Below are 288,358 nucleotides of genomic sequence, written 5' to 3'. Positions count from 1 at the left end.
TTGGGATGTATTGAATTACATACGCATGGTTGTATCAGACGGAGCTCAACCACACTCAAGGATGATGCTGCTAAAATTGAATAATGCACCTACTGTATGAGACAAAGCCCATTGTCAGTTCTGACATGCCATAAGAGCTCTCACTAATTGCTTTAATATTGAAGGACTTCTATAGCTCCCCGTTTAACTATACAGTGTGAGACACACATATTACACACATATTCTGAAAACTTAACAGACAAAAGTTTTAATATCTATACTCCTTATCTTTGCTTTAAAATCCTTATTTTGAGCAAACATTTGTCATTTAATTTTGGAAAACAGTAACTATTATAAACAGTACAGCATTGCCAGCATTTTGCTTCAAGAAAGCACGTTAATTCATTTTTTTTATTTGTCGCACCCTATAGACTCTGTTACTCTTTTACCATAGGGTGGTTTTCCTCTTCCAACCCAAGACTCAGGACTAATTAAGTTAAAAATATTAATCAAGCAACATAATGCTTTTATTAACTAAAATCCGACTAGATGATTGCCCTTGCGAATTTGGACCAGGGCCAGCAATGCCAAAATAGCATTTTATGACATAGACACATTGTAAATAGTAACCACATTACTAGCAAACCAACACGTTTTTTTCTTTAACCAATCGCACATAAAAAAAAACACACACACTTCCCCAACATGACAATTTTCTCTGTTTTTGCGAACTAAACAGTTCTATACACATATAATACCGGTGTGGCTCTGTTACTGATTTTTTAAAATGTATTTTCATTTTGTTTTAAGTTGAAAAGGATACAAAGGCAGGCTCAAGTAAAAAGAAAGAGACAGAATTCCATAAACAGAACCTCTCCCCAACCATAATAATATGTCATATTATGTTGTCAGCCATATTGTCAGCAACTATACCACCCTGCAACTCACACCTGCAACCCATTGAAGCTAAGCAGGTATGAATCTGGCCAGTAAAGGTACTGTATGTTACATCACGCCTCCAGAGAACTCACCGCCCTTAATCAACTCCTTCACATTCCAGTGCAGTTTCCAATTAACTAATCAGACACACCTTTTTCCACCTGCCTACTTAAACCAACCTGACACACCACTTCTTGCTCAGTATTGCGTTTTACCCAGTTAGAGTTGTATTATTCCCTGTTTCACAAGATTTCTAGGTTGTTTTTTTTTTTGGCTCTGACCCCTGGCTTTGTCTTCTGGATCTCAACTTGGTTATTGTGGGTTTACTTGTTTTTGACCCTTGCTGGCCTCTTGACCCATGTTTTTGGATAAACTCCTGCTGGTACTTTTGACTTCAGAGGATTCTGCTTAGGGTCCTTCTTCTGCACTGTAACACTGGGTGGGAGACTTCCAGCAGCAACCTGAGCTTTCCCAGGAGGAGGTGTTAGTGGGGCCAGTAGGGGGAGTTCACTCTGTGGTCTGTGTGGGTTCTGCTCTTTACCACTGATGGCCTTCATATCTATGAATTGGCTTCATCACTCTGTTCTCTTCTCCACTGATAGCTGATGAGTGGTGAGCGTACTGGCGCACTTTGGTATAGGTGGATGCTACACATTGGTGGTGGAGGGGAGTCCCTATTGCCTACATGATGTTTTTGAGTGGGGTGTCTAGGAAAGTGCTACAGTATTATGGTGATGAAAGGGAGCTTCTAAATTTGTGTATGTAATGGAATTTCGTACCTTGATAAATCTAAACCTAGGCCTGCACTAGATTCAAATGAAGTAAGTAGTGTGTCCGTCCGTGTGTCCGTCCTAGTTTATTGACGGGATAAAGCCTCTTGAGATGCACCATCTCAATTTCATAAAAGTTGAGGGTGTCCAGCTATTTTTCAAAGGGGCTGCTTTCCTATAGCACATCTGTATCTCATCTAAATAAGATCTTTATGAACTAAGAAAGTGAAGGTGTACTGAATTAAATATTACACATACAGTAGTCAACGGGCAACCATTCCAATATGCCTTTATCATAAGGGTTTTCAACAGATGAACCTTGAAAATTGTTCAAAGATACTTGGTGTTTAATCTAATTGAAAAGACTTTGATACATCATGGTTGTAAGTATTAGCTAATGCTTTGGAAGGGAATGTTCAAAAGAAGGATAAGAATGGGCTTTTTTTTTCCATTCAGCTCTGTACCGTTCAGGTTTTACCCTTATTCAGCTATTAGGTTTCTTTTTGTACTCTCAGGTGTTAAACTTGTGCCATTGTTCTTTCCTTAATCACCATAGAAATGGAATGTGTTTTTACATATGTTTTTAAGGCACCAGTGTTATCAAATGGAAAACTACCAAAGATGGAAACAGACAGACAAGAAAAATGCCAAATGCCAAACTTGGTCATCAAATGTTTCTGTATTCAGCTGATACTCCAAGATACATTTTCTTTGTAGTTTAGATTTCATAAAAGATATAAAATCAGATGAATTTTGTTGCTTGAAGAAGATTTTTTTGATCAATAAAACTACATAAACTGCAACAAAATAGGCAGCTGCACAGTCCAAACAGTTTTAATAGCTCTGTTCTCTTAAAACATATTCTGTCCTCTAATACACCTGCATATCAAAATGTATTTTTTTTTAATATTATTTCAAACCTAGGGACAAAGGCAGTAATAGTCAAGCATTTATGTAGAAATCGCATGCAATTAATTACTGGTATTTAATTGGCACATTACCCTAATGGCCTGGGTTGAGAGGGTGAGTTGTATTAGTCATGACCCCAATCAGATGTTGCCAGAAGAAATCACTGAAGGCTGCAGAGGAAGAAATGAATTAAAGTGTGGAAACAACTGGGTGAATTAAAAAAAAATCCTTGTTATTCATTGAATTTTGTTCTTTACTAATTGCTTATCTTGTGGTAGTAAAGCAGGTGGAAGGTGACTGCTTCATGAATACAGCAAGTTTGCACATTCTGTTGTGTGTGATAGGTCTAAAGTGAGTTCCCTACAAGAAACATGATATTGCTTGATTTCCCGTACTTCATGGGTTTTGCCTTATTAATAACATTCAAGAAAGGCATAACAGCAATTCTATTCATTTGTGTTTTCATTTTTTGTAGAATTCGGTTTTCACAAACGTTATCTTCTGCAAAACATTCCAAAGGCAACCAAACCAAATGCTTTTAAGTATAACGTTCCTGCTGCTTCTTATTTGAAGCATTCCCCTATGTGTGACTGCTTGACCCTCAGTGGTGGCTCAGAGATCTAGTTTCAGTGTTCACCTTTAAGGACCAAAGTTCAGGTTTTACTCAAGTTACAAATCAACTGAGCTTGGTGGTCCTGGACAGAGGAGAGGTGCACTGAACAAACACTCCAAACATTTCTCAACAATGACCAGACCCTTGCCAATATAAAGATCTCATTTGCTCCAGAGTGTAAATGATTGGTTACTTTTGACAAGAATGAAGGCATAGTGATGGAGCAGTGTGGTTTGCTTCCAGAACTATGTTCATTGATGCTTGACTTTTGCATTAGCCCCCCACATTCCATTTTCTCCAAGATGGGAAAAAAAACCCTAGCAGACTCATTCATTCATGTAAGTATGTGCAGAAAAACTGGAATATTAGACTTCAGCTTAACTTGAAGTGGGTTATGTTTGGTCCGCCTGGGAGGTTCCATTCACACACTATGATATCTGTGAGAAAAAAGGCTACCTTTTACAAATTCTGAAGTGACCATTAGCGTTTAGCATGTTTCCATGATGCTCAAAGCAAGATGGGAATTTTAGCTTCAAAACACACTCGTATTCCGTTTCATTTTTTTTTGTGAATCATAAAATGGAAAAGTACATACAGTACAAAAGAACAGCTGAAAAAATAATGAAAGACATGGTAAACTGGTATCAGTCCTCAGTGGACAGAAGTCTTTTTCTGCTCCATATCTCAGGTGCACTGCAAGTAGTATAGTTACATAGATGTGAACAGAATAGAGTTAAAAAGACAGGTTTCCATGATCACCACTCTTTCTCAGCACCATTTACGCGTTCGCATTCTTATGGATGTTTGGTATTTCTCCATCAGGGTGCAATTTTCTCAATCCCAAATTTCCCAGTGATAATTTTCCCTTTGTCACAGTCTTCTATAACAGTCCTCAGGATATGCCAAGGATAAGGAAAGGATCAGACAGACTGGCAGTATCTTGTGATAAAAGAAGACTAGTAAATAAGTAATCTTGTTTGCGATCTAATAATGTAATAATGCAAAAAACAAAAGCCAGCTTATGCTCCATAAGAGAGTCTTAGTTAAACAAGTATACTGTACGTATTAAGGGGCAATAAAGGAAGCATTTGAATGAAATCATGGCTGAAATATGATATCGTGAAAATTGATGTGTAAATAATGCAATGTTCTTTATCTTGTTGGCTATTTAAAAAGTGAAATGGTATTAAGAATTGACTATTCACAATATGCTTATTAAAATTTCTATATATAACTTAGGGAAATCTCATTTAACACCAAGATCAGAACAAGCGGTCTAACAATAAAGTGTAGAATTCTGGAATAAGTAACCCTGACATATTATTTATTGAAGCCAATGTTCTGCTCTCATTGAAGGAATTACTGAAAGAAATCATAAGATCCTAAGAAACAGCCCATCTATAATTTGTGGCATTTTCATACGTTCCTATAAATTTGTGAGGTGCTTGTATAGTACTTACATAACTCATATAATTACCATTTCTGATTACTTAAAATTGCTGTACAATGTTGTTAACCTATTAGAATGCTTATGTGGGATAACTCAATTGTTATTGTACCAACATGCTTTCATTAACAATGGTGAATACATTAAGAAACAGACCATATTTCTTTGTTATGAAAACCGGCTCTTTTGAAATAGCCATTTTATGATGCTGAGTTACTAATTATGAGTTGTAAATGTGAAATTTACAGAGCTTCTAAATATGCAATGCCCTAATTAATTCACAGCTTATACAGCTGTTCCACCAATCACAGCTGAGAACTAATTACTTGATGGTGGCTTATTATTTGCAAGCTTTTTGCTCCCAGAAACTCACTGTCAGCTACTGAATTGGAAGTAAGGGATTGGTTGGCAGGTCAACTTTCTGACCTGTAAGAACATAAGAAAGATTATAAATGAAAGGAGGATAGTTAGCCCCTGAGTATTTGGTGGCAAACTAAACTAAGGGTCACATCCAGCTTAAAGGTTTCTTAAAAGAAGCCATCCTATCAGCAAAACAGCTAGGTAGGTTGTTTTCAGTCACTACAACCCTTTTTGTAAAAAGATTAACCGTTCTTTGTTTTAAATATAGTTTCTTCTTGCGGCTCCTGGTTCATGTTTCTCTGTTGTTTTTGAAGTCCATTGCGTTGACTTTGTCAATGCCTTTGAGGATGCTGAATCCTTTTATCACCTTTCCATGTAGATTTCTCTATTGAAGACCAAAAGCTTAGCTTTTCATTCCTGTAAGGAATATATTTGCTTTTTCAACGACAGATTCCAGAGCAGCAATATCGGGGTTTTTGTTTTGCAATACGGGGACCAAAACTGGACACAATATTCTTAATTCTTCAAAATAAAGTGTGAATTGTAAGTTGTTATTGTGAATTATTGTTATTTTATCTTAACCATCCTTGATTTCTGTTCTATGCTTTTAGCAATATATCCTTACATTCCATTAACCTTTTTTAATGATTCTCCACATTGTCTAGAAGAAAGAGTTACGGTATCAACACAAAAAATTGCCTTTTTCATACTCATTCCTCGAGCTCAGTGTTTTGTATTTATTGTTATATTTTTGCCACTTGCCTGCAATACTCTGCCCTGAATCGATATTTGACACTCATTATTTTTAGCATGATATCAAGAAGGATGGAAATGAAAGTAGTGAGTTAAGTGACACATACTTTTTTGCCTTTGCGTTGATTTAGTATTTAATATTATTCAAATCTCCATATTTGTTCTGCATGAGGTTGAATCCAGAACATCAACTCTTCTTTTATACGTATGTTGTAACAATATTTTGAAACTGGATTTTTAGTAGATATGTGTGCAATTAGAAATTATAATAGACCTTTTATTAATTCAGTATCAAACTGAAGTCTCTTCATTCCACAGATAATCTGCCCTTCCCCCTGTAGTTATATATTTCAAAGTTTTCAAAGTCAAGGTGTAATTGGAACTAATGCTGGAAAGAATCCTAGACCTGTAATTCTAAACAGATCATGTTTCTAAACAAAATGAGTAATTTAGAATCATTGCCTGTTTGTGACCATAAATCAAAAGCCTTAACAAGTTTCAAGATCAGGTTAAATTTGGTGTAACATGAGAAAAGGTCTGGAATGTGCATAATGAAATCAGTGTGTGTGTCAATAAAGTCATTTGCCGTCCACCAACTTAATCTTTTTGTTCCTTACAGCACAATTTAATTGGACTTGTGTAAATATTTTGAATAATATTACTGGAATTATTTGCCTATCCTGATGTTTTATAGTGGTTTTGTTTGAGGTAAATGCTAAGGTTTGCTGAAATGAAATTTTAGTTGAAGTCTGCATTATGTACAGTAGTTCAAGCAGGTAGCTGCAGGGCTAAGGATCTGCACCTGTTGCTGGAAAGTTGCCGTTTCAAATCCCGCAGTTGGCAGAGGAGTCCTACTCTGTTGGGCCCCTGAGCAAGGCCCTTAACCCTGACTGCTCCAGGGGTGCTGTACAATGGCTGACCCTGTGCTCTGACCCCAGGCTCTCTCCCTATCTGTGTGTCTCATGGAGGGCAAGCTGGGGTATGCGAAAAGAAATTGCAAGAAATTGTATAGGGTTAATCAAGTGATGTTATTGATGTTATATTATTATCAGCATGTATAGGCTGTAAAGGAATACTGTATGCTGTATCATGTACAGTAATAATATGTAAGAGGCATTCAAATGCAACAGAGAAATATTTGAACACATATGTTGTGTTACTCTCAGTCAGTCGAATATACAGTAGTCTAGATATTCAGTGACTGATCCAAAAAGATGTGTTGTGAAGGTATGGTTTGGAATATACTGTAGGTCTCTGTATGATGCTAGTGTAAGTATCCATTGACACCCATATTTGGTGAACAAACTTTATTTCATACTGTACATACAGTAAGAATAAGATGAAAGGTTTTTGCTCATTTTAAATAAAAAATAACATTTTTAACATGATTGCTTTGAATTGAAATGGATTGAAATTGGTCACATTTTCAACCATGAGAAGTTACACTTGTTGCTAGATGGATGTCTTAATTATATACAGTAGAAGGGATTCCAGCATTTTTGGATTGAAATCCCATTTATTAAGAAACTTCATGTTAAACATAAAATCCAGCTGAAATATTGTAATTATTAGAAATAATAAAACTGCTAATTGGTAACATAGTGGCTTGAAAGCTAGAATTGGTTCCACATACAGGTTTTCCCGACCTGCTTTGGTTTCTTCTGGGGATCTGCTGACTAGATTAACTGGATATTTAAAAATTGACTTTGTAAAATTTAAGCAATCTGGTTCAGTCTGTTAGACTTTTTGCTGTCATCTAAAATAATAATGTACAATTGAGACGACAGCCTAAGGAATCCAGATGTTCTATTTTTCCTTTCAGAAACTATATAATAAATGCATAGAAGCTGGTTTTACAAGATTTGACTCACAGAAATAGATGTCTTGTTTGCTTTTGACACAATGTCTTTAATATACTGCATATATACTGTACTGAGGTTGTTAAGCAATGATCATTATTTTGCAGTGGGATGTTGAATTCTTTGGATTGAAATAGCTAATTTATTCTGTTTGTTAGACAACAGAGGTGCCATGACATCAATTAAAATGGAAGTGTGTTGTGCATTTTATGCCCTTAAATCCAAACTTGATTTCAAGTGAGGACTGAGCTTCGCTTATCCGTAAGTAAAGTACATAAGAGCTCAAAGAGAAGCCTTTTCATAAGACGTAATCTGACAACATGATAGTGGGGCAGCAGCCTTAGGAATTTAGTAAGATTGGGTCTGTATATCCTGCAGTGATAGGGGATCAATTTGATTGATCTTCTAAACTCGTCACCCAAGGCTGATTATGCTGCTATGGTTTCGCTTGATAACAAGTACTCATTGTCTGGCCTTCAGATGAGCTGATGCACCTGAGCCAGCAGGATATGTAACATGGAGCTAGCTAAGAGGAAACTTGGCAGAGAGGTCCAAGAACCCAGAATAAGTAAGAATGCACCCTTTCTATATGTATTTTCCATTAACACAGTAGTTTCGATATGGACACTGCATTGTACAGGTCGCGTTAAATGCCTACTTCTCTGGAATCCAAAAGGCCATTTCCTCTACAGGATTTAGAGGCTGGATAGGGCCTTTGCACATGAGCATTTGTGAAACACATATCTGTGTTGCTATAGGTGATCTTCAGAAAATATATACCCCTTTAGACCTCTTTCAATCCACGAAAGGGTGAAGGTTGCAATACATGCTGTGGATGTTGTGGAAATGTTTTCCATTTCCTGGTTATCCATGATTTGACCCTCTAATTAAAAGTAAAAAAAAAGAAAAAAACAGATACTGCATGTTAACTTCAGCTTTGGTTGCCTACTAGAGACGACTGGAGGTTTTATCTGCAATTTAAACGTCTGCGGAGATGATCAATTTGAAGACATTCATTGTTCTTTAACCTCTAAAGTGGGAGAGTTAAGATTTTCAATTATAAGCCCCAAATAGCCTACTCTGTCAAACATTTTTGTCAAAGTAACATCCCAAAGGTGACCGTCAACAAATGCTCCTTTTCCTGTGCGACTTCCCTGTTTCTTAAATGTACAGCCTTGGAAGTCATAGTTGTTAATTCACAACTACAATTAAAATATTAGTGCTTTTCATTTAGACAAGGGAAACAGTCATATTAGAACAACATTCACAGCAGGATAATAAAGGATTAAAGAATACCTGAAATGACAACATTGGTTAGATGTGACCATTTATAGTTCAGTCATGTCAATGTACAGTACAGTAACCTCTTAGCATATGATAATGGTCTTTATTTAAAATGAGAGAATTGCTACTGTAAGTTGTCTTGCAAACTATTTTAATTTGGGAAAAAATACACTGCAGGATGCCTCATATTGGGTTCCAAAAAATTTGCTTCATCATCTTTGTATCAAGCTATTTTTAATATCAATTCTAAAAATGTCAAACTTTGAATTACTTGTTGTAGCTGTGATTGTAGAAGTCGTGGTATCTACAGATTAGTACCGGCAGCAATGCCCTTGTTTTAAAGTGTTTTATTTAGCTCTGAAGAGAGGCGGGGGGGGGGTTGTGTGTATTGTGTCAAACCGAGGTCCTGACTCTCAGTGGTCATTAAAGATCCCCGGTCATTTCTCGAAGAGTAGGGAGTTGTCCGGGCCAAATTTCCCTCCTCGGTCTTTACCATGGCCTCCAAATTGTCCCCATGTATGATTAGCTTGCACTTGCCCTGCAATGGACTGGCATCCCATCCAGGGTGTGCCCTGCCTTGCGCTCGTTGCTTGCTGGGTAGGCTCCAGCTTCCCGCAACACCATATTGTATAAAGCGGTTTGGTAAATGACATGAAATGACCAATAATGGATTTGGTGCATATGACTAAACCAAACTGGTACTAAACTAAAGATAGAAGTGGGCAGTTATACTGTGTTGTGTCAATATTCATGAGTTAATATGTGTACTATTTGTTCTGTTATTGACAGTTTATTCTATTACTTATTCTTAATTTTTTTAAAGTTTTAGCCTGTGTATTAGAACTGTTGCAAAAGGTATTGTAATTTCTGTTTATGGCTATTTTTGATTTTTTTTCCCTTCTGATTATATGTAATGTAGATAATCAGACCCAATTGACTACTACTTGGCTTTTAGCTGCCAAGAGATTGTGCCCATTTTAGTACCAGTCAATTTGGGTTTAATGTGAATTCCAGCAGTTTCTTGGATTGTGCACAAAGTATTTTTCATTCTACTACATTAACATACAAAGCAACAGATAAAAAGCCAATGAAAACCTAGTCTAGTAATTTTTTGGAAGCTTTAGTAGTAAGGTCGAAATCAGTAACTTGTCTCCCTCACACATACATGATCAATATACACTTTAATTTCCAGCAATTCACAAAAAAGATACAACAAGCATGACATTTCCACTCTGTTTTGTATTGAATTAACTTGTTCTTCATGAAATTGATTGTCTCCCCCCCTAAAAATACAACCTCATATTATTTTGCAGTGGAGCCCAGAACCCCCACTTTGTCGTGCAGATTATAACACACTACAGAATTCCATTAACTCCAATCCTTTATTGTGGTAATGTACAGTAAAAATGACAAGGTGACCAGTTATATTTAAAATTAAAGTGTTAGATAGTAATTCAGTCTTAGATTGAATAAGTCCTTTGTTTCTCTTTAAACTTCTTAACCCTAACCTAATCTTTTGTATTATCCAGTGTTTTGGTCACAGTTGAGGTGTCCCAGACATTGCTTAAAGAAAACCAAATAAGCATACAGGTATGTGTTTAAGATACTGCCTGTAGACTTTTCAGTGTTCAGTTCTTAAACACCCTGCCTCTGAATTAAAAACGGTAGATGAACAGGTGCTATCAAACATTGTCCTCATTTTAATAGTCCTTCATGTCTATCCACATCCACCACTCCTTAAAAATAATGGAACGTGAAAAGACTGCCGATGGAGAGATGTCATGGAGGGTTGAATTAAAAAAGGCAAATAAAGTGACATCTTAACCTTTGACATAAAATACGTCAATATCACAGTGGATTGCAGATTTAGCAGAGACACTGGGTAATATATAATTAACCCAGAAATGATAGTCTTACATTTCACAGGGCAACAATCGGGGCCTGTCTCCTTTAGAAGCAATTGCTTATGTTATGTGAGACGTTTATCCAAACTCATTAGTGGCTATTCATTAAACAATGAACAGTCTCCGTACACGACTATATTAATGTCTGCATAAAATGAGCATGTCATCAACAAATACTCATTAACCTGATCTAAATAGGAATGCCAGAGCTTTATTTGCTCAAGTGAATGGATTTGATGTGGTTTGGTACTGTCAAACTTAAAACTTATTTTACAGAATACACCTTAGACTGTATTATGTGCTGTTCTAAATGCCATAGAATATTAGGTTTGATTAATACTTTCATAATCATGACTCTTTCTAAAAAAGTTCTTATGTTTGAATAGAAACACAGTTGTACAATCAAATGGATTGTATTAATATTTTCAGTAATGTATTTAAAACTGTAAAGCTCAACTTTTGGACAGACATACACACAAGCATAACATTTAAAATACAGTATTACTGTGCATAATGGTTTCTCCAAGTTATTGTAGTTCCATTTTACCAAAGTTTAAGTCGAGCAATTTGAAATGCAACTGAAGAAGCTGCATAACAGACACTAAGAAAACATTAAATGTGCTTTCTGCAAAAAATATAGAAATGACTGAAGAAAATAAAAGCAATATTCAGAATCATACTTAAAGAACTGTCTGTTTCAGAAAATAACAAATGGCTTTAATGCACAAATCCACTTGCTGTTTGGATTCATTTCACTTGGTGCTATTTCACCTTGTCAACATCTTTAGGGGAAGCTGGATGAAGCTCAAAATCAGACTTGATTCTGGGAGTCTTAGCCTCCATTGTGTAAGACATGAGAGAGCCTCAATGGGGCGTGTTTCTAAGATGCTTTTTCCCTCTATTGCTAAAACATGGTCTTCTCATTTCACAAGAAGGATGGCTGTGCCCTCATCTGGCCGCTCAGCTAACATGTTTAACTCAAACCCTGGTCCGGACTTGCAATTAATAATACGTCTGCATCACATTCGTCTGGAGTGTGTCATAAACTCGGACAAGAAAAGACATGAAATGTGATTTGGAATCAAAGACACAAAAGCTTATAAAAATAAGAGCTGATGGAGCATCTTAAAATACATTTTCTTTCTTAAAATTTTCTTAGAAGTATATACAGTATGTAGTCAGTTATTCTAGCTCAATATAAAACACCTTCAAGTTCCCCCAGAACAGCCTTTTTGTTTTATTGTATTTTAATTAAAGTAAGCTGGAGGAGCCACTTTGGTCCTAGGGGCTGGGGTTATCACTCAAGCCCTGCCCCTTCTGGAGAAAGGGAGCTGAAAGGGTATAAAACATTTGGAGATACCCAGTCAGGCACAGGGAAGTCAAGTCAAAAGCTTGTGTGTTACCTGCCCTTTCTTTGTTCCTGTGATATCTGTCTTCACTGAAAAGATGTTGTGCCGGTAAGTGAACAAAGCAGAGTCGCTAAATAGTGTGTTATCTGTTACCAGATGAAAACGTATATGCCCTTTGGCTTTCCAAGCACACACAGTAAATTTAAGTGGAGAAAAGGGATTATATTTCTGTTTTATTCAGTCACATGTTGGTATAGGTGAGACTTTTTTATGCAAAATAACATTGCTGAGGGTGATTTAGGGGCGGTTGTACTGTAGGTGTTTTTCAAACGCTTTGAGCATCTTAAGATCATGTATTTCAAAATTTGTGATCCAACACTTCAAATCACAGGTCTTTATGTAGGAAATTGCTCTCATGTTCAGTACAAAGTTTAGATTTTTTCATAAGAGGGCAAATTGTTGTTGTTTAAATCTGCGTTTTCACTTTCTACATGTGTTTATATCAAAATATCACAAAAAACAATTTTAGTTGTTTTATGCTAGTTTCCAAATATATGTGACAAGAAATTCCTTTTTATGTTTTCATGCAGTTGGACACAGTAAATAGTTTGAATAATTTAAAAAAGGGGATTTACATACTAGAGGAAAAAGTGATCAATTTTTAATTTAAATTCATTTCTAAATTGCACGAATTATGCATATGCTGCATCTTTCCACATTGATGTCTATTTTGTATGAATAAATGAATAAAGCATTCTTTAAAATAAATAACTTAGCAGGAAACAATGTGTTGAATGTTTTGTAAACAGTGTATCCATTGTGCCAAGAGACATTTAAATCCACAATTAACTGCAGTAATTAAGAAGAGAAGCAGAATTAGAATAACATGTCTCACAATTTCATGTTAATGTAAAACACACATTAGAACACACAAGTTTGTGGTGTGGTTGTATAGCATGGATATCATCAATAGAAGATTTTCAAATGTCCCAAAATTATATATTGATTCTTACTTAGATTTGAATAATTCTTATTCTGATTTTGAAATTATTGTAACCTGTCCAAAACACCTTCCATTCATAAATTAAGTTGGAATATAATTAGATTCCTTTAACAGACTTTTACTGCTTTTTTAGTTTCTGTGAACCATAGTTTTAAAGCAAGGATGTTCCCTAGAATTATAATAATTTCTTAAATTTACTTTTCTATGGTTATTCTAAATTATTAACTAAATTATTGTGTTAACATCTGTTCTTTATTCCACTCTGCATTACATATTTTTGCAGTGTTATATAGTTATATAATATATGTTATATAATTATTTGAGCACTAGTTCCATTTGATCATCAAAAAAGCATCAGTGAAATATAAGAATAAACTTTTTCTCATAGAAGGGATATCTATGTATGCAAAAGTACTTTCCAAAACCATCAAACTTGACTTATTATTTTAATGATAATTTAGTTAGTTATTTTAATAATAACATAAATAATTGTATTGATCTAAATAACTAAGTATTTAAGATATTACCTTGTTATTAATGCCTGAATGTCCTACTGTGCTTTGGTTGAATTTTAATTCTATTTTGTGGTGATCTTTAATTCAGATCACTACAAAATAGATACTGGGACACAATAATGGCTTTTAAATGAGTAAAAGTGATAGAAGAATATTGGTTATAGTGGCATACATACTCCTTTTGCTCTACCTATTGCTACTACTAGTAAATTTATACTATGTGTTTGTTTGTGATTTAAATTATATTTCCTACTTCTGGGTAAGGCAAAATTTAATCCAGTTAAATATTAGGGACATGTGTAACACTTCACAATTTACAAACAGAAGGACTTTGGAGATGTCACTTAAAATTTTCCCTTGCAAAATGGATGTTTTATTTTTTTTTATTTCTGCACTGTTCTTTGTAGAAATCTTTTAATATGTTCTTCTCTGCTAATACTTGCGGCTGTGGTTGCAACTGCTCCTGTAGAAGGTAAGCCATTGTTCCAATGTTCCAAACCATTTATTTATCATAAAATACCAGTCAATGTCCTCTCTGCAGACCCTGCTGTTATACTTTGAGTGAGGTACTTTACCATAGTTACTTCAGTCCACAAAGCTGTATAGGAGTGAGCAGCATTCCTGGTGGGTTATACCTGCGATGGGCCAGTGTCCTTCTGGGGGGATGTCTTGTGCTCTGGATACTGATACTCTGAGCTCTGACCTCATGAAACACTGTGGCTCTAGTATGCACTCTTACCTTTTACTGAACAACTGTTAATCTCGCAAATCAATCTGTGGTATAAAGCAAAATGTAAATGAAATTTAACGTTAGTCACTGAATGCTTTTCTTTGTGCCTAAAGAGCAGCAACACAATTAAAATGAATCAGTCAATAGAGATCAGAGGTTCAGAGGATGTACTGCATAGAAATCATGTGTTGCTGCCTTGTGTCGAATCTTTTCTGAAGAACAGATATTAAGCACATGAAAAATCCAAATCAGACACTGGTGCTAAAATTAATATAAATGCCCTGTATTCTTAAAAATAATGCTAAGGAATAATTGCTCATCTTTTTGGCACCGATGCCTTGTTTGTAGAAAAAGAACCCGAAGAAGTTGAAATCGAAGAGGTAGAAGAAACTGAGGCACTTTCAGAGGAAGAGGAAGGTATGATATTCTGAAGAAAAACAAGGCATCATCCTTTAAACAAACTGTGCATTTCCCAAAGGGATCGATTTCAAGCACACTTTTGCAAGGCCTCTGAGTGGTAGTGTTATACCCACGTTAACAAATGTCTGGCATATTCTCAATCAGGGCTGTCCAGTCTTGGGCCTGGAGGGCCGGCTCTTTTGATATCAAAACCGGAAACCAACAGGGAAAATCTAACTATAAACAGGCTATAAACAAACACATCTACAGTACATATCCAAATGTCTTCCCAATTGACTTTAAAAATGGGAAATGAAAGCAAATGACTAAACTGAAATATAAAATAAGGATGTTTGAAATTTTACTTAAATTTGATCAATTTAATATTATATTCTCAGCCCTCCAGTTGTACAGACTGATAAGCAGGCCTCCAAACACCTGTAATAGTCATTTTTCAGAAAGAAGGAAAAAAGTGAACAGTTTTTATCAACTGTATCATTTTCCTTTTCTTTTCAGATGATGATGACACCAAAAGTCAGGATATGAATATGGGTGAGAAGTTAATAACTTACCACCACAATGAGTTAGGCAGAGAGCATTTTGTTATGTGAACGTTCAAACTAGTTGAACAGAATCCTTTTCAAATTGACACCGCCAACTAAAAAAATGTTCATTTACAGAAACAAAATATTTGAAGTCCATTTAAAAAAAAAATCATAGCTGAAGTACAAAAAGAATAACAAATAATTTGATTCCTGAACACTTCATGATTACTACACAATCACTTTCTAAACAACAATTGTCTCCCAATTTGCTGATTCATCTTTGCATCTTCAACCTCCCTTGGCATGGCCACCTCTTTAGGTCAATGAGCTGTCAAGATACCCCCTTCCATGGCCAAGTGCTTAACCCATCAGCTGAACACGTAAAATGCAAAGAAAACACAAAAGAGCTTAACTCATAAATGCTGGTTTGTTGCTGCCAAACTACTGAACAAGTTTCTTGAAAGTTTGTCTTTTTTTATAATTTGATGGCATCTGCTTTCATCATTTTTGATTTAGTCATACCAGACATATTTTTGATTCGAAGGTTTGTAACTGCAGAATATATGTGCTGTTTGCAGACATCGAACGGGGGTTTATAAGGACATATACCCTAGGTAACAGTATTGTGCAAAATAATACGGTCGTATCTCTAAAGGTCAATCGAAACAGTGTACTGGAAGAAGAGACAGGTTATCTCCTTGGTGTATGTGGCATTGTGAGGGTTTTAGGATATAATACATTGGGAATCATCCATCTGTTATCAGAAAGCTGCTTGTTCCTGATAAAGGTTGCAACAATTCAGAAAATATACCAGGAACATAAGGCACAATACAGAATATTGCAGGCCACATATTCAAATAGAGACACAAGATCCTAGCAAGCACGTCTTTGGGTGAGAACAGGTGTACCAGGAGAAAACCCAAATGCACACAGGAGAACATGAGAGTTCCACACAGACGGTGCTCCAGTCCAGTGTGGGATTGAATTCACAACCCAGGGGCTGTAAAGAAGCCACGCTAACTACCTCTCCCATCATGGTGAATTAGATTTAATTCAATTTAGTCTACAACTTCATTAAATGAGAACATATTTCTGCTAGCTGTGAAATCAGTGACGTCATTTTTGGAATCGCTAGTGCAAAGAGATCGACATCATAGGCATTATAGTGTTAGTTAAATTCAATACTCATGTTATCTCATATACGAAAAGCAAAGGAACATCTCTGTTGTTGCATTTCATCCATTGTGCATAAAATCCATTTTCAAGGCACAATATTCATGCATTGGTTCCAAACAACATGTACTGTACTGAAGAAATGGGTGTTTCAGTAGTGCCAGGTACTCACATGAGAACAACCTTAATGAAGAACATATCTAGTATATTTTACAACCTCTCCATAACAATAGCTGTCTTATTAGCAGGCTTCAGTTTTGATTTCTATAGTTTCTATCTATTAATACATTGAACAAATCTGTAGTGTTTAGAAACAGGTGAGACAAAGCCTAGTTAGTGCTTTTCTTGTGAACTTTGATACCTACTTCTTTTTTACCCAAATGCTTTGCCATTATTAGTTATTTATTATTGTATGTGAACCTTTTTGTTGTGGTTTTGTTTTTTAAGGAACTGGAACTCAGAAGACTACCCCTGAATCAAAAGATAAAGGTAAGAGAAAGCTATTCCTGCTCACTCGTATGAAATGAAGTACTGCTATGTATTCTTCTGAACAGGTGTTTAACTAAGATCACTTTATTAGTCATATACAATTTTTTACATTAGGAATTTTTCTTTTTGCTTGCTCACCATGAGACACACAGGTGGGGAGAGGGAAGCTTGGGGTCAGAGCACAAGGTCAACCATTTATACAGCACCTCTGGAGCAGCTGGGGTTAAGGGCTTTGCTCAGGGGCCTAATGGAGTAGGTTTCCTCTGCTTGCTGTGGGATTTGAACTGGCAACCTTCCACCCACAGGCGTAGATCCTTAGCCACAGTGCCACTGCTCCTAAGGTCATAGCTTGCTCAGTGCTGCACAGAGTACATGTGTCCAGAATTTAGGTTTTGCTCAATCTGGTCAACTGAAATTTCCCACTTAATGCCACTGTTGCTGGGGCCCTGGGTTCAATTCCTGGAGTGCTTTGTGCACAGAGTTTGTATGTTCTCTTTGTGTTTGCATAGGTTTCCTCCAGGTATGCAAAGACTTATGGTAGGTTAATTGGTTTCTGGGAAAATTAGCCCCAGTGTGAGTGGGTGTGTTTCTGTCTGTCTCTGCCCTGTGATGGACTAGAGTCCTGTACCGAGTGTATCCTGTGCTGCGCCCAAATAAAGTGGTTTGAAAATGGAGGAATAGAATTCTATTGTTCAAGTAATTTCACATTTCTCTTCTTCATCCCTTGGTATGGGGTACCAAATTCAAATAAAAAGATTTATAAGAAATCATTTGTCCCCTCTACAATAAAACTGCTCGATGAATGTATGTAAATGTAGTCCCCTCACTACATGTATCACATACTGTTGTGATTTCATGTACTTCATGTGATTTTATATTTTGCTTGTGTTTTGTACTTTTATGGGAGACGCCAAAGATACATTTTCACAGTAGTGGACAATATAGTATCTATCCTTCTCAGGTATTGGGGATATTCTGTTCTGCTATTATCTCAGTGTCATGCACAGGACGTTTTGAACAACATGTTTAGCGTTTGGTGTACTGTGGTTACATTTCTTTATTAACCACTAAAGAAAGACTTTTGTCTGTACATAGAACATAGAAATTTAAATAAAACATTGAGAATTCCATAAATGAGAAATAACACACTCGTTAGCTCTAACACAGGGCTGTGGGTTGCGCTGAGGGAGCAAACTGTTCAATGTTTTAATTAAGAGCATTGACAGTTTTGCAGCATTTTTCTTGAAACCTAATGGATAGGCAAACTCTGTACACTTGAAGTACATATCTACTAGACAATGAAACTTGAGAACCCTTCATAGCCATTTCATATTAAAGCTGTGTGCAAGTGAATTGTCAATTAATGGCCTCTGAATGAAACATTGGTCTTGTTCAAGGTACAGGAAGTCAACAGGACAGTTCTGAAACAGATCCTAATGGTAAGTTATACAATTCTCATTTGCCTCCAGATTTCCAATTGACCATTTCTATAGTACTGTATGTACAGTCCATCTTCGCTGCCTTGTCAACATGAATACATTTTAATTTAATTAAAAACTGTATAATCCATTCTGCAAAATTAGTTTTTACTTTTTCACCACATTGCATTGTTGTTTTGCCATCACCACAGGAAAGAAGCAGAGCAGTGGCAGCGCCACACAGACTGATCCCAACAGTAAGTGTAATTCTAATCATTTTAGCCAAACTACTAGTCTTATTTCAAGTAAACACCGTAATTAACTCAAAACAGTATAATCATTATTGTCGTACGATTATTTCATTTTATGTAGACATTAATTAAATCTTCACTTTTACGCAGCATCAAGCAGTACATCTGGAGAGGCAGGAACTAAGGGTGAGTGAAAGTTGACTTTTTCCATCAGTAATACTGAAGCATTGGTCTGGCATTCGTCAAAATGTCTCTCACAGAGTATCTTGTGTAGTATTTATGTTTTCTGCATACGTGAATACCAAAATAGTAGTAAACTCATTCTTTATGTTGTCAAATTCTTTCTAGTAAATTCTTTCAATAGTTTGGTCAACTTCTAATGACGAAACATGCCAACAAGCATAAAAGGATAACGTACTTAATACTTTAGGTTTATGTCGCCTGGCTGAGAAAATGACAGTGCTGGTCGGAGATCAGCGCTCTCACATCCTTTGCGAAAGTCTGGGAGGCATGAAGGCAGCCAAATTAATTAATTACACCTTGACAGCCTTTTTTCACCAAGCATGGAGGTCACAGCCTTTCCGTCCTACGGCCAGGCGGGTTAAGCCAAAGTCTCACAGTCTTCGGCTGCTGTCATTCTCTGAGAAGACAGTATGAGCCAGGGAGAAATCGCTGCAGCGATGAAGCTGGGGTGGAGGGAAAGGTGCTGTAAAGTCTGTGCCCTGCACCTCGTGTTCAGCCAGCGAGCTTTTATGAGTAGGGAAGCGGAAGTTCAAGGTTAGAATCTGACCTCTTTCTGAACTTTTATTTAACTAATAATAATTAATAATTCCTTACACTTACATAGCACTTTTTCTGGACGCTCCAATCAAAGCGCTTTACAGGTAATGGGGACTCCCCTCCACTGCCACCAGTGTGCAGCCCCACCTGGATGAAGTGATACCAGACAAAGTGTGCTACTTCACTCACTACTATTAGTGAGGAGGAGAACAGAGTAATGAAGCCAGTTCATAGATGGGGATTATTATGGAGGCCACGATTGGTAAAGGCCAGGGAGAAATTTGGCCAGGATGCCAGGGTAATACCCAGAGAAACACCCTGGGTATTTTAATAACCACAGAGAGTAAAGACCTTAGTTTTACATTATAGTTTTACAGTATAGTGTCCCCATCACTGTACTGGGGCATTAGGACCCACAGAGACCACAGGGTGTGGGCCTCCTACTGGCCCCACTAACGCATCTTCCACTAGCAACCTTACCTTTCCTAGCAGGCCTCCCAGCCAGGTTGTGACCAGGCTCACACCTTCTTAGCTTCAGGGTTGCTAGTTGTGAGTTGCAGGGTGATATAACTGCTGGCTAAACTAAACACCATTTCTCGTAAGTGTGGAACACCACTATTTATTCTCTCAGTTGGAGCCCAACTCCTGTAAAAAGCATGACAGAGACATGTTTGCAATGCAGGTAGCAGTGTTGGAGTCCAGACTGACAGGCCCTATGACTTCAGTTCTCACGGTGAGAGGCTTCTTTTCATTGTGTGATTTGTGTTGGCTTGATTCTGAATTGCCCCTTTTCCACTATTTTGTACAATCAGTGATATTTGTCTTTTTTTTATTTTAGATATTGGCATCCAGACAGGTTCGAGCACTGAAACAGCCGCAACAGGTGTTTACTCGCTGTTCATTTTAAACTGAAAATGAAAATGGCGAGAATGCAACATTTTAAACATTTGGCTTGAGATTCCTATAGATTTAAAACTAAAAATGGCAATAAATTCTGGATTCATCATGAATTTCAGCCAAACTTGAAATAATAAGTTATTTGTGCATTTTATTTCTCTATCAGAATTGATTAGGAATTTTGTTCCCATTATTAGAAAAGTGACTTTTCTGTTTTTATATTGAATGTTCATATTGAACTTATCTAATTTCTTTCAAAGTAATAATATTGGGTACATTAAAAGCCCCTTCAAAGCAATGCAGTTCAAGCTAATTACCTCTCAGACTGAAAGAGATAAGAAAATGTGTACAAGAGGTACATTTTAAAGGTTGTACTTGACAGATCCCTGTCTTCAAGACATTTAGCAAACACAACATGCAGGCATCACAATGGATCTAACAATGCAAGTAAATGATTGGAAAGTTCATAATATGTGCATGGTTCTAACATATCAGCTGACAAGGTGCAGTGGTTAGCATTGCTGCTTTGCAGCTCTGGGGCCCTGGGTTCAATTCCTGGGGTGCTATCTGTTAGGCGTTTGTATGTGCTCATTGCATTCATGTGGATTTTCACCTGGTTTCCTCCCCCAGTTTAAAAGCATACTGGGTAGGTTAATTGACTTCTGTGGAAACTGCCCCTGGTGTGATTGTGTGCATTCCTGAGTTTTCATCTGTCTGTCCTGCAATGGACTGGTGTCCTGTCCAGGGTGTACCCTGCCTTGGGCCCCTTGCTTGCTGGGACAGGCTCCAGCTCCACCCCGACACTGGGTTGGAAGAAGTGGAGGATGGATGGCCCTAACACATTGCTAGTGTAATGGTTCTTGGGGTTTCCGCCCTTGCCCCTCCTGCCCTGGCAGCTCGTCCCTCACTGCCTGGGTGTGAACCCGGGTCTCCGGCGTCACGCAAGAGGGAACTTGCCAGCTGAGCTAAAGGAGAACTCCCGCAGCCCGGGCGGCCGAGATCCCTGTTATATGCAGGGGCGTATTCATTACTCTAGGGAGGAAGTCAGGCAGGAGAAACTGTTCTATAGATCTTCAACATTGCAATGGAAGGCAATGGCAGGGCTGCAATGTGTTCTGGAACATTCTATGTACAAAAGGAAGGGATGTGATGAAAAGGGCTTAACATGTATCATGAGAGTAGAAGATATAACTGGGCTTAGTAGGATAAACAGAAAGACCAGCTTGGTCACATTATTATACAAAGCACCTTACCGGACAAAAGAGAAAACAGGTTCATGTGTGACACTGATTCAAGAGAAAAAGATTTTGAATGTCTGTGGCATTCAGGACTGAATTGTCTGGAGGGATGTAGTTTGCTTAAAAAACATCTATGCTGAATCCAAGTGTTTTATACATTTTACAGGTGAACAAGGAAGCTCAAGCTCACAAGTGCACTCCACAGGTAAAGCAACCCTTCCGTGTGAAACAGGGTTTGTTCAGTCCTTGAACCCATTAGATACGTCCTACAAAGTTCGTTTCAGTTCTCCCATGGTGAACGGCCACATTTTTGGTGCAGCAGAATTCACTGCTGCTTGCAAAAGGTGCTGTATGGCTCTGACCCTAAAATGCACTTTTTCAACAGACATTTAGTTTTATAGACATATTTAACATGCTAACATGCTCGCAGAATCAAGCTGAACATCCCCATCTTCATGTGGGATTACGTGGGAACCCAGTAATTTCAAAATGAATGTATTCTGTGCATTTTGTGCTGAGAAATCAGCTCCAGATACCATTGAAGCTTTGACATTATTTTTAATTAAACAAAGCCGCTAAACTCAAGAAGGGGCATCTGAAATATTCATTTCAAATATTTAGAAACATTCTGCAGGGCTTCAGAGTTTTGCGGTCAGTGTAAAGTGGCAAGATCGGAGTTCTGCTGGAAGTGTGTCCAAATAAATGTGAAAGGATATGTAGTATTTCGCAGGTCATTAACAATATCATTATTGTAGGTACTGGAGGTCAACAAGGGAACACTGCAGATACCATCATCGAAGGAGATCCCACAGGTACGGTAATAAGGAATTGAGCCTTACCACATTCTGTAAAACTGAGAAGGTCACTGTTTTCTCACTGTACTCTGACACACTCCAAGTTCTTACTTCAGTTGGCACTTAGTTTAACTACATTTTATGCCGTTCCTTTTGAGCTTACTTGAACACACAATAGTTTGATGAAAAATAATCTAGAATACAAAAGATGGGAAGCAGACAGAAGAAAATGAATCTTTCTAGAAAATAAACTACTTTATCCGCCACAAATCAATTATCTCACTAGAATCCTGTTGCTTAAAGCATAAAAATCTATTTCTAAACTTTTTTTTTTCAGTTACAGATCAGCAAAGCAGTTCTCAGGTAGATGCAAATGGTAAGTTATGAACAATGTTGTGCTTGACTTTGCATTTTGACTTGGCTTGACTTGGCAGGAAAGTGGCATTTTGGGCAGAAAAATGGCCTTAAAATTAGTAAAAAATAATAGCTTGTTTAAATGTAAATTTTCAACATTTTAATTATTTTTATGTCACTTTGCTGAAAAATGTCAAATTTCAGGAAATGTCACACATTTAGAAGCAGCACTCATTGATATTTCTGGGAATTAACACCTTAACCTGCATAAAATGAAAAGCTAATGTGAATTAAATAATCATTTTCTTTTTCTTTGTCACAGAGGTTAACATTTTCAATGCTTTAAATAGCTTTCTCTAGTAGCAATATACGAACAATAGCTAACAATTAACACTTATAAAGTGCTGTGTTGGGAATTTAAAGTGTTCATTTAAGACACATAAATAATGCAAAACATCTATTATCCATTTTCTAACCTCAACATCCAAGTTATGGTCTGGGAGGGAGCCAGAGCCTATCCCTGCAAGCAAAAGGCAAAAGGCAGGATACACCCTGGACAGGACACATCCATCACAGGAAAGAGGCACACTCACACCAGGGTCAATTTTCCCAGGAGCCAGTTAACCTGCCAGTATGTTTTTGGATTGTGGGAGGAAACCAGAGTACCTGGAGGAAACCCACGCAAACACGGAGAGGACATACAAACTCTACACAGATAGTTTCCCAGATGTGGAATTGAATCCTGGGACAGAGAACAACAAGGCAGTAATTAGAAAAGTAACAAGGCACTAACCACCGAGTAACCATGCTGCCCACAATGCAAAACAAATTCCTCTAAATATAAATTCATACTACTAAAATGAATCACTAGAATTGCAGGTAGGTTAACAGCATCCAAACAAAATTCCTCAGCAGCATTTTGACTGCATGTATCATTCTGATCATTTTCATGTTACCCAGGAATACAAGTTCTGAATTCCAATTTCGTTATGCTTGGATGATGCCTAAAAAAATTGGAGCCAGTTTTGAAGTTGTTTGGCTACACGGTGTTCAACGACAAACAGTTTGAATTCTCTGAATAAAATGGTACATGGCCAATTTGATTTATACAGAAACTTATTTCCATATTTTAATTGTACGATCACTAAAATGTATAATCTAACAAATTTAGAAATTGGCCAAACAATCTTTGAATGGTAGTAGATTTGTGGTTGGTTGAACAAGAGAGCAAAATTAAATGGTAGCTAAATAGCCTCTCAGAAACCCCACTTACTGCCATATATAAAATTAACGATACCTAACAGAAATGTAGATAATTGGCCAGCATACAGTGATTTATAAGAATACACTTGCGATGTATCAACCAGAATTTCATGACTCACTGTGACAATAAAAAAGATTTATTAACCTGTTAGAAGTAAATAAATCTGAAGCATTGTTAAAATCTTTTAATTAAATTAATACACCATCACCAATTGTCCACCATCTTGGTTGCCACTGGGCCTTACTTTCAGCAGATGCAATTACACAAATGTTGCAATTTTTTCACATTTCAAAATTTGTCAATATACCCACCAAGTTTGAACTTCATCAGTTACATGTTTGCCCGGGGCCAGTTAGACACTTGGGAAGAAAAAAATAATCTTTTTTGGGGTTCTGAGCTTTTCCATCTCGGACACCCAATAATGAAAGATTTGTTTTCTTTTACTGAAGGTGCTGGAAGTGTTTTTGACACAGGTTTACAGATAGAGCAACCAGGTAAATTTCCTTTTTCTGAAAAAAAAATATGACCAGGGCTTTGAAAATTATCATAATTTTATTTAATGCAATCTCTGAAATGTGATATCTGTATAATACCTGGTTGTCGAAAGGTAAGAAAAATTCAATTTTACTATGTTATAAAACAAAAAATAAATTAAATAATATTGTCAATGTTGTGTTTTAGAATGTAACTAGAAAATACTTTTTCTTCCATTAGGTTCGGAAGCAAATTCTGACTCTCAAACAGAGTTTAATGGTAAGTAATATCATTTGGATATTTGTCACATTAAATAGGAGTTATTTTTCTGAAGTTCAGGAGGGATAACAATGACAAGTCAATCTCACACATCTCTATCTAATCAACATCCTCACCAGCTACATACAGTAACTGAACCTGTTACTACTACCTCATGTTTCAATCCGTTTGAACGGCGTTCAAGTCTCCTTGTGCTGTGGCCAGGAGGCTATCCATTCAAACTTCGAGTCCAACTTCTCTCACCAAGTTTCTTCCAAACATTCACAAAGTATTCAAGTATCCCAAGCTGTTGTCCCTAGTGAAGTGCTGATGTATCAAACTCTGGATCCTACTTATTAAAATTAATCATTTTAAAATGATTTACCAGGTTTGTTTTATATAGCCTTAATAACCAAGATTTTTTTTTTATTAGCCCTTCCTCATAAAGAGTTATACATTTCTAGAGTTACTGAGTTATAAAAGATTTATAAATATATATTTATAAAGAGTTTGTTTCACTCTCAGGAAACGGGAATAAACTTCTGGCTGGATCTTACACTGGAACTACAGGTAAGTCAGGGGCCAGAGCAAACAACTCTTTGCAGAAATGTGTTTTCTAAAACCCCCAGCAATATTTGGGGTGCCAAAGTGTCATTTTTATTTTACACTTTTTCAAAGGGTCTGTCTTTGTTCTTCGGACTGCTTGTGGGGCCCTAAATCTTAACCACTCATCTCCTCTCAGAGTGAATTCTGCATTGTTCTCTTCCCTTTTGGCAACACAAAGCTGATGGTAGTACCTAGAACTCTTTGATAGTCACCAGATACTAGAGCATTCACTTCATTGCCCCCTGCTCCTCCCTCTTCCCTCCATTTTAATCAGCAGGCACTGGAGAATTCAACTCAATTAACTCTACTTCACTCATTTCTCAATCTTCACTTTACACAAGTTGACGCCACAGCACTGAAAGAAGCTTATCCTTTAACGCCCAGGTCTCAGTCTTCACAACAGCTTTTCTCTCTTACTGTTCCCCAAGCACCAGATCTTACATAACACAGCCACTGTATTTAACAGCTGATCCTGTATGGCCAGGGCCGCTGCCGCTCTATAGATAAAAGGTTGTATCCCTGACACAGCAGCAGTGGGTTTGTTGGTTTCTCATCTCACATTCTCTGAGATATTCAATCTGTCTGCTGATGTTAAGACACAGGACGTATTCTGGAGTCCACCTGTGTGCCAAGCTATGCCCAGTTCCTCAATATCCTCATGCTTAGAGTCAACCCTGGTTCAGCTGGCTCACCTTTTCCTCAGCAGCATACTTCTTCCTCATTGTGCCTGGCAAGCTACCTATGAAACAGCCTCCTTGTCCAACTCCTGCGACCCCTCACAATATAGCTTATGCTGTATTTAGTTAAGCATACCTAGCCCACTATCCCCCACAGCCCTAGCCATTTTAAATCAGCCCTCCACTTGGGAGCTCTCGCTCCTTCCAAACTAAAGTCTAAATAAAGCCTGAAGCCCTTTCCCTTCTATTTCTAGCCCAGTGTGCCAGCAGCCATATCACCCTCCAACTCACAACTGGCAACCCACTGAAGCTAAGCAGGTGTGAGCCTGATCAGTACCTGGATGGGAGACCTCCTGGGAAAACTAAGGTTGCTGCTGGAAGAGGTGTTAGTGGGGCCAGCAGGGGGCGTTCACCCTGCAGTCTGTGTTGGTCCTAATGCCCCAGTATAATGACGGGGCCACTATACTGTAAAACAAAAAAGGTGTCCTCCTTTGGATGAGGCGTAAAACCAAGGTCCCGACTCTCTGTGGTCGTTTCTCGAAAAGAGTAGGGGTGTAAACCTGGCGTCCTGGCCAAATTTTCCATTGGCTTTACCAATCTTGGCCTCCTAATAATCCCCATCTATGAACTGGCTTAATTACTCTATTCTCCTCCCCACTAATAGCTAATATAGTGATGAGCATTCTGGCGCACTATGGCTGGTCACATCATCCAGGTGGATGCTGCACATTGGTGATGGTGGAGGGGAGTTACCCATTACCTGTAAAGTGCTTTGAGTGGATTGTCCAGAAAAGCACTATATAAGTCTAAGAAATTATTAATTATTATTATTACATGAAGAGCCCACTAGCACCTTTCCCACACATGGAATTTCACTCCATCTGAGTATTAATGACTCATCCAGAGCAGCTGTGTCGCATTCAACAGGTTAATTACTAGATGGCCAAGCTGGTTCAAGGCCCCACTAATGACCTTGCATTTTGAGCCAAGATGGTGGCTTTTCACAAACCCACTTCACATGTTGATTATTATCACAGCACCGAGGAGAAGTATGTATTCATGGTATGTATTATGACTCATACCTTGTGTGTTCACAATAGGAGCAGACCATCAGCAAAACATTCCTTCTGAGATCCATTCTGCAGGTATGGTAATCTAACTTACTTTGGTAACATTCGTCCAAAACCAATCACCAACACAAAATATAAAAGTAGAATTCTTAATTAATTTTTTGACCTATGCAACAGTGCAAACACGGATGTAACTTTTTTTGTCAAAAAGCTGTAGACTATATTGAGCCGGTCTTGCACTTTTCTTTTTCAGACTATCCAGATCAAACTGCTGCAAGTGCCCAAGCAGATTTGACAGGTTAGTAAAACACAAAGATGGTGAAACTGTGGTGAGGATTGCTGCCTTACAGTACTGGGGACCTAGGCTCAATACCTGAGGGGCTATCTGTGTAGAGCTTTTATGTTCTCCCTGTGTTCATGTGGGACTCTCCCAGGTGCTCCCACAGTCCAAAGACATACCTGTAGGCTGATTGGCTTCTGGGAAAATTGGCCCTGGTTTGTCTGTGTCTGTGTGTGCCCTGCAATGGACTGGCGTCCTGTCCAGGGTGTATCTTCCCTTGTGCCTTTGCCGGAGGCTCAGGCTCCCCACCGACCCTGTATTGGGAAAATCGAATTGATATTGGATAGATGGAAAAAACACATTTATTTATATAATAAATAATGTATTAATCTACATAACGAACAATTGTTTTGTTCTTTATGATAATTTGTACAATACTTGCACTATTACAACCATTTGTTGAAAAACGTTAAAAATAAAAGACATATCGCCTTTGCATCTGTCATCATTTACAGGTGAAGCACAGGGAGGTCAAATGTGAAACGGCTCCAAGTCAGTCACACCTGATTGTATTCTGAAATGACATTTAATTAGAAGATGATTTCTACTGCAGGGAAGCAGATATGAACATTCAGTCCTAACAAATCTAGATTAATGAATCAATCTGCATTTCAAATGAGTAATCCTGTCTTTATGAGTCTCTGTTCCTATCTCTATTCCTGTCTTTATTTAAATCCAGCCAATATTAATATTATGACATTGCATCTCCCTGAAATACCGAAATATTTATTTTTAAACAGGAAACGCATCAAGTGCCGAGGTTCTTACAGAGTCAACAGCCAGTGGTAAGTAAAACTCAAAGCTTTGTTTCATCAAACTTTAATAACCTGTCTGAGAAACTGGGACTGCAGTTCCCCCTTTAAGCCACATAAATAAAAAACTACAGTATGATTTGCAAAAATAAATTAATCATGGTGAAGTACAGTATTTCATTATTGATTATGATAATTATCATTATTAATTAAGTAATTCTGATATTAGGAGCTATAGATCCTACCAACACCGGCTCCCAGACGGACATCACAGGTGTGTTCCTTTGCTTTGTTTTGATTAATTTTTTTCTTAAGACTAATATGCCCACGTTTGTACCTATGATTAACATGAAGTCTGAAGACATCAACAAAAAATAATTGTCTAAAACACTAGATCTAAAAAACATGTAAGAGGTTTGATTTGGGAGTTCATTCCTCTGGTTGAACCTGAGAGAACTATCTGTAATGTACCTGTGTTCTGGTGGTTGTATATTAAGGATTAACTTTCAGAACTATTTTATTTTTTATTTTAGTATATTTCAATTTAAGAATATCCAGCTTGCTCCAGCTTGTACAGATGTATCTTTTTTGAAGACAAATGATGAAATGCACACACTGCATGGTTAATTCCGAACTCCCCCAGTTCTTTCCAAAGATATAGCAGTAAATCATCAGCATAGGAATAGTGAGGTTTATTTAGTAAGAGTGAATGAGAAAAATAAGGTGCTGAGTGGTCGTCTACTTTACTTTACTTTCCTAGATTTTCCTAGATTTTCTCAAAGAGGTCTCACTGTTTCATTTTCCAGTTGTAGATTTAAAGGTATTGCAAATATATATTCAAGGTACTACTGTATATTGAGTATGTATATTTCTGTATTATATTTTTGCATGATTTGTTTTATTTCAGATACAGGTCATCAGCTCAGCACTAGTTCCAGCCCAGATTCTACAGGTCTGTGTGAATAATAATAAAACTTTAGATATTTCTATTTGAAAAATGTAAATATACAGTATAACAAATTAGAAGCTCTTTTTTCCCCTGTACATTCACCAGATTCAACTAGCTCACAGATGGATCAAAGAGGTGAGTACTTTTAATCAACGGAATTGAAACAATTTACCTCCTTTTTTTATTTTTGTTTATTTTAACATCAATTTTACTTGATGAGACATTCAGATGTTATTTCTTAAAGAAAACTTCTTCAGAAACAACCATATAGACGTATCTAGAGCTTCCAAAGTGAAACCGCCTTTGTGTTTGAAAAGGAAGAAGTGGAGGTTAATTTAATGCTGAAGAGTAAAAAGAAAGATTACTCTATTTGTTTCTTCGCTGCCTGTCCGCACTGACACAGTTCTCCACTCAACTTGTGCATTTCTAGTACAATGGAACAAGGTCCAAATTCAACAAAAGCAAAGACGCATTAGCTGAGTCTTAAAAATGCATAGTAAATGCTGCATTGGTGTTTAACAAATCCAAAAAAGTGAACTTTGTTCATTACAGTAAAAGTGATGTAAATTTGAAGAAAAGAAATACAATCATTAATTTTGCCTTGATCTCAGTAGAATATTTTAATAATATGGTAGTGCAATAAGACTGCTGTCAATGCCCTAACAGAGCACTGTAGGAATGATTAGTGTTAGTGTATTAATGATACAGTTACTGTAAGTTCGAGTTTAGCTTAGTTCTGAGAATAAGGTATAAAATCTTCTGGAGTATGCCTGCCTTTTTTCCAAAATCAATCAAATTTCCACTTTAAACCTTCTGTACTTTTCCCCGCATATAATCCTATTAATAAAAACAGGCATAGGATTGTGTTTCTCTATAATGTCTGTTTCTGTTTTGGCTCCAGGAGACCATCACAATAGCAGCTCTCAACAAGACAGAACAGGTACTGTCACACAAACCCACAATACAAGGTGCAGTGAGCGCCTATGGCTTTTCTGAAATGTCAAGCCTTAGGTCCCTTTCGTATATTATTAATGCTACCCCTCCATGAGACTGTTTTCAGACCTGTAACAAAAAAAATCTCTTCAGGATCACAGAAGATATTCACTCCAGTATATTTAATGAGACCCTCCTAAACGCTTCAGTGAAAGACAAGTAGCTTGTAGCAGAGTTCCCTAACCTGCAAATTAAATCAACGGTCATGAAGGCAGTCAGAAGGATATCATTTTAAACCAACTGGATAATCTTTTAGTTTTGCCACAAGAAATGGCAAAAAACAAAACTGTTGTGTGTTGGTCAAAATACATTTAACAAGAATAGTCGCAATTTGTAGCTTGTCACTTTCTTTCACAAGTCATCAAAAGTTGCAGAAACCATATCTGCATGTCTTGCTTTGTTATATATTTTTCAAGCCTAAAGAACATTGTGTTGTTTGCGACACCCTTACATTTATTAATTTTAGTTCAGTTCAGTTTATTGTTTGTCATATGCAGAAGTGCAATGAAATGGTTATTTTCACGTATTGTCCAATACAAACCCATTAAGGAAACACCAAATGTAAACACGGATCAGCAGAAGCAACAACAGCAAAGTTAAATAACACGCAGTACAACTTAAATAAAAGTCAGCACAAGCAAAAAAAAAAAACCCATCAGAATACAAATAGACTAAAAGCTTGCAGGGAGAAGCTAATTTCTTGTTTTTACAGGGGATCCTTCTTCAGGCAGTTCACCAACAGATCCCTTGGGTCAGTATTTCATTGCATAACGTTCCTCAATCAAATGTTAAGGGAACGTCACCAGTGACAGCTTTGTAAGACCTTGAAAGATTCTGAAGATAGTTCTTGTAGTTGTCAACATCCTATTGAAAGAATCAGCACAACCTGACGTTAGCCAATTTAATTTTGTTTTTAAACTGTGCATCCATTTTAGGGTTTCCATTTTAACCTAATTAAAAACTGAAATGAAAAACAGCTCCTCGTTACATTTTAGTTCTATGTAAGAAACCAGACATAGCTTAGAGATAAGCTCACCCACAGGCTGTGCCTTTTATTATTTCTAAATGTGCTCCATGTAATTTCTTTGAAGCCTGGAGACAGGCTTGAATTGATTGATTGTTCTTACTTAAAAATGTCAAAATACATCTAAAGCAGCAATCTTCTGCACGGTTTTGTTTATACTTGCAGGAGAGCAGGCAGGAAGCACCACACAACCAGAGACATCAGGTGGACCAAATGTTTTTTTTTTCTGTTGAAATAATATTCTCACAAAAATCCTTGAATATCAAGATTTAGATCATTTATATCATTGTACAGTAGCAGCAATAGCAATTCCTTGCATTTATATAGCAAATGTCACCCCAAAGGATCCTAAAGTATTTGACATATAGGAGAGGGCCCACTTTATCCACCAGTCAGGTGCAGCCCTGGGTGATGTCTGATTGCCTAGTGATGCCTCACTAGACAACAGATCAGGCAGAGGAGTGAAAACGTACTTCACCCACTGAATTAATAAGGACCATTGGGTAGCTAGGACTGCAAACCCAGTGTGAGAGCTAAGCTACTTCCCTAGTAGGGTACTATAGGGTGCTCTTACAAGGATCTTGGTTTAATGTCTCATCAGAGGGACAGTATGTCCTAGAGCACAATGTCTCTGGCCATCATTGGTTTGGGGCATACTGCTTCAGAGGGAAGAGTGCCTCGTACTGCGAGGCCAGCAGGGGGCACTCACCCTGCAGTCTGTGTGGGTCCTAATGCCCCAGTATAGTGACGGGGACTCTACTGTAAATGCCACCGTCCTTCGGATGAGACGTAAAACCAAGGTCCTGACTCTCTGTGGTCATTAGAAATCCCAGGGCGTTTCTCGAAAAGAGTAGGGGTGTAACCCTGGCGTCCTGGCCAAATTTCCCATTGGGCTTTACCAATCATGGCCTCCTAATAATCCCCATCTCAGAATTGGCTTCATCACTCTGTTCTCCTCCTCACTGATAGCTGGCGTGCAGTGAGTGTACTGGCGCACTTTGGCTACAGGCGCATCATCCAGGTGGGGCTGCACACTGGTGGTGGTGGAGGGGAGTCCCCATTACCTGTAAAGTGCTAAGGATTTTTTTACTGGTCTCCCAACACTACTAACAGCAGATATCTTGTTCTCTTTAGACGTTTCCCAACAAAGTAAGGCTCACTTAGCTTTTGAGATCTGTTGAGTTCAGGTTAAAAGGCCTTAAAGCAGCTGCTTATTTCCCATTTTATATAATGAGTACACAATGCAGATCATCTTTTTCCTATTTCTTTTTCTGTTCAAAAATGAAAATGTGTAATGTGAAATTTGCCACATGAATACATCAATCGGTAGCACAGTTTCATTTCCCCTTAAAAGCAGTGATATGATTAAGTGGTTTTCCCACAGTCCAAAGACATTCTGACAGGTTAATTGGCTTCTGGCAAAACTGGCCCCGGTGTGAGTGTGTGTGTTTGTGTCTGTGTGTGCCCTGTGATGGCCTGGAGTCCTGTCCAGGGTGTACCCTGCCTTGTGCTTGTTGCTTGCTGAGATAGACTCCAGCTCCCCCAAATTGTGATAAAAAAATGGATGGATGGATAAATATTTGCTGCAGATTTTTCAATGCAATAAAAAACATTTTTACAAGAATTACGTCAATCTGTGGGACTGATAAAAGTATCTAAAATGTAAGTCTAAAAAAAACAGATCTAAAACAAAACGCTATACAGTATATGTAATACATATTGTTATTAAATAATATGAAGTGAATGATATGATCGTGTGGGGCATGCTGGCCTTTTTAGACTTTTGAGCTATTTGGTATTCTATTAACTATTGAGTTGAAAATACCTTATGCAGTGTCTCTCATTGTTCCAAATTTCCCTGCACAGGATGTTCATTTCTAACAGATTGCATGGAAACCAGCTTCTTTACTTTTGTGCTGACAGTTCTTTTTTCTCTACTCCAGGGAATCAACAAGAAATCAGCTCACTGACACCAGACTCCACAGGTTTGCATGAGGAACCCATTGATGTAGTGACTCTCAGATTGACTCTGGGATTAAATCAGGAGCTAAACCAATAATAACTAATCTCATCAGATTATTTGGATCAACAGATCATGTGAATATCAGGTTTCAAAGAATAATTGAATTGGGAATTCTGGATTTCCTTAAAAAAGCAGTTATTTGTATTTTATGCAGCGTTTTCGTGGAATTTACAAATCCATTTGTATTCAAATATATTTTAGTTGTCAGTTTTGCTATAGTGTTAATTGGGTTTTTATCACAATTATGTGCTAGTTTAAAATATAGTAGCAACACAAAATTCCAGGATGAAGTAGAAAAATGGAAGAAAAAAAGGTGAAAAGTAAAAGATCTATGGCCTGTTATAAACCATAGCCTACAGTTCATACTGTACATGTGTTTCATAGACACTGAAAGTTTTGTTCCTAAATAGAAATTGTCCCTGATGTTTGACAATGAAAGGCTAACCCTTTGGTACAAATGTTTAAGGATAAATATATTGTTAAGAATAACTTCTTTCCCAGCATTCATTGTTTTGTCACAAATTGCCACACATCAGACACAGACAATTCAATAGTGGAGTTACACCCACAGAATAAACATTCTATCATCTTTTAACATCTCCAATGTCAAAGTACTTAAGGGGTGTGTCTATTTCAATGGTAAAAACTTGATTCCACTGTCCGTAATGTTTTTTTGTGGTCTCCAGGCACAACAGATCAGATAATATCTAGTAACCACACAGGCTCTACAGGTGAGTCACAGCACCTGGGTTCCTGCATGTACTGAGCCAGAAACTGAATCAGAATTAGCACTGTAACTTTTTAGATAGTCACTCAATGCCTTTATTTGCCTATTGCAGTTTTGGGTGCAGGAGAACATGCTGATACCAGTCTGCATACAGATACAACAGGTAATGATTGCAAATAACATTTTTAAAATGATCTCAGACCAGTGTAAGACAAGCCTCACTTATAGTTCCTTGCAAACGTATTCACCTCCTTCCAATAATGTCAAACACACATTTAGATAGCCAGCAGTTATATCAACCTGCAACTCACAACTGGCAACCCACTATAGCTAAGCAGGTGTGAGCCTGGTCAGTACCTAGATGGGAGACCTTCTGGGAAAGCTAAGGTTGCTGCTGGAAGAGGTCTTCATAGGACCAGTAGGGAGCGCTCATCCTGCAGTGTGGGCCCTGATGTCTCACTATAGTGATGGGGACACTATATTGTAAAAAATATGTCTCTTGGAAAGAGTTGGGGTCTTAACCCTGGTGTCCTGGCCAAATTCCCCCCTGGTCTTTATCTGTCACTGCTTCCTAATAATTCCTATCTATGAATTTGTCTTCATTGCTCAGCTCTCCTCCACACTGATAGCTGATGTATGGTGAGCTTACAGGCTGCTGACGCATCATCCAGGTGGGGGCTCCATATTGATGGGGATGGAGGGGAGTCTCCTTTACCTGTAAAGCGCTTTGTTCAGAAAAGCGTTGTAGAACAAAGATGATGATTTTATAAAGTGAATATTTTTAATCAAAAACTGAATATTCAATCTTAAGAGTTTCATGGGTGATAACCTTATTCAGCAGCTTAATGACCCAAAACACTAGGGTGTCTTAACAAGAAGAGAGAGAATGTCCTTCGGTAGCCTAGTCAAAGTCCTGACTTTAAGGGGGTAAAAAAATGTCTAGTGACTCTTGAAAATTGTATCCATCAGCAACCCCCAGCTGACTTCACACACGTTGAGCAAGTTTGCAAAGAAGAATAGGTGAGAGTTGCACCAACCCAGAGTTTTCCAAAACCATAAGCAACTGTATTTGCTCCCAGCAGGTTTTTACTTAGAGGGGTGAAAACTTGATGATAATATCTTGAACAAATATCTCAAGATGTATTTTAGTTTTTTGTTTTTCTTTGGAGGTTTCTCTTATATTTAACTTCTTTCAAAGATATGAGTAAAGGTTTATCCCATGCTGAAAAGAGAAGAAAAGAAACACAACATTTCAGTTGTGGAGCCTTCTTCTCTTTTCAGCATGGGATAAACCTTTAGGTGTTCCTTTGCAGCCTACGCATGCTGACGCAGCTACCTAAATTGAAATTCTTTCAAAGATATTCAAGTTTGAGTATTCAGGTTTTTAATACTGTACGTATATTCATTGTAAAAATGTGTATTCATAATTTGTAATTATAAAACTTTTCATTGGTACTTTTTAACACATTTGTAAGGCATGGTAATGAAAATAGTTACAACAGCAGCAATTTGTAATTTATAACAATTATAAATATTTTTAGTTTTTAAAAAAAAATGGCATTCTCTGAAACTCAAGAAAGTTAACGTTTTTAGAAACAACATAATTTCTAAAACAAGACAGAGATTTGCCATCTTCCTTTTTGTGCTACTTTTTAGGAGAAAATTAATCTCTACTTGTTTCTTAGCAGCTCACAAAGCGACACAGCTTTCCACTTAAAACCTTTAACAAGACACCCCATTAACCCAGTGAGAGCAATTACTTTGTGTAATTAATGGATTTTCTGTGGGAAATCCAAGGTTGATGACCATCAACAGATCCTTAGCATAACATTATTAGAGTAATCCACTCTTAATTAGAGATATGAAAATAAACAATTTGTGCCCATTACGTATTAGACCATATAATTATGAGAAAGCAGAAAAGCATTTAACTGGTAAGATCATTATCCGCTGTCAAAGAATATATTCATTTCTTTTCAGATAATGTGGGCGTTCAGTCAAGTACAAGCTCACAAACAGAATCTTCATCTATGGATTTTACAGGTATGTTAATGTTAATAAATCATCATTTCGAAATGTCCTTATTCTGACAAACATTTAATCAAAGAGACCCTCATTATTTTAATTATTTTTACAATAATTAAATTTAGCTCAGCCACAAATGACACTGATACCCTTCCTATGTACCACAGACTTAGTTCTGTTCTTAATAGGTACTCTGCAGAAGCGTCTGCTATACTTTATTACTGACTGACAGTAAAATGCTTTGCTTTGTAGAAGGTGGTACTGATCTGGCCAGTAATGACTCTTCAAATTCCAACGGTAAGAAAAAAAACGGAAAAATGCATATTTTCAGACCAACGAAAAAATCCTTTTTAATATAATACAGAGCTTAAACCCTTAAAATGAAATTAGTCCCTTACTATGTTCACAGCCTGATTTTTCTTGTTTTTGTACATAGTTCATATTTTCTCATTTCATATTTAATATGGAAAAACCACTAAAGATATTGTTTAATTTGAGTACTATGAAAAAATGACTGTTATTTTAATAAAGGACTTAGTACATTAATTACAAGAAAGTGTAATATGAGGAAGGTAAAGCTGTTTTATTTTATATCAGGTGGTTATATCTGATACTAAATCCTACGAATCTTGTTCTTTTACATTTTGTCTGGCGATTGACAACATTCTGTTATGTACGAGACCACTAATATACACTGTATTTATATGAACATACACTGAAATACTCATTTGTTGCAGTTTAATGCCTTTCAGTTTCTGAAACATTTGTGTTTCAGGCAACAGTAGCCGGCAAAGACCTGTATCACACACACATCTTCCAGGTGCGTCCAGTGATGATACCTTGATTAACTCTAGATAATGAATTCCAGAATGATTAATTAATGTTTCATTCTAGGCGGATTCTTATTGCCTGGGCTGCATCAATTACCAATTTGCATTAATTTCTTTGGTTGTTGTGCATACCGTACGTGGGATCAGCCCGGTACTAGTTCCTACACACACAGGAAAATGGATTGCAGTAGTAATATTCTAAACTCTGCAGTGATGTTGACTAGACAAAGTATGGAGCTGTTATTTTTTTCTAAACAAACAATAGATGTGTAATACTTCCACTTAGCATGGATTAAGTGTTATGTTTTCTTTAACACAGGAACAATGTATCACCATGGCACCTCCTCAGAAATACAGTCTGCAGGTATTTCTTTATGAACTTTCAGATATTCCCACATTATCTCATTAAGTAACCTGTTTTATGAAGGAAGCATAAATGTATCGGAGTTTTAGTAATAAATTGTGCAGATATTACTGAATGTTACTAATATATTTCCTTTTCTTGCAATACTTGATTTCCAATACATTTTCTTTAAATTATTAATTTCAAATTTAGCTGTTAAATATGAATTGCAGATTTTCTTTACTTTTGATGTGTAGAATTTAAATATAAATCAGCAACTCATTTTCTGGACAATGATTGATTTAATAAAACACCAAAACAAGAGTGTCAGCAGGGGAATACTTGTCTATTCATTAAAAAACATCATACATGTTCTTCCTTTTCCTCCCTTAAGATAACTTAATTCATAGACAGATTTACTAGATGAATTAAGAATAAATTATCCCACATCTTAATATAGGGGATTCTCTAGAACAAAACGTTTTTTTGAGCCTTTTACTGATGCACATTTTTGATTCATAATCCTCTTGTTACTACACTGCATCTCAAATTGTTACTCATTGAAATTCTAGCAATTAATCAGAGACAGAATATATCAAGCAATTAGTACATTGACACCATGCGTGAATTGTAGAATGCATTGAGGAATGCATTTCCACTAATAACTTTTCCTAAGGATTTGTCTTAAAGTTTACATGATGGAAATTATTAGGTGGAAGTATTCTGGAAAGCGCTCTGTAAGTGTAAAGAATTGTTATTATTATATCAAGAAATAAATCAACGAAAAGATATAGAGGGTGGGATATGCAGAAATTACGTACTGTATATGCATACAGTACCTCAACTAAGGTATACAAATAAAAAAATGAGGGAATTTAAGATGTTTACTTACTCCCTTTGTCCTCTAAATGTTATTGCTTCAGTTGATACAGGTACAGGAGATATTCAGAGCACTGGTTCACACGTAGGTGAGTTAACTGTATTACAAGATACTGTCCTTCTACATTTGTCTTAAAGGTTTGGGATAATATGAACTTTTTATTCCTAGTTTGCTTGCTGGCATGCAAAGTTTTGATTTACACTCCAACGAGGCCTGGTTTCACTTTCCTTAACATCTCATCAAACTTCTCACTTAAGCATTGCATTTGATTTGAGCTTGATTTGATTTGATTTGAAGTGAATGTACTGTATGATATTTTTAGAATCTTGGACCTTCAAGCAAGGTAATCTGTTTTTCTTCATTAAATTATTGTTCCTAAATTGTCATTTCTATCATTTTAGGAGCAGGCGCAATTCATCAGCCGGACTTCACAGGTAATGGATTTCCGCTGTGTCACCATACTTTGCAGTGAATTTTAAATATAATGAAAAACTATCATAACGTTTGGAAATTATCACACAAATCATTGCCAGCAGCCATATCACCCTGCAACTCACAACAGGCAGCCCACTGAAGCTCAGCAGATGTGAGCCTGGTCAGTACCTGGATGGGAGACCTCCTGGGAAAAACTAAGGTTGCTGCTGGAAGTGGTGTTAGTGGGGCTAGCAGGGGGTGCTCACCCTGCAGTCTGTGTGGGTCTTAATGAGCCAGTATAGTGACGGGGACACTACACTGTAAAAAAAAAAAAAAAGGTACCACCCTTCGGATGAGATGTAAAACCCAGGGTGTTTCTTGAAAAGAGTAGGGGTGTAAATTTCCCATCTGCCTTTACCAGTCATGGCCTTCCAATAATCCCCACCTTCAGTACTGTTCTCCTCCCCACTGTGTGATGATGTGTGGTGAGTGTTCTGGCGCACTATGGCTGCCGTCGCATCCTCCAGGTGGGGCTGCACATTGGTGGTGGTGAAGGGGAGTCCCCATTACCTGTAAAGTGCTACATGTAAGCTACTATTACTACTAAAGAGACAGTAAAGAAAATGGCTTGAAATAAAAGTAAATTATATGTGATACAATTAGAATGTCTTACAGTATGTCCATATCTGCATATTTGTGCATATAAATCTAGTTAGTACTGTATATATTAATCTAGTATATAATATAATTATATCATTATACGTATGTACAACCCATCTGAGAGATGTGAAGCATGCATTCTGTCCCAGCAGCCACACTAACAGGCCATAATCTAAAATTACTTCACCAATTGAATTAAGGGGAAAATTTAAGCAGGTAACAACGAGCGAACCTGAAGTGGAAACAAGTGAGGACACGGCGTTAACATCCCTAGTCTCACAAGAGTCTTTCATGTCCACAGTCCCATTACTTGTGCATCGGGTTGGAAATTCTGCTCCACAGGGACAATCGCCACCATCTGGCGCAGAAACAGCACTTATAACTGCAACCACGTTAATTCCATGTATCATTTAATCCGAGAGGTTCGATAGCTTTCAAGGTTGTTTTGATGGATTCTTTTATAGCGTTTTGACATGGGATATTTACTTACTTGGGGTGTTTAAACATGAGATATTGTATTTAAGGTCGAATATTTATGTTTTGTGATATTTAATTATGATTTCCATCACATGTATTTTTGTCACTTTTCTCTATGACAGAGCAATGTGTCCTTGTTATGTGTTTATATTAATGGAAGATTGCCTATAGAGCCATTGTTACTTATCCAAATTAAGCCTTCTATCTCTTTTCCGAGTTCTGTATTTGATATATTTATATATTATACTCATACATTAATGTAATTTATATTATACTTACTATATAGGATATAACTGGAATGTCAAATTGCATTAATATAGTTTTAATCTGTACTTCAGGTCCAGGAGAGCTACAGAGTTCAAGCTCACCAGATTCTATGGGTAAGTAGAGGCAAATCATAGCAATGGGATATTCCAAATATCACAATCCTCTTGTGAGGGGTTGAGAGCACTAACCATTACTCAATGGTGTAACGTTTTAGTTACACCATGGTGATAGGTGTTAGGTGATATTTGATTCAGCCTTGTCATTCGACCCACACGTGTAACATATTGTCAAAACATCACTTTTCGCCTCAGAAATATTGCCAGTAAGGAAATGCAAGGCATATTTGATGCTTTGGGAAGTTACTTAATTGGGTCACATTATCTCTCAAATAATTTCCTAAAGCTTTTTTAATTTGATAATTTAGCAACTTTTTTTTTCCTTTCACAGGGACTGCAGCTGTAACCAGGGCTCAGAGTGATATAACAGGTTAGTGACACTCAATCACAAATACACCTGACAACGTTATTTAGAATATTAAAAATGATTATTTAGGGATAAGCTCTCCCTAAAAAGACTTGTTGTGTAGTGTTTGTGCCGTTCCACTGTGGCAAAGTTATTGGGATAACTATTTATTTTGCACTGTTTAGGGAGAGGAGATAACTCTGGAGCCAGCGCAGGCATGACAGATTCCACAGGTAAAATCATTTTCACCTTCAGAAAACCATAACTGTGCAAAGTTGTTAAATCGTCATCAGACCTAGCTCTGTTACCTCACCATAATGCGCATTGTCAATAAATTGTTTTTTGTTTACCCCTGTTGTGTGTACCACAAAAATAAAATAGAATGAAGATGATTATTTATGACATTAGCACTTGTATCTCAAAAGTGAAGGTCTACACTGACATAGCAATATGATGTATTTGGTGCGTAGTTACTGAAATCCTGTTGAAGCAGGCAGTAGCATGTAGGCTATAGTGTTATGGGTGCAATTTCCTAGATGGGGTCTCTGCATTACCCTTGAAAAAGGAACTTTTGGAAACATACAAGGCTTTCTGCAGTCTTGACTAACTATTTCACGATTACAGGGGATACCCTCAGTGTCCTTGCTAAGTCAGATTCATCACGTAAATAGAACTCAGTGTAAGACCAGTTGGTCTGATGTGTAAAATTGGAAAAGAGCAGGGGTGAAGTAGGCTTTGTAGGTAGGAGCCATAATACAGAGTCACTGAACGAATTTCCCCAGGTTATTTTACATAAACCAAAGACATTCCTCCTTGCTTAGACTTCTCCATTACACCCTTCAAGGTTTAAGCCATAAAAGTAATTTCTCTTCTTAACTGGAAATACATTTGTTGCATCTCTTGACATTATATGTACAGTTGTTCTGTGTGTATTATTTTTAACTAATATGCTTTTGCTCTCATTTCTTTTTGCTGCTTTGTCTTAGGTTTGGTAGAACAGCAGGGTTCAATCATTCACACAGAATCACCCAGTAAGTTAAGATTACCATTACAATACAAAAAAAATAAATACATAATAAAAATGCAGTACAAATAAAAAAATGAAAGTGCCATTTTTTTATCCCTTATATCTTACCCTCCAAAAAATCTGACTCTTATGATCTATTTGATGATTTCCATACAGAAATACACCGAGCAGGAATTTGTTTCATTTTATGTATTGTTTTAATCTGATATTTTAGTTACAGGAGATCCACACGGCACCATTTCTCAAACGGATTCGACGGGTAGGTCTACTGACATTTTTTTAAAAGACAGCTTGAATTTCAATTTTGTGTTGTTTTTTTTCTTAAATGTTCATCATTCAAGTCTTTCTTTTTCGTAACACACATAACACACACACAGGGTTTGGAAAAGGCTTGGAATTCCAGAATATCTTTTTCCATTATGAATGTTGACAAGGATTGCTGAAGGAAGACAAGACACTCTGACAGCAGTGTGTGGTAGTGGTTAGAGGCTTTGAACTCATAATTAGAATTATCGTGGTTCAAAACCTGGGTAGAGTATTGCTGTTGTACTTTTGAGTTCAACATGTATTTTATTTTATTTGATCATTTTATTAAATGATATCAATGTAAGTCTCTCTGGAGAAGAGGATCTGGTAAACATCTTTTTATATAGGAATAAGTAGAGGTTTATTCCATGCTGAAAAGAGAAGAAAGGAAACACAACGTTTCAGCTGTGGAGCCTTCTTCAGGTGTGAGGTAGCCGAAACATTGTGTTTCCTTTCTTCTCTTTTCAGCATGGAATAAACCTATTACTTGTTCCTTTGCAGCCTACGCATGCTGACGCAGCTACCCACCTGAACTATCTTTTTATTTAACCTTATACTGCCTCCGCACCATATTTATATAGACTTGTCATGAGATGTTTACATTTTCTAAATTCTAGAACCATTTTGGAGTCTTATCTGTTTAAATCTCTTATGCCTTTTTTCCTCATCCACACACACAAAACAATAGACCCTAACGTTTTAACTAGACTTTTTAACCCTACAAAAAGATATCCCCCATAATAGTTTTTGAACATTTCCCAGACATTATAGGCATAGTGTGTGTTAGTAGTGATGTTCTCATTCAAGTGAGAAATTAGAAGTTCTTGGTCACAGACATGTCCATGACACCTGCCTATGCCATATTCTGTAACAAACCCATGCACTTCATTTCATGCATAGGTCCATTTAATGAAAGAATTAGGGCATACATTTGATGGTGAATTAAAATATTTTTATTTTAGCAGCTATAAAGACTCATATCAAGTGAACCCTCACAGGCTAGCAGATTGGGCTGTTGGCATGTTCTGAATAAGACTCTTTCTAATATTGCACACAAATTACAATAACCCAACAGCATCAGTCAGCATTTTGCTTCTCTGTTTTATTTTACTTGAAAGACCATTTAGTCAAACCCACACCTAGATGACAGATTGCCAGTTTCTAGAAAGGCCCCCCCACTCTCTTTAGTGTTAATGACCAGACCGCTGGAGACATTTTTCGACTGTCAACAAGATCTATGAACATTTCCCCATCCCAGTTCTCGTGTGTAAATTGTGTACAGTACTATAAAATAAACTTTCTTAGTCCGTGTCTGGTTACTGTCTCCCCTGTTCGAATACATTTATGAAAAAATAGTGGATGCCGACTGCCTCTTTATCGCTTGTTAGCAATTTATGGGGTTCAGAATATCCCACCGATTAATTAATAAACCTTGTTAATAAACAAACCTTGTGGTCTTGTAGGGTCTGAAATGCTGATAATGAGTTTCACACTAAAAGTTTCTTGTGCCATCGGTTTCAAAATGTTCTGAACTTAAAGCCAAGTTAGAGTTACTACTGTATGTGATACAGCAGCACAATTTAACCACTAAAATGACCTGAGGTCTCTCCTTAGAACCAAATTAAAATAATCATGTTTGTGATATTTTAACCCCATATTCATTTCTTTTTTAATACAGTTACAGCAGACCCACGTGTTATCCGTGATCGTTTAAGTAAGTTCCCGAGAAGACTTTTTAAAGACTTTTCGTCATTCTTCCAATCTGTCCTGACATGTTACATGGACACATACCTATGCCATTATAAATGTACGGATGTATATGATATGAATAGATAGAAAAAAGGTTATGTTAAGAAATGATACATTCTATAACAGTTGATTCTAGAATAGGTGAAATTTGTGGAATATGAATTCCAAAGAAAAGTATGACTTCAGAGTAATATGAATTGATATTAAACTGATTTTTGTAACAGGTTTTTTTTTTTTGCCTTGGTAGGTAATCCAGGCACCACTTCCCAGACAGAGCCAGCTGGTAAGTTTCATGGTAGTTAATTTGAGGGTTAAAATCTATGGTATTACTCCCTAAGAGCCTCAAGCGTGGTTGCTGGCACAGTTAGGATGCAGACATTTCAAAATAGTAACAGCAATATATACAGCGAGGACATATGACAGGTTACAATTGGATTTTCCAGAACTGGCATATTTTTCCTTAGTCATCATCACACCTAAATGGAGGTTCCCAGTGGGGCATACTGGCTAATGACCTCATTATTTGTTTTCTAAAAAGAAATTGTATCCATTTTTAAAAAAATTCTCAGCACCAATTTTAGGAAAAAACAGCAACATTTTTATGCAGAAAACCTTCTGAAAGATTGTATAAACCTTTTGCATCTCTCTGAAACCAACACAACTGATTAAGCATGAGGGGCGTACCTACTGAAAATGATAAAGTACGGTGTCGACATCTCCTACTTTTAACATCTACAATTCGGCCTGCCTAATGGGGTCTTATATGGATGAATAGCAGAACAGGATGAAACTGAGCAGAAGGTTGTTAAGAGCAACTTTCAAATTAGAATCATGAGATGAACCTAGCTTGTGAGACTCTCCCTGTCTCTCTGTTCATTGCCCAAAATACTCACTATACAGCATCCACATCTTCACGTGGCCCTGCTTTTATATTATAACAAACCCTCCCGATTCTGCGCCAGCCTGAGGGATTCCAGCTTATTTTAGATGATTACTAGAACTTTGATTTCTGTTGTTAGCTATAGTTGATCGATATTATTTTAATTAACGTAAATGCATTAGTACTTTAATTATCATATAAGGGTGGGTTACTTGCCACTTTCAAACCATAGACTGGTACTATACGGTATACTGTAGTATACTACTATTATTACTTAATTATAATTTAGTAATAATAACCATAATTTAGTGCTATATACTGTATTGTACTAGTATACAGTATAATACTATATAGTGTAATATATTATGCAACGGTATGGGATGGACTTATATGCGCAGTTGGCTATTTGCAATGGTTCTCTGCACCCAACTCTCCTGAATGTCAAGACCCTACGGTAGTAAACACCACTGCCAGTTGATTCTGACCATTGGATATTGCACAGCAGTCACACTTCAGGCAACTGTTTTCCATTTAAAACCATTTAGACTAAGTTATAATGTTTAATCCGGCAATTGTGTGCACATATGTCATGGTGTGTTGAAACCCGAGTAGTTGCTCAAGAGCTCTTTTCTTTTCTTGATTTTGCCTGCTTTTTCCAGTTTCCACTGGTGAACAGTACATCACCTCTGGTCAGGGTCCTGAAGGTGGGTTACTGGGAAATTCATCTCTTCCCTTTTCGTATTTAATGTTTCTGTTCTCATGGACTATGTGTAGACTTGTGTAAAACTGCACTTGTGTATTGCTTGAAAAGGATTAGATGGGACTAGACACGTCCTATAGTCAGTCTGTAGATTATTAGATGTCAAAAGAGCAGGTTGGATCATAAAATCATTAATTACTACATAGTTGTGAGCAGCAAAAACCTACATATCATATTCCACTGAGAAAAGATTTCCAATTCTTGTGCATATTGATTAAACAAAGTAGAAAGTAAGACAATTTAAGTAACTCCAGTAGATCTTGGCACAGATCTGAAACCTTTCCTTTGTTCAACACTTTTTTTTAACTTTTGGGGGGAAACGAGAGCTAAAGGTTAATATTAGATTGAGCAGATGAATACTGAATGAAACTGCCGAGCTCTCAACATCGGTAAGCCAGAACATACAGTAAATAAAAATACTGTTGTTGCAGGAATTAAGACCACTCTGTAATCGTAATTTGACATATTACCGGCCATTTAAATCTGCACCTCTGAGGCAAATTCTTAAACACTGCAAAGTCTCAACATCTTTATTCACTACAGAGGTGAAACGCTACTTATATTCTCAGAATATATACAGCTTTCTTGAAAATTGGCACAAGAAGTGAATCACACTGAATATGACTTGTTTTTTTTCTCCAACTGTTGAAGGTGCAGAAAATGTGGAATTGGAGGATACCTGCTGACTTCCATATTAAACCTCGTGTCAAGATCCTGCGCTACAGCCTTGAGTGTACAGAGCAAACCGACTGGAAGAAGGACAGTGGTGACCCAACTGTTAAATAATAAAAGTTTTTGAACCTATTTAAAAAAGAGCCAGGTTACAATGTTATCTTTTATATGCATTTTTTGTTTTATCTTGCATGAGGTCTAATAAAAAAAGACAACTGGATAATCAAATATTGGCAGTTTTAGGAAACAATTGTGGTTTTTAAAACATAAAAAGCCCCCATCCCTTGGAACCTAGCAAATGTTGTAAAAAAATGACAAACAATGTTAAACAAACTATTAAAGCTTTATTATTATTTTGTAATGTGTACAAGTGCAGTGTTAGTTTTGTTAGCAAATATCTGAAGGATCTGATTAACAATGTACTAAACTGTAAATTGACAGATATATGTCCTTTGAAAGCATTCTTTACATTAAAATAAACTATTTGGAACATCAACTTTAGTGATGCTTCTGATCACTAATTTTTGTAGTTAAAAAATGATGTATTCAGAATTTTGTGTGTGCAAAAATACTCTTTGTAATACGATCGACATCTTATGACCGAGTATTTTTCTATATTTTCCTTGTCATGCCATAAATTAGAAATTGTACCAACATTATTTTAAATGAAAAAGTAAAATCAATAAAGCTAGTTTATTATCTAATTTCATATGAACATTTCAACAGAATGCAAATTTCTCCATTTGCCTTACTTTATAAAAGTGGATTCAGTATTATTAAGCTGAATTTTTTTGTTTCAGATTGCAAAGGCAAAATATTTAATACTATATATTTTGATCTTCTGGCTAATAAATTGGTGCTAAAGATGAAAACTGACTAAAAAGTGATTATTTTAGAATTTGCTGAAATGAAATGGATCAGGGCAACCTGGTTCAGATTGGTTTAAAAAGCTATGTGAAACTGTCACCTTTGTAGTGTTACATCAAAAAATATGAGAAACAAGCTATCTAATCAAAAAACAGGCAATTAATAAAAAAACAGGGCAACCCAGTTACATATATAGCCATTTATTTATGAATAAATAGTAGCATACATAGTTTATTTGTTATTGTAGAACCCCTCTTTAACTTTTGCAGTAAAAGATACAACAACAAACCTTCTTTGTATACTTCTATCATAAATCTGGATCTGTGGAATACTTATAGCTGCCTTTGTTTATTGGAAAACCAAACAAGAACATGTTCATTGGAAAACCAAAGAGAAACAGACATTTTTACAAACTGTATTGCTAAACATGGAGCTGTGCTCTACTGCTTCAGGATGTTATTTAGTGAAAGCTGGACAGGGATGAAGGCCAGAAAGGAATGGGAACAGGGAGATGAAATAACCAGATAAAATTAGGGTCACATTTTAAAAGTAATTATTCAGGGTTTCCTTAACTCTTTTGTGTTTTCTTTAAACTAATAGTGTGGACCTAATACAGTCATTTTAAATAAAGTTGCCATCTTTTTGCTGAAGCTGTGAACAGTGTTTGTTAACTAACACATACCAGCTCAACCCCCCGTTAATGGAGTTTATAACAGAGGTTTGGGAAGAAGGTAAGATCCTAATCTTGCCCACTACTGCTCTCCTATGTATATACAGTATATATACTTCTCTACACACTTTCAGCAACTCCCTGTTGTAGATCACTCCCACAATAGAGGGAGTTTGGGCAGCCTTATCCTCATGGCTGGGCTGTCGTCTCTCTATTGCATTCATTTGGATCTAATCAAACAACTGAACAGTTTCTTAGATCCTCTGCTTCATCACAATGAAATGCGATAATTCAGTACAGCAAAAAAGGAACGGGGTAATAGTGGAGGTAGGCCATAATTTAGTTTTTTCCATGTGAGTGGAAAAAGCAAATGGAAAATGTGATTATTAGTTAAGTCGCTTTAGCCACAAGAAAGGAAAATTCCCCCCAAAAAGTGTTCTTGTACGTTAAACCTAAATTAAAAACAATGGCTATTATCACAGAACACCTATAAAGATCATTTTTAGATTTAAAAAATCTTCTAGGTCTAATGTATGTCCTAGGCAAGTAATATTCTTTTTAGTTGTCTTATTAAAATTACGTATGCATTTCGTTAATTGCAAAATATTGTATTACCAGCTTCGTTCTAATACCCAGATTTAGTTCTTGATTTTCTACTGCTTTATTTAATTTAAAACATCAAATTTCTCTGCTCATGTCCTTTAGTGGGTGGAAAATAATTAATTGACCATATTCCTTAAACATACTTGACTGTGAAAGAAAAAAAAAAGACTGAATGAAGATGACACTTCTGACACGGGTCTTTCTGTTTGCGAACAGAGAAAAAGGAATTTGCAGGAAACAATAAATTTTTGGTTCTCAGGCAGAACTGTTAGAACGGTCTCCGACGTATTTACAGCGGGGAGAAAAAAGGCCAACCTGACCATCAGAAATATTTGTGCAGCCAGTTACTAAAGCCTAGAGACTTTACTTTGGGAATGCCGAAAAAGAAGTTTAAATGAAGCTCATGTACTGTATATTTCAAATCCATATATATAGAAGTGCTAACAAACACCTCAGGGATTCAGTTGGTTTTCTAGGATCTGAATCTTGAACTGGCGATAGAAGAAGCAGACACCATTCAAATAGTTCCTCTCCAGTATTTGACCTGACCATGGAAGACAAATAATGACTAAGGATTGTAGCTGGGGCACCAGAGTGTTCGCAACTAAACACTGTTACTTCAGCATACTGAAAAATGGGTCTTGTGAACTTAATGGTCCAACCACAAATACTACTTTCTAAAATGCTGTGTATGCAGTCTGAGGACATGGGTTAATTCAGCAGTAACAGGCCACCAATATAACTAGACGTCACTGCTTTAAGCACAACATGAAAAACAGATCCATAAAACACAAATTTCCCCTTATTTCCTCGCATGAACCTGAGGAAAAAGCACATTTTTTACAGAAGGCAGCATGTATTAACATTAGGTTTTGAATAAAGAGCTTAGACAGTTCAAGGTGGTAAACTTTTCAGTAGAAACAAAACCATTCAAATGATCACCTCAGAGAGGACCTTGACTTATGAAACCCACCAAATGTATTTTCCACATCTAAGTATACAGAAAGGCCGGCTGTGATATAATAATGAAAAAAGATCTATCAAAAGAAACTATATCATACTCAGTTAATTAAAGGAAGAACAATCTTGGAAGTTTTCCTTAACAAAGAGTGTTACACTCAATTCAGATCTTGTGATTTATGCAGTTTTGTGCATGCTGGTTTAACTTGGTTAAAGTGCAAATTAATAGAGTAATAAATATGAACTAAGGACCACATCTGTAGTTTGTAAATTAATCCCGGCAAAGGGCTTACTAATTTGAATGTTACTGTGATTTGGTAATGTCTCATAATGTTGATTGGGAACCTTCTATGAATATACAGAAGAAACTGTTTCGTCAGTAGCCTAAGCAAAATAGTTCTACATAGTGTATCATTTTGTTTCAAAAATCTTAAGCACTTCCATTTAACTTCTACTGTCTGAAATCCTCTATCACAGAAATCATACCAAAAATCATCACAGAAAAAAAATCTTTTTAAATTTTAGAATGGACTTGAACCACAGTATCAACAATTAATTTAATCTGAAGTTCAAGTCAGTAACAAAGACGTGTCTCGTGTGTTTCTATCACAGCATGTCTTATCAGATGGAAAAAAACTTGTGAATATAAATAAATCTAAAAAATAACTCTTGTAAATATTAAGTGGTAAACAAAACTAACTTCTATTAAAAATTCAATGTAAATACATGTGTTTTCCTTAATCTTTTTAGGCATTTATTGCTCACTAACAGTTAAACAAAACTATTTTTAATATTCTGAATTACATATGGTTTAATACAAATTCTAATAAGTTTTTTTCACTTTCACTATATGAGCACACATAGATTTACAACTGCACCTAAAATGTTTAAATAGTCAGGCATGGGTTTTTAATTTCAGTGGTTTATGGTTAAGCTTAGCCTTTATTTATGTTATCAATTTGGAAATCTGCAGAATAAAGTTCAGAGTGTCATTTAATGTAAGACATATCTGGACAAAGTGATAGATCAATTAAACTAAAATGATTTAAAACACTGTGATGTTTTAAAGGAAACTGTCAACAGAATTTAAAAAAGTGAACAATTACTCAATGGAAAGTATTTGTTGTTAAATATGTTTTAATTTTGAGTTACCCACTGTCACAAACTGTGGGCAATAAATTTGTAGGAATCTTCTTAAATATGGTGCTTTATGATTTTAAAGTGAAATTGTATTTTAACCAGTTCTAATAACATAACCATAAGCTTAGGTCACAACAGAATCGTATTACAAAAATAAAACTCTGAACCACAAACATTTAAGTGTATGAAGTGGGTATTTTATGTAAAATTCAAAAATACAATTTCACTATTAAATTAAAGTGTAAATATACAAATAACAATGGAAAAGCATAAAGCACAAACAAATACAGTTTAGTTTCTTGTAACCAAAATTTAAAAGCTTAACCACTTTGTGCACACCTTTTTATTCTCGTTTTAAAATAAAACAAATGTAGCACAATCTCAGAGAGCAAAGTGCTACGCACATGCATTTACACGGTTGCACGCATACAACTCAACTTTTGTTAGGGATTAAAGACTTCCAACGAAGAGAATGTTCATAGACTGTCATTTCCCAACTGACTGGTTTTCTATACCATTTAATGATCATAAAGTCACAACGGAATCTCTAGTATTGGCAGAAAATGACATTTCTATTCCCTCAATTGAAATTGTGTAAAAAAATGTCATGAACATTAAAAACAAACTGGTGAGTTTGCTTATGCTCAGCGATATCCTAGCAACAGTTGGGTAGTATATAGGTGATTATATATATACTCTTTCAGCTTCAAGCACTGGTATATAGGTCACAGGTTAGCTGTTCTTCCCCATTAAGACATCTTCACTGTTTAATATTGAGACTGCCATTTCAGAACAGCAGTGTGAACTCAAACTACAATGACAAATGACTGGGGATAAAGTATTAATTGCCAGTAATCCTACTCAGCTCCCTTCTTTTCCAGATATGAATAAGAAAATATCTGTCTACTTTACACACTGATAGTAAGAAAAAAACCCAGCACAAATCAGAAAACATTTACAAGTCCCAAAACTTTTACCCACTTTGTAAATGTATGCATATATACTGTACATATATACATTCAAACGTTGCATGACCTTAGCAAACAACATATCTCTTTCTGCTATGTACAAAACCAGATTTTCTAGACCAATAAACTATTGCTAGAAAAGGCAATTTTTTAAAAGAAAAAAAGTTACGAACAGTTTGTCATAAATGTCATAAATTCCCATTCAATTGGTGTTCAGAGCCAAACGTATTGTTTTGTATTCTATGTAGTATTTCACATTTATATCATCTCAATTTAAACAAATGTTTCAAATAGGATTTTTAGGCAGGTCATGGAGCCATGTAACCAGGGTTTGAATTATTATTTGTTTAGCAGACACCGTTATCCAGGGCAACTCATGAAACATACAATAATACATAAAAGTAAATACAAAAAACCCAACTTATTCAAATACAGTAGAAAAAACAGAACTGATCCGCATGGCTATCCAGAAGGCCAGCAACACGATATTTCTGATTTACTCTCCAACAGGCACAGATTTTTACTGAAATTGTAAAGAACTATAGCGAGGTACGACAGATACGCGTTTACTTTTGATTTTCTCTTAGATGGATTTTTTCCCTCATCCATGTACTTAAAACAACAGAGATTAGAGGATCTATTTTTTTTTCCTTTGAATGGGATTCTCATAAATGTAAAGGTAGTGTTTCATTTGACCATCTAATTAGGAAGGGCCACTACAACAGAAATATTTTCTTAGATAGAAATTCTTCCATTTGATCAGATTTCCTAATTATAGTGCATTTAAGTCCTTTAAACGCACAAACACAACCTACTGCATTAAAAAAATAATAATACACCCTTCGTTTTTTCTATTAATGTTCTAGAGCTTAACATTCTTTAAAAAGACCATATTTTATGAACTACTAAATTACTATTAGAAGTGAGAAGCGCTCTTCTGTGCTGTAAGTAAAGCAAAAGTGCCCAACAGATTCTATTTGTAGCATTTTAAAAGTATAAAGCGAGCCTGTTGTGAGATCAAACTGCTGACGTTGCCAGCAGAGACGTGACCGGTTATAATACTCATGAGACAGTTGGCAGAAAAAAAAGAATGGCGATTTTCTCTCAAAGACATCTCAAAGTGGAAGCGCCGTCGCCAAAATCCGAAACAAGCCATCCACGCGGCCTTGGAGAAACGGGGGGGGGGGGGGGAAACAACCGCCGTGCGTTACGGCCCTTCGTAAAAACGACAAATCTTAAGAAGATGTGGGGTCCTCGGGCTTCTGTTGGTAGTCGTTTGAAAGGAGGGAAATGGTGGGGTCCTCCGCCTCTTCTCCAGTGCCAAAGTCGTTCTCCAGGGCAAAGAGGATAGGCAGCTCTCCACTTGTGATCTCGGCATTGCTGGGGTCAACCAGGAGCACGGGCTGGGCTGTGTACTGAACCAGCTGCTTCCCTGTAGAACACATTAAGACACGGGTTAAGACATAAATACAGTTTTTAGCTAGGTTCTGTGAAAAATACAGTGTCAGCCAAACGATACTGAAGGAGAACATTTCAGGTTTGGGGCTACAGCCACACAAGGGGCTTCAGCTTACTCACCAGCATCAGTGGAGGGTTCAGTCGTTTCCGTGGCCTTCTGGTCTTGAGTTAGCAAGTCCTGGATCTTTAAGAACAAGCGAGAAAATTGTTAAGTGCAAAAAAAAATACCAAATGAAAAGCAAAAGACATCCGACGCAAAGCTCGCCATTAAAAAGAAGGGCTGTACTGCAAACGTTTGGAAGAACAAACATTAAAACGACGCAGAATTTAAGACCACACTTACACTTGCAAGGCTGGTGTCCAAATCGGGCAGATTAAAATCAGGAGTTGACATTGAGGAGTTGAAGAACTGCGAATGGACATAAACAGTCATTTACTTGTAGATGTATTATGCAACACATTTCCAGAAGATTTCAGAAAATTTTCATTACAAAAATGATTTCATTAATCAATTTTGGTTATACTTACATGGAAAGCAAGTCAATTAGATAAACGGTCTATAAAAAGCTAACATTAATCTGCCGCATATAATTTAATTCAACACTAGTCTTTAAAGAAATAGCTTGTGATTTTTAAACTTACTACAATAAGCGTTTGGAAATTAAAGCAATTCCCAGAAATCCACCGCAACGGACCAAGAACGTATTAAACGCATGTGTTTACTGTGATACACAAAAGTGCAATGCAGTGTTTTTTGGGCACATTATGTGGTACACCTGTTTCTTTCAGTACAGTTAAGCTAAAGTTCCTTAAGAATGCGAACTAATTTTAAAAACCTAAAAAAATGCTTACATCGAAAAGTGGTGAAGAATCAAAATTGATGGATTGCCCATTTAAGATTGTCTGCAGGTTCTCCAAACTGGTGTCAATGTTATCAACGTGATCATTTAGTTCATTCCTAAAATGAAAAATACTAAGGTTAGCCATGAGCAGAAACATTTCTAAAACCTGGCTCAAATACTTACATTGTTTTGATTTTTGTTTGTTTCAAAGGTCTTACTAGATGGGCCGCTCAGACATCAACATCAAGTGTAATTTCATTGCATTTCTTGTTACTCAAGCACTACATTAGCCTGAAAACCCCAAAAAAGAAGTACCCAATTCTAAGAAAAACCTGAAAGCAAGACTAAAACACGCATTCCTATTTGAAATTTGGAACTTCTCCTCATTGACAACATTCTCTAATGTTATTATAGAAGCAAGATTCTTTATCACATAGCCAACCCAATTTACAATCTCCAATTGTTTGAAGAGCCGACTCTTTGTTAAGATCTCCTGTGCCCTGCTGAATGAGATGTGTGGACACGCTCCTCTGACATGCCCTCCTGCAGAAACATTCATCATTCAGTCTGCAAGCACCACAGCACCGATGACAACACCGATGGGAGAAGCCATCTCTCACCAGCATCACTGCAAGACTGCAGCTACTGAGAAACTCATGGGAGTCACAGTTTGATGGAAATCCAAGAGAGACTTCACACACAAATTCAAGCCCTACCTCAGCTGGGTTCTGCCAATCGTGCTTGGGAAACCCACTGTTGGCTAACATTTAATACAATTTCATGGAACTAGATTTGTAACAAATGAAAAATGAAAATCACAAAGACCAGTAACAAGCAATACCCACTAGTAACCAGTTAAATTATGGGGAATTTCATGTCAAAGTATAATCTATGGACATAGAACTTTTCACACAGTATTACTGTGCTCTTCCCAGCAAGGTGGTACTGATAAGTGAATTTGTTGGCCTAGCTCAAGAACTAAGTAAGCTTATTCTTTTAGCTACAAATACGACATAACAGTTTAACAGTTATCGTTTATGCAAGTTATATGTCTCGCTGTAAAACGTCAAAAAAACTCACATCTGAGTAATAAGAAATTCTTGAGCAGGCAACTCTTCACATTAAGTTAATCTTAAAGCACTAAATTAAGTTCTGGAGAACATCTGGAGAGCTATAATTTAAACTTGATTACTTTTTGTTTAACAGGAAGCACACAGTTCATACACTTTCACCTTCTCTAAATACAGTAGCTAACAACAAGATTAAAATAATGATTAACTGTAATTTTAAGTTTTAAAGGATTTACATGTCACTGGGGTGTTGCATACATTTAGGGTTTTAGATCTGTTACAATGCCTATTATACTACACAGAAGTCAGGTTAAAAACATAACCATATTGACTACCCAAAAGCAAACCCAGCAGATTAAATTCATGACCTCTTGAAAAACCTTAGTCTAAATTCATTCTGGCACAAATGTATTCCAAAGCTGAATTTCATCAGCATATATTTCTAACAGATGAAGAAAGGACAGCGAAAATAGAAAAGAAAATATTAAGCAGAGAATTTTCGCATTTACTTAACATACCTAAGCTGCCCTAAGTATACAGAAAAAACTGCCAAGTATGCAAGAAATTTATTTTGGAGACAGACTAGTTGCCCATCTACTCCAAATCCAACATCTTTATATTAGCAGTTCACACCAGAAGCAGCTTGACAGACAGCTATAATACACATTGGTCTGTCCCCAGATAATAAAAACTGTGACAGGAATGTACTACTTATGCCTCAATATGTCAAAAAAATCAGCAGCTACTAATTTTTCAAAGAATTTAGCGTCAAAGGTGACCAGAAATTTTGTTGTACAATGATATTTTTTTATGGTCTGACACCATAACACGTTTAAAGAGGCTCTTAGTCATCAAGCACAGTTTCTTAAGTGCTCTGGGGACAGCATTGGCCACAGAAATGCTAACCCTTGCTGTGTTCTGGGATGAAGAGAGGAAGGACTGGGGAAAACACATGAGACTTCTGACATCTGTGGAGAACTGAAAGATACAAGCACAACAACGTACTAGGAATAGACTAATACATCTGACAGTGTGTAAGAAGGTGATGTTCTAACATCACACTTTCAAGAATCATATTTCTTAGCTCACAAGGGACAAAATGCAGGTGTTGAGGACAGGGCTCTTGACATTTAGGCAATTATACAGTACCTTATTTTTAAAATATGCATTTATACATTAGGAAGGAGAAACACATCGTTTTTGCTGCTGTGCTGTTTTCTGGAATGGGGAAGCTTAACAGCTGAAATGTTGCATTTCTTCTTTCTGTTTTAACAGAATTAACCTTTACTTGTTCCTTCGCAGCCACCACACACTGACACAGCTACTCACTTGAACATCTTATACATTACTCCTATAACACTCCAGCTCATTACAACAACTGCTTTATAAGTCTGAAGCAAGAAGCTGTAAGTAGACTTGCACACAAAAGAAGTACAAAGTACATATACAGTACATACAGAAGGAAGTTATTTATCCAGGAGTTTAATGGGTCTAAACAAAGGGTACTCAGAATCTTGTGATATCTTTGATGTATATCTTCGATGAGTAAACTAATTATTTTATTTGCTTCTCAGCTGCTCTGGCACAAGTGTAATTGGGAGTTTTGAGAGCAGGATAAGATCACCGACGTGCTTACTCAACTCAGGGGACCATCTAATCAGATAAGCTATCCCCAGCTGAGTGGAGACAGATGTCTAATGAAGGTCTGAACATGGAACTGTCTAGAACAGATCAGCCAGCCCGCATGTTTGACACTAGTTATAAAGGTAGACAGAGATAGAGATAGCAAGAGAAAAGACTGAAATGATGGCAGATTGAAGTGATAGGGTTGTGCCACTCAAGGCCATCTCCTCTGCTTGAATTCCTCACTGGCAAACTGATGACTTTGGTTAAGAAATAAATGAGACAAGCACCAAACTTTAGTGTTATTTGCTCACACAGACTCCGTTTATATATCACTAAGACCACCCTGAATTTCAGAAAATCTGAAAGGGTGCAAACACTTTTTCACAGAACTGTACACTTGGCAATAATGTCTTACATAATGCCAGAAAAACAACCAGATCAACCCGGATACAGACAAATTACAATTTGTGGCAATTCACAGTACTTTGCTTTTCCATTGTGACCACAATCTGCAGATACAGAGGAATGATATAATAATGGAGGCATACAAGTGTTAATCATGGAGCATTTCAATGAGAGAAAGATCAATGAATGTATAACATAAGCAATCTCTAGATTCCAATTTCATGAACAGGAGTTAAGATCTTCAGTAGCTTCTTCTTGTAACATGCCATAGTAATTTGTGCTAATTTCAGTATTAATAATAACACCATTATTCATGTACAGTGGAAAGTCCTGTATTTGAGTATTTCTTTCTGTCAAAACATTTTTTTTGTTTAAAATATCATTGCCCTATGAGTGAGTATTTAAAATATTAGTTCATGAAAATGCATCAGGTAAAAGAAAAAGGATTCTGCTCACTTGTTTGAAAAAACTATTAAATTCATTAACCTAACCTAAATGTTGAAATGACACCGATTGCAGTTAAAAATATATCACTGTATTAGAGACAGTCAACACATCTATGTGGCTTGGAGAGACCACCTCATACATTGCTGTGTAACTTAAAAGTATAAGTAGGTGCCTCCTGAGTGGCTTTATTGATAAAGGCAATTGCCTGAGGACAGGTTGTGCTCTTAAATCACAGGTTCGAGCCTCAGGCAAGCCAATTCCTGACACTGACGAGGAGATCTACAACTGGCTGGGAAGTTGTCAGTCAATGATGTTTCCCCTCTTCTGCTCTCAATTACTCCAGTACAGAGCTGCGCCTCCTGTGGCATGTAACTAGATGAAGGGCTTGACAGTAGGAGTGGTGGAGGAGTCTGTGTGAAGGAGCGGTCTGGTTTCCTCCCACAGCCCCCAAAACATACTGGCAGATTAATTAGTGCATCTGGGAAAACTGGCCTTAGATGTGAGTGTGTGCGTGTCTGTGGGTCTGCCCTGCAATGGACTGGCGTCCTGTCCAGGGTGTAGCCTGCCTTGTGCCTGCTGCTTGGTGTAATAGGCTCCAAGATCCCTGCGACCCTGAATTAGAAGAAGCAGTTAGAAAGTGGATGCATGCCCCATGTTTCACTTTAAAATCCAACCTCTAATTTTTGGACAAATCAATTCACCAGAGCATCTACACCACTCTGACCTTCTGGATATTTGACTTTCTTCTGTATTTATACATACACACAATGTTTTAACAATGTCGTTCAAAGGGCAGACACATTCGCCTGAAAACTTACTTGTCTAGGCAAGCAACACTGAGACACTTCTCCTCAGATGGGGGCTGAGCTGTGCTGGCTTCACTGTCTCGCAGTATAGAGTCAATGAAGGTGCTGGGAGACAAAGGGGTATCTGTAGCCACAGTGGTTGGGCTGACCTCCTCAACTTGTGGACTGTGAACAGGGCTATCGGGCTCCTCCTTTATATGAACTAATGGGCTCGTCCTGTTGGCAGAAGCAGAACACCCCCATGGTAATTTAACACTTGGCTCACGGGAAAAAAAAACTGTCATAAACAAATAGTCAGTGTCCAACTAAAAAAAAAAAGTGAGCCTTTGTGCTTTTAAAATCACTTATCTGCAAAATCAAATCTCACTTATTAAAAATTGTAACTTATGCAACAAAACTAATAAAAGGGTATTTTAAGGGAAGAAATAGGAATCTCTACACTAACAAAAAGACAAAAAAAAAATGATGCATATGGATATCAATACATACCTTTCTTCTGACCATTCAGTTCCCGTATCAGAAGGACTAGACTGAGCCACATCAGTGACATCAGAGATTATGGGACCAGAATTCACAGGTGAGTCTGCAGAGTACAGATTTGCTCCTGTATATGGCTGCGCAGATGACTACAAAAAAAGACAAAAACGAGTTTTGAAGATAAACATGGATCAAATCTATTATTTGTAATGGAAGACTAAAATAAATCCATGGTTGACTTCGGAGAAGAGTCTTGATAGGAAATTACAGATGTGACAAAAGTGTACACTACATTTTACCTGCAAAGACTTTCCTACAATACTGAAGTTATTATCAAGCACATACACGTTTAAGACTGACAGCTGTATTTATTACTATAAAGTACCAGCAGAGGTGAGCATTTTAGACAGACTGACAGGTAACCATGACTTAATAAAGAAAACATAACAAACTCATATATATACACATTTCACCATCAGTGTTTCAACTGTACACTCACCGTGAATGTAGAAGACCCCTGTAAGTGCTCTAGAGGATACGGCCGACTGTACTTAGGCATGGAATGTGCTGAGCTGCTGTCATTGAGCATGAGAGGACTGCAAATAACAAAAGGTAACATTTATTTAATAATGATGGTGAAACATAGTAAGAAGTTTAAGAAATTCTGAACTTTTAGCATCGTGACTTCAGACATAAGGTATCACGATTGACTAATTATAAATAAAAGTGATTATTTAAATACTAAAAAATCCAGTACAAAACAAGAATGGCTGAAAAGTCTGACAGTGCTTTTAAAATCTGTACTATTATGAGCCAAGTATTCCTTTTACCAGAAAAGATTCTCAAGAAGATAAAGAGATCTGCTATTCAGATAAAAATAAACATTTTTTTTTACCAAAATAAAATCCAAAATACTTACATTTTCCTTTTCATTCCCAAAACTCTGTTAGACTGTACTAGTGAAATTAAGAACTGAATAAGCTGTGGAAATAAAAGAACATTTTCAGCTTAGCTGGGGAACAAGTGGAAACAAGTTGTTTCCAACCAATGTACAATAAAGGATTAGCTAGAAATTCCATTCCACGAATACAATGAACAAAAAGATATACAGTATATATAAATTCTTCATATTTAAATTGCAAAAGTCTTGAAGTGTACATTATACAAAGGGGTCGCCTGTAATTTCAACACAATGAAGAGGCACTGTAAAACCCATTTGCCAGACTCATTTCATGGAACTGTATTTATTTTCACATTAAAACGAATCCTTTAGCTAAAGATGTTAAGTGCTGTTTTACCTTGTTCACTACTTTTTGCTGCTGGACATGTTTCTGTCTCAGACTTGCCACTTCCCTCCATAAAGCTTCATTCTCACTGAAAAGCAACATTTCAGAAGTTATAGTATCATTTCCATCAGACCACTGAGGAAAATCTTGTTATGCTGATACTGACTTAAGTCTTCAAAAAGCAATCTATGAAAAAGACTTAGGTGTTTATGTGGAGAGATTACATTCATTTTCAATACAATGTGGAATAACAATAAAAAAGCCAACTTAATGTTAGATTACACCTTCAAAATATCCTTTAAAATCAGGTGGTGTCGTAGAACAATTATACAATGTAGTAGACCAAGACCTCATTCAGAATACAGTGTACAATTCTGGTCTCCATTTAACAAAAGAGATTTGCTTCTAGAGAATTATTTTGAAAAGAATGACCAGAAACATTCCTACATATTCAGGTTTAAGAGAATATTAATGCTGACAGACTAAAATAAGTGAATCTGTTTAGTCTTTATCAAAGAAGACAAAATGGGGACACAATTCAAATACTTAAAACAAACAAAACCAAGTCAACCAGCTGCACATTTTATTTAGAAATAACAGTGAAACAAGAACCAGAGGCCACGAGTGGAGACTATGGAGAAGTGTATTCAGACCTGAGACCTGAAGGCAATTTCCCACACAAATGGTTATGGGAGTCTGGAACAACAGGTGACACAACCTGGCTATTGAAGATGGCATTCAGGATTCTTTCAAGAAAGAGGATCATTTAGGTGCTCATAGCAACCAATGAGATAGATGGGCCTCAAATACAACCTTTCTTAAGTACTTCCTTGAGAGGAAGTGAAAAGAAAGGCTTTTTTTCCCTCAGAAACTAACTGCTGACCTACTGTATGTATTACATTTAAGCCAACATGAAACTGAAAAGAAAGACCAATACAGATCTTCATATTCAAAAACGTTTTGATTGAGTGTGGACAATTTTATGGAATTGCTGCGTTTTTTATTCCAAGACTTATTAACCTCTGCAGAACTGGACACCGTTTGCAATTAAAAAGTGGGACAGTTGAATTGTGATTCTGTATATTAAAATAAAGGTTTTCACATTTTAGGACGCAACACCCACAAAAAACTCTTACAAACTCTATTTTAAGCTACGGGATTATAAATACTTGTGAGCACATGTGAGCAGCAAACTCCTGTTGGTGTACTGATGAGAAAAAAAGGCCTCCTAAAGACAAAATAAAAAAGCAACTAACTTTACACTGACCTGGGCTTTGGAATTCTAACAAGGATAAAAAGACAAGTTGGTTTTGATATACGGTATAGTAAAACAGTCAAAAAGAGATTTGAAAGATACTTCAGAACGTTTACTTTTAAAGTTAATGATTATTGAAAGATCTTAGCAGCTTTTATTTATTTTAGTTTTTAATACAGTCTATAAACCCTTTCCTTTCACCTGACCCTCTTAAAACTAAACTCTCCAGGCTCTCTTAAAACTGCTTTCTGCGTGTGCTCATGCTACAGCCCACATAAAAGAAAAGAACAAAAAAAACAATACTACTACTATGCAGATAAGCAGAATATGAAAAGACAGGTCATTTTTGCATATTTCACCTTACTTTAGTATTATCTAAGAACATAAAGTGCTCAGCATGCAACATTTTAGAGCTAACATGCAAATCACACAAAATTACGTTATTGCATATTTCACCTTACTTTAGTATTATCTAAGAACATAATGTGCTCAGGATACAACATGTCTGCTGAATGAACAGTTCTTTAGGCATTCACAAATGTTAAGTGAAAATATAATCAAGAATGAAAAAAACTGAGTGACAGAGCGAGGAATACGACTGGCTTTAAGGTCACTTTCATTGTTAAACTGAATTACAAAAAAAGCAAATGTAGCATAATACCTCAGACTTCCACTTTAAATGAATCAAAGAAATCTATTCAATATTGTTTAAATCTGAAATCACTTTGTTTTGCGCTTTTCTTACATAGCCTAATACCATAAAATATTATATTATTGTGTAATAAGCAAGTATTTTTATTTTACAGCATTCATTGCAGGATGGTCAAGTTAATATGTAAAACACATGAAACCTCTGCCTACAAAAGAACATGCTGTGGTAAGTCATGTTGATCAACTGTCAATTATTTCAGCAGATTTCAGGGGTGCTGCCTAAATAATTTTTGTTTAGTTAAAGCTGCGCACTCCAGTCCAAAAGTCTAATCTTTTCTTTTCCTCTAAAGGACATACTGATTGTCAAAGCATGGATGACTTTGTTAGCTGTGGTTGCTTTCATACAGCGTATTAACATGACAGTTGGGTCACAAACACATGCACAACATGACAAGCATTTAATAAAGCAAGAACATTATGCTTTCCATTGCTTTAACGGTGAAACTTCACTGCTCTCCATCTTTAGTGTTACCAACTATAGTGATCGTGGTGGATGAAATTCTTTATCTTTACAGACTTTATCTGTCAGCTCTGCTCCTCTATAAAACAGTGTATTCTCATAAAAGCGGTCTGCGCAGGAAGCTCTGTTATCTGTGCTGTCTCGGGGGGAAAACTACGTGCTTTGGACTTGGACAGAGCATTCCCAGTGGGCAACAGTAAAACAGTTTATAGGTACAGGTGCAGATACTGCAAGACACTGACCATATTCCCGAACTCCCAAAGAGGATTCCAATTTAATCCTCAGCGGGAGGATTATAAAATTATAAGTAAGTGTGTGTAGATATACACACAGCATACAGCCTATATAAACTTCGTAATACAACAGATTCAACTTATAACAGCAACTCTTTCACTCTTAATTACAAATTACTATACAATGCTAGAAACCACATCCCCTGTTTGCACCCCTTGTTAATTTCTCAGCATGAAATGCCAAAAACTGTGATCTGTGCTTCTCAGTTAAGCACAATAAAGCCTCTTTAGCATTTTAATCACATGCTATTGATGCCATGGTTTGGCGAAATTAAGGAATGTGCTGGAAGGGATGTCACATTTTAAGGTATATAGAACTACCCGAACAATACTCCAACAGTGCTTTTAAATGACAGGAATGAGCTTGGATTAAGCAACTCAGATCCAGTCCAACGCTAGTAACAGGATCATCACTGGATGGAGTGCTTCATCGACATCTGCAGCTATGAAGAATATTTGGGCATCATGAAAGAAAAATGAAGAATCAATGTTACTCAATGAAGCTACACATCTGCAGGTTGCACATTTACATGTAGAGATGTGCAAAGTGCAGTGCTTTTTGATTAGTCCAGGCTCTATTTCTCCATTAGATGACGGCTGTGCTTCTGCATAAAGGAAAAATTATGAAAGCTAAGACCTTTGAAAAAAATGAACTGGATTTGGTGGCAGCAACACTGTTTATAAGTCAGTTTGTTGTGATCAAAGTTGAGCTTACTTCACTTATGTATTACATCATTAATGTGGAATAATGTTGAAACCTTTGCTTCACTTGTCACTGCAAAATTTAATTTTAAACGAATGCCTTAATCTTACAAATCAAAAATGCTGGATCCACTACGAATGTTCCAAACAAGTCTCTCTGCTCAATCTGGGCTCAACTTCATACACTGGCTCACTGAGTGATCTTTAAGTCTATCAGATATTACACACTGCACAAAGGCACAACCCTGTGGTCCATGTGTAACAGTTTGCTAAATTTACACCGTGCATTTTAACTAATAGTGGACAAAAAAAAAAACAAGGTACTGATTGCCCATGCAAGAATGTCAAACTCAATTGAACAATGTAACCCTTTTCAAACATGACTTTCAAACTTCTTGGCTAGTAATCTCTTTACAAATTAGGCTACATCTAAAACATATGTAACAAACCCACCTTTACTGGGCTAATATCAATCAACTAAAGAGTTTGTAAGCGCTCGTTTATATATTCATTCAAAGATACTTTTCAAATTACAACAACTTTACCAATCATGGCCTCCTAATAATCCCCATCTATGAATTGGCTTCATTACTCTGTTTTCCTCCCCACTGATAGCTGATGTGTGGGGAGTGTACTGGCGCACTATGGCTGCCGTCGCATCATCCAGGTGGATGCTGCACATTGGTGGTGGTGGAGGGGAGTCCCCATTACCTGAAAAGCGCTTTGAGTGGAGTGTCCAGAAAAGCACTATATAAGTGTAAGCAATTATTCAATATTATTACAAACTAGTACCCCAGATCTCCAGCACTGCAAGGCAGCAACGCTTACCACTGTAGTACTGTACCAACCAATATAGATTCAGGTTGTATATAATAGATTTTCTTATACAATAAAATAAGGGTAAAGTTCAGTACAGCAGAAAGAAAATGGTGCAGTCACACTAAAAGTAAGATCCTGAAATTGAAAAAAGGCTGTGGAGACAGTAGGCTCGCCCACATGCTGCAGAGTTGACAACAACACTGACAGCTCAGAGACAGCTGACTTACTGCATTACAGCCGAATGAAAGTGACTTTCTGATTTAGATCAGTGACTAATTCTTCTTGTAAGTGAGAGGGACTTCCATGGCATTGTCCATGGCAAAGTCAGCTTTACAGCTATAATTTACAAAACCTGGGATAGGATACATAGAATAAATAGAAAATGCACAATGGGTTTTGCATATCGCAAAGACGTGATATGACAAATCAACAAATCATGTATATAGACAAAATATAACTAAAATATCTTGGGTCACAAAATAAAAACTCCATCCATTACCCGTACAAAATATAAAGTTACACTGCACAGATTTTTCCTGCAGCCAAAGCATTCCTTTTTACCACTGCAATCAAAGAAACTGATTGATTCTGTGATGTCCGAGTCCAAAATTCATATGCACATTTGAATGGACAAATATCTCTCGTTTTGGTTACTGGACTGATTCTTGTGTAGAAGCACACTGAATATCCAAATAAAGCCCTCGGTGGTTTTGTAATCTCCATTTGTTTTACATTTCACAGATTTTTTTTCTTCAGTAGACCAGGACAGAAACTCTTTCTTGAATAGAAGACCACAGCCAACAGAAGCAAAGAAAAAAAATGTTATTTGCACTGTTATGGTCTCTCGCCACTGAACCCTTTTCAGCTCGAAACTTACTGCTTCATGGCAACAATTTTGGAATCCATGGTTTCCTGCTTTCCCCTCATAAACTGCACATCGTTCAATAGTTTGGCAACGTCATCGTGGCGCAGCTTGAGGTCCTCGTGTTTGATATTCGAAACCTGAGAGACAGGAAGATGACACTTGTAAAAACCAAAGTAACGTTTGACACAGCCCACCCTGAACCCACAGCAAAACACTGGATCATTTATGGCTTTTTATTCCGCTTCATTTCATAAAATTTAGAAAGGCAGAAGGAAAAAAACTCTGCCTATCCACAGCCAAGCACAAGTTTTCATAACTTTGTAATTATCTCAACGTTTTGCAACTTAAGAGAGAAAATTTAGCTTTTGCCTTAAAATATCTTTCCTTGATAACCAAACCTTTGGCTACTACGATAAGATCGTTGTTAAAGAACAGGCAGAAAACTAGGCACTTCAGATACTGTGTAGTTAAGCTTATCCCTCTCAGAACAGAATGAGACATAAATGACTGACTAGCCATTTTTGAAGTGAATATTTCACACTGCCTTATTTTACAGCTGATTTCTTCTTTTCAACAAATTATACCCTTGGACTTTATGCTTCAGGGTCTAGAATGTCTCTGCAGAACTTTTCACGCAGATATGCATCTGAAAAAGCTGCCTACTTACATTGGTTACTTTCCTTTTGATGTTCTCCAGCAAGTGCTCTTGCCCCCGGGTGAAATACGGATGCTGGAATTCAGTATCGTCTTTCTCTGGCTTCACTAAGCCACCTTGCTCAATGTGAACAACTTTGCGAAACCCATCTGTTCAGAAATAAATGGTATGGTGAATGAGGGCATCAAATATTTCTTAATCCTTTAGATTTGTGACAAAATGTATTTAACAATAATACTCGAATAGCACAACGGATGTTTTAAAAACAAAACATATATCTCTAGGTCTCTACCTAAGTTGTGGTAATAATATAATAACATCTGTGGCTGAGCTGAGGGTAAAATAAGAAAACTCAGGAGTGGTGTGATTATCATTCTTTAATAACCGCAGTAAAACATCAAATATATTGGATTTGTTTTAAAGAATGCAAAAAAACCTACAGAATTAATTTATACAACCTAAAGAGTTTGACTTTAATTGTATTCACTTGGGGACATCTATTAACAGCAGAGGAGCCTCCGTTTCTAACTTTTTTTCTAGGAATTGTATTTATTTTAATGGAATTCTTCACAAAAATGTACCAGATCACAGATTCTGAGGGATAAAATAGTGTCTCGATACAAAAGCAGTGTGGGTTACAGACAGGAACCCTACTGTTCCAGTTAGGGAGAGAAGCCAGGAAAAACTGACAGTACAGTATATGCTGTCAAACGCAGCAGCTGATAGTGAGTGCTGTGCAGTAAATGTTCAGCACTGAACTCCTGAAACATTTGCTGCAGTTCTGGATTTTGTAAATGCAATCCTGTTATACAGGTATGAAGCTTAATATCGTGGGATCTGCAATTTCTTCAGAATCAGGAATTGAGGAGGGCCTTAATACCATAACATAGATCTCCAGACCAATTCAAGACTGTTTCCCAATTCCTGCTTCTTATCACTACCTTGAAACAGGTGACTAAGCTTAGACATGACGTATTAGTGAAATTCAAGATCGTGGTAAAAAAAAGATGATAAAACGAATTCAACATACGGTCAAAACTGCAAAAACTGCACTTTTCACAAAGTATTGTCTCCAAAACGTGAAAGAATGCAGTGCAGATGCAAAATATTTGAGATGTGATTTATAGGGAATTATTTAATGTGTCGAAACGTCTGCAAAGTTGGGCGTGTGTTCGAACACAACTGAAAGAGCCGTGCTGGTTAGAAAAATGCAACGTGAAACCCTCTGCTAATCACCTCAGAGCTCCTGACTCCAACATGCTCATATAGCAGCACCACGTCCCTGCCTGCGGGGACAGTTACCATGCTGTTAGAAACTGTTGTGGAGACCATCGACAAAAATAATGATGCCCAGCCATATTGAAATGGCACCCTCCACACGCACCAAAACAATGCAGAAGAGGGCACCTGTTCTGGCACCTTGGCCCCGTTTATGAGTTGAAATAGGGGGTCTGATATCTACACTAAGGAGACAGAAGTAATTCTATAGGAAAACTGGACAATTCCATGTTCTTGGGTGAGCGCACTTACATAGCAACCGGCTACACAAGAATACAGACAAGCTCTTTGAATTGTTAACTTTTAAAAGAATGAAATGACCTCCGACACTCACACATATTAAGCTGGCGGACAAAGCTGGCCATGTTGTTATGCTTGAAGTATTTGGGAAGCACCTCCTTGGAAAACCTGCCCTGGTCGAACACATGGAAGCTGGTGCCATTCTGCAAAAATGAAGAAAAAAAAAATCATTCCGCACACATTAGACACAGCAAATGCCACAGGTGAATCAACATTATAAGCCTTCGGCAATAACGGACAACAGGAAGAAACTTAACCCCCACGACTTTGTACACTTTCTTTGAGAGGAGGTGAAATTGGCCATAAAACTTTTTCAGGTGCTCATAGCTCAGGAGTCACATCCCGGCCGAGACACCACATAGCCTGAGAGGAGAAAACGCAGCTGGATCAAAAACTGTGCCGTCTGCGAACTCGCTAGAACATTGTCTTCAAATGTATGTGACCTTTAAATAAATGGATTTCATTAAACACAGAAATGCAACAAGACTAACCCCAGGTTGGGATTTCTGGGCAGCGATATACTTTAAATACTATAAAGTATTTATACTATAAAGCTGGTGATTATTCTTTTGATTTTTAATAACAAAAAACTTCACGGGTCTATAGCCTGTGGACATTTTATAGCACGTATGCTGTAAAATGAACAAAACTCTGCCATCTCCCTTATTACAAAACCTGGTTTTAAAAAAACAAACAGATATGCTCGAGAGACTGTGTCAGACATCTGAGACTGGAATACTTGTCTTCCTTTATCCTTTCACTCTCTAGAAATTGAGTCTCACTTCAAGAGCAAAACAAACCCTCAAAATACCGTCACACACTGGATAACATTCATCCATCAAACTATACACTGAAGAGGGGAAACTCAGACTTAAAAAGAGCTTCAATTTCATATATGAATCATATTTATAAAAAGACTGATACTGGCCATTTATCTTAGTGCAGCAGTGTAATAAACTTTGGACATACTAAAAACATCTTCACTCATTTATGTAAATGCACTCAACACGATACAGACAATACAGAATGCCTGGAAGAGGAATCCTAACCGTTATTGAAAATCTTAGACATCTACTAAGGCATACCACATAGTGGATGTTTTAGAAACTATTTTTAGAGCTCCCCAGAACCCTACCCCTCAAAGAAATGTGGCTTAAGTCAATTTTAAAAAGGCTGCTCTACTTTGGCACATGTGCCAGGCAACACCTATTCTCTCAATGTTATTGGGTTGTGCTGTTCAAACCAATTTCTGGGCTGCTAGGAGTTTTTAATATAAGGTAATGGATACATCTCTAAGGGTTCGAGGGGCTAATAAGTTCAGACTCTGCTTCGCCAGTGGGTCTGGACATTTTGGCAATGAGGTCATTCACTTGCCTTGGAAACCAGTGATAGGAATTTGTTTCCCCACTAGGCAGACAAAGCCCCTGAGCGTCTCAATATTAATGATTTTCTTTCAGGGGAGTGATGCCCACAGCCCCACCTACAATAACACAGGTCACAATCTCATTTGTTTGTGCTACACTTGTGCCGGCGTCATGTTACTTTGTGATATTTGTCAGACTGAAGCCTCCTGCAATTCTGACACCCCCCTTTCTTTTGGTGCAGTTATGTTTATGGACAAAATAAACCTTTAACCTGTTGTAAACCTGTCTGCACAAAAGATGTCCCTCAACAATTTTATTTGAAGAACATAGACATATTTCTGCACAGTCTTTAGTCCCATACTCTTCAGATATCCCAAAAGTATCTGTTAATCGGTTAACATAAATGCTGTAATATCCATTAACCAAAAAAACACTACAGTCTTTCAACACTGAGATAAGATGATCCTTGTCACAAACCTTACCATCACTTTGTTCCAGTCTGAACAAATTAAAAACCAAGTTCCATAGACAGTGGAACACCATTGTCTATGAGCCTCAGGGACTCAAACGGGTACACAGCTGTTTCTTGCCTTCACAAAACCCAGCAGAAAGAAATAAAAAATTGCAAGACCTCTGCATTTCCTTCTTTGCAATGTCCCCACATGCAGAGTTTCATCTGTGTTTTAGCCATTCACACTTCAGTGTTAAGTAGTTCAGCAATTTATGTCATGATGAAGTCTTTGTGAAGAGCTTTGTGACAAAGTGTTGTGAAGGGTACTACACTTAGCAATTAAAAGATGGGTTAATTGAAGAGCTTCCCTCTGCACTCTTTTCAGTATTTAGGAATTTATGGTTATTTGAAGCTGTAAAACCTTGCTTCTCTTAAACACATCAAGGGATATTCTCTGTACTAGATTGCCACATTAAGCTCTACATGTTAGGACTTAATAGTCCTGTTCTTCAACTGTAAGCCTACACAATCTGAGCTGATTTCCTTCCACTTCTCACATGATAAGAAAACTTTATATATTTCTGACTTTTTGTAGTTGCCTAATCTGCTCTGAGCACTGGGTGCTAGACGCAATTCTATCACTTCCATTTAAAGCTTCTTTCATATTTAGGTCCATGTTAACTCCATACATCTCCTACCTAATTTTGGCCTCACACATTATAACTATTTGCCTTAACAAATGCTTGGAGTTCACCAGGAACTGAACAAAAAAAAAGAGGAAAGAGGGGAAACAGCTCATGAAAAAAGTAAATATTGAATTAAATTAAATGAATTATATCAATCAATAAATTATGCATAATCACATAATTAATTATATAACATACATTTAATTATTGATTGTTGTCTTTCTGTCCTACATCTTGATGTAGGACCAGGTAATTCACGCAGTCTGCGTGGCATGAATATGTCTTTGTGGCACACCATGTTAAAAAAATCAGGTTATTTTAAATATTTATTATATATAAAACACACAGGACTGTCAAATATTTGTTGTGATGCTTTAAGCGATGACTAATTTAATTTTGAACTCTTCAAGTGTTTTCTTTTACATTTTCCATATATGGTAGCCATCTTGCGAGGAGAAAAGTTGGTCAAAACTAAGGCCATGACAACATACGCGCTGCAGTACCGGCGGGTTTTGGTAGGGGGAGTAGTCGAAACAAAGCAGGACAATAATGGCCAGAGTAGAAGGGAGAAGACCACAAAGCATAGTAAAGGAAGGAGTAGAGACGATTATGAGCTACAACTTCCCGGATCTTATTTCTCTTCATTTATCAAATCTATGCTTCGGACGTCACATAAATGCTTCATGCAAAATTAATTTTTAATTTAAGCAAGACAATAATATCGTCTTTCATTTGAGGTGAAGCCTATTATGATATGTGCTTCCTGGACAAATTCGCAAGCAGGTTCAAAACTCAAAATAGAGTTAACACACCTTTCTTTCATTCGAAGAGTCACAGAAGGCAGAGTTGAAACACCAACATTTGCAATGACTTACTGTCCAAACGTGCACTCCTTTAAAGCGATACGTGAGGAATACAACGTCATCTTAAATTCACTCGCTCTGCCAAAATGGTTAATTGACACGAGGGGACTTTTAAAACTCATTTTATATTTGCATACTCTCCCACAAGTAGGCCATAATAGCTTGTGACGCAAAGCAGTAAAAATGAGTGATGACATTTTACTTGACCTGTGTTAAAGAGCAAGTGGACCCAGTTAAAGTCACCGAAAAATAATCCTTTATGTGCATATAGGAACCTTTAGCCGCAGAAACGGCGGTTTCACCCGCACGGCCTCCAATTCTGTGCGATTTTAACACGAACTATGAACAGCAATGAGTTCGCACTCATACTTCAAACCAACCGAAACGCACTTGGACAAACCCTCCCTCCCCTCAGTATTTACTGCCGGTAAAGTTTCCGAGCTCAAAGGATGTTGAGCGGTTTGGTTCACGTTGCGAGTAAACCGTAAGGAATCGGTCGCGTTTTAATTCAAACGGACGTGCGGAACCGAAATCTGCAGGGCTGTTCCTAATGAGCGCAAGCAGCTCATCTGGGGGGGTTTAGACTACGGGCCAGGCCTCCATTAGGCCCCAAATGGCATTAACGTTGTGTTTGTTTACTTAAACAAATCCCAATCCCAATTTCCCAAGACCAAAAAAACAATCATTTCGTTTCGATTCCCACTAATCGCTTGTCCTTTCGGATTCGCGGAGTCGGTAACCAGTACTTCGATTTCAGGTTAGAGACAGCGGCCACACCCCCTTTTCCCAATGAAATGGCCTCTCCCTCAACCGGCAACAAGTGTCGTCTACCTGCTTTTCACAACTACAAGGGGGTTAACTCGCACCCGCTTCCACGAAACTCAGAAAACAAATCCGAAAAGGCGAGATAAGAGTGATTTTCACAGATCTCCTAGGATAATACAAACCATTCCGGCAGCTGCCATTAAAATGCAACAGATATAAGCCTATTAAAGTAAATGATCACCCTGTGGTGAATGATCAGCAGCCTTCGCCTCTGACTGGCAAAATGACATTTATAATGGAAAGAGACGCAGCCTTTTGTAACAACCTGCTAAAAATAAGACGAACGTGTGTAGGTGGGGGTCAAACCGAAACACAAACTGAAAATAAAATGCACCGAAGGAGCGCAAAACAAATAAAAGTAAGCAACATCCCAGCTTGTTTACTGTCACTGAACCATGTTCACACAACTGAATGTGGTCTCTCGTCGCCCAGATCCGCCTTCAGTGCTCCCACTTACCGGACTCCAGCAGATGAGCGAGTCGGTATCGGGGTCTTCCACCAAAGTCCAAAGTTTCGTGAGGAAAGCAGGGACGTTACTTCCACTGACCAAACCTCCACCAGAGCCACCCCCATGAAATTCCATATCCATAAAAGCAGAAAAACAACAATAAAGAAGAAGGGAGGAAAGCAACACAAAGTAAAACAGAATCTAAACAAAACAACAAACAGATCCGATATGCAGACCACAGAAGTTCAAAACTAGACAGCAGCCTTGGAGGGACGCAACGTTAATCCCACGTTGTATTATTCCTCTTCTCGACCTTCAGTAAATTAAATGACACTTATCACTGGCCCGCCTTTAGCCGATCGAAAATCAAGACATTGATTTTTTCACCAAAAAGGGATTTTTACGAACTGCGTAGAAACGATACATTCCACACTAGCATGGTAGTCGCCATTTTGTGACATCACCAAAAACCCCAAAATACACATTTGGTTTCGGCAGCAATAAAATTAAATATATTGTATGCAGAATTTCGTAGAAGTATTCACTATTGAAAAAACTTAGTTTTTAGAAAAACATCATTTGAGTTGATTAAAAAATTAAATATCGTGAGCCTTTGACTTTTAACCCCAATTTGCAGAAAAATTGTTTATGTTACGTAGATATTTTTAAAGCAGGGCAGATTATTTATATTTTTTGGTTAATATTTTTTTCATTTCAAGTAGTAATAAACGACGAATTTTTTTATTTCAACTCTGAACTATAAACCTTGACCCCTGCGTCCCACATGGTTAGTCTCCACGGCATGTCTGCAGCCTTCAGTGAAATTGTGCAAAACGGCAGCATGAGTAGAAAAGCTAAAGAAAAAAGTTTCAAAAGAACAGCGGAAGAAGATGAGGAACAGGTAAAATAATAAACATCATTATTTTTTCATTTGTTCAAAATACTTTCTAGGAGTATGAACTAGTTTCAGGACCGTTTAATGCCAAGATGTTTCTCAGTTTATAGAGCACTATACACAAATATTTAAACTTAGAAAAAAGTGTTTTACTTCTGCGTGTCTTTATAATAAATTAAAATATTTTTAGAAATATATATTGCTAATTTGAGGTATTCATTTATAAACGGAACGCATAGTTAATTCCTACAATTTGCCTAAAGGAATGAGTCTTAAAACGTTGGAGTATCATTTTAAGAGATGGTTATTTCACTACCTTAGATAGTCTCATACATTGATCATTAAAGGGAATAACAAAAAGTACGTATTTTGACTAAATGTTTACTGACCGCCTTATGTTCTCTTAATATGTTAGTATTAGGTTTGTAACCACTTGTCTATCTGACAGAGACAGCGGCCACTTTCGTTTGTAAACGAAAGATTTATGAAGAAAATAATAGAATCATTTCTGGTTTCATATACAGGTGTTTTTTTTTAATTTACTTGTGATTTAGGCATCATAAGGACCTTAATAGGGTTGTATGATTCATAGGTTCAAAGCCTTAGTTAAGTGACAAATTTTGTAGTTGCCTCTCAATGTACATGTGCTGGACATATGTTGTTGTATGTTTTCAGTAAAGCATTAGGATTAGCTGGCACAGTGGTTAGCAATGCTGCCATGCAGCGCTAGGGCCCTGGGGTAAATTCCTGGGGGTAGCGATCTGTGTGGGGTTTGTATGTTCTCCCCATGTTCATATGGATGTCCTACAGGTGCTCCGGTTTGCTCCCACAGTCCAGTGACATACTGGGTATGTTCATTGGCTTCTGGAAAAACTAGCCCTGCTCTGAGTGTTGGCATGTCTGTGTGTGCCCTGTGATGGACTGACATCCTGTACAGGGTGTACCCTGCCTTATACCTTTTGCTTGCCAGGATACGCTCTGGCTCCGCTACAGCCCTGATTTGGATGAAGCAGTAAGAAGATGGATGGATGGATGGATGGATGGATGGATTAGATTTTGCTTAACTATATAGGAACCTTCTCTGTTTCAGCTCCCCTTGTTCCAAAAGGCTGGATCTCAAGGCAGTGACGTTGAGGAAGATGAGGACCTGTCTGACAGCGAAGAGAGCGTTTTCTCAGGGCTGGAGGACTCGGGGAGCGACAGTGACAGCGAGGAAGAGGGAGAATCAGATGAAGGACACTCCAGTGCAGATGAAAATGGCGAGAGCTCCAGTGCTGCTGAAACTTCAGGGTCGAGACAGAACACCGAAGGAAAACCGAGTAAACTACTGGAAAAAGTAAGTCTAAACTCAAACCTCACAAAACTAACTTTAGATTTGTTAAGAAAATGACATGTTTGGTGAGCAACTTTTTTTTAACATAATTCACAAACCCATCATTCGATACCCTTGATTCTTGATGAATGAACTTCCTCCTCCTCTGATGTGATCAAGAGGTAACCACATTGTCAGCCCATCTACTTCAAATTCTTCTTTCATCTTCTGCTTTGCATCACTTTATTATACAGTTGCAAGAAAAAGTTTGTGAATCCTTTGGAATTACCTGGATTTCTGCATTAATTACTCATACAGAAGTGGTCTGATCTTCAACTAAGTCACAATAATAGACAAACACAAATCTGCTTAAACTAATAACACACAAACAATTGTACTTCTTCTCATCAGTATTGAACTAATCTTTTAAACGTTCACAGACAAGGCTGGAAAAAGTATGTGAACCCTTATATTTAGTAACTGGTAGAACCTCCTTTAGCAGCAAAAACCTCCACTAAACGTTTCCTGTAGCTGCTGATGAGACTTGCACAATGGTTAGGAGGAATTTTAAACCATTCCTCCTTACAAAACTCTTTTAGTTCATTGATATTTCTGGGATTCCTTGCGTGAGCAGGTCATGCCACAGCATCTCAATTGGGTTGAGGTCTGGACTCAGATTTGGCCATTCCAGACCACATTTTTCCTTCCATTTAAGAAACTCTATCGTTGATTTACTCCGGTGTTTCTGGTCATTGTTTTGTTGGATCACCCAACTTCTATTAAGCTACAGGTGACAGACCGCTACCCTGACATTCTCCTGTCAATTTTTTTTGATACAATTTTGAGTTTATTGTTCCCTCTACGATAGCAAGCTGTCCAGGCCCTGAGGCAGCCCCAAACTGTGATGCTGCCTCCACCATGCTTCACAGTTGGGATGAGGTTTTGGCGTTGGTCTGCAGTGCTTTCTTCCCCTCCAAACATAGCATTGCGCGTTACTGCCAAAGAGTTCAACTTTTGTCTCCTCCGTCCACAGAACATTGTCCCAGAGGCGTTGTGGAACATCCAGGTGGTCTTTTGCAAACTTGAGATGTTTTTTTTGGGAGAGCAGTGGTTTCCTCCGTGGTGTCCTTCCATTAACACCATTCTTGTTCGGTGTTTTTCTTCTAGTGGACACATGAACAGAGACTTTGGCAAGTTCAGGAGATTTCTGCAGGTCCTTTGCTGTTACCCTCGGGTTCTTTTTCAGCTCCTTCAGCATTGCACGCTGCACTCTTGCCGTGATCTTTGCAGGACGCCCGCTCCTAGGGAGAGAAGCAACAGTACTGAATTTCCTCCATTTGTAGACAATTTGTCTTACTGTGGATTGATGAACACCCAGGCTGTTAGAAATGCTTCTGTAGCCATTTCCAGCTTTATGCATCTCTACTAAGGTCCTCTGATATTTCTTTTGACTGAGGCATGGCTCACATGAACAGCTCTTTTCTGAGAAGAGTAGACTCTGCCAGTAACCACCCTTTGTGTGCCTTTTTTATAGGGCAGGGCACCTCCAGCCCACACCTCCAATCTCGTCTCATTGATTGGAACACCTGACTCCAATTCGCTATTGGAGAAGATATTAGCCTAGAGGTTCACATCCTTTTTTCAACTTAGACTGTGAATGTTTAAACGATGTGTTCAGTACTGACAAGAAGAAGTACAATTGTTTGTGTGTTATTAGTTTAAGCAGACTGTTTGTCTATTATTGTGACTTAGTTGAAGATCACACCACTTCTGTATGAGTAATTAATGCAGAAATCCAGGTAATTCCAAAGAGTTCACAAACGTTTTCTTGCAACTGTATATATTATTATAATAATTTTTATCTTTACATTTCTATGTTAATCATGGTTTCATTGCATGAACACTATTTTATAAGCATAGCTTATATGTTTATTATATCCAGAAGGTAGCTGCGTCAGCATCCGGTTTATTTCGATGCTGTAAAGAGAAGAAAAGAAACACAACGTTTTGGCTTCCACAGCTGAAACGTTGTGCTTCTTTTCTTCTCTTTTCAGCTGATTATATGTTTATTTATGTCAGGAGTCATTGAACAGTTATTGAACATTGCATATAACATTTTTTAATCTGAAGTAGATGAAGCGGGCTAAGAATTAAACATTGTTTTTAACATTTCTTGGAAATGAACTGGTAATTAAGTGGTCTGTGGAAATGTTTTCATATAAAAAAGAAGGCAGTTTTTTTTTAAATAGGGAACAATACTTCTTATTATCCATACTGAAACGGGTTACACAAAAATTGTCCCCTGTTAAAACTGGATCCGGTGGTCTTGTTTGAATTTTGTGTTCTTAATGTTGATTTTTGTAAAAAAAAAAATGTTTTTACAGAACAATTAGATACTTCTCCTGCAAGCAATAGAACCATATATAATTTTCTGATATTGCTGCCCCCCTGTGGTCTGATTGTTAAGTGCAGCCCCCTTTCAGGACAAATCCTAGTTGTTAAGCCAGTGACTGAAGAGTAGTAACGGCAGCGAGCAAATTTAAACCAATGACAAGGGTATGAATGTCAGTTTTAGGTAAACCAAGATATTAAGATTGGTTTGAAAAAGAATCTTCACATTTCTAAATGGTTTGCTGAGATTCTGAAGAATGAATTTCTATTTACTAAATAGGGATGGAGAGTGGTGTGGCACTGTAATGCAGTGGTTAGCATTGCTACCTCACAGCACTGAGGCCCTGGGTTCAATTCCCTGGGGTGTTATCTGTGTGGAGTTTGTATGTTCTAAGCACGTTTGTGTGGGTTTCGTTCAGGTGATTCGGTTTCCTCCCACAGTCCAAAGAATACAACTCGCGCTGTCGGATTACTGAACTCTACCCCTACCGCTGGCTCACACTGACGTTTTTTTTTTTCTCTAAGATGTATGTTATTTAACTTGTTGTTGCTGTTCTGTGTTTTTGGGGTTTCCCTGATGTCCTTGGATAGAGGCATACATGCAAATAAGCATTTCATTGCACTTGGGCATATGACAATAAATTCTACTGTACTCTACTGGTAGGTTAATTGGCTTCTGGGAAAATTGGCCCTTGGTGTGAATGTGTGCGTCTGTGGTTGTGTTTGTGTGTCTGCCTGTGATGGACAGCCATCCGAAAGGGGTGTTCCCTGTCTTGCACCTATCACTTGCAGGGAACGGCTGTGGCTTACCTGCAACCCTGAATTGGAAGATGGATTGTGAGAATTGTTTCAACTTTAACGAGAAAGTGCTTTTTAAGCCGAGTACTCTACGTAGTCATTTTTCCAGTACTGGCAGCATGGTCTCTCAACCTGCAGGGCTTGTTTTGAAGACAATGTGGCTGCTTAGATCTCTTTGGGATCTGTTTGACTTCTAGTCACACAGTCAGCGATATTTACTCAGAGTTTTTAGTCCACAATTGATCAATTCTGGCTGTCAGTAAGAAATAAAACCATATTTCGATTTTGAGAGCCGGAGTTATTAGAGGTTAATGGATTGATTATAAAGGTAGTTTAATTTAAATGTATATGATGCCCATTATTCATCTTCCAAAAAAATAAAAATTGTATTAAAACTTTATTTAGATTATTTGAATTCATTTAGATAAGTAAACGGGTCTCTAGACGGTTTTTAGCTTTCACAGAAAATTATATTTTTGTTATAATTTAAAGGTAAACACCTTTCAGGCGTATTATTTCTCTTGGAGTGGCTTAAGCACCATTTTTCTTTGATTATTATGTGGTCCTTGCTGTTCCATTCTTATTGGGAGGCAAAAATAGTATTTTATTCACAAACAAGATTTCAGCGAGTAGTTAAGAACATTTTAAGGAAAAAGTGAAAATGCAGCTGTTTAAGAATTCTGGAACTCCATCCTAGCTTGGGATTCTTTGTCTGGAATTAGTGTATCAGCAGCAGACATTTCTCGTCTGCAAGTTCTAGTCAAAGCTTCTTCTGCTCACGTGTATTTAGAGTGAGCGATGTAAGTAAGTTAAACACACGGCAGAAGTAAATGGAGCTCAGTGTGGGTTTACTGTCCCAAAGGGATGTGTTTCCTTAGTGGCGGGATCAGCTTACGTTGTGTCGGCTGTGCTGCCGTGTGAGTGGGAGAGCAGAGGAGCTCAGTTTTCCAGGAAGGCACTGTTTCTTACATATGCACCCACGCAGGAAAGTTATCCTGCAGACACCTTTCAACTCTGAGATTTCCACTGAGCTAAGACGCAGGACAGCTCAGTTAGAAGAGGTGTGTTTATACACGAATGTCAGCCGTCTCTTCCGGGCAAAACTTTTGCTTTTTTTCCCCTCATGTCAGACTTTTTTTTTCCTCTGCGTCTTCGCAAAGGTGAAAAATACAAGTGGAGACCCCAAGTTAAAAGCTGCTTAAGTTCTGTTTCTGTTTCCTACTGGCAGTGGTGAGCAGCAAAGGCTTATGGGCGGCCAAGGGCCTGTGACTTTTCTGAGCAGCTCTGATGACAGTAAGCCAACTGACGTTGAAAACGCACGGAAGTCTGCGGGAGGTTCTGGGTTTCGGCCTTGTTTTCCACAATATAAATGATTTGCTTTAACAGTGTTTCTGTTAACACTGCAGACGGCAAGAGCTCAGTGCTCAAGGAGAAAATTTTAGGAATTGGTTCCAAGAAGGTTGGCGGCACGGTAGTGCAGTGGTTAGGATTGTTACCTTGCAGCGCTGGGGCCTTGGGTTCAATCCTGGGGTGCTATCTGTGTGGAGTTTGTAAGTTCTCCCCATGTTTGCGAGGGCTTCATCCCACAGTCCAAAGACATACCAGTAGGCTAACTGGCTTCTGGAAAAAACAGGCCCTGCTGTGAGCCTATGAACCCTGTGATGAACTGGTGTCCCGCCCAGGGTGTATCTCTCCTCGTGCTCATTGCTTGCCAGGATAGGCTCCGGCTCTCCGGTGACCCTGTACTGGATCAGTGGATTTGAAAATGGCTAGACGATTCTCCATGAAGGTAGCATGGAGGTTTTTGTTTAATGATCAAATAAAAGGGCCCTGCACTGCCCTGCCTGGCCCTTGTAGTGAAGTGGACAGGAGACCAGCATTGATTGCAAGTCCAGAGTAGCTCGTTTTTGAGTTGCAGTCGCTGTGGGGGTTTCTGTTTGAGAAATTTACTTGTACTTTTTTCTTTTTCCAAGAAACGGTTAGATTGGGTTTAAATACTGAAAAGCTGTGCAGTGCGAAATTTCATAACAGAAATGGATGGTGCAGTGGCTCTGTGACTAAGGATCTGCGCTTGTTGCCGGTTCATATCCTGCGGCCGGCAGACGAATCCTACTCCATTGGGCCCCTGAGCAAGGCCCTTAACCCCAACTGCTTCAGGGGCACTGTACAACCCTGTGGACCCTGTGCTCTGACCCCAAGCTTCTCTCCCTGTCTGTGTGTCTGTCTCTCTCATGGAGAGCAAGTTGGGGTATGCGAAAAGACAAATTCCTAATACAAGAAATTGTGTATGGCCAATAAAGTGATCTCTTAAAAAGAATTGTTCTTTTATTGGAGGCGAACTTGTTTTATATAGTAGCCGCTTTGTTATAACTTCTCACTTCATTTGCTTAATTTGAATCACTTCAACAAGCTTCACTTGGAATGTGCCTTGAAGCTGTGACAAAAGTCTCAGTTACTATGTTCTGAATAGTTTGGCTTCCTAGTTTCTAATTTGAAACTATATTCTTTGTTCTGCCACTCCAGTTTTATCCAGGGATACTACTCTGAGGAAAAAGGAGTGCATTCACGTTTCAGTAAATGTTTCTAAAAGATGATCTATCACTCATCAAAAGAAATTGTTGGATTGTTTGCATATTATTAAGACTTTATGAATGCTGGGCTTGGAGTCTTCAAGATAACATTCCTGCTTGTCAAAGGAATTGGAAGACCTTCAATTATATGAATAAAATTATAGCACGTCATGGAACTCTCATTCTTTATATTTGTGCCCTTTGTCTTAAGATGTATCCTTAAGACATCTCTTCCTTGACACGGCCCATGTAGGTTTGCTGGAAACATCTATGTTTTGCCAATTCTATCCCACTAAAGAAAATCAATTGCTACAAACAGAAATAAGCCTTCCTCTCTTTTTTCAGAGTCCGAAATTGGCACATAAGAAGAAGGGGAAAGGGAAAGCTCTGGCTGGAGGAGGAGGAGGGGAGCGTGGAAACTCAGAGCATCAGAGTGACCTGGCGCGCCAGCCCAGCAACCCTCCACCAGACGAGTACGAGCAGGACACCTCGGACGAGGAGGTAAGGAGATGACCTCCGCTTCTCTGAGCGTATTCCAGGGGACAGAGATCAGCACTCGGACTGAGAATACGATTGCGTGTCCAGAACGCATCTCATTCCCTGTAACATAAGGACAACACACGTTTGTCTGCTTTATGGGGAGGGAGCTCTCTTTTCATGTCCACCCTGGACTTTATAAATGCCTGGGACTCTCATTTACAATCTTGCTAGTGCCTGTACACAAGCTACAAGAGAGGATGAAGTTGATGTCGCACCCTGATGCTCTGTTCTCTGATGGGAACAGCTGAGCAGCTGTGATGTCAGATTGAAGAAACTGCAGTGGTTTAAATAGAGAGACACTTGACTGTACTAACACTGCCATACTTAACATGCAAAAAGATGGCAGTGTTTTTCTTTGTAATACTTTACACTTGCAATGTTGGAATGGAGCTAAAAATATGGTATAAAGAAGTTTGTGTTTTTCCTGAATGTTGAAGTTAAGTGGTGCTGCTGTTAAAGTGAGATTTTGAAATGCGTCTCGATATGTTACAGCAGTCCTTTGCTTGCCACTGACTTTGGATTGTACCTGGTAGCCCACCTTCAGAGACTTTTTACTGTAATTTTTAAGTTGAAGATCTAATGGTGTATAAAGTTAACTATGGAATATATCGATATTGGGGGAAAAAATGGTCAAATATAGAAATCTGATTCCTTTGCTGTAGTGTGTACTAACTGAATTTAAATTAGTTCAAAATCAATAATATAAATCAAACCATATTAAAGGGCTAATATATACCTGTTCTTATATTATGCTAGTTTATTTGATTCCCCCAATTATTTAATATGATTTGGGCATTTTAAAAAAAAAATCTTTTAAGAGGGCAATTTTGAGTGATTTCCAAATCTAAATGCATGTGCTTCTTAGTTCAGAGGCGAACCATACTTTTCCTGAAAGGACCACATCACAGAATGTGGCCTTGTGACCTGTAGCACTGACATCTAATTATACAGCTGTTTGCTCAATTACCGTTCAGATAGACAGTCGTGTCAAGGTCACGTTTAACGATGCATTTGATCCTGAGGTAAGAGCAAGTGTTCTGTAATTCCAAAATGACAGACGCATGTTTGCGTTTCTAAAGCACTTAAACTTTTTGGAAAACAGCTGAATTAGATTTATATAATCTGTGGGTCCTGACAAGTAATTCGAGGTATTTGACAATATACTGATAGGTTTATACAAGCCATTAAACCGCTAGTACACAGGTGCATGCACATAAAAAGTATACTACTGTTTGTGTTAGGTATATTAGAATATTTTACTGTAGCTCAGAGATAGTGTAGCAGCGAGTACACCTTCTGAAAACCGAAGCAGTACCAAGTGTAGACAGTATTTTTGGAACATCATGCAATTGAATTGTAATGAGGTGGCTATAGACCTTTCTAGTAAGTTGACGTCTTTCTTTTAATTTGTTTCTAATTACATACTGTATAAATATACCCCTTCTCCTAGCGAAGTATAACTCGGCGTACATAAATCTGCCTTTACGCAAAACCTCCCAGAGGTTCGCAGATTTTTGGGTCACAGGAAGTTCACGTTCGATCATGTGAAAAGCAAGCTGCCTTGTGGTTAGTTCCTTCTGTAGGGGGATATTGCGGAATAAGTGTAGCGCGGGTGCCACCGGCAACCGGCCGCGCTCCATTTCACTCTCCCTCTCGCTTTGTTCTCCCGCACAATGCGATGCCACCCCGTGCTTTGTCACTGGAAATTGTGAATAACCCACGCGATTCCAGGGGTGCTGGTAGTGCCAAGACGTCACGTGTGAAACCTTTGAGCAGAAAATGAACATTAATTATTTGGTAGGAAAATTATCTCTCAATTGGCCCTTCCCAATCATGGCCTCCTAATAATCCCCATCTATGAACTGGCTTCATCACTCTGCTCTCCTCCCCACTGAGAGCTGGTGTGTGGGGAGCGTTCTGGCTGCCGTCGCATCATCCAGGTGGGGGCTGCACAGTGGTGGTGGTGGAGGGGAGTCCCCATTACCTGTAAAGCAGTTTGAGTGGAGTGTCCAGAAAGGCATTTATAAAAGTGTAAGGAAATATTAATTCAATGTGTATCGTGTTTAGTTATGGAACAGTACAGTGTAGGGTGATGAAATGTACAGGACAGGACTTGATTTATAAATGTGTTAAAAAGAATTTCTCTGCAATGTTAAATTTGATTACTGTTATCTTTAATTGTATGCTGTATTTGGCGTTTATTGAAATCGCAGAGTTGATTTAGTGCCCGTGTACAGCAGAATATTGTAGAAAGCAGCCCCATCCGAAAGCCGAGCTGTCTTTCTAGATATTAGAACATTCTTTTTCAGCTATTTTATTGACAAGGTTCATGGAAAGTCTTTCAACCAGAAAATGCTGTGGTTTAAATAATTTACCAGGCCATAGAACCTAAAATATCGACCATGCAAGTCAGTTTCTGGCTGTTTACTTTGGAACAGTGAAGTATTTAAGTTAGTATTGTTGTTGGGATAGCCTAAGATATGCTAAAACGTGTGGATTAAATGCCCAGTGGAAATTATATGGAGCCCAGCTGAAATGAAGAGTGCAGTATCATGGCAGCCATGTTATAGAATCATCACATGCATTTGATGGGCCCAGGGATTTATACTCTGGCTTCAGTTAAATCTTATCTTTTTACTAATTTATTTACGACACAGTCTTCCGTTACCGTGGTTGTGTTTATGAGGGGAGAGGTCTGCGAGATTGGTGTTAGTTTTGTGAAGGATGGTAAGGACCAAACCCCTGTCAGGACAATGGGATCAACTCGTATTGTCCCACAGTGAGACACTGGACACCTCTTGAATTTTGTCCTGAGTCCTGGCTCATGCCAGGCTGCTGTGTTGACCAGTTTCTGCTGCTGCTGCTGCTGCTGCAGCAGACTACGAGCGTCTTGGGATATATGGCCCGTGACTGCCTGAAAGAAAACTGAGAAACTTCCTTTTAAAAAGTAAAACTAATGCAAACCTGACATGGAATACATTAAACTTGATTTGAGTCCACCAGTGTCGTCATGGTACTGAAAAGATAAACATTTCTGCGGTTTCCGTCTTGAAATTTTATTTTCAGAGGATTTATTATTTGATCTTTTGCCATAGCAAAGTGTTGGGAGACCTTGGTGCAAATAAGATAAAATGGGAAAAATAGGTGGTCTTTAACCTTATCTTTTTCGGTGATCTAGCAAAGTTTCCAGTTTCCTTAGTTTAGTAGCACAGATTAAAAATGTTAAGGCATGTGTGGTCATAGTATACTCCAGCATGTAGGCTTAATGGTGGTGGTCCTGAGCCATTTGGCTTGTATTAAATTAGCCCCCCGCCTGCGTACACCAGATAGGGTTGCCTCTGTGCCTCGAACGGCCCTGAGCAGACGTTGTCTACAAATAAAGCTCTGCAGAGTTTAAAACGCTCTGCGTTTTTCCTTTGCAATAAAGGGCCATTTCCTGCTAGCAGATTGAAAGGGAATATGTGAGACTGTAGTGTCTGTCCTAAGGCTCAGTGGGAGGAAGAGGTTTTTCTCCACAATGACTTTTCCATGTGTAGTGCGAGATGAATGAAGACACATTGTGGAATAAAAAAAAGCCCTGGCTGCAGTTCTAAACCAGCTTCCTGCCCTGCGCTGCTACTGACCTGAGACTTCACAGTGCAGGAGAACTCAATTCAGTAGCTGCTGCAGAGGGGAAGAGGTGGGGGGAAATCGCGATCACAAATACACAGCAGGCAGCCAAGTTTTTAACAAGTTAGAGTGAAACTGGGCTCCCTCTCCGTTTGGAACCGGTTCATATTCATCCGAGGTTCAGGACACGATTTCTTCCAGATCAGTCATTTGCCCGTGTGTGCTTGACAGGTCACGGACAAATCGTATGTGTCTGGGTACAGAGCAGGGAGTCAGAGAAAGATTCCTCAGGGAAAGGATTGATATTTAGTTTTTTTCTTCCTCTCTTTTTCCAGCCTGCGTGTTCTTACCAAAGCTATGGTAAATGTTCCTAATGATGGAAATTTAGCTACAGTGCAAAATGAGACTGATAAGCAATTCCATTGTCTCATCTGTTGCTTGGGGGTGTAAGATGCCTGCCTGCTCAAGTAGGTGTTGAATTTTGGGACGTTTTACAATTGGAATTCTAATCAGGGTCCAAACGAAACAAAAGCCTATTCATTATTAGCATTTGAAAGAGGAAGAGCAACTGTTACATCCCAAAGAGTGTTTGGTACATAATAGATCTCTCGCTATACAGCTCTCTAAATACCTGTTCTTTTTTTACATCCCAGTTATTTTCTTACAATATGTTGCTCGAATCAGCTCTTCTATTTACCTATAAAATAGAAGAGCTGGTTTTCCTATAAGGAGAATATCTCCCCCTGGCAGAGCTTAACTAGTATTGTAATTTTTTTCTGCTTTTTTCCCTCTGTATTTGTAATAAATAATAAATCCTTGCATTTGTATAGTCCAGTTCATCTCAGAGGATCCCAAGGCACCTTACAAACTGTATAGCAGGAAACCCACTTTATCCTCCACAGAATTGCAGTGCCATATGGGTGACACCCAGCATCCAATATACGCCAGACAGATCCACTACACAGTAGATCACAGAGACGTGAGAAGGTGCTTCATTTGTTGAGTTGAGGAGTAACTTGAGTGTTGAAACATAGAGGGGAATTTAGACAGAATAGCAGGGTTAACACCCCTACTCTCCTACTCTTTGAACACTGCCATGAGATCTTTGATATCAAACAGCCAGCTGAAATATCACTCTGCAACTCACAACTGGCAGCCCACTGAAGCTCAGCAGGTGTGAGCCTGGTCAGTACCTGGATAGGAGACCTCCTGGGAAAAACTAAGGTTGCTGCTGGAAGAGGTGTTAGTGGGACCAGCAGGGGGCACTCACCCTGCAGTCCATGTGGGTCCTAATGCCCCAGTATAGTGACGGGGACACTATACTGTAAACAGGCGCAGTCCTTCGGATGAGACGTAAAACCGGGGTCCTGACTCTCTGTGGTCATTAAAAATCCCAGGGCGTTTCTCGAAAAGAGTAGGGGTGTAACCCCTGGCCAAATTTCCCATTGGCCTTTACCAATCATGGCCTCCTAATAATCCCCATCTATGAATTGGCTTCATTACTTTGCTCTCCTCCCCCCTAATAGCTGATGTGTGGTGAGCGTTCTGGCGCACTATGGCTGCCGTCGCATCATCCAGGTGGGGGGTGCACATTGGTGGTGGTGGAGGGGAGTCCCCATTACTTGTAAAGCACTTTGAGTGGAATGTCCAGAAAAGCGCTATATAAGTGTAAGCATTTATTATTATTATTATTATTATTATTATTATTATTATTATTATTAGTCAGGACTTGGGTTTAACATCTCATCCGAAGGAGTCACCTCCTTTAGCTCAGTTGCTAAACTGGGGCATAGGTTTGAAGCTTATGGTCCCAGAGGGAGTGCCACCTACTGGTGTGCCCACACCATTTCAAGCAGCAGCCTGTTTTCTGTGGAGGTCTCCCATTACAGACCCGGCTCTGCCTTGTTTAGCTGCTGAGGTCTGACAAGATCAAGCTTCAAGCACGGACGTTTGCAATATTAAACTCCTACAGGGAGCCATTTTTATTCATCAGTACTGAAATAATATTTTTGTTTGCTTAGTACTTAGCTACTAATTTCTTGAATGAATGTATAGACCCTAATGTTTTCCAGTTTTCCTCTTATAAACTGTCCTCACTATCACGGAAGCTGTCATTTACAAGGTTTTCGATCATCTCTATAATTCCTTTTCGGCAGGTGTTGTCATGAATCCAGAGATGATTCTGTATGGAATTCTGTGATAGATTTAAATTTGATCTGTAATCTCACTGAAGGTCAAACCCAGAAACCCTAGGTAATCTTAACAGAGGATCAATTTGACTTTGAAATTGCCTTCGGCAAATAGCAATACTCAATTTTTATAACGCACATTTCTGAACAGCTTCATTGAGTCATAACATTGCATTAGTCCTTCTCTGTAATTCTTAATATACAGTGTTTACACCAAAATGTATCATTTTGTATCAGTTGTATCATTTTTACTTTTTGTCTCAAATTTACATCACATTTTTTCTGTTGAGGTTTAGCCACCCAGTTTAGTTTTTAGGCTTAATAAAATTCTTGTACTCAAATTAGAGTAAATTTAAAATTCAGTTTTTAAGATGCATGTCTTCTTTTTAAGTTAAACTTGCTTAGCGGGACTAAACACGTTTCCTTTATTCAAGTCCTGGAGATTAAAGGCAAAGACTTACTGATTAGTTGGTTATTAGATTAGATTAGTTTATTAGACTTACTGTTTTGACATCACGTCTAATTTGTTGTAGTGTTGCTCTATTTGCTGGTATAAGTTGATGTATTTGTGAGTAATTGTATTCTGAATTAAGCGGCTTGTTTCACTGCTAAATCAATTTGTCCTTTTGTATCTGTTTCATGTGTTCCAGCTTGCTGGGCACTGTGTGTGCTTAAGCACCTCCAATGTTTTTGACTGTGTAATTGTTAAACCAAGGGTGAATGCTTTTTTAAAAATGTGTTAGGGAAATTATCATAGGACTACACTTAAACAATGTTAAGTTACTTTTATACCTAGTCCTGGACTCTGTAGTCTTCTAATCTGACTGTTGACTAATTCATTTAGTTGATTTGTTGTTTAATGAAAAAAATGTGTCTGCAGAATGGCTGCTGTCAATGAGTGAACTTAACAGGAGCTGTATATTTCAGGAATTGATACATTTTTAATTCGGAAAACCATCCCTAGCCCAAAAATTCTCAAATTCAAGTAACTGGACTTAATTTGACTTCTGATAGTTAGGAAGTGATATTTCAATGATCTCAAAAAAAATAGGAGCAAAAGCTAAGAAAGACTGGATGTTCTTGCAAGAGTGCATTTTCACAGAGATTGTTTCACTGGACATGGAAGCTGCCACAAATAACGTTTGATTTAATTAGGGGCGGAACGTGAAGAAATACCTTTTCCGTAGTGCCGTTTCTTCGTCGATGTTTTATTTTTTTGCGAGCTAAGGTGAGTGTAGAGGGCAGAGCATAGCTTTGGCAGTGTGAGTGTCAGCATGAATACCCCCGAATAAATTTGAAAAGTTGGTGCTATTTAACTGGGACCTCATTCTGCTGGTTCCTGTTCAAGACACGAATTGGGCTGGGTGCTCTTAAATTTGTCAGTTGTGTATAACTGTAGTATAAAGGATTATAAATCCATAACTTCACTTCTCAGCGAAGTGTTTTGCTGTTATGATTGGTTGTTTGCAGAGATGTGTCAGGGGTAGCAGAAATCTAGTGTGTAGTATGAATAAAAATGTGGATGTCATTGTGTTAAGAATTATTCTTTTACTGATGTCAGCATATAAGGGATATTTAATTTAAGGCAGCTTTAGGCAGAATATTATATAGTTTATGTAGAACGTGGTTTGGCAAAGGTACCAGATATTTGTTATACCAAATTTGAATTTGTGGTTGTTTTTTTATGTACAATTGTATGTGTAGACCTACAATTGTGAGTGTAGACCTTCTTTCTAATAAAATCTACTGCATTTTTAAGAACATTCTGGGTACAGTACTAATCTACACTTCTGAAATACACAGTTTTAAACATGATTTTGTTTTCACCATTAAAAAATCAGTTGGGATATTCAATAGTTTATGCGTTTCTCTAGCAATCTTTAATATGGAAACCTTTAACACAGAATCACAATACATGTATTAACGGGAAATTAACGTGATGATTAGTTCATTTATCATTTCAATAAACATTATAGGGGGTTATAGTCTTCAAATGCGCACTATACTGTCAACAGTCATGTTACAACAGATTAGTTTTGTCCAACCAGTTAAATGGATTGCTTTGATTTTGCATTGAATCTTTGCAAGTACACAAAATTTGTATTGTTGAGCTTAGAGAAGAAGATTTACTGTAGGCAGTTGCATCTTTACTGTTAGTCCCAAAAAACAGCCTGGAACAGAATCATGGCCTGTCATTCTGTTTGCCTGCTGCCTAACCATACAGATGAAATACTTGTCTATTTTTGTTTTTTTTATATGTACTCAAGGGCAAGTGTGTCTTAATGCAAAGTTTAAGGTATCCCATTAAGCGCAAGACATTTCTTTTGGGGGTGGGGGGAGGGCGATTAAATTGATTGTAAAGTGGCACAAATGACAGCGAATTGTTTATTTTTTTTCCTTTTTAAATCCTGAAGTTTAATTTCGTGATTGGGAGAGATCCAGGTGGTTGGTTAATGCAGAACAGATGGGATTCACAACGATCACAATTTTCCAGCACCGGCCGTCTGTAATAAAAGCTGGGATTTTCACAGTTCCGCAGACACCCTCGTGCTCAGACTCTCTGAGGGTAACGAGAGCGAGTGAGACCGCAACGTTATACTTTATGTTTTTATTAAAGGCTGAGATTGACAGCAGGGAAAAATTTTTTCCAGTATTAAAATACAGGCCCAATTGAACAGGACATGGTGCACTCGGTTCAGGCCTCCAGCTGTTGGTCGCTCTGGGGTCTACTGCTTCTCCAAACTCAGTCTCTGCTTCTTTACTTCTTTCCTGTCATGGGTAAGCAGGCGAGGAATGATAGATGCCTCTTTAAATGGAACATGTAAAAAAAAAATCGCAAACGGTGTTCTTGGAAGTGGGATTTGTAAACAAGACAAAGTCAATGAAAGGCCTTGATTAAAAATACCAGTTTATGATCCCTTTTCTTTTTCAAAGTAGCGTTAACAGACCCCTTGTTTTGGCTCTGATTGGCCAAATTATACTTTTGCCACAAATAATTCATTGGTGCTTCATGTGCCAGGGTAAATCTTTTTTAAATCTGTATTTTAAGTCTATTTTAGATTTGTTCAGGTGGGGAGCTGCGTTAGCGTGCTTAGGCTGCAAAGGAACAAGTAATAGGTTTTTTTTCCATGCTGAAAAAAGAGAAGAAAGAAAACACAACGTTTCGGCTGTGGAGCCTTCTTCGGTTGTAAGAAAGATAGGGCAGTCGGAAAAGATGCCCGATCTTTCTTACACCCAAAGAAGGCCCCACAGCCGAAATGTTGCGTTTTCTTTCTTCTCTTTTTTCAGCATGGAATAAACCTATTACTTGTTATTTTAATTCTGTATTCTTTTGATCCGCAATATAGCATTGGGTTAAACATGCACTACGAAATTGATTTGCACAGATAATCCTAACTCTTCCTTAGGCGTAATGTATTGTTCTGAGCTGTTTTGCTCTTTGACCGCAACGCTAAGAAGCTGGGGCATGGCATATGTCATGGTTTAATTTAAACATTTTTTTTCCTTAAAGTAATTAACTCATTTAAGAGCAAATGTGTTGTCAGTTCTGCATTACACAACTGGGTCCCTGTTCTATAAACCTGCTGTCTTATCTTTGTGAAGGTTTTGGAAGGACTTTCGTCATGGGGCAGTTGGACGAATCAGCCAGTTGAGATTTTTTTTTAAATCTCGTATTTGTTTTTGCGCAACCAGTTTTGACCTTCAGACGGTCAAAGTGATGATCCTTTGTTTAAATGGCTATCTTGAGTTGCAGATTTTTACCTACTTCTATGTTGGTTTCTGCAGGAGGAATGTAAACTCTCCTGTGCTGTTATATGTTATATGGAAAACAGTTGTTGGCCATGCCTTGATTCGTCATTAGTACACAGGTAAAATTGTGTTGAACAGCAACCATATGTATACCCAAGGTAAAATTCACGGAATTGCTGTGCTAGGCAGATGTCATGTGTGCAGTCTCTGTGTCCTCATATTTTTTTTTTTCCTCTGTGCTTTAGGTATGCGAAAAGGCTCCTCATGGTCAAATGTTCAGCTGCCAAATATACTTTGAGAGCAGTGATGGTTTTTCAATTTTTCAGAATTGTTCCAAGCTGTTTTCTCTCTAGCTTATAATCTTTTTAGATGGAGAATTTTGTGTAAAATTGTCTGGTCTTTAAAAAAAAAAACTTATTATATATAAGATGTGTATATATATATATTCATTTTATATAACAGACGTATTTAATTGCATAAGATATCCAAAGTAAAATACTGAATTCATTGTTAATGCTGTGGAAAAGATTGAAATCTAGCAAGGGCTGCCCCCTTGAAGAATTTTATTTCACATAGTGTGCCAGCTGAATTTGGTGCACCGTCTTTCCAATGCCCTTTTTGATCTTGTTGCATAATATTTCAAACAACTAATGATTATTTTGCCAGGAATACGTAATTGTGTGAACAGCGCAGCTAGTACTGTATTGTCAAAGAATCCCTGCTTTTCCCAGCAGGTGTCACTGTCTCTTATCATTTAAGGTAGTGATTCAGCCATGCAACAAATTTAATGTCAAAAAAATGGATATGGACTGAATCTACGTTTTTGACCAGTGGAGTTAGTTTGAGCTTGTTCTTCAGATCCTGTAAGCAGTAACCCCCAAAATGCATGTTACTTGTTTATTTGTTTTTTTTATCCCCATCTGCGTTATGTTAAAAGGGAACAGCCTTACAAGGAAAATCATTTTAAAAGGCATTTTCTTTCCTACTCCTGTATGTGGCCTTTGCATCCTGGATTTAAGCATAATGTCCTAGCCTGACCTGGGAATGCTAATCCCACCAGTAGAACCAAGATGACTTCATCCTGCATCCTCTTCAAATATTACGTTTTTTATGCTTTTGTATGCAGAAAAGTTCCAGATACCTCAAAAGAGTTACAGTTGGGCACTGTAAGCCAGGTAGATCAGTACTGGAGAAAAAAGAGGTTTGCTACTGAGCAGGAATGAAATAACCATTGCCAGCCCTCAGCGGCCACTAAAACTTCCTTTATGAAAGTCAATGTAGCCGTTAAGAGTGTATGAAGTGGAGGTGGTTGTGCCTTTCCCGAAACCATCAGTGTTTTTCTTGTATCTGCTTCTGATTTAGGTTTACCGACTGTTTTTTCTACATTCATAAGTAGACTCGATCTTTATTAAAGGCACAAGAAGGCCCAAGGTTTGTGCAGATTTAATTCTTTTTTTTTCCCCCCTACAAGCCATTTGGCTGAAAATGTTCTGCAAAAAAAAGTTCAACGATTAATATATTTTGAATTACAGCAGACACGGTATGGTTTTATGATACGTCTACCGCTTTTAAGACAAAGAGTACGTTTGTTCCTGAATCCACTGGATTGAACCTGCTCTGGATTTATCAAATTAAACTGATTAAGAGAACATGAATGGTTTTCAGTTACAAGTGGTAAAACTCTCTGGAAGTTAGATGGAGTAAACTGCTCTGTTCCTTAATGATCAGGCAATGTGATTCACTCCCACGTCTTGCTGGTCTCCATATGGGGTTTTGTGCAATAGACATTTTCAATTGGGTTTCTGCTAAATTAATATTTTTTGGGAGGGATGAAACACCAGTTGCTATAAAACTATACCATGACCTCTGTTAAATCTTAACAACTTGAATGAGTTTCAACATCTGCCTCTAGGAAAGGCAATGCTAATGATCCAATATTCTCTGTATGCCTAGTTCTCTGAAGAGGAGCAGTGCCTGCCAGCTTTGAGTTCTCCACAGCCTTGTGAACACTGAGCAATCTCCATTGTTATGCTGCTTCCAGATGGCCTCAGTCCCTATTGATCTTTACAGTTTTGGTTTCATATATCCTGGGATATGTTAAGAGTTGATATGATACTGTCATATTTGGAAAAAATGTGTTAACTTTAAACAGGTTTTACATGGAAGAGGCATAAGCACAGTAGTTGGAGATTTTTTTTTCAGTAATGCTGCATTAGAGCGGTATCAATTTCATATCTAAAATTGCCGTTAAGAGTGAGAAAGCACTGAGCTAGTTTGTGGGTCTTGCTAGGTCACTTATATATCCAGCTACTTCACGATTGCTTAAGAAAAGTTGCAGAAAAAGGAAGGTTCCTTTCAGCTCATTTGGTAGCAAGTAACTATTTGATCTCATTTGATTTGATATCATCCTGCCATTTCTTGGGGATGAAAAGGGCATTGGCTTCAGTAGGAAATACAGAGAATTAGAGAACGATCGCTGAATTGATGTATCATCGTTCAGTGTTTGTTGTAATTTAGGAAGGAAGTGATCTTTCTACCTGGCGCATTAGGACCTTATTCCACCTTTATTTTGGCCGTAACTAAACAGATACAATGTTTGATTCTAAAGCCTACCTTTTAGGACACAAAGGTCTGTATTCAGTCCAATTTAAAGCTGTATTGTTTTCCTGAAATTGATATGGTGATAAAATTGACAGATCAGTAGTAAATTATTTGGAGTCTTGGCCCGTCACTGCACTGTCAGCAGGAAATCTCTTTTTAATAGTCTATTTAAGGCGAGCGGAGCTGTGTTTTTCTAAGTCGGGGAATGTTGATACAGAAGACCCATCGGGGGAGGGGGGGTTGCATTGGCAGCGTCTCCTAAGTGGCGGGATAAATCGCGTGCTGCTTTCTCTGTGCAGACAAGTCCGAGCTGTGGTGCAGGGGACCCACACAGGTGCGCGTGTGTGTGTATGTCGGGAGGGGGTGGTGGGGGAGTGAAGGCCTGCCAGACCAGCCACCTGTCGTTCTGTGGTTTTTAGGACTTCCTTTCATCCGGTCTTCGCACTGCTCCCAGTCGGCCCAGCATGTGTCCTGCCAGAGTCCTGATTGAAACCAACTGGAAGCGGGGGCTGCCTTGTGCAGCGAGGCTCGCTAGGTGAGCCCCTGGGAGGAGGAGAGCTCGAGGCCCAAAGAGGAGGGAGCTGAGACAGTAACCCAACACATGACGGAAAGATCATTTTCCGCCACTTTCCAGCTTTCGTTCGTACGGGGGCACTTCAGTGCAGAGGCACCCTTGCATGTTCGTTCTGAACGTCTGGTCAAAAATCATTCAGTGGCAGCAAAATCGTTCCTCTCCAGAAGCTCTAGAGCTCGTTTAAAGCCTTAACAGTGCGGTAAATCTTAATTTCGGATTGAGTAGATCACATACAGTACGTAAATGTTGTGGAACGACAGTTCCTGGTGTTTTTGTGATGGAAACATGTCGTGAGTAAGGGTGGGAGAGAGGATAGATACTGGTGACGTGGTGTCAAAAAATAAGTAAAACTTGTATAAAAGCACTTTCATTAACTAAAGGACATTTTATATTTGATTTGCTTGACCGTTCCGACAGCAGTGCCACTGTTTGTTTTAAAAAAAAAAAAAGTTTCTTTGCTACCAGACAGTTGTCAATTGCTGAAACCCTAAAAGGCAACCTCTGGTTAACTACGTGTACAGCTGAAATAGTTTTCTCTTCTGTCAAAATCTTGAGCTCTGTCACTGAAAGCTTCAGGGCATCATTAGACATTTAATTTTCAATAAATAATGACTTCTCAAAATGATATAACGGATGCTAGTCCAGGTGGAAAAATCATTTAAATTTGAATAGCCAGAACTCAGATTTCCACATGCGGATGAGTGGGTTAACCCCCATGTACTGGATCTGGCGTCCTGACTTTTTTTCCTAGTTCTCCAAACTAAGGCGGACACAGCTCATAGTGTACGAGTTATTCCTACTAGGTTATAGTTTGTTACATGCTTTTGCATTTGCACTTTTAAGAAAGTGAATTTCGGTCTAACACAGATTTCAGCTTCTGTTTGCAGGTTTATACAGCAGCATATTTTTGACACCCGTTACCAAATACTGCGAGTACCTGGTTAGTTTGTGTCCTGACTCCACTGAAGAAACGCAACTGGCAACAGCCCAGTGTTCAGTTAGGTAAAAATGACATGTGGCCGTCCAGTCTCCCACATGGGTGCCTACGGACCAGGAGTCCTGTGAGGCCAGAGTGGAGACGACAGTGTGAATCCACACTGAGCAGCCCAGTGTCCTGCATTGGGCTGATTATCCCTGCTTAGCTTCTCAGGGTGATAAGAGAAAGACTTGACTTGGCATAGCGTTCCTCTCCAATCAGTCTTCCTACTTCACCTGGCGTAGATGGCAAAAGTGAAGTTTAAACCTCCCCCCCCACCACAGAGTTCATGGAGTTTAGAGGAACACACAAGATGGAGATGGTGGTCAAAAGGAGGAGTTTGGAGTCTCTGCTGAGTATTACAGAAGCTGAAGACGCCTGTATAAGAGGAAAAAACTAGGAAAAATGTGTTGCACTCCAATGCTATTTATAATACCTCAAATTCCAGAAAATGAGTTGCTCACAAGTTACAGAGATGGCCCGAGTAAGCACCAAGTCCTGAATAATGATGTCCTCCAGTTTTTGTGACGTGCAATTCCAGATTTACCATTGCGTAATCCCAGAGCTGTGAACAATAGTGGTTAGGCAGTTGGCTTCGTTGGGGATGACCAGTGACGGCTGACAGGTGCAGAAAGACAGAACGGTTAACTGTTCTTCTTTCTATTTTTCAATATATAAAAGAAAAAAAAAGGTCGTTGACAGTTGTTTTTCTTGGGAATGTAAATCGTTAAAACATCCTTGTCACAAGCACCACAAAACCCCAAGAACTTCACAGAGTTCAGTGACCTTGAGGGAATAAAAAAAAGGATAGTCTGTTTTCCTGTAACACTTTCCTTTTGAGACTTTAAAAAAAGGTATTGCTTTGGAAGTTGTTTTAATGCGTGCACAGTGTGTAGTTTCAAGTCATCCTATAATGCGTTTAGGAATGAAGTAAGTTGTACAAATGGATCACTTTATTTGTAAACTAACAAGCAGCTTTCTGATTTCCTCTTTTCAAAATACAGACAGATATCGTTCATTGAGCCATACTTTGCTATGAGGGGAAAAAGTACCAATGAATATTCTATTTTTATAAAAGAATACTTGGGGTGTTTAAATCTTAAAAACTGAAAAACATGTATTTTCCCTCCCTTAAACATGCTGTTACTTTGCCATGCATTGCATAGAAAAAAGTATCGGCTGAAGAGGAAAAAGGCAAAGATTATGATTTTAAAGTCGTTTGAGGTCCTGTTCTTATTTACATTTTGCAAAGTATGTAATATGCATCTAATATATTCACTGTTGACCTCAAGTAATCTGGGTATATTATTGTTATTGAAATTCTAACCTGTTAAACATGTTACAAACCTGTATAAATAAATGTAATTATCCAAAGTAAACAAACTGTCATAATATAATAAATCATATTTGGTTTAGGCATTTTAAGAATAAGTGAACAATCCTTTAAAATAATATGGCGTATAACTTTTTAACACATACATGCTAGGAGCACACTTATCTTAAAGTTTAAGTTAGAAATTAAAAGAACTTAACATCTGGTTTCTACTTTTTGAAATCTTAAGCTTACATGACCAAAAACAAAATCATCAAATACTCATCAGTTTAAAACTCAGTCTAGGAAATGTATGATTTCTTAAAAAACGGATATCCTAAAAAGACATGACTATTTCTTAAATCTTGTAGACTGATGTCATTCTCCTTATTGGGATTTGTTTTCAGGCCTTAAAAAGTAACATGAGCAAAGTGTGAAGCATAGAGAAAGTGAGATGCAAGTAATAAGAGTATAGATTGGATTGGCTTATTTTGTTTTGGGGGCAGGTAACCATAGGACACTTATAAGGGTTTAGTTCTCAGAAAGGATCTCAACTTTAGCAAAATATCTAGAAAATTAACTTAAGTTGTACTATGCACTTGGTTTCACTGATAAAGCGCATTGCTGGAAAAAAAAAGAACAAGCTGACACCACCTGTCGCTTACCACTAAACCACTTCTCATGGTGCTGAAAGCAGTGTGACAAATTGAAAAACTTGTGCAATCCTGCCCACCTATTATTGGCTGTTTGCGAACATTTGTGTTTGGAAGATAATGTGGGAAAAGAAAAAGGAAAGGTGGTTTAAACGGTCAAATTATAGTGTTCACCGTTCACAGGAGTAACATCGGGCGCAATATTAGCAACTGAAACCAGGTGTCTTAACTTTTGGGGTATGGACCGTACTTTCATTTGTGACGTCTCATGCAGGTGAGCTCTGAAGCCCGAGAGCAGCATGGAGACTAGTGTCTGTGTTAGCCTTCATTGTAACAGCCATGCTCACAACCTAATAGGGGAGTATGCAAAAATGAGAGTGCTGTTCTTTTATGAAAACTTCTGTACTGTTGTTTTTTCTTTGGTGCCACATCACCAGTGTCTTTATACCAGGAAGAGTGAAATGTAGTCTTTGTGTCTGTGGTGTTCTCACTTGTCATGCACCGGGCGTTGCAGTTAGACAATCACAGCTGATACCTGTGTGTACCCGTATAGACGCTATGCCAGAAGAGAGTGATCATGAACTGTGTTCAAGGGGCTTAGTACTCCGGACTGGATCAGAGATGAGCAAGGTAGTCATTTCTGGGTGGTGTAATGATTATGGAGAGTGTACAAAAAAAGCTCATAGTGTATTCTGTTTTTATGTGGTTGATTTTTATTTTCGTCGTTTCAAATAAATTTCTCTTTGCCGCAAAAAGTGGCCAAAGGTGAAGTTGCGGAGTAGTAGCCCTTACGTTTCCCGGAGAAAAAGCACAGTCTTTTTGAGAGAAGGGAGAGGAAGAAAGTGACAGCGGGTCACGGAAGGAGAGCCCCGCTGTAAAGAGACAGTGGAGTAAAATTAAGATGCAGCAGGGGAATGAGCAGACACTGCATGCATTGTAATCCGACCAGGAGAGGCTGTGAGTGTGCTCCCAGGAGGGAAGGAGAGCAGGAATCGGGAGAAGGCGCGGAATTCCAGAGGTGCGACGGCTTCCTCCTTAACCAGACGGACAGTCAGGAGATGGGCAGACTGCCAGGACCCTACCTGCAGATCCAATCTGTCCTGCTGAGTCTCACAGCTGGCCTTTTAAGGGGTGATGCATTAGCCCTTCTGCTCCTGGTGTTTCCTGAAGCTCTTCTCTGATTGCTATCGGCTTTTCCCTTCTCTCTCTTTTTTTTTTTTTTAGGATGCTCACCAGTTCAATTTGGAATATCCGCCTCAAATCATAATCAGAACTTGTTACCAGACGATGACTTAAATTCGTTCAACCACCTGTAAAATTATATCACAGATTCCAAATTAAGATCCCTTTTCTCGGGTTGTTTTGGATTTTGTTGGCAGAATTCCGAGTTGATATCCTAACTCGTTTCTACTGCTGCAGCTTGTTGTATTTATTTTTTGGGAAATGTGACCGGAAAAGTACTATATGGGTTTAAACAGCATTGTGTGTTAAGAATGCAAAGTGGGATTTAGACATTGTTTAGAGAGACAGGAGGTTGATGGAATTTATAATAGGTTCTTGCAGAGACAGTGTAGGTGCTTTATATCTATTAAACCACAGTACTGGGATGGCAGATCTCTAAGGAATACCGGGTTATTTTTTTCAGTGGTGTTAGTAGACCAGCAGTCTTCTCCCTTGACCAGGAATTTCTAAACCAGTTCCCCAGTATGGTGACTACTGACATTGTGCAGAAAATCCTAGCTGTTTCATTAAAGATCCAATGGCACTCTTTGTAAAAGTAGGGCCATTAACCTTGATGTCCTTGCTAATTTTAACAAGACTTCCACAGCCAGGCTTGGCTAAATTACTTAACTATCTTAATTAAACTGCTGGAGTGATATTTCATTCTTCTGCCTGATATAATGTGTAGTAGGGGTGTTGCTGGTGAGGTGCCCTAATATGTGTATGAGGTGCTTTTGGATCCATTGGGATTGAAATATTAAATTGAAATTAAATTTTAGAAAACAAGAAATTAGCATCTTAACTGGGCTAACCATGAAAACAGTCTAGGCAATGCTGCTGTTTGCTTGACTCCTTTGAGAACTTCAACCGTCGAAAAGTGCTTGACTAATTTCTGGCTTTAGAAGAAATGCAACCCATGACAAAAATAGGGCAAATAAATCACGTACTCCAAAGTCTAAAATGACTACAAATTAATCAAATTGTGCTGTATTGAACAAAGTAGCGCTGCTTGAATGTTCGTTTTGGTTCTTTGGTGTCTGCTCCTTAACTCTCTGGATCGCCTTTAACAGTAATGAAACTGCTGCTGGAGTAATATCTTTGCATCATATTGCTGCTTCAGAATCGCAAATCCTCTGCTTGAGCCAGAAAAGAAAAAAAAACACAAAATGTTTGTAATATTTTCATCTCGGAATTATTATTGTTTCCGTCTGACTGATATTTCTGGATTTGTGTTCAGTGTGAGTCACAGCATATTGACTGTTTTCAATATGACCGTTCCGTCAAAGATGGAAATTTTAAAGAAAGTACTGTATTAAATAGACGCAAGACCGAAATGTTATTTTGTACAATTAAAATTTTCTTTAAGTAAACCCCTCCATTACAACAAAAGACAAGCAAGTCACTTTGGTAATAGAGTAATCTGAGCTCTTTGCTTCTCTGAAAAACATGGGATGTAAATGTATAATTCAAGTATGGAGGAAAATGGCTTTGTTTCTAATTGAAGACATTTTTGGCTGTTATTGTTGGGGTGAAGTTGTAGAAATACTTTTAAAATTGGGTATGAAGCTGGCAAAGGAATGTCGACAGTCAAATCTTGAATTTTTTTAACAAAATACTATAGTTTAGCAGTTGTAAATTACGTAAATTAATTCACACCCCTTTTATTCTGTGAAAAGCCATTTTATGTACACCATGTTTATTGAAAAAAAATACTGTTTAGTGTTTACGATTGTACTTAACTTATTGTTATGACTTTTGTTAGTGTTCTGTGTTGTCTTAATTGCATAACATAGTTGTTGGCATTTTGATAGAAAATGTAACAAGGCAGAAGAAAAACCCTGAGAAAAAAAACAAATAGCTTTTTTCAAAAATTAATATTACAGTCCTCCCCTTGCAGAAAATGAAGTAAAAATGTCTCCATAATATTTCTATAGAAATGTAATTTATTTTTCCACACATAATATTTACCATTTTAATATACAATTTCCACGACCTGAAAATCCAGCATGTATTGGTAAGAGAGAGAAATGGAGAGCAGCAAAAGGGTGATCCTGTTGTCTTGGTTGCACTTCAATAAGCGCCAAAGTCTCTGTGAAGCGCGTCATGAACGTACCACATCAGGTGCTTGAGATCAGCTGTGCTCTTTGATGGAGGGGATATGGTCAGCAATGAAACTCTTGACTCTTCTACAGCTCCGAGAATTAATTTTAGAGCCATTTTGCAGAGGTGCCTCTGGTGGGTATTCGGAAGGCAGAAAGCCAAGACATCCAGTCACGTTTAAGCTTGATGCTGGTTTCTGTAAATTTTTCTGCAGTACTTACACCCCATTCTGCTCTCACGCCTTTTGGTCCTTTTGTTTTAATTGCAGCCTTTTTGAAGAGTTTTGAATGAAGGTGGCAACAGAGGTGACGACCGAGTTCTTCCCTTTTAAGACATCCTAGTGTAAATAGTTCTCCGAAGGCACTTATGTTTTGGAACAAATGGGGGTGTTAATAGAAGCAGAGGGAGTTTTTTTTTTTTTACAATTCATGCACTTCGCCTGCCTCCCAGGGTAAGAATGTGATGTAATATATTAGCTAAGAAGAACGGAAAAAGAATCCATACGTCCTGTGTCAGACACATACTGGCATATTCCGAGAAGTCCAGCGTTCTTCCCATGAGAAAAGATGAAATTCCCGTTTAAGACATTAAATCAGTTTTTGTATATACAACTAATACATGTCTTTTCCAAGAGTAAGTGGACATGAAAAAGCTTGCTTATTAATATAGTTATTTTCTTTACAAGTTTTGTGGTGAATTTGTTTTCTTCATTCTTCCTTCAAATAAATATTAACTCCTCAGGGCAGATTTTCTGTCTCTGTCTTTGCTCTGAAAGAAAACGGAAAAATGTAGTTACTTACAAAGTGTGTAAATGCCCGTGTAGATTTTTTTTTCAAAATGACTTCTGCAGTTATATTATTCAAAGTTAAACTCACAGCAACTTTGTGACATTTTCTTACACATCGTTAATTGTGACTGCTAAAAATCACAGGGTGTTATGAGGTGGATGACTCATCACAGCTTGGGCAAATACATTCACTGTATACGTGCTGTATGTCAACATTTCTCAATTTTATGTTGAACACTTATTGAACCAAAATTAAATAATAGAGGTAAATAATTTAGTTTCGGTCCCAAAACAACAAAGCCAGCATTTCTTAGCAACAGAAACTTATCTGACCTAATTACACACTAATGGCACTACAGTGCCATTACTCAAGCATTGTGAATTGTCACTTTCCTCATATTAATTGTGCTTTTACTCTTAAGAAAAAACAGAGCTAATGCTGGTTATGCTGATTACAATTGTAATGACATATTATTTGGTATAGAATTTCACCGTCATTGCATACTTCAGAATTAAAGAAAGCAAATAAAACTCTTCTGTCATCCACTCATGTGTAGTTACTGCATTCAGATTGTCCTTCAGAAAATGAGCATGAAATTCCAACCTAATAGATGGGATGTCTAGCAGTCGCCCATTTATCAATGCGAAGCTTAACCCCTCGGCTCTTTCAGAAATACATTTTTCTGAGACTGTATTTCCTTGAGTCCAGGTTGTCTGGCCAGGAAGTGGAGCTTGGAAACAGTTAGCCTCATATTTTCCGTTCTCACCTTTCCCTCTTTTTGTGGCACACACCTGGCTTACATTACTTTTGTTTGCGCTGGTGAGAAAGAAAGTAATTGGAATGCCATTGTTTCCTCGGCTGCAGCGTGTGTGATGTAGGCTGGTGTTCGCAGTCAAAACATGCCCTTTAAACTGATTAACACAAATGGAATCTTATTTGAAAACAAATCTGTGTCTTTTTTTCTGCTCCGTACTCTTTTGTACCGTGACAGCAATTTTGAAGGGATTTTTAATTAAAGGGTTCTCCTTTTAGTCTGCTTTATTTTGCGTGCGCCTTCGACGAAGCTGTGAGATTGAGTTTTCTGTCTGCAGAAATTAATTTGAATAGCTGGAATTGAAAGGCACAGAACAAGCAATGGAACAGTTGGAAAAGAGCTCTAATTAAAATTCAGCTCACACTTTATTAGGTGTTTCTACAGAACTTAAGCCTTAATTGTGAAAGTTACCAGTTTAAAAAAAAAAACTGGGCGATCTGAAAAATACTTCTTGATTTCAGATTTTTAATTTTAATATTGGGAAAGGCACCAGAAGACTTTTAGAATGTGGTGTCTGCGACTGGACTTAATAAGAATACTTTTGCAATAGAAACAGGGGATGAATTTCAAATGTTGAGAAAAGGCAGCAGTCCTTAATCTTATTTGTTTATTTTTTGAAGTGTGCCTCATCTTTTCACTTGGGCTTCAAGTTTAACACAAATATTTAGTTTTAGTCCAGCCTGACAGAACGTGTTGGCAGCTTGGTAAATGATTACAATGGGGTAACTTGTCAGTTACTCCCGCTGTGTTTGGAGTTGATGTATTTCCATACCTGTAACTTTACCCTTAACGATGAAATGGCTGCTCCAGCTTAACAGCTTTAATCATGTGCCACTCCAAGACACGTCAGAGCTCATTATAATGTTTCTGACATTTGATTCAGCTATAATGCCGCTGTTAGCAGTAGTAAGTACTAGTCGAAATAAACCTATGTATTTGCAATTGATAGTTATCTTTTCTCTCTAGTACGCAGCACGGTGGTGTAAAGGGTCAAGTGTTAAGCGTAGCACGTATTTGATTCTGTAAAGCATTTTCGGTTTGTCGGGATGCATTAAATAGCCAACAAGAAGCTTCTCAATTGAGAGGAGGCAGTTCAGTGAAGAAGAGAATCTGTCATTATTTATAGAAAAGCATGAAAAAACTTGAATAAAATAGAAAAGATTAAAAGGAAATGGGGGAGGGGCTTTTCGACTTTGAAACCAAAGTCAAAGTTTCATCTAAAACTCCTGATTGGTTTTTAAAAAGAAGCTGAGAGGGCATGCCAAACAACTGCAGACATTCTGTCTTATGTGTACATTTAAAAATTTTATTTTAGACATTTACAACGTTTCCTGCTCTTGGGATTTTCTGATCAAGGTCTTTCATCCCACTCCCTAGTTAGGCATTTGTGTGCGTGTCCTCATTCTTCATATAACGAGGAACAGCGAGAAACCAGTGTTTTCAATATCTAATTCTGTAAGAAATAACGATAATTCTGTAGTCACCGAATGTGTATGGAGTATGCAAGAGCACAAACCAAGACGTGGATGGACTTTTCCCATGTTTTCATTTTTAGTACAAAAACCTTCAATATCAATGCAGTCAACGTCATTCTTAACACAAGCTTTTTTTGTGTGTCGCTGTGGCTTATAGGGATATTTCAAGATGTTAAAATAAGTAACTTTTCCTAAAGCAATAACCAATAATGAAATCTGCAAAAAAAAACTATAAACGACGTTTTTAGTAGTAAGAAGTAGAAGTAGTACGCTTATTTTAAAACATGTTCTTGCTAACTTTCATTTGTTAATGCTGTTGTATAATATATTAGTGGTACACTCTATGATATTACAGGAAAAAAGAGCAGCCACTTTCATGATGTCATTATTTGTATAGCATCCTATAGTGCTCAGTACACATATACAGTAGAGTGCAGCGCCTATTTCCAAAACCCAGCCAATCTCTTTGCAAGGTGAGAGTCTGCTCACTCAGGTATGGTAATTGGCTGTGACTCACCACACTGGCCAGAGGGGCTGCCAGTACCCTGTACACTTGCAGGATGTTTTTCATTACTACCGAACATTATTGCAGTGGAACCAGTCTGAACACCTGCAAGTCTCTTAAAACTTTTTCTTTTGTGAACGGTTCAGGCCTTGACATCAAATACTTAATTCCCCACTATAATGAATTCAACTTTTGCTCATTAGTCAACCATTTAAAATTCATGATAGTTTGTTCTGGCCTAGCTTTAAACGAAGGCGACTGCTGAATTATGTGTTGTTCATTCTTGTGTCTTTTGGAGTTTCTTCATGACAGCTAATCTGAAGGCTTTTGTAAAACATTTTGTATTTCCAGCAAGAGATTGAGTACTGTAGTATTTGGACTATTAACTCTTACCATCTTTTGATTATAAATCAATGGAAGCTAGTTTGTTTATTCTTAGAAATGCAGCTCTGGTCACTCATTAGTAATCTACGCTGTTTTATACAAGATAGAAAAAGAAGAAAGAAGAAATATTTTAGATGTCATCTTAATTTTAAAAATTGCTAGCATTGTACGTGAATAGGTCATTTTCATGGCTGTCTGTTTTGTGTAGTTCAGTGTGTCCAATATATGACCTGCAACTTTGTAATTGTATAAAATGTGGTTGATGTTGTGTTTAATTGAGTTTTAAATAATATATAATAAGTCACGGTCACCCCTTGGGTGAATCTGTAAATTAAAATTGTGACAGACTATTATATAGAAAGGAGAATGTCTAGTATGACCAAACAGATAAAAACCGAAAGATTCTGTTCAGCCTCTTGTAGTTATAAGCTAACAGAGTTAAACTTTCTTGTATGGATATGTGCCACAGCTTGTTATTGGTGAGAGGTTGATTGATACCAGGTGAATATACAATTAGAGACTACTGTCAGCATAAAGTATAAAAAAATCAACAAAAAGTTTAAAAAAATAACAGCTGACTGTTCCGGATCTAGAATAGGAAAGCTAAAGTAGAAAAAAACATTTCTTGTTTTTATAGACACTTTTTTTATTTACTTATTTTTGTATACTTTTATTTCTTGTTTTGATATACTTTTTACTTAAATAGTATATAATATGTGGACCAATATATTGAGCACCTATGGGATTTTGTTGTAGCCAGTTATTTATTTGGAAAAGGTCCTATTTGTAGAGAGGTGGATAATTTTGATATTGCTGTAATTAATGTTTAATCAAATTTGCATTGACCGGTTGTCCTCCATTGATAATAAGCACGCATATTTCTTTAAATTCACATATATGTAACTTGGATTGTGGAAGTGGAAATATCCCCCGTATGTTTCTTTAAAAAGAAAAAAAAAAAGGTTGTCTTGGCTGAACACTGCACTTCAGTGGGTAATGAGTACTTAATATGGGTAAGGAGCGAGTGTGGTTAAAGAGAGTGGTTTTAGCTTTTAAAAGGCAACATCAAAGCAAAATCCAATCTGTTTCGAATATCAGCTGAGCAAAAACTGTATAGACAAGGCTTTAATATTGGATAAAGACACTTAAAGTGTTATTATCTCATTTGCTGGTTTACTCTGGTAGAGCTGGGGGGAAATGGGATTGCTTCCAGCCAAGGGAATGTTGTCCATTATTGTTTCATTGTTGGTAATCGTGTGAGTTTTAGTTTCTATACATTTCCATATGACTGTAATGAGAACTTTGTGCCAAATGAGCACATAAATTCATATCAAAATGGAAGGAACTGGGAAAGAAGCCCCACTGGTAATTTTTCTAAAGATATAATAGCTAAAATGTTGAAAGTCCACATTTGATTTTTTTTTCAGCTCCAATTTCTCAAATACGTGGTGACAGAAATATTTAGATGTGGACATCGAGATAGAACACCAACACAAATCTCATCATACCGTTTTTTGTTTGGATCTACAATACATGATCCATCGGAGTTTGTAGATAAAAGGAGGAGATTGTGGCAGGACAAATCTGTTACTTCAGGTCTGCATCATGGAGGATCGCATTAAAAATATCTTAGCTCCAAGAAAGAAAAAAATCTGACAAACTTTTTAGCAGTTCTGGTGCTCTAGTGATCCAAAGACTGAGGCAAGGGTGCTTGTATCGGTCGTTAACACTTTACTGAAAATCAATGGGAAGCCCAAATTTCCTATTCGTAGGCAAAGGCTCTGTATCATCTTACACCACAGAATCAAGTGTAAGAATTGTTTCATAATATGCTTTTCACAAGCCTGGGATTCTTATCAGGTTTGTGTGCATGTTAACAAGAGACTAAAAATAAAGGTTAGTAAGCATTTCAGTTTAATCCTATATTTCAATAAATGAAACTGCAAATTAAATATTTGAACTTTGGGTATTCATACTGTTACCAGCCTGACATAAAATGAAGTGTTAATTAGGCTTTTGTCTAAACCAATTAAAGGCTTTACAGATCATCTTGTAAGTTACAAATAGTTTACTATAGAACATAATGTATCTGTGGTCTTGTCATTAGCAGCGTAGAAAGTTTAATTTGGCTGTTTTTGAGCGCAAGTAAAACAAGTGCCAACTGGTGGCTCTGCTTGATTAACTTAATGACCTGGTATAAGAGGAAACCTATCACTTATTATGCAAATGCATTTTGGATTGGTGAGCATAATGAGATTGGTTTCCACAGGTGCTCTGTGCACTTCTACATGTTTATTTGGAACACTTCAGTATGAAAATAAAGCTAATCTGAAAATACAGGAACGTGTTATGTGTTGTAATGAAATGTCTGAAACTCTATTAAAAATAGTTATTGTAATATGATCCAAATAATTGGTTTTTTAATTAAAATTAAGAAAACACTTCAGTGCACATGATTTAGAAGAACTGTAGGTAGAAAACTATTTCCTACCTCCTCTGATAGTAACGTATCCCTAATCATATCCAGTGTTTTAATTCACAGGTAACATCTAATGTCAAGTACCAAAACCTTTCAGAGATATTCACTTAGTGAACTGACCTGACAGCATTATTAATTAGTAGGCAGGGACAAGCCTTAGATCAACACAGGATGTGCATTTAAGTCTTTCAGGGTACCTTTGTAGGCACTTCTGAAAATACAGTATAACAGATGTTAGGACAGTCATATGGGTTTGATATTTAGAGTTTTGTGAAATGGCTTTACAAGTCTGAAGTTTATTTTTGATGTGCAAAATACATACCCCTCTTGTGCTTTTCGTTCTTAAGTGTGAGTATTTCTATTCTGAATTTATTGAAGTGACCTTATTCTCTGCAATACAGTTCTCCTTTAAAGTTTTTTCCCCCTTATATTTATTTTTAACTACATATAATAATACAATCTGGAAACCTTTCATGCTCCCTGGATGAAAAATATTTTGTGGTTATGATATAACCAAAAATGTAACCAAGTCATGTTTGTCTTGAAATTTCTCGAACATATGGCAAATTTCAAGTTTGAAAGATCTTTGCTCATACGTTTTAATTAAGGCTTCTTTTTTTGCTATTGTTTTTTCTGATTTACTTTTGCTTTTATTGCATGTGCTGTGCGTGCTGTTTTTTTGGCGTGTTTGCTGTGTTAGATTAAGATGTTTGTCTTCATTTTTTTTTTAGTTTTTACTCGTTTAAAAATAACATACACATACGCAATAAAAAAAAACTATGGGGAGCTTATGTTCATATCGACCGTAATTATATTCCTTTTCAACACCTTTCATTACAATGAAGTCACCACAGACCACAGAAGACACTGGTGCACTGCGGGGTTAATGAGCATAGCTTCTGTGTAGCATCTGAGCTTCTTGTCAGTGTATCCCATTTACAACAGCTTATTCTATAGGATAACTGAAATCTCCACATAATAAGTGTGCTTTTCAGTTTTTATTCATGTATGTCTCTTTCTATATTATGTTTCTACACAGAACTGTGTAGAAACTGTGTATACATGCATACACATTGTGTAAAATTAGATGTGTTTTAAAAAAAAGTCAACTTTCAAAACTCAAAGCAAGTTTTGATACCTATTTTAGTATAGGTCTCAAAGTATAAAGTATAATTGTAACACAGTATGGTCAAAATGGTAATCTTTGGTGTTGTCAAGTTTGGAATGATGCTCTTTACCACTGTATGAATGTTATAAAGGTCAATTTAAAGGATTCCTTTATTATTATAATTTTAAAAGGGAGACAATGTAATTATACATTCTCAGTGCTGACACATTTATTTATTTTGTTATTTTTGTTTCAATTTTAGTTTTGAGTTCACATTTGCCCCCCTTTTTTAGATAAAGCATGCATTTATATTGTATGTTTGTTTGTGGAAGGAGAAAAAAAACCTTTCATCTGTCTTTATGTTTGAGTCCGTATGCAGAATATATTCAAGGAGTTATTTCTATTCCAAGCTGAATTTGTAAAAATCCATGTCTAACACCTAATATTGTTGTTTAGGCTACATATCTGACACCCACACTTCATCTAAGGACATTTTAAATACAGCGAGACACAATTATACCCAAGTTCGTTACATTTGTTATATGTTATTTGGCAGATCCATTTATCCGAAGTGACTTCAAGGTGTAAAGGTATGTACTTTGGAGAGGTGTGAGTAGTGTGGAGCAGTGAAGGTACATAAAGTTCAGGAAAAAAAGACTGCCATGATGATGATAACCAGGAGCTGCTACAGTGCCTCCTGTGTTAGTGGGGTACTCACCATTTTCCTTTGGTTGCTGAGACAGAACGTGCAGATCTGTTTGGGCTGGGAGTTCTCGCTGTCCCTGCCCGGGCTGCTGTGGTGGTAGTAGGAAGAAGTGGTGTGGCAGGGCTGCCCGTCCCCGCAGGCCTCCCCCACGAGCAGCACGTTCCCCAGGTGGGAGATGTAGCTGGACGCCAGGCGCAGGGTCTCGATCTTGGACAGCTTCCGGTCGGCGGGCTCCGTCGGGATGAGGGTGCGGAGAGCCGTGAAGGCGGTGTTGACGCTGTTGGTCCGGTCGCGCTCCCGGGCGTTGGCGGCGTTCCTCTGCCGGATCTCGCCCACGATCTGCGGTGGCCGCCGGCTGCCGGATTTCCGCTTGCCGCCAACCTTGATTTCGTAGCCGGAGTCGTCCAGGCGGAAGGACTTCTCGTCGGACCCCGAGCTCTCGCTGCCATTTTCCTCGTCTTCCGAGAGCATGCTGATGTCTGAGTAAAGAAACCTGCTAGGGGCTGCGCGCACCATGGCAAAAGACATCTTGACTTGGTTTGAGTTTTGTTTGCGATGTAACTAGTGCCCCCTTGCCTTTACCATGTATAGGTTCTAGTTTTGACAAGCTCTTTAAGAAACGTCAAAACAGTATCTGTGTAACTAATCCTTAAGTTTCAGAGCACATAGATTGCACATGATCTCAACTGAAGCTCTTGTGTGGCATGGAAAACATGGAATGAGTTCCTTTCCCTCTGCCGTTTGCTTTTAAGAGAATGCCTTTCCTACGATACACATACACGTGTGATTTCTGTCTGAGTATTTCAGTATGGTTAGATTTTATAGCCAGTGGGAGTGTCCAGTGTGTCTCTCCCCCTCTGCTGTTTATGCAAATCCCAGGGCTGGCTAAGAGAGAGTCTATCTGCTGTGCTGCTATCGATACTTGTTTAACCCTCAAACGGCTTGCTTTTTTTAGAAAAAGAGGGGGGGGAGCTTAAAATTAAATTTGTCAAATTGCAAAGCCATTCATTTAGGATTCTGTCTGGGCTTCGAAGCTGCACTGCCCTCCAGTTTCATCTCCATTCCAGTACAGCTTTACTGCTTTTAATTATAATGTACAGTAGAGGGTAGAGAGTCAGCATGTCACAAAAAACAAAACGCAGCCCCCTAAACTATCCCTGGGCTCCACCATAAAACCCCAGAAGGTTCAAGGTAGATTAAATGTCAGCAGTTCAAAGTAAAGATATTTGTATTTAAGACTTAACTCCCTCCCCACCTCCTCCAAAAGAAAATATCAATTGTGGAGGGTGAAAGGATTGTGTTCTTTGTATGATTAAATAGTGGAAAAGCTGTAAAATAACCTTTTGAATTATTAAAACATGACCTTGCACAGTGGAACAACTCTTCTGTAATTTTCCTCCTAAAAAAAGTTAAAGATGAAAGACTTCATCTGTTACGATGACAACAGGATAAATTATTTTTTAATTAGGTCATAATGTTTTAGAGGAAGAGAGAAGGCTCAAGAGTAGCTTTAATACACAACACTGGACGTGTTGAAAAGTGAAGTGAACTTGGGAAGTGGGAATAATGATTTGAGCAGAGCAAACTGTCTATCGGTGTAAGTAAAGGCTCTAAAAGAATAAGGAGAAAATTACATACCTGAAATGTGACTAACTATACAGTGACTGCTTTATTTACTGTTTGATGTGCTTGACAGAGTTTAGCACAGAAGGATCCAAAGTTGTGACAGCCAAAGTTAGAAATTATTTCATGGTTATTCTTTCCGATTAATGCAGTGCACTTTTTTGCAGTCTTTTTAGTTTAATGGTTTACACCTGCATGCAATGCTTTTTTCTTTTCCATTTAACTCCGAATCGATATTTACATTTTTTAAATACACAGAGCCTAAAACACAGATGCCACCATTGCTGAATCACTTGATACAGAAGATTAATAAAGAAATAAACAAACTTTATTATTTTACATTTTTAGTTGTAGCTTCTTGTCCTCTTTTTTTCCCTACGGTTTATCTTCTCTGTATCTTCAAATGGAATGTTGCTGTGCAAACTGAGGACAACTAGTCACCTTTCATAAGATCTGTGTGTGTTACTGTCAAGTGCTATTTAGAGCAAACATTCAGTGCTTTGTTTGAAACGTTTCTTCCTAAATGTTTTGATTTTCACATGATGTAAAATGGGTGGTGCAGTAGCAATGTAGTGGTGAGCATTGTGGCCTCAGAGTGCCGAGGCCCTGGGTTCAATTCCTGACCTGGGGTGCTATCTGTATGGAGTTGTCCCTGTGTTTAAATGGTTTTCCTTCAGGTGTTCTGGTCTCCTTCCACAGCTCAGGAGGCTGATAAGCTTCTGTGAATTGGCCTTTGGTGTGAGGGTGTGCGTGTCTGTGTTTTTCACTGCGATAGACTGGCGTCTAACTCAGGGTATACCCTGCCTTGCACCCATTGCTTTCTGGGATAGGCTCAGGTTCCCCTGCGACCCAGAATTGGAAGATGCAGTTATAAAATGTTTTTTTTCTAACTGCAAAAGGATTCATTCTGTATAATACTAATGTATCTAAACCTTACTGTGGAATTTATCTTAAATTTCAATAAACAATTTTGATATTCATTTCTAGTGAGGTTTACAAAGTCTTGGGAATTCTTAAATAAACCCACCACAGTCCACCTGTGATTCAAACCTGGCAAAATCTTGAGCAAAGAGATGCATCGTCTAACAAGCAGGGTTCTGTTCAAATATGTTTTAGTTGTACCTGTAGATTTTAGTTGTCTTATTCATCATGCTTTCCATATTATTTCAATCTTTCAAGTCTCATTGGAAAATCTGAAATGATATTTTGTGACTTCTTTTTCCAGAGATTTAATATATAAATGTCTAACATATAAGGTCTTGCCTGCAGTTTAATGATGTGGTTTGGTATAGCTTTACTTTTGCCATTTCTTTGCAAATGACAACGTATGCTTCAATTAAGTAATGATAATAGCATAATCTGAAACCCATTCAAATCATAATTTGAAACCCAAGCCCCGTAATTGGGGACATTGTAAATCCACTGTAATATAGACCTTCTAATTGGTACTGTTTCCACTGGGGACTTTCTGAGTCAAATTTGTCTTTCGAGCCAGTAGGACTCATTAGCCCTGGACAATGGAGAGCCTCTTCCTCTCTTTCTGTGACCTTTCAGCTCAAATGAACAGCAGAATCATTCAGCATCTAATTCATACTTTAATGGAGGTCTGAAACACTTTACATCAACAACATCACTTTATTAGTCCTATACGATTTCTTGCATTAGGAATTCGTCTTTTCGCAGACCCCAGCTTGCTCTCCATGAGACACACAGACACACAGATAGGGAGAGAGCCTGGAGTCAGAGCGCAGGGTCAGCCATTGTACAGCACCCCTAGAGAAGTTGGGGTTAAGGGCCTTGCTCAGGGGCCCAACGGAGTAGGATTCCTCTGCCGCCTGCGGGATTTGAACCGGCAACCTTCCAGCCACAGGCGCAGAGCCACCGCCCTCCGCCCTGACAGTGATACATCAGATAGAATCATTGTCTTGTGCATCATTGTCTTCACGTGCAGCAATAAAAGATGTTGATGTTCACTGATGTTCAGCAGTGAACAGCATGGAGCCTGATCGAATTCCACATCAAGGCAATGCATTGAATAAGTCAGAGATATCTTAAGGGTATTCCTGATACAGAATTATATATGACTTTTACCCTAAACTAATAGCATTTACGATGACTTTTTCCAAGTGGCATTTGAGGAGTGTTGTAGGTAACACTTTTAGCAGTATTATCAAAGATACTGTATGAACTGTTAGTTTGAATCGCTTTCCAAAAAGTTCACTGGCTGCCAGTTTTCGCTGGTGCTTGTTTTATTGCATGTTTCCATTTCCAAAATACTCTATGGTTTCACACTTTCTTCTCGCAGTTTAATGTTTAAGTAAGATCTCAGCCTTTGCAAATACATTGCAAATTAGAGGCATGCTTACTTTTTTTTAAATGGCAAAACAGCAATGAGAAGTGTACAATAAAGATCAATTGTGAACTTATTTTTTGGGGTTTATATATACAATAATAAATTAAGGCACTAGGAAACTGTTCTATACATAGTTCAGCCATGGAAGTGATAGGGTGGACTTTATTTAAAAATTAAAATAAGAAAAAATCCATATTAATCCATATTTTTATTTGCACTTTTAATTACATGTTGTGATCTGAGGTATGGGTATATTTCTGGTTTGTGTGAAAAAAATCATTTTCATATAGGTTATCCTTTATACCTCATTTACAATGTTTTTAGTTTGTGGCTCTCTTAAAGAAATAAAGTTTTTAAGTTTAATAATTTTTCAAGCTTTTTTTATGTCAGGGACATTTGGAGTTTGTTTTGGACACAATATGTGTTTAATTGCCTTTTTTGTAGCAGGGCTGTTTTTTTCCTTTTAGAAAATTCCTTAATTTAAATTCTTAATATCATGCAAAGATTAAAAGATTCCTTTACAGGGAGTAGTAAATCACCAGTTCATTTTTAAATACAGCAGTAATAAAATGTTTTCCTCATGTAGAAACATGCTTGTTTATCATGTTCCAAATAAAGAATATTCCTTTTCTCTTTTTTTTAAAGAACTGGAAAAACTTAAAATCATCTGGTATTTCATTTCCCTGTGAAACCAATTTTAAATCAGAATTGCTTTAACAGTTGCCTTCAATATGGAATTCACTGTTGGAGAAACTGTCAAATAAGTGTTTTGGGGGGGATATGTACGTGTGAACGTATTTCTACATTTAAATTTTGCTTTTGTGGTTTTAAATTACTTTTTTCTGTTCCTACAATGTGAACTTCATTATCTTAAAATGAAATATATGTAATTGGCTATATTTATTGGTGGTGGGTGACTTTTCTGTGGCAACTTAATAGTTTTTTATGAATATTGTGATTCATTCCACGGTTGAATATTGTCTAAATAATCAAAAGAAGAAATTCGTCTTTTCCCGAGTTCAAACACGTCTTCCATTGTCCTGCCTCAGAACGGTCGTTTTGCATTGCGCACTAATGCTTAATCTGCTTCTGCTTTATTCAGGAAGAAAGTAAATGTGAAACTGTGGAAGAATGGTTTTAATAAACAATACTCAAATCCACACCTGCTGGCTCGTATTATCAAAAGGTTTATTCTTTTTTTTATTTCATTTGCATAACTAGTAAAATATGGGCACCAGGAGCTGTTTGGTTTTCAAAGTGTTCCCTTGCTGAATAAACAGGAAGGGCTCTGGGCTCAAAAGTTGTACAAGTTCATAATTCGACCTGGACAAAAAGGTCCTGGTGAATTTAATTGTCCTAGTTTCTTCCTACATCATAAAGACATGCAGGTTAAGTTTGATGTGGGGTGTTGTTTTGAAACCTTCCCAGTTCAAGAGGATTTCATCCCTAGGGTGTTTTGTCCCAGTAAAACCAGTACTGGCTGTGGGATTGTAGAGAGAGCCACATGAACATGATGGTTCCTCATTTGTGACTTTTCTAAAGTTTGCTTACTAAAAAATACATTTTTAAAGCAGTTGGTGGTCTGAATTATATAGCTATTTATTTGGCTGACACGTTTATCCAGAGCACCATATATTTGGACCCTTGTAGGGCATTTTACTAGAGCAAGCTATGGCAAATACCCCTGTTTAAGGGTACATCAGCAATGCAGGGCTGGTCCCTTATCTGGGTTTTGAACCCACAACCTTGTAAGGAGTTCCTTCCCTTATTTTACTGAACACACCCTTGCAGATGACATTCAGTCCTTCCATAATGTGCTTCATACTGTCATACAAGTCAACGTTTCTACTTTTCATCATTTGTATTGGTGTGTATTTTTCCCTAACTGAAAGTTGTCTTTGTTTTTTTTTATCTTGTGTTCAGAATAATTTGGTGTATCCAGTTTTTATTGTTAATTTTACATTTTGGTGATTTTCTAGATTATTTTCCAGATTTTCAAACCACGCCTTCATTTTGAATACGACACAAGGTTTTGCTGCAGCAGCCTTTTTTTTTCTTTTAATTTTCGTCTGTGCTTTAAGACTTGTTTATGAGGCAGCGGCTACCAACAAATGATCATAAATGTTGCTTAAGACACAAACATTGACCCCAACATTTATGACGGTGACCCTTATGGTAGCAGTCAATTTATACAAGAAAGAATCAGTTCATAAAATGACAACCTCCATTAAGCATATTTAAGACCTGTTCAGTCCTCTCCTCAGATGTAACGTTTTGTTACCTCATAAACACTGACATTTGAAGTAACAAATGACAATGCTTATTATCTCCTAGTTATAGAAATGCATGCTTTTTTTTCTCCCTCTTTAAAGTGGAAGTATAGTCTGGCATATGATTGTAATTATTTCCTTTTACTTCCTCCTCTGTCTTCTGACATTTAATCCATACGCCCATCTGTAAAAAGCCCTGGGTGAATTTCTCCCCCTGCTCAATCCTGGAGCTGCTGAACTGTTCTGACGCGGGTCTGTCGCGGGTCAGGGACCTGTCGAAATTAGGAAATAATTCCCTGGGCTGGACCACAGACGGCCCAACTGGGCCATTAGGATGTCTGTTGTCCGGACTGATGTGCAGCTAAGGGAGAGTGAAGCTGTCTGGACTTAGCTGTATTGTTTTCAGCCCTTGACTCTCTCTTGGCTATAATTTGATGCAGATACAGCAGCTGCAGTTATTAAAAGGAAAATGGTGGGAGTGCAGACTTGGGAACAGAGAACCTGTTAGGGTCAGGAAAACTGATGTCTACAATTAATTTAAATCGTGGCGGTACGGGAGTTGTGCTGGGGGGAACTGCACTTAACGAACAAATCCATTTTGTTCTGGTATTCGTTCAAAACAATCCTTTACTCAGCCGTTTAATAATGTACAACTCCCATTGTTTCTCCTCACACGTCAAGGGTTGCAACCCTTTAAAAACCGTATAAATGTTGGAAAATAAACCGACTATTAACGCATTCATAAAGTATTACAGACGGAACAAGCCAACTTCTACAAATAACCACAGGGTCAGAGGTATGGTTCGTGCAGTTAATCTACAGTATAGGTTGGCTGTCATATCTGTCACTCTATAAGTACTTTAGTTGTATTCTGTATTCAAGCTCCTCCGTGACTCTGAAATAATGAAGCAGTTAGAAGATGGATAAGCAACTTAGAAATGGAATTTACTATCACTTATCTTACAAATTTAAAAATATTTCGTTTCAATCACAATTAACCTGGAATAATAGATTCTTAACATTAAGTGTTTTCCACAGTTGTCTTTAAACACATTACTCAACATCTCATAATAGGGCGGGATGACATCACATTGCAATAAACATTCCGAAACATTAGAAAACAATTATTGGTGAGCTTATTTATTTTTGCAGTGTCTTTAGGGCCATTATTTATGTGGACCAAAGCAGTTGGTAATAGGGGCATTTGACAGTCTTTCCAGACAAGTTTTTCAAAAGGATGGCAAACAATGATATAGGGTTATATTACAGCCACTTATGATCTGTGGTCCCAAAGGGAGGTTCGTTTGTCAAAATCTTGCTCAGCAACATCAAACGCATCTTTTAAGAAGATATTTTCTTGTTGGAATTAAAATCAAGCCTTTAAAAAGCTTAGTGTCTCGTGAAAACTTCACAAAACTATAATGACAAAATGAAAAGACATAAAGTACAGTTTTTTTATTGTATACGGCAAATGTCTAAACATTTATGCCAAGTTGCATATATAAAATGAAGTCATTATGGAGTTTAATATGAGTGTGTATAAAGATGTTCCATATTGTATACTTCTATATAGTGCCTGTTCAAGAGCAGTGGGTTGTGCATTTCATATGTTGCTGGTGGACTGCTTTGTTAATAATTTGACATTAATTACACTTTTCCTGAAGTCCTTGATTGCCTTGGTTTTATTACAACAGGACAGGACTGCAATTTCATGGTTAAACTGACTATCACAGTTTATAGGATGTTATATGATCAACAGGCAGATCAAAGCACCGATACAGTTCTTCAAATGATATTATCATACTAGTGATGGAAAAACAAAACTATTTGCTATACAGTAGCTTAAGCTTTCATTCACTATTGTCAGTAAGTGTGATGTAATGAGACATTCCTAAATAGAAGTCTGATGATACAATAAAAATGACAACCCCTGCTTTGGAATGTTTTATCCATCATGTTTTTTCAAGCAGTATTTTTTTTTGCGTTTTGGACCATTTCCACTGTAAATCTTTTCCAATTTCGTACGACTCACCGCCAGCCCTGTGCCAATCTTTCCTTGTTAGTGGTGACGGCAAAACTTTGTCTAACAGGCTGTGCACTGCAGTTATTCGTAGAACCCACTACGTATTGACTAATACACATTCCAGCAGCAGTCAGGTCACCAGTCAGATGATTCATAATGGAAAGAGAATGGGATGATCTATGGGAGCAGTGTCCGAAATATATTTCAGGAGTTCAATACCAAGATGAAAATTATCTTTTAAGAAGAAAATAAAATTGCTTGATGCCAGTTGTGTAATTTTATGGCAGATAGATTTGGGGAGTGTAATTTCTTTGCACGATGTGTACATTATTACTGTCCCTGAGATACAATATTAAATTACTCATTGATCTAGCATTTTCAGATCAGTCATTTACAGCGTACTGTAAATGACTGTGGTACTACAGTACTTGGTACTATAAAGTGCTGATAGTGACCAGGAGTTCCTTCATTATCTCTCCCAGGAGCACGTGTCTTGGAGAATTAACTGCCATTGAGCTGATTGACATGTTAGCATGAAGTATAAAGTCACCATGCAAGCTTCATATAAAGTGAAGTGACTGATTTATATTGAGTGTCTTCCTATATACAGTATATGCATCAACAATGCTCAAATATTCTCGTTACTCCCGTAATGCTTTTCAGAATCTGCATTAATGTCTAGGGTCTAGGTGTGTTGGATTTCCCATACATGCAAGTTTTACTTGGACAGAAGACCACATTGACCACAGGGAGCCCAAATATCGACAGTGCCAAATATCAACTACCAAGCAAAGCAATGCAGCACCTTTTATAATAACAGCAAGATTTGCATTATGCATCTGATCTGCAGTGCAACAAAAGACATTTTCATGTGTTTAATGTAGAGTACGTAGCACCAAAAAGGAGGAAGACAGAAAGCGGCCACAAATACCAGAATGTCATAAAATGAAGTGGAAGCCTAAAATGTAACAAAAAGCATGATGTCATACTTCTCTTTAAAATGTGTCAATAACTGGAATGTGCATTACATATATTACAGAAAAAAACTTCTTACAGCTGCATTAAATATTCAATTCAGTTTATTTTTATATAGCGCCTTTCACAACAAGGTTGCCCCAAGGCGCTTAACAATGCAATTGATGATACATTTTGTCAATACAGAGTCAATACAGAACAGAAGACAATACAATTACAATACACAATACATTAAATACAACCTCAGATGGGATTTGTATAAATAGCCAAAGATGGTCTTCACTACAAGACTGATATAAAGCTGAGCAGATGAAAGTGTTAGAAAAATGCAATTAATTAAATGCAACGGCACATCTTTTCCACTAACACAGCCTCTCATAGGATGTTTGCATACTTTAATGAAAGTGTATCTCTTCCACAGAAGGTGATGTGTATTGTACCCGACATGTCACACTTCAGACAGATCCCGTTTGCTGAATAGGACTTGAAAGTTACTCAGGCAGGCCGAACAGTGCTCAGGGCTCCCCACACCCCAACCCCTAGGGGGCAGGGCTGCAGCATCTATAGAGACTAAAATTCTTTACTTATTATGTGCTTTTCACGGTCCAATAACCTGTACAGTCTAAATTAGTCAGCTGCCCGACTGACATTCTTATCTGCCTGTCCAAACCTCATTGTGATTATTTTTCAACTTAAAACATAAGAAGTTTCGGTTTAGGTATCGGGTAATGGAAAGAGCAGTGCTGGAGTGAAAAGGTAGAGGGAGCGTATTCCTTCAGAGGAACAGAGTTAAACAGCCATGGCTTAATGATCGAAAAGTTCTGGTTTTCAGTGCTTGTGGAGAGACTTTGGTATTTTCAGTACAGTTTTTCAAACTAGACAGCAGTGTTACAGCTTTTTTCCAGGCGTCTCTATACTCTTCGCTTAGGAATATGTTGCTACTGAAGGCATTGTGGTTCCCTCAGTCCCTTTTTAGGAATTTCTTTGTGATTTGGCAAGTTTAGTAGAGAAATAGATATATTGTTTCAGTTTTCTGCCCACCTAAAGCACAGAATTAGTTCTGCATTATAGGAAATGTAATGTTGGATGACACTTAGTTTTGTACTTTGTCACAATGATACGCTATGTGGAAGACAACGTGTAGATGTGTCTTTGTGATAATGCTCCATTATGAACTTCTTATTGCTTCTAGTGAAAGAGAATTCTCCACATATTGCCTGTATTTATATACATTTCTGTAATTGGTAATGAAAGAGTTAATTTTAAGGTGACTGTTCTACATTCTCCTACACAAGTACTCTCTTAAAGCCTTACAGTCCTCTGCGCTGCAGTTCATGCAGATATAATTGGCTGCTACTTTATCATTAAATCATAGACATTGGGGAAAAAATGACTAAAAAATACAATGAGTTTGATTTTTAACATGTTATGATTTGCTGGAAGTTGTCATTCAAACCAAAAATGCCTAGATCCAGATCTGTTTTTTATCATTTTGTCTTTATAAATTAAACAAAACAAGGTTAATATAAATGTACATATTGGTGTCACGGTAAGTTTTCTCATTTCAGTTTTACAAGCTGCTTACAACTTCAGCAAAAACAACTATCGAGGAAATGTTTGAGTAAGGGTAGTGAATCTGGTGTGAAGGACACACCGATTCTGATCAAAAGACCCACAGAACCGGAAACTGATGAAGTAATGTAGTGATGTGACTCTCTTAATTATATGCATGTTTAAAACACTTTTGTGACAGTTTATTCGGTATGATAAAACAGTGGTAAATTCTCCTCCTACTAATAAAATTTTAAAGGTCTCCTTTAGTCATGGAAAAGAAAATTGGTTGAAATTTGTGGTTTTCCACTAACTGTTTCAAGTTGGGAAGTTTCATTGCATGTGATTAGATCTGATGTGAATGCAGAGCCTGCTGATAATGACAGCATGGCACCGAGTGAATCTGCAAAAAGCACTATAAAGCGTGCTCCTCCACAGGTGTGCAGAGAACTACAAAACTTCCCAAACTATCTAAGGTGGCACTGATTTGCCCTGGTTAAGCCTTTTCTCTGGTTGTGTGTAAAGCAATTTTTTTTGTCTTTGCAATTACAAGTTTTCCCTCTGAATTTTCCCCCCATGTGCTTGCCTGTCTGCTCCTCTTGCCTCTTGGACAGATCTTGTGTTATTGCACCATGTCAGTTCTTGTTGAAGGCTGTGCAGCTACATGGGTTAAAGGGGAAAGGGGGTCCTCTTTAGCTCCCCTGAGGGTCTTCCTCCTCCACCTTTGCAGACAGCGGTAATGACAGATGGGCGTTCAGTGTGCGTGTGTGATGTACAGGTGCTGTAACGCGAAACCCAAGCCGCCCCCCCCCCCCTTCCCCTCCGAAATCCAGGGATCTCCCCAAGCAAACAGCCCGTCTATAAACGTCTGGAATATCAAACACACTTTGCTAATAGACCTCTGTGCATACAGAAAGACGCTGTGCAAACTTGTGCAAAAGCACATCCGCTACCAGCTGTCGAAAGCATTATATGCGTCTGGCATTGATTTCTGCTCCCCCCCCCCCCCCCCCCCCCATTCTCTGCATTGTCTGTTATTTTAATGTGTTAATTCAGGCAATGGTTTGTTGTTACCAACTACTGAGAAACTATGGTTGGAAGTGCCTTGCTTTTCATCTGTCTTTAGAATAACACGGTAAGTGGCATTCCTCATTAGCTATTGCATGCTATAGTGTATAACACATACAGTGGCTACTTTAGTGAAGAAAAGCTGATAGGCTGAGCAAAGGTTGAAGTAGAACCCAAAGATGTATTATTTGTTCTTTCCAAGTCAGGAAATCAGTCCTAAATCATACTGTAGTTGAGGTTGGCAGGGAATTGGCAAAAAATTAAAGCTTTTGACCTCTGGATCATATGTTAAGTTGCCGTTTAAGGCATTAGAAAGTTCAATTAACTTTCTTCCCCCAGGGCTGTTGTTAGTAGAAATGTTCTAGTTTTTCGGTCTTTGCTCAACGTGCAGCTAAGACTCCTGCAAGTGCATATGTATGCATATATATAAGTGTATATATCTGTGTGAAACTTTAACCACTTAGCAGGAAACACATGCTGCAGGACTGGCTACTGTCCCCTTCAGGGAATGGTAGTTTGGGTTTTTTTTACTAACACCAGTGGAAACTTTTTACTTGTCGTTAAGGTCAATACTATTGCACGAAAGGATTAAAATATTCTGTTGATCTCTCCTGATATCTCAGACATTGCAGCAGGACAGACAACACTTCTGGATCTGCAGATGCAGCCTTTTTTTAAAGTCTCTGGTGACGCTTTCCACTCTGGTGGGGGGGGGTTTCACAAGCACTAAAAATCATGACATTCAAGATAAATAATAAAAATGTAAAAAAAGGAAAGAGAAGTGAAGTCAAGTAGCAATTAATTTTCCCGGAGCGGCCGCCAGTCCCTTGAGCTGTACACGTATTCCGGATATTTTGAGGGAAACTATTTTCAAGAACCCTTTTCCCTTCTTGCCTAAGTCCAAGTGCTGGGTATGCTGCACTTCCAGGAATGTGTCTCCCTATCCAAAAACAACTTCCAGACAAGAGCTCCCCAGTGACAGAGAACAGGGAAGGGGGTGTTGGGGAGGCGAGGAAAGCACTGCTTTCCAAAACGAGAAACTGACTTTTATGGCAGGTGAAATGCTGAAGCTCCTGGGTTCAAGAGGTGTTAGGAAATGAAGCCACACTGGACCTAGGCCCTTTGTCCCCCAATTTCTTTACAGCATAAAAGTTTTCTTCCATAATTATTAAAAGCCACTTTCAAGCTACTGTCTGTACCCAGAGGGTAGTGGGGACTGCTAGTTAAATTAAAAAAAAACTGAAGGAACAGATTGCCTAGGGCCCAGTTTTATCAAGCATGTTTAAAATTATGCTTTCTTTCTGCTTTAAATAAACTTAATAATTCCCAGGAGAGTGGTATATTTCCACACAAATCAGCTTAAGCTTTAAATAAACGTAGCAATTCCCCAAAGAGTGGTATTTTGTGTCTTTTGTGTGCAGATAGGGGATAGAAATTATTCAAATTTTACTAGATCCAGCATGAGTGGTTATTTTAAGTTAAGTTTAATTCATATATATATACATCATTTGACGTCATAGTAGTATTGTCTGTTGTCATTATCCATTTAGTTTAGAATAAAGTACCAACTTAAAATGAAATGCATAGAATAAAAACATGCCAACAGATTACCATTTCGAGGTTATATAACTGAATTTCATTTCATTTCACACCTGTGTTAAAAAGTATATACATGAGCATGCAAATAAGAAATTAACATTCTGATTCCGTAAGAAATTTAATTTATTGTGTGTGGTTTCAAATACTTGGAAAACGCCAACAACATTTCTCCTTTCCTTGTGACACACAGTCATGAGTTACTGTTAAAGATGAATCACTGAGCAAAGTACGAAGTGGGAAAACAGTGTCATAGTGGTTCGTCTGTTGTTCATGGTAATACGTAAAAGACTCTGGAGCCTGAATGAAATGGATCTGCTCCTTTGGTACAATCAGAACAGGAACATCCATCCACCTGTTTTCTCACCGCTTTATCCAGCTCAGTGTCATGGGGAGAGCCAGAGCCTCTCCTGGCAAAGTTACCGCAAAGGGCACAAGATGGGATACCACCTGGACAGGACACCAGTCCATCGCAGTGCCCACACAGAAACAAACATGCGCACGCACACACCAGGGCCGGTTTTCCCAGAAACCAATTAGCCTAACAAATTAACCGATGTGTCTTTGGACTGTTGAGAGGAAACCGTCCCAAAAGAAACCCACTCGAACGCGGGGAGAACATGCAAACTCCACACATGTAGCATCCCAGGAATTGAACCCAGGGCCCCTGCTCTGTGAGGCAGCAAAGTAACCTACCAGTGTGCCACCCAGAACTGGAACAACTAGACAATAATACTACCCTGTTGAAAAAACTCCACTATAATCTACTATAGCCTCATGTTTATTTTCCTTAACAACCAAATGGGCTAAATTGGCCAAATGGCCTACTCTTATTTGCAACATTTCTATTGTACTTATCTATCTGTAGGCTAAGCACAGATTTCTTTGTATTAAAGATCCATTGCTTTTAAATTTGGTTATAAACACCTCTGTGGGGAGATGTAAATGAAAGAAGGGAAAAAAAAGTATTCATTGGACGGTTTACAATGCACCACCATACCCAAGAAAGCAGTTCTACTTAAAATATTCCTGTGCGACATCAGAAAAAAATCTGTATTGTCGTTCTGCAAAAAATAGCCTACCTCCAAAACACGATTATTCCTTAAATATTTAGAAGTTATGAAGTTGAAACTGTTATGCGGTTTAGGTAAAATGTACAAGTCAGATTTGAGCAAATAAACTGTGAGCTGTAGTCATCAATCAGAACAAGAAATGATCCCTTCATTATGAAGCAAGTGCAGAAATGTTAATCCGAGAACTTTGGATCATTTGGTAGTAGTAGTCGGCATTTGTAGTGGTCGCCGTTTGCCCTCTGTCTAGACAGATTCAGGTTATAGTGTGTATTTAAATTAGTGGTTGTGAGCAATATATATATTTTTTACTAGACATAACTGGTACGTTAGTGATGTAATTCCTGTCTGACGAACTGGGAACAGAAATCCTGAGATCCACTCAAGAATGCCGAGAAATATAATACACTTTGCTAGTTTCAGTCTAATTCAAAGAAGACATTCCTGAGAGGTCTGTTGTTGGGGAAAAAAGTGAATACTTAGTTGGGTTCAGTATAAAAGATGAAAACAACAAAAAAAAAATCCTTTTGGAATTTTGTTTACTTTAGAGAGTTGCCAGGTGTCAATCCAGTAATAACTGCACTCCATTAGGGAATGAAGTGGGATCCCCTATATGTAATGAACTTTGAAATTTTTTGGGGTGAAAAGAGCTATATAAAATCAAGAAATTTTTGTTAACTAGAAGGCAACTTGTACCAAACAATCCTAAATTCTGTTTGCTGCAATTTGTTGTACTTTTGTCATAAAGGAAGACATATCTTAAATAGAAATGTTAGCTGGTAATGAGGAATACATTTAATATCCTTCTTATGAGAGACAAAAGAAACATTACTGTCTCATCCAATAGCTGGTGTAATATTTGAATATCTCGCCCGCCTGCACAGCTGGTTTTGCTGGCAGTGGCACTAAAAGAAAACTTAATATGTGCTGTGCAGTCGGGCACTCTATATTGAGGACAAAAAAGTGTAGAAGAACGCAGACGAAGAATAAATTCAGAACTTCAGAAGCTTTGCTTGCTGTGATCAGCTCAGAAAAGTCACGGTCGTGTCGCCTTAGGTACCACAGTTGATTGAAAGCACGAGTAATAATTTGTCAATCTTGCTCCCAGCTTCTAAATACCTAATTGGAGTTTTTTGGCTATTTTTCACCATTTTTTTTGTAATAAAAGATGAAGTCACTCTCTTCTTAAATTCCATGCTGCAATTCTTCTGTTATCCCCCTGCCAAGGAATTCAGCATTCGAGTGGGTCAGCAGTGCTGAGGAATGGAAAAAGTGAGCTGCTCGCCTGTCTGAAAGACAGGCTCGAGAATTTATTTGCCAACCACAGCTATTCCGACGGCTCACCAGCTTATTTTTACTGCGTTTCTTCTAAAGGGGTAATAAAGCGGAACCGATTAACACTCGTTTTTAAGAGGGAATTCTGATTTAATTTTTGTTTTCCATGAAATGTCAATATCCTGGGTTGGACAGGTTATTTCAGTTAACCAAGCCACACCTGGCATAGCGTATTATCTGGCTGAGGGACCTGAAGATTGTTACTAAGGCAGTTTCCTGAAAGAATTTCACATTCACAAGTGGTGGAGGTCACCATACGAACAAGCCTCCATTGTTCTTATACTTGTGTCTCTGGATTTGCATATTTCATTATTATAATGTATATTCACTTCATTTGTTTCTTTAAAAAAAATGCAGTCAGCTTTTTAATTTTGTAAAAGCATCTGTAAATCCTGATTAGTTGTTATCTCACCAAATTTAGTAAGTGTATTTATGTTACCTATACGCTGTGCTTTATCTTTATCTAGCCTTGGGGTCTGCAACTCAAGGCCTGTTTGATGTTAATTGTCTCTAATTAGCCCTCACTAGGGGCATCGGTCTAGTTTGCCCTCCCAGCACTCACTTCTTAAATGCTCGTGCAGACAGGTTATGAATGTTCAGGTCAGTAATGAAGTACGCCAGCGTAACTGTGCATGTAGGTGTGTGAGGTTTTCAAACTAAACTATAACGATTATTTTTCTCCGCCTTTTTCAATGCAGTGAATTCACAAGTACAAATGTATGCATGTGAGTGTGGGTATGAGTAAGCTAGTCACTTCAAACAGTTGTATCGTGAGACCTACTGTATGCATTGGGGAGCAATGAAATTCGGTACATGTATAAATGGAACCGCAGGGAGCATGTTTCCATGGACATCAATACATTACACATGTGAGGACATCACATCAACAGGTGTGTTCGTGATTCTGTACCCCTCAGAACACACTGCTGGCCTCAGTGCTGTGTAACATCCACAGTAAATATCTGAAGAAGCTTAATGGTATCTTCAGCCAGTTCTTGGTTCAAAAAGTTTTTGTCACCACAACAGTTGGAATAAGAGGATTAAAATGGCAAAACATGGTAGAGTTTGTATGATTTTTCTATGTAGTTAATTTCTTCATGCTGTTTTTAAGGCACACATATAATGTAATGCTCTGTACTTTAACATAAAGCTTAGTCCTAAATGTATACGTTAAAATAGCACAAATGGAATATAATTATGTTAAAGAATAAGGGGTCAAACTTGGGCCTTTGGCAGGAACTCTCCTACTTCCCGTTAGAGCATTACCACTGGGGAGGTGGTAAATCGTAAGATTAATCTTTCTGGTGGTCTTCATCAAAACAGCCTAAAAATTAGCCGTTTAAATTACTATACCAAACTCTAAGGGAGAGTTAATTCACCGAAGAATAATTGACATAGTGGACTCATTCATTCTGAAGGGTTTTTGAAAAATGGGAAGGAAAAGCTTTTCCTTTCCTGAGTGAGCATTCATACCAGGTGTAAATCTTAATCGTGACAACATAAATGAGCTCTGCAGTTGTCATTGCATGAAGACCGGCACAGCAACACACTCAAGACACTCATCAAGAAATACTTGCTCATTGCTGGTTACAGTTCTTAAAATTGCCTTAATATATAAAGCATTGCAGTTTGTCCTTGTGAAATAAGGACTTGCAGGAAGGCGGGTCAAAGAAAAACAAGATATTCACTTTTGTCCACAGTCCCTGCTTTCCCATTACATGGTTAGCCAACATACGCAGGTCAATTGTCTTTTTGAAGGTCAAACCAATGTCTTTGCGGTTCTCTTTACATCAGCTTTACTCTGTGATTTTAATATCCTCTGCGATCTGAAAGAAAAATTGTTGTAGCACCATCTGACATTATGGTTTCACTGCCGACATCTTTGTTTTGTCTCCCCAAATGGCTTGAATACTCAAGTTGTGTAATTTTTGCAAAAAGAAAAATAACCTACTACCGTAGAACACTGTTTTTTGATTGAACGCGGTCTTTGGTTACCACCAATACCGAATATATTTATCATGGAATTATGTTTCTGACCTTGAATAAACGAAAGGGATACACCCTCTATGCCCTCAGCAGTGGAGAGGTTAGGTCTTTTTTTTTTTTTTTTGGACAGTACCAGAGACCTCAAAGGATTTAGAGAGTCCTGAAATGTCTTTTACAAAACAAAGTCGGCGCTCGTGAAACGCGGGGCGTGTTGTTTTACTCGGCTGTGGAAATCTGGGAGAAATGTGAGGCCAGCTCTGCCCGCGGCCCCCTCTATTTGATGTCGTCGTGTTGTAAAGTGGCAGCTGGAGAGCCAATCCCCAGGGGAGCCCTTCGGCCAGGCCTCATAAAGCTTCGCTCCAGGGAGGAAAAACCAGGGCCCAGTTTTCCCAATCCGCTGCATTGCCAAGGCTCTTCGGCTAACTTCGGATTTCTGTTGGAAACGGAAGTGGGTTTCTTTTTGTTTATTTTTTTTCTTCCCAGAATGCAACTCAAAACTGGTTCTTGGCCCCCAGGTGGCAAGATTAGCTCTTTGAATATGCTTGCAAAAAATATTCTTCACAACAAAACACCTGAACTATACTGGGTATCACAAATACCTCCAACAGTAAAAAAAAAAAAAACCCAAACATTTCTGTGTGTCCGCACGTCAGTATTGTGATTTGGTCTATCCGTGTCCATGACCTATTTTGAATGTCGGTTCAGATTTTAGCAGAACCTACAAAATTATTTGATTTTTTATTTTGTTAGAGGTCACTTTTCAAAGTGTTCTCACACTCTCACAGGAGAAAAACAGCTAAAGTAAGGAAGTTACCATTTGTAAGGATTTGGTAAAACTAATCAAGTGATAGTACTTTTAGTTTCTTTTCAATGTTTGGGTTTCCAGATTTAGAGTAACGAACGGATTAATACCCAATAAGTTTTAACTCTGTTTGACATTAATAACTGTACTATATGTTTTATGTTTCTATTTTTTAGTCTTTCAATGAGATCTGAGGTTTATTTCACCAGTTTGCTCTCTCCTTTCCAGTGAGAAAAGGATGTTACCACGTCTTTTTACTTACCTGTTTTTTACAACACAGTCATGTAGTAAGCAGTTTAAAATTTGTGACAGGCATCATTGCAATTAAAACGCTCTTGAACATGACTGGCGTCACTATAAAAGCAATCAACATACTTGCAATGGGAGTAATTTGCATTTGCCCCTCATTCGGTATTTGCATATGTATGACCACTTCCTTCCCAGAAGAAGAAGAGGAGAAATGAACTTGCAATTCAGTTTTGTACTGAAGTGTGCAATTCTGAACTTGGTGAATTTCTTTATTTTCCAGTGGTATCTCATTCTGACTGACAAGTGAAAGCAAAGTTTCTGGTCTTGAAGTAACTACTGCAGCATAGAAGCCTGCTATTCAGCTGTTGTAAGGGCACATTTTGTTGCCTGCACTAATTGCTTGCCTATGGCTTGAGCGAAGGGAAATGTTTAGTTTATGATATGAGGCACTTCTGAAATGATTTTCACAGTAGGTGTACTTCTTTTTATAAGGGCTTGAGTTTCCAGGCAGGAAATTTCAAATTAGCATAGGTGATTTTATTCATGCTCATTGACCGACTTGGACGTGACCTACCTGCCCGACTGTTAGAAAGACAGAGCTGAGTGCCGAGAGGCATGTTTTTGAGCTGCCATTGGCGGCTGGGCCTGGGAGTTTACTCAGGGGGAAATGAGACCCCTCCGAATTCCGTGGGGCTCCAGGTCTCTGGAATAGTGGAAGGTTCACAATTCACCCATTTTCAAAAAGGCAAGGAACTGCCCACCAAGCCTGCTCACCATTAAATCTGCACTATTTGCTTCCTAGTGCGGGGAAATGAAATACATCCACAGGGGAATACTGTGAAATGAGGTTTCTGTGCATTGTCTTAAAGAACAGTTTAGTTTTTGTTTTCAAGCGAATGTTTTTTGAGTACCTGAGGCATTAGTTCTGATTTTGACATAGTTAAATACCCGGTGTTTGTTTTATTATTAAAATACCTTTAAAAGTGCTTGGGATTTAAATAAGACACATAAGAGATGTTCAATATGTCCCCCTCTAATCCAGACTCAGTTAAAATCACAAAGTCATGCTTTTAGGTATACTCCGAAGCATGTGAATTTCAGCAAAGTAAATGTCTTTTTCTGTTTCTGTCTTAGAATCTTTTTGGCTGGCTAGTTAACCTGGTGATCTTGATTTTTTTTTATTGATTATGTATCCACAGGGAGATTTCAGTGGTAACATTAGGCTTTTAGAAATCAGGCTTTGAAGATAACCTTTCCCATTTCTTTTTTACATTCATGAAATTCTGTTCTGCTCTTAGCTATAATTGCCCTGTAAATGTTAATAACACTTTACAGAAGTTATTACCGGTTTGGTCAGTAGCAGAAGAACAACTTTTGTCTTTTGTCAAACTGAATTTCTCTCCGATGAAATGAGAGTGAGCGAGCTCAAAGAGTATAGGCTTTTTGTACGTTCAGTTCCCTGCTAGGACGTAGCACCACTAAAATGCGGCTAAAAAGCATGACAAAGCAAACTGCTTGTCCCTAAGTGACCGTGATAGAGGAGTTTTTTTTTTGGGGGGGGGTCTTTTACAGGTGTAGTGTAGAGTTTGAAGAATAAAGAACTATCCAAATGTTCTGTTTCAAAAATTATTTTGAATATACATACTGTTAAGGAACAAGTAATAGGTTTATTCCATGCTGAAAAAAAGAAGAAAGAAAACACAACGCTTTGGCCGTGGAGCCTTCTTCAGGTGTGAGAACCTGAATTGTCCCACCTGAACTACATACTGTTAATATAGTTTTTTTTAGTTGACCAGTGTGATGTAGCAGGTTTGCATTATGTTGTGGTGATGGAAGCCAGTCTGAATGTGATGGTTTCAAACTTTCAACCTAGCAACAAGGGTCTCCTACTTGCTCATTGAAGGGCTTAAGCCGAAATCCAAACAGCAAGACTTTACTGTAAAAGAGAATAAAGGAAACATTGCTGTCCAGCAATTAATCTAGTGTACATTTTGATAAAGGAGGGTGGTAATTGAATACAAGCCATTTTTTGTGGTCAGTGTGCGTGCTACGCCATATTTAACCAAGAGAGTTTTTGCGACTACACGTTTTTTAAATAATGTTGTAATTATCTTCAACTTTACCCTTTTCAGGATATCCGCAATACTGTTGGTAATATTCCTATGGAGTGGTACAAGGATTATCCCCATATTGGCTATGACCTGGATGGGAAGAAGATCTACAAGCCAATAAGAAACAAAGATGAACTGGATGAGTTCCTGGACAAGATGGAAAACCCAGATTACTGGTATGCATTTTACAGCGATGTGTAGCGTTTCAGGAAAAAAGCAACCTTTGGTTTTAAGTTTCAATTTCCTCCTTTTAAAGATGTAGAACTTTTTGTTTATTTCCAAATAATACTTTTTAGAACAGCATGTGTTTAATCACGAGTAAGTGTTTTCTTGAGTTTACTATCTTTATAAATGTGTTTCTTGCTTTACATTTTATAACGGAAATCCCAGTGTCCCAGCTTATTAAGGAATTCTGGGGTACATAACTAAATTTGGTTTTCTTTTAATTTACTCCTGCATTTTGAAAAGGTTTCCAGGTATAAAATGTTTTACTGTGTGATAATCTTTGTAAGGTAGTGTTGAAAAATGTGTGGCTTCAGCAGACACTGCAGTGATTGCTGCACAATGATGAGAAAAAGCAAAGAGGTGATGAGCAGTGATTTCTGTCTGGGTTGCTTCGTTTAGTAAAGCCCTTTTCAGTGGGAGGCAAAAAGAATTTTACTAAAAGTTATCCTGTGTCGTCTTCTCTGTTCCCCAGGCGCACAGTCCATGATAAGATGACTGGGACAGATATCCGTCTTTCCGATGAAGAAGTTGATCTTGTGCATCGCCTGCAGAAGGGACAGTTTGGAGATGCTAATTTCGACCAGTATGAGGTAAAACATAGGGAATTCTGCTGTAGCTATTCTACTGATTTTATTTCTTCACAGTTTGGAAAAAATAACAACTACAATTTAATTGCTGTTGTGCTGTTGCTAAATCTTTTAGTGGTTTTTAACTGTTTCCACATCATAAAGGAATCAATGTGTATATTTGTTCTACGCTTGATAATTCTTAAGATGAAAGGCAAGTATCTATCCTCTTGATTAAGAAATGCAAAATTATTGCCCTTCAAATTCGTGATGTGTAGTGAAGAAAGATATGGATAAACTGTCCTGTATCCTAAGGCATGTCCTGATTTCAGGGTGTGTTTTGGGTTTAGATTTTGTCAGGCATGTGATTGAAATAATTGTTCAAGATTTTTCAACTTTCATTAACACTAATGCTCATTGTAAAGCTTTACACTTCCACTTTAACGGAAATGTGGTTCAGACGTTAGAGGCTATAGCTGCTAAAAAACAAATGTTTGACACCAGCTTTGAACTTCATTTGAAACCATTAAAAAACTGTACAATAATACTTAAAGCCTTTGACTTCAAGTTAAATGGTCTTAAACTCCCCTTAAACAGGGTAGCAATGCCTCTGTAAAATAAAAATAGTCCAGCTGCTGCTATTTTATGGATGATACAACATTCAAGATTAGTAGTTTCTGGAGGGTCTTTTGTTTTTTGCTTTTTGGTAGACCATGGAAATAATAAAACAGCTTTTAACTCGGCTGAACCTGGAAAGGACAAGATGTACAGAGTTGTTTTGCTATTTTTATTGTATAAAATGATTTGTACCCAAAGGCCTTCATCCGGCAATAATTTTTGGAGCTAACAAGTGCCATCTCAAAGCATCATCAAGAAGCGCCTCTTCCTTTTCCTGTCCAGCTCTGCCACTTGTCTTTATAAGTTCACAGTGCTGTATTACATCACGTATATCCCTACCTTCCCGTCCACTTAGTAATAATGTGGAAGTCTTTTCGTGTCGTGTGTTGGCCACTTTAAATCTCTGATCACAGCTTTTGCAGCTCTTTCTGAGCTAGCTGCACATCAGGGGGTTCCAACTACCTCATCCTCAGACCCAGGCTGTCATCCCTCTGCCAGGCACATTGAAGGCAATGAAAGACTGCATCTGACTCTACTCATACCTATAATTTCAAATGGGTCTGATTGAGGCTAACAAGCCAATGTCCCATGATGATGAATAAAGTAGCTTTTGGTCCAAATGTCTACCAATTAGTACTGCATTATTTAATCTTTTTAAAATCTAATGCTCTAAATAACTTTATGAAATCCCAAATCCTAATTAAATAATCCCATGTGATTTCTCACGTTGCTCCTCAGTATTAAATTCCTCTCAGATGTGTAGTTTTGGTCGCATACTCATTCCTTCCTCGAATTTCAGTTGAGCAATTTAGAGATTGTTTTGCCACTCATTAAAACTAAAGCTGTGCTGGTTTGCAAGTAATTACTTTCTTCTTTCTTTTTTTTTTGCTGTATCCTAGTGTAGCATTACAAGTAAGCAGCCTCAATATGAGGTTTCCCACTTCGGCAACCCTGACCCAGAAAATTGTACAGTTAGACAGCATGGCATTTATCCCTCTATCTCCATTAGGAAGCCCTTCAGAAAATGTTTTACAGGCGTCTTGTGAAAAGGCAATTGATGATTATGGATGTAGAGCTTGCCCTCTTGAATTATATAATGGTGAAAAACGAGGTGTTGTTTTTATTACTTCTGTAGCATTCTTTGATTTTTCTTCTTTGTAGCCGTATGTTGACTTCTTCACTCACGAGACCATGATCCACCCAGTGACCAATCGCCCAGAGGACAAACGTAGCTTCATCCCATCACTGGTTGAGAAGGAGAAGGTGGGTGAGCCTTTTCAGCAGACTCACGGTGGTTTGTAGAGCTGTATAATCCCGGCCAGAATGTTCAGTGCCTGATAGTTAAAGCACATTAGTGTACAAGAGTACGAATGCTTAAGCATTAAAAATAAATCATGGGTTGTCTTCTTTTTGTCATAAAAAGTACATTTTAGGTAGGGAGCATTAGGTGAGGTCATCAACGCAATGCCTGTAAATTTTATACTTTAAAAAAAAAAAATGGACACGACATGATTCATGAGCTATCTGTTGTACAGAAAGTTTCTTTACAGCAGCCAAATATTTCATGATTAGCATGCGTTATAGAGAAGGTAAAATCAGGGAGAACACTTCAGTGATCATATGTCATAGGAGCCATGTTCTGTAGAGTATTTAGATACTATATGTACTGTGAGCCAGCCTGCCAGCCTCATAGTTTTGAATCAGTTGACCAAGTTCTCTTCTGTGTAAACTTTACCTCTGCTGAGATTTTATGCTGAGATTCGCATAACGTTTTTTGCAAGACTTAAAGCACTACACACTAATGCCCTTTATAAGCTCTTAACCTATCAAAACAGTCCCTCATCCCAGTGACAGACTTTCTATTGTATACATTACTGTATTTTATTTTCTATTTGAGATTTCGTAGTGGTCTGGTTGAGAAGACACAGACACCCTTGCATGGTGTTTTTATGATTTTTGAAAATGTTGAAAATTGATATTTATAGTCACCATAAATAAGCCTTGAATGATACATAATTTTCATGTTTCAACCAATTTGAAACATAACTGCTCCCAGATGTGTAGTATTAAATGTAATGATTCCCACATAGTTTTCAAAGTGGAATCGGAGGTGAAATTCTGTAATAATGGGGCTTTAAAATTGAAAGCTTAAAGAAATTAGAGCTCCAACTGAAAATAAAATTGTAGGGTTTTTGCCCACTGACAGTGGCACAAGAAGTGAGTCTGCAGATATTGCACCCATTTTTCTGTTACTTACTAATCCTTTTTTATAAAGTAAGACATTTATGAATACTTTAAGTCTCTTATTCACTTAAATTCTTTTGTCATTGATCTTTAAAAACACATGCAGTATTTATCTGTTGTTGCAAAAGTGGTTGACCAATAATATTTGCAATATTATTGCAATATTATTAATATATACCAATAGTAAAAACTCTTTTGTTGTACCCTCATGGCTGTTCTTTTGTTGGCATAGACCAAACAAAAGTTATTTGGAATGTGAGAAAAGTTGGTTTCTTCACGGCCGTGTCTTTGCAAACTGTTAGCCAAACTTTTACTAAAGGTGTTAAAATCTTAAAGTACTTTACTCTGCTTGAAACTATTTTTCTTTAAAGGAGGGCTAAGTAACCACTAAAAGATAAGAAATGGAATCGGTTGTCCCAGTTATGTACGGAGCCCCACAGTTATATTTTATTTTGGTGATTAACTAGTAATCCTGCTTGCGTTGGATCTCCAGGTCTCTAAATTGGTCCATGCCATAAAGATGGGCTGGATCAAGCCTCGCAAGCCCAAGGACAGCACTCCACAGTACTATGACCTGTGGGCTAAGGAGGATCCTGATGCCATCCTTGGGAGGCACAAGATGCATGTGCCAGCACCTAAGATGAAGCTGCCTGGACACGAGGAGTCCTACAACCCTCCACCTGAATATCTTTTCAGTGAGGAGGAGGTAAAACTCATTGAGAAGCAGATATGCCCGGCTGATGATGTTATACTAATATGCAGCTGCGGTGTGCTTCACTGCTCACTCAGGACAAACCTACTGTTTTATTAACTGCCTGCTTGAGTGGCTATCCATCTAGGATGAAAACTTGTCATCCAAGTTGGCTGTAGTTACTCTGTATTATCTGTCTGTTTGTTTGAGTCTCAATTGTTCACTTATTGACTAGTTTGTATGACTACTTCAATATGAATGTCTTTACTTCTTGGCCTTCAAAACCATTGATGGGAAGAAAATGGTTAAGCAGAATATAAATCACGATGCTCAAAGTTAAACTGTAAATATAAGATTTCTATCTGTAAAATGTCCTTAAGTTTGAAAAACGTCACACATCACATTGTGATGTTCTCTGAAGAATGTGTCAAACTCTCTGCACAGAAACTGGCATGGGAACAGCAGGATCCAGAGGACAGAAAGCTGAAGTTTATCCCTCAGAAATTCTCATGTCTGAGAGCCGTCCCTGCCTTCTCCCGCTTCATCCATGAGAGATTTGAGCGCTGCCTGGACCTCTATCTGTGTCCCCGACAACGCAAAATGAGGGTGAGTGCAGGCCATCGGGCCTCCAAGGCTCGTTTTGAAAGAGGATGCGCTGTCCAATTGTGTTGCCAACATTTCAAACACAACCCACTGCTTTTAACACAGATACACAAAATGGCAGCTAACTGTCCATGACAGTTTTCCAGTAATCGTCTTCTTCTGTTCCAGGTGAATGTGGATCCAGAGGACTTGATCCCCAGACTGCCAAAGCCGAAAGATCTCCAGCCTTTCCCCACCACTCAGTCACTGGTATGACTGTTGCTCTAGGAATCCGGACTTCACAGATTGAACTCTTTGTTTGCTGCTCAGAAATCATTTGGTTTGTGTTAGTGAATTTGAGTGAATTCTCCCCATGGTGATGTAAACTTTTAAATGTGAAAGTGACTTCATCAGAGGGAATAATGTAAATTGAGAAATTCCATATGCAAGTTAAAGGTTGAATGATGTTACGAAATCTCGGTTGTCAGTCGCATCCAGTCAGCTCAGACTTCAGGATTTTCCTTTTTGTTAACCCTAATTAAAGAGCAAGAGTTAGTTTTGAAACCTATTTTATACTGCATTCTGTCTGGCTTGAGCAAGGGTCTATTTATATCCAAGAAAACATACAATCGTTCTTGGTCCGGCAAGTAGACAAAGGGCCTTGGATCTTAAAAGAGATTGTTCTTGGTTGTTTAGTTTTCAGCTCCAGAGCAGAGCTGTTGATGGATTCCATGTGTAAAGACGGCAATCCTTTGATTAGAGCTTTTAAAATCTCCTGAAAATGGTTTCCCCTGTTAAATCGCGGTGGGCTAGGACACCTGCGAGCATCTTAGGTCCAGAAACTTGAGTGTTTCTCCCTCACACGATCGCTTTGTTTTAACAGAGCAATGAAACTTTTGCTAATGTCTTTGGCACCTTTTGCTGACTGTTTGTGACTTTTGCCTTTTCCAGGTCTACCGTGGGCATTCCAGCTTAGTCAGATGCATTAGCGTGTCCCCCAGTGGGCAGTGGTTGGTCTCGGGTGAGTGCCAAAGTTCCTCCTCTTTGATGTGGGGAACGCTTCGCTGGGATTCTATTTTTAAAAGCTCAGAGCTCTTCGATAGATTATTTTTTGTGGTTTGTTGTAATTTAAGCAGTAGCTAACTGCCTGCTTATATCATCCCCACAGCACGAGCCATGATGTAATGTGTTTGGCTTTAAAACGGAGATTAATAGTAAAAAACAAGTGATTCGTCTTGAAAGAATAGAGGAAAGGAGCCAGAGGCATTGTGGGTAAAATAACTTGCTGGCACACTTTAAATATAAAAAAATAACCTAAAAGATGTAATATTCTCTGTCCCCCTTGCCCCTAATTGAAGGCTCCTTGGTCTTTTTTAATAGTTTTTGGCAGCCTAATCTTACTGTGAACCACATCAGGAAACAATATGAAAACCCTTAATGCAGGTTGTAAATGTTCAAATGGTTTGCAAAATAACCCTTGAGGCTTTGGCTTTAAAAGTTAACGCAAATGGCTGACCTACGTTGCAGTGTCCCTGCACTGCCACCTCAGTATGTGTGCAGCTGACACCAGCAGCATCTCCTGTTAAAGCAGTGGCCATATACGTAAGAAAACTGGGGTGATCATAAAAAACACAATTTTAGGTGAGAATGAAAACCTGTGTGTCAGCGTATGAGCTGAAAAGGCGCGTGTAAAGATTACTTCTCTGCTGAAAGGTAAAAAGAAGGTAGAGATAACAGTTTCATCTGTGGAGCCTTCTTTATCACAAAGTCTTTGTTAGCCCACCTGATTTGGACTAGCCAGCTGTGTCTCTATGGGTGGCTACGAACCCTTCAAGCTCGCATGGGGGAAGAGTGAGGGAGTCCAGACAGACTCCTCCAGTGTTGCCACCTTTGAGCTGCTCATCTTTTTAACACATGCCTTACTGGAGGTTCAACACTTGCCTGAGGAAAGACCTGAACATTAATCGCAGTCATTCCCTTGGCAGCGCTCAGCCAACTATGACCTGCCACTTGGGGAATCCCAGTCATGGTTGGCTAGTGATATGACACGAGCTCGAACCCATGACACCTGGATCGTGAAACCCAACCTGCACTTGGGCAAGTGCAGGTTTTGTCACTCAGAAGCCTTCCGTTTCATCTTCCTTTTTACTTTTCTGCATGGGATTATAGAAAAATGGTTACATGAATGTTAATTAACCAAGCCTTGCAATGAAGGCCTGAATGAAGTAGCATGAGCACAGCTGGTGTGTGTCAGTAGAGGGGAAACAGCCCTTAAATTATCTTTTAATTCATAGCCTTCAATTGTTTGTATGACGGGAGTGAGAAATAATGATTTTCAGTACTTTCAGGGAAGGCCTTATGAGAACATTTTATACCTTGTCTCTGCATCAAGATTTGTGATGCTTGAAAGACCTCAAACTTCAAGGGTAGTTAGTTACTCCTAGGTTTAAGTGATCCATGCTAAGATTCACGTCTGAATAAGCCAGGCCAATACTATGCAGGGTAACATATATAGAGCTGAAAAATACTAAATATTCAAACTTCTTTAAAATAGTGTACTCGCTAAAAACCTAAGTGTCAACTGCTATTCTTACGGTAAAAAACAGGGAAATTACAACATGCATATAATTATCTACTTAAAAGGGGTTTAGAGAGTGTGGGAGAATTATATGTCTTATGTCAATTACCTTTTGACTGGATAGGCAGAGTTTTTGTCAGGCACGCTGTATACGAAGGCTAACGGTATCGACATCCTGCACTGCACCTGTCGTTACACGGCCCATTCTGTGTTTTCATAAGACATAAACCCCTCATCACTCAAGAGATAACTCATTTTTTAAATCTTTTGTTTGTCTCCTTCTGCCTTTCGTGATGGACAAGTGTTAGCTTCTGTTGCATTGTTTTCTTTTCCATCATTCAGTTAAATTAACCTTTTTCTGCTTTCCTGCTATAGGAGACTAGTATTAGGTGAAGTGCTTTTCTCAGCGTTTAGAAAAACGGAAGTAAATCTTCAGGTGTTGAGATCAATTGAGGCCATCACTTGAAAAATTATTTCATCGGGAATACGAGAATAAAGGACAAGGTTGAGATCACAACTAAAATTTACACTCGCTGAATCTTGAGGCTTTAGAGAACCAGGGGAATACTCAGTCTAAAGCTATGTAGAACCTTGGTCAAGCTTTTCCAAAAAAGTGAAGTATAAGATATATTTTTAAGCTTTTGGAAATGTGGCTTAACAGATTTAAATTTAGTGTTTGGGTTACCATCTAAAAATGCCCAGCAAAAACAGGAAGGTGGTTGATGTTGCTCAAACTGAAGTATCATATGGGAAACATACAAACAATTGAAGGCTGTGAATACAGCAGCAAACCTTTTGAGGAGCTGGCCTCAATTTAGAGGCAATATCCTCCATAACAAAGGACGTCATAAACCCTAAAACAAAAACCACTACAGTCATGGCCGGTCTTTGTCTTTCTATAAAATCTATTAGTGTTGTAATAAAACATTCTTTCCCATAGTAAAAAAGTACTGTTGACAGCCCCAGAGGATTTTTTTTATTTCCAAAACTATACCCTCATAAATTTAGTCTCTCCCCCCCCACCACCACCATTTATGTTCCTATGGAGGGACATTTTTAAATTGTCCTAACCATGAAGGACCACTGTACGGTATATCTCTGCCCTTCTCTGCTGGCCTCCTCTGCTGGCCTCCCAGGACTCCTGAAGTCCACGTTTGACTCACTTGCCAAATCGAAAACGTCGGGCTTGGAATTTGATTGGAGGTTTCCATCGCATGTAAGGAAGAAGCCTTTCACAAGACAAAACATTGCCTTGAAATTTTTTGTGCCCTGCATTTGTTGGAGGTGGGTAGGAGTTCTATTTCAATGGGAGATTTAAATGAAGATCCAGAGGCAGAATTGTATGTTGGAATTCACTAAGGTGTTAAACAAGATAAGAAGTGACATCAAGCAATTTGTGTGCAGTTTGTGCCCAATGATTATATTAGTTAAGAGGATGAATGGTTTCTTTTTTAAGTTGCCTTTAAATATTAAGTTTGAGCAAAATATCTCTGAAAACATTTTGGCCATATTACTACTTGTGTATGTAACAGGGCCACATCATTAAAATCAGAATCCCCTAAATAGTGGAAATATTCATATCTGTAACATGAATGCCATGACCGTTATATGACATATACAATGATTAGATTGATAATTAGATAATTAATAATTCGATGGCAGGTGGCTGTGTGCGTTTTGATGTTTTATCACCTTTATCTTTCTATGCAGATTGCTTATTTTAACACGCCAGAGATATAATTAGCATTTCATCTTTTTCTGTTTACCTAAGTCCGAGTCGTGCTGCTCTTCTCAAACTGTAATCCTGGTGAGCGTTGCTTTCTTTCCTGGATATGAGCCAGGATGGTTTTCAGGAGCTGAAAATCATTACACTGTGTTCGTGAAAGACTGTAAAACAGAGAAGGCAAAATTGAAAATAAACAGTGGAAAAAAATCTTTACAACACAAAAACCACAGCACAGTTGATGAAAGACCATAAATTTGTTTTTTTTTTCTTTAATTCAAAAATGTTTTCATACTTTCCAAAGTCCTAAGCACTAAATTTGTCAGAAAGCTGTTAGGCTCAGATTTTTTAAGGGGAGTGTGGTGGGGGCCTTGAGTCTTGACCATATCAGACACATGTATTTAGCTACATTTGCTCTGTAACTGCCTGCTTTTCCAACCAAGCATCTTTTAATTGAGCCTTATTGGCAATTCCCTGTGTATTTCCACTGCATTTCAATTGCTTACCACAAATATACATGCCAGACAGGATTTTTTAACCACCAACAGGACATAACCTTATGAGCAGTTCCTCTTTCTATATCTGTAGTGAAAGCACTTAATACTTAAAAAGTGATTATGGTTTTCAAGTTATTATACTCCACCCTCAAGCTTGCTTGTACAAGAAAACCAAGCTTTACTTGTTTTTTTTTTTATTAGGCATACAGGTATAAAAATAATTTTACTACCGCTTTAGCACTAAAAAAATAGTCTAGTCGATTTCAGAGGTAGAGTTTGACCGTGGTTCATAGCATGCAGTAAAACCTTATTATAGAAGGAGGTTTTGGATATACCGCGGTTAATCATATCCCCAAGACAGATGTAATTTATTTTTCTGCAGGCAAAGTCTGTAGTCCACTGTGAGTGTGTTAAATATATTGTTCTCTAGCTTTGTTGATTTTTAAAATGTTCAGTTTAATTGTGGCACTGTCCACAGAAGCAGGGTATAACATGTGACAACACCTTTTTAGCTGACATAACAGGAATGTACCAAGACTATATCTATTAATCAAGATCGTTCTTATACCTGCACAATCCCCAGTGACTCAGAAACTACTTGAAGGGTACAGAACCCATTAAATTGAAAACGGAAGTTGCAAAGATGGGTATACCTTCCAAATTCTTCTTCTTGTAGCTTCATTAATATATTAACAGTGGTGTAATAATGACTACAAAATGAAATCTTCAAGATTTATTATAACAGTTAAACGCGGCGAATCAAAAGCCAGTTAATCTCTTACTGGATTTCCCAAAGGAATAAACACTTGGAAGACAGAAGAAAAATTACATTCATTCACTAAGTTGCATGTGATGTCCCCTGTGGTGTTCTGAGTTGAAGAAGCACCAGGTGAATAGCAAAGTAGTTAGAACATCAGACTGATAGTGGACACCTTCGTTCATTCCATCAATTCAGTATTAAGAATTGCTCTGTCCCGCAAAATAAATTATATTTTGGAATCCATGTCTTTTACGTCGTTATGTACTCATCTAAAAAGAGAAAGAGTGGTTCCAAAATTTCGTATCGCTTATGACGCAGGTAGCTTATGATGCAGGTGCTGAAGTTGTCCCCCAGCACGTACATTCTCTCGTGATTGCTCCTGGAAGACGATGGCTCTTGGAAGAATATCTGGGAAGAATCCCAGCACTTTGAGACCCAAAGACAGCAGAGTCAAATAGAGCTTGTCTGGGTTTTTGCACCTTGACTGGGTTGCCCACAACAAGTTGCAAATAAAGAGAATATCCTTGTGATAACGAGAAAAAAATGACAAAACATTATATCATGTCCACAGCTTAGTCAGGTTTTATATCCCTAAAAGGCAAAAACAGCACTGTTCTTTGGGAGATCTGTAGTACTTTGCATTTTGAATCTGTAACATTTTTGTCAACATAATGTAGTCTGTGTTGGGGAGCAAAGGGAGTAGCCTTATGTAGAATAGTTTCATGTATTTGGTTATGCTGTGACTATCTGTGTACAGGGACATGTTAGATAATGCAGTCTTCCTTAATTCAATAGAAACATATGCTGAAAGCCTAGATATCTCTTAGATAGGAAGCATAAATCTGATTTGATTCCATTATTTGAAGCAGAAAATAGTGACGTTTCCAAGCGGGAGCCTGTATAAACTCACTTCATCCTGCCTAGTCTATCAAAGAAAGTCTGGCCTGATAAATAACCATTGCGGTCCCAGTACCTTTGGTAATTTAGAAGACCTCAATGTTTCCTAATGTAGTGTTTTGTGAAATTATATCCTGTCTTTATTCAGGACCAGATTTGGCAAACATAGTAATGAGGTGTGCGGTATAAACACTGGATTAAGAAATTATCCAACATACAACTGAATTTGGCTTCACTCTAGGTTATGTAGGACTGTTTCATTACTCTTCCATGCATTGGGGCTCAAAGCCTGAAGAGGTCTTTCATCCCTTTTCAGTTCCCCCTTCAGTCCATGGCGGAGCGCTAATAGAAAGCAGATCAAGTCCATAAACATTTCCCTTTCGTTCTCTCCTCATCTGCCTCAGGAGAAATGCAGCACTTTCCGTATCACTTTCTAGGGCTTTACCAAAAAATTATCAGCATCTTAAACGTGTGGTTTCCAAAACGTTAGTTTTTCAAGCAAATGTAAGTGACAGAGTTGCATTGCTCAGTGGTAGTGGAAGTCTGGGTTAGGTCGCAGCTAGTATACAAAAGTACTCGAGAGCGCTCTCAGTAAGCCGGCTTCTGCAGTTCATGGAAGTGATGTTACTCTTTGCTTGCTTCCCCTTGTTTCGCGCAGCCACTGTAGCGTTTTTTTTTAAAGGGGTTCTCCGATTCTGACTAACCTCTCCACCCTCCCCCCACCTTGTACTCAGGCTCCGACGACTGCACGGTGCGGTTCTGGGAGGTCAGCACGGCCCGCTGCATGAAGACACTTGAAGTGGAAGGAGCAGTCAAGAGCGTGGCCTGGAACCCTAACCCAGCCATCTGCCTAGTAGCACTCACTCTGTAAGGCTTCTTGTTCTGTCTTGTAGCGGGCCTTTTCTCCGTCGAAGTGAAAGCAGCTGAAATTGTTATGAAATGAACTTCAATTCCTAATATTGATTATGGTTGATAGTAATTTGATGTGTTCACTTGTTCACCGGAGCATGTATTAAGATTTCTAGAGGACTAATTGGCCCCGACTACCTCTGTTGGTAGAGCATGAGACTCATAATCTCAGGGTAGTAGGCTCGTGTCCCACGTCGGGTGCCAGGTTGGGCACAAGGCTAACAACCCTGTCCCGTAAGAAAACAATGTTACGGAAACAGGAACAGGATGTTGCTGCGCCTACGTGCCTGAAGGCATAACGGGCAAACAGTAAGTAAGTGAGAGGACTAATTAGAAATGTTCAGAAGCGCATTGCTGCCATAAAGAAAAATAAAGATCCTGAGTTATCTTGTAATTGTGAGATACCAACCATCGATTCAGTGTATGAATAACCTGTTACGTTGTGCTACGACAGCACCTACAAGCTGCCAATAGCTTTTAAATAGCTAATTGAAACATTTTCTGTAGGTTTAGTGTTCCTGACAATGTGCAATGCAGAAAAATGCGTGTGGACTTACTTCCCCCTCTGGTTTATTCATGATGACGTTACAGTTTGTACCTCACGTAAACACTGTCTTAACCATGAGGACACTCACACGTATCCTCAAACAAGAACAGGTGTGCCCTAAAATGGTTTCCACCGCTTAAAACTGAAAGTCAGGTAATGATATTGTAGGTATTGTATGACAGTTGGGCTATTGTAATCACATGAAGTACACAACAATTACTATCTCATAATTACGAGATACAGGATTTATTTTTGACAGCAGCAATGCTGTTCCGTAGAAATGCACTAACTACTTAACATTTTCTAGCTTTTACAGAATACAGAAATCCAGTTTGTCTCCACATTCCTTTTTGCTACTACATGCTTTGACACTTTATTTCCGTGAATATCATTAACATAAGTATAATGTATAATAACATAAGGAAACCAATAAAATGTTAGGTAAATACATATTAACATAACAAAATACATTGCTTTATTTTTTAAAGTATTTATGAAGTTTCGTTAATCCACAGCATATCTGTATAATCATTTCATTTCTATGCTGAGGCTTTAGACTGATACAGAACGTTTTATTCATTGTGGAAACCATATGACAAAGTCCTTTCCTGGCGCTGGTTTTGCAGTGGGCAAAAGGTGGTGGTGGTGAATCCCGGCCTGGGAGACCGACTGGTTTCCAGTGCAACCGACCAGCTCATCTCGTCCTACGAGGAGCAGGAGGAGCAGAAGCCACAGCCCGTGCAGTGGATCGTCCCAGAAGGCAAGGACTTTGAGAAAGGACTGCGCCTCATCATCAGCCATCCCAAGGTACCACAGTGGGTTAAAGGACATATTGGGGACTTAACCTTCCTTACAGTATGTGAGGCCCTAGATTAACAAGGCTGTTCTGAGGCTGGACTTTGCTTCAGCAGTGAATCACAGTCCAGTTCCCTTCCAGCATTGTGGATGACAACTCCGTTGCACTCGGAGTTATCACCTCGAAGGGTTTTGTTTCTCTTAGGGGGTGTAATTTCAGTGGGGGATCAAGGTTTGTGTGCATGACTGTGTGACGAAATCCTTCCAAAGAACCTGTAGCTCCTCACATGATTTGTAGTTCGGGAAACTGTAAGGTTTCTGGCACCATACAGGCAGATTAGGGTATTTTTTTCCTATGGAAAAAAATATTTAAAAAGCCACTAGTGTTTGAATTAAGGCGCAAGGAAAAAATATAGTTGACATGAAATATGAGCCATTGGAGATCCTGGAAGTAATAATAATAGAAAATTGTCCTCAAACTTTTTTCCTGGTCTGTAACCAGCTGGAAGGACCGTTGGTTGATAAGCTAGGTAACTGATAAATGAAATCTGAAGAAAAAGATGGTACATTTTCTTTTAATAAATCTGTCTTCTGTGATTTTTACTATCCAGAAATAGAATATCAGTTGAAAAAAATCCACATTAGGCAAATACAGTATGTTTCGCAGTTTAACATCAGGCTTTGCACGTTTGTGGGACTTGGTGGTTCTGTTTTAAACTAATGTGCAATATGGTAATACAACACAGGATTGAACGACATGTTCTGATTCTATAGCCAGCAGCTTTATTACCCTGTAACTCAAAATTGGGAGCCCACTGAAGCTCAGCAGGTGTGAGCCTGGTCAGTACCTGGATGGGAGACCTCTTGGGAGAAACTAAGGTTGCTGCTGGAAGAGGTGTTAGTGGAACCTGTAGGGGGCGCTCACCCTACGGTCTGTGTGGATCCTGATGACCTAGTATAGCGACGGGGACACACTGTACTGTTAAAAATGCACCGTCCTTAGAATGAGTTGTAAAACTGAGGTCCTGATGCACACTATGACCGCCGTCTCATCATCCAGGTGGGCGCTACAAACTGGTCCCCATTACCTGTAAATGGGTTTGAGTGGAGTGTCCTGAAAAGTGCTATATAAGTCTGTATAAGTCACTGCTTAACCCCTGTGTGTGCCTTTTCTACCCGGGCAGTCTGTGAAGCAGGTGACGTGGCACGGGAAGGGCGACTACTTGGCCTCCGTGCTGCCGGACAACGGCAACATGCAGGTGCTCATCCACCAGCTGAGCAAGCGCCGCAGCCAGAACCCCTTCCGGAAGAGCAAGGGCCTGGTGCAGTGCGTGTCCTTCCACCCCATCCGGCCGTACTTCTTCGTGGCCACCCAGCGCTACGTGCGCGTCTACAACCTCATCAAGCAGGAGCTCACCAAGAAGCTGATGGCCAACTGCAAGTGGATTTCCAGCATGGCCATTCACCCTGCAGGTCTGCAAAACTCTGCGTTTGTTCCTTGTTGTGGGGGAAAGGGGCCAGACGGTGGCTGAATACTGCTGCAAAGTAGATAGAGCCAACGGTTTGCCTGCTGTGTAAGCACTAACATTAACTAAAACTAAGATTTGACATAGCACTCATCGGCGGCACAGTGGTGCAGTAGTTGGCGGTGCTGCCTTGCAACGCTGTGGCCCTGGGTTCGATTCCAAACCTGGGGTGCTACCTGCGTGGGTATTGTATGTTCTCCCTGTGTTGACGTGAGCTTCCACAGGGGGTTCAGATTTCCTTCCACAGTCCAAAGACATGCATGGCAGGTTAATTGGCTTCTGGGAAAATTGGCCCTGGTGTGAACGTGTGTCCGTGTCTCTGCAGTGGGCTCGTGTCCTGTCCAGGGTGTACCCTGCTTTTGTTGGGATAGGCTCCAGCTCCCCCGCAACCCTGAATTGGATGAAGCTGTTAGAAAATAGACGGATGGGATCGGAATTTCTGGAACTGTCAGCTGACAGCCGTAATTAGTGTTTGTGTGTGATTAGAAGCCTCATAGAAGCAACAGATAAAGCTGGAGGACTACTGTTGTTTACATGCCTTCGATAAGCATGTCTGCGTACTTATGGTATGTCCAGAGTGACCAACATGGAGATTGTTGCAGGTGATAATGTGATCTGCGGAAGCTACGACAGCCGGCTAGTGTGGTTCGATTTGGATCTCTCTACAAAACCTTACAAAGTTCTCCGGTGAGTAAGCAGCCCACGTTAAAATGAAAACTGGATTATGTCTATTTATTGTTTCATAAAATCAGTGATGTAACATACTCTATGTGACCAGACAGCAGAGTCCAGCTTTAGTTTAAATATCTTGCCTTGTTTTTTATTAAATACTTTCCTCGATTCTTTTCTTGATCCTTGGTGGTCACGGTACGTCCGTGTGAAAAAATGGTGCCAGAAAGCACTTAATATTTACCCTGGATAATGATTTTTTTTAAATGAGCGGTGATTGTTTTGTGCAGCCATTATCATCATTCTGATACCGTGTTTGAATATCTTAGGCATCATAAGAAGGCTCTCCGAGGTGTGGCATACCACAAGCACTACCCGCTGTTAGCCTCTGCCTCCGACGATGGCAGTGTTATAGTCTGCCATGGCATGGTCTACAAGTAAGTCAGACTTTCCTATTTCCTCACTCCTCTGTTCTCACCTTATCATCCAGCAAAGCCTATCATTAAGATGTTGGCATTTGGATTGTAGTCAAGAGTCCAGGGGTCCCAAGTACTTGAGACTTCACAAAAGTGCCAGTTAGGAGTACAAGTTAGTCAGTCACACCAAGTGAGACGCAACTTGCTGAGTACTGTAAGGGATGTGTAGGCTTGTCTTGTCTTGGAACAGCTACCCCTGGGTGAGCCATAACACCCTTCCAGTTAATGCTGATTCTCCTGTCAGATCATGTCGGATATCATGACCCAAGCAAGCCTGCACAGCATGAAAAGTGTCAGTGGGCTCTAGAAGTGAATGTTTACTTTAGAAAGCACAATCCTCTTGTAACTGCAGCTCATCAAAGGAGACTAAGAGCTGATCTGGTGAGAAACATTGAGATAGAAACTCAGTAGCACTTTTACAGCTTAATTGATCATCAAATTATAACAGTCCATAATGTACTTTTTCCATCTCGTATATGTGCGAGTCTCACAATCCTTTCTGCTTTCTGCCGTGTACATGTTTGCATGAGAAACTACAAACCTGCTTTTCCTATTGTGAGAGAAGGTATTCCATTTTGCTCGATATTATTATATTTCATGAGCTGCTGATCAAAATCGAACAAAGTCTTCTGCACGGACACTATTGTTCCTTTGTGCTTCACAATGCCTGAACCCACTGTGTCTGCCTTGTCTCTAGTGACCTGCTCCAGAACCCACTGATTGTTCCAGTCAAGGTCTTGAAGGGCCATGAGATCTCCCATGATCTGGGCGTCCTGGATGTGACTTTCCACCCTACCCAGCCCTGGGTCTTCTCCTCCGGAGCCGATACCACGATCCGACTCTTCACTTAGAGCAGCTGCAGGCACAGGTGTACTGAGTGTTATGGGTGCTTAATGGCTGCACCTGTGAAGAATATTTACGCGCTGGCTTCTTCTATTATTGTCAGCCAGGAACCCTGCAGAGATGAGCTCACTCAGAAATTGTATGAGGAAGATACAGATCCTTACTTTTCTGCAAAATTTACAGCCAGAAAAGAGAACTATAGAAGTCTGTAACCTAAAACCAGTATCCTATTATTTTCTGAAAGTGTCAAGAATATGATTAGGGAAGATATTAACCTTCTGTGGAGAAAGAAATGTAATATCTCTACACGGTACTGTTGAAAGTGTCATTCTACAGTTTCCACAGGTTTTATCAGGACCATATACATAAATTCGTACCTCAAAAATTTGACCCTTGTGATTTGTTCAAGTTTTCTATCTAAAAAAAGTTCAGAACCAAGAGCTCAAAAGGCTGAGAAAGACACCAGGCTGTACCATTGCTTCTGTAAGTCTTGTTAAACTTAGAGGAGGGGAGCATGTTTAGTTTTCATGCAGCACCCCAGTCTTGACTGGATGGGGAAGGCTACTTTGCTGAAATATGCAGCTACCATAACAGTGCACGTGACATGTAAAATTTGACGGAGTTACTAGGCTGCCAGTGAGAGGTAATTTGCGCACAGCGAACTGTGCCAATGGAAACAACTGAAAAGACCGACCAAAGCAGAACTGGGTTTAAAGTGCTGTGATGTAAACTAAATGATCGTGCAAGGTCTCCATTCATTATAACAGACAGCTCTTTAGGGCATATTTAGGTTGATGTAAGTGATATTCAATTGATGACACATTGCTTTTATTTGCTGTATGTGTAAAACCCTTTTCTTATAAAAACCTGTTGAGAACCATGACTTTTTTAATTAAAAACTTGCTCATGAGAACTACCTGAAGTTTGGAGGTTTTTGTGTCTCATGTCCTGGTGCACAGAGACCGAATTAAGAAATCATGAATAGTAAATTCAGCAAGTGGATTTGTGACCATGAACAGGAAATGTTTCTTTATATACAGTTGTGAGAATCTTGATCGAGCTACCACACCATGTAGAAGCTGATGTTCAGCACCTTCTCTAAGAAATCTGCTTCAGTCAGCACTTAGTCTACATAGACAAAATGCCCTTTTTTCTAAATTTACAACTTCAGACTTAGTAGTGAAACAAGAACACAGAATCACAATTGGAAATTATCAATATAATAGAAAATACGCACAACTTTTTGTGTAAAGAAGTATATTCAAACGATTTCCCAGCAAAATGTGTGAAAATTGATTCACTTTACTGTCTAATAAGGAAGCTTATTAGCAGTACGGAGAAAAAAGTATTGCATTTATACAAGAAAATTATTACATTTAAATGCAATTAATAGTTTGAGAACACTGTTGCCTACTATTTTAACATCTTGCATTATATATGCAATGATAGTCATGTGCAAAGTAGGCATTGACTTTAACCACAGAATAATACTCGCACTCCTTTTTTTTGGGAAAAAAAATAATGTAAAGGAGCACATGTAGTGCCTTTTGTGTATATGAAATAGAGTATAGTGTCAGTGAGCATTCCTGGGTTAAACGCATGCCGTTGTTGCCATGTCTGTGACAAGTAGAGATGACACAGCTTTCCAAACGCATGTTATTCTTGAACGTGAAACTGCAGGGACATACTGTACATAGATATTTGCCTACGTGTTAAACATTGAACAGAATACAATCACGATGACTTGACAGTCAGACTTACAGCTGCTGTTGGCTTACTGTTCCTGTTACTGACGCTATTCTACTGTTGTTAAAGTCAGTGCTACTTTGCATGGGCCAATATTATTGCATATGTAATTCAAGATATTAATATAGCAGGTCGCACTGTTTACGAATTAAGGCATTTAAATGCAATAATTTTCTTGTTTAAAAGCAATAATTCTCTTGTAGAGATGCAATACTATCTCTTATAAACGCAATTTTTTTTCCCTCAGTGGTGGTAATAAGCTACCATAGAGGAGCAATGCCAAATACCCTCCTCTCCTTTGAAACCTTTCTCAGCTGTACACAGTTGTGGTTGGTCAGAACTCAAGCGTGAAAGAGTGACATACAGAGCAGCCCAAAAACACTCAACATTAAGGGAATTGAGTGCACCGGAAAAACAGAAGGAAAGTGATAAGCGCTTAAGGTAATGATTAAATAAATAGTACTGCCTGGCTGAGTCTGGCACTATACTGTACAGATAGCTTGGATAGGTTCGGCTGGACAGTAAGGAAAAAAGGTTGGGGTGTGTCAGTCCAGGGAGAGGGGCACAACACAGCGCCAGCCGAAAGCGAACCTGTCCACCAAAGTCCGCAGACCGAAGTCGGGGAGCTGGGGCCGCCAGGGTGTCGCACTCATCGGCTGCGGAAGAGGAGACCCCCGGGGCGGAGGCAGCTGAGCAGGCTGACTGAAGTGCAGGGGATGAGCCACCGAACCCCGCGGCTGTGCTTCGTCCAGGCAGTAGGCTTCACTTGCGGAAAGGTCCAACCTCCCAGGCCGGGCAGGGAACTCCAGTTGTGGTGGTCCAGACAGAGGGCTTTGGGAACTGGTCGGTTCAAGGCACATGTCCTCAGGGGGGGGTCCCCTCACTGGCCTGGTCAGTCATGCGTATTAATAACTGCTCCATTGACACTTGCAATAGAAATAGGATAAACAGGTACACTTGTCAAAACCACTAAACCAGGAATGGAAATTGATGCCAGTGACATTCATTGCTCCCAAATCTGTTCTGTGGCCTTCATTTTTTTGTATTATTGTAGTGCATACTGTTTCTATTATTTGTTGTTCAATGCTACTTATTGGAGTGAATTATTTTTACAGTATTGTTGTTGTTCACAGCATCTTAGGGTTGAGGTTGAGAGTTAATTGTTTTGCATTAACTGGTTCCAAAATAATGGGCAGCACCTTCACAACATCGGCCAGCACGAACTGTTCGTATGTAACATCACAGCATGTACCAGGCTCTGGAGAAACACGTGTGTCTGCAGGTTTTCATTCCAGCTGTGCTTTTAACCATCTGAATCAGGTGGCTATTTTCTCAACTGTAGCAGACATTTTGATTCAGTTTGAGTATTCAGGTTTGGATTAAAAATTCAATCACAAAATATGTATACATCATCTTTAATTTAACCAAATGACATATCATTAAAAGGGTGTGCAAAATAAGTTTGCAAGGCACTATACTTCATTATGGTGCAATATCAGTAATGAAGTGCAGCTTTGTAACATACAGTTGCAGATTTTTTTTTGTCAGCACATTTTCCCTCTTGAAATGACCCAATTATCGAGTCTCTGTCTGGAATTAATACATAGTAATTAGAGGTTTACCCTACACTGATCTTTTGAATTTGCTTTAATAGTGCATGCTACAAATTGGGTGTCGTATCTTTTGACTGTAATATTATAGCTTGCTGCTGAGCTATTAGATTCTTTCCTCTTTCTCCATTTTAGGATTGTACTGTAGGGACCACTCCCAAGTCAGTTTTTTTTTTTGGTTAAAAGCTGGTTAAAGAGTTATGGGAAGCCATTGCAGAACATTTGTCAGCAAGAACAGTTTATATGTAACATGAAAGCATGTGTCAGACACAACAGTGTGTCTGCAGGTTTTCTTTCCAGCCTAACTTTGAATGAGGATGCTGTTTTCTGAAGTGGATTGTTCTTCGGTTTTAGGAGTTATAGACACCTGAAAACTGCGCAGATGCAGTTGGCAGGATTGGAATCAGTAGAACGCACGTTGTGAATCATGGGAAACTGTTCCAGGATCATCGGTGAAGTCGCCAGTTGCCTGGGTAGTGGAGTGTGGAGGGTTCATGGACATTTTTGTCTTGCCAAGAAGTCATCACCTGTCCTGCTGGGGGGTTGGGTTTTGTAATCCTGGAAGAACATGCAAACTCGACGCAGATAGCACACCAAGTTCAGAATGAAACCCCAGACCCCAGCTTTGTGAGGCAGCAATGCTAAAAACTCCACCACTTTGCTGCCCTATTTAAGAATATACGTGTTTTCATAGGAGCCTTCAGCTTTCCACACTTATGCTAGGAAAAGCTATTTGGAACGTCATCAGCAGAAACTGAGGCAGAGTGGTAGGTAATGTATGATTAATGACTATTCAAATCCTCAGTCTGTCAGAGAGCCTACAAGTCTGCCTGAATTGATGTAGTGGTTTCAAACAAGACTGAGTGAGGAAAACAGAAATGAGAACCATTAAGGAACTGTGATCTTAATACGTTATGTCTGAAAGTATATTTTATTCAATAAGTTCACAAGTTTATCATTTCAGGGAAGCAGATAAGAACTTTACAAAATGACAGTTCCACTTAAAAAAAAACAAATAGTAAAATGTATTGCTCTGGAAGCTAAAATAATTTCTAAAACGTTTTTCATTATTACAAACAATAAATTAACAGCAACAGCTGAAATGACTTGATTTATTGAATTAAGTCTTCATTCAGGTGTCAAGTAAGAAAGACCATTGCTTGGGCTGAGGAAGATCAAAGCCTTATATTAAATCATATTTAATAAACGTCCTACAGTTACAAATAGCATTAGGGATTTAACAATAACTAGGGCCTGTTGGTATTTTAATGTCTACTTAAGAAAAGAAGATGCCATGAATAAAACTCCTCGAACATTCATTCAATACTGGTAAAACCCCCTTACTGGAAACTTACTAATGTAGTGACCATTTTTTAACAACACTAAGGGACACGTGCAGAACAAATGATACGGCATATTTAAATTCCCAGAAGGTCTTAGATAAAGTACCTAGTATGAGATTAATAATCAAATTGTTTGGATTGAGAATTAATGGATAGAAAAGGTAAGGACAGAGTCCAAGTAAGGGGTGAATATTCCAATGTGGGTGATTTAATTCGTGGAATACATGGATCTGTCTTAACAATTTGTATCGGTGATGATATTGAACGAAAACCACAAAAAACATTGCTTCTCTGGAATTATTCCCAGAGAAAAAAAATATAGATTTTCAGGTGTTAAGGAGTGCCCTATACTAAGAACTAAACATTTGACTAAGTATGTCAAACCTTCAAAGGTATTGACAAAGTAAACCCATTGGATTTCTTGTGAAAACCAATATTTCAACAGTGAAACATAAACCAGGGGTCCCTAGTGGAAACTACATGGAAGTGAGTGGAAAACTGACAATAAGAGGCTTTTTTTACGTGAAGGGCTGTGGGGATCTGGATCAAGCAACCCAGCCATGTTGTTGAAGCCCATACACTGGCTTCCTTCAAGAAACAGCTGGATGAGATCTGTGAAGCAACTGAGCAGTTTCATGTTGGCTGGGGCAACGTTAATCAAGCACAATAGAAAACAAAGCATACAATTTCAAAGTCCTCAACCTGTATTCTACAGAATTAGGTTTTCAGTACAGAAGAAGGCTGATAAAAGTGCTACATATTTAGTGACATAAAACAGATCTCTTTGTTCTGTAATTGTCAATACGTATGTCATTTCTAATTAATTATTATTCAGTAAGGTAACTTGCTATATAACCATGTATGGTAGAAGGAATGATTTGTCATGACCCTGAACATGCTTAAGGACATGCTTAAGGACTAGTTCAGCAGCCATATCACCCTGCAACTCACAACTGGCAGCCCACTGAAGCTAAGTAGGTGTGAGCCTGGTCAGTACCTGGATGGGAGACCTCCTGGGAAAAACTAAGGTTGCTGCTGGAAGAGGTGTTAGTGGGGCCAGCATGGGGCGCTCACCCTGTGGTCTATGTGGGTCCTAATGCCCCAGTATAGCGATGGGGACACTGTACTGTAAACAGCCGCCATCCTTTGGATGAGATGTAAAAGTGGGATCCTGACTCTCTGTGGTCATTAAAAATTGCAGGGTGTTTCTTGAAAAGAGTAGGGGTGTAACCGTGGTGTCCTGGCTAAATTTCCCATTGGCCCTTACCAATCATGGCCTCCTAATAATCCATTACCTGTAAAGTGCTTTGAGTGGAGTGTCCAGAAAAGCGATATATAAGTGTAAGCAATTATTATTATTATATTACACAAAAGTAAATTGAGTGAATTTTACTGTCACTTTGCATATATTATATATTCTGTATAGTATGTACTATTGAAACAATAGGCGTGGGATATTTGTTGATCATTTTGTGCCCAACTTCCCTTCATGTTATCATGCTTTAAAGATGACTGAGATGACTGCTCATCCAAAAGAGAACACAAAAACCCACACAGAAACCAAAATTGCTCACTGTTGGACACACATACACATGTCCAATGATACAAAGCAGGAGATGATGCAGTTTTGTTGCCCACTGAGAGTAAATTAGTATCCCTTCAGTAGGAAATGTAAATTCTGAAAGAAAAGTCATACAAATTCAGTGAAGCACACATTCTCAAGAAATGAGCAACTGCCAGTGTTATAGGTTTTAGATAGCAATTCCCCCACTAGACAGCACTGAGCAATAAAGTTCAGAATGTTTTACTAGTCACTGAAGAAGGTACACTCCTCATGAGACAGAAGTACTTTGATACAGCACACGAGTGATGAAGTGTGCATGCTTAAGAAAACTGTGCTTCCTGACTTAGAGTCTCCTGTTAAATGTGCTTCTTCCTTGAAGTTTCACAGACGACATGGACATAATTCTCTTTACCACATTTATCAATTAACACCAGCAGTAGTTAGAAGAGTCAAGAGACTCAGATTGACTGCAGCTTTCCCTTTATTCCAACTCAGTTGGTAATATATCATATATTTAGGCCCTTATCATAAACATCTTTGCAGAACATATATTCATAGTCAGTGCTAGCCAAAATGTTTTGTTTGTTTGTGCAGTTCCCTCAATGGGACCAACTTTTACCTCATGCATGCCATCAGAAAGTCAAAGTCATACAACTGGTAACAGGAATTTAAATTAAGTTTAATTGTAACGTTAAAAAAGCTCCGATCTGTCACCATCATTAGCAGTTTTATAATTAATACATTTGAATACTTTTAGTTATTTTATTTTAGTGTCAGGTGTTCATTCACTCAAAACTAAAATCATAGGTGTTTTTAGGTTTCTAAGGTTTAATAAAGTATAAAAGTGAAGAGGAAATTCATAGATAAAAACACTTTTTTGATCAATGATCATTTTCAGCTTCTAATATTAGTGTAGATACTGTAGAATTCTAATGTGTTTATGCATGTGCTTTACGTACTGCTACCTACACTGGATTTATTGATGATGTTTGTAATTGTTTTTTCGTAATTTTCAAAACAAAATGAATTAAGTAATTTACAAACTATTCTGCATGGATGGTTTGTATGAATACTGCTCTTTGTAAGTTTAAGTTGTATTGTAGTGAAATTTTACGCCACCTTCAAAAAAATGTTTATCCATTAGCTTCACCTTATGGTAGATTGTGATTTCTGAAAATGCGACACAAATCTTACAGCTGCATTGTCTGACCTCCTAATAGTCTACATGTGTATGCCACGGGTCCGTACTGTACATTTAAAGACCCTACGTCTTTCCTTAGTTAAATATGAGCAAGATTCTGCCTTATCTTTTTGTGGGCAGGGCCGAGTGCGTGGGCAATGTGTTGGCAATGAAGTGAGGAGGATGAAACTGGCTTTCAGCTGTCAGCCATTGAAAATCCTCAAGGGCTGATTCACTGTATAGAAACCCCAACTGAGCAGGTGCTCTATATGTCTCACTGGGTAATGAGCTGGGATTAATGCTAGGGCACGTTTTTCCAAGATCAGAAAAGCAAAAAACGGCGCCATTGTGAGTCTCACGCTTGCCCATGTATAATGCTGGCAATATTTCCATTTGGATTTTATTTAAAATCCACACCCAGATTTGTGCAGCTCCAGGAACTGTACTATATTTTACAGTACATATTGCCGTACTGTGTTTAGTGAATACCGATTTCTTTTCCACTGATAGCTGATGTGTGGTGAGCGTTCTGGCGCACTATGGCTGCCATCGCATCATCCAGGTGGGGCTGCACATTGGTGGTGGTGGAGGGGAGTCCCCATTACCTGTAAAGCGCTTTGAGTGGAGTGTCCAGAAAAGCGCTATATAAGTGTAAGCAATTATTATTATTATTATTATTATTTTCAACTATCCAAAGTTTAACAGCTGCCGATGTGTTTAGGTGTGTAAAAGTGGCGTCTCATAGCAATACTCTATTAAAAATAAAAAGTTCATTTATTTTCTTATGTCCTATTTTAGAATTCCATGATAGATTATGATAGAATGCCGTACAATTCAAAACAAGGTTCATCTCTGTGCCTTTTCTGTTTGCATAGCAGATACACGGATCCCTGCATAGATTTCACATAGGCGATGGTAGTAAAGTACAATAATCTGCTTCTGCTGTAAAATAAACGTTTAGGAATATTTGGTCTGTTGTTATTACGTGTCTGGCCCTTAAAGACACCAAGCACTGTGTACCTGTGGTTTTCCTCTCAGTGAAACTCAATAACACTCATATTGCATCACTTTGAATACTTTAAAGCTATGGAAATAGGCCTGGCAGAATAAGACGCTTTCCATACAAGGAATTTGTTTTTTTTTATTGTTGGCAAGGTGGGGGTATTATGGTCAAATTAAAAAAAAAGGTCAAAGCTAATATCCACTGTAGACATACTGAGGTCATTAAAGGCTCTCTCAAAGTGGGAAAAAAATGTTATCCTTTTCTTTTTTTCTAAAGGCCATAGACTTTGAGACTTCCCAGTTATCATGTTGCTCCAATAGCAAGCTCTTTGGGGCTGTGTTTTTGAGATATACAAATGCTGTCCCAGATAAGGTACCATACTTTTTTTCTAGTGTAGTCTTGTATTCCATTAGTGTCACCATCGTTAAGAGCTAAAGCTATCTACAGCGCTTACTTACTGTGCAAACTAAAAAATACTGCAGCAGGCATGTAAACCAACAAAGATTTTATGGGTAAATTTCAGACTCTAGTTCAAATACTGTTGGGAGCTCTGGTGCAGATGTCACCGTATGTACCACTCCTGTTATGCTCTTCCCTTCTAAACATCTCAGTGATTGATAGGCAGCAGTCGTCATGGTCTCAGTAATATCACCAATGTGTTGTGGGCACCTGGAGCTCGGATTTAATCCACATCCCTAGAGCAAGCTAGAGTTCTGTAGCCACATCCCTTGAGCAAGCGTCAACTCTGTTGAGCTGACAGATGGGTTAGCTGGCTCAGAGACATAGGAACACCTTTGAAATGAGCCTGATTGAACAAGTGCTGCAGTATATTAGTTTCAACAAATTTTCTAGTAATGAGTTTTCCACTGACTTTGCAAAACGCCATGTATGTAGACAAGCAAGCAACATTTACAAAACAGAGGATTCGGGGGAAAGTACGCAACCATTTAGATGATGTAATTCTTTTGATCTTTTAGTTTGTGTAAGTAATGTATATGTATTGTAAAAGAGATGGTGGATCTCCAGGGGTTGTATCCTGTCAATAAACTTTGATTATGCTCATGTTGGAAGAGGCAAGCTCAAAACAGACATTCAATGACTAGTGTCCATGGCACAATGGGAAATATGGCAATGATAAGCGAAAGGGAAAAGGAAGGGTTTCTCAAAAGAGTGTTTAATCCCAGAGACAGATGGCTTTGGTAGCTCTGCTGCTATGCCTTTCAAAGGTTGAGTCACTAAGAACAGTAGCAGCCAAGCACATTATTGACATTGCAAGTTTATATTAATATTTTCCTTGCAGTTGGTATGTTGCAGACTCTTCTGAGGTTTTTCCTAAATCGAGACCGCAGTTAGCAGTAGAGAGCTTCCTGTCTATATTTGGGAGATCATATTTTTAAGTAAATTTTGGTTTCTGAATGACTTTGTAGCAACACAGAGGAATTTTATTTGTTGCAATAAAATATACACACTTTCAATTCAGTAAACCAAAGAGACTTACAAGGGTTTAGATATGGCTGTGGAGTGAACCAGTTCAAAGTACCCAGTGGTCCAGTTGTAGTGTGGGAGCTTGCAGTCTCTGGAAGTATGTACCCACAGGCCCCATGCAGGGCATATCTTAGGCATTATAGTGATGTTCATTCCTGAGCAACTCACAGTGACTCAAATCTGGCAAAAAAAGTATTTAGACAGCTATTACATTGATACCGATCGAACAACAAACCCAGCAAAAACCCGAGCCCAACAAAACAATTGAAACGTTTCTTCAATCCAATTTAGGGTAGGTGGGCTAAGCTTTCAGGTCTCCTCAGAGGAGCTGAGAGGCCAGATGATGTGAGTCCACAGTGTCACAGTGTCAGTGCCGTTGATTGTGATGTAGAAAGCTGCAGTGGCTGCCAGAAAACCCTTAATTTGGCAAGTGCTTTTCCTCCTGCTAAAGGGTAGCAACACACGAACACAGATCCTACCACCTGTGCAACAGTGCTACCCTGCCATTGCACTCTGTACGCTGGCCCTGGGGCTGTTGCAGTGTGCGGAGGGCGTGGGAGGGACAGGTAGCGATCTAGTGCGCGGTACGTTTTCTTTTCGTTCTACTCCTGAAGTGCTAATATCCAGTCCAGATTGGTCAGGGCTGCTATCACCTGTAGCAAGAAGGAAAGGGAGCACAAAATGGGCAAAGATCTCTGGGGTTCCCAAAGCCCAAAAGATCCCAAGGGCGTTTCCTTAAAACTGAGGGCTCAGCCTTATTATTTGCAGAGTCCCCATTGTCAAGCGGGCTTACCGCAGTAAGGCACAGGGTCTTTCACATTTGTGGTAGGGTGCTTATACACAGCTGTGAGGTGCCAGTGACGTGCCTGTAAAGGGTTGGCATCTGTGTGCCATTGTGTCTGTCATTTGGCTTTTCTAGGTGACCACATAATCAGGCAATCCTAGTTTTCACAGTCACAGCCCTAGAGTACTGTTGAGGTGAGTCATGTTATTAAAGCAATTCCATCTTTACAGACTTACACTGAATTTTTATTCCCTCTAACACTTTAACACGTTTTCTCAGAAATCCACTGTTTTATTGCTACCTCAATCAAGTTTTATGAAGCTCAGTTTACTTAATCTTATAAATGTTTGCGTATTAAATGTTTACAGTACATGCACCATCCTCTTCTTATAAAACCAAGTAGACGATCATGTACAGTATTGAGACATCGAATTGAAATCATTCAAATTTTGTTGGCATTTTGGATTGTGAAGCTTCGATTTCATGCTTTTTTTTTCTGCCTACTATAATGAAAATTTTACACCCAGGCAACTGCTAAGTACTTTTCCAAATGAAAGCCTACTAAACCCTCTTAAAATAAGCCAACAGACAGATGATGTCTCGTTAGGAACAGGATTTAAAAGGCCAACTCCAGCATAGAAAGAGTGGAGTACAGTTTCAATGGCTACGAAACAGAGCCATCCATATAGAAAATTATACTAAGCACAAAAAATAAGCACCACACATACATTCTCACACATCCTGAGTCTTGTTTAGTCTGTCCTTTCCTTTCTTGACAAAAGAACCCTTCTTCCACTTTGAAGACTTTGGCAGACATTGAACTAAACATTCCTGTGTGTTTCTGAATAATCGGGAAGAATAGCGACTCTGCATATCCAATTCACTAATACGTCTTTCAGCAAACTAGCAGATTTGATACTGTCTGACCCCAATTTGTGGCACCTGCACATGTTAACATTTTAGTTTACAGTCTTTTAATTGGAGAAAAAACAGTCTTGTGAACTTTTGGCAGCCAGTTTTATTCAGATCTGTTACAAATTACCCAAAATAAAGCACTTTTTTGCTCCATATGTGTCTGCAACATACAATGACATCATCATATTTTGCAATACAAGCAGTTATAGAGGTAAACCACAGCAGAACTGATTTGAGTTTGCTCGTTAAACAGCAGGTCTCCAACTATTTTAAACACCATGAGAGGAGGGTGGCTTTGAAGAAAGGCAGTTCCCCATCCTCTAAATACAAGTAACAGGCTGCTGTGGCCCATCTGAAATAATTTGTCTTTATTTTGGGTAGGTCACATTTGGCTCCCATGACATAAAACTCAAGTCTGGGCATTCTTACTCCTGTGGTTCAAATAATAGGATTGGAAACCTCTCTTTCAGAACATTGTGGAAATTATAAAAATTTCACTGGACTTTCATGCTGTATCTACCATGAAACTATTCTGATCCATTAAAATATATAAAAATTATAAGGCATAGGATCGAATTGGATTGTCTCATGCAATAGATTTGCTATTAAGAACATCTAACTTTTATCATCATATACTGTACTATGGCACAGTGGTTAGTATTGCTGCCTTACAGCATAAGATCCTCCCACAGTCCAAAGATATGCTGGTTGGTTCATTGGCTTCTATAAAAAATCGGTCCTGGTGTAAGTGTGTATTTGTGTCCGTGTGTGTCCTGTACCCTGTAGTATTATGTACAGGGTTTTCCCCACCTTGTGTCCAGTGCTTGTTGGGACAGGCTCTGGGCCATCATGACCCAGAACTGGATAAGCACTTATTGCATGTGGTGTGATATTGTACTATTGAACAAAAGCATAAAACAAAGTATCACGTAAGGATATAAAGGCAGTTTCCCTAAAGCAAGCAGGATTGTTACCACAATTGACTATTTTGTGAAGATTCTATTTGGGCTTAATCAGACCTCACTATCGATCTGAGCACCCAGCGACTTCCAGCGTTCTTTCATTTTAGTGTCTCACATTTCTAAAAAGTGGGTTCCAAAGTAAAAATTAACGCAAGAACAAATGGCAAAACCTGATAAAAAATACCTTTGGACCCACTTCTGGGCAAGTGTTGTCCATAAGTTCTTGCATGTTTAAGCAGTTTGACAGTGGCGTTTCTCTAAAAACAGGATGTGGTAGGACCAATTTGTGCCACAATTCATGAAGGGGCTGGCTTCCAGAAGCACTGTTCTGGTTAGGTTATTAGTAGCTTATTTGGCGAGTCTATAAGCATTTTAATACATTCTACTCTTAAAGTTGTAATATATTATTATCCTAAGAATATTGAGTACTTCTTGTTCAAAGTTCTTTGTGACATTCTTTAGATTTCTCATTTAAAGTATACGGTACATGTATAATGTAGTCTATACATACTGTATATACAGTATGTGTGTTAGAGTATATATACACCGAATACTCTGTATATAAATTGATGCTTTGTCAAATATACAGAAAGACCAAAAAAAGCTTCCAAACATCCATTTTCTAACCACTTCATCCAATTCAGGGTCGTGGGGGAGTGGAGCCTACCGCTGCAAGCATCAGGCACAAGGCAGGGTACACCCTGGATGGGACGCCAGTCCATCACAGGGTAAACACACAGACACAAACACATTCACACACCAGGGCCAATTTCCCCAGTATGTGTACGATGGAATTCTTATTCTCACCATTCTCTCGGTACATGCACAATACAACAGACAACACCGTACTTTACAGAACAGGAAATAATAAGTAGTGACAGTGTGTGCAGACAATAAACAGAACAGTGAATATCTGGTACTAGCCAAGTCAAAAGTTTAGAGTGCAGAGGTGCGTTGAATTCTGAGGCATTGCAGTCAGCTGTTGAGGATGCGCACTGCAGTGGGATAGAAGCTGTTCTTAAGCCTGGTGGTCTGGGCTTTAATAGTGTGGTACCGCTTGCCAGGGCGCAGGGAGGAGTACAGTTTGTGGCCGGGATAGTCGGGATCCTGAATGATGGATTGGGCTTTCTTGCGACAGTGGATGGTGTGAATCTCATTGATTGATGGTAAGTCACATCCTGCAATTCTCTGTGCCGTTGCCACAGCCCGTTGTAGAACATCTCTCTCATGTAATGTAGTATTGCTGTACCACGCAGTGATACCACTAGTGAGGACACTTTCTATGGTGCTGCGGTAAAAGTTCATGAGTTGCTGCTTCCCCAAACCACATTTCTTTAGGCACCGCAGAAAGTGCTGTGGTGCCTTTTTCAGACTAGCTACAGTGTTGTGAGACCAAGTAAAATTGGCCAAGTTCTGCAGACTGAGGACTCTGTAGCAGCTGTCAGTTTCCACTGTTGTGCCCTCGATGCTGACTGAGATGTAACTGGGGCTCATTGAGGAGATACTGTAGTACTGTAGGTCTAGAATTGAACCAAGGGCAGTTCTGCAAGGGCAGCATTACTTAACACTGTGCCACCCAGTTTCAAAACAGTCTGGAAGTTTCCTAGTACTTTTAATCTCATAAACAGAGGTAAAGAGCCTTAGGTATGACCTTCTCTAATTATCTACAGTTTAATTACATTTTAAAGAAGAACAAAGAGAAGGACATTCCTGCATGGGGTAAAACTTTAGTTGAATATTGTGATTTGCTCAATTAAAATAATTAGTAAGTCGTTACGTTAGTGTCTTTCATTCTAACTGATCTCAAAGCAGTTTACACGTATCGTGGGCACATATATACTCTTTAGGAACAAGAAATAGGTTTATTCCATGTTGAAAAGAGAAGAAAGAAAACACAATGTTTCGGTCGTGGAGCCTTCTTCAGGTGTGGGGGTGTGAGGATGTTTTGAAGCCCTCACACCTGAAGAAGGCTCCACGCCAAAACGTTTAATGAACATGTAGACTCAACCCTGGTTTAACCTCTCATCCTAATGACAGTGCCTTCTACAGCCACCACACGGGCATCGGTTTTACAATTAAATTTACAATTGAAATCCTCTTCTTCGGAGGAAAGGCTGCCTCCTACTGGTCTACCAACAAGACTTGCAGCAGCAGGCTGGCTATGTCTGCAAGAAATCCGAAAGGTCAAATTGACTGGCTTTGTCATTTGGTTTAAAAAAAAAGACTACTGGTAACGCCGGACTCAAAATGAAACAAAGATTCTTTAAGAAACGCTTGAGATAAAGAATATATTGCAGTTAAATATGATTTACTTCCTTGAGAAACGTTAGAATTAAACTCAGGTGTGTAGGCCACTACCCTGGGAACCTTCTAAAATCGTTCTTTGTCTTACTGTGACTTTTGCTCCATTACTTGATTTTGGCTTCAAAGGTGAATCGTAAAGCGTAGCTTTTTTCAAGTTTCGAATGCAAATACTGTAAATAACATTTGTGTTCAGGACAAAAGGACAACAGAGCTTCCCCTTTGAAATAAGTAAGGAACAGACCCCCCACCACCCCCAAACCTATTTCTTCAGTCTCTAAAACCAGGGGAGCTCTCTCTCCCCATTACCCCTATGTTCTCGTCATCCACTCTCCAGCAATCTGATCGAGTTCCCCTGATTTATTTCCCCAAAACCTTCCTGCCCCAGTTTCTAGTAATCCCTGCCCCAGCTGTGGAGTCCCTATGGGATCATAAATCTGAGCTACTAAATCCTTACCTGGACAGTGTTCAGAAACTGTGCTCACTCCAGGAAGCTTGGGGGCAATTTGATCCCTAAGCTAGCTTTTAACCGTATCACACAGATAGAAATCCTTGTTTTTTTTTCTTCAACGGACAGTTTTCTTTTCATTCCAAGGCAGACAGAACTGCTAAACGCGTTTTCCTCTGTAAGTGTTTCTGTTGTTGTAGACGATAACATTATGGCAATCTCACCATTGCATAATCCCTAGTTCATATTACTCTACTGCCGGTGATAATTAATGTGCTGCGAGGGGGAACTGGGTAGGAAGTTGTGTTTTTTTTTCTTTCTTTTAGAAACAGCCTTTCTAGAATTTGTGTCAATCAAAGTTTACTGCAAATTATACACACGGTTCACTGAAAATTAACCGTGTATGTTTATGCAATTGCTGCCCGTGTTTAGCATTAAAATAAGTTAATAGGACCACTCTGTGGGTTTTCTATGAATCGAGACCCTTGAACCTTCCACGCTATTAATTGAGCTATAGTTTAACTGTTCGCTGAGGTTATAAGACATGTTTGAAGACTCTGCGCTCATCTGTTCCACATTACCTTGCTATATAACATACATTTTGCCTTAACTGTTTAATTTTATGCTTGCAGTAATTATAGGGCTGTGGCTCAGCCTGCTCCAGTCATTCATAAGATCTTAACAGCCTTACAGTGTGTAACGCCTTCATAAGAGCTGCAGGACTTTTTCTCTCCTTTTGTTCACCTTTACTTATCAATACTCCTCCATTCAGTGTGACAAATGGCCCTTCAGCCTCCTGGTTACAGTCAGTTATCTCTTCTCCAGTTACAGCCGCTCCCCCAGGACTTTAAAGTAAGATTTTGGGTGAAGATAAGGGAAATGTTTCTGTTCTACCCTGTTCCTGTATCCACAGGGCTGTGGCCTAACATTGGAGTTGAAATTAATGTTTTCAGCACTTGGTAGATTCCATTGGTTTCATTTGAGAGGATTTGTGGAAAACCTGGTAACCCTCATTTATTTTCTGCCAAAATAAAAATGGTGCTTAACGCACGTTTCCAACTCTGAAGAGTTGAAATATTCGGGGAGCGTAGATACCAGGTGTTCTCATCACACCGTTTTTTAGTTGTTGTAGAACAAGATGGATTTGTTATTTTTTATTTTAAATATTACCGTGCATATGTGCAGCAAAATGCACACATTCATCATGAGACACACAGAGTACAGTGTTGGAAACTGCGGGATTAAAATACAGGGCATTCGAGCAGCAAGCATAGACCAGAGCAAAGGGTTCAGCTGAAGGTTAATTAGGAACTGTGGACTATCAGCTCTTTCCAAGACAGCCCTCAGAAGGAAGGTTCCCATGCTATCTGACTTTTTGCTCCCCCCAAAAAACAGTAAAAGCATAAATTATTGGAATTTCACACCAACAATTATAAAAATTTACAACAGCTATAAAACTTCGAGAAATATAACACCTGATATATAAGAAAAAGAAATACAATGCATATTGAATACATTCAATCTTGCCACCTTAAGATGAAGACTAGACTGTAGTGAAATGGACCTTTGCCTTGAATTCTCTGGAGCCTAGTTACAGAAAGTATCACACTTGACAAGAGCGCGGTCGGTTCAAGGCTATGTGCTATAAATGGAACACAGATGCTGTCTGAGACGGAGGAGATTCTTGTCACTGCAGCTTTACACACGGCTTTTACATACTGTGTTCTTGGAGAGTGCAAAGAAATGAAAGAACGTCTCTAATAAACGAAACATAAAGTACGTCTTTTTATACTATATGGGCACAGAAGAAAAAAACTGGCAATTGTTCAATCTTAATATGGGTCTTTACCAACTGTAACAAGACTCTGAGTTGCAGCACAGCCCTCTTCTATGTGCTTAAATTTAACTAATGGAAGACCTGCGCTCCTGAGTGACTCATCCAGCAAGGGTTTATCTCTTGCTTGTCATTAAGTAGGCTTGAGGTCACAGGCTCAAATCATGATTGTGATGTTTGTTAGTGGAAATCCAATAGCCCTACCTAAATTCATTTGAATACCACCAGGGTGGTACAGGATCAGGACAGCTGTTGTCGCTCAACAATATCATGCATATTGGATAAAGAAATGGTGAAAATAAAGGGATGGATGGTAAGTGTTCTGTGGTTCAGCTTTTTTCCTAGCCATAAAGTTGTAATTCTTTATAACCAAGTTCAAGTTTAATGTTGGGAACACGTCTTTAATCCACATTGTCTTAAGACATTAAAAGGCTCATTTTATTAAGGTGCTCTTCTCTCTCATTTGGTTCCAAGTTAAAGTGTCAGAAGATGTCATACTTGGCTCCAGACATTTGAATAACAATTTTGTAAAATAACAAAATGGAACCAAAGATTCTGAGTAGGACAGGGACTAGTAAGGTAATTGTTGTTTTTTTTCTTCTAAGCACCTCATTTCATGACATCTCATGACATGACATGGAAGGTGCACTATAAAATAAAATTACTATAATAATGTTTTCCTGGTTTAGTAAATAAAAAGGGGTTACATACTTAGAAACCTGTTACTAATGATTCACATATAATTAGTGAAATGTCTGTCAGACTTTGTTGTTATATGGGACAATACATACTCTGAACATCACTGGATGGAACAGAGACTTACTGTAGAAGAGACCCTTAGTCTTTGTATTGTGGTGTTTGTCAATGACTTCAAAGCAATCACTTACTCTTATCGATTATTTCTATCAAACTGGCTGCAAAGCAACAGCTCCGATTGAAGCAGAAGATCAACATTGAAGGACTCGAAGACCAGTGAAACAAAACTTAACTGCAACTAACAACAGTGCGAAGCAAGAGCACTGTTTGTTGTGCCACAATTCCAGCATTACCTTCTGCCAACTGACGTTTGGATTCTCTTTCAGGAAGCATCAGCACTAGTTTGATGACAATGTCCAGGATCAGGCCTTTTGTGCTTGGGAGCCCCAAATAAAAAAAAACTGAAACACCACTGACTTTCAAGGCAGAGTTTCAAAGCAAGATCTATGAGTTGAAGAACGGAGGGTAGGAAGATAATACATAGCAAATGCAACATCTCACCCAGTGGTCCCCATTATGTGTATTTTGTTTTTCAGAACCATCAAAAGCCATTTACAGCAAGCACCTCCATTGTGAGCTAAGAGTGGAGATTTGATCGAAGGGACAGAAGCTGTCCAATCTCATTGAATGGAGTATTTTGAAGACCTCTTCAATCAAGACTGCATTGCTGTAATAGAGCTGAGATAAATGTGGAATCCACCTAACACTTGACAAAGTGACAAAGCGTAAAGGCTTTTGAGAAAAGCCATTAAGCAGATGAAAAACAAAAAGGGCATCTGGAATGGCATGAATCTCTGGTGGTCTTCAAACAGGGGAGCGTGGAGCTCATATCATGGCTCCACACCTGTTTCTTGGGGACTGGATTGAAGAAATCCCACATTCCAGGAACAAGGCACTGATAATGTGCTAATCAGATACCACGATTGTGACAGTGTTCACCTAATTCTGAATGTTGAAGTTACAGAAGGATTACCTTACTGACCATCACAGGGTAGAGATCTCTTGAATTGCCTCCTTCTAGTTGCACCTTAAAGCATCTCAGTGTGGGTTTAGACCATCAATAGGCATAACTGACATGATTTCTCAAATAGTCAACTACAGGAAATATGTTGGGAATAATATAAAGCTCTCTATACTGGTATTCTTTGATCTGAAAAGCCATCAAATCTATCAGCTGAAAAATAATGATTGTGGTTTGTCACCAATCTTCATTTGCTCTACGATGATATGTAACCAGTGATTACCAGTAATCATTCATTGATTGTATTAGTCTTTTTGCTCTTTCAACAGTAGTCATGCAAGACTGCGTCATTAACCCAGCACAGTTCAATATTCCATAACATGATGCTGCAGCTGACCACTATCATTCCGAGTTGGACTTAGCTAAAATACATAGAAGAAGGTAAACTACTTCACATCAGTAGATACTGGTCCAAAACACCGTCCTGATGTCATTTGTCTAGCATTAGTATGCTGATGATTCTGAAGTGTATACTCACTCAGAAGTGGATCTTCAGGCAAGTCACTGGGACATTCAGAAAACTAGAATTCATGCCTAAAGCTCAAAAGTCTGCAGTAACAACTTTCAGCCATCTGAAGAAATGGGTGTTTGAAGATCAGCAGATCCAATACCACACTAATGGTCAATAGAGAAACCTACTTACTCTACAGAGCTTCGATGTGGACAACTGATGGAGCACACTTCAAGGAATTTGAAAAATATCATCAAAGCTGTCAAATATAGCCAGAAGACATACAGTATCAGGATGAGCATACTTTGACACTGATAAGCATCAATGCAAAGATTGTGCCCCATCAAACTTGCTGAGCCATCTGGACTTCTAAATTCTGACATTTTCTCCTAGCTCAGTCTAAAGAAGATAGTCAAGAAAGTGCTTCATAGATCCTCAAGGCCAGTATGAAGAAATTGCAACATTGACACCAGACTGAGAGATTTTTGTCCAGGACTGCAAGAGATAGAGGAGGACTCTGATGCAAGGTTCCCCAGATAAGGTACATTTGTGAAATTCAAATGGAATCTTTTTTTTCTGTTGTTAAACCAGAAGTGGCCTGACCAATCATCACTTCCAAACTGTTTATGTTATGTATTTTACATGTTTGTCCTTCAAAATACTCCACTAACATCCTTTTTTTTTGGAATTCTATTGACTAATATTATAATATGTAGATCTGAATTTTGTATGCTATACTGAAAATGTTGTGTATCTTTTATTTTTTTATTTATGAGGATTTATCAGGGGAGTATCAAGATACAGATACAGATATCCCCACGGGATATCATTAAATTTCAATGGTTCTAACTAGAAGTTTTAGAAATATAGCTTTTTTTCTAAACCAGTGTAGGAGAAAATCATACTAATGCCCTGTACATGGTGGTTTTGATGACAGCACCTAATTAGAGTCATTCAGAAAGAAAAAAAAAAGACTTGCCTATTCAGTATGACTTAATACAACCCCAGTAGCCTCCTGTCAACTCTTTGGCATTTGTTGTGAAAGTATAACAATGAAATCTAACCCCATCCTGTCTTTTTGTGTGAGACTAAGGTTTCAGAACCAGTACATTTTTTGTGCCTTAAGTAACACTCATAAAAAAGAAAATTTTTAAGAAAGGGGAAATATGAGTTATAGTATTTGGAGATTAAACCAGCAATTAAGGGATTCGCTATCCAAACATTATCGCATGTCGACTCTATATATATGTCACTAAATAGAAAGCAGCCCAAGACAAACACATGAGCTCAGGGCATGCTTGTGTAACACAGACACCCAACGTAAGGGTGGCCTGAGGTTCGAAATAAAATTTTATACGATCTGATTTTCTGATTTACAAACTGGCAAGGGTCATTATGAAAGGAGAAAAAGAACTCATATTTTGGAAGTGTTGAGTGCACCCTTGAGATGTCAAATTCTAGTTAACAGCTGTTAAAACATGAACCCCTTCAACATGGTTAATAAGAGAAAGCCCAATTAGGTTGTAAAATAACATGTAATAAAACGTGGCTAAGCTGTGATCTTAACACAGGCAAATAATGCATGAGATAGCCTTGGTGTGAAACTGAGTATTTTCCCTGTGTATCCATTTGGCACAACAGGTTTCCCCATGGAGAACGTGAGCAGATGGTCCAAAGAAAGCACCATGCTGAATTTTGATGAGTTATTTGAATAAGAGGAAAGGAGTTAATCATAATATGACATAACACTTCATTCAATCCTTTTGAATAAGAAATAAAAGGGACTCTCCACATGTCATCTACCTCTGCTAGCTCAAATATCCCTCAAGATGTTGAATTTCAATCCATGTGTCATCTTTCTTATGCCCCATCAAACAGACTACTCATGTTGAGTGACTCCCAAGTGTCTTGGGTTTAATGTTCTGTAGCTAATATCACAGAAATATATTTATGTCACAATTTCAGTGCCATATTGTTTTTTCTTTAAAATATGACCAGTGTTTGCAAATAATTACTACTAATAGAGAAAAAAAAACACTTTCCATGGTTAAAATATCATTGTCCCTGTAATATTTCTTTACTACTTCTTTTAACAACAAACATGAAATCTTAGGTTTATCCCCAAACGACCCTATTTGGTTCTGTTTTTAATTGTTTGATACTGTAGTTTGAAAAGATTTTTGAGGACTAGCTCACTGTCTCTTCTCGTATTGGGCTAAAAGAACAAATGAGGTCATCAGTCTCGGGAGGTCTGTAACCACTTCTGCTGACTGAGATCTATTGGATGTTAGAGGATGATGTCTTTTACCAGCACCCTGCAAGTGGAATGGTAGTTTTAGTTGATACTTATATTTCTTTGATTGCGCAACAGTAGCACATTGTCTGTCCTGAGGGCTGAACTACCCATGACCTTCCATTTCCAAAGCTTGGCAAAAAAGAAACCTGACCTCTCGGGGATAAAATCAAATAAAAACAAACAACACTACAACAGTCGTCCAGAAAGCCTGAAGAAATATGAAAACTCCACAGATGTTTATTTTAGCAGTAATGCGATTTTACTTATGTTATATATTTTGTGATTTTTTGCCCTGTCTTTCATTCTGCAGAGAAATGCAGAAGATTGTTTTCAGTGGCATCCATCCATTTGGTTTTCTGGCTTTTTCCTGATTAATATTCTTTCCGCCTGTTCGACTTGTGTCTTTTCTGTCCTTGTTGGAGCAGTGCAGTGGTGACATGAAAGAAGAATGTATGGATTTTTATTTATTACACAACCATCACACACAATTATTATGAACTTAAATCTACAGGTGTTGAGTCAGGCTATATAAGCTTGTAGGTAAAAGTTTATGAAAACATTGGAGGAACATTGGAGGTTCCAGACTACTTATAGCAGTCACATTTTATGCTACATAACCATCTAAAAAATTCAAAAGAGCAGTTGCAAAAGAGAGGAGGCAAAGGATTTAAGCTTCAACATTATTATGACTGGGTATCCTGTTCCATACGACCACAACTCTGCACTTCTACATAATTTTGACGTGTGTTCTCTGGTCTATGTTTCCCTGTTTATTCCCGAAGAACTTCACTGGATTGTTTTTGTTAATGCCTGGGAGGATTTCAAATGTTTGGTCACTTGAAATGTTCTCTGTATGAGACTAATAAGGCTAGTTTTTGTCTGCCTTTCAATGTAGGACATCCTATTAAGCCCTTTGATTCATATAGTTATTCTTCCTGTGGACTGATTACAGAGCGGCAACATCTTTTTATAAGGTGATAACCAAATTTATACACAGTATTCTACATAAAGGCTCACTAGTGTATTGTACAATTTTAACATAACACCCATATCATCCCAATTCTACACTTATAATAATAAATTTGAACATTTTTATTGCTTCCATACTTTGTCCAGAAGACACAAATAAGGTGTCAACACAAACAGATAATTCCTTTTCATAAGTAGCCTCTTCATCAACAAGATTTCCCAAGTCATATTTATAGTTAATGGATTCACTATCTGCACATAACATTCTGTACCTGTCAATATTAAATGTCAAGTAGGTATCTGCGTCAGCAGGTGTAGGCTGAAAAGGAACAATTTAAGGTTAACTCCATGCTGAAAAGAAATAAGACACAATGTTTGGGCTGTGGAGTCACACAGGTGTGAAGAAGGCTCCACAGCCGAAACATTGTCTTTTTCCTTTTCGGCATGGAATAAACCTTAACTTGTTCCAATATTACATGCCAGCTGCCAGGTATTTGCCCAGTTTTAAACTTTACCTAAATCTTTGCAAATTTCATGTTCTAAAGTGTTGAGTAATCCTCATTTTTAAATTATTGTCTGCAAACATGACTATTTTACTAACTCTACCAGAATGTAGATATTCGATAGAAATGCAGAATGGCAGTAGTCCTAGTACTCGACTAATTGCATCACTCTGGTTTGAGTTTTCTTTCTTTATCTGTATTCTGTTTTCTGTATGTGAACCAATTCTCAGTCCAAACATGTGTGTTTCCCTAAAGGGATTCCTAGTGTATAATGTATGCATTTAACTTAGAAATCGAACACAAACCTTCTCTTATAATCTGAACAGGTACAACTTCTACTTCATCCCTTTTTGCTTGGAACGTGAGAAGTATGTTTTCCAGTAAGACAGAAACTACATGACAGGAAGATGTTTTTGGCACAGAAACTTCCAGGTGCAAGTTTTGAAAAGCCCCAAACCACACTATTAGCACAAGAGCAGTCTGAAGTATTATCGTTTCCTAAATCATTTGATTGAAATCACTCGCTGCAAATAATCTTTTCTTTTTTTTTATGAAAGATGGCCGACAAAACAAACAAATGTCTATCACAGACAGGAAGGGGGTTGATTAGACTTGGCTAGGTGAGAGAAAGGGTTCGTGTTTTGGTTGAAGCAATACCTTCTGTGTAGAACAAGCACATTACTTCCCTTAAGACAGCAAGTCTGTGCACCATATGGTAGGGGTTATTAAATTCATGAACATGCCCATTATCATTATTTTCAACAAAGCATAGCATTAAAGTGGCCTTTAACTTATATTTCCAGCCATAAGGCTGTGTGGCCTTAGAGTTAGCAATACCAATGCCGAAATTGAATATCTCTCTGTCCTGTTCTATTTTGAATAAATGTAATTTACCTAAATCTCAACCATAAGATAGTATGAACACAACTTTCTTAAAGAGGTGAATTTTCCTAATGCTTTCTTGTAGAATGTATGTCCTTGAACTCTACGATGTGATAGCCTGTTTCATATTACAGAGGCAATATTGAGTTAAAGGTTTGCAGGTTCCAGTATGACAGAACCTTCTTCCACACATAAAGAGAAATTGCTGCGTTTGTAGAGCATTCCTGTTGAAGGAGATAAGGTTCTTCATTTTCTGTTTCCTCTGCGATTGGATTCCTTGACATCTTGAAATAGTGCTTACTGTTTATTTAGCACTTTGATGAGCAAATAAATAGTTTATCCCTTCTTCTATACATACAGTAGTACATCATAAGACAAGACTACTATAATGACACAAAACAGGAGAAATTTTATCACTATACTTCTTTTGGTTCCACGAGAGAAATTGTTCATAAAAAACGACAGACACAAAACTGCTGTTGTGTACGGACATGTTTTAAGATTTTTAATTTGGACCATATTTGAACATTGTACTTGGCATAGCAAACCTCACCATGATTGATGTTCTTTCTCAGATTCACTTTTCATAAATATCATATACCGATAGTGTGGTCAGGAAAGATACAAAAGAGCTGAAGTTGGGAAAAAATATTGGACAGAAGAATGATTTATTTCCATCTAATAAACTATTCAATGGAATGACAATGCAATAAATCAAAAACACAGGCACGCCTCTGAGTCTTATCTTTTTATCTCCAAGAAATCTCAGAGAAAATATTTGTGCATAGTGTAATCATTTTTTGTAGAGTAACTGTTTTTGTGTTGAGGAACCTTGTATATGACGTATCGATAAGACATTGGGAAACTACATAAATACCCCAGATGGGTCAATTCTAAACATAACAGCAAAAAAACTAATTCCTACATAGTGGTACAGCAACAAACAATTTTTCTGGTGTTTTTTTTTTATTTTGGCCACAGTGAAAGTGTGGTTTTACCTTAAGAAAAACTCAAAAAACATATTCAAAATTGTTAAAAGCAAACATATGATAAATTCAGATGTTTGTCCCTGATGTTTAACAAAATAAGTTTACTTCTACAGTATATGGAGAAGTTCAAATAACACTCTCATCTTCATATACAGTAGGTATATTAGTATTTGTTCTAGAATTGCCTACACAGACTAGGTTTTGTTATGCACCACCAATGTTATGTTCATTTCGTTGCAACATTTTCTAAATGTCATAGAAAACTATGTCTTTAACGTTATTAGCAGTGTGGGAAGTGTTATGTAGAATGCTTTACCCTAGGCATCATCAAAGACAGTATGACCATACAGTCGGTCTGCATGTGAGTTATGAAGAATGCTGAAGGAGAAGTTGTTTTCATATTTTCTTCCCATCGGTTTACTAAGCACTCAAAGGATGCTATGCATGACCTCAAAGGAACAAAAAAGTAGCTAATGCAAGGCTGGGCTTTGGACTCTGGCCATGTGAAGCTGAGAGATTTTTTCATGCGGCGAAAACTTTTTACAGAGTAGGACTGCCTCCAATATTAGAACATTCCAGCGTTCCCTGAGCTGAAACGAGGCTGAGATCTGAACTGTTACCTGACATGGCACCATATGAGTACCCATCAGCTTCAAGTTCACCTGTCACTACAGGCTCCTTAGCGCCTAAAGTCTGTTTTGTCCAAGACTGTAACAGGAAATGCCAGGCATTCAGTCAGACACTGATTTGATCAATGAGGTGATCCTGTGCAGCCTGTATTGTTGCTAACACGCACACTATTTCTCAACTACTACCAGTGTTGTGGGGTAAGTAAAAACGAGAAATCACTGATAAACACTTATTTAATTAATTCCACAGATTATTTTTAATTAGATTAAGTGATTATAGTTGTATATGGTATGATAATTTTGTTTCTTCACTTACCTCCACATTTTGCAAACATTGGATTAAATTTAGGGACCATTTACCGTACATGTATTTTAAAAGAGCAAGAAAAAAGCATTTTAAAGCTCTTTTCAGATATTAGCCAGAAATAACAAAATAGAAGAACTACGATCTTAAATGTGGAGCCATTAGAGACAACACTTTGAAAGCGAATGTTGACAGCATCAACCCAAACTTTGATGGTTGATGGAAAAAGACAGGCATGTACTGTAAAATCGTTTACTATCCCACTTCACAGCTTGTTTCTCCGGTTGAGAATTGGCTTCACATTTTCTATATCCAGTAAACAAATTGCAAAATATTCCCAAATCATACGTGGGTGGATCTTTTTCTTTTGTCCCATACAAAATTCACATTAGCAATGTGTAAAATTATCGGAAAACGGGTTAAGAAAAACAATTTCTTAAATAATTGTAATGTGCAAATGTTCTTTTGTAAAGAAATATTCTACTTGCAACAGTACATTACTGTTTATATGCAAACTGTTAATACAATGCCTGTTTTCACTTTCATGTTCTTAATTGAAATAGCACATCAGCAAAGGAAAAATAATCTTCTGACTGGAGCAGGGGTTGCAGCTGAGATTCAGCTGGAAGTAACTTCAAAGTTTGATTGCCTTTTTCTGATGGTTTGAAATAATGGCTATTATTATTTTTGTAGCTGTCCTTAAGTGAGTAAAAACGCTGAAAGATGCGAATGAGCAGATGATTAACTCAGGTTTAACAAGGTCACTGTAAGATCATTATAACAACCATATTAAAATGTTCAAACGTAAATATTCAACAGTGACTGGGCCACCCCTCGTGAGATCATTACAGTAAGTCAACATAGAAATGAACCACAGCATAGAAAGGGTAAACAAGGAGAGGTGAGAACAGACAGAAAGAAGGGGAGTTGTCGTCGTGATCTATCACCCTCATCTTCATCAGAAGCTTGTGCTTGGAGAGAGTGCTTCTTTCCGATTATACAGTACTTGAAATCTGGCTTGTTTTCCAATGTACTGGCCTCTGAGCTTTAATACGTAAGAGAGTTTGCTGTCTCATCCATCTATCCATTTTCTAACCGCTTCATCCAATTCAGGGTCACAGGGGAGCCAGAGCTTAGGGTACAAGGCTGGACAGGGTCACAGACACAAACACACACACTCACACCAGGGTCCCCAGAGCCAACTAACCAACCTGTATGTTTTTGGACTATGGAAGGACAAACAAAGGAAAGAACATACCAACTCCACTAAGGTATCACCCCAGTCTGGGACTGAACCCGAGACAATGCTGTGAAGCAGCAATGCTAACCACCATGCCTTCACCACCCTTTTCAGTCTCATTTATTCAGAAATTCTCATTTCCTTCCCTGTGGACAATGTGGGTTAAAGATGTCTCTCCTATTTTACTTTGTTGGGATAGAGAAATTGGCTCTCTGTTTAGAGATGGAGATCTAGCTGTAGTTAGGATCTACAACTGCTGGCCTATTAAACACTTTACATTTTATTAGAATGCAGGATTTCTCTTTTTGGCTTATTAAGTTTTTGACATCTTTAGATTATAAGGGTACAATTCTGAATTGACTATATGAAGAAGGCAGGGCTTGGTACCTCACCGAATTTTGTGCATTTGTGCATAGTGTAACCATTGTTTGTAGTGTAACTAATTTGTGTTGAGTAACCTTGTGTGTAACGTATTGATAAGGCATCTTTGAATTGTCTAAGTTGTGGGCCTCACTAATTATATTTTTATCTTTGCTAAGCAGCCTGGTTTTTATTTGATTCGATAACTTCCCTATTTAATAATGTTATCACACCTCTGGTTTGCAACAATATATGAGGTTTGTTGTGAGACAGTCTTTTCGAGGCAAAGAATTTAGCAACTAACAGTACAGTACAGAGATCAGATACTGTAGTTCCTCATTGCAATTTTAGTGTTTGGTTTGCCTATACTTTGTGACTTCTTCTTAAAATCATAAAACTGCCCAATGACTAATTTATTCGAATTATTTCAGCTTTATATTAAACCTTCAAAAATGTTTAATGTGCTCAGATCCAATTCTTATACATTTTGACTCCATAAAGGTAAGATTAGATAAAATATGTATGAGATAAAATCCAAGCTCCCACTCTGTGTTTTCTTCACAAAAGCAAAATAATTTAGGATCCCTAAAATTGCAATGCTAGTAAATCAGACAGAAAACATCAAAAGAAGTGGCCAAAGTAATCTCAAGATTTAATAGGACCTGAACACTTCTTCCTATGAAAAGCACCAAAATAAACTTCTAGCTAAGTGTAATTTTCAGTCAAAAACACTGCCAAGAAAAACATGAGATCTCGAAGGAGAGTAGGGTGCAAATACATTACTTTACAGCTTGTTTTTGCATTTAACTATTTGCATTTAAGGTCACTGGTCTTTGTAGACCCATTGTAAGCTTAAAATCAAATGGCTCACTGCATTCAGCTAACAAACAGCGGATGGCACAAAGGACTTTTTTGAAAATATCTTGATAATTCTGCAAAAACAAAACCTTGCTGCTTAGAGTTGTGTTACTGGTCCAGAAACGATATTTTAGATTTGCTTGTCTGCGCCATGTTCTGTGCAGATTTTCCATCCAGAAAAGAAGCCAGCAGCACTAGTATTCAAAGTGTGGTCCCCAGCTTTGTACATGAACCAGTTAACCCTTCATAGTAGCATCAGACCCATTGGCGAAGTGAGTATATTTTTTTTGTTTCTTCTATTGTATAGACCAGATCTATTCCCCCTCCTTCCCTTCAAAATCCACTCTTACCATGTTGCTTCTTCGTCAGATCTATCACAGCTGGGAAGGGATGCTCTTACTCCAGTTCTTTCACCTTACAGATGTTTTACTCCAGCACTATAATCAGCTCCCTATTTAACTGATAATCAGCAGGTTCAATGGAACACCTCCATCAAAGGGACTCAGCCACTCATGTATTTCTTAGGAAGAAGATACGCAATGTTGAATTTACTGAGAGTGTACCCTCCATAACACGAACCCACTGATTTCCACCCACCCGTCACTTTTTGAGTTATAATGATGTTTTTTTTTCCCAGCATTGGATAAAATCTTTCACATTTATATTCATTGAGAATCTACAAAAATATCTTACAGTGTCCTAAAGGATCCAATACATGGTTCAGTTTATTGTAAAACTCCTCAGCCTAAATAAATAAAACTTTCGAAATATCTTAAACTTTGTTACATTTATACTTTACGTCAGCAATTTTAAGGCAGTAGCTCAGGGAACCCCGAACAAGGCAAAGTTTTCTCTTCCAGTCTAATCCAATACTTTAAATATTGAATACTGTAAGTAATCACATTATAATAAGCATTTCTAATGTTTTTGAGGCTTATCCAGGTTTGAATTTGATTTTGTGCTTATATGAATGCCTTTATTAAGAGGGTTTTCTAGAAAAGTTGTCTACTTGCCAGAAAAGATTGAAAATCCCTGCCTTAGGGCAAAAATTCATTAAGCAAGTTCCAGTTTTTAGAGAGGATTCAAATCTGATAAAAAGTCCTTACTGGTACCAGAGATATATAACTAATAAATCTGTCTTTGACCCCTTTTTTGATGTATTTTATTTGTAGAAGAAATGTGATAGTTGACATATGACACATATATGTCCACTGGGGGGAGACAAGATACTCACAACACAACCTTCTGCACTTCATTGTCAAATTCAATTTTGTGTCTGTTTTTTCCCCCAAAAAATAGAGAATAATTTTCTCCATATTTGCTTAATTTTTATTTTAAAGTTTCCATAGAGTACCGAGCTCTGAGTTCTGCTCAGGCTCCTAACGTTTTATCTCTGTTAAAAACTCTTCGTTTGTAACCTAATGCCTTGTGTTCAAAATGTTTGTTGAATGTCTAGAAAATGATTAGGATTATGATTTCTATAGAGAGAACCTTCACACGGTGGGGTTACAGTATGTTCTTTGTCTTTCACAAAGAATTTCTGTTGTATGGAAACTAAAATGTGTTTTGGAAAAGTAAGCTTTTATACAGTACGTTGTATCCATGTGAATTCCATAATAAATATTTGGCCTGGTACATTTCACAAGAAGAGAAATAATTTATAATTACTCAACAATATAGACAGTTTGGCTGTATTTTTCAGTGGTCCGGTCCATACACAGAAATACTTTATTGCAAATAGTTACCCTTTGATATATAACAGTATTCAACAGGTCATTGAACCCTTGGGAAACAACCCCTTATGTTTTTTTTTCAGCTATAAGGTGATTCAAAGATTTCTGACAATTATATACATTATGTGACAATTCCATTTGTTCTTTTTTGCTTACATTGAGCCAGTTACTTTTGCTACCAGTTTTTGTAAGATAACATTCTTTAGTTTCTTTCTGAGCACACATGATAGAATCTTGGCATCCCACTGAATGTAGAGAGCCAACTCAGTCCAATAGGACCCTAACACGTCTACATAATAATCTATGTGTCTTTTAATCTGTGTCCACATTTAGCATAACGAATGCAGTGCCATACATCTCAAGTGTAGACCGGCAGTACAATGGGATGATTAATGTGGAGCATCAAAGCAATCCTTGCTAAGAAAGGTTGTTTTGAACACAGTGAGGCCCCAGCCCATGAGTCTCCCCCGTTCAGGAGCTTGCCCCAAAGTTTCTATAGAAAATCTAAAAGCATAGCGAGTCCTGCCACAATTATCTGGTTGGTTTCGCAGAACACAAGGGACTGGGTATCTGGAAAGGGGTGAGCTCAAGGGGAAGGCAGGAGTTAGGGAAAGGTCTTGAGGTCTTGAGTCTTGAGGAAAGGAGGGGGGAGGGTCAAGGTGTTAAGGATAAAGGGAAAGGTTAATTTTTTTTTTGGGGGGGTGGGGGAGGGTGTGGAGGCTATTATTTGTAAAGCTGTTTTTTTATTGTTAAGACTGCAAAAAGAAGTGGATTACAAAAAAATCAGCTAAGCAAAATAGATCAAGAGCAGCTAAAATCAGAAGGAGCTCACCAGGAGGACACAGGCATCGTCTAACGTCCCACACAGAAGGCAATGCGGAAACAGAGTGAGAGATAGATGACTCACAACCCAGGTCTCCTAAACCAAAACCAAAAACCACAAAAAGATGATGTGACTAGGCCTTTGAGAGGAGACTAACCTCCTGCAGAGAGTGTAACAACTCCCGCTGGCCAGCATTAATCCAGCTTTCCGCAGCACCAAGGACGTTGCAACCTTTGAACACGAGCAAGAGCATTGAGTTATATGGGGAAAGGTAAAAAAAACTTTCCTCACAAATACAAATTTTGCAGGAAGAAAAGACTTTTAAAAAGTTAAGAACCTGTTGGATTTGCCAAAGGTAATAATTCCCTGGCTATCTGCATGAGATGGGGTTTTTTTAATGGTTTGTTCAGCTCAGTGTATTCAGCTGAGAAAACACCCCACGCACTCCACTCAGAGACAGATTTCAGCGTGTCCCTATACTGACCTGCACACCTCTACCATTAAGCTTAACCTTACTGTTGCTGGTTTTCTAAGACAACTCTTTTGTAGATGTGTCAGCTTAGAGCAGTAGAGGCATCGAGACTTCTGTAACAGTGCTTCCTACAGTTTATAACTAGTTTGAAATAAAACAAGGCTCCTGTACCTGTGATGCCAGGGAAAACAAAAAAAAAAAAAGCAAAACAAATATCCTCACAGCATCACACTTTTAAATATAATTTATTCCCCTCTACAGCAATCCAAAGTAATTAAGCAGAGCAGGGTGACTTCAATGGTAGAACAGAAATAAAAATAACAGTAACACTCAATCAATTAATAATTCAATCCACAAAACTTGGTACAGTTTCAGCTTCTCTAAGGCAATGTGGTAACACCTATTCTGAGCTGGATCTCTAATGGGCTTCCATCATTTCGATTCCCCAGAAGGAAAATTTGTTCTTCAACTAGATTCTAAATAATAAAAGACACAGAACACGGAGACAAGCTGATGAATAACTTCCCTGCAGAGACGTACATATATTACTGAGGAGTTTGCAACCTAAGCATTTCCCCTGAAAAAATATTCTTGCTTTTGGGAAATGAGTGGATGGACTTAAATCGCACCAAGTCGCCCTTATAAGGCAAATCAAGGCCAAATCTATTCAGTGTTATGCATTCCTAATTAAAAAATGGTCTCTCAGAATGATGTCCGTTGGCTTGTAATTTGTTTAATTTTGATTAATAAAACTTTAAACCGTCTCTTTGTCTCACTTGCCTCCTTAAACCTTTCATTATGCATGCTGTATGAACTCCAGAGGATTCAATGGGCAGGAAAGTTAGCCTGTTAAAGTTCTGTTCCGAGTGCATAGCTGGAGCAGTGAAACTATAGCATTTCATAAACAGCAGGCCTCACAAATCAACTTGTGTTACATTAAATGGGAAAAGACTGGCTTTTACAACTCTCACACAGACACCTCAAGAATAAAACTCAACTCAGAAGAGCATTGTGTAATGTGCAACTTTTTCTTTTTACAACAGTTAGAAAATATTAGACACCAGTTAATTTGATCATCAGTTTTTTAAGTCCAAACGGCAACAGAGAATATTACATCATAATTTACAAAAAAAGCCACATTGCAACTAAATACAATGATACGACTAATATTTTCATTATCCCTCTTGTAGCAAAAATACCAATAACAATACCAATGTTTCATTTTATTATTTTAACAATGAAAGAATTTTTCTTATGTTCTAGAATGTTCTACACTACTTAATGGCAATCACCATGGTAACATTTCCAAACATTGTTCTGGGCTTGGTTTTAAGAGCGAGTTTATATCACTTACTGTAGCTCAGGAAATTAATAACTGCCAGTTGGTTCAAGAATGTGAAAAGACACGAGGAATCGAAATAATTAAATCGGGAGCAGAATATGTGCACTAGAAGGAAGCATCTTTAATTCATTCGTATGAAAGCACTGTAAAAAATATAATATAAAGAAATGTGGTCATATAAAAAAATAAGTTGAGATTTAAGTGTTTCAACATGAGTGGCTCTAAAACAAAGGAAGTTCGGAAGTCTCAGCAAGAAAAGGCCGTTGAGTGCCAGAAGAATGGATATCTTCTCACAGCCAAGAAAATCGGCACTGGAGCTTTTTCCAAAGTCTACCTTGGATATGCAACACCAGATAAGATCTGCCAGAACTACAGGCTGGCCAACGACCTCAGGAGCAAAAACCACAGTATGGTACAGTACTGCTGATGCACTCAAATACAGATTTTTGCCATCACAGGCTATGAAAGATATTTAAAGAAATATGGAACATATTTCCTTATCATGAAGACGCAAACACATCATTCGTTGTCGCCTTTATTTTCAACAGCATTAGTTATGTGCAGTATTTGTTGTATGTAGTTGGGTTTGGATTTTGATTTTGATAAAACCAATGCAAATATAATTATATGGATGTAAAGTCAGCAGAGAAGATGCCTTGTAGTGTGACTATAGAAATCCTTCTCTTTTGTTCTCCGGGACAATTAAGGTTTATGATAGGATTTGGTCAGGAGAGTATTTGCTTGGCTATCTATGCTGGCCTGCAGTATTGACACCAACAGTTCATTTACAGAATGCAGCACAGCAACAGGAAGGTAGAGTTGAAATTACATATTGTAATGACACAAAATCACCAATTTGCTTAAATGTTTAATCCCATTGAACTTTCCGAAAAATATAATTTACAATTATTTTGATTGGAAGAATATGTGCATTTGCTCACCTTTTTTTAATCTTGAATTTACACAAAATCTCTGAATTAGAAAGATGTACCAAGGATTATTTTAATCTGCTCTACATGCTTTGAGCCTTACTGCCTGCTTTTGTAGTCTGTGTGGCCGAAATAAATGCTTTTTAAAAAGATTACATTTTCATTTGATTGCTGGCTAGAGGAGTCCTGCCTAATATGTCTTTTACATAACTGTTGGGGCTATTATTTTGTATTTTGTAATGAAGCTTAACTATTTACAATTTATACCACTCAGTTGAATTTGCCACTTGCTTTAATATTTTTCATATTTTTAGGTTGCGATCAAAATAATATCTATACATGAAGCTCCCCCTGAGTATTCAAGAAAGTTTCTGCAAAGAGAAATCTATGCTTTAAATGCAACCTACAAACATCCCAGTGTGGTAAGGTTTAGATTTACAATTTGCATTCACAGATTTAAATATATATGCGCTTTCATAGAAAGTCATTGTTCATGCGAAATGCATCCTATATCCTAGAATACGTACTTAAAGAAAACGTCTCTCACGAAAATGTCCTTACTAACCGTATCTAGAGACACTGGATAGGCCACCTGTTACCTACAGTACAAGAGTCTGAAAATGAAGTATTTTACATCAGCATTGAGTCAGGAAATATAAATGTCATTATTCACTTCTGATATCCAGGATAATCGGTGGAAGGAGATTATTGTCATGCGTTGACAACATCTGAACGACAGCTTGGGCAATACAATGACATTGAAAGGATCACCTGAAGCGTCTTGGGGTTTAAATGGAGACAGGTTTGGGGTCATCTACCAAAACGACTAATAGGGGCAAATCAGTCTGGTTTATTTTAAGTTTGAGCGGCAGCTCAGCTTTCAAAATCTTTGAACGCAAACGGAGAGTTTCAAGTTCGTGTGCATGACGCGGTTATCTTTCGGTTGCACAGATCCAGCTGTACGATATGTTCCGCTCTCCGAAGCGGGTGTATCTGGTCCTGGAGCTGGCGTCGCAAGGGGATTTACTGGAACACGTCAATGCTGTGTCCCGGGCCGAGGGCAGCCCTGGCCTGAGCGAGGAGGAGGCCCGCGGTCTTTTTAAGCAGATCGTTAGTGCCGTGACGCACTGCCATCAGAATCATATTGTACACAGGTACGGGGTAGGTCACACGTCTGTCTGCAACTGTGATGTCGCAGGATGGAAACACTGTGAATATAAAGTGTTAAGAGTAGGTAAGGAAAGGACCAAGAGCTTTTTCATGCTTTCATTCCCCCCCATGCTTTGTTGTAAAACGAACCGCAAACATATGCAGGGCTTGAATTTGATTTTAAATTCTTCGTATTAAAACTTCGTACTCATTAGCTTGTACAGCTCTGGTCTTTTTACAGCCTTTAATGTAAAAAAAAAAATAATTTTCTGTAATTTAAGAATTCATTGAAATATGCAGAATACTTTAAATTTGAAAGACTGGATTAAAGTTGTGTTAAAATGGATTAAAGTTAAAATTTAGCAGCACAGTTGGATTAAAGGCTGCATGAAGAGTGCTTAAGACCTCAATTGGGCATAAATGCAGAGTAATTAACTTCTTCCAACCCACAACAAAGAAAATCCTGACTGGTTTCCCTATTGGTGCTTTTTTTTCCCCGATAGAGACCTAAAATGTGAAAACATACTATTGGATGCGCAGGGATATGTAAAATTAACAGGTAAGTGAATGATGTTTATGTTTTCATTGTTCTGATTCTTTTCTCATTGAATTCAAGTTTCATTAGGTTTTCAGAGCCTTTTAAAAACACAATGAAACTTAATCCATTTCTCTGGGTACTCTCTCTGACACCCCAAACATTGAAACTGGGATCATTTGCCATTAGTGACTGGATTGGTTACATGTATGTCATTTGCTAAACACAATTGCATTAGAGAAGGCCAGAAAGATGTATAGTGAAAGCGAACATGAACATCCTCAATTTGTCGGAGATAATGGTGCCTAACTAAAGCAAATGGAGGAGTAACAACTGGGATGAAGCCCAGCACTATAAGAACCAATGATGTCAGAACTGGAAGTCAAAGGAAGACCAATGAAGGGAGCTCACTATGAGCAGTTTGTGCAGATATCTCCCGAGACAACACCTAAACCTTACCAGAGACTGTGCAGAATCCTTATTGGCCTTTGAGTTCATGGAGATCAATCATCATGAACGTGATATCCCTTGATCGTGAGAGATAGCCACTGTAAATGTGCTTGAATTTACATCTTCAGATACCTATAGCACACAAGCCGAAGAAGAATGGTTACATTCAAACTACGCTGTGAGTTTGTGTGACAGAGTGCTTGTTATTTTTCTTTCTTTTACAATGTGAAATACTCCAATATTTCCCTCTACCCTTCTGGTATGTGATACGAATGAAGTGTGAATGATACTTACCCTTTTTGTTGTTCCCCGTTGGAGTGTTGTGTTGTGTTGGACAACATGGCCACCAGTCACCTTCTGTTTGTAGTTTGTAGTTCCCCACACTGCCACATCAGCAGTACTAAAAACACTGCTGATCTTAAAGGGAAAGGTTTCTAGTAGGCCATCTATAAATAACTAATGTATGATTATTTGTTTGGTTTGAAGGTATAAAAGCTGTTGCATGACTTTGTTCAACTTTACAGGTTACTCTGTATTTGTATTAAGTACTTTATTTGTTTAAAAATTGTCCACCAGATATGAGCAAGTCCCTTTAAGAGAGAATGGCCCTGGGATAGGAGGGGCTATAAAAGGGACTGGGAGAGCTCAGTATGGAGGAGGGTGCTGTGGAGAATACGTGTGGAGAATACTCCTGTGAGGGTTTTTTTTTGGGGGGGGGCAATCAATCCAGTTTTGTTTGCATTTGAAGACTGCTTTGTGGGAGTTTCTTTTCTTTTGAGCCAAGCCTGGTCACTTGGCCGGTGACAGTTTGTTACAAAGGGAGGTTCATCTCCTTTTCTCCAAGCAACAGTATGGGATGTGTTACCAGGTAACACAAGGTAATGATTTTGATCTAACAGTACAAAACATGTCAGCAATTCAATAACTCGTTTTGTTGTTAAACAGATTTTGGCTTTGCAAACAATTACACGGGTAAGAGTGTGCTGATGAACACCTTCTGTGGCTCTGTGGCTTACACGGCACCTGAAATTCTGTTGGCTCAGACGTACAATGGCGAGCAGGCAGACCTGTGGAGTTTGTAAGTAGGTGCAAGCCTCACACTTCCATTCTATTCCTACAGAGTCTGTATCTGGTTTAGCATCTTCTATCCCCTTCTTAAAACATGATTGTAGTGTACAGTAGGGGTGGACCATTGTGGTCCTTTACTTTAAAATAGGCATTGATGCTTTTATTTCAATTCAACTGTGAGTAAAAATTCGAATCTTCCGCCCAGGTGCTATTTTTATGCTGAGGCCTTCTGACCTCTCTGTCTGTCTTCGCAGAGGAGTGATTCTGTATGCCATGGTAACTGGGAAGCTTCCCTATCACGAAAGACACCCCCGCAAGCTGGTCCAACTCATGAGGAAAGATCTGCCATTCCATCAACCAGTCTCACCCGGTACCATCCACCCCTTCAATTTATTCAAATAAAAAAAACCGTTAATGAAGCACATTTGCACAGCCGGCTAATTAGAATTGCTAATATGGCCCTTAAAAACCTTGAGGACTCTCTCCTTGTGTGTTGCCTCCCATGCTAAGGGAATTTTATGCCTTAAACGTCTGAATTTTCTGGAGGCTGCCACAGATTAAGGGTTAGTATTGAATCCATCAAGTTCCCTCATCACTGAAATTTTAGACCGATTCCTTCCCCAAGCAGACTCCAAAAAAAAAAAAGAAAAAGAACTGAAATCTCTTCAAGCTGAAGCACTGGCCCATATTTCAAGTTGGCACTGATGTTGAGGAAGGTCTGCTATGCAAATGGTTGATTTCCACTACTTGGTACAATACGCTGATAGTTGCATCAGTAAAAGTCACACACTCTTCATCATGTAAAATTAAGGAAAACATTTTTTTGCCAGTAACAATTAGGTTTGAAATTTTTAAATTCTCACAACAGGGACTCAGCCCCTCAGAGCTGGAGTGGAAATTTCTACCCTGAGCCAATTCACTCAGCTCAAGATACAGCAAATGATAATCTACTCAGACAGCACACATTTTGCACTAACTGGCAGGGAAACGAATAGAAATCAACAGTATATGATTATTAGTCACGTACGGGCTCACAGCTATTGCTGTTAAATGCTGGCTTCCTGCCTTGGCGCGTTCGAATCTGAAGGTCACTTTCTTGAATATTGGAAAGAGTGATTGTGAGTAGAGATAGTCATGCCTGGAATGTACTGGGAGAGTTTTCTCTTTGCCTGGGGTCATGGAAAGACTGGCCCCAGCAGTGCTGCTTTTCAATCACTCTTTCCCTTCTATCCAGGGTGCCAGGATTTGATCAGGAAGCTCTTGCAGTGGAAGCCCTCTGCTCGACTGGGTTTGAGCCAGATATGCATCCACCACTGGGTGGCGCCAGCGAGGTCCAGCGTTTTTCACACACTGAGGACATTCAGGAGCAACATCACTGACAAGAACAGAGTCCAAGAGAAGAAAGGTATCCCTGCATTTTCCAGACACCTGATGCTCCAAAATGAACAAATATGATATGATCGTCTGTATGGAGGTGTTTGTTGTTTGCCTTTTCCTAACACTTCAATGGCATCCATCCATCCATTGACAAACCCCTTTATCCAATACAGGGTCTCAAAGGAGCTGGAGCCTATCCTGGCAAGCAACGGGTGCAAGGCAGGGTACACTCTGGATGGGACGCCAGTCCATTGCAGGGCACACAAACAGACATGTACTGTACACCCTCACGCCAAAGCCAGTTCTCCCAGAAGCCAATTAACCTACCAGTATGTCTTTGGACTGTGGGAGGGAACTGGAGCACTCAGAGGAAACCCTTGTCAACAGAGGGAGAACATACAAACTACATGCAGACAGCACCCCAGAAATTGAACCCAGGATCGCTGAGCTGCAAGGCAGCAATGCTAACCACTGCACCACTGTAATACCCACCTGAATTATTATCCCACTTCATAAATTGAGTAAGTCTCCTCAACGTGCTGTGCGTTGAGAAGTGATTTGCTGAGCACTTCTGAGCTTGTGACATCAGTGAGAATCACATGACTATTATAGTTGACAGTATTGCAACTTGCATTGTGAAAAATAAAAACATTGTACAATGCTGACAAAGTAGCTGCCGGTCCTCGTCCCTCCTGTGGTTGGATGATTCCAAATAAGGAGCTATAAAAAGTAATCAGTGGTCACACATTTTGAGAAGACAACTCTGCTTTGCCCTGTATATATCTTTTAGGTGTTGTCACGTCAACTGCTAGGAGTTCCCCCTACTGGGAGTCCACCCCAGTCACCCCTGATAGGCACCTGAAACAGGGAGGCCACAGGTACACAGCATGCAGTGAGCAGGGAGGAAAGAGACCCCAGGAGCAAGACAAGAAGAAGGAAGTATGGGACACCCCGCGGAAAGCGGGAGGGGTCCCCCAAAGCTGTCTCTTCCTCCGATCCGCACACCAGTCTCCGAATCCCAACAGGCTCTTCATCACTAGACCAAGGCTGCCCTCCAGCCCCAAACCCTTTTGCAACCTGCCCAACTTCTGCAAACCTGGCTCTGCAGGCCCCCATACTCAAAGACAACAGCACAGCCTCTCCCACAGGTCACCTGAGCCTCCAGTCAGCCTCAGACAGTCTCGAAAAATCGCCGCGCACTTCTAGACAAACGCAGTCGCCCAGTTGTGTTCGGCCATCAACGTTTTTTCTTAATAACTAAAATTGAGAGCCCAAAAGCCGTGGCGATTTTCTTTAACTAAATGCCTAATGGACTGACTAATTATCAGTTACGCTTGTGGTTTAATGATGCGCAGATGCATGACATGATTTACAATAGGTGACTCAAATAGGAAATCTGCTGTGAAACAATAAATAAATAATAAATCATACTAAGCTGGAATTCGTATTGTATTAGACCACTATATAATCATTGTATGTTCCAGAACATCTCTGTGCCTGTACAATGCTCCTTACTATTTGAAAAGAATAAAGTAGAACAAATCTGATGGTGGCCACATCTACAAAAATGTCCCTTGATCTACTGTCTTCTGCAGATGCAGGATGCATCTAACAATCCAAGTCACTGATCTCTCCATCCGAAGGAGTCAAGTGAGCACAAGGACATGGCTATATATGACCAGGATGCCAGAGACTTTCTTGCGACTACTTTTGCCCCATGTCATTCCCAACCCAAAACATTCAGTGTGTTCATTGCTGACGTACTGAAGTTTTTTGGACACTTGCCCAGTCCAAGTTGTCTCTCTTCATGATACAAAAAAGACATCTTTCAGTTTTAGAATAGTTTTGCAGCATGGATTTATTAAACAATGAGCTAACTACTGATCTTCTAAAATAGTTTGGGATACCTTATGTTCGATGCTAGTTTTACACCCCTTCAAAATTCAATATTTGTTTAAAAAGTGAATTCCTCTTTAGTGATTAATCTCTGGTATAGGTATGTATACAAAGATATACTAATGACTATGCCTGTACTCGCACATACATGTCACTGTTCTAGCAGTGACATTAACATTGATATTTGCAACTGAATGTTTTAGAAAATATAGTATTGATAAAACAGTCTGGGTTTTATGCAGAACACAACCTGAGGTGCTTATCATCATTTCTGGAGTTTGGGTTTTCTGCCTCAGCTCCTTCTTCTTCCAACACCAACATCCTTCAGTGTCTCATGTAATCTGATGTGCAAAGAAGCCTTTACTTCAATACGATGATATCAACATGTACCTCTTTAATTTGATCATCCTTAAACACTTTATGATTGCCTGAATGACAGTTGATAATGGAATGAATTTGTATCAGATTACAGCTAGGTTACTATTAGCATTTACACTCATGTTCTCCACAATGTCCATACTTGGGGCGGTGCGGTGGCTCTGTGGCTAAGGATCGGCGCCTGTGGCTGGAAGGTTGCCGGTTCGTATCCCGGTGGGCCCCTGAGCAAGGCCCTTAACACCAACTGCTCCAGGGGTGCCATATAAATGGCTGACCCTGCGCTCTGACCCCAAGATTCTCTCCCTGTCTGTGTCTCATGGAGAGCAAGCTGGGGTATGTGAAAAAAAGAAATTCCTAATACAACAAAAATTGTATATGGCCAATAAAGGGATCTTATCTTATCTTACTTCTTCCTAATGCTGTATATACATAATATTACATGTGCACTGTATATAACATTACAGTGACATTACATGACATTAAGGGACAGGAGGTTGCTCTTAAAAACACTGTTTTAAAATAGCAGATTTGTAATTAGAATTAATCTATTGCCTCGGGAGCTTATCATTTCCATTGAAAAGCCTGATTTAAAGACGGCGCTCGTTAATTTTATTATTTATGCATAACGCACAGTTTTCTTCATTTCAGACTGTACATACAGAACAAATGGACTTTTCTATATATTGTATTTCCAGTTGGCGGGTTGCTTTCCAAGAACAGTGGGATACTGCCCTACAGTACGTGAGTGAATACAGGCTTCACGGCTGCAGTTCTTTATGGTCGCTGCTCTCCGATTCTGCTCGTCCCTCACACCCGGTTTTTAAAAGCTCCTCCTTCTCTTTCTCAAGCTGCTCCCGTTCCTTTGCATCCCAAAGACGGAGCTTTTCTTCAACATCTTCCGGAATGTTCACTTCCAACAGATTATCCATTCCCGGCTCAGGTTCATCCCCAATCAAGACCTAGGGATATTAAAAAACACATTTAAAAAAAAAATGAGGGAAGAAACAGGAAAAAAATGGTCTAAAGTCATGGTGGCTTTCCTAAAACACAAACCATATGTTTTGTGGACAGGAGCTTGATGTCAGAACTCATTCAAATAACTTTGTTTATGTGATTCCACTTTAAAGCCACAGTGAAACTATACTGTGAGTTTTAACCTCCAGAGGTTATTTAAGCATCATGCAAACAGACTTAGAAACTAATTGTTCTAAAGAAAACATGAACCAAAATGTTAATTATGACAGCTGATGGCAGAATTCAGGTTGTTCTCCTTAATAAGTTGGTGGATGTCAGGGAACCGAAATAAAAAAAATAATGTCACAGGCCAATACAAACAAATACTAAGTCAATCTCAAACAAAATGAGCAGGAAACTAATTAAGTGTCATTTAGCCAAACATTTCATTAAAATAAATGATTGAAGTTATAGCTTTGTTTTTCACAGGCTTCTTCAGAAGTGAAACAAAAGCTGCTTGAAAGCCTCGTATTAAAAATGGGGGACTTTTTGTCCATTAATTTTTAAGGATGAAAGGAAATATCAGGCTAAGGCTTTCTTATTTTATGTTTTATTGAACTGATGAAAGGGGCTGGGTAAAATGTAACTATGGAACAACTCTGCTCGGCTTCTGGGACCACAGTTCAAAAGGACCCCAGATGTTATTAGGTCTATCAAGATTTAATGCAAGACAATGTGACATCTTTTCCATTCAGAAGTTCCCACTTAAGGGACAGCCACACCACCACAGTTGGAGAAGCGGGGTACTACGTTTTTTCCAGAAAATTGGAGTATCTCGTTTGCAGCCAAACTCGTAAATTTCTGTAGAGAATACTGTTTTTAATTTCAGTATCTGGTGCCTTACCAAGCATAACAATGGACACTTAAGAATGTTTGAGAAAGCACAGTACATGTGTAATATACAGCACAGGCTCAAAGTCAAGGGGAAATCTCAGCATTTGCTTTATGCAAGTGCTTGGTCAAATGACAACCTTTCTATGAAAACAGAATGTAATTAACATTCATGTAATGGAGTACAAATGGCTTGAAACAACCAGGTTCAAAGTTTTAAGTTTAAGGTCCAAATGCTTACCTGAACCAACTTCTCGCAAGAAGAAACAACATGTGGATCCTTCTCCCACTTGTGAAACTCCCTCATGATGGGGTAAACGTTCTTATTTTTTAAAATCTGTCGACCGGTCTTTGTTGCAGTAAGCTGGAGAAAAGAAACAAAAAGGTTTGAGACATCTGTAACAAAAAGAGCATGCTTTTTCCATGCAGAATGTACTGTACATGTTTCGGGGGCTTTCAGTAATTGCACTGAGATTAATCAGAATAATACATAACAGTAGTAATTACAGTAATCTGAGCCTTGAGCTGCAATCAAGTAATCAAAACTACCCAGCCGTTTTACAATTCCCTTGTAAGATAAATGTTTATATAAAGACAGATTTCAATTTGTTTGAAGGCTATAGTTGGAAGCGCAGTCTTTATTGTACTGCAAAGGTATAAACATGAGTTTGAGAATGATCATGGCCATACACTATTTAACAGATGTGATTTCTACATCCCCTTGGTACGTTTTAATGTATAATTGATAAATACACACACCAGGAGCACTGTCTCTATCAGCATTTGTCGGATATCTGGGTCTTCCTCTCTTTTCTTATCTTCAGGCAGGTACTGGAGGTCCACAGGCAGTCCTGTAGCAGACAGTCAAGCAGCATCTTTATTCTTTCTCATGGTTTATCAAGGGTTTCAGGCAAGGATCTTGACATAACAGTATAAAAGGTCTGAAAAACAAATGCTCCTTAAGGAAGACCTGCTGCTCAACTCAGTCCACTGTCATATTAGGTACATGTTATTAATGGAAACATGTGAGATGTGAATGGGTCTGTTGGGTATTACTGCACATAACCATAGATTTTAAAGGCTCTGTTTGTTCATGACAAGGGTGTTTTGTGTGGGTTACGATCATCTACACAGACTGCTTTAATTATTGGACAGGTTTATAGACTCTTAAGCTCCATAGTTTTTCCAAGACTGAATTCATATTTGAAGCTACTGCAAAATGCTGAAGAGGAAGAGGTCGATGCATCTTTGGATTAGCTTTTCATGCTTTTTAATAACGGACAGTACAATAAGCAGCTGTCAAGGTGATCTGGGCTTTAGACCCCTAACTGGAAGGTTGTGGGTTCAAACCCCATGTGGAGACAGTGCTGCTGCACCCGGGAGCAAGACACTTTATTCACACTGCTCCAGCTCCAGCTGTTTAAATGGATGGCAAAATTCACAGGAACTTCTGCGACAAATAGGTTATAATAACCTCTCTAAAGTTGCTTTGGATAAAAGCTTCGGCCAAATAAAATAATAAACATAACAGGATGAATGGAGAGTCCCTGAAGATAACTACTACCTATTAGTTTTAAACGCTGGACAAAGCTAAAAATTCCCTGTTCAAGAAGGAAAACTAATTGTTTCTGCCATCACATCTCACTGAATGGAAAACAAGAACCTCAAGAAGGCAACATTATATGTCTGCATCTATCTATACACACACAGTATTTTGTGGTCACACTTCAATAAATCTTTGCATGGCATTCTTTCTCCTTAAGTTTCCATTCAGCTGTGAAGTTGGATAGCGCTCCAACACAACATGTACAGTGCCAAAGGAAAAATCTCACAGCGTATACACCTCCCCTACCCCGCCCCCCCCATACTCACATACTGCCCTCTGCTGGGCAAATATGGAGATCTTACAATATACAGACTTCACTTTTCGGATTTCCCACAGCCTGTTTAAATGAGGCTACCACAAAACTCAAAATGAAACATCTCTAGAATGGTTTAAGAAAATTCCCCATGCTATCAATAAAAATGGGGACCTGCGGTTACTGCAAGCTAGCAGTTTAGTTTACCTTCATTCTCCTCCTCTGAGAGCTCTTCAGGGCCGGCCAGAGGCAACAGCAGAAACGGGAGGATATCCACTGCATCGCTTAGCAACCACTCATGGTAAGCTGGAAATACAGAAATCTTTCAGGAATTCACCTGGATTGGAAGAGCCAGTTACTGGCAGGAGGCGGAGATGTTGGGCAAGTGAAACAAAAGAGAAAATGTAGTAGATATGACTTTTTTTTACTATTAGTTACTGATTCTAGAAGGCCACAGCCCAGTTTTGTTGTTAGCGCTGTGGTGAGGAGAAAGAAACCGAACATGGAGTCAGTGAATGAATATTATTCTGTCTTTTCATAGTCACAATTTGGGGTTAGACTTTCCAGTCCAGTCTCTTCTTAACCCAGTCTCAATTTGTTTATTATGGGTATTGAGATTCACAAGGTTATACTGGTCACTGATTACCCTAGTTATACTTTATATATATATAATATACCAAGGTCTAATTTATAAAAGCAAGAAAGAAATGTTCGTATGCCTTGCAGTGTACAATAAGGAAGCTCATTAATACCACAGGGAAAAAACTGCATTTTGTGTTTAAACAAGATAATTTTTGCATTTAAATGTGATACAATAAACAAGGTAGTGTTGTAAACGCATCACCAGCAACAGGACCAGTTGACTATGGCTTGTGTTTGTTTTTCTTTTTGTTTTGCACACCTGTATCTTTTTACATTCATGTGTGTGCAAACTGACACAGTAATGCTATTTCTTCTTCCTTCAAATGACATTTCCAGAATTTTGCTGTGTAATTCAAAATTCGAATGTATTTGATGTAAGCATAGGCTAAAAGCTATTGAAGTTAACCAACAGTAATGGCAACAGTAAGATAATAGTAGGTACTGTATTACTGTCAAGTCAATGTAAATATATTTTCTTCAATTTTTAAAGATTAGGTGAAAAGCCTATCTACAGTGCATGTTTTGTGCAGTTCGTGTGACGAATAAAATGCATTTGTGAAGCCGTGTCATTTCTGCTTTTCACAGGAAATGGTGATAAAGACACACGTTTAACCCAGGAATGCTCAATGACAGGGTGTTCTTCTTCATGCACAGTATACAAAAGACAGAACACAAACTCCTTTAAATCAATTCATGTTGCTAAAGACAATGACACTTTGCGTGGGACAATATTATTGCATATATATTGCAAGATATTAATATATTGGGCAATATTGTTCACAAAGTAATTATCGCCTTTTAACACAATGTTATCGTGGTTAAATGCAAAAAGTTTTTTTTCTCTGTGGCACTAATAGGCTTCCGTAGTACAGCAAGGAAAACTTAATTATACTACTTTGAGGTCAAATGACTTAAAGGGTCAAGAGGGTCTTGTTGAATTAATTGATTACCATAATCAAAGCAGCAGTTTCTCAGAGTGCCCACGACGCCACCACGTCTGACTGTTGAAGCTTCATACTGGGTAAAGGGCAGGAGTCGCTGAACCACACACCTGGCACAGGGGAAACCATCAGAACACGAAGGGTTAGCAGGCTGCCAACTCATACCTTCAAATACATCTGATCACCATGTGACCATATTGTACACTTTGATTTCAAAACCTTTTCCTTAGAGAGAACATAATTTATTAATGAATTCTGACATTTAAAATTCCAGACATCTTCACTTCAGATTCCTCTATATTTAAAATGTTTGACACAAGCTTATTCAATGATGATATTTACAACATGATATGATAGAATTATCAGGTTAAGAAGACAATACTATCTGGTGACCATCCTCTCAGTATGATCAGATTGCAAACTCCACACACACACACTGCTAACATTCTATTTTCCATCTCTGCAGGTATGTTTCATCTTGGTGGTGCATGTAGTGGATTGTTCTCTTTTGATCTACACAGATGTAATTTTGACTGCAAAAAAAAATGCCAGCCTGCTAAGTTATGTGAGGCAAGAAGAAGCTGAAACATGAATATGAATGGAAGATTTTTTCTTAAAACCAGACAACTGAACAGATTGAAAAAAGCAGCTCTAATCCAACACTACTGAAACATTTTAGCACACGCTATGCATGAAAACTCTTCTCCCGATCCGTAAGTAATAATACAAAGCTGTGGTTCCACAGAGCACAGGTGGTCTGTCTTGTCTACCTGTTTTTATCTAGTATGAACTGCCGGGTCTCGGGTAGCTGAGTCAGATTGGAAAGAAGAGGTCCCAGGTAGTGCAGGGAAGCCTTTGCGTTGTATCCCTCTGTGCAGAACACTTCCACTATTTTCGCCAGGCCAATCCCTTCCTCCTGTAGCACCCTGAAAACAGCCTTGCAGGTCTTCTCGTGCCTTGAGAGGTTGGTCAGAATGGTGCAGATCCGGTCTGCAAAGGCATACTCGGGATCTAAGAGGTTATGGAACAAGCATGGCAATATGTTGGCCTCTTTCACCACTGGTTCATGCAGCGTTTCATCCGCAGAGAGGTTGATCAGAGCATGGTAGCAGTCCTTCACAACGGCCACCGACGCGTCGCTCGTCAGGGACAGGAGAGCCTTGATGAAGTCTGGTTTGCCGCGCAGGTACCTACAGCCATCTTTCGTGCCGGTGAGGCCGAGAATGTATGCCGTGGCCTGACCTTTGACATCCGGCCGTGTTTCTGGGGTAAGAAAACCCAGGAGGTCCTGTGCCTCTTTGTCATTTAACATCTTTGTCCTTTTCAAGCAGTCCAGACAAAGTCTTCTCGGAGATTACACAGCGCACTGCATCCAAAACGTTAGAATATAGGCCTAAAACACAGAATAAAAGATACATTATCACAGCTTTCAATTTTTTAGACTGTTCAAGGGAGTGTTAAAATGTAGGACAAACAGTATTGGAAAATCGCCATATTTCCCCCAAAGAGCCTTTTACTTGGCATACTTCAGCTATTCTGTGTTCTACATATGCTCTGAACAGATATATGTCATTAGAGGCTGTGACTACATAACTTAACTCAATACAGTACTGTATGTGTGCAAAGCAGGTTCACTGATTTTACCCGGTTGTCTTTGGAATATAGGAGAGATGACTGAAGCAAGGAATGATATTATTCGTAAAGTGAGATTAAAATCACGTGTCTGCCCCATCAGAATGCAGTTTGTACACTTTGGTAGTTTCTATTTTGTGACAAGAAAAGACAACAGGATTCAAGATAGTTCTGCGCCAATAATTAAATTACATCTCAATACAATACTGTAAAATGACTGGACTGGCTTTAGCAAAGCCAATGACTGGCATAACGTCTGTTTATACAATCCCACAGACCGCATAAATAGACTGGTACAATTAAGCACTTTACTGTATATTATACGTAATAACAACATAGAAACATTAGGTCTTTAGCATTAATACATATTACTAATAATGAGCTCAAATCAAACTACATTCCTGGAGTGACTTGGGGATTACTTTGTTGTGATCTCGGTGAAAAAGTTATCCTGTAACATAGAAATGAACCGCTTTTAATAACCGTTTCAAAAACAGACAGCTTAGCGACAATAACTGAAACACTTCATTTGAACTATAACTATACTTAAAATCATGAACGCGTTCCATTGTTTAACGACCATAAGAATCACAACATCTCTTTCTTTTAAAAACTGTGGCTTCAAACCCTGATATTAATACACTGTACTAACCTTACTCTATTCAGCGTCCACATGGCGCACACTTACCATGTCTACACGCGCTTCCGCTGGACTGCGGAGTGACGCAGTTACGCCCAATCAGAGCGCGACGTGGATGACAGCGATTACGCGATTGGTTGCTTTAATCAGCCCGTGTCTCGTTGGCACAATGCTTTCTGGGAATTGAAGTTTTCCCCTGAATCCCAACGTTTTTAAACTAAACACACAACAGTCGTGTCTGTCTGTGCTACTGGGGGAAGCTTTAACATGTATAATTTGCAGTATTATGTATATATGTTAGGGAGGTAAGGCCAGATATTTGCATTCATTCGCGTTTTAGGCAAAACTTGGTGGACGAAGGAAAAGAAAAAAGGAAGTCTTAAAGCTTAGGCAGGCAGTAATTGGTTAGACGAAGTGACGACTATAAGGAATACACAATCTGATTGGCTGTTCTGACTAGTAGCGAGAAACGTGATTGGTAGACATTCAGAATTCACATGCAGGACGCGCTAAAATTTGGCTTTAATACTGCAGTGGAAATTGACATGAAGATTTTAGCCTTTGATGTTTAATGTTGTCCTTAGTGTAACTGGAAATGGGGAAATATTGTTGCGTTTTAGTTTAGTCAAGCGCAGCAACCTGTGACAGTTATATATGCAATTACTCGTGTGAATATTTTTCTTTCGATTTTCGGACTTTCCTTTTCCTTTGAGACAGAGTGCATTTCTTTTAAACTTAAATTGAGCAGTCGTACTTTATTTTTATTGTGGCACTTATTGTTGTGCAAATAGAGCACAGTGCATAAATAAGACGAATGGATCGTTACAATGAGTTGAAAATGTTGTTGAAAAACTGGGAGCTGACGTTCGTTCAGGAAAACAAAAGAAAGCCAAGTAAGGTACGTGCCTTATAAACTGTGCATCATTTCATTGTTAGATCTGCATTAATTAATGAGGTGAGTGATTAGATAATAACCACATAATAATGTGGACAACGTAGAGAATTATTTTGTTTTACCAGGTTACAAAAGTGGTTTCTAATGTACAGTGACTGCTCCTAAATTACTGGATCAAAAATCCATTATGTCATCCTTTTGTTTCCTGTTAAATTATTCTTAAATGATTATTATAACTCGTATTTAATTTGAGATCTTTTCCTTGAGTTTATGGCACCGTCAAGAAGAGCTAACGTTCAACTGCGAGACAAACTTCACCATGCTAATTATAATATGGATACTTCTTATTGTGCTTTAGCTTCATGTTTCTTATACAACGGTGTCCCAGAGAACAACAGTCAACTTTATAGGTGACTCTTAAAGAAGCACTATTCGTTAATTGGTTCAGTTAAGTCAGGAAGGGACAAAAGCAGTCCTTCACAGCCACAGGGTTTGTATTTATACTTCTGAATTACTTAAACGTACAAGAGCGCATGTTCGAAACAAAATTGCTCCACGTTTCTTAGAATTGATTATTTAAAGGTGAATTTTGACTCTCAAAGATCAACGTCAATCAGCCTTGTTCAGGAGAAGTATACTCTGTGAGATTGTCTGTCTCTTTCTAGGAAGGAAAGTTTTTTTTAAAAAAAGTCTCTGGGAAGCTTTTAAAAAAACTTTCTCTGACTTTGTATCATTTCACAGATTCTATAAACATTTCTACACAACATCATACAGTAACAAAAGTTGCTCAAGAAAGCAGTCATTCAGTCCGTCTTGCTTAATTACTAATAGTTGATCTCATCTAGCTTTTTCTTGAACGTTTTGGTGAAATCTGCTGCAACAACATTGCAGGGCAGTGTGCTCCACCACCCTTTGTGTGAAGAAGTACTTCTTGTTCTCAGTATAAAAACATACCCATTCATTCATTTTTTAAGTGCTTTATCCATTACAGTGTCGTGGGGAAGTCGGAGTTTATCCCTGCAAGCAATGGGCACAAGGTGGGGTACCACCTGGATGGGACACCAGTCCATTGCAGGGCACACACAGACACACACACACTCACATCAGGGTCAATTTTCCCAGTTAACCTACCAGTATGTGGGAGGAAATTGGAGTACCCAGGGGAAACCCATCCAAACACAGGGAGAACATACAGACTCCACACAGATAGCACCTCAGGTCTGGGATTGAAACTGTGCCAAGTGTTGTTCACCGTGAGGTGTGCCTCATGCATTTTTGTCAAGATCAAGCCGGCATTTAACGAGAAAGATATACGTTTTCCGTTTCGTTATTAAATTACGGGTTTGCAGTTGGCGTGGTGATTAGGGCTACTGCTTCGCCTGTCTTGGGTCCTGGGTGGGATTCAGCAGGCCTTTCTTTGTGAAGTTTGCATGGGTTTTCTCCGAGTGCTGTGATTTCCTTTCATCCTCCGAAGACATGCTGACTAGATTCATTGCTGTTTTTAAGTGCTTGTGCATGTTTTGGACTGTGGACCCTGTGATGGATTGGTGTCCCATCCAGCAGTGTTTCCTGCCTTGTACCCCATTTTTGGAAGTTTGACTTCCAAGTTGTCCCGCCCATTACTGAAAATAAGCAGCCTTCTGATCAATCTGGAGGGATTTATTTGATTAGCAGACAGCCTTATGTTGACAATATAGTTACTCTCATATTGATTTACAAAATCCAGGTGGTTTTGAAGGGCCATACCTTAGGCTCATGGAGATCTGGAATATTTGTGGGTTGTGTGCGATTCTGAAATGTTTCAGCTTTGGAATGTGGTTCTCAATGCTTGCTTCTTTGTTTCAGGATGACATAGACAGAGCATCAGAAGAGACTAAAAGTAAGTATGCTGTGAAACGCAGCAGACAATATTTGACACACGTTTGTGCAGTGTCTTGCGTACATGTGACTGAGCAAAGGATTCCTTTTCATATGTCTTCATACCCTTCCGATTTTTTATGTGTTTTTGAATTACATTTGGATCTCTCTTTATTTAGGTGTTAAATTGAGGTTGCCAATGTCTAGTATTTGCTGGAAAGTGCCTCTAAGAATGCAGTTCTTAGTTCTTAAAGAATGAGCCTCCACTTTGCCCGTTGGATTGTGGGGAAACAAGAGCAAGCTGGCCAGCCTTGTTGGTGAAGCTGCTATCGTGGTTTCTTTTCAGAAATGTCGGGATGAGAGTCTTGGATCAACCGCTAACCACCAGACGGTCTAGAAGGGTTCTCCTTGTGGCCTCCTCCCTTTAGTCTTTCTAAATGTTTTGCAGGTTGGGTTGTAATATCGTTTTGCTTTCTTTTACCTGCAGATCTGTACAGAGAATACAGGGAGCTCAAGCAAGCGAGAGAGGAGGGGATTGTGGGAAAGAGCTGTAAAGAGAATTCTGGGAATGTTGGCCAGAATCCCACCACGAAGGGCCAGTCGGGTGAAAAGGTGGGCAAAGCACACAGGCTGCCGAGGAAAAGAGACGTGCAAGAAACATTTCACCCTGCATGTTTTTTGACGTATTTGACAGTTGAGGAATATATGACCTATACATTGATCTGATATTCTCAGAAGATCTTAGCTCTTTTATTTTTCAGGAATTATGATTTGGCTGAATTGATTAACCATATGAATACAAATTCCAATTTGTCTGTACACTTTTTTTTTCCCCCAGCATCACATTGTTTTATTATTCGAGGGCTTATTGTAAAATTCAAAGTGCTTTAAAAAGCAAGTGCAGTATAAATGAGGAATCAGTGGTTGAAGTTGTGGTAAAGAGCAGAATGACAGGAATGTTTTAAACTTGCATGTAATTGAAAATGATGCAGTCTGTTTTACACCCAAATAAGGGACAAGCATAGTGAACGTTATTACTTAATGCAAGATAGGAACTGAATCTCTTGTGCATTCCTGTTAAGTACTGATTTGTCTTATGGACTTTTTCTTGCCTAAGTGGTAAAGTGTGAGAATTATGAAACATCCCAAAGCATGAAGTTATGTTTGAGCCTTATTTTGTGACAGAGCTTTTTCTGTCTCAATCTCAAACCTCTTCTATTTGAAAAGGAGATGGATTGCTGGGGATCTCACTTGAATCGCAAACACATGCCAGTGTCCACCCAGAGACTGACACCTAAGGACAGTGATGCTCTCAAGGCTTCAGCCCAGTACTTTGGGATGAAGCTGAAGTCAAACCTAGGAGCTTCTATAAAGGTAAGCTGTGGAGGTATTAATTCTTAATTCTATATTTAATTATAAATTACTAAGATTATAACTAGTCAAAACATCAGCTGTGAATTTCGATAGACCAGTGTGCTATGAGCTTTCCAATTTTGTGGGACATATCTGTTTGAGGTTGGAAGGTGGAGCAGTGCAGTGAGCCCTGCCTCTCTATAACGTTGATCAGATATTCAGTGTGGTGTCCTGCAAAGTCATGTTCGACTTGGACTGCTGCTTCAGTCCTTGAATTTTAAAAAAATGTAACATTAGCAGTAAAGAAATTGGTTGGAAAGTCGGTAGTCTGGGTTCTCTGGGGATACTTATAAAATGCTTTATTTAATTTGGATGTGTACTACTACAGTATGTTTTCTTGAAGAAATTCATATATTTCTAAAAGGTACCTTAATTTGCTGCATTTTATATTTAATGTAGCCTTTTTTTGCACAATAAAACAGTCCCCTGGACGTATTCTGGTTTATTGTTGTGTGCAGTTAAACTATTCTAACCAAAAAAATTAATTCTGCTGTATTTGTGTTTCTTTAAAAACTCTGTCTTCCAAAGGAGTTGTCTGATGGATTTTAATATCTAGATATCTGGAATTATTTTTCTTGCTGTTTGATCTTGCAGTCTCTATTAAACTAAATGTAGAACATGTATTCTACATTACACCATGGACGTTTGTGACTGCGCCAAGCATGGGAGACGTTTGATTATATGAACGTTTTTTTGGGGGGAGGTTCTGGAAACGGTTTTGTGAAGCTCTAGGTGAACCTTTTTGGATTAATAAAAGGTTTTCTGTAAAGATTTTGTGGTTTTGGTAATGTAAAACGATGAAGTGAGATGCTCCTTTTGAGTCACGTTTTTCTTAGACCATACTGTAGGTGCTTGCGTCCATGACCAGCATTAAGAGGTTATTAAATAAATATAGCTACCTTGTCAATTAAATAGATAGTTTTCTAAGTATATTTTTTCCTATAATTGCAGGACCGGCCATTTTCTTTAAAGAAGTCTTTTACCCCAAAGACAACGCCTTTAAAGTCATTGAAAGAGGGCTCTAGTCCAAGAGCTTCAATGGGCCCAGCGACTCCACAGCTCAAGCCAGCCAACACTAGCCCCAACCTCAGCACCTCAGCAGAGACCTCGGCTCACGAGGAAAGCGAAGATCTATTTGCACCTATACCAGGGTTTACACCATCCAAGATGAGCTCACCTGCAGTTCTTCCAAAAGAGAAATTTTCCAACAAAGCCCATCTCCTGCGTGAATCCATTACCAAACGACTGTCTTCAGTGGACAAGGGCTGGCTGGAGCGATGCCAGGTCTTTGATGAAGTCGAGAAAACGGAAAAGCCGGTCACGGGCAATTTGTTGTCTCCCGCTGGCGAAGGAATGTTGCCGTTGACAGAAGCCAACAGAAACATGGCTCACGCTAGTCTTTCTGGTGCAGCAGCCCAGCAGAACACCGCGCCCCTGGGGGAGACTGCTTCCAAGGAGAATCCTTTAACAGTAGAGGGAAGGGTGCAGTTCAGTAATAGGTTGTCTGCCTCGGAAATGGACACTTCAGCCCGAAGTGAATGCACTTTCACATTCAAGGATAATGTTAAAGAAAAAGAAGGTGAAACTAGACTGACGTTGAAAGAAGATTGTGGAAATGAATCTGGCTTGCCTTCTGCATGTGTTGCGACCAAGGAGAGTAAAAAAGAAGTTTCATACAAAGAATTGCGTTCTCAGGATATGTACAGCCCTGTCAAGAGTGACACAGGCCGGAGAGAGACAGAGAAAAGGAGTAGGAAGAGGCAGAGGGAACCTGGGGCCGGAGGGGAGAAGCCTGCTGAACTTCCAGAGGAAGGCACGACTAAAAAGAAGAGAAAGACAAGGAGGGAAACTTCAGACAGCCCCAAGTCCCCTCGAGTGAAGAAGAGCAACCCTAGGCCATCCCAACGGGAAGATGGAGAAAAGGAGGAAACTTCTGGCTCAGAAAGAAAGAAACAGAAACTAAAAATTCCCGCAGAGAATCTCCTGGGAGAAACTGAAGAAGAAATTCCTGTTTCTACACGGGTTCAGAACAAAGGTAGAGCAAGGTAGGGTCAGACAAAACAATTTGTCTTAACCTTGGTCTACGGACTGCCATGGCAGTGAGCTTTCCTTCATCATTTTGTAGTCTTCTCAGTCGTTTTACGCAAATTAAAGTAATACTCGCGTGTCATTGCTCCTGCAGAGCTTCATCGAATAAAGACGGCAACTTTGTGAAAATTAATCTGAAGAAAAAATCTCATGTGAAAGGCTATGCACTGAAAGGTGCCTTTCTTCGCAAACAGGTAGGCTTGACCGTTAACTGAAGAGTCGTGACTGTGATTCTCATTTGTAGGAATCGTCAGTTATTGTGAAAATGTCGGAAAATGACAAAAATGGAAGCCCGAGAAAAACAGACTGCTGTTGAGCGCCGTTAAGTCTGTCTGACTCTTACTCGACAAGCAAGTTATCAAGAGCGTTTAGACCAAAACGTTCCTTTTATAATGGCGTTTCTCTCTCTTTCTATCCCAGCTGTACATGGAGAAGTTCCAGCTGAAGGGCGAGCGCTTTGGCGGGGGAGGGGGGCGCAGAGGAAGGTGGGCCAGGGTGGGTCACAGTGGCGACAGCTGCTTCAAGTGTGGGGGCACAGGCCACTGGGCCCGGGACTGCAGGGGCCGAGGTGAGAGGGCACTGTTGAAAACACGAACGCCAACACAAACGGGGCACCGCCACGTGCCTCTCGGCTTGCGTTCGGGGCTGTGGAATAAATCGCTAGGCCACGCGCGCTGAGAATTCCTGTTGGTTCATAATTATCCATTTCAGTACTTAAATAAAACAGTTTGACTACCTTTTTTCTGAATCAAAATTAAGTAAGTTTTGGCCTGTACACTAGACTTGTGTTTTACGCTTTAGTTAGGTTCCTGACATTGTGTATATACCCAAAATCACGTACAGTAAAATCAATCGTAAGTGCATTAGTATGTGTATGTAGTTTAAAGTATTGTTAAATAGTAGTACAGCAAATACAGTACTGCGCAGTATCCAAAATAGATCAAATGTAAAAATAAAATGCAGGGAACACAGTAGGTGGATAGCTGTGTACGAATAGCCTTTTCTCTGTCTCTGATGGCTCTAATGGCACAAATCGAAGATTCATTCTTGCCATAACACCAAACTGGTAACCGTCTTCCCACCCCTTGACTCAATTTTTACCTAATTCAGGCACTTTTCATGACTTGAATTTCCCCTTGATACTGGTTTTTGGTTTACGAGCTGTACTGAGAGTGATGCTGCATGTTAGAGAAAACACCAGCGTGCTATAGCCTCTGTAACTAGTTCCCAAAATGTAGCTCAGGTGCATGCCGTGAAAGACTTAAATTAGGGAAATGTCCCGCAGGATTTGCTTTTTAATTTGGATTTTTTCTTCGCCAACCACGTATTCACAGATTCGCGTGAAAACATTTAGCGTAAAACACGAGTCTTCTGTACTTTAGTGACGAGTGCCTTTCCAATTCCGACAGCTGTGAGCTCGCATTGCACACTCTTTGAAATGGCCAAAAGAAGATCTCGTGCATCAAATTGCAAAGGTTTTCTCGATCAAATGGATGTTGTGTTCCTGTAGCTCCTGCCCCTGCTGTGGAGAATGAGTCTGCAGAAGAGGCCGACGCAGAGCCCTTCGAGTTGCCCACGCTGGAGGAGGTGGCTCGGGCCACAAGCACACTGCGCTCTGATCCCATTGGTGTGTATCCATAAGCACTGCTAGGGAACTTCCCTTGTGCTCAGCTCTCTTTTTACATTTAATGGTGTATAAAGTTAGCAAGTGAAAACTGCTTCTTTCCCAAAGGGTTACCTTGAATGAGAATATCCAGTGAATGTAAGCTCTCAGTATTATTGGATGATACATTGGAGTCTGTGCAGGACACAAATGTGCCATTTTACCGTTCATTGGACCCCGTATTTTGGTAAACATCAAGAAAAAAAGTCTCCTTCACCTGGCAATGCTGTAATCATGATGGGTACAGTGGTTTTGCAGATGGAATGGGCTTACCTGGTTCTTGTCATCTTGTCCACCCAGTGCCCTCCAGCGACGGTCAGGAGGCAGAGTCTCAGGTCAAAGAGGAAGATGACGTACTGTTGAATGTGGTCCGACCTGACTACGAGAAGCCCAGTCCCCCTCCGTCCATGGAGCCTCTCTACAGTCTCGGGGAAGATGGCAAAGTCAGAGGTGCTGGAGCTGCTTTTGTCTTTTTCTGAATTAATACTGAACGCTTGGCATGTCCTCAAGATTTTGTCTGATGCTCATTCCTGTTCTTAATCTCTCCTAATCTTTATTTTGTGAATTAAAGATGCACGTCGGTTCCAGTGTTGGCTGCCAACATGAATTGGGATTGCAGGAATTCCCAAATGAATTTCAGTGCTTTAGCTGTGCTGTACTTAAGGATGGGGGTGATATAAACCAAAATGGGAAAGTAGAAAAGTAGTAACTACAAGTCCAAGAATACATTGCACTATTTAGTAATAGCTGCTAACGTTTAATGTTTTTCATTCATAGAGAAAGACGTTTTTAGCCTTTTTTAATACAACTGCTTTTTTTTAGCCATTTTTATATCTTAATCGGAAGTTTTCTCTGATCATTTCTGTTTTGTCTGCAGTGTAGTGTGTTGAAGGGTTGCACTGTTTTGGCTAGAGATATACAGTATTGTTTTCACATACAGTACAGGTAGTGGACAAAAACATGAAAACACCTGGGTAAATGACAGAGAAGAAGGACTTTCAAAACGAGGGTTTCCGCTGAAGTGTGACCATGCATTAATTAAGCAAATAACATCCCACCATGCTTGGGGGGCCATGTATAAAATTGATGGACTGGTTGCCTGTAACTGTATCCAGCCTTGACTGCAACATGAGACCTCAGTGATTGAAAGAGGGGTGTGGCAGGTCTTTCAGTGACCGAGACGGCTCAACCTGCTGATGTTTCATGATCAATGGTTTCTAAACTGCTGAGAGCAAAGTGCTCTGAGGGAAAGAAATCATCAAAGAGTAACAGTGGATGGAAATGCATTCTCTAGGATCGTGATATCCATGCATTAATTTAACTCCAAGGCAAGAGGGGCAAGCAACTGCTGTTGAATTGACTGCAAGTTTCAACCTGGGGTGTCAGTAGCAAGTTTAATCAAAAATGAACTCCTCAGGGTGAGATACTATAGTTGGGTTGTCGTGTACACCTGGCAATTTATATTTGCGATTCCAGTGGTGCAAAGAAAGGACTATTCTAAAGAATGGACGGGGAATGAACTATAAAGTAGTGGAGAAATTTAGCATGAATTGTCATATTTATGTCATATGAGCTGTCCTTCACTTGTTCTTGACAGACAAGTACATATGTGGCACCTCCCTAAAGAACTCGCACTTGAGCTCTGTGGTGGTTTTGTGATGTTATGTAGCCCATTTTCCTGGCATGGTTCAGGATAATTTATTCCATTCAACGGCCAGATCTGCACTACTCACTATTTAATGGTACTGAGTGATCATCTTCACCACATGCTGCAGTATTTGAGTTTTCTCCTGCTGGGAGGAGATGACAGTGCTCCCCTCGGCAGAGCACGTGTGGCCACCAAATGCTCTGACGAGCATGACTTTGACGTTATCCATCTTTTGTGGCCTTTAATTCATGGGATATTCTGAGCTGATTGACTTTCTCCTGAAGAATGATGCCACATTCCCGCTGTCTATACCGTGCATAAGGTTGTAATGGCCGCCCATGGTTGCATTGGTATGATTATGATTAAATACATGCTTCTTCTCTAATTACCTTGTTTTTTTAGATTTGCCTGAAGAGGTTTATGAAGCTCTCAGAGACTTTGGTTACAAATCCTTCAGACCTGGACAGGAAGTGGCTATCATGAGAATCCTCTCAGGTAGGAAAAGACATAAAGTGTAAATATGAATTACTGATGATATAATCTAAAAGGTTTCTCTTGGAGAACTGGGGAAAAATGTTAAGAAGCTTTGACAGTGTTTTTGTACATGCAGGTTTGTCTACCTTAGTGGTGCTCTCCACTGGTATGGGGAAATCTCTGTGCTACCAGCTCCCAGCCTACCTCTATGCCAAAAGGTCAAAGAGTATTGCCTTGGTTGTGTCACCTTTAGTGTCCCTGATGGATGATCAGGTAGCAGTGCCTTCCTTTTTGTAAATTTTGTGTTGTTCTGTATTCATATGATTATTTAGATGTTTATGCACACAAACATGTCAATCTAGAGTTAAATCACTACCCACCAATTAAAATGTCCAAATGTAAAATGTTTGTTTCTAGTGAAATGCAACAGTGTTATGTAATACCGTTTATGTAATAGATTATTATATAATATAATAAATTATGTATTACATTATGTAATATGATACCATTATTTATTTGTTAAAGTGTTTTTTTATATAATAACACCACTGGGTTTAAGTTGCATTTTGTGTTATAAGACGGTTATTGTCTTTCTTAGCCGAACTTTATCCTGAAAGTGAAAGCAAACCTTAAAATAAGAATAACACACATTTAAAAACATTGTTACTTAAGTACTAGGGAAGTATTACATGTTCTTTCTTGCGTGTGACTTTTTTTCTTTCTCCCCAGTTATCTGGACTTCCTCCAAAGCTCAAGGCTGTCTGTATCCATTCTAACATGACACAGAAACAGAGGGAGGCGGCTATCGAAAAGGTTGAAAGTTTTTCTTTCTTGTTTGAATGCGTTGACAGTGGAAAAACACTGTAGTGGTCTGAGTCTTGTATTAAAGCTAAACTTAAGTCCAGCTTGGGTATCCCATTTAACTTTGTAAGTTTGTCAATGTTAATTTCACTGAAAAAGGCATGAACAACTAATCTAGGTGATTAGTTAGTTTAATTTTTCTAACATTTATTATTCCGCAGTTTAGGATAGCTTCTGACTGCATGTATTATGAACCCTGAAAAGGCTCCTCTTTTCATTTGTGAATTTCTGTGTCAGATAGCAGTTACTGTAGTCAATATTCTGATTTGTTTCTACAGAGTAAACATTTCAATTGCACTGTGAAATGTCTAATGCTGTAGGAGAAGGATGTGCAGATATATTGCTGACCGTTAGAGACTAGCACGACATGGTGATGTGGGAGGAAATGAAAAGGTGTTTATTGTAGGCAGGAAGGGAGACAACATTTAAGCAGCTCTAGAGAGACAGCACAGTGTTCCAAAAACTACAAGTCTTAAACACTTTGCTGCATCAGATATAAACTACATTTAATGCTTACCAATGGTGTTTAAACTTGTGGTCGGCAGTCTGCGTGACATGTGGAGTATTCTGGAGAAGCTCCAGTAGCCAGGCTACATCTGTAGTAATACATCCCAAAATCCAGGTCCTGCTTGAAAAAGTTAACACACTGGAGAGGGACATCAAAGGGTTCCAGGAGACTGAAGAAGTGACAAAACCAGCAGGGCAGTGGGAAGTGTTTACCCTGGACTGTCAGAGAAACAATACAGAGAAACTAACTTGGAGAATTTGGTTCCAGAGGGTGAAAAGAAAGAACTTCCGCCAGTCCATCCAAGCAGTACCACCCGGATTTGGAACACCGAACAAATGTGACTCATTCCAAGACTTGGAATCAGATGCGAGAGGCCCAGACCAGGAAACCTCAAACACTAGACTGCAACCGGAGCTGGTGCTACTAAGAATCCAAAAAGAGAAGTTTTGCTTATTGGGGAAACTTCATTAATGGGAACACTGCGATAGAGATTTACACCGGAGCCCCTGAGACGGCAACTGTTTGCTGTCTTCTTGGAGTTAAGGTGGCTGATATAATCCAGCAGCTCTGTCCCTCCTGAACAAATGTATCCAACTTGGCAACAAATTGAAGAATGGGACTGAATTAGTGGTTTTCCTAGGAAGCTTACCAACACCAGATGAAGGTGAACAACAACAAAATAAACTACACTTAATCTGTCCACACATCACATGAATGATAACATGGTGTGCAGCAGAAGGCTTCAGCTTTCCTCACCACTGGAGAATTCTTTCCATTGCAAAGAATATCTGTACAGATGTGCTGGATTACACCTCAATGGGTTGGGCACAAGGAAAAGCAAAGAAATCCAAGAACATTTCAACTGGAATAGAGCAGGCAAAGAAAATGTCAGAGTTATTTCGGGAGTACACAAAAGGAGAACCAAAGGGAAGAGCAACAAGAGCCCAGGGGAGTAAGCGTTCAGTTGTGATATTATTGGAATCACACACACAGACATGTCTCTAACCAAAGCAGTGGGGATGAATGTAACATTAGTGGACACACTCTAGAATTCCAGATTTCAGAGTGATAAGAAAGAAAAGGGGGAGAAGTAGCACTATATATCAAAAAGAGTCTTACGGCTCGGGAACTAAAATTCAAAGGAGTCGGGAGTCTGAATATATGGGTTAGACTTGACCGAACCATTCTAAAGGTACAGTGGTAAGAGTATGCCATAGATCAACTATAATTGACATCGGCATTGGTGAACGCTGTATAATGAATTTATTTGCACAAGAAGTCAGCTTTATGGAAGACTTCAACTTTCCCCACATAGACCAGGAAAAAAAAAACAATAGGAATGCAAGAAGCAAAAACTGAAATGTTAGTTAATGATCAAGACGGAGCGAAGCAAACAGAAGTGGTAGTACGAATAGGGAATGGTAACCGTGACGTGGTGTGCTTTGAAGCATACATTGTTATGTTAATGTAATACACGGAAGTGGGTCTCGGAGCACAGTCCAGGAGTGTTAAGAACCCTGCTGCTGGACGGACAGGTGGAGTTGCGAAGCCTGCAAACCACGCACAACAGCCCAGAGCACTGAGGAAACCGACGTATGACGTAAACCATATTTGGGACAAAAATAAAAAGCTTATAGATGATGACGGGGGGAATACCTTATATGCTAAATGACTATTTCATCAGGTGTTCACTACGGAAGAAGTCATCAACCTGTCTCAGAATGTGACTTTGTGAATGCGTCTTTAAAGTAATTTTTGAAAGTGTTAGTATTGAAGATCCAGAAGTGTTTTGGGTACTAGAAACACTCAAGATCAATCAATCCCCAGGGATTTGTAGTAGTTTATCAGGTTTACTCAATGAAACAAGATGTTAACAAGATTTAGACAAGATAGATAAACACAAAATGGAAAATGGTGAGCAAAAAGAAGCTGTTAACACTGACACATCATTTACATGTTCTAGACCTACTAGATATTTTCTAGATGTGGATCTTCTGGATGTGGAAAGCAGTAAAAGCAAATAACGTTAGTATATAAACTGTAGAATTTAAGTTGAAGGATATGAGACTGAAATCGCTCTCTAGGACTTGAAGGACCATCCTACATGACAGACCGAAACCTTTTTAGCTTTGAACAGCGATGACTACAGGAGGACTCTGTGTAGGCAAAATCATCAAAGAAGCGAATTTCTTCAAAATCAACAGTGGAACACAATCTTGAGGACAAAAATGAATACTATGTAAAAGTCACATTTAAAACTGAGTTCAGGAGTTTGTTTACATACAGGGTTGTGGGAGCATGGAACATGCTACCCTGCCATGGTGTTGAAGCTGCTTACCCTGGCTTCTTTCAAGAAACGGCAAGATGAGATTCTTGGATCTGTAAGCTGCAAACTGCCAAACAGGCTAGACGTGTTGAACAGCCTGTTCTTGTGTTGCTGTTCCAGGTGAAAGACGGCCAGGTCCATGTCCTGCTGCTCTCTCCTGAGGCCTTGGTTGGGGGGGGTCACGGAGGGTCAGGCTGCTTGCCTCCGGCTGACCAGCTTCCCCCGGTGGCCTTTGCGTGCATCGACGAAGCCCACTGTGTGTCCGAGTGGTCCCACAACTTCCGACCTTGTTACCTGAGGCTGTGCAAGGTGAGCTTAGTGCTGGGCTCATCATTGACAAAGTTCGGTTGAATTGGACTGGGCTAAGCCAAGAGTCTTTGGTTGTTTTTCTTCCAGGGATCCCTACTTTTTTTAATATTCCACTTCCATGTCAATTAAAAGTATAGCTGAAAACAAAATGTAAGAATACATTTGGTGGAAATTAAGTTTACACTAATCATTTTTCTGGGCACTCCACTCAAAGTGATTTACAGGTAATGGGGACTCCCCTCCACCACCAACATCGATGTGTAGCACCCACCTACACCAAAGTGCACGTGTACAGTACGCTCACCCCACACCAACTATCAGTGGGAGGAGAACAGAGTGATGAAGCCAGTTCAGAGATGGGGATTATTATATTAGGAGACCATGATTTGTAAAGGTCAGGGGAAAATCTGTCCAAGACACCGGGCTTAACACCCCTACTCTTTCCTGGAAACACCCTGGGATTTTTAATGACCACGTCATTAAGAGTCAGGACCTGGGTTTTACATCTTATCTTGAAGGGTGGCGTCTTTTTTAAAGTGTTTCGCGGTCACTTTGTAATTAATCATATGTTTCAGCTTTTGGTTTGGTCTTTTACAATCAGATTGGATTTTTTTCAAAGTATTTTTTCCTGGTGTAAGTTATGCCCCTAACGGTATGTTTGTTCCCCAGATAATTATGGACAGAAAGAATGAAAGAAATGATGTATCTTTATGTTGTCTCTTAAAAAAAAATTATGATAGCCAGGTTTCATCTTGTGACAATACCACCATCGTCAACCTTCTTTCACCTTCAGCTGCAGAGTCATGGCTGTGGTTCTTTTGCAGGTCCTCCGAGATCGGCTTGGGGTGCGTTGTCTTCTGGGGCTGACGGCCACTGCCACGCTCGCCACAGCCCTGGACATAGCCCACCACCTAGACATCAGGGACAGAGAGGGCATTGCAGTCCGGTCCGCTGCTGTCCCACCCAATCTGCAGCTCTCCGTGTCAATGGACAGGGACAAGGATCAGGTGTGTCACCCTCACTGGGTCCCGGGGCATGAGCCGAGAGAACTTCCACACCCTGAATTGAGAAGAAGAATGTCTGAATTCTGAATAACGGATGTCTGTGTGCGCCGACATGGTGGTACCATTTCTGCCTCGCAGCGCTAGCACTCTGGGTTCAATTCCTAGGGTGCTATCTGCGTTTAATTTGTATGTTCTCCCTGTGTTCATGTGGTTTTCCTCTGGGTGCTCCGGGTTTCTCCCACAGTCTAGAGACATACTTGTAATTTAATTGACTTCTGGGAAACTTGCCCCTGGTGTGAGTGGGCTCATGTCTGTATCTGCCCTGTGATATACTGGCATCCCATCCAGAGTGTATCCCTGGTGCGAGTGTGTGCACATTTGTGTGTGTGTGCCCTGTGATATACTGGCATCCTACCCAGGGTGTCACCCTGGCTTGTGCCCGTTGCTTGCTGGGTTAGGCTTCAGCTCCCCAGCGACCCTGAATTGGATAAAATGATTAGAAAATGGATGGATGGAATGTCTTTGTTTTCAGGTAGAAACATACAGGAACACTAAAGATGCTTTCTTGTCGTCTTTAAGAAAGCTGGCTCTGTAAAGTTTTGTAAAGTTTCACGCACAAGAGTGACTCTGAAAGGTGAACAGTGTCAATTGAGAAATAACCTACGTGGAAAAGGCTGTTGTACTTGAAAAAGACGCTCTCACAATTGTGTGCGATAGTGTGGTAGAAGTTCACCTTTTTGCCCTCTCCCAGTCGCTGGTGTCCTTGCTGAAAGGGGAGCGGTTTGGGTCCCTGGACTCTGTTATTGTCTACTGCACCCGGCGAGAGGAGACCACCAGAATCTCTGCTCTGCTGCGCACCTGCTTGCAGGGGGTGATGCTGAGAGAGTCGTCCAGACCGCTCAGTGGGGAGACGGAGGAGGACACACCAGGGAAAAGGAAGAAAGCTCTCGGTATGCTTCTGTATTAGGTGATGTATTTACCCAAAGGGCTGTGGGAGTATGGAACAAACTACCATTTTCTCAAGAAATGTCTAGAGGAGACTCTTGGATCCATTAACTACTAACTACCAGATGGGCTAGATGGCCTCATTTGTAACCATTCATCCAGTATGTTTCTTATATTCTTAAATGCAATTTAACTGAACATGAAATGTGCTTGAAATGGAATGGTTTCTTCTGAAGTACGGAGCCCCATTTTAAAAAAAACAAACTTTTCCTTGTCTTCATAACACAATATCAGTTGTTGCAATCACCAGGAGTAGCTCTTTTGGCTCTCTGGCTTCAAGTTTCGTTGTAGTTGTGGTAAGAATGTGGTAAAATTAAAATGAAGAGCAGTAGCTCGGGTATGGTTTGAAGATACTCGTGTGACTTGCAAAGTTTAATTCTGTTTGTGGATACTAGCACATTTTGGGTGATTCTTTCACTTATGCTACTTTTTTTAGGCTTCTGCAATCTGCTAGCACAGAGGATTGCCAGTATGTCATTTTGGCAAAGGGTTATGCCACTGGGGGTAGTTTGTGTGTGAGTTTTTCCCAACTTTATGGTGGATATATGTCATGCAGATTCTTTTGGTTTTCATCATGGACTCCTTATAAACAGTACTTCTTTCTTTGCAATAAAGGCATCAAGTCTCATCCTTCTATTCATCTCCTGACACTCCTGGTATTCCCCTGGGGGGGTGAGGTTGCCTGTACAGTACACCCAATGGATAATCTGTTTGATGCAGAATAAGCAATTGGTCTTTTCTGTTTATAGCTTTCAATTACAGGCTTCATATACTGTATACCCCTGGAAGTGATTACTGTTTTAAATAGGGAGTTGAGTGGTACAGATAAGGTAAATTCCTGGGGCAATACAAATTCTCTATCATTGAAAATTAAGTCTGTATTTCACCCTTTGTATAGACTTATCTTTTGGTGATAAGTCTAGTCCCTGAATACACTTTGGAGGATCCTTTGGGTACATTTTTACATGTTTTAGGTGTGTCTACAGATAGCATTCTAGAAACTTGTTTCTTCTGATTTGTCTGTTATTCTAAATGGGGACATTTCTGGTTTCCATTTTGTCCCAAACAACTGGGCCTCTGGTGGCAGAAACAAATTTAGCTGCCTGATTTGACTGCATCTGAAAAATTATTGGTTCTGCATTGGGAGACTGGTATTCCTTCTGCTGGCATTACTGGATCCTGACTTATCCTGATGACATTTTTAAGGAACATGTAAAAACTTGGTATCAGTGAGGAGCTGTGTCATGCAAACCTCAACTGTGACAGCCATGTTGCTTGAGGGTTCCTACAACGGGGGTTGTAGCTGTTTGCCTGTAGGTTTAGGGCTCTAATGTGGAAACTTTTTATTTTTATATTTTATCTGGGAGAATGAAAATACATATTAATTCTGGCCTCTTCTGCTTCTGTGGCCTGGCTTGAACAAGGACAACAGAATAGCCTATGGAAGCTGCTTTTTTACGAATGCAGGGAAATTCAAAATAAAAAAGGGCTTTCTGACGCTAGCCTTTGCGATCCATTTTCTCACCTTCTCTATTCCACAGCCAAGAAAAAGATCCGCAAGCCCTTGAAGTGGATAGCGGAGTCCTACCATGCTGGCTTGTCGGCCGCTCAGCGCCGTAGGGTGCAGAACAACTTCATGTGCGGGGAGCTGCGGATCGTTGTTGCGACAGTGGCCTTCGGCATGGGCCTGGATAAGTCAGACGTCCGGGGAATTATCCATTATAACATGCCCAAGAGCTTTGAGAGCTATGTGCAGGAGATCGGCAGAGCTGGGAGGGATGGAGAGCCAGCGCACTGCCATTTATTTCTGGATCCAGAGGTACGTTAAAGACTATCATGGCAGTCTGGGAAAAACCTGAATGGCAGTAGTGGGCTTTTCCTTATGGCTTTTCCCAAATGACCACAACAGTGTTTGCACTGCTTTGTCAGGTGTTCAGCGTGTTAGTTCACGCATGTAGCAAACGTTTCTTTCTGACATGTTCTTTGACCACGAAACAAGGCCATGTAGGTAAGTGTCATAACATTACAGTGTGTATAAAATTAGCAGGTTTGAGTAAGGAGTATACTTCAGTAAGCGCTGGACCTACGGTAAATCCTGTAACTCCTTCTCCCTGCAGGGCGGAGACCTCCATGAGCTTCGCAGACACATCTATGCTGACACAGTTGACTACTTTACAGTCAAGAAACTCGTCCAGAAAGCCTTTCCTCCCTGCAAGTGCAGACAGATCCACCAGAAGCAGCTGAGCATGATGCAGGTAACATCAAGACAGGCCTTGCCCTCTGTATTTAACATCGTCTTGATGTTTTGCATACGGTTCTCTGTTTTAAAAAAAAAGCTTTTCCAGTTTTCTGCTATGTAGTCTTTATACTCTGACTTATCATCCTGTCAGAGTTTTTATTACCGCTTTTGCTTACCCATTGAATGAACTCACTTGTTTGGTTATGGGTAAAAACTAAATATAGGCATAACAAGTAGTACCAATTTTCTAGTTAGTAAGAAGTGTGGAGAACAGTCAGCATGGTGGTACAGTGGCTACCTCGCAGTGCTGGGGCCCTGGGTTCAATTCCTGTTGTGCTGTCTGTGTGGGTTTCCTTCCAAGAGCTCCAGCTTCCTTCACAGTCCAGCTGCATACTGGTAGATTAAGTGGCTTCTGGGAGAAGTGGCCCTGGTGTGTGTGGGCGGTGTCTGTTCTGCGATGGAGTGGCGTGTGTCCCGTCAAGGTGTATCCTAACTGGGGCCCGTTGCTTGCCGGAATAGGCTCCGGCTCCCCCCTGCAAGACGGGATTAGCAAACGGATGGATGGAATTATGCAGGCAAAATTGAACCCTTGTTTTTAGGATGTTATTTTTTACATTTGCCACCTTAGCGTCATGGGTGGTCCAAGAGAGAAATCCCGGTCCTCAGAAGCCTCATGGAAGAGTGTGTTGTGATTTCAGGCTGGAGAGGTGGATGACCAGGAGATGCTGGAACTGGCAGATCCCCCCGTTGATGCAAGTCCCGAGCAAGAGGAGCAGAAGCCAGAGACGAACGAGGACGGCAGTCCCGTGTCCCGAGTGTGCCTCACACACGAACGGGCCATTCCTATCCAAGAAACGGTGGAGACGCTTGACATCACGGAGGAAGGTGGGAAGTTTGCTCTGAAAAACTAATGAAACTCCAGTCTATTGTGACCATGTATGGATTGTTTATTAACCTGGAATTCCTTGTTAATGTTGTGAAGTTTATTTTTGGGCAGCACTTCGACCCTGGGCTTAATTCCTGGGGTGCTATCTGCATGGGGTTTGTATATTATCCCTGGGTTTGTATGAATTTGCATCTGCAGTGCAATAACATTGTACATAAATTGAGAAAATTGGCTCTGGTGTGATCGTGTGCGTGTTTGTTGCTGTGTCTATTTGCCCTGTGATGGACTGGCACCCCCTCCAGGGTGTATCCCACCTTGCTTTCGTTGCTTGCCAGGATTGGCTCTTGCTCCTCTCTATCCCCGTATTGAATAAAGTGGTTAGAAAAGGGATGGACGGAAGTTTATTTTGGATTCTTGAAGGCTTCAGTCCTGGCTTTGTAGTTCTGCAAGTTCAAGGACGACACAATCCTCTATAACAGTCACCAACAAGTTCTGAGTACATAAGATGCGTTTGCTAGTTTTCTCCTGAACGGTTTACCTGGTTTTAAAATAGAGGCGTACAGATTGTGTTAAATATAGAAATATAGGTATTTAACGGATACCGGTGAGGTTTTCTAAAGACTAAGACAGAAGGATTTTCATGTGTGTGTGTCTCCCCTCAGGTATAGAGACTATGCTGTGTTACCTGGAGCTGCATCCCCAGCAGTGGGTTGAGCTGCTGCACCCCACTCTTTCCAGCTGCCGCCTGGTCTGCTATGGTGGGCCCCAGCAGCTCAGGAAGCTCACCAAAATGTGAGAGAATCTCATTCATCTGAGTTGTCCTAGGACGGTGCCATGATAAATGATCTACACAATGGGCCTGCAGAAAATGCTGAATGGACAATTGACTGGGCTTTATTACTACACAGAACAATTAGAGTGGTCTTTAGAGTGCACTCTGGCATTCTGTAGACTTCCCATGACACTATTCAGTGCTTGACTTGTTTGATTAAACAAGGTGTATGTGCAATACAGTAATTACCATGCAGAATATGTAAACGTGCACAGTAAGATTGCGATATTAAGATTTTCCTTCTTCCTTAACCCAAGTTTGCTTTATATAATTTTATTGGTATTTGAACTTTGAATCTACTGTGCTTTCGTTTACTTGTTTTTGTCCCTTTTCTTCTTCTCAAGTTATGATTTTTCTTTTATCTCTAGGGAAGAAAAATAAAACTCTGATTTATGTTGTGGTTTTTATTTATTAAAAAAGAGCTCAGAGTTTTCACCCTCAACAAAATCCTGTGAATGTTCAGTTGTCCTAGGAACATTCAGTGCGCAGTACCGTCGCTTGCCAGGTGGGGTCACCTCTGGGTGTTGTGTTCTCAGCTGCCCGCCTGTAGCTGTGGCCCTGGCGCGGATGCGGCTGTCAGGAGTCCGTGTGGAGCACTGCAGCTCGGTGGAGTTCGATGTCGTGGAGCTGGCTGACACCATGGGCTGGGAGCTCGTCCCCGTGAAGAGAGGGCTGAGGCAGCTCCAGTGGAGCATGCAGAGCGGTACAGACTCCTTCTGTCTTTTTTATTTGGGCTGCTCCCACTCTCGAGCCTTTCTTTTCACTACAGAAAGCTCATTTTTGGGACACAACTGTTAAAATGTTAATTGTTACTGTCAGGACCAAGTCGTCCTTTAAGGAAATGGGCACTCTTTTATAGTACAAGCTACTTGTGCACAAGGGAAATCAATATAATAATTGAAAATTGTTCAGACAGCATATTGGTTTTGATACACAGTGGGCTTTTTGAAAACGGAACAGAGAGATTTTCACTACATCTCCTAAACAGTTCAAGACCTAAAATAAAGATGGGACACTTTCCTTCTAAACAGCAATTTCATGATCCTTGGAGAAAACAAGGAGAACATTTGTTAAGAGAAGGACTGGAGTGCTGAAAGCCAAGTTAGGACATTTTTAGCCGACCTAGCACTAGGGGCCATTAAAGACTTCTAATCACTGTAAATAGACACACCGGGCAAATATGAACTGGATTAATTTGTGAATGTGAATGAAAGACACGTTTTCACATGGATGGTTGGGTACATAAAGGGTTTTACTGTTAGTTGGTTTTTAGAAGCAACTTTATTGGACACTGTAGAATAGTTGGGTAACTTGTGTATGGTAATTTGAGAGTTGTATAGCTGCTGTTTGGATGAAATAAAGACTACTTTCTCTGTACTTCTTTACATCATTGTGAGTTTTAAAGTGTTGGGCCCCATAAGCCACCTGGTTTGTGTTGGGGCCTGTCGCTTGGAGTAGCAGGAAATCGGCAGAGGTCAGCCTGGACGAGAGGTGAAATCCAGTATGCAACTCAGTTCCATTACAGACAATACATATTGTTTTGTTACATACCCTATCGCTGTGTAACAAAATAGCTTCAAAATCCTGGTCAAAAACTCAGCAGGTGACAACTGCTTATGTCCTCTGAATATAAAGAGATTCACCTTTATGCTTTTATTTCTTCTTTGTCCAGGCTTTCATGGATCCAGTGGCACAGGAAGGAGTGGGGTTCTGGTGGAGTTCTCGAATCTTTCCTTCCACTTCCGTTCCTATGGTGACCTGACTCCCGAGGAGCTGGATGGGGTGTGTGAGTTCCTGCATCGGCGAGTGCTGGCTCAGGAGAGAACGCAGCTCTACCAGCTGAAAGCCTGTTTCAAAGCCTTCCGCAGGTAAGAGCAACAGAAAAGCAGGACCGATGGGCTTTACACAACGATACTGACAGATGACTTTCTCTTTGTGTGTAGTGTCGGACGGTGTGATAAAACCGGAGCACCCGGTGAAAACCCACACAAACACATACTAACTGCACACACATAGCACCCCAGCTCAGGAATTGAACCCAGGACCCCAACACTGCAAGGCAGCAAAGCTAACCACTGTGCTCCCTGAAAATAGACGTGAAGCTTAAAAATACACAATAGGATGCAGACCCAGAAGTTTTCAGTATGGATTACAGCATTGACTCCCAATGGGCAAACTCTCCCAGTGTAAATTAGCCATTAATTTACTTGAAGTGCACTTAGACTGTTAAAGTAAGAGAGCAGGGAAGGCTTCTTGGAAGGCTTTAAAGCTGCTTGCAAATTTGTAGTTAATCGGTTTTGTTTTAATTATTAATTTAATACACACAGTCATTTCCTGTACTTACATGCATGTATTTATGTGTTTAGGATATAGGTCCACTCAAAAAAGCCTTTAAAGGAAACCCTAGAAATTGGTCAGCCTGAACAAGATTTTTTGTTTTAATTTCTTCCATTCTCCCAGCGTCGCGTATCGAAACTGCAGCTTCTGCACCGATGAGATGGACGAGGAAAGGAGCCTCAAGTTGAAGAAGCTGCTAAGGGACTATTTTGATGAGAAGATGGATTTAGACCTGAGCAAAAAATATGAGGAAGATAAAGAGAAAGAAGACGAGGAGCTGAGTGAATCCAAGGTTTGATTTGTGTGTCTCAGCTGAAGCTTTCTACTCTGTGATAAGTGCACATAAATTGTATTTTCTAAGATATTATTTTCTAAATACACTGCATATACACCACCATCTTACTAAAAAGACCTGTATATAACAATGATATGTGGCAAAAGACTGAGAGAGCCCTCTTAAAACTACCTCCTAGCTTGTATTTCATTCTCTGGACATTTTGCATTTAAAAGTATGCATAGTTGCTAACTGTTCCATTGTTGAAGAAACGTTGAGGAGAGAATAAAACATATTCTTAAACGGAGTCTATAATTTCAGCTCAAAGACTGGGAAGATCAGATTCGAGCCGATATCCGAAGCTTCCTTTCCTGCCACAGTGATGAGAAGTTCTCTGGAAGAGCTGTTGCCCGGGTTTTTCATGGAATTGGTGAGCGGGCAAAAATACTTTGGTTTGACTTTATCTTTAAGTATTTGAATGGAGGTGTTATTATTTTTTTTTTAATAGGGTGGCGCAGTGGTTAGCATTGCTGCCTTGCAGAGCTGGGGCCCTGGGTTCAATTCCGGACCTGGGGTGCTCTCTGTGTGGAGTCTGTCTGTTTTCCCCATATTCAAGTAGGTTCCCTCTGGATGCTCCAGTTTCCTCTCTCAGTCCAAAAACATACTGGAAGGTTAATTGGCTTCTGGGAAAATTAGCCCTGGTGTGAGTGTGACCATGTTTGTGTCTGTGTGTGCCCTGTGATGGACTGTTTAGGCTGTCCATCAGATGGTTCTCGCTCTGGCATCCCTGCAACGCCGAATTGGAAGAAGAGTTTAAAACATGGATGGAAACTTCTGTCATTTTTCTGAAACCTTTTAATCATAGCAGTTGGGATTTATGGAATATTTTTGGGTAAATACAGAGTTGTAAACTTTAAAGGAAACAGCCATTCTGGCAGAATACGATTAAGATGTAAAGATCGTAGGTAGTGGAACGGGTAAAGGTTTATTCCATGTTGAAAAGAAAAGAAACGCATTGTTTCGGCTGCGGAGCCTTTTTCAGGTGGCTCCTACAGTACTTTGTCACCTGAAGAGAGCTCACAGCTGAAACGATTTTCTTTTCCTCACCTTTTGCACGGAATGAAGCTTTACCTGTTTCTTTGCAGCCTATGGATGCCAACACGGCTACAAACTCAAACTTGTCAAGTAATTATTTACAACCTGTTCTTTGTTTTTTTTTTTACTTCCCTCTTCAAATTCAATCTGCAGGAAGCCCCTGTTACCCAGCTCAGACATTTGGCAAGGACAGAAGATTCTGGAGGAAATACCTTCACTTTGATTTCAATGAAATCATCCGCATGGCAACTCAAGAAATAATACGAACAAAGTAAAAGTAACTAGACTCTTTTTAAAAGAGACATTAAAGTGAGCATGTACCAACTTGTGATACTGTAATAATTAATTTACATGTGCTCAAGGGACTTCCTGGCTCATTTTAACATTTCAGCATTTCCCAGCTGAGAAGTATATTTGTGTTTGCATTTCACAGTTGTTATATTATTGTTTTCTTGTCATTATGCAAGTATTAAATTATTTTTCTAACATAAAATTTGGGATACAGTGCATTTTCTTGCAAACGGCTTCCCATCTCGAATCAGGTGAGGTCTCATCTTCACTAGATGTCACGAGTCACACTGATAACCCTGTGAAATGTACACGGACAGAGTTGATTAGCAGGCAGGAGCTGGGTGGCTAGCTCAGTCCTCACTTCTCCTTTTCCATAGACATTGCGATGCACCTCTGGCTCTTGACCCATCTTCTCCCTCAGCCTCTTCCTTGCTGTCCCTGACATTCTGAGAAACCTCTGAGCCCTCCGTACCAACTGGTGTGAGGAACCAGGACTCCCCACCCTTACGTCTCGCGCTTATCCACCAAAAGCTGGAGCTTTCTGAGCTTCTCCTGTGCCACCCCTAACCTTTCTTCCTGGGATACTGGTGATTCCCCAATCACCTGAAACTGGATGCCTGTCAGCCAGGTTACTACAGTACGTCTGGCCTCACCTCCCAGGTTGAAGTACATCCTCAGAGACTTCTGTTCTCCTCTCCACTTTCTTTCAACCTGGGATGAACAAATTCCCATTCCATCTCCTTTTTGGAACACACTGCATAACAACATATCTAATTATCGGTTTTAATTTAACATTGACAGGGGATTAATAGCAGACTCACTGGCCTTTTATATGTAAAAATCAGAAATTTGCAAAAAGGTTGCCCAACGTTAATTTGCACTAGTCTTGTTTTACACCTTTTCATAAGATAGGGTGATCAATAGCTGCAATCTAGCTGTCTTTGTAAATCACTGAGTTTCTAAATACTTTCTAATGTTACGATTCAGTCCAATTCAGGGTTGCAGCGAGCCAGAGACTAGCCTCACAGACCGTGGTTACAAGATGGGACATCCAGAGCAGACTCTAGCACCCACATAATCTGTTACAGTAATGTCATCACTGATAAAAATAAATGTAAAAAAAGCAGTCGGCAGGGCAAAGTGGTTGGGCTGAGTGCTTAAACTCGTATGGGGGTAAGTTAAAGATGCTAACTGAGCTGAACGGCATGTTGTTGGATGAGGGGAGGAAACTGCAGAAGCCTACGAAAACCATGCACAGGGTTGTGGGGAGAACACGCAAGCTCCACACAAAAGGCACCCCAGGATCCAAGAGCTGTGAAGCAGCAGAGCTACAGTACCACTGCACCATCCCTCTGCCCTGATAGAGGTTATCTGTCCATTCACCCATTTTCTAACTGCTTCATCCAATACAGAGATATGGGAGGAGCCAGTCTATCCTGGCAAGCAACAGGCACAAGGCAAGATACAGTCACTTACTGAAGCCGATTAACCTACCAGTATGCCTTTGGACTACAGTGGGAAACTGGAGCACCCGGAGGAATTGGAGAGCATACAAGCTCCATGCAGATAGCACTATCAGTCTGGAATTGAACTCAGGCTCTCAGCACTCTGAGGTAGCAATCCTAACCACTTTGCCACCACGAAACCCTAATACAGGTTATTTCAAAAGAAAATTCCAACATCCTGTATCTCTCAAGGACCACAGTTGGACACATCTGCCTTAATGGAACCATGTAACTTCATAAATTAATCAAAACTGACATATTTCACATCTTCACAAATTGATGATATGCTGAGACTGTGACTTTCCTGGACCAAACTTGATCATCTAGCATTTACAGAATATACAATCTTTAGTCACTGACTTGCCAGCACAAATTCTCAAAAGATTAAATTACACTAGTATTTAAATCCAGGAGAGCGAACAGATTTATTGACTCATTTGAGTTCAGTTACACGTGTAAGTTATATAACCCAGTTTAATTTCCTTAAGTGTGCCAATTATTGTAATTTGTGAAATTTAAAATCCTGTGTAAGGGGGTGTGGGTACTGTAACGCTGAAATATGTTAATCTGAGTAATATAACGGATTAAGGAAATGAGGGATAAAGTGAACGTTTTGTTCATTGTGCATTCAGCTCCCAGGCTTTATCAACGATCACATTCAGATTACAAACGTACTTCTGGTAGACGATTTGGAAAGTTTGGCAAAAACGGTTTTGTTAACTCGAAAAGCTTCTCGTTATTCAGCCAACACACAACACGTTCACATGTCGCTGTACTTCAAACTTCAGTTGCAAGAAACATTTAGAATGACGATGACCCGTTGCAGAGACGCTCCAAGATAAATATCGCAGGCTTCTTTTTTTCTCTAAATACATCTCAGAGACTAATCTACCTTCCCTTTAGCGACATTCAGACTATTTTAAGTAGTGTATTAAAAACTAAAGTAGCGGAAGTGCGTACACGCGTAATTCCCAGCTCTATGGTGCGTAGTAAAAGCTGCCGAGAGGCCGGCTGGCGGACTGCGATGGCGACACGCCTCCTCTGTACGTCCCTGCTGACTCAGAGCACATGATTAGGCGTGTTTACCTGCGATCCTGCAACTGCAACGTAACTGGTGTAGTACCGAGCAGGGAATGTGAGAGAAGTAAAATGTGTTTAAAAAAGAATCCGAATATCTCCGTGTAACAATTTCGGTTTAGGATTTACGGTTTTGCATTTCCGGAGATCTTAACGATTATATCCATTGCGAAATCAGCCTTTTTTTTTTCCAGTGGAGCTTTAAAAGGGGGAGGAGGGTTTGGTAGGTCTTGTGCATACTTCGTTAAGGTAGGAAGCGATTCTGCTGCATTGCATCAACCTAACGATTAAACAAGATAAACGAATTAAACACTTCTGGTTTCACGAAGCATGTAGTTGAATGTTTTACAACTTAAATAAGGAGCACGTAATGCAGTATCGATAAAAGCATTATCCCACTTTTAGTAGACACCGTTCCTGACTCGAGGAAGTGAACAGCGGAGCCAGGCATAGCTAGTGTAAAGATAACAGTCTCAGTAGGTGAAAGTGAGACGAATCCTTTTTATGATTTTAAATATAGCGTCTGGATGTTTTGTGCTACAGCGAGAACAGCAGCCATATCGCCTTTGTAGTCATTTGAGAAACTGTAGTGTAATTTGCTAATTGTTCTTCAAATAATACGCTCTGTATATTCATGTACGTCTGGGATTCGTAACTGTGCTTTCCATTAAGAAATAGCTCATATTTGTTTTATACATTATTTTGAAATATATTTTTTCCCTATCTATAGAAGCGAAAACAAGTGTTTTGATGGGGCACGGAAGCAGTACAACCTTTTACCCACGCTGAGGAAATCAGTGCTTATCTGCTAGGCTGATTTCTAATTCTTGGAATTATTTCATCCTAAAATAATAGGGGACAACGAAAAAAACAGCGGGCATGGACATTTCCACTAGGTTTCTTCTGGGTCATGCATTTCTCGAAATAAACCTTGTTTATTAAAATGAATCACAAAATTAGATAAAGCAGTGAGGGGTTTGAGTGCACTGCCCTTGCAAACCAATCTTAAAACTAGGGTATTAAATGTTACAAAAATGGTTAACAGTTGCGATTAATGTGTACAGTTATATTTTAGGGGGTTGTAATGTTTACTGGCAATGTATCATTTAGTTACAGATAAAAAGTAACTCGTTTTGTGTTGTGCCTAACCTTTTCCCATTTAAAGCTAAACACTTTGGAGTTTTAATTCTTCTGAGGGTGACAGATGCATTCCTGAATACCTGCTAGAAGCCTCTCAACAGGCAAAATGGAGGAATCAGATGTCGAGCGTAAGTACATCTCAACCTGGCTGCTTTCATGTAAAAGATGACGCTGATGAATTGAACTTCCCTCTTTTTTTTTTTTTTTACAAGAAACATTTCCAGTTGGACATGTGTGAGCAAAGATAGGATGTGACCATTTCATCTTATTTCGCAATGAATCACTTTTCTGTTGCTGTTCAAAATCTGGAAGGAGTATAAAAAAGTGGCAGAGTAGTCAGGAAAAAGAACATACTGCACTGCTCATCTTGCAAATGCTCTTACAGAGAGTTGTGTACTGTACCTGACATTTTTCCTTGCAGTATGTAAATGTTCATGAAATGTCCTGGAGTCACTTTTCAGTAACGTATAAATACCTTCAGGGTTTTCTGGCCTAAAGTCTCCAAACACAGGGGCAGGGAACATGCCAATTCTTATTTTAGTGCTTGTGTTAAGTAACACGGCAAGTGTTGCAATGCTCGACTACAAGACGGGACATATACTCTTCAAGCCACACCCAGCTCAGTTTTGGCAAGTAATGTGTTGTTGCAGGAGGCCTTATTTGACAGTGTTCGAGATGTTCTCTGTCTTCTGGTCAGAAGGTTCAAGAACACAGCCATTTTTGCAACACTGACCTTTTGTGTGTCTTTCTGATCTGTTATTTGTTTTTATGTGCCAGTATAAGTTTTAAGAAGAATTATTATTTTTTTTACTTCATGGTCTCCTATTTGTTGGATAATCATGGATCCCAGGAATACATTTCCCACAGCATTTTTAACTGGGCACTCTTAATTTGGATGAGAAAAAAAGACTTACTCACTAGTAGGTTCTACAAGCGAATTTCCTGGAGGACAAAATTACATTTCTGAGTCATGTTTGCCCTTTTTTCTTCAGACATATGTCTTGCTCTGATGGATGCGGCCATTGACAAGGATCTTCTTGTCCAGGACCAAGTCAGGAAGTCACTGCTGACTCTGGGAAGACAGCATCCTGACAAGATCCTGAGCATGTGCCAGGACTACCTCATCAAACACCCCAAGGTAAGTCTCTCACTGATTTTGTTGTTAGAAATTCCCTAATATCTACCTCTCTCTAGCGAAGTGAGACCGTATTCTCAGTTATAGTTGCACTGTGGTAATTGTCTGTCACTCCGACACTTGTGAAACTGCAGTCTGGAAAAATGCAGGGGAAAAAAACCATACAAACATGCAAGGTGGGATTTTGCTGTAAACATGGAAACAATTTTTTAAACCTCTTTAATAAAAACAAAATAATCAACGAGATTAGACATTTCCAAGACTGCTAACGGGAGCCGTCATTGCTATTTGAACTCGGAAGTTCAGAGAGAACTCCGCCCAATTTTATTTTGAATTTGCATCCATGAATTGTAAACATTGGCAAGCCCTCAGTAGATTGACATGATTTAGTTTTTTTACTCTTGTTTTGTCCTACGTGTGCAAATGGATTGCAAATGTTGTGACAGACGAGTGTTGTGTGTTCTAGCTTGGCATGAATTCTACAGAGGTGTATTTTTATTGTTTATGGAGCATCCTTTGGCTTGTGTAATTTAAGGCTGTCACTCATCAGTCTCTTCTGCTGATTGATTCAAATCCTCACTCGCGTGGGATTCATGTGATATTCATAGTTATAGAAAAGGGAACTCGTGGTGTTATGAAGAGAGACACCAGGGCTACTGTGCCAAACAGAAATATTGATATTTAATTTTCTCTGCAGTTCCTCCTTCACTAGGTGATTTAGGGAAACTTGGCACTTCTGTTTCAATTTCAGCAACTTCTGTCAGGGTAAAAAGAAACTCGTATGACGCAGGTTTAGCATGCTGATCTGGCCTAGAATGAATGTCTTCACCTTGACAAAGATCATTTCAGTATGATGGTGAAGATAATAAAAACAATAACTTATTTATAAACCGTCTTTGCAAGCCCAAGGATGCTGTACATAGTTATAAAGAGAAAAGACACAAAAAATAAAATAAAAAGTAAAAGAACAAATCAAACAAAAACATACAGGATTTGAAGGTAGGGCAATCGGACATAGGACCTATCTTGAGTTTAAATTTGAAGCGAGTCAGATGATATCTGCTATACCTACAAGGGAATGGTACAGGTGTTTTGAAACAGAATTTTAGACTTAGTGTGATTATTGATAGCACAGTCATACAGTAGATTATAAATCTGAAATCTTTATTTTGGCATTAACCTCACACTACATAACAGTAATTTATACCTCTTTTTTGTACAGTTAGGTATGCTATGCATATACATGTTTGGAAGTGTTTTTTCTTGAAAGTTTAATCTCCATATGAACACTAACTGCTTTTATTTTATACGTTCAGCTCATCATAGGGCATCGGGTTATAATACTGCAAACCATTGAGTTGGTGGTAAAGTGCAAGATAGATGCAATCAGCTATAAAAAAATCAAGAGTGTCATCTCTTTTGCCTCAGATGAAATGACAAGGTCAAAGGTAAGGCTTGATACTTGCAAGTTTTTCACAATTTTTGCGACAGCTTTGCAATTGCTTTTGTTTCGGCCGAAGATAAAAGTGAGGGTTGGTTGACTAGATTTTCACAGCTGAGGTATCTAATTATCCAGGAACAATCACTGGAACAAGAAGAAGAGGCACCTGTTAGTCAGTGATCCCAACACATTCACTCCTTCATAAAGAGATCTTCTATGCTCTCAGTTAGTTTAAGTGAAATGAGTAGGTAATATTGACCACATTCAAAATAAAATATTTTTAAGGTGTAATTTTTTATGTCAAGTTTTTTTTTAATGGAAAATGGGGAAAAAAGTGGTTGAATTATTAGAATTCTTATTGAAAATCCCAGTTTATACTTAACTGTTCCAAAACCTTTCAGGGGAACTGTAATTTCTGTTGGGAGACTCCTAGGTTAGTAAAGAAACTGAGAATTTTCATTATTATAAGTTAATTAATTTCTTTTCGAAGTATAGCTGTACTTCTGATTATTTATATATGCAAGATTACATTGAGTTTGGCATGACTTCCCCATATTCTGGGTTGTTTCTACAAACGGTTTTTGCATTGTGATCTGTAATGAGGGATTTTCCTTTGTTCTGTCCATAGAGAGCAATATACAATAGTACAATAAAACGTATACCTACGGCTGCCAATTAACCCTGTTGTGACTTGTGCTTTTTCTTACATCTAGGAAGTTGTCCCTGATTGGCAACAGGCAGCTAGCAACATTATGGTTGCTGTGGGCAACAAACACATCAATGATATTATGGAGGAAATTCTGAGTAAATTCCAGCCAGGAGTCCTGCCTCATTTCTTTGTAGTTCAAACACTAGCAAATCTGTCTGATTCAAACGGTAAACAAAGTACTTTTAATACACACCCTGTCTTTTTTTTTATACCACCTCAGGTGAAGTATAAGAAAAAATAGGATTCAGAATCAGATTTCTTAAATTGTAGTTAGGTTCTAATTATTTAAATATTTCTTAATTTAAAGTGCACTTTTGAGGTATTAATTTTAATCATTATACACTGCTCAAAGGGCATAGAGAAACAGTACATGAAGACTGATTTTGATCAGGCCTTTTGTGAGCATTGGGCAATGAGTAGACAATTTAATTACAGAGTACAAGTATTAGATCATGTATTTGTTGATGAAATTGTAATTTTCACAGTCACCTCAGCTTTGTTTTAATGTTTCGTTTGAACAACAGAGTTGTAGAGAAAATATGAATTAAACTTTTTCTGGGCAAGTCTACTTAAGTCAACACTATCTTTTTTTTCCCTACAGTTTATGGTATGGTGCCTTTTCTCAATGCTATCTTGGGTACCATGCTGCCCATGTTAGGTATGGCCAAGCAAGACAACATGAAGTGGGTGTTCTCTTCAGGTAAGAGCAAAAATGCGAACCATTGTGGGGTTTCTGTTTTTTTTTCCTGCAGAGATATGTTGTTAAACATACTATATACAAAATAAAAAGATGGACACAGCTAATTAATAATGAATACACTTTATAAATGGCTAAAATAAAAAATAGCTCTGTAAATTAATCATATGAAACTGATATACGTTTAAAACTATAGCACACTCTCCCTCAGAGTGCTTTTCAGAGTGTCCAAGAAACACTAGAACTGAATGAAAGTGAGGATTTATTAAATGTTTGGAATAATCTGTGTACAGTATGTAGTTAGCATCCTAACTTTTTTGAGGAGATAATACTAATATTAATGCAAGTTGAGTTTTACAGGGATCTGTGATGAGGTTTTGAAAGGTCTAAACTTATTCTTCTAGATCTCAGCTTTTTGACATACTATCTCTGTTTATTCCTAGGTAGTAATCTTTAAAAATCTTTTTCTGACATTCTTTGGGCTTAAATATTTAACTTAATTGTTGATGTTCTAAGCAGAAACCTTGATAAAAGCATCCTAATTGGCACATACAGTAACAGGCAATAATGTATATACTGTAGGGGGTAATTAGGGGGTCTGAATTTGAAGAAAGTTAAAGGCCAGTGAATTATACAGTATAACGCCACAGGAATTAGTTTCAGGGAAATATGATAATCAAATTTGAAACTCCTGGATTATAAAAAAGACTCTGTCTTTCTTGTTTCCTTACAAAGAGTGATAGTTATTTCATTTTAAGAAGAGGAAAAAGCACCTTGTATCTTTGTAGTTCTTTGTGAATTAAGGGTGTTTTAGTTTGATATACATGGGATCCTGTCTACAGACGCCATATAATGGAAACGTACAAAGCGTGCATGTTGTAAAGGCTTAGGTGCTCACCAAGGCACATAGCAAAGGTATCTGATAATGGAATTTTTGTACTTCCTTTTTATGCTGTAGCGCTGTCACGTTTCAGTGAGAGTATTTTGGAATACCTGGCAAACCTGGATAAGGCTCCTGACCCCACAGTGAGGAAGGACACTTTCTCCAGTGAGATCTTCGCTGCATACGACATCCTCTTCAACAGCTGGCTGCAGAGCAGGGAGGCTAAGGTACATGAAATTAGAAATGCAGTGGGACCAATTTGCAATGATTTGATTACGCTTTTCAACAGCGCTTCTGTTACCGAATTGCCAGTTGTGAAAGCCCGTCTGTTCTTTGCTTTACTGGATGCGAAGAAGTCATTTCACAGCAAGTCATGCTGTCAAGAACTAACCTTCCGTTTTAGTTCACTTAAGTGAAGCTCCTGTATGGGGAAAAACTTCTTCTATTGAACCTTGTTAAAATGGGTGATCCTGCTGATAAGTTGCTTCATAACGTACCCGTTGACAAAGAATCTGATACTTATGTGAAGGTGCTGGATACAATTTTGTTTCCCGAGAAATTCAAAACAAAAAATAATCAAAATATTCCCTGTTTTCATATCGACAAGAAGATTCTGCTATTCCACGTGAAACATACTTATTTCTGTTTTCCCAGAACATGGAATAAAGTTGTCACGTATGCCATGACTGTTGTGCATGTTGATAAGATCTTGAAGTTCTTTTGTAATCTGTCCTCAAGCTGAGGCTGACTGTTGCTGAGGCTCTGGGTCCTATGAGTCACCTGATGGCCCATGATAAACTAGAAGAACAACTGCCCAAGCTGATCCCCACAGTGCTCTCTCTGTATAAGAAGAACTCAGAGCATTACATCTTAAGCAAGGTCAGTTTCTGTGGTTTTGTAAGCAAGGTTGGTTTATGAGGTTTTGAAATATGTTTGAACAAAGACAAGTCTTGCAGCCTTGTTTAGTTAGTGTTCTATAGTGAAATAAAGTGAATACATAGCTATATTTCTGCCTTCGAGTATTAAGGAGAGTGCGGTTGTGTCTTGAGAGAATTTTTTTCGTGAAAAGTTATCACAGGCAGTCAACCTGCTACACATTGGTTTGCACTTATGTGTTTGATGAATGGAGAGAACCGACATCTTAAAAATTCCCCTCATATCTATTTTTTCAAGGCACCAAAAGCCAGCAACATAGACAGTTTGTGGATTATTTTGTTCGGGAATTGATGAAATATTGTGAAGAGCAAAATCTAACATTGGTAATTCTTCTTCTTAAAAAACCAACCTGTTGCCTAATCCTTCGATTAGGAATGAGGCCCCAGGATCCAAGCTGAGTTCTTATCACCACACTCTACGTCGCTGATTTATTCAGTGGATCAAGATGTTATTCTGACATTAAATGCATGAACAGTGTGTGGAAAATATCTATCCTGAAGCGGTGAATAACTTTGTTGGTTTTGACAATACTCCAGTTTGAAAGGCATTGATGACCTATTTCTATTCTATTTTATTTGAGTTACATTAAATCTATAAAAGAATCTCAAGTATCCCAAGCTAATTATAAATTCTTTGTGGATATTAATTCCCCAGAGTGATTTTGCTGGCAGTTGCATTATATAGGAACATGAGGGTCCTGTGTGCTGTATTTTAACAACAGGTGAAACATTCAGTCTAAATTAAAATCAGGTTAGGCACTATATTCCTTCAGTTCTTATGGGAGAAGCCTCCTGCTTGAAGTCACATGGGTAAAGTGTACTCTCTTATTGTCCTAAATCCCTCCATATTTACATTGTTCTAATGGGAAGAAATTCCACTTTATAAGTTGTTCTGCTATACACCGTGACTTTCTATTCCCCAACCCTGAAGTATATCGAAACTTCCTGTAATGTGTGATTGCTTATGCTGGTGTGTCTGTTTTGTGTGTTGCTGCATGGGTTTACTAATGTTGAGGTAATAAATCTCGGTACCGGTTAAATTGTTTAACAAACGAACATAATTCGTTATTGTTATTGTCTGCAGAGTCTGTGTCAGATTCTGGATGCCTCTGTGAACATGGGCAGTCGTATTTTGGAGACTCAAATAGACAGCCTGCTGTTCACCTTACACCAGCAGGTAAATGCATTTAAAAAAAACAAACCGTTCTGCTAAAGAGCCATACGTTACCTCTTTATAGTACTCACATTATTCATGAGCTATTAAAATGTAAATAGTCTAACTAAGATGTCAGATATCATACTTAAATATTTTAGCCAGGTGTTGAAGTCTTAACATGAATAATACATTTTCTGATTGAAATTATATTATAGAAAATACTGAAGAGGAAGGATAGTGCCTTGTGACACTCAAACAGCAGAATGAAATCCTTCTTTATAGTAGTGCAATTTAAACATTACATGCATTAAAAATGGCACAGGGCAGGAATTGAGAGGGAAGGGAGTTTTCAGTAATTGCATCATTATTATAATAGTTTTAGAATTCTAATAATGTATTGCAGTAAGCTTATTTCAGCAAAGAAGTTTAAAAAGTAACAAATGCAAAGCAATTAACTTTCAATGCAACTGTTTTACTGCTTTAGGTATGCACCCCTGTTGATTACAGTAATCCACCAACTGTGAAAAATCATAATGAGATATTACGATGCTTCACCATATTAGGTAAGTGTTTTATGTTGTGACATTTTTTTAAAATGTATAGCATACAATACAGTTCAGACTTGGTTATGTTACTGTTTAGGTCATGAATTTAGTTTTACATGTTGACTATTAAGTAACGTGCAGACTTTTGTGCTTAGTCATAGTCAGTTGACCATTTTTTGGTTACATCATGTGCGTCTGTCCTGTCTGTCCTGTGATGAACCTCCTTCTTCTCTCCCTCCTTGTGCCTTACACTACCCAGATAGGCTCCTGGTTGCCACATCCTTTGGCACAAATAAACAGCTTTCTAAAAATGGATGGAATAGATCTCTGAGGAAACACCATGCCACTTTGTGACTTTGTTTCTGCTGAAGAGAGTGCAGTTCTGTGCACATAGTGCAACGCATTTCAAAATTCCAGCTATTGTCACAAATATAGAACATATTCTAAATTAGTTAACGATCCTTCATTTAAAAATAAAACAAATTAGCAGGCAATTTTATTCATGATGTGTTTTTTTATGTCATGTCCATAAAGTTAATTAAAAATGATTTAAAGTCTGTATGTTTATAAAACACCTCTGTTGGTATTCAGTTGTGTGCTTCCAGGAAAGTCTGGATTTTTATATAAGGCCTACAACAATATATGTACAAATATGACCTAATACGTTTAGTACTGAATTTACAACATATTTTTATTTCAAACGTGTGCACATTAACAGCTTTAAACTATAAACACAGATACCCAAAGTATTTTAAAAAGAATAGTTGAGCTCATTTTTCTTTGGCGCTGAATAAACTGTAGAGTAGCACCTCCAAAGGAAACTTCAGCTGCGAATAGGGGTGATTGAAACATTTTGTGTTCTATTAGATGTGTCCATTGACCTTTTTTAACTTTCTGTTTTTGACAGCCAACACTTTTCCTGACCGCTTAATAGGATTTGTCCTCCAGAAGCTGGAAAACAGCAACGAGCGAAATCGCATCGGTTCCCTCGCAGTACTGAGGCACCTCATCAATTCCACTAGTAAGTTGCAGAACAAGCAAACTCTGCTCATCTCTGATGGGAAGACTCAAGAAGATATCACACGCGACAGCAGTGAAATGTTTTCAGCGTCGCAAACAGATGATTTCCCCAAGAGTTTTACTTTACCGCCGCTATTTTGAAAATGTGTTCTTGCAGATGTAGCAAGAAATAGACAGCTTTGGTTTTGAGCAGAGAAAATTCTTATGTAAAGTGTTGTTGTTTTTTTTTACTTCAATGTGGTTAGAAGTGCTTTGAAAAATTATCATGGATTGATCTGCATTTGTTTTCCAGCATCAATTATGGAGACCAAGAAACCTCTTATCCTAGCCAGCATTAAGCAGCCATTGCAGGACCAAAGTAATAAGGTAGAGTTCCGCTCTGCTTAACAAATATCTGTTGGCTGGATCAACAGAAAATATTTCCCTTTTATCTTTTTATGTGCTTGGCAAAGTTGTAGAGTGAATTGGCATTTTCAGTTCTGGAGTTTACACTAGTTCTTCACATTGTACCCAAAGATAAGAATCCCTTGGGTTTAAGCATGATAATATGGAAATTACAGTGAACAAACCATTAAGTTCAAGCCTGTGTGCTTATTCAGTACAGATGGCTGATCAGCTTACTGCTAAAGGAAATTTGTTTCAGAGCCCTGAGAGGAGCAAAAGTGATAACTGGGTGAAGTTAAGGTTCCTTTTTTTCTCTGTCACATTAAACCATATCTTAGTGAGAGAGGTGAGCTTCACTTTAAAGGACTTGCTTAATCTTACATAAAGCTGCCCTTCCCTTTCAGTCTGTATTCCTTCAAATTACTCCCCACCAGCATTTTAATTAAAAACAACATAAAATTGTATTGACAGACCATTTGGTAAACCGGCATGGTACAGTAAGTGATATGATTCAGGCACTGTATGGCCAATGGCTTTTTGAGTTTAAGGAACTCCTAATTATGGTTTCTGGTGTTTAAGTAGCTCGCACCACGACTAATTTTTATTTACTTTCTTTGAACTCCTTCTTTTCCATCTGTCTGTTATCAGAAAGCCACTTACAGTATTCCTGGTCAGGATCACTGCAGCCCAGAGCCTATTTTGAAAGCACAGGACACAAGGTTTAATTACCCTTCTTACAGGACACCTGTCCATCACAGGGCACACACATCCACAGGGGCAATTTAGAGACTGTGGCAAATCTATCCAGCCTATCCTTTGGAAGGTGATAGGAAAATGGATCATCCAGAAAAATTCACACAAACCTGGGGGACAACATACAAACTCCACACATCATGTATACCGGTCTGCAGTTAGACTCAAGCCCCAAGAATGGTGAAGGCACTAACCACCTTGCTCTTGCACAACTAGGTCTTTTTACTCAGACAGGCATCAGTGTGCTGCATTACACTAATACAAGAAAACAATGACGTGTAATCCTATTTTAAAGCCTTCCGTGCGCTATTGTTGTTCTTTATTCAGAGTGTTGTTCATTGCCTCCTGCAGGTGAAGAAGATGGTTGTCCAGGTGATCAGTGCTATGGCTCACCATGGTTTCCTTGAGCTTGAGGGTGGAGAAATGCTGGTGAAATTTATTGTGTTTCACTGTGCTCTTCCAGACACAGAGGTATTTTGTGCTCTCCGTGTGTAAAAATATCAAGTACAAAGAGATTTGTTCGATTTATAAACCTTTCTTAAGTACAGTAAAAAAATATTCAGTTTGAGAAGTACAAAAAAAGAGTTTCTAAAAATTGTCTTTCCTAATTTTGAAGCAGTAGAAGTTTCTTTTGGGATTATAATGTGTAGATGAACGCTGTATATACTGGAACCAGAGCAATACAGGACAAGAAACAAGTTAGAACAAAACAGAGGCAGAATAAAGGAAACAGTGCAGAGCTGGGGGCTGTTCAAAGGCCAAGAACAGGCGCCTTCGGCCCAATAAGCTTATTTGAAACTGGGTTTTCTATCCTCTCATTCGTGTTTTAGCACAGCCAGCGTCCATCCGATCCTGAGGACGTGTCCAACGAATCCCTCCGGAGCATGTGTGAAAACACTCTGCATCTCTTTACGACCACTGTGGGCAGGATGACGGATGTGAGTAGTCCTCTGTCTGCCTGCAACACAAGTACCAAACAGTCGAAGAAAGAAAAGGCCATGTTGTTACATTTCTTTTCATTATTTGAAGTACTCTCTCAAAAAAACCCCACCAGAAGCAAAAACAAAGCAGGGCTCATCAGCTCTCTGTTTTATAGTTTTGCACCTTAGCTGATTTGCTTTGACGGCAAGGCCCTTTAATCGTTTTGGACTGGTCCTCCCAGGGGTCTTGCCCAGAAATGAAGTTGTTTGCAGGATGTATTCTGCCTTGCACCCATTGCTAACCAGAACAGGGCTCCAGCTACTCCAGCTGGAGTGGATAGATAAAGTGGTTAGAAAATGGATACATGGATTTATTTATTTTTAATCTTTACATATTGTATTCTGTTGCAGGTTAGGTGGAGGGAATATTGGGGGGGAAAGCAATTACAAACAAAAATTGTTGTGGTGGAATGAATTGTCTATTCTTGCTGCTTTCTCCGTCTTCCTTCTTAGGTGCTGTGGCCCAGCTTACTTTGTTACTTGACCACTGTCCAGTGTACGAATGCTCTGACTCCTCTGTGCAAGAGCCTTATCTTGCTGGGGAACAAGAAGAAAGCCGCCCAAGAGTCGAATTTTATTATTGACTTCAATGAGCAAGGTATTTTTTTATAATGGTTTCATAACCATGCTATGGTAGCTTCTCTATAGGGAGACTTTTCACTGTAGCAACAGTGTGTTTAGACACTTAATGCTTTAAAATATGACTTTTGGCAGAATACCAAAAGCCAAGTTGGGAGACTTCAATGTAGACAAATTGAATGCATTTGTACACATTGTGACACGTTAAAAATCCATAATACAGCCTTATTAAGGAGCCTTACCAGACACAAATGTGTATTTGGTTACATACAACATTATTTAACAGCAAAGCTAAGATTCTGTTTTCATTTTACCTTAACTGGTTTCAAGTGGGTAATGTTGTTTTTGCTTGTCCTGCTCATAGCTCATAGCTGTCTAATGACCCAGCCCACACTCATACGGGCACAATGAGCTCTTGAACAAGCATCTTCAGTAGTTCAGTAGCCTGCAACCCCAGAAATAATCATTACATATAAAAATCAAAACCTTCTTTTACAGCCCATCAAAAGGTGATGAAAGTTTAATCACATCAAATGGAACAAAAATGAAATGATCAAGCCATTTCCATAATGAAAACAGAATGACTAACAAGTGTAAAGCAATTCAAGATTATAATTGACTGTTTTGTGTTTTGTGTTTTAGCTCACCTTCCTTCACCACAAGCGTTAATGACCAGGCTGTTGGTAAGTGAAGGAAAAAATAAATAAAACAATCTCTAATACTACATTTTAAACTTTTTGGTAATGTTAAGTAACTCTGGCATTTGAATGTCTTTTTTAGGTCATTGCGTCTTTCCCATTCCAAAACAGAGGTCGGGGTATTCCCTCTCTTAACTTGCTCCAGCTCATGAGCCCCAACATCCACCCTCTCACAGAGAAACTGTGGGACGCTGAGATCCCTGTCTTGGTACACTACCTGGAAGGTAAAGGCCTTTTATTTAAGTGCATACTGAATACAACAGAAAGTTTATTACTTTATTACTTGGGGCATACCTAAATAAGGTTGTATATGCAAAAAAGGAAGACTCACTGATAATCTCCTCTTTATTAATGCAGTATATACCAGCATACAGTGTATCCACATTTAAATAATATATACTGAGCTTTAATAGAAACTATTTATCTTTCTCTATTTTTGGAAGAAGAAAGTGCAGTTTTTTTTATAAGAATCAGTTTTGGAATCATTAATTAATTGATCATTGCATGATGAACTTTTGATAACACCCGAGTGATTTTAAAGGTCACATTGGTGCTGAATTACCTCATTAGTGAGAGTGGATCGGACACAGAAGGTGAGGTAATTGACGCTGCTGAATATCCGAGCTGGTGAAGGAAAGGAACCGATAAGCTCCACTTTCCAAAAGTAATGATTCTTAAGATACTCATTATATATTTAATTTCTTACTAAACCAGGAAAAGGCTTTACATGATGATGATGATAATTGTAAAAAATAATCATCATCATCATTAACACCATTATACATTTCTGATTTAAGGCTTTCTTCCTAAGATGTCCAAAAAGCTAAACTAGTGAAAGGAAGCTTGTCTCCAAAAGCAGCCACCTGGCTTTGTGCCATTAATTGTTTCCCTCATGAAAATAAACATTTTGATTTGCAGTGCTTAGTGTACAGCCCTGTGATGGTCAGGTGTCTTGGGAATGTAGTCCTGCCTTACACTTTTTTTTTAAATTCTTGTTCATTTTCCCATCTTTACGCATCTGGATATCGTCTTAAAGTTGTCTCTTTTTTGGCATTCAGAAACAACTGAGGAAACAATAAATATGAAGAGATGGGAGGGAAGCTTGCTTGAGGTGTGGCATTATTCCTTTTGTTCCTAAATAAACTCGCTCCCAGTAATTCAGTAATTACAGTAATTTTGTTCCGCAGTACATTTTTTTCACATTAATGCAGAAGTTATATTGCTTTTAAATTGTGTATGTTTTAACGCCATCCCTTTGTATATGTATATTGGAAATTCTTAAATGCACTATCTCCTAGGGATGCAGTTTAAGTTGATCTGTGAATGTGAATCTAATCATGATCTTTTCATTGAGTGGGAACAATTTTCAGATTTTTTTTATCTAAAAGAAAATGTGTAATTTTTCTTTCAGCTTGATACTTTTTTTCAGATTTCAAGATTGACAGTGCAATATTACATTCAGTCTTTACCTGAAAATTTAATAACCAAGTGAAACATTAAAAATGAAGCCTATCAAGTACAATTCACAGATAAGCCAAATGTGTTTCACAAAATGAGTGTTGATAGGCAGGGAAATGTGTTAAGTTACAATACGTTGGTTGAAACAGAAGTTTAAAACTCACAAAGGCAGTGCTTTCCATCAAAGTATGCTCAGGCTAGTTTTATTATTTCATTGTAGTTCCTTTCCAAAACTCTTCAAACTATCTCTGATGAGAAATGGACCTGTCAGCTGGCTTCAGAGATGACCAGATGTCACACAACCTACAACAACTTCTTGGAGGAGAAGGTACACGTCTTTAAAGCAAGAAGTCACACTACTGTAATGCTGAATGTTGTTATTGTTTCAGATATTTGTGTTTTTGTCCGTCAGTGTATGAAATGAAAACATTTTCAGATGATGTGCTGTTATACTTACAAGGACCATCAGATTCTTTACAAGAGGACATCAGTGATCTCAGTGGATGAAGTGACAGCAGCCAAAGTTCACCAGTGTGCTCTCCACACATCAGCTATCTGTGGGGAGGAGAATAGAACTTCTGATTCATAGAAAGGGATTAATAGGATTATTATGACTAGTAAAGTCCAGGGGAACTTTTGGCCAGGACACGGGGTCACACCCCTATTCTTTAAAAAAAAAAACACCCTGGGATTTTTCATGACCACAGAGAGTCAGGACTGCTTTTTTTCGTCTCACCTTAAAGACAGTGCTTTTTTTACAGTATAGTGCCCCATCACTATACTGGGGCATTAGAACCCACACAGACCGCAGGGTGAGCGACTCCTACTAGCCCCATTAACACCTCTTCCAGCAGCAACCTTAGCTTTCCCAGAAGGTCTCCCACCCATGTACTGATACCTGCTGAGCTTCAGTGGGTTGCCAGTTATGAGTTTCTGGAGTTATGCACGATATACAGTAGCTACTTTCAGAAATTTGTCCTCTTAAACCGGATATCTAGAGACTAAACATTTTCAATGGCTTAGCCTTCTTACAGAATACATTTCAGTGGAGAGAATGAATTGCATCTATCAAGAATCAAATTTGTACACCTTGAAAATAATTAGGTTCCATTCATTTACACTTTAAAATTGACTATTCTCTCATATGGACATACAGTGGTGTGAAAAAGTGTTTGCCCCCTTCCTGATCTCTTATTTTTTTGCATGTTTGTCACACTGAAATGTTTCAGATCATCAAACAAATTGAAATATTAGACAAAGATAACACAAGTCAACACAAAACGCAGTTTTTAAATGAAGGTTTTTATTATTAAAAAAAAATCCAAACCTACATGGCCCTGTGTGAAAAAGTGATTGCCCCCTTAACCTAATAACTAGTTGGGCCACCCTTAGCAGCAACAACAGCAATCAAGCGTTTACGATAACTGGCAATGAGTCTTTTACAGCGCTGTGGAGGAATTTTGGCCCACTCATCTTTGCAGAATTGTTGTAATTCAGCCACATTGGAGGGTTTTCGAGCCTTAACCGCTTTTTTAAGGTCATGCCACAACATCTCAATTGGATTCAGGTCAGGACTTTGACTAGGCCACTCCAAAGTCTTCATTTTGTTTTTCTTAAGCCATTCAGAGGTGGACTTGCTGGTGTGTTTTGGATCATTGTCCTGCTGCAGAACCCAAGTGCGCTTCAGCTTGAGGTCACGAACAGATTGCCGGACATTCTCCTTCAGGATTTTTTGGTAGACAGCAGAATTCATGGTTCCATTTACCACAGCAAGTCTTCCAGGTCCTGAAGCAGCAAAACAGCCCCAGACCATCACACTACCACCACCATATTTTACTGTTGGTATGATGTTCCTTTTCTGAAATGCTGTGTTACTTTTACGCCAGATGTAATGGGACACACACCTTCCAAAAAGTTCAACTTTTGTCTCGTCAGTCCACAGAGTATTTTCCCAAAAGTCTTGGGGATCATCAAGATGTTTTCTGGCAAAACTGAGACGAGCCTTTATGTTCTTTTTGCTCAGCAGTGGTTTTCGTCTTGGAATTCTGCCATGCAGGCCATTTTTGCCCAGTCTCTTTCTTATGGTGAAGTCATGAACACTGACCTTAACTGAGGCAAGTGAAGCCTGCAGTTCTTTGGATGTTGTTGTGGGGCTTTTTCTGATCTCTTGGATGAGTCGTCGCTGTGCTCTTGGGGTAATTTTGGTCGGCCGGCCACTCCTGGGAAGGTTCACCACTGTTCCATGTTTTCGCCATTTGTGGATAATGGCTCTCACTGTGGTTCGCTGGAGTACCAAAGCTTTATAAATGGCTTTATAACCTTTTCCAGACTGATAAATCTCAATTACTCTGTTTCTCATTTGTTCCTGAATTTCTTTGGATCGCAGCATGATGTCTAGCTTTTGAGGATCTTTAGGTCTACTTCACTTTGTCAGGCAGGTCCTATTTAAGTGATTTCTTGATTGAGAACAAGTGTGGCAGTAATCAGGCCTGGGTGTGGCTAGAGAAATTGAACTCAGCTTTCCAAAGATGTGATAAACCACAGTTGATTTATGTTTTAACAGGGGGGCAATCACTTTTTCAAAAAGGCCATGTAGGTTTGGATTTTTTTTCCCTTAATAATAAAAACCTTCACTTAAAAACTGCATTTTGTATTTACTTGTGTTATCTTTGTCTAATATTTCAATTTGTTTGATGATCTGAAACATTTCAGTGTGACGAACATGCAAAAAAATAAGAAATCAGGAAGGGGGCAAACACTTTTTCACACCACTGTATATGCACTAAAAAGGAAGAGGGGAATGATAGAAACTGCTTCTGAAGTAACTAGTGCTCTATTTTCTCCTCTCTCCTTTTTCTTCTTTTTCCTTCTACGAGTGTGTCGTGGTCATGCTTGTAAAATCAGTGTTGATACCTGTACCTATATAAGTACACTGCCTGTATCCACACCTGAAGCTATGTTCCTGTCTGTGTCTCTACTGTATCTGTACATGTGGTAAAGAAAAAGACTGTCACTCACCTCAGATAAAGATGGAACACTCATCCCGTTGAATTTAAATGTAAAAAAAAAGCATTTTCAAGTGCTCCTGCTCTCTGTCCTCACCACCACAGAGATTCCTCTACAAGTGCATCGGAGTGACCCTCAGGCAGTGTTACAATTACGATGTTGTCAGAAAAGAGCTGCAGGAAATGCTGGTCAATGCACGACACAATGATGCCATTGAAAGAGAGGTAAAACTCATAAAAGCTTCCGAGCCACTGGTATTCTCATTCTTGCCATAATCTGTGAATACAACTACGTAAATACAGATTGTGTCTTATTCTAAAAGTTTTTCCTTTCTCTCTTTTTAAAACTTGTTTAAACTGGGCTGAGTTCTTGTTTTGTTGATTTTTGCTTGGTTCTGCTCATAATTCATAGCATGCAATTGCACGTGCCATTAAATAGTTAAATATAGATTAAACAATGCAGATCATTTTTTTACTTACAGTAATACATTTCCTGTTTATAGTTTTTGCAGATAAGAGGATGGTCCTCTTCTTGTCCCGTGGCCTCTCAGCTTAATTGCTTCATGAATGAAGGCTTGTGACTGCTTCTCTCAAATAGAGAATCTTATTCTCTTGTCTTCTTGGCCTTATTTCTTAGTTGTAGCTTCAGGATTTGTATTTAATTTCTGAGAATACTGAAAATGATTATTTTTTTAAATCTGCAATGAAAGACAGCAAGGATATTGAACATACCATGGCCAGACATATTAGGTTTAATGAAACAATTTGTATTTTGAATAACTGATTTACAGGGAGTTGCAATGGGAGTTGGACTCTGTGCCAGTAGTCATCTTGATGATGTGTTGGCAAAGCTTGAAGATTTTGGTAAATCTGATGTCTTTAAGAAAGCTTCAGGAATATTTGGTCTTCTAAAGGTAGGTGAAACATGGCTGAATCAAACTAATAGTTTTGGCTGTGATAGATACAGTACGTGTCATAGTTTTTCTGTCCTTATAGTTTGTTAATTGTTTGGATCCAGTATCTCCTGGTAACATTTCACTGTTCTCCTTTTTAAAATTCATATTAAATCCAGCCTTCAGACAATCTGATCGCAGATTTCCATTACAGTATTTGATGGTGATTTTCCTTTGCATTGGCAATAGATTTAACTAGTGAAATTGGTCTGTTGTCCAACCAAATGCCATTTGTGCAGCTTGTTCTTGAATGTCTTTCTGTAAATATGAATCCGCTGGGCAAGAGTCCACAAAGGGATGTCAGTTCAAAGTTCCTTCCTGTTAGCTACACTCATAAAGCTCCTCATGCTTGATGTATTGAACTTATAGTGATACAGTGTGAGAATTTTGTCCAGTAGTGGAACATGTAAATTCTTGAATTGCCTGGTTTACATGTTTGGTATTACAAGTATGGTATGGAAACAAACCTCACTCTATTTAAAGCAGTAATATCTGAAATGTTTTTCTATTATAGGACAAAAATGATGTGGATATTGAGAAGATGAAAAGCACCTTAATTTTATGTTACGGCTATGTAGCTCTTCATGCCCCGGAAGATAAGATTCTAGGCCGGATTGATTCAGACATTTTGCGCAGCATCGGGAAACACTTTAACACCAAGGTAGGTTGCATACACTGGGACTTAGAAAAACTAAAAGGCTCTTGTGAGCCACCATTACTAACTGCTGCTTGAGCTTGATGCATAGATAGACACTGTTTTACTTTAGTAAATTGCCATGTGGTAAAAAATGAGAAGAAAAAAATGGTTTGTACAATTGAGCACTTTTGGACTGGTTATGTAAAAATATCATACTAATAGTACATTTTTGGTGACTTAAAAATAGGCCTGCAGATACCTATGACTTTTGCTGTAACGCTGTAATATTTTCCTAAATGGTAAGGAAAATTGTCAAAATGACTGTGGTTTAACATTATGCTTGAAAATCCATTTTTAATGCTACTGGAACACTGCTCTTGATTTAGTTGGCTTTCTGCTGGATGACTTCATATAACTGAAGTGAGGTTTAACTAAATGCAGATCAAATACTCAGTGATATTAACATACCAGTATAGGAATAGGTATTTTCAACATACCCATTTTACAAAGCTTGCAGACCAGCTTTATTAAATGGGTTGTGAATGTTATGTGCATGTGATACTAAACAGATACTAACTTACACTTCATAATACATTAGTAACAAGCACCTATTAAATTACTGTAAAGAACCACTCTGTCCAAAAAGTAGGAACCCATTAAATGTAACTAAAGGAAGCTTTTCAATTTTTTTTTGTGGTTTAGTGGCTACGTACATCAGTCATTTCCTCTTACTGAGGAAGTATTTTCCTAACTAAAATAAATGAATAGTTCATATGTTTGCTTTATAAGCTCAGCTTTACTTGCTTTTGTTGAGTGAGTTTAATATCTATTTGCCGATCAATAATGTAGATATAAAGGGGCTACTTTGCTAATGAATGAAAGTAAAAAAAACTTAAAAAAAAATATTTTCAGTAACACATGTTTCAGTCAAAAGAATGTGAATGTGAATTTTAAATGTTGCTTTTATGTTATGCAGGTTCTGGGAATTAAAGTAGAGACCAAGGTACAGTGTGAGGAAATGTGCACAAAGTCTTTTTCTTCACTAAAATCTTAACTGTCTCTAAATTGCTTTTCTAAATCTTGGTATGAGGGTAGCAAGGTCTGAGAAGTGTGCTTCTGAGCTTCCTAAAACGGCTTTCCTAATGGACATGTCCTGCATTTACTTTGGATTTCCTGTGTGGAAAGAAAAGAAAATACAAACTGCTGGTTTTTAAAGACGTGCAATATTTTAGAAGTCATCCTGAAACTTTGTTATAATTGGAAGGGAGACACCGACAGCCAGAGGATAACACAGTGAGAACCACATGCTGTTTTTAATGTGTTATGGATTCACTTATATTTGAGGCTCACTGATCGAAAGGATCATACTACATCTTGGCAAGAATATCTCTATATTGACCACCTGTGTCTCGGACAGTTCCAAGTTAACTACATTCTACTGTATTCTGTTGATCTATGAAAACACAATGGAATAATTATCTCTTCTTTTCTAACATTCCCATAGAAACCAAAATATTTGAGAAGGGATAGCATTTTAGGAAGTTCAGAAGATTTTGCTGGTTTTGTAAGAGAACCCTCTCAATCTTATTGCATCTTACTAACCCAATTAATTCAAAGTTTCTCTGTTTTCTACTAATTCCTTAGATTTAAAAAAATAGTCACCTTTTAGGTGAGCTTTCCCAATGGGATGCCTACATAAAATATTTAATTTTATTAAAAATGGCTAATTTATGTTTTCAGATTACATTCTTGCCTTTTACTTAGAGAATCTAAATACATTTTAGTAAAGTATTAAAATGTGAAGTTAATATTTTAGTTTTTGTTTGATTATTTCTCAAGCTTTACTAAAGATCTCTTTCAGCCATATTATCTTTTGTCCATGTGTAATCTGAATTTTATTTATAAATAAGAACCATGGTCAAAAGATCGAAATGTAACTGTGAACAAAATGAATATTCTGGAAACCTCAGATTATGTAATACAGGTAAGGAGGTGACTGGTATTCGTATTTGCTTTTATTGTTTTCCTTTTGCAATATTTTCTTCTTCTACACATCTTTCCTCCAGCAGCATTAAGTACAGTTGAAGCTTGCATTTTCTGTGGCCACCTTTGTTGTTGGAGAAAGAACAGATTTTTTTGGTGTCCTTCATATCAGAAAATTACATGTTTAAATGCACGATTTGCAATGGAAATCCATTGTGTGTACAATTTAAAATGAAGCCAGGATCTCTGCGTTGGATTCCATTTGAGGATGTGTGTTCAGAAATGACAAAAGAGGAAAAAATAATTGATCACCTGCAGAAATCCTGTAATTCATGGTAGTGTCTAACATTGATCAACAACAATTTTTAAATCAAATCGGAAACGCTACACAGAAGTTTCTTTGTGACATTTGTTTCTGATTCTTCAGCCAGTTTCTTGGCAAGTAAAATGAGAATTAAGGAAACATTATACATTTTTTTTTACAAATTTGGTTTTGCATCTGGCAGACCCAATGATCAGCCTAGATAAACACTAGAAACCTTCAGTTTAACTCGTCTCGCCAGGTGCATGCCCTATAGGATCCACTACAGTACAACCAAGGAACTCTATTGAATGCGTTTCCTCTTCTAAATTGTTCACACCTGGAGGTGAATTTTGTCATCCCTTTGGTCTTTGAGGAGAGACTGGCCTGGAGGCTCCGGCCAAGTGCCTGACCTGATGCGTCATTTGTTTTTAAGGGTGATGTGTCGCTAGGGATACTGAATTTTTCTTTCCTTCCTGTGCACTTGAACATCAGGTTTTGATCCCACAAATTAACTGAGAACCTGGACTAAAGGTTTTGTACTTTAATTGCATCGAGTCTGTAATATTAAATACATTTCCAGAGCCTTTTGCTGAATGAATCTCCTCCTGCCAATAGATTGCAATGTTGCGAGGACCACAGTCTTGTTTTTAAGCCTCTGCGGTCGCTTACCTTGAAATATCAGGCTGAGGCGGTATGTGTGTGTGTTTGACGCTGCGCAGGATCTGACCATGAAGCTGAGCCTGATCAAGAGTGTGGGACTGATCGCCCGGGCCATCAGCGCTTGTGTGCGGAGACAGAGCTACATGTTTTCCCGAAAGCAGGAGCTGATGGGTCTCATGATGGTCAGTATATTTCACGGGAATGTAGTTTCATCCCTGATTTCAAGAGCATATACTGTAGATCAGCCGATGAGAGTTAAACAATTATCTTTTTTTTCCCTCCACTACTTCCAGTCTTAGGAGAACAGCTTTATTTTTTGTTTTCTCTTTTTTTTTCATATTCTCTCAGTCTTTTTTGCAATATTTTTGTGTGTCCGGTGCCATTCAGGTCAGCCTCTAATGGGCCCTATACGCATTTAAATTAATCACTTTTCCTCTCCAAGCAATTAGCTGTGTTTTCTTATTTAATCTGTAACACTGCTTCAGTAATCCATTGTATGATGGTCCTGTTCGCCCAGTTTCGCAGAAACCAATATTGGTTTAAAATTGGTTCAATGAAACATGAAAAACAGCTCCTAAGTATTTTAAATGATGTACCAATAGGTGTATCAATAAGAGCTGTCAGACATACGTTGCTATAGTACATGTTTTCCAAACAACATGTTAACGTGACTCAAATCTTGTCTGTTGGAATTTATATTAAAAGTGATAAAATACAAAGACGTAAACATAGTTCATTTTCAGTTCTTCAGCATTAAACCGAGAACAAATGAACAAATATCAATGTGTGAGTAGAAAAATGTAACCAGTATGAATTCCATCCTCAGGAAAAAACTGGATTTCCTTACTTTCATGTAATTTGCTTCTTCCCCCTATATATACACATTCACAAAAGAGGACAAACAGCATGCATTGCCTTTTGTTATTTTAAAAGAAGAGTGACCGTTGTGGGTTGATCATTATTCCTGATTTTTTTCCCCCTGTTCAAAGGATTTCATTAAAAGTGAACCAGTAGAAGTGCTGAAGACTCCCATTCGCCACCAGGCCATGACCACCTGCGCCAACCTGATGTATCCTTACATGGTGACCAAATAGTACTTAAACCTCAATAGGAACTTTCAGACAAAAGTGCTGTTGGCAAAAAATCTCATGTTTGTACACGTCAAAATGGAAGCCTGTCTTGTAAAACAAATTTCTTTCAGTAGTTGTGTGGCTTTAAATGGCTTTTCTTAGTCTTGTGCGGTCAAAGTAAAAGAAGCACTTTGTACTCTACATCTGTGGTGAAACAAAGGTCACATTTAGCACTGCCTATATAGCTAGATGTCTGAAAGAGTGTTTAATGTAAACCATAAAATAGCTAATAATTTTCATGAATGAAACGAGCATCATGTCAAAAAAAGGTTCTGTGTTCAGTCATTACCTGGCCATCTTTGGTGCTTTTTGCACCAAGGGATGTTTGAAATTTATCAATTTCCTAACTGCTAAATCCAGTTTAAGATCCTATCCTAGCAAGCAATGAGTATAAGGTGGGATACACCCTGGATGGGACGTCAGTCCATCGCAGTGCAGATACAAACACTCACAGCTTGAAGCCGGTAGATTAATTGGCATGTTTTTAGATAGTGAGCAGAAACTGAAGAACCCAGAGGAAAACCCCACCTAGATAGCACTCCAGGTCTGGAATTGAACCCCAGCAGTGCGTGACAGCAGTGTTAACCACTGTTTCACCTTGTCTCCCCCTTTGATAAATCACATACAGAATTTACCAATACCAAATACTGGACGTTTATGCAAATTATACATTGAAGGTGTTCTTTTAAGGAAAATTTGCAATACTTTTTTGTGTTATATTCACACAAAACACACCGTACTGGTAAGTTGGCTTCTGGGAAAATTGGACCTAGTGTGAGTGTGTGCATGTTTGTCTCTATGTGCCCCATGACGGTTCGTTCCCATCTGTGGTACATCCTACCTTGTGCCCATTGCTTGCTGGGATAGGTTCCAGCTTTCCCAACCTAGTATTGGATAAAGCAGTTAGAAATGGATGGATGGAAGATCTGTTTTGGTTTTTATTAATCACAGGTTAATGCCATAAAATATAAAAAAAATAATCTTAACTTTGTTTTAATTGTCTGGTGACTGGTCTTTGAGGGAGGATCTAATTTAAACTACTCTTAGAACAATGGATCATTGGTACTAAAAATGATCTACTGTACCTATCCAAGCCATATGGAGGATGCAGTTTTAATAACTGTTTCTTAAATTATATATACTGTATATAGTCAGCCTTCATTTTATCTATGACAAAAACAGCTGTTTGTCTTTGACTCATGGAGTAGCAATTTAGAGCCTGCACTGACAGAAAATGAAAACTTTGACATGTTACGCACCTGTCTAAACAGTGTGTTTGGGCTCCCCCCTGTGGATGCAGACAGGGGGAAGGATGAGGAAGCCGATGACCTTCAGCAGAGAGAGGTGAGGTTTCAGCACGATCCTTGTAGTGATATTTTCAGAAGCGCCTGATGCAGTGGCTCTTTATCCTGACACTACCAAGCTCCCAAGAGCTCCTGAAAGAGACCGCAGGCTATAAACTTGTAACCTTGCAGTTTAGATGTGAACATTTCACAGTTTAAATCAGTGACTTTATAGATAACCACATACTTAACTAGCAGTTCTGCAAAAAATGTGTAAATCTCTTCCATCGTCTTATAGTTTTAACCTGAAGATGAAATATGTTATTTTAGATCTGTTGTAATTACTAAGCTTTGTCTGTCTGCATGGGTTTGTTAACAGGCCCTGTACGCAGACACATTCAGTGCTCTGCAGGATTTATTAAAGAACATTCTGGCTCACGATTTGAGTCCTGACGGTCTCCAGAACATATTTAAAGTAAGTACGCTAAGGAAATATATATGACTATACAGTGCTATGTGGTTTATTCTAATTATTTCTTGAATGTAACATTGTTTTCTAGTTACACTAAAATAACAGTTAGAATGTGTTTTAATACAGCTAATAAATAACTAGTATCTCTTGATTTCCGACCATCTGATTAACAAATATTTACTACGACAGTGTGCAAATTAATATGGATTTTTATAAACAAATGAGCATGTTTTGGATCTAGCGAACAAAATTACTTTGCTGATGAGCATCCCACTGTAGGAATTTACTTCAGTGCAGTACTGTAGGTCAAAGCGTCCTCATTGTGCACTATGTGTTACAAAGTGTCCAGATTTAGACTGTGCATATTTTGTGAAATACAAACTTGGTTTTGCCACAACGAGAGTACTACCTTAATAACTCCTGCTTATCAAGGTCATCTTTCTGGGAGGTGTTCAGTTTACTCTTTCCTTAGTAAAACCTTAAATTTAACACTTAATAATGAAAGCTGTACCGTATTTTAGCGTTCTTTACTTCAATTTATGTAATTAATTTTAATTTATTTCAAGTACTACACAAAAATAAGTCTGAAAATTATGGCAGAGAATTTCCTATAATCTAATGGGAACTAAATGTCGATGAATTATTTTTCCTTACAAATACTTTTCATAGAACAAATTACGTTTGGAAATCAAGAGATGCCTGTACTCTCAAATCCTGATCTTGCGCAGTATATGTTCCATGATTGCACTACTTCAAAGTCCCCTTTGGTGTTGCTCCTTTAGCACATTGAGGTGTGGTTGAGCTCAGCGCAGGATTTTGAGCGTGAAAGGGCTGTGAAGATGACAGCAGAGATGCTGGATTTCTATCTGGAGAATCTCAGTGTCAAGGTAGGAGCAGCTCATTATTAAACCCATTTGTTGATAAATGCAGGTGTGTATTTAGTTAATAAGCATGTAGATTATACACGTCACCTTGTATACCTTAAACCTTGTATGTAATATTTCTTGGACTTTCATATTCAGAAGGAAGAAAAACATTAGAAAGTAGATTTTTCACCCATTTAGCTCATTTCAATTATAATAACAGTGTTCAACTTGTAGTTTTTTGAAGAATTTGAATTCCATTGTTGCATCTAGAACACACTTTTAAAACAGACTGAAGAAAAGATGCTAAACATTGAACTTGAAGAAGCTGTCTGAGAGTTAAGGTTTATGTTGGCGCCTCATTTTCATCTTGTAGACTGTATGGAAGCAATTAAAAAAGGCAACCAAAATGTTCGTATATATAGTTTAAAGTTAGAATAGGGATATTACAATATTATTGTTCAATGTGCTGGTAAGATAAATTAAGACGTTTGAGTACATTTTTGGTTAAAATGCTATTAAAAATAACATCACTGCTTCCGGAATCAGTCCAGAGAAGAGCAACCACATACATTCTAGATTTAAAGAAATGTCCTTCTGTGAAAGTATAACACTTTTTAAACTTTAAATAGGTATGACTATGAGTGACGTTCATTCAAGTAGGCACAAAGACATTGATAAAGTCAACCCAATGGGAATCTTGAGGAGCAGCGGTCAAGCATGAACCAGGCACAGCTAGGAGATACGAGGAAGTTTATTTAAGAGGCTGTGAGAGAAAGCTTGTAGGCAGGCATGTTGTTAAAGCTGGTACCCTTGGTTTCTTTCAAGAACTGACTGGATTTAAACCTTGAAACCAAACAAGGTAGATGATCCAAACAGTTCTCGTTTGTAACCTCCCTTTTGTTCTTCACTGCACATCCTCTTAATGTCCACATGTATGTGTGGGTTCTCGTTTCTCCTGAAGTCCTAAAGTAGTCCTGTGGGTTGACTTTGTGAACCGTCTTTCAGAATTCTCACATCTCCACATAGTTCCCGCTATTCAATACAAAAGAGTTTCGGCCAAATCGACATGTAATGTTTTAAGTCCAGGCAGTAAGATAGATAGATAAGGCTTTATTGATCCCGAAGGGAAATTGATGTGTTACAGCAGTCCAGCCCATAACAAGCAAAAACAGACATCAGAATAGACGAAAAATTATACAAAATAAATATAAAATAAATACATAGGTGTGTGCAAAATATGATGATCATAGTAACTGTAAAAACAATAGAATATGTGCAAAATGTGCATAGGTTTATACAGATTGATTGTCCAAAAAGTATTGTCCATTAAGGTAACCTTAATGCTTTTCTTTAAACTGAATCTAGAACACCAGTGCCCATTTATGTGATGTCGACTCCAGTCAGAATTATTACATTTTTTAATTTCTTGTTTTTTTTTACATACCAGATTTCATTTAATGGTTTTATAAAGGGTGAACTACCATGAAGAGCAGTTGTAGTCTTTTTATGCAGTGATTAATAAAGTAGTACTCACTTTGCTTTTTTTTTTGTGGTAAGTGTTGCAAATATCCGGACTCACTAGTGTATTATAAATCAGTAGTTTAATAGCTTGTTTGTTTCTGTCGGTAGAACATGGTATCTTTTCATAACCTGGGTGCCCTGCTGGGCCGTTTGGCTCCGAGATGTACCGATCCACATCCGATAGTCCGGAAGGCCGCTATGGACTGCATCTACACTCTTCTCAACATTCAGCTTCGTTACGAAGGTATGGGGATCAAATGCATAATTATCGTAGGTTAAAATACTGAAATGTATCTTAAAATTGTATTCCAGGATACAGTGACTATAGGAGGTCTGCATACCGCTAACCAAGAAACACATTTTGCAGCCTAACGGCCTAGGATTTCATTTGTCATAACTTTTTTCAGCACTTGTTTTTCACTTTTGGAGCTTATGTGTAACAATGTAGAAATACATTGCTAACAAAGGAGCCTGCTCCCAGTTATGAAACAAAGAACAGTTGTGATATTTTCCTTAATATTAGGAATTTCACCTTGTGGACCACTGACTGAGATTTTATTTTGTTCAGGGTTTGCGCTAGACCACAAAGATGAATCAGTTGAAAGCCTGATTATCCTGAGAGATAAACTGGACAATCCTGACCCTTCTGTCCTGTACAAAACATGTTCTGAGCTCACAAAGGTAAAGAGTACAGTACTGTTAAGAGTGTGTGTATGTGTATATACAGGCAGTGGGTTAAAAAAAATGGAAATAGATGCAGAGACATCAAGTATATTGAAAGCAAGGGCTTCCTCAAAGCCCTGGCTCATGTGCTAATTAAACAGATAACATCCCAGCATGCTCAAAGTCAGGTATAAAAATGCCGAACAGGCCTCATTGCCTATAATTATACTTAGTGTGGCTGCAAGAGGGAGATATCAGTGACTTTGTAAGAGGGTTTCAATGCTGGGGTGCATTAGTGTGGAGCTTCAGTGACCAAGACAGCCCAGCATGATGATTCACAAGCGATAGTGTCTTAGGCATTGTCAGCTTGGAAATCAAGGGAAAGACATCAGCAATAAAGGGCAACAGTCGGTTGAAACACATACTTCAGGATCAGGATGTCCTTGTGGTTTTTTTGGAACTGCAAGTCAAAATGGGTGAGCAACTGCAGATCAGTTGACTACAAATTTCGACCTGGGGCAAGAGCAGCTAGTTTGATCAAAAATACTCATCTGACTACTCCTCAGAGCCGGGTTGCAATGTGCAAACCGCTCTTCACACCTGGCAAAGCATATTTGCTCATTGAGTGCAATGCGCTATCAAGCATGGGAGGAATGTGATATCAGACTCCTCACCACGTTGCAGATGAGTGCACATGTGGCACCAACCTTCCTAATGATATGACTTGCATTTTCCTGGCATGGTTTAGGAGCAATTGTTCCCTTAGGCGGCCCGGTCAATGCTTATCATTACATAATGTACTGAGTGGTCATCTTCACCTCATGTTCTTTCGTGTTGGGAGGGCTGATCTCCAGAATCACAATGCTCAGATCCACAGAGACATATGGTCTCTGGGAGCCACTGTGGCTTGAATAACATTGATCTTATTCATCAATGGCCATTTGAGCATTTTCTAGAATATTCTGGTGATATGCCTAAGACAGCATTTTTTACCTCGGTCAGCCAGGTGCGAGTTGATTGACTTGATGGCGTCACAACCCTCCTACTGATTTCCAGTTACTGATAGACTCTATACAGACTGTAATGGCTGCATGCGATGGCCCAGTGCCATCTTGAGTGACTTTACATTGGTGTTTCAGTTTTTTCTTCTCCGCTGCGTGTATGTATTATTAATTTACTTGACTGACACATTAAGTAATATGGACTAAACATCTGTACCCCTTCATACAGGTGGATATTTTATTAAAGTGATTTTAGTGAAGCGACTTCCTTAAGGGTACAGCGGCCCTATCCCATAAAGGGATCAGAGCCTGTAACCTGCCAGTTCCGAATTTCCTAAGCACGGTGCCAAAACCGTGTCGACACAATCGCCTTTGTGGGAGAATTTTTGCGCCGTGTTGGAGTTTCATCGTTTTCCTGTCGGTAACGGGTTTTCTTTGCCTTCAGATCATCAGCAAGCGCCTGCCCCAACAGCAGCTGAACACGCTCATCTTCATGCTCTTTGAAGGCCTGGTTGATTTGCAGCCCAACTGCTCTCGAGCTTCGAGTGTGGTTTTAAACACTATTCTCAAAACCCGTGGTGCCGGATTGCAAGACCTGGTGAGCAAATTATTTTCTGTCCCGCGTAATTTGGACCCCTGTTGTGTTGAACAGCTTTAAGAACTTGGTGCTGTAAATGCATGGGCAGCATGACCTTTTTTTTGTAGCATTTATTTGTATATATAAAAATTTTGGCTGTAAATACCAAAAGGCTTATGAGGCTTAAATGGTCTATTTTGAATTAAAATGTGTCATCAAAATATTGTCAGTATAACTTCAGCTATGGATTATAATGTGCATCAATGAGAAGAGTGAAGGAGAGATATTTTTGTTAATTTTAACATGTACGGTGCCTCGAAAAAGCACTCAGACAGTTCCTGTGTTCTCCCATTTTGTGAAGTCCTCAATTGATGCATACAGATTTTTTTAAGCTTTATATTATATTACAAACCTGAAGGCTCAAACTGAGGACTTATCAGAAGGGTAAGATACAGTTACACCGATTGTCAGTAATATTTAAAGAAAAAAAATAATTACGTTGGTTGTAAAATGACTCAGATCTATGACCTCAATATTAGATGGAAGCACCTCTGGCAGCATTTACAACCACAAGTGTTTTTGGGCGAGTCTTAACGAATTTTGAACATGAGCTTGGTGCAATTTTTTGCCCATTCTTTTTGGAAGATTTGCTTAAACTCTTTCAATTTACTTGGGGGTCACTTATAGATGGCAATATTCACGTCTTTCAACAGATTCCCAGTAGAATTCAAGTCAGGACTTTGCCTGCTTCACTCAAGGATATTCACTTTCTTATTCTTAAGTCGCTCCAGGGTAGCTTTGGATCAATGTCCTGCTGAAAGGTGATTTTTTTTTTGTCCCAGATTAAGGTCTGAAACAGATTTTCCTCTAAGCTTTGCCAGTACTTTGCTTCATCTTTTTCCCCATCAGTCTTGACAAGCTTCCCAGTCCCTGCTGATGAGAAGCAGATCTAAAATAAAATGTTACAACTTCCATGCTTGACAGTAGGGCTGGTGTTGACTGAGTGACGCACTGGGGTTGGGTTGTGTGTCAGATGCAACACTTTGCATTTAGACCAAAAAGGTTCCAGTTTTGTTCAACCAAAAGGTTTGCCACGTTTGCAGTAATGCTTTGTTGCAAACCTCGTGTGGGGTTTGAGATTTTGAGGGGTTTATTTTTCAGTTTCATACAAACTATGTAGTAAGTTATGTTAAATGTTTTTGGATTCATTGAGAGATGTTGACCCCTGGATATTTTCTCCCTTGTTAGCCACTGGACTCCTTCAGAGTTGCCATTGGCCTCGTGGTGCCTTTGATAGACTCGGATAGTGTCTGGGTGCCTTCCACTTCATCATAATTGAATTCACCATTCTCAAAGACGTTCTCTAGCCTCAAAACCTTCTTCTTTAGAAGGGCCTTTACTTATTTGGTTCTGTTATTTACCCCTCTGCTCCTAGTGTTTTCAGTACCCCCATCTCCTGTCTCCTCTTATTGTGTTTTTTCATTGTGCATATCTTGTCTTTTTTTTGTTGTTGTTGTTGGCATTCTGTGAAAATGTTTTATTTAATATAGCTCCTTTAAGGTGGCTTCTTAAAGCTCATTATCAAAGTGAAGCGATAAAGTCCATTTTATCCCTAAGTTGTTTTGAAAGTGCCTTGATTTTCATAGTTGAACCTTTGCTTGAAATTCACTGGCTGAAGGACCTTACAAAGACATTTGTACAGTATTTATTCTGAAATTGTGTGAACTACTATTATTGCTCAGAAGGAGACCACTCAACTAAAAGTGTCTGTCTTGTTGAGGTAATTTTTCCACCAGAAGTCATGTTGGCCACAGCAAAAGGGGTTATACAATCACGACTTTTCCATTTTTCTTTCATATGAATTATTTACTTTTTTGTTTTTGCTTTGAAAAAACAAAATGTGAAAAATGTGCAAAGATCTGCTTTTGCAAGTTACTGTTTGTATTAATTCACAGTCTATAGTGAGTACAATTTCTTCTAGAAAAAGTGGCATTTAAAATACATTCTAGGTTTCACAGGGGGCGCCATTGTCTTTTGTTTGTAGAAGAGAATAAGCATTGAACATAACTTACTACATAGGATAGAAATTCACACAATTTGCTACTAAAAGTTATTACACATTTTAATACTTTTTTTACACACTTCTAGCGTTTATAAACAGTTTAATGATGTTTTCATGTTTGTGTCACGTCTGTGTTTTTTCTTTACATATTGAAATGGTTTAGTTATTGTTTTGTTTTATGTTTCATTAATACAATTTCAGAAAACTTTGTGAAAATATATATTGTAGTTTTATAGCTTTTGTTGTCCATGTTTGACAAAATGCCTTGTACAACACAGGGCAATGCGGATCTTCCTGTAGTTCACTTGAATGGTTTAAGGCACTGTATATTTATGGAAAAGAAGGAAAAAGAAAATTAAATACACTTGATTTGCAGAAATCACACGCAGTAACACACACCAGACGTTACACTACATTTTGCAATGTCTATGAGAAGTAAGCAGCTTCTGTACAGAAAATCACATTGTTTACATTGGGATATCCCTGGCATTCGGTGATTTTGATTGCATGTTGAAGATAAGAGAGAGCTGTGTTGCTTTAGATTAGCTTGACTCTGTGTTTTTCCAGTTTTCTGCTGGAAGACAAAACTGCACATCAAATGTATTTGCCACATATTGTAAAAGGTCAGCTTGCCCTCTCTGAAAACTAGACTTTGTGCTGTCATTGAGAACACATTGACAGGATTATTACGGGATATCGACAGATGGTTCATTCTGTGTCGGCTTCACCTAGACCTTTCAGCTTCGATTTTAACAAATCAAATGATTTTTATAAGTATCAAAACCGCTCAATTTTAATTGATTTCACAGAGATTGTCCTTGATTTTTACCCTGTGTTTCAGAATTGCTGTTACTGGATTTATATTTAGACTGTTTAAACAATAAACCCAAGTTGTAACCAATTCGGGCTTCGGCAACGCCTTATAATCATGCCTCAGTAACCGGGAAAGTCGATCTCTTCTGATCTATTACAGGTTCCTGAAATCCTTGAGGTTCTTCACATTCGACTGCAGTCGATTGCAGAGGAGCAAGTGAAAGTAGCTGTGGCCCAGTCCATTCTCATTCTGGCCACCCAGCACCTGCAGACTGTCGTAAACACCCTTATCTCCTACCCTCTGCCTTTTGACAAGTAAGAACTGAATATTCCAAAGCCAAGTACGATTTTTTTAGTATCCATTTTGTAGCTTCCTTGAAAAAAGCCTTATTTAACTTACACAATTTATATTATCTTCCTTCTCTTAAAAAAAAATGGGCGGAGCGGTGGCTCTGCGCCTGTGGCTGGAAGGTTGCAGGTTCAAATCCCTCAGCCAGCAGAGGAATCCTACTCCATTGGGCCCCTGAGCAAGGCCCTTAACCCCAACTGCTCCAGGGGCGCTGTACAATGGCTAACCCTGCGCTCTGACCCCAAGCTTCTGTCTGTGTGTGTGTGTGTCTGTGTGTCTCATGGAGAGCAAGTTGGGGTATGCGAAAGAGACAAAGAAATTATATATGGCTAAAAAAGTGATCTTCTCTTCTGTTTTTCTCTTAAATATGACAATTTCATTGTGCTTAGGAGTACTCTGTACAATCCATGCGCCGTTGCGTTCTTTTAAGGTTTTTGTTAACTCTTATATTAGTGAACATTGGTGGAGCTAGAAGCATTTTTACCCACCGGGTAAATTCTGCCCAGGATCTGCTACACCTCCAAATGTGAATTTTAGTTCATCATTTTAATTAAATGCATCAAAGTACTCTTGTTGTGCCTCTTCTGAAAAGAAATGACATATATTACATGATTAGTTTGAAGTGGGGCATATACTCATTTATTTTTTTTATTTTTTCTTAAGTTGGTGCTGTGAGATGTGGATAGCTCTGGGTGCTGATAGCACTTTGGCATCTCAGATCATGGAGCTAATAATTGAGAAGCTAAATGTGATGGTGCCATTTGTGGACAAGAAGGAATCCATGCTGAGATCCAGTGTAGCAAAACTAGCAACCAGTCATCCCTTAGCTGTAAGTAATCGTGGAAATGTCTCCGAATCTTGAGGTTTTCCGTCAAGACTGCATTTGTGCCCAATTCAATCTCTGTGCCTTTGACAGATGACGTGTGCCTTGCGTGAGATGATGCTGAACGGCCAAACCCAGGAGGCTGTTCTGGCCATGTTTCCTCAGCTCTTCAGCGCTCTGCTTGTGCGCCTAGGCTCAAGCGTTGGGGTTCAGCTCCCCAAGGACATCAACAGCAACTGCATTAGCCAAGACCGGAGGTCGTCTGGCAAGCCCCCAGCTACCTTTGATGTGTGTGGGTGAGCGCTACTCAAATCTATGATCACTCCACCTGGACTGCGATCTTTCAAGTGGTCCTAGCAAAAAGGATTTTCTCCCATTTCAAATTAAATAGCAAAGACTGCATTTTGATTTCTTTACTTCCTATGGACTGACTGCTTTTAGAACACTAAATCTCACCACATGGTATCCAAATGCAGTGGCCCTTCAATGGTCCGCATCAGGATTGGCCGATCCTTAACCTGAAGCTTTTAATGCGCTAAACCAGCTGGTTACCAGCTTAATGAGTGATAAGGAATGATCACATCACTCCTATCCTGGAGTCCTTACACTGGCTTCCTGTCAGGTTTCATGTTGACTTCAAAATCTTCATGGTCGCCTATAAGGCTCTGCATGGCTTTGCACCGCGGTATTTGTCTGAGCTACTGTCATCCTACTCCCCACTTCACAACCTTCACTCTTCTAATTCTCGTCTCCTGTCTGTCCCCCAAGCCCTTCTACACTCTATGGGTGACAGGGCCTTGTCCTGTTATGCCCCAAAGCTCTGGAACTCTATCCCCAAGGACATCAGAGAGTCGCCTTTCCTAAACTCCTTCAAATCCAGACTCAAACCTTCTTCTTTAGAAGGGTCTTTACTTATCAGGTTCTTTTATTTATCCCTCTGCTCCTACTGTGTTAAGTATCCCCATCTACTGTGTCCTCTCATTGTGTATTTTCATTGTGCATATCTTGTGTATTTTTTTTTATTGTTGTTGTCATTCTGTAAAGCACTTTGAGAAGCCACCTTCAAAGGCACTATATAAAATAAAGTTTTTTATTATTTTTAATCGGACCAGTTAAACAGCTTCTTCAGGAGCTTCTGCTTTAAAGACGCAATGCGCTCCAGAGCCTGGATTGAACAGTGCTGGTCTATGTTTGCCTTACCCTGCCTGGGAAGTATACACTGTAGAGCTGTGGAGTGTTTTTCTCATTTCTGAGCCTCTGGTAAGGTAAGAGTGTAACAGTCACCCTGAAGTCAACATTATTGGGCTGTGCTTGTCCTTGCTGCAGCGTGGCAGTGGAGGCCCTGCGTATCTTGTTGGCCCGTGCTCAGCTGGAGGAGGTGGTGAAGCCCCTGGACCTGGAGGGAGCCTGGGAGAAGATGAAGGATCCTCCGCAGCACACGGCTGGCGTTACTCTTCTGGCCAGGTACGAGCGACTCGTGCGATAGAAACGTGCAGGGGTAAACTCGCTTTTTGTGGGGAAACCACCCCCGAAGTAGGAAGACACTGCCGCATGGGATGTAGAAAACTCACCAGGTAGGTTTCACGAGGAAAGGATTTCAAATGTGGAAAGTGTCTCTATTTTCCAGTAACTCAATGTATTTGTTTCAGTTGACTGAAAGAGAACAATAAACAAAATTCAAGTATTTATCATAATGCAAATATTTGCCTTCTTTGTTTCCATACTGTTTGTTCACATACAGTATTGGAAGCATGAGCATTACTTATTTCACTTTGTTTTGCAATGTCCACTTCAACAACCTTTTCCCAATGTGTTTGCTTTTCTTCTTAGTGTGCGAGTTCATGTGCAGTAATTCTAAAGAAAAGGAAGTCCATTTCCCATCATTTTCGAAGAGAATATAATTGGTTTTTGTCATGCTGAAAAGCTTTCTACAATTTCCACGGGTGAATCAAGTTGTTTACAGTTTAAATCTTGATTTTTAGGCACCATGGTGTGCAGACATTTTAAGATTTTGTACCAGTTGTAATTACAGAAATCTAATGCTCAACAGGGCCTCTTTGATGAAGGCCTACAGTTTCCTGACAGTTTTGTAGAGGATTTTTTTAACAGTTTGTTTCAGTGGTGCAGCAAAGTGAGTTTGAGTGATTATTTATCCACAGGGCTATGGCAAAACATGCTGGCCCACGTCTGCCTGGCATTGTGGAAAACCTGTGCCCAAGCCTTAGCAACATTTATGAGTGCCAGAGGGTGACCGTTACAGCTTTCTTCTCAGAGGTGAGTGAGGAAGTTGGGAATGAGAGAGCAGTGAACCGTAGTTGCTAAACATGATGGTAACTAAGTTGAGTCCAAGGTTATTTTTTTTGTCACAGTTAGGTTTTCACTTTAGTTTAGGATCTTCCAAGTATCAAGAAAGTCCTACCGAATTATACTTTTAAAAGTAAAATGCTTATATGCCTAAATGTATTTCTTATTAAATGTTTAATTCCTTACAAATTTTGCTTAGTGATTGGGGGTGGGGATAGAGGGAGGGAGCTGTGCCATACAGTATATATCCATCTCAGTGCCAGCATTCATTTGAAAATGGAAGTTACATGAATATGAATGGAATTGATTAGAAACAATCACAGATGAAAACACAGCAAGATATCACAATAAAATACTAACACCTATTTACTTTTAAGTTAAGGACATGGTCCTGATTTTTTTCCTGTTTAAAGTAAAGAGGTCCTTGTTTGTAGATTGGTAGCCAACATGACTTCTTTTGTGTTAGAAGTGGTAGTCTCTTTTATTTATTGGCATTCTGTGTTCTTTTGAAGTGCTTTTTTTTACGTAGAGAAGTGGTGTGAAAAATCCATCCATTATTTTTCAGTTAATGTGTAGTCTAGTACAAGATTGCATTGAGACAGTACCTAAACTGGCAGGTACTGTATAAACGAGCTGTTTTCTCACTCCTTCAATGTTCTCGTTCCTAAGCTTTTGAACCACCACGTTGTGACAGAGCTGATGATGATGGACGTGCTCATGAACAACATGATGGAAAGGATTTCTGATCCTTGTGGTGTAGTGCGCATGCTGGCTGTGCGAGGCTTGGGGAACATTGCTGTAGGATCTCCGGAAAAGGTACAGTACCGTCCTCTTGGTCTTCAGCTGCCTCCTCTGTAAGACAAGAAAGGGACATTGGTTACCTCTTAGCAATTACTGAATGAACAGTGCAGAGAAAAAGCGTATGAACTCCTTAGATTGGTCCACACTTAAAATGGAGTAAGATCATCACAAAAGTCTAAATAGATTAATATAACCTGCTTAAACATGTAATGGATATGTTTAATCATCAAAATGATCCATCATTAAATATTGTGTGAATAAATGTGTAAGCCCTTAGTTTCAGTAAGTAGTGAATCTCCCTTGAACAGCAATGCCTTCAACTAGACTTTTGCTTTAACTGTGTATTAGTCTCCTGGATCAGGCATTTTTAAATTATGGCCAATTCTTCCTTACAGAATGTTTCAAGACATTTGGTGGTTTCCTTGCACAGACTATGTACTAATCTACCATAACATTTGAATGGGGCTTAGGGCTGGGCTTGTCCAATCCACAATACATTTTGTTTCCAGTAGTCTTGTGGATCGTCTGGGTGCTCTTTGGCGAGCATCTCTTTGGTGAGAGATGTGTGGTAAGATTCTTTTGTTAAAGAGCAATGGTTTTTTCCTGGCTATTCTCCCAAGAACAAAATTAGTTCATTTTTTCAGTCCTATTCATTTTTTTTCTGTTAGCTAACACATAAACACTGTCATAAACTGCTGTGAGAAAGACCTGAAGATCCATGTTACTCTGATTAACTGATGTGACTCTGATGGTTTTCTGGGCTGTTTGGGGAGTCATAGGTAGTCATCATGATCTTTAATATATTGTAGGCAGTCCGTCTGTCACAGGAAGGATGACATTTTTTTAACTCTGGCCAGACTGAGTCTCAACAACTCTTTTTCTGTCCTCTGCTATGAGCTTTGATTGTGCATGACGTGTCCACATATCTTGTATGGTGAAAACCAAGCTCACAAGGTTTGTGTGGAACGGAGATGGCCAGCCTCACTCTTTTGTTTACTTGTCATCCAATTATTTATTGCCCTGATTCTAATTACGGCCTTAATTCTGCTAAGGGTGTGCTTGTTAGTTCACATATTCTTTTTCTTAGTGATTCGTTGTTTCTGCTTTATACATCGTGTCTCAAAACATTGGGTAGATATAAACTGTTGGTTATTTAAGAAAAAAACAGTTTAACTGGTTTCTGTTAAACAAAGGGAATCATTGTACAGGTGTGTAATTCCTCTAATTCTTTTGGGGGTTTACACACTTTTTCTCAGCACTGTGCATGTCTTTCATATTCACTGTAATGAAATCTCTGTCTCACATGAACTCGGTGACGTAAGTATTATATCCATAATCTTCCTTTTCTTGTTTTGTTTTTTTTAATGTGCTCCATTTGTACATGAGCCATGGGTGGAAACTGACACGGCTCGTTCTTCCAAACTAACAGGTGAACAAGTACGCCAAAGAGCTGCTGGCGGCAATGAGCTCAGGAATGGAGGAGAAAGATGATCCCGATAAACAGATCACCCTTGAGGCCATGTCTGGCCTCTCTAAAGTCCTGGTATACCTGGACAAGAAAAACGTCCAGCTCCTAGTGGTGTACATTTTCATGAAGATTAAACCTTTCTTAGAAAATGTAAGTTCTGTTCCCATTATACAATAACTGGTAAATAAAAAAACTTACAGAAATGTTTTTCCTTTTTAAACATCTTAAAGCATCCCAAAAAGGTTTACGCAATACCACTTTTTCCGTTTTGGTGTCCTGTTGCAAATATTGGAATGTGTGTTTTAAAGACACTGCAAGTTGTGCCTTGTTATGACATTTTGTTCTTTGGCTTTGGTCATTCTTTTAAGAACACTGCTCCAGCTGTTAGCCTTTGTATACGATAAGGGCCGTTAAAACCGAAAGAAACCTAATACCGCTGTGAATTCACAGGACAATGATGAAATCCGATGTGCCTCCATAACACTGTTGGGCAACCTCTCTAAGTTTGGAGCAGGAGAGCCTGTCTTTAAAGACCAGCTCCACAATGTACTGGTCAGCCTCCTCCTGCACCTCAACGACCCCAGCCCGGAGGTTGTCAAGGTGAGAACACCTAAAACCATACAAGTGTGTTATTCACAGCACCTTGTTTTACACCAAAGGCACATTTCCCCTTTTTCATTATGTTAAATTAAACAGAGGTTTGTCCATAACAGGACAAACCGGTTTGTTTTGAAATAAACATAGTTGGTGAAATGTAAACGTGAAGGGGAGATGTTCTACGAGTGTGGCCTCAGATATGCATGTTGTTTTCATCCATGTAACTGGAATCCATGAGTTGTGATCTCTGTTGTCCTATGAAAAAGATTCAAAGAAGCAATTTCTAAACTAAGTAGCCCAACCTCCTCACTGAAATTTAAGTCCAAATGCTAAAATGATCTTTATGAATTCCTTGTTGAAACTAGTTGTTTTATCAGATTTGAACTTTGTGATCTGCAGGGTACGGTTGGGTAGCTTAGCACAAATTGCCATTGTACTTATTTTTGCACTGTAATGTGGAGACATCTCTTGTTACCATCTGTCATTTCACAGAATTTTAGATGTTCCCATTTTTTTCCCTCGACTTACAAACCGTTGTATAAAAATGTTGCGACTTCTCGACGCTAAAGAAAGGGCTGACCATTGTGAGCATTCATATTGCCATTTCTTTTTCTGTACCAGGCCTGTAAGTTTGCTATGCGTGTCTGCGCTCCAGTTGTGGGGTCTGAGCAGATCACAGCCATGTTTCAAAACCACCTCCATGAAGACAAAGGATTGCACTACGGGGAGTTCATTAATGACCTGACTAAATACATAGTAATGTATCTTTTTCTTGGCGACATTTTTCTATGACAATGAACCTTTTTTTTTTGTTTGAATCTCATAGCGGTGTTTTAAAAATAGAACATTTTCTTTTTATATCTATCTGTAGATTCAGGACTTCCCTGGTATGCTGAACTTCTACCATATCACAGTTATTCAGTTCTTCAAAAGCAACTGGGCTGAAGTGCGAGCAGGCGCCGCGATGTTCATAGGTGAGAAGAATGATTAAGAAAAATCTGATTTTCTCATGATTACATGTTTCTTTTTTTCTAGTTGTCCTTTCAGGAAGAGAACCACATTAGGTCGGGGAAACCTTGTAGCGTGTATGAATTAAAATGCCAAAGCTGTACTGTTGAACTCATAACTGAATCAGACCAGATCTTTTCCTTTAAACAACAAGTGTACAACTTTTATGGCATAATGGATAGATCAGACATACTGCGTTAGCAAACGTAAAGTGGACTTTGTTAAGAAAGACCTTAACACTTTGATTTATGCTGATCTTTTCCAGTTTCAACTACCAGTGATACTGACAAGTCATTGATTGTATGGTTTTGTAATGGGCTTCAGAACATCTTGTATCACTTCCATTGTTATAGTACTGCACATTTGTTCTGTGAGTATAAAAACTTGTAATAAAAATCATTGAGAAACTTGTTTCTTCTCTTATTGCAAATCCTAGGATTTCTGCTGGCAAATCTTCCAGAAGAATATTTCTCACACATGAACATGGGGAATGTTACCAAGGGTAGGTTTTTCTTTTTATTTGTAGAGTAGCTGTTTTTGACATTTCTTCTGGCATTCCTAGCTGCGTAGCTAATCCAATTTTTATTGTTTGTTCAAAATGCTTAGTTACAGCATGTTTGAAAAGTGATGACTTACCGGTTGTTTAAGTAGTAACACATTGTTTCTCAGAGAGCTTACTTGCTACATCTCCAAGAAATCTTATCAAATAATACTGACGCTTCCACACTTGTGTTTTTGTTCCTACAGTAGTTCCGAAGTTTGCTTTTTGCGTCATGTAGCTATTGCAAATATTGCTCTCCTTCAAAGAGCGGTTCCGAGAACATCAGTCATTTACTTGTCATTGGCCAAGAGCCAGTGATTTCATGTAAACAGTGCTGTAGACAGGTCCAAAGTGTTGGACTGGAGTTAACTGGAGATATGGTTTTGCATATGTATAAATGGCTGACCCTGCGCTCTGACCCCAAGCTTCTCTCTCCTCCATCTGTGTGCCTGTGTGTCTCATGGAGAGCAAGCTGGGGAATGCGGAAAGACAAATTCCTAATGAAATTGTATATGGTTAATAAAGTGATCTTATCTTATCTGAATTATCGAAAACTTACAAAGGAGCATATTGTGCTAAATGAGCCGATTCCTGGGTTTTGTAGTGTTCTTTCTAATTTTAAATGTGGAATCGCCATCCATCATTTTATGCCCTGGTCTTCAGGACTGCCTTTTGGCGATCAGGTTGACTTTAGCACTTCAACCTTGGTGTTAGCCCAGGGGAGATGAGGAGAGTGCAGTCTCTCTTCCAAAAAGTGCAGTTCGCACACCGTTCCGCCATTTTCTGACAGCACATCTTGCAGGCGTGAAGTTTTACACTACACACTTTGCATCCGGTGGAGGAATAGCTCAGTGTTCACTAACATGTGCACAGAGTGAGTCACCAGGGATGAGAAGCAAGAAAAGGACATCCTGGCTGACTCAAGCCATCTAAACCTTAGCCATGTGTGTGCTGTGGTTTGGGACCTCCTGGACAGTGAAATAGCTTAGATTCTAATCAGCTGTATGGTTACAGCAGTGCTCAAGGCCTGTATGAAAGCCTTCACTGTTTAAGACATACAGGAGCCTGTTTCCTTAATGACTCATGGTGTATTTTCATTCTGCACTATCAAATACATCACATGATGATACACAGCTGGAAACTAGATGGACTAAAACTATGGAAATCTGCAGTGTTTTAAATGCATAATTAAACAATTAAAATATCAAAAACTGTTGTAATGGGAATGCATATTCTACTTGTGATCTCATACAAGGATGAAACGTCAGATCCGAGTCTGTCAGTTACTCTGCATGGTTACCAGGGAGATAAGTACATTGGTCTTGACTTTACTTTCTTCTCCTTTCAGGTCTGGTTCAGTTACTTCAAGACCCTGAGCCTCTGGTCCGTGCAAAAGCTGCAGAAGCCATGGGACATTTCCATCAGTTTTAAAACGGACGGGATCACCGATTTAAAGAGCAACATTGCGTCACAAAAAAAGTGATAGAAGTTCACATCGTACTTAAATCGCCCCTCAATCAGTATAGTGACCAAAGACTGTCTTTACAAACGAAATAGAAAGAACATTATCATTCCTGCCCCTTGAAAATAATTTTATAATACTGTGACTGTTTTTTTTTATCCCAGAGCTTTAGGCTGGTTGTGGTGACAGAAAATATAATTGTATTCCTTTGAACTGGTGATGGGCTGAGCTGCAGACTGAGCTATTAATCTCAGCACCACAGAGAAACCTACCTAATACGAGTGTTGTGATAGTGAATGGGATCATGCATCATCTACTGAGTCTTAAAAATAGCCGGAGAACTGCTTAGGTTGTCAAAACCAGTAGTAGTAAAAGAGGAAGGGGCATTGCGTGACTGACAAAACAGAAGTATGGAAGCGAGCTTCATAACTGTAAGAAGATGGTATAGGAAAACATAAAGCCAGATGCCTTTTTTTGGACTTCTTCATTTAGAAGCCTTTCCAAGCACTGTGAGAATTGGTGACAGCATGTGACAGCACCGTGACAGCATTCACATTTTATTTGTGGTGACTTTCTCAAGCTTCCGTGTGCATGGGGTAGAAAATTGTAGTCTATTGACAGCTGAGAAAGTGTCATACTAAGAGATGGAGAGCCGTAGTGGAGGAGATTTGGTCCTCATAATGACCGTCCTGGTGTTCATTATTCAACGGTAGTCCCGTTTTCTATATGTAGCTGCACTCTCCACAAGGCTGTAGTTGTGATTATACATATTGTTCAGTATTCTGGTCAATACCAGTACTTTGTTTTCGGCCTCACATGCAGGCCTCCTTGCTCTTGCTCAATGAAGAGGAAACTTGGCTTCTCTAACCCTGACATTACTGTCAGTGCACTTAAAAAGTAGTGTTCTTGTCCTGCTGTAGACCAATCTCTAATCAGAAGTATGTATTCTAAATGTTCACAGCTGTGCATTGTGTTAATTATCAATCCTTTATGTTTCACAGTGGTGAATGATCTGGCTTTTGTACAAATCAAAGTATTTTGGTATCTCATGTCTGCTTGTTTCAAGAGGACACAATCTGTGACATTTTAACTTTTTTGTCAGAGGTGTGCTAGTCTAGAGACCATTTTAAATAATCGACGTGACCAAAAGGGTTTAGTCATGGGAACCTTGAGATGCTGATTTGCTCTTGGATATACAATGCAGCAACAGTATGAAAATGGCACTTTTGTTGTCAATTTGTTTGAGTTTTTTTTCTTTTTTCCGTTGAATTCCATTGCTGCATTTTGACCGCCTTAAACTTGTTTCTTTTCCCTGTGTTTGGTGTGCTGGTTCCGTCTGAAACGGAACTGAACTCTTTGCTCCAAGTTCGGCTGAGATTGGTGTTAGTTTTGATTTCACTGTGGAAGTGATGATCACAGAGACTCAAAGTCTTTTATTTCCACTAAATAGTAGCCTACTGTGCAAAAAATCAATCTCTTTGCATAATAACCTTTACAAGGTGGTTAAATTCGTAATAAATGTTACAAAACACACATTTCATGCATGAGTAGAATCTCAGTGGAATGACAACCCATTTAGATACATCTGTACTAAGCTTTAATTGTATTTATGCTGGAAGGTTGCAGCTATTGATTTTAAGATAAAGAACAACTGCCATTTATTCTGTTCCAGAAGAGCCCTTAAAATGTCATATCTTTGCATTCCTGAGTGTTGCAGCCAAACCATAGGTTGGTCCCCACAAGCCAGAGACTGTTCAAACATGGTCAGAATCGTTGGCATTCCAAAACTGGTCCAGTATGGCTATGATGGGCTTGCTTTATAGCGTAGACGTGCTCTTTTAGTTTTATTTTACCATGAAATAAAACGGGGAGGTTTTTATAAAACCAGATATAAAGGAATCAACTGGTACGTCAGGTCATCAGGTACAGTTATGGCTAAAACATTATTAGCACATGAAATGTGTAATATGCTTTGTTGGGTTAGCATTATCTAACTTGAACATATTTAACACCATTAACACAGTTTCTGAAATAACTTCTGAAAAGTGTCGAAAGTTCAGTTAATCTTAAGATTATGATTTTACCCCTTAAAAAAATCTACAAGGTTTTCTTCTTAAGTGCAATTGTAGACCTGGTTGATTGGGTTGTCATACAAAGATATCACTTTAAAGAAATGTGCAATATTTTATCATTGTGTTGCTTGTGTGTGCTACACGGTTCACTTGAGTGTCTGTATGTGTGATTTAAGAATTGTACTTAATGCCTCAGAACTGCATATGATACAAGTTTTGTTCAAAACTATTAAATGCATACAATTAACTTGGGTGTAGTCTGCAGTCGTTTTATTTCAAAATCTGTATGTCCTCATTGCCTCCATACATATTACTAAGCTCCCTCTAATAGGGGCACAGTAATACATATGGTGGCAATGTACTGTATAAGTGTGTTAACTTACATGCTATGCAAAAGAAACTGTACTTCATAAACAGCTGTTTTTCCACTGACATCAGCAGGAAACGAAAACTTTCAAAATCCGAGGAAGTCTAGATTACTGCGATGTCCTGTGCACGTGTTACATTGTGAAGAAGTATTGTATATTTCACACTTACTTTATGAATATATACACTACAGTGATTCTGTAACTTAAAGATCCCCACTCATTAAAAATCATTCCACAAACGCCTTTTATAACATTCTTCAGTGTTTGCTTTTGTTTAATTTTTGTTTTGGTGTTGTGGCACAGGAGGAAATAGTTTTGGCTCTTCAGCATTCGTCTGTGTAATTTACGTTGGGCTGTATAGGTAAATTTAACACTAAGACCTGCTTACTAGTGTTTTCATTCTTGTGCATTCCGAAAAGGTTTAACCTCAAGGAATTCATTTCAGGTGTGAGAAGTGATAGGTCCACAATTTTCAAACTGTGCGTTTGTTATACCATAATTATGGAGTCAACGCACCATTGTGCTTGAAGAGACTGAAACTGAGTACAATTGTAAATAAATATGTAGAAACTAAGATTGTAACTGGACATTAAGTAAACATGGTATTTTTAAGATTTGTTCTACTTTAGCAGAAGAGCACTTACATACTGTATATAGTCCCACATTACTATCAATTGTGACTTAAGAAAGAAAAGAAAATACATTGGCACAGTGTTGAACTTGCAAGAAGTAATTCCTTTATTTTTTGGCATTTGGATCAGAAGCATTTGCTTTTTTGTGTATAAACATACAGTATTGTGCAAGTTTGGGTGACTTTTTTTAAATTTCCACTTGTTCTGTCATATTGTATTAAAATATTTTCACTTTCCGTTTTAGAACAACAATACTTTTAGCACTATAGTTCTGTCCATAATTTTAGTTTCAAATATAAACATTTTACTCATAGCTGTAAACAACAATTTCAGCATGGTCCAGAATAGTGATGCTCAGTCCTGGGCCAGTGTCTGCTGTTTTCTTTTAATCAAAAGTGCGAATTAGTGCTCTTAACTGATCTGTGTGCTGGTTTAGTCTTTTCTTCACTTGGTTTAAAAAATATCCTAGTTAAAGTGCATTATTTCAAACAACTTCAGCCCATAGAACTTTATACAGTACACTGTCACCTGAACTTGCTAACTTCAGGACCAGGAATAAGAACTGTTCTATAGTAAACAAGGCATGATCAACCCGTAAGAACTCAGACACTTGGAGAACAAGCATAAATAATGTAAAATGGAAATTGTCTATAGTCCACCATTCTTAAATGCCACATAATTCAAAAACAAACATAAGGGAAGAAACAGAATCCAACACTCAGGTCCCTGGATTTGTTGGGAAAGAAAGTCAACCAAGCTCATTTTTCTATGAAACAGGAGAAATACATTTCTTGACATCAAAATAAGCTCAAATGAATGTTTGTGAAAAATCACAACCATCTAGCAGTGTTATCACATATTCTAACATAGTTCAGAATGGTAATTCTTGGACTTAATACAGCACATTTTAGTCTGAGAAACTAACAAGTGATCAATAAGAACAGAAGGTGTAATGATGAAGAAAACATACTATACAAGTATATGCTACTACTAGACAATCTCAAAATCATAAATTGTCGAAGGAGGAATTTTTCCTGCAAGTCAAACCATCTACTGTACAGAGCAAATATACTGAGAGATGTACCAAGACCAAGTGCAAATAAATGTTTAAATATTTAATTACTGATATTTTAATTTTAACTTTAATGTGGCATGACGTTGAAAAGAAATCCCGAAACAAACATTGAACTTTGGATTATTAAAGGGTGTTGCCGGCTTTCGACTCCTTCTTTTTGTGCAGGTCTGGTTCGATTTAAAATGTCACAGCTCTAAGTGTGACCCTTCCTCTAGAAGAAGCAATTCAGTTTTTTAATAGCTTGAGAACTGGACTCCTGGCCAGCCTGCCCTAAAGGGTTTTGTGAGAGAGTCTTATTTCATCTTAGCATTGCTGTGATAATGTTGTTGTCTTAGCTTTCCTCCTTTGCCTTTGATTGCATTGATTTTATCTTTACAAAGATGTCTTTGACATGAACTTTAAGCTCATATCTCCTGATGCCCCCATATAAACCAATACAGGTACAGCTGGGAGACACGATAAGATTATTATGCAGTTCTTTGGACTAAAGATACTAAAGAAAACTTTCAGGCAAGCATTCCTAATGTCAGAGAATTGGTGTGCATAATAATGCCACATTATTCCTTGAGGGGGTTTAAAGGGAACATTAAAAATGTAATTTTGCTCATTTTTTCCTCCAAAGTGTTTTATCTTGTAAAACAATACTTATACTGTATAACATTTCTCAAACTCTGTATAAAATACATATCGTTACATGTACATTGCAGCTGTTAATTTAATTTTTTTTATTTTGAAGTTTCCTTTTCCTAACATTTACAGAAAATGTTTCTGGTTTCTGCAAGACCAACACATGATCAGTAACTCCAAGAGGCTTTAGCCTATTTGACTTACTCCAAGTAAATATCTTTTCTATCTTTGTTTCTATGTTAAGGAAGGCATTAAAAAGTGAAGCGCATCACGGGAAAATATGAAAGGGAATGCACAAAACACATGGGGGATGATGCTCCTGGATTGTAAGTGAAAGGCTCAGTAAAAATAATTCATGCTACATGTAAACAGGTATCATTTGGAGGCAAAAACAAGTGCATTTAAATGTGGTCATTGGTGGTATCAACATTGCTGGGCTGTTTTGAAAATATAAAAAGTGGGTCTTGTGTGGACGCTACATTCTGTAGAATGCATTTAAACCTTCATACAGTATACCCTTTGCCTGTCACATGTGCCAGAAGTCCCCTGTTTTGCTGGAGTCTTTAAAAGCCAATGTTATCCTCATAGAAAGAGAGGAGTAGCAAGATTCCCCATCCGACCATCAGTCCCAGATTATGAAGGAAAAAAACAAACAAGGGGCTCCTACTTTTCACGTGCATCATGGTAGGCAGCTGGGGAGAAAAAAAATACGGAAGGGGAAGCATGTTACTCTGAAGCACTGAACACAGAAATCCGTGAATAAGTGGTACTACTGGTATGATGACCACTTATGGCCATGACCACTCTAATCTCTCCGCCTCTCCATGTTCTCAAAGACAGTCTTCCGAACTCATACATCAGAAAGACTACAGAAACCAAAATTATCTTGCAGCTAGGATCACACCTTCCAATTCTCTTAACGACAGACTACTTTTCTTCTAAATTTTCTCCATTCATTGGAAGTTTCATTTCACACTTCTCTACACCTATTCTGACTTCACACATCTTGATTGGCCTCTCTTTCTGTCCCCTGCTCCCGCCTCTCACTCCTCCTCCCTCCCAGCCTTTGTTCTCCCGCTACATTACCTTTGCCTACTGCCTTGTCTTTCTCACACCTGAAGAAGGCTCCACGGCCAAAATGTTGCATTTTCTTTTTTTTCAGCATGGAATAAACCTATTACTTGTTCCTTTGCAGCCTACGCATGCTGACGCAGGTACCCACCTGAACTACTGGTATGATAACTGGTAACTGTCCTACACGGTTTCATCTGCAGTTTCACGACTTCACTGATCTTCTAAAATACTTCCCATGCAGTATAGTGTACAATGTTGCAGTAGGAATACAAAATGAAATCCGTAGACTTACCATATCTGCAAGAGCCACATAAAGAAAGAGACCAGCAGTGAATGCAGAAATCCAGTCCTTGGCTGATGGATTGGTGGCGACTGACAGGGCGATGTAGAGTCCAATGAAGGACGTCAGGGCACTGCCCAAGTTCAGCAGGAGAGCTCTCTTTATGGACACTCCGCAATGAAGGAGAACAGCAAAGTCACCTAAGAAAAAACAAATATCCGAGCTGAAATATGTTTCAGCTTTGTGCTCAAACCCAAGCACTCTCAAGGTGAGCAGGGCCAACAAAATACAAATAGGAACACCTAAAGTGTTGTATATGATTTAAATTGTAATATAGTTTTGCTTTCAAGGGGCATTAATTCAAAAACACAGATGAAGATTTGGGGCTCTGATGCATTTTATAGCTTTTTTCCCCCAAAAAAACATCTTTAAATATTTAAGTGGAACTCCATCCATTTTTTAACCGTTTTATTCAAGACAGGATCACAGGGAAACTATAGCCTATTACTGCCAAACAACAAGCATAAAGCAGGGTATATCCTAGATGGCACACCAGTCCACCACATGGCAGGTAAAGACGAACACACACACTCACACCGGAACCTGTTTTTCCAGAGGCCAGTTAACTTATCAACATGTCTTTGGACTGTGGGAGGAAAGTGGTACACCTGGAGGAGAACCACGAGAACATACAAATTCTCACAGATAGCACCCCAGGTCAGGGAATTGAACCCAGGACCTCAGCACTGCAAGGCAGTGATGCTAATATAGTGGAATTCAATACATTAGTTTTCATATACCTGATGTAGAGCTGTAAGCACCCAGCTCAAGGGAGCCCTGACCACGGACTTACCCAGCTCATGAGGGATTTCATGGCAGAGCACAGCCAGGGAGGTGGCAAGCCCCGATTTCCACGAAACAGAGAAAGCGGCTCCAATAGCAAGGCCATCAGCGAAGTTGTGGATCCCATCGCCAATTGTGATCATGTAGGGGAGTAAGCGATTCTCTGGGTGAGGAAATATAATGAACAACAAACCAAATGTACTGAAAACCAGTCACGCGGCTGCCAATATGTTTCTTGTTATTGTTGTTACATTAGAATAATATATGAGAAATGGCAACATTGTGGTATTACAATATCTTTAGAAAGGCGCAGTTCCTTACTATGATGTTGTTCAAATGACATAATTGTAAATGAGCAAAATATCCACTAAAAATTAAACCATAGTGACCACCCTCAGAACAAGTAGTAAGACCTTGCTCAAGCACCACTAATCTTACCTCTGCTGCTGTACTCTGTGGCCAGAAGGGATTTTTCTGTCTTTTCTTGTTTAACCTAGTTCAGGAGAAATAGTAATGTTAATTCCAGTTTTATTGATTTATGTTTTTCCCTGAATATTTTATTCAGACTCTATTATCCGCCCACACTGCAACTTGATACAAAATTTCCCACTTTTGCATTCGATGAAAGAACCATGGGCACGTGAATTGTTGATACCAGATGAATCTTGTACTGTCTGCACGCCATTGAGCTGTGAGTTGGCTGAAAACAACTGACCTGCATTATCAGTTTTTCAGAGAAAAAGCACAGAAATTGAACTTAGATTCTTATTTAATATTTCCATTAATCATATTTGTTTTAACTTTTTAAAATCAGAGTCCAAAATATCTTTTGGTTTTGCGGTGTGGCAGAGATAGAACTGTATAAGAAGCCGTCTGTTGCCACAGAATGTACTGTACAGTACATAACCTGAAGGGAAACCACCTCTTACCAAGTCAGCTTGTGAAGACGACTGATGGCTCTTTCTTTCATTATGGTAGACTTGCAAAACTGTTCCATGATCACAGTGGTGGGTATCCAATCCCTCCTGCAAACAGAAACACAACACACAGCATTTATCATTCACAACCATTTAATACATTGGCAGTCCTGCCAACTTTGGTGTTAATGATTATTCCTTACAGAACACAGGGGGTTATACAGTACACAATAATCATTAATTTGTAGAAAGAAACCGTGTTATCACATTATCTTGGTTCCACCAATGGCATTGTAGTTTGACAGAGATAATAAGAAGACTGTCAGATACTGTAGTTATGGGTGGATAGATGTAGATTAGCGGTGCACAACACGTACGGACTGATGTGGATCTTCTTGGATCATGATGGAGAAAAGAGTTTCCATCAAGAAGAAAAAGTAGATTCCCCCGAGGAGCAGAACCAGTTTCCAGATGTAATTTGTGCTGTCTCCAGAATCATGGTGCTCCCCGTCCGAGTGTACATGAAGACCAAGAAACTGCACAGCCAAACAGAAGAATACAGAAACTCAATGTCCTGTCATCTGTGGAACCATTAGCTTGTACAAAATAATCAGTTGAATGGTGTCATATTAACATCATCTCTGGATTGACCAGAGGATGGCTTTTCCAAAGGACTTAGCAAAGGGAGACTCACTAACACATTCATCTTTTGGGGTGAAAGTAGATGCTCCAAAATTCGCAGAAATATTTGAATGTCAATCTCTTGAACGTTCAGTTAGAAGCATCAGTCTACCAGTCAAGTCACTCCAATTGAATATTCACTCCAATTGCTGGCTGTCGATGTATCACAATGCAAAAATTAGAGGAAAAGATGACTATCCTACAACATTATGAAACTACAAAACTGGTTCACTATAAAAACGAAATTTGATATTTACTTAATATCTGTGCTGTGGAACTCACATCTGCAATGATCTGAACAGCAGCAGAACTTCTGATGTGCTACTAAACTACCTTACCTTTACCCTATTGCATTCAAAGGCTTTGAACTGTAAGTCTTCAAATAAGAAGGGTTAGCATACAGCCATAATAAGCTAAAGCCTATTGACATTACTAAAATCTGCCTAAAGATAATTTCAGCATTTTATAGTGCTTATAAACGTTGCTGAAGTAATTCACTGCATTTATTACATGTATTCTGCTGATGAGTTATTTCTTTTACTTTTTGTTATAGGCTCAGCACTATTTGCTATAGTGTCGAGCAATAGCACTATTGTACGATCACTGTTAATTTGTGCCTTAGTGTTTGTGTTTGTCCTTTTACTAGCCCGTATGCTATGTTAATTCCTTGTTTTTCTGTTTTATTTGGATAGCATCATTGACCCTCTTACAAACTAAAAAGCTGGTGAGTATGACTTTAATCACAATTTCACAAGGCATTACTGTGCTTCTCTCTTCCTGTGCACTTTAAAGCTGAGATAGCCACTTGAAACAATGTAAAAAATACATTTTTCGATTAGCCCATACTATGAGAGAAACTTTGAAATGTCTGTCTATACTATATGTAACGTTGTAAGAAAGTTCTGCAGTACAAGGTAACCTATTGGGTTCTGTACCTGAGGCATGAGATGCAGTATAGCGTCCCCAGTGAGAGAGCCCACAGCCAGGCTGATGCAGAACTGGATGATGTGTTGGTAGGCCTGACTGCAGGAGCTGCACAGCAGAACCACAATCCCAAAAAGCGCAAACAGACAAATCACCAAAGTTGCAATAGATGCATAAATGTACCCTGAAAGGTAAGCATAGAATTGGTTTAATGAACCAGTCATTTTTGCTTCACTAGAGCTTATTTACTAGGCTGTCAGCCAAATAGTTCAGATTTTAACAGTGAAATATTTATTTGAAGTGTACTTAAGAAAATAATTATTTATAGCAAAGCATGAGGCTGATGGAATCGATACAGGCAATATGGTCCATTAGATCATGCCACTTTATTTCTACTTTTTTTATTTTAAATCCCATTTTGGTCTAGACTGCTCTGTTTTTTTTGCCGAAACCATTTTCTACTTCATTCATTCCATTTTCACAGAGTGACTCTGAAGTTACATGAAAAATGCCCCTCAAGACAAAGTTTTGTCAATGTTAGGCTTACATCTAGTTCATTTATTAATACACAACTGCTTAACGTGTATTTTATAACTGATTAATGCCACTTCTAAGTCGTTCACCACAGTACATTAGCATAGTATTTTTAAATACAACCATGATTATTCAGTATTTATTGCATGCATTTGCTTTATTTACTATGTTTTCACAAAGATTGGATTATACTTGCTGCGACCCTGATCTGGTATAAGATGCTTCCTTGTAACTGCCAAATATATTATAACTCTCTGGAGCTTAAATTGTTTGATCATAATTCCACAAATTGCACTGATATGCCAAGGTGGGATTAAATAAAAGGTATTGTTTTTATGGGCCATCCATAAATGTACTATAACCAATGAATACAAGATTTTAACCTGCCTGCAGAGCCTCAATCTTTTGGTATAAGTTACATTATACCAAGACATTTTCAACAACATTTTCACTCCAAGAGAAAAGACTGGCGTTTTCCCAAGAGAAAAGACATGCACTTACTTTCAGTAACGCTAAGGTCTCCGTTGGTGTTTGAATGGTCAGGTATCTGGGTACATGCTTGGCTGAGCAACTGCTGAATGAGAGCTGGGCTTAGCTGTGTAAATTGGGCGGCTGAGATTTCAGAGCTGCTATTAACATGATAAATTTCCAATATCTCTTTTGCCGAGAAACACATCTGAAAAAATGACACCAAACCACAACTTTAGCTGCCAGAGTTCTAACTTCTCACAGGTCGGTTAAGAGACCACTTAAGAATAATGTCAGATATGCCCCCATTCCTGAGTGAAGCAAAATGACAATTTCACTAATACGTTCCTGCAAAACCATTTGCATCTTTAACATTATGTGCGATTTTCGAAGGATAAGCCTGAAGACAATGGAACATGCTGAAGAAAAGTCTTTCAAAGGTCAATAAAATGAGAAACTAAATATTCCCTGAACTTTGTTAAAAGACAAGTAAAGACCTTTGACAGTACAAATCTTTAAGATACATCAACTGTGCTATTAATAACTATGTATAATTTACAGTGGGATCAGTTGAAATAAATACAGGGGAGTAGAAAGGTTAGAGGAAAACACCAAAATTTAAAACCCATAATAATGTGATGTAATAGTGCACTCAATGTCCACACACAGCTATTTTATTCTTGCTCTCAGAGTATTAAGAGATGTCTGAAAATGCGAAACGCACATTTAGTAGGCCAGAAGCGATTTAAGTGACAGCCTCACAATGGGTTTGTAGGTTAAAACTTAAAACCAGTAATTGTTCAATCAAGGATTAAACAAACAAAATGAAGTGAAATGAATGTCAAAAGCATGCTGAGGCCTCTCCTGGTCATGTAATGCAAAGCCGTAAGGACATCAGAGACGATTGCTCCTTAGCCTTCAGTTCTAGTGACAGTTTGAGTGATGTGGACGACAAAGCCAAATAAGAAGAGACTAGACTCTAGGCTAGGCTAGAAAATTTAAAAATGGTACAACAAATGAGAAAAACACATAATTATCTTTTTGTAATAAAAACAGAGAGAAGACTATGGATGCATGTCACATTGAGTATCATTTAATCACATAAAACACACCTGGAATTAGATGAAAAAAAACATATTTGCTTAGAGATCATTTACAGTAACACCAACATGCCATTTATTTTAAGGGTCTGAAACAGATGTTGCTTTCAAGAAGGTTCTAATAAGAAAGAAAGAAAAGCAGTCATTTTGGAGGAAAAGCCACACTACATACTGTACAGTACTGAAAATCAGACATGCCAGTAATATATGAGGCTTTACACATGCATGTTACCTTAAGACCCATTGGTAGCATGGATTTAATCAAGGCTTAAGCAAAATCATTATATTTGAACAGTTAAGTGTTCAGGGACACATTCAGTGCAGCAGGTCAACCAATGTCTAACGACACATGACACTCTGTTACAGTAAGTACCGAGTCAAAGCTGTCATTTCCTTGATGAACTTCAGAGCGACTCTGCTTCAGCTGATGTTCATGGTCTCCGTCGCTGTTTCTGGAGATTCCCAGATCGAGCTCAAGCATGAGATGTGTCAAATCTATAGGGAGACATTATAGCATGTGCTATGAAAATGAACTCCGTCACATCCTACATGCAAAGCTCCCCAGTATTATAATGTTCCATGTATATTTAACCTTATGTCACATCTAAAGCTTTACAAATCAGTTTTTATGCTGCCATGAAGCTACCAGGATTATCATACCACGAAACAAACTTTATCCTAATTTATTCAGGCAGCATAATACAGTACCTGTAAGTTTGTAACTTTGTAAACTTAATTCCAGCAGTGGAATTAAAGCTTGATTAGGTACACAGAGAACAGCACATTTCTGAGATGTTTTACCTTCCAGTGTCATGATGTCGGATCCATTCTGAAAGTGAAGGAAAATGTAATCCAGGAAATATTGAGCTTCTGGCAATGCACGGACGCTCATGCAATCCCCTCTGAGTTTGTGGTAAACAATGCTTCCAAAGACTGTCTCAATTCCATGTAGGAATGTGTCACTCGAAGACACATTGCTTTCCTCGAGAATAAGACGTCCCGTGAAACAGTCCTACAGACATTAGCAGTAGATTAGGTTGAGCTCAAATTACAAAAAATGCCACCCTGTCTCCTTTCAATTTCAGTTAAGTCTATTATCAACAAACCAAAGACAGTCAGCTATTCTCAATGGATGTGTATTTTGCTCACTTGCTTGCTTGCTTTCATCTGTGTAAATGACAGCTGGTGAAGACTAATATATTCAGTGTGTGGGGCACATTCAATTTAACAGAACTGTATATCTGAAAAAGTTCAATTTAAAAAAGGTGCCAGAAATGTGTCCACTTCAGTGTGCTCCAGCCTGTCACAATTTCTTAATCTGTGTACAGAAAGTGGATTGTGATGCAGTCTAGACTGCTACTAACAAGAATGGAAAAAATGAAGGCCTAGTTTTCATCATTGGTAAAATGTGATCGAATCACAGTTCTTTTTTATTTGCTATGGAGAAAGGATTTTTTTTTCCTACAGGGAAACTGTGGAAATATTTTATACCATTGGGGTTTTATGTTATTCAGTAGGTTAATAACTGTACTGCTAGTGGGTCAATAGTCAAAAAATATATTTTGCAAGCTGTATCATGAGGTTTTAAAGACAAGTGTACTTTTCCCCAACATGAACCCTCCTGGCCATGACTTCAATATTTTGATCTACTATGACTGACATATTCATACCTGGGAATGAAGAAGGAGTGACCTTTCATTCTCCCAGTTTGTAACTTGGACTCATCGTCACATTTATGTGAAAACAATACTTGTGAGAAGGCTTTCTCTTTCTCTTGGATGAGATCCACATTAAAAAGACAAGCCTTTCAGATGTGTTACCTTAGACATGGTGTTTAAATAATACAGGTTCCAGCAAAGAAATAAATTCGGTCTTCAGTAAAGACATCTTCAAACCTTTTCCCCTGTGTGCACATTGTTGTATCTGGAAAGTACCTTGAGAGCTCAATCCTGCCGCCAACATGCCTACTTCATTTGTTACGTTCATGTTTTATACAACCAAATATATAAGCAGAACATGGCTTGAGGGAGAAACCACAGCTGAGTAGATAGGGAGGAGAGATTAAAAATATTCATGGTATGGATAAGCCTGTTGCTGCAATATAAGCAAATCAAATCACACATACAGGTAACGCACAAATCTAGAGAACATGCATAGTTCCCAGCTGAATGCTGCAGGCAGTTCAAGGCCTTAAGCTGGAAGTTCTGTATGTAATGCACTGAATCAGCACTGTACTTACCTGATCTTTGCCCATTGCAAGGCAATGCCTTTCAATTTTATGGAGCATGTGATCTAACTCAACAGGACTGAGGTCAAAACCATCTCCTTGGTTGCCTTTAGCTTTAATGCCCTGCACGAACGCCTCAGTTTCCCTCTGCCACCGGTTTTCCTTCACAGCAGTACACGCTTCAGCTGGATTGCTCATGTAGAAGCACAACCCAGGTGCGACCTTGAAAAACCCTTCACTGTCCAGTCTACTGGTTGTTGAAAAGCCGGGATAAAGCTGAGCCAGGTCAGCAGGAGAAAGACACTGGAGGCAAACAGAAATAAAACAATTGGGGGAAAAAACAGCATTAAATCACTATTTTCAGGTTGCTGTTCTCCTACCTTGGACAAACCATTAAGCACTTTACTACATTTCATATGGTTATTTACTATCACTATACAGTAGATGAAATTTAATATCAGCTCTCCAATTGTACCCCCCAATAAGCATGTTTAAGAAAGATAACTGCTTATTTCTATTTTTTTTTGTATTTTTAAATATGAAAAAGAAGTTTTCTAAAACACAAATATAATATTTTAATAATATTCGTGATTTGAGCTCCACAGTAAGTGAAGTGCCTACATATTTGTCACTGTTCCATTCACTGAGCAGTCAAGCCGTTCAGTAGTATGAGAAATAAAATGTTCATTAGTTGCCTGGATGTGGGAGTATTGACAAATTGCTATATCCTGGACTGTCCAAACAATGCTTTTCTGATTACGTAAAATCAATACATACTTCATACCTGCATTGGAGTTCATGGCCAATCTAGGGTAATTTTTAGCTAATGTTTTGTAGTCCAGCTGGGAAGGAATTAAAGAGTCAATCCTTTAGTTAAATATTATTCTGCCAAACCCAAAAAGGATTTTGCTTAACTCTACAATGACCCAAATAGCAGGGGGAACAAAATATGTGGAAAATAGAACAGTCTGGATATATCTGGATGTCTGATCCAACAAATCTTACTGTCTCCATATTTTGTGAATCATGTTTCAATGTTTGTAAGCATCATCTCTTTCCTACATATTTCCTACAGCTATTAGTCTTTGCGGATGCCTTTAAAGTCAGGTTAAAAAAAACTTTAGTTATCTTATTGTGAAATTGTGTGTTAACTAAAATGATAATGTGTTTGATAAGAGCAACTGGAGATGAATACCACACTGAGAGCAAAACTGAGCATGAGTGCAAGAGTGTATGATAATGATTATTATTCATGATCATTTAAGATGTCAGACATGAAGTCGCACTTGTTTTAAGAGGTTAGTAATGCATTTTTGTAAAAAGTGAGGTAGTAGGTATGAGAAAGTACACCAGTGCAGTATGCCAGTTCATCATGGGTATCAACCTCTGAAGTTCACATTTTTCATTTTGCAACAAGATACTACTGTAGATATCTAATATATCTAGCACACCTTTCCTGGAAAAGTAAGACTGTGGTTTTAGTTTTAATTTTAACATTGACAACATTTTAACTAATACAGTTTGTCCTAACACATTTTCACATAACTGCTTTTATTTGTAACATCAGTCTCAATACTTACTTATAACACAATAATATACAACATACTCCTGTTTAAAATTAGGAAAACAAAAATATACAAAGTTCTATGAAATGGAGAGATTTTTATCCCCAATTACATTTTTAGGTTTAATACATAATTGAAATACATTTATGTTTCAATGCAGAGGATACATACAGTGCAGTACTTAGCAACATCAATTCAAAGCAGTAATAGAAGTGTTTTTAATAGAAAATTAGGAATATTTTGTCCATTATTATAATTTTCACAAATTCAACAGCCTTCAATATGTAGTCTTTCTTCATTTTTTAAAAGGTTTTTGCTTTTCTTTATAGCATACAATGGAAACTCAGGCTTCTTTGGCAATACTTAAAAAAGTACAGTAGTTTTATTTAAAAAGTATATCATGTTTTGGGCTTAGCACAGTTTTTTTTATCACAACATTTCAAGATGTTGCTATAGGATCTGACTGTTAAGAGATGGCTTAAAGTGTCACTGTTTGGAATGACTGGTTGCAAGGGATTTTCTATAAAAACGACAGTTTATTGTAAGCAAGTCTTTAAAAATCTGTTCTGAAGTGTGCACTATCTACCCTTCGAGGCAAAGAAAGCCAAGCTGGCTGGCGATTTGGACCTCGACCTCTCTGCAACCGACTAGAAGGAGCTGAAGCGAGTAAAAATAGTTTACCTTTTCACACGACACATCAGAGCATTGCACACGTTTCTTCAAGATATTTAAAAAGGAGTGAACAGCATTCTCGTTCAAGTAGGCTTCTCCGGTTGACAACAGGTCCACCACCTTCACAAAAACCTCTTTTCTAGAGGACTGCTCACCACTGTACATGTCCAAAGAAAGAAGAAACCACAGAAAAAATGGGAAAACCACCTGTAGTAAAGCCATTGATATGAAGGTTTTGGGGCAAAAGAAGACAAAATGTGATGAAGAAAGATGTCTTCCAATGAATTTAGGATGGAATTCTGGGTCCTTCTGAGACCGTTTTTGTCCCTTTACAGAATCTTATACTTCTGTATATCTAATCTCCAACAAGTATTCTCTCTCCCTTTCTTCCTCACTCTCATGTGATTGGCTCAGAGGAAGCTTTATGCTTCTTCTCTGTTCCATAAAACTGAAAGGTCTGCAAAACTTCACCTAGATTATGAAATGAGACCCTACAACTATTTTGTTCGGTCTCCAATGAATAATGCTCTTCCAAGCCAGTCTTAGTCAAATAATAAAAAAAAATGAACTATTCTCCCCTCCCTACATTCTTTAAATACAATACCCATTCAATGTGCTTATTCATATTGCTGGTCGGACAGCAGATTAAGGTTCTTTTTGTTTGTGGTTGTTTTCTGCAGACTTACTGTATTCTCACTGGAACTGATATCAAAACAACCCATATTTTATTAGTGATGTAGCTATTCTTGAATATGCTTGAAGGGGAATGACAAATTAGAACTAGAGTTGAAACAGATTTGTGTTGTTTCATTTATGAAGAATTCTAAAACAAAGAAGGCATATCTTCTTGAGAATAAAAATGTCATTTACTTTTTTAATTTTTGTGTATTTTTAATAAAAACAAAAGCATGGTCAAAAGGTTTCTTGCAGCGCGAGCCATGAAATGTTATTATAAAGAACAGAATAACTTCTGCCATTATTTATGAGACTATTAGATGATCTTAAAAGTTCTCCAACAAAAAACTGCATTATCAATGAGCAGTGAGGAGAATAACGTATCGAGATCTACTATCGTCTTACATAGGCATCCGATGGTTTTAATATATATCAGTACAGTAAAAAATTTTCTGGTGTACAGTACCTTTCTTGTGCTGCCTCTATTTGCAATAAGTCTTGGGAAGGAGATGTCAGCATCCAGACTGTAGATGTTTACTGTAGAATTACCACAGTGTGAAGATATCATTGTTTTAGCAATCACAAGGTTTGAAAAGCAAGCAACTAGTTATATGCAGAGTGAGACTAAGTTGTCACATACGATTGCAGTATTGCACTCATGTATTTGCTCAGTATGTAAATATTTACAGTACTTATACCGTTTCATTCCAATTTTAATAGAATTCAATTCCGATAGAATCAACCAGTCTGGGTAGTGTGCCTGTAAAAGCTTTGTAATGTTGCAAAGATCTAATGTTTAATAGGGTAAGCTACTTTTGTGGATATTTCAGATATCAATTATAATTAAACCCATATGATTAAATCATTAGCATGTTTGTACAGTAAGTAAAAGCTGTTATCATGGGGGGGTTTAATTTTCGTCAGAAACTGAAAATACGCATGGTTAATAGCCATGAAAGAGCACCTATTAGGGGGAATATCTGCATTGATCTGGTCTTTTCTAGATAAAAATAAGTACCACACAGGTGACAGACTCATTAGAAAACTGTGATCATCATATGGTATTTTAAAACATATTTGGAAACTGTACTAAATCCCAATCTTGGCCTACATCAAAACTATGAATAATTGTGGTTTTCAAGTGGACTTGACATAATAAATTAGTAAATCAAAAGCTAATAAAGCCATAGTCCAGCTTTTTTAATACATAAATAAGAAAAATATAAGAAGAAAGCCATTTATAAAATTAAAATTCTCCAGAATACAGGAAAAAGCAGGAGTATAATACAATGGGGTAGTATTACAGTGGGAGCTAAAACAAACCTTTTAAGTATTACAGCAGGAAAGGAAAACTAAATGAAGTGTCTGAGGGATAGGAATAGAAAATGCTTAGATGATGCAAGGGCATGGTGAATTTATTAGATGAATATTTAACTCAAAAACTGAAAGCAAGATTTATATTAAACGGAGCTGATAACAGGAGTCCTGCAGGAAGGTTAAATCCTAATTTCTCACACTTCCACTTGCCTGCAGTGTGTATATAAATCGCGCATCCCAAACATCACATCTCAAATCTCACTTGCACCCCTCCCACCACCCTACCTACATCCTTGCAGCAGCTCTTTAGTGTAGTTCTCACAATAGTCAGGGGGAGTTTAGGCAAGCCTTAATCTCATGGCTGGGCTGGCATTCCCTCAGCTAGACGAGTCACTTAAAATATGGTCAACATATTTCGTTCCTCCATCATATTCTGGAATCTAACCTAACTGAAATAATATTTCAGTTATTAATAATAATATTATTATTTAATTATAATATTAATAATATTTCAGGTTGGGGGATTAAGTCCTCTAGATCCACCTGCACCTGGAACAGAAGAATACGATTACTGGTTCACGAGGAATGAAAAAACGCCCAAAATCAAAGCGTAACGAACTATTGTGGAGCGAGTGTTTAGCTTAACATGCTTAGCTGAGGGCCAACCTCCTGGCCATAGGCCATAGGCCGAGGAGGCCAGGACTCCCCCGCAAGGTAACCAAGGGGCAGGTGGAGTTGGGGTGGAAGTGGGATACAGAAGTCGCACGCGAGGGAGGGAGATATCGCATTTGGTATTTATAGCGTTCGGTGGAGGAAGGACGAAAGGAGTGATTGCTAATCGCTGACGGCTGGGAATGATTGAGCGAGGTTGTTGTCATCCCTCCGGAACTTTCATTAAATAAACTCCATAAACTGTCACGGACAGTTGGCCGCTATTTTGTGTATCTATGTGTAAAAACAATGGGTCATGTTAGAAATGTTGGAAACATGACTGCAGAGAGCATCCTCTTTCAAAACAAAGACGAGACAGTCGTGTTACAGGTACTGGATGAATTTAAAATAAATCTCTAGAAATGAATGGGGTTTAACAAAAATACTTGGCAATTAACAAAATACTTCCGATAGTGGCTAAAGATTTTTTTCTTTTCATGTTTCAAAATGGACATTTTATTTAAAAAGGTGGCAAAACTGAACCAAGTAATCATAGACTAAGATGTTTGAGTAGGTTGCTGCGTCATCATGCGTAGGGTGAAAAGGAGCAGGTAAATGTTTATTCCACACTGAAAGGAAAAGAGAAGAGACAATATTTCCAGTGTGGGGCCTTTTTCAGGTATGAGGGTCTGTTCACACTTGAAGAAGACTTTACATCTGAGACATCTGCTGTGTCTCTTTTCCTTTCACCATGGAATAAACCTTTACCTGTTCCTTTGCATCATAGGCCAATATGTCTTGCTTCAATCATACCCAAAGCTATAAAAACTAAGAAGAACTACACTAGAAGGATCGTCTGTATACCAATATGGTTTCATGAGATAACATGTGTAGAAAAGACTGGCTTTGCTTAACTAGTAGAAGTTCTTTGAACAAGTAACCGCAGTAGTAAATTCAAACAGATAAGACAGGGTGAATTTATAATTTCAAAAAGCTTTTTGTAAAGTTCCTTATAAGCCATTAATTTTAAAAATTGCAGGTGGTAAGCATTCACGATAACGCATGTACTGTACATAGATTAAGAACTGGTTAATAGAGAGTACAAATAAAGAGTGTAAGTAGCACAGTACTACAGGGATTCATATTGCTCATCCTAATATACAGTACACCAATGATTCAGATTGTGGTATAGGTTGTAAACTAGTGCAATTTGCCAAATTCAAAATGGGAGGAGTAGCAGAAAAACAGAAGTGAAGACTAGGCAAACAACAAGCAAAAGACATTTAATATACAGAAGTGCAGAGTGTATTTTTACTATCTGCGCACCATTTAAGCATAAGATAGAAAACTCTAAGCTTTGAAAGAGTTACTTGTGAAAACGACTGCAGTATTTATGGAGACATCAGTTCTATGTCCAACACAATTTAGAGAAATTGTAAGTAAAAAAATATTAGGATACAGCTATATAAGAGTTAATAGTACACACTGTAGGTCTAGGAATGTTATGCTAAACTTGTACAGTACACTGGTAAGATTATATTGATAAAAACATGTACAATTTTGGTTTTCACATTACAAAACAGTGTCACTGGAATCAGTTCAGAGACAAAAAAGCAGGTACATTCCCTGGCTCAAAGGAATATCCTACAACAACAGTCTACAGATGTTGACACTTTCCAGTCTTCAAACAGACAAGACTACAAGAGAGATGTGCTGAATGGTCTCCTTCCGTTTGTAATCCTTCTTATATTCTTAAGTGTTCTTAAATGTAACTGTAACGGAAGCCAAAAACTGGCAGGAGTTATTGCAGTATTAAGCACAAGCAAAAACTTCAGAGTTTAGTTGAGTTCATTTGGCAACCAAAATGTTTTAAAGGACGTGGAGAGTGCTCCGAGTCTTTATAATGAGTCCGGATAAGTCTTTTTTCTTCTTATCCATTCTGAAAGTCTCCTTGGTCACATCCCTTTCAAAGTTTATGTTTGGTCTATTCCTTTCAAGAACTGTTCCCTTTAATATGTATTCATGAACAGTATAGCAGGATTTTCAAGAAAGGGTATATCTCCTCACTGTACATCCAGCAAAAAAAAAAAGCTTCTTTATCACCTTTATTATAAGAACTACACAGTTTCACAGCCTCTGGTATAGATTTCTTTCTGCGTTCTGTTTTTAATATCAGAGAACAGAATGTGCTGACATTGGAGAACTGTAATGGGCATACTGTATGAAACAATGTACTTTTGAAAATAAGTGCCAAGTCTTTGTACTGTGGATGCATTTAATACAGTCCTCATTTCAGCAAAGACTTGCATCAAACATCAGCATGTAGAGTCTTGATCGGAATAATAAGACTGCCTTGATTTTCAGTTGTTTCTTTTTCTGTCTTCAGTTTACTTATCTTTAATTTTCAATATCTATTGATTACGGTTCTTCATTCAATCTTACACAACTTTAGCCTTTCCATCACACTGAATAAAATCTTTATAAGCATCTATGGATACACGCCACGATTAGCTAAAGTACGTGTTGTGGTAGGAGCTCTCTGTACCTGCAGCCTTGCCTTAACACCATAACCCAAAAAGCAAGGAATGAGGAATGTGGAATAGCCTGCTGCCCTCAATGCAATTGTTGTTAAATACTTGGTCAGGTAACATAAAAAACTAGGAAGCAGAGACTTCTAGTGTTTGGTTTGAGAGTGAGAGAGACAGTGTAACAATCACAGTCTTTCAGTTATGAGCTGAGATCCCTATCAGCTTAAATGTAGCTGTAATGGAAACCAATAAGAGGCAATCTTACACTGCCCCTTATGATGGCTTACTAGAGGATAATATTACTGGGAAAAGATTTAAAGTGAAATTACAGCAAAATGTGTCCTCTGTTTCCAACCTGATTTTAGGACCAGTGTAGTTTGGTAAAGGTACAGGAAGCACATTCCTGTAATGAAAGAACAGATTTCTACCAGAAAACAGAATACCTGTTCAGACTTCCTTTTCAACCACAAGGCATATTTTTACTTCTCCTTCTCTGTCATACTGTATATCACTCTTGGAGTAGCTCCTGACTAAGTGTTGAAAATGAGCTAAGGTCAGAGCATCAGACACTGTGACCATTCCAATATTCGTCCCAGATCTGTTTCATACTGAAGCTGTAAGGATTAAAGTGAGCCCAATTACACTTTAAAATGATCTAACTTTGTCTTTGTCAAGCATAGTCAAGCAGCTGTTGTCTACATACTGTGACTACTGCTTTAAAGCCAATGTGCAAAATGAACTACATTTCAAAACCCAGACATTTTTAGCCACTGAGCAAAAGGGTTTGATTGTTTTTCAGGCAGATGCTAAAAATCAGTGCACATCTTGTGAGGTCAAAACCTGGCAAATTATTTACGTCAAAGGGGGTTTCTAGTGAGAGAAGATAGAGCTTTTTAAAATTCAGATTCTCCCAAAATGGAATTGCACAGTTTATCTTGCATTAGGAATTAATCTTCATACATAGACAGGGAGAGAACCCTGGGGTCAGAGAGCAGGGTCAGCTATTGTACAGCACCCCTGGAGCAGTTGGGGTTAAGGGCCTTGCTCAGGGGCCCCAACGGGGTAGGATTCCTCTGCCAGCAACTGGCAACCTTCCAGCCATAGCCACAGATCCTTAGACAAAGAACCACTGCCCTCCGCCCGTTTGTATTATCAGTTGATTAATAGACATTGGATGCCACCGTTACCTGCTTGATATACTGTACATTATGTTGCCTTTGCTGGATTTATCACCAACTTTGATTTGATCTTGGAACAGTGCAACTAGTGGTATCACCTGGAGGGTCTCTCTCATGAGCACCAGTCTATCTTCTACCTGTTAAGGACACTTTTCCCATAAAGTCGATTGAAATTAACTATGGTAGCATAATACCCAACCTGGGCCAACCTACCCATTATACCCCTTTGTGATCCCCAAACAATGCCGCTGAAAATAAATTAAAAAAAAAAATCTTTGCCAATCGTGATATTTTTGATAGTTATTTCTTAAAAAGTAACTCAACTCTTCTACGATAGGATAAAAACACGAATTTTAACCATCTTCAGATTCTCAAGTACTTCTTTATTAGAATACAGTAGCAAATTGAGATCTACCCAACGAATAAAATATACGATCTAATTAGTAGTAGTAAGTGCAGTTATAATTAAGTGAAAAGGGATTAAATCACTTTAACTCTTTGCAAATGAACAATGCTTCTCAATGACATTAGCAGCAGCCACACATAGAATAATAATACCTTATACTGTACTTATATAGCACTTTTCTGGGCACTCCAATCAAAGTGCTTTACAGGTAATGGGGTCTCCCCTCCACTATATAAAACGAGCATTCTGTAATCCAACACAGCATAATGATTTTTAAAAGCTTGTGTTGTGTTTTTCTTCCCTTTCTAGAGAAGCTGTGCTGTATTGCACAATGAAGGGGCACTGTTCATCAGAAGGCATTGATTATCTTGTGACTGCAAAATAATTTAAACAAATTGTCACAAATACTTCTATAATTTGTGGTTTACTTATTGTTTAAAATATTTTAAAATAACAAGGGTGTGCAAGTCAGCCTTCTACTAAAATCCATACAATTACATCTTTTGACTATACATCTTAAAGCATGCATTGAGTTTTTAAACAAGTGTGACAACTGCTGACACACACACTACCCTTATCTCTTCTCCAACGATGTCACTTTCATTTTTTCCATAATTTAAGTGACCTGACATTCATCTTTCGAACCCACTTGGGGATCTCAGCACTCTTTTCTCACGAGGGGAGGTCTGTACAGTCTTATTCCTTCACATTACAGTAGCTCTTCACTGCATTAGTCACCAGTCTCTGAAGTATTCAGTTAGACTCCCTCTGTGTTGCCCAATCACAAAGTTCACCAGAATGCTCACTTGCACTCAAATACTTGCTCCTTTGTTTTCAGCAAGCACCAGATCTTCACTCACAAGCAGTAACTTACCATCTGGTGTAGAGATGCCTCTCTAGGAATCAACATTCGCACTCCTGGAACTGCAGCTGCGAGTTCTTCTCTCACACTCTTCAAGACTGCTCACTTGTCTGCTGCATGGTAAAAACAGAGTATCTGTTGTCTAGACTCCCTTCCCTCAGGTGTGGGAGAAGGTATGCAGTTACCTTGAAAGGCACAACCTTACTTCTCCAGGTAGTAACATCTCTCATCACCCCTGGCTCAGCTGGCCAGCCCTATTCCTTTTCCATCAAGCCTGGCAACTGAACTACACCTTAGAAATGGAGGATGTCCCTCCCTCATCTTCAGGCCTTTCAGGACATCTTTACACTGTTTCTCTGAACTTCATTGGTCTTTTGGGGAGTTAACACACCTACAGTATCTGTCTAACACCTCCGATTCCTCCTCAGCTTAAGTGATATTTTCTCAAGCGTCCCTCATTCGGCCTAGTCCTACAGGCCTGTAAGACAGCTTAGTCTTTTACTTATGAGATCTTCCTCTGGAGCTCTCACCCCTGAGACTAAAGCCTAAACAAAGATCCAAACCCTTTTACTTCTAGCTCAGTAGTTCCCAACCCTGGTCCTGGTGACCCGCACACCTGTTGGTTTTGTTCCAGCTGAGCCCTCAGTCACACAATCAAATCCTTCCTTTGACTTAATAATAATAGTAATAAGATTAATGTGAACTCTTTGTTCACAGCTCTTAAAGATATTGGAGCTTTAGCCATTGCATTTTGTACAGTAAGTGAAATAAAATCCCAAACTTGTGACTAGAAACAAAATGCAACTATTAAATCAAAGCAACTTCTTAGATCAAGTAAAGCTTCAATTATCTACAGTAATTAAGGTTAGATGGAATGAAAGCCAGTAGATATGCAGATCACCAGGACCTGGATTGGGAACCGCTGTCCTCGTTGTTCATATAGATCTCTTAATTAGCCCAAAGAAGTGGCCACACCCACTCAGAGCCTATTTGATCAGTTCTTTTCCATCCTGTGGAATCTCGTTTCCTTTGAGTGCTAATGATACAATTAGTCCAGGTGTACTGCATTCTGCAGGCTTTTTCTACAGGCTCTCTCGCATAAGGAGGCTTTTACACTTTATTTTAAAATTACTTGTTTCACATGGAAAGTGACCGTTTTCAGAATTCCCGAACACATCCAACAGCTCTCAAACAGCCGAACCTCTCTGAATAATATGTTGTTTATAACATCTCAGATTAGGTTAAATTGGGTTAGGTTAACAAAGTGAGAAGACCTCTATTCTATTATCAATAGAATTCAGTATAACTAATTTTGCCACACCTACTGTATAAAACAGAACCATTTAATTCTACCACAGAAGTGCCTGCCTAGAGAAGGTGGTGCATTTTTTTAACCTTTTACTATATAACGTTTTATGACAGATTGAAATAGCTACAGTGTGTATAACCTGGCAGGAGAGGTTGTATTGGGCAGGTATTGAACTGACACTGGCAGTATTTCTGGCTAAAGGCTTCTACTCTGTGGCAGGATAGGAATCAAGTGCCGTTTGCATCTTTGGAAGTGTACCAATGCGCTGTGCAAGTTACAGCAATAAAAAAAGAACTTGATAGCAATAAAAATTAAATATTTTCAAGACGTTCTAAAGAAGTTAATGAGTAGCCACAAAAATGCTATAAAGAAATATTGCACTCATTGACCGTGGTTTGACATTTAATACTTTTCATAATAGGTAACATATCAATTTATAGACTAATCCTCCTATTCGTTTCTATATTATAAATGTTACACTTTTATTGAAATCTGTTGCCCAGATTTCAATCCACTTAGTCTCCCTGTGACACCCCCTACCCTTTCTTATACTCTCTTTACTTCTATCCCCTACCTTTTCCTAATATTTCTCTATTTCCCTCTCTCCTCCAAAGGTCTGAAGAATGCGTCAAGGCCAAATAACATTAGGATTTTTTTTCTTATTTTTATCATGGCTTTAGCCTCAACTTCCTTTTCTTCCAATATCTGCATCAGTACCCTCCTAAATAAAGAAATTGACCCTCTGATTTGCAAAAGAAAAAAGGTTAGCTTCCTTTGAGAAGATTATTAACTTTGTATATGTACAGTATATGTATTCTTTTCAGTGTAGGAAATTATAAACAATGGCAGTGAATAAAGAGGTATATTTTTTTCTAGAAAACAGTTATTGTGGGGGCAGCACAGTGATTAGCATTGACACTCACACCAGGCCCAATTTTCCGATATGTCTTTTTTCCTCCCTGAGGGAGGAAACTGGAGCACCCAGAAGAAAGACATGCATAGGCAGAGCATACAATCTCAGGACTAGCTCCCCAGGAATTGAACCCAGAGCCCAGTGCTGTAAGGATTCAGTGCTAATCACTGCACCACAATACTGCCTTCATACATACTATATTATGCTTAACTGTATTAGAAACAAACTCAAAATCTTTGCAGTTGCAGTAGGTAAATGTGCATTTGTGGAATTACTATTCAGATCCCAGCCCCTACATAGGTCAAAGCCCTAGGTAAACACCAAATACTTGATAATTTAGCCAGGTGCCCGGATTGGAATGACAGTAATTTACCTAGAATGTGGTCATACTGTAGGTGTCTCAAGAAACAAGCAGGAGGTATTTATTATAAGCAAATAAGTTTAGTGTGGTAACCAATTAAGAGAACTTTGAAAACTGGTTTGATTAACAATATTAAGGAAGAAAGGAAACCATACAACATCCTAGTTCGGCTATTATTATTATTATTGTTGTTGTTGAAGTTGAAAACTATACTTTACCGTCTCTGTGTTTATGTAGGTCCCATGTGCAGTAAGTACACTAGTTCTTTCTTTTTGTTTCTTATTACTTTGAATCTGTGGAGTAGGTTGTGTGTATAAGAAATATTAATTACTGCTTCAAAGTGTCATGACTACAAGCTTTTAAGAAACAAAATTGGAAAGCTGCAAGGCTCTGAATATGTTTG

General features: G+C 38.6%; 8 protein-coding genes across 10 annotated transcripts; 4 read left to right on the top strand and 4 right to left on the bottom strand.

Moving 5' to 3' along the window:
• Positions 1–46,712: 46,712 nt before the first annotated feature.
• Positions 46,713–71,727, bottom strand: hsf1 (heat shock transcription factor 1). 2 transcript variants are annotated; one of them, XM_088929266.1, is made up of 14 exons: positions 71,271–71,727; positions 66,659–66,767; positions 65,059–65,195; positions 64,404–64,528; positions 59,299–59,374; positions 58,920–58,981; positions 58,500–58,596; positions 58,013–58,149; positions 57,536–57,739; positions 55,146–55,217; positions 53,180–53,285; positions 52,671–52,736; positions 52,448–52,511; positions 46,713–52,301 (listed from the first exon to the last, which is right to left on the bottom strand). In XM_088929266.1, the coding sequence occupies exons 1-14, from the start codon at positions 71,400–71,402 to the stop codon at positions 52,105–52,107; spliced, it is 1,584 nt and encodes a 527-aa protein (XP_088785392.1). In that variant the 5' UTR covers positions 71,403–71,727; the 3' UTR covers positions 46,713–52,104. The 2 variants fall into 2 exon arrangements, with proteins under 2 accessions (XP_088785392.1, XP_088785393.1); XM_088929267.1 differs by lacking the exon at positions 55,146–55,217 and having other exon boundaries at positions 50,076–52,301; positions 71,271–71,722.
• Positions 71,728–72,042: 315 nt separating this feature from the next.
• bop1 (BOP1 ribosomal biogenesis factor) lies at positions 72,043–146,085 on the top strand. Its single transcript, XM_088929671.1, has 16 exons — positions 72,043–72,162; positions 73,247–73,492; positions 79,573–79,728; positions 128,045–128,199; positions 128,721–128,838; positions 130,594–130,695; positions 132,170–132,382; positions 132,812–132,973; positions 133,139–133,219; positions 133,901–133,970; positions 140,139–140,271; positions 141,487–141,667; positions 142,840–143,128; positions 143,784–143,868; positions 144,180–144,287; positions 145,024–146,085. The coding sequence occupies exons 1-16, from the start codon at positions 72,046–72,048 to the stop codon at positions 145,175–145,177; spliced, it is 2,370 nt and encodes a 789-aa protein (XP_088785797.1). The 5' UTR covers positions 72,043–72,045; the 3' UTR covers positions 145,178–146,085.
• On the bottom strand, positions 99,482–107,539 carry scxa (scleraxis bHLH transcription factor a). The gene is made up of 2 exons (XM_088929635.1): positions 107,024–107,539; positions 99,482–99,520 (listed from the first exon to the last, which is right to left on the bottom strand). Exons 1-2 carry the CDS (start codon positions 107,537–107,539, stop codon positions 99,482–99,484), a joined length of 555 nt encoding a protein of 184 aa, XP_088785761.1.
• Positions 146,086–178,183: 32,098 nt separating the features above from the next.
• On the top strand, positions 178,184–184,686 carry LOC148822649 (testis-specific serine/threonine-protein kinase 5-like). Its single transcript, XM_088929103.1, has 8 exons — positions 178,184–178,384; positions 179,216–179,323; positions 179,853–180,055; positions 180,554–180,609; positions 181,981–182,113; positions 182,358–182,473; positions 183,338–183,508; positions 184,271–184,686. Exons 1-8 carry the CDS (start codon positions 178,184–178,186, stop codon positions 184,684–184,686), a joined length of 1,404 nt encoding a protein of 467 aa, XP_088785229.1.
• Positions 184,687–185,321: 635 nt separating this feature from the next.
• Positions 185,322–193,372, bottom strand: hgh1 (HGH1 cochaperone). Its single transcript, XM_088929471.1, has 7 exons — positions 193,326–193,372; positions 191,812–192,434; positions 191,051–191,151; positions 189,666–189,764; positions 188,359–188,450; positions 187,841–187,963; positions 185,322–186,713 (listed from the first exon to the last, which is right to left on the bottom strand). The coding sequence occupies exons 2-7, from the start codon at positions 192,351–192,353 to the stop codon at positions 186,513–186,515; spliced, it is 1,158 nt and encodes a 385-aa protein (XP_088785597.1). The 5' UTR covers positions 192,354–192,434; positions 193,326–193,372; the 3' UTR covers positions 185,322–186,512.
• Positions 193,373–194,127: 755 nt separating this feature from the next.
• On the top strand, positions 194,128–217,302 carry recql4 (RecQ helicase-like 4). Its single transcript, XM_088929620.1, has 24 exons — positions 194,128–194,211; positions 196,054–196,087; positions 196,553–196,677; positions 197,293–197,439; positions 198,430–199,523; positions 199,661–199,760; positions 199,987–200,134; positions 201,077–201,193; positions 201,530–201,679; positions 203,280–203,372; positions 203,488–203,624; positions 204,081–204,164; positions 207,167–207,355; positions 208,180–208,362; positions 209,111–209,309; positions 210,906–211,183; positions 211,482–211,619; positions 212,302–212,488; positions 213,152–213,281; positions 213,858–214,024; positions 214,994–215,189; positions 215,782–215,950; positions 216,254–216,362; positions 217,181–217,302. The coding sequence occupies exons 1-24, from the start codon at positions 194,128–194,130 to the stop codon at positions 217,300–217,302; spliced, it is 4,380 nt and encodes a 1,459-aa protein (XP_088785746.1).
• Positions 217,303–220,034: 2,732 nt separating this feature from the next.
• On the top strand, positions 220,035–264,015 carry mroh1 (maestro heat-like repeat family member 1). Of its 2 annotated transcripts, XM_088928960.1 has the most exons (43): positions 220,035–220,149; positions 221,066–221,168; positions 222,033–222,178; positions 223,492–223,623; positions 224,330–224,492; positions 224,927–225,025; positions 225,981–226,132; positions 226,644–226,784; positions 227,925–228,017; positions 228,481–228,559; positions 229,449–229,562; positions 229,854–229,927; positions 231,050–231,169; positions 231,529–231,636; positions 232,132–232,276; positions 232,900–232,940; positions 233,038–233,179; positions 234,014–234,066; positions 234,634–234,741; positions 237,524–237,643; positions 238,210–238,332; positions 238,886–239,032; positions 239,985–240,011; positions 242,015–242,137; positions 242,945–243,024; positions 244,294–244,429; positions 244,748–244,843; positions 245,623–245,727; positions 247,336–247,471; positions 247,796–247,908; positions 249,337–249,489; positions 252,504–252,658; positions 253,356–253,521; positions 253,609–253,811; positions 254,842–254,979; positions 255,675–255,789; positions 256,489–256,635; positions 258,050–258,238; positions 258,539–258,688; positions 259,307–259,441; positions 259,557–259,659; positions 260,130–260,195; positions 261,583–264,015. In XM_088928960.1, the coding sequence occupies exons 2-43, from the start codon at positions 221,147–221,149 to the stop codon at positions 261,663–261,665; spliced, it is 4,941 nt and encodes a 1,646-aa protein (XP_088785086.1). In that variant the 5' UTR covers positions 220,035–220,149; positions 221,066–221,146; the 3' UTR covers positions 261,666–264,015. The 2 variants fall into 2 exon arrangements, with proteins under 2 accessions (XP_088785086.1, XP_088785087.1); XM_088928961.1 differs by lacking the exon at positions 239,985–240,011.
• Positions 264,016–264,850: 835 nt separating this feature from the next.
• On the bottom strand, positions 264,851–278,319 carry slc39a4 (solute carrier family 39 member 4). Its single transcript, XM_088928962.1, has 12 exons — positions 277,765–278,319; positions 275,531–275,821; positions 274,093–274,303; positions 273,665–273,786; positions 272,225–272,399; positions 271,201–271,373; positions 269,962–270,120; positions 269,597–269,692; positions 269,106–269,160; positions 268,678–268,830; positions 267,837–268,024; positions 264,851–267,162 (listed from the first exon to the last, which is right to left on the bottom strand). Exons 1-12 carry the CDS (start codon positions 277,975–277,977, stop codon positions 267,034–267,036), a joined length of 1,965 nt encoding a protein of 654 aa, XP_088785088.1. The 5' UTR covers positions 277,978–278,319; the 3' UTR covers positions 264,851–267,033.
• Between the last annotated feature and the right edge of the window lie 10,039 nt (positions 278,320–288,358).

Source organism: Atractosteus spatula, chromosome 12 (genome assembly GCF_055471065.1).
Source record: "Atractosteus spatula isolate fAtrSpa1 chromosome 12, fAtrSpa1.hap1, whole genome shotgun sequence".
Classification (NCBI taxonomy): Eukaryota; Metazoa; Chordata; class Actinopteri; order Semionotiformes; family Lepisosteidae; genus Atractosteus; species Atractosteus spatula.
This window is presented reverse-complemented; position numbering and strand designations above follow the sequence as displayed.

Bases quoted from the DNA above. Each gene is read 5' to 3' on its own strand.
- LOC148822649 (XM_088929103.1), top strand. From the start codon at position 178,184: ATGAGTGGCTCTAAAACAAAGGAAGTTCGGAAGTCTCAGCAAGAAAAG. The intron at 179,324-179,852 runs GTAAGGTTTAGA...TCGGTTGCACAG, and splicing joins CCTACAAACATCCCAGTGTG to ATCCAGCTGTACGATATGTT. The intron at 182,474-183,337 runs GTACCATCCACC...CCTTCTATCCAG, and splicing joins CCATCAACCAGTCTCACCCG to GGTGCCAGGATTTGATCAGG.
- scxa (XM_088929635.1), bottom strand. From the start codon at position 107,539: ATGTCTTTTGCCATGGTGCGCGCAGCCCCTAGCAGGTTTCTTTACTCA. The intron at 99,521-107,023 runs GTGAGTACCCCA...GTTTTCTTTCAG, and splicing joins TCAGCAACCAAAGGAAAATG to AGCAAAGACAGAGACAGAAA.
- hsf1 (XM_088929266.1), bottom strand. From the start codon at position 71,402: ATGGATATGGAATTTCATGGGGGTGGCTCTGGTGGAGGTTTGGTCAGT. The intron at 65,196-66,658 runs GTGAGTGTCGGA...ATTTCTGAACAG, and splicing joins TGTCCGCCAGCTTAATATGT to ATGGGTTTCGCAAAGTTGTT. The intron at 52,737-53,179 runs GTAAGCATTTTT...GTCCATTCGCAG, and splicing joins ATTCTTCACCACTTTTCGAT to TTCTTCAACTCCTCAATGTC.
- recql4 (XM_088929620.1), top strand. From the start codon at position 194,128: ATGGATCGTTACAATGAGTTGAAAATGTTGTTGAAAAACTGGGAGCTG. The intron at 204,165-207,166 runs GTTGAAAGTTTT...TTGCTGTTCCAG, and splicing joins GGGAGGCGGCTATCGAAAAG to GTGAAAGACGGCCAGGTCCA. The intron at 211,184-211,481 runs GTACGTTAAAGA...TTCTCCCTGCAG, and splicing joins ATTTATTTCTGGATCCAGAG to GGCGGAGACCTCCATGAGCT.
- slc39a4 (XM_088928962.1), bottom strand. From the start codon at position 277,977: ATGGCTTTACTACAGGTGGTTTTCCCATTTTTTCTGTGGTTTCTTCTT. The intron at 275,822-277,764 runs GTAAACTATTTT...GTTTGCCTCCAG, and splicing joins CTGATGTGTCGTGTGAAAAG to TGTCTTTCTCCTGCTGACCT. The intron at 273,787-274,092 runs GTAAAACATCTC...GTCTCCCTATAG, and splicing joins CGACATCATGACACTGGAAG to ATTTGACACATCTCATGCTT.
- mroh1 (XM_088928960.1), top strand. From the start codon at position 221,147: ATGGAGGAATCAGATGTCGAGC. The intron at 253,522-253,608 runs GTAAGTAATCGT...TGCCTTTGACAG, and splicing joins CAACCAGTCATCCCTTAGCT to ATGACGTGTGCCTTGCGTGA. The intron at 254,980-255,674 runs GTACGAGCGACT...ATTTATCCACAG, and splicing joins GGCGTTACTCTTCTGGCCAG to GGCTATGGCAAAACATGCTG.
- bop1 (XM_088929671.1), top strand. From the start codon at position 72,046: ATGGTTAGTCTCCACGGCATGTCTGCAGCCTTCAGTGAAATTGTGCAA. The intron at 128,200-128,720 runs GTATGCATTTTA...TCTGTTCCCCAG, and splicing joins ATGGAAAACCCAGATTACTG to GCGCACAGTCCATGATAAGA. The intron at 140,272-141,486 runs GTAAGGCTTCTT...CTGGTTTTGCAG, and splicing joins TGCCTAGTAGCACTCACTCT to TGGGCAAAAGGTGGTGGTGG.
- hgh1 (XM_088929471.1), bottom strand. From the start codon at position 192,353: ATGTTAAATGACAAAGAGGCACAGGACCTCCTGGGTTTTCTTACCCCA. The intron at 189,765-191,050 runs GTAATCAATTAA...CTGTATTTCCAG, and splicing joins AAACTGCTGCTTTGATTATG to CTTACCATGAGTGGTTGCTA. The intron at 186,714-187,840 runs GTAAGCATTTGG...TAATATCCCTAG, and splicing joins CTTGCGAGAAGTTGGTTCAG to GTCTTGATTGGGGATGAACC.